The sequence below is a fragment of the Anabrus simplex genome, chromosome 8 (genome assembly GCF_040414725.1).
Source record: "Anabrus simplex isolate iqAnaSimp1 chromosome 8, ASM4041472v1, whole genome shotgun sequence".
Taxonomy (NCBI): Eukaryota; Metazoa; Arthropoda; class Insecta; order Orthoptera; family Tettigoniidae; genus Anabrus; species Anabrus simplex.
This window is the reverse complement of record NC_090272.1, coordinates 43,096,349-43,384,706: the sequence shown is the minus strand read 5'-3', so window position 1 is coordinate 43,384,706 and position 288,358 is coordinate 43,096,349. Positions and strand designations below refer to the sequence as shown.

General features: G+C 39.6%; 4 protein-coding genes, 2 long non-coding RNA genes and 2 other non-coding genes across 11 annotated transcripts in view; all 8 read right to left on the bottom strand.

Moving 5' to 3' along the window:
• Positions 1–8,940: 8,940 nt before the first annotated feature.
• LOC137501852 (cytochrome P450 4c3-like) lies at positions 8,941–79,039 on the bottom strand. 4 transcript variants are annotated; one of them, XM_068228959.1, is made up of 6 exons: positions 78,738–79,039; positions 36,966–37,035; positions 33,097–33,223; positions 28,303–28,471; positions 14,163–14,342; positions 8,941–13,509 (listed from the first exon to the last, which is right to left on the bottom strand). In XM_068228959.1, the coding sequence occupies exons 4-6, from the start codon at positions 28,412–28,414 to the stop codon at positions 13,346–13,348; spliced, it is 456 nt and encodes a 151-aa protein (XP_068085060.1). In that variant the 5' UTR covers positions 28,415–28,471; positions 33,097–33,223; positions 36,966–37,035; positions 78,738–79,039; the 3' UTR covers positions 8,941–13,345. The 4 variants fall into 4 exon arrangements, with proteins under 4 accessions (XP_068085060.1, XP_068085061.1, XP_068085059.1 ...); XM_068228960.1 differs by lacking the exon at positions 78,738–79,039 and adding an exon at positions 66,480–66,532; XM_068228958.1 differs by lacking the exon at positions 78,738–79,039 and adding an exon at positions 63,352–64,902.
• Positions 44,196–44,266, bottom strand: TRNAP-UGG (transfer RNA proline (anticodon UGG)). The gene has a single exon. It is a non-coding gene; the product is annotated as a tRNA-Pro (tRNA).
• Positions 67,797–73,283, bottom strand: LOC137501854 (uncharacterized). Its single transcript, XR_011018654.1, has 3 exons — positions 73,071–73,283; positions 72,798–72,948; positions 67,797–68,034 (listed from the first exon to the last, which is right to left on the bottom strand). It is a non-coding gene; the product is annotated as an uncharacterized lncRNA (long non-coding RNA).
• A 41,503-nt stretch (positions 79,040–120,542) lies between the features above and the next one.
• LOC136878724 (cytochrome P450 4c3-like) lies at positions 120,543–228,646 on the bottom strand (the record flags this gene model as incomplete). Its single annotated transcript, XM_068229047.1, has 9 exons — positions 120,543–124,268; positions 124,922–125,101; positions 139,013–139,181; positions 145,822–145,890; positions 150,016–150,125; positions 156,739–156,802; positions 170,911–171,037; positions 174,690–174,759; positions 228,595–228,646. Coding segments are annotated over 9 exons (1,005 nt in total), but the record flags the coding sequence as incomplete, so codon positions are not given.
• TRNAP-UGG (transfer RNA proline (anticodon UGG)) lies at positions 197,336–197,406 on the bottom strand. The gene has a single exon. It is a non-coding gene; the product is annotated as a tRNA-Pro (tRNA).
• Positions 220,940–226,453, bottom strand: LOC137501853 (uncharacterized). The gene is made up of 2 exons (XR_011018653.1): positions 226,214–226,453; positions 220,940–226,091 (listed from the first exon to the last, which is right to left on the bottom strand). It is a non-coding gene; the product is annotated as an uncharacterized lncRNA (long non-coding RNA).
• A 674-nt stretch (positions 228,647–229,320) lies between the features above and the next one.
• LOC137501851 (uncharacterized) lies at positions 229,321–232,116 on the bottom strand. Its single transcript, XM_068228956.1, has 2 exons — positions 231,815–232,116; positions 229,321–231,714 (listed from the first exon to the last, which is right to left on the bottom strand). Exons 1-2 carry the CDS (start codon positions 232,019–232,021, stop codon positions 230,509–230,511), a joined length of 1,413 nt encoding a protein of 470 aa, XP_068085057.1. The 5' UTR covers positions 232,022–232,116; the 3' UTR covers positions 229,321–230,508.
• A 44,909-nt stretch (positions 232,117–277,025) lies between these two features.
• Cyp4c3 (Cytochrome P450 4c3) overlaps positions 277,026–288,358 on the bottom strand; it is a 314,949-nt gene continuing 303,616 nt past the window's right edge. The window contains exons 11-13 of the mRNA XM_068229046.1: positions 279,367–279,376; positions 278,017–278,196; positions 277,026–277,363 (exon numbers count right to left, since the gene is read on the bottom strand). Of these exons, the coding sequence (XP_068085147.1) occupies positions 277,200–277,363; positions 278,017–278,196; positions 279,367–279,376 (354 nt within the window). The 3' untranslated portion in view covers positions 277,026–277,199. The remainder of the gene's footprint in view (positions 277,364–278,016; positions 278,197–279,366; positions 279,377–288,358) is intronic.

Genomic DNA, 288,358 nt, shown 5'->3' with positions numbered 1-288,358 from the left:
GAGTGAAACAGGACATCAGTTTACATCAATTGATAAAGATCTCATTATTATAAAATGCATAGGCAAAGGAAAACTCATAAATGAATTAGAAAACCTTTACATCTTTTTAGACCAAGCCTATAACAAAGACCATAATCTTAACGATATCACGGAAACAAAAACTCCTTTATATGAGCTAACTCCAAAGTTATTAGGCATGGTGAAATCAAATCATAATACAATCCCGCCAACTTTTAGAACTTCTTGTCCTAAAGCTTCCACCACCTCGTTAAATGATAGGCCCGCCCATCTTGCTCCTAACAGCCTGCCAATAACAACACATGCGCGCAAGGATCCACCCACCATTACCCCCCTCCATGTCCTTCACTGCCTCAGCCACACCGTTATAATACTAGAAGTCGAAAACCCAGTCAAGCTAGCGCTGCAGTAACAACCTGACGTACTTATTACGCTCCGTACAAGTAAGTACCGCATTAACCATCTTTGACGTACGGGAAGTCTCTTGTACAGTACGGTATTATTAACCAACTTTCTTGTACATTTTGTTTCAGAAAATCCTGAACAATCCTTCCAACAAATGTTTCAACGGAATTATAATCTACTTGACTATCTTTTAGATCCATTCGACTCCATAATTTCCGAACTCCGCTAGTTTTGACATACGTTTTATCACAAGCAACGCCTCTACAGAAGTTCCATTTTCTTCTCGACTTTCAGATATCCCAAACATATACATTTTAAACTTGTTTATTACATTCACACTTCCGTTTTAAATAACTGACAGTGATTTTACCACCTTGGATTAAACTTGGGAATTGAAGAAACATCCCCCTTTGATGATTGCGTTTATACTCAAAGCCATCACAGTCTTAATGATATTATAAAAATATGGATCCATTTTAGTTTTAGACTCTCAAAATTTCATGTTTAATCACGTTTTAATCTTCAAAACTGTTAATTTCACTCTCTTTTAACATACTTTGGTGCATTATCGTTGTTTTAGATGTTATTGTATAATGTTTTACGAAACCATTTTTCAACATTTTAACCTATAATTTACAAGTATATGTATTATTTTTAAGAATGATATAGGCTGATAATGCCCGTAAGGAGGGTGAAACATGTACCTTTGACTTTTATGTATTATGTATAAAAAATATTTGACCATATGAAATAGTGGATCATATTGTATTGTATTGAACAGGTGGACTTATAATATTGTAATAATACTTGAGACATACGTCAACTTCAATACGGAACCAAAATGAGAATAGTTACTTGTAACTTGGTAGAAAACCAGGCAAATTCCAAACTAAATAGGTTTATCAATCTTAAAATTAAAATATCCAAGTTGTCTAAAGTTATAACATTTTTAAAGCAATGTTTAAAACTAAAATTGATCCCAAAATTTTTGAAACCTACACAAAGAAAGAACTTAACCGTCCCAAGTATGAACAAAGTCCAAGATAAAGTAAATGTAATATGGTTAAGGAATGAAATTAAGTCACTATACAAGAAGAAATCCCAGTTGAACTTACAACTATATAAAATTCATTTAACGGTAGCTCAGACATTAACCCCATTAGAATGGAACTCTTTCCAATTTCACGTAGACTACAAATTGATGGTTTTACTCGACAAGAAGCAGGCCACTTTAGACAAGAAATTATCACATTTAAAAGAATCTCAAACGCTATCCATTGTACAGAATACAGATAAACAAAGAACAACTACTTCAAATGTTCACACACCCACAATTGTTAATTAAACCAACGTGCAGTTTTCTGGAACAGAAACGGAACTCCTGAATAAAGGTCCAAAGTATAACTGGCCTAGTGAAAAAAAAGGACTTAGATATTATTACCACAGTGGCTGAGGTAGAAGCTAATATCTCTAAACTCCCCTTTGAAGTTCAAAATGACATTAGATTTGACATAAAAAAGAAATTACCTACACTACCTATAGAACTTAATGCTAAATCCGACTCTAATCAAAAATCTTTACTATGTAATTTGAGAACAAAAATAGAAGACAACAACATCATAGTCACAATAGCTGACAAGGGAGGGTCTATGGTGTTAATGGATAAGGACCATTACATAAATAAAACTGAAGAATTTTTTAAGGATAAGATTTATACAATAGTTAGCAAAGATCCTATCGTAAGAATACAACGTAATTTAAAATCTCTAATTAAGAACTCCACATTCCTTCTCAATGAACAGGAACAACAGAGACTGATCAACATGAACCCCAGCATTCCAATAGCCAGAGCCCTACCTAAAATCCATAAAAACAAAATTCCCGTACGTCCGATTATTAACTGCCGTAATAGCCCTACCTATAAAGTCTCCAAATATATCCAGGCTTTTCTCAAACAACATTATAAGTTCAATAATAAACTTCCTTTAAAGAATTCAATCAAATTTTGCGATATTTTAAGTAAAAAATTGACTTACAACCTAACCATATAATGTGTTCCTATGATGTCATAAACATGTACCCAAATATAGCTACTAAAGAAACAGTCAAAATTATGTATGACAATATTTCAAAACATAGCAGCCTGAGTAAGCTGGAAATTGATGAATTTATGAAGATCCTGAATTTGGTATTGAATAACAACTTTTTTTCCTTTAATGGTAAGATTTATCAACAGACTGGCTTAGCCATGGGTGACCCTTTGTCCGGCATCTTGGCTGATATTTACATGGACTCAATAGAATACACGAAAATTAAAGAACATATAAAAGGTATATGTTTATGGCTGAGATTTGTTGACGACACTTTTGTAGTTATTGGCAAAAATGTTACTAACAGCGACGAATTTTTATAGATTTTAAATAAAATTGATCCTAATACAAAATTCACTAAAGAAGACGAAGTTTTTAGATATTACGATCACGCGCGCCAATAATACTTTCGATTATCAAATCTACAGAAAACCCACACAGTCTCCTATAAGCATAAATAATTCCTCTTTACATCCTAAATCTCAAAAACAAGCGTCATTCTATAATTTAATACACAGAGCCTTAAAAATCCCACTATCCCCTAACAACTTAAAAATAGAATTAAACTACATAAGGAACTTGGCCAAGCTTAATGGGTTCAAGGTTGAAATGATTAACCAGTTAATCAGTAAAGTTAAATATAAACTATCCACGAATCTCATTCCGGATAAACCTAAAAAAAACTAGTTTCGCTACGTTTACATACAATAACCCAGCCATCCACCAGATCGCCAACACACTGAAGAAATACGACACTAATATTGCTTTCAGAACAGTCAATACAAATCAAAGTATATTTTTTAATCATAATAAAGTCAATTATAAAAACAGCCGTTTCTCGAGATCTGGTATTTAGAGACTCACATGTGCTCAGTGTGGATTTAGTTATGTTGGACAGACTGGGCGCAGCTTTCATACGAGATATATGGAGCATTATAATGCCTTAAAGCACAACAAATATTCAGCGATGAGCTCACACATGAGTGAAACAGGACATCAGTTTACATCAATTGATAAAGATCTCACTATTCTAAAATGCATAGGCAAAGGAAAACTTATGCATGAATTAGAAAATCTTTACATCTTTTTAGACCAAGCCTATAACAAAGACCATAATCTTAACGATATCACGGAAACAAAAACTCCTTTATATGAGCTAACTCCAAAGTTATTAGGCATAGTGAATTCAAAACATAATACAATCCCGCCAACTTTTAGAACTTCTTGTTCTAAAGCTTCCACCACCTCGTCAAATGATAGGCCCGCCCATCTTGCTCCTAACAGCCCGCCAATAACAACACATGCGCGCAAGGATCCACCCACCATTACCCCCCCCCCTCCATGTCCTTCACTGCCTCAGCCACACCGTTATAATACTAGAAGTCGAAAACCCAGTCAAGCTAGCGCTGCTGTAACAACCTGACGTACTTAATACGCTCCGTACGAGTAAGTACCGCATTAGCCATCTTTGACGTACGGGAAGTCTCTTGTACAGTACGGTATTATTAACCAACTTTCTTGTACATTTTGTTTCAGAAAATCCTGAACATTTCTTCCAACAAATGTTTCAACGGAATTATAATCTACTTGACTATCTTTTAGATCCATTCGACTCCATAATTTCCGAACTCCGCTAGTTTTGACATACGTTTTATCACAAGCAACGCCTCTACAGAAGTTCCATTTTCTTCTCGACTTTCAGATATCCCAAACATATACATTTTAAACTTGTTTATTACATTCACACTTCCGTTTTAAATAACTGACAGTGATTTTACCACCTTGAATTCAACTTGGGAATTGAAGAAACATCCCCCTTTGATGATTGTGTTTATACTCAAGGCCACCACAGTCTTAATGATATTATAAAAATATGGATCCAGTTTAGTTTTAGACTCTCAAAATTTCATGTTTAATCACGTTTTAATCTTCAAAACTTTTAATTTCACTCTCTTTTAACATACTTTGGTGCATTATCGTTGTTTTAGATGTTATTGTATAATGTTTTACGAAACCATTTTTCAACATTTTAACCTATAATTTATAAGTATATGTATTATTTTTAAGATTGATATAGGCTGATGATGCCCGTAAGGAGGGTGAAACTAGTACCTTTGACTTTTATGTATTATGTATAAAAATATTTGACCATATGAAATAGTGGTTCATATTGTATTGTATTGAACAGGTGGACTTATAATATTGTAATAATACTTGAGACATACGTCAACTTCAATACGGAACCAAAATGAGAATAGTTACTTGTAACATGGTAGCCAACCAGGCAAATTCCAAACTAAATAGGTTTATCAATCTTTAAAATTAAAATATCCAAGTTGTCTAAAGATATAACATTTTTAAAGCAATGTTTAAAACTAAAATTGATCCCAAAATTTTTGAAACCTACACAAAGAAAGAACTTAACCGTCCCAAGTATGAACAAAGTCCAAGATAAATTAAATGTAATATAGTTAAGGAATGAAATTAAGTCACTATACAAGAAGAAAAACCCAGTTGAACTTACAACTATATAAAATTCATTTAACGGTAGCTCAGACATTAACCCCATTAGAATGGAACTCTTTCCAATTTCACGTAGACTACAAATTGATGGTTATACTCGACAAGAAGCAGGCCACTTTATACAAGAAATTATCACATTTAAAAGAATCTCAAACGCTATAAATTGTGCAGAATACAGATAAACAAAGAACAACTACTTCAAATGTTCACACACCCACAATTGTTAATTAAACCAACGTGCAGTTTTCTGGAACAGAAACGGAACTCCTGAATAAAGGTCCAAAGTATAACTGGCCTAAAAAGACTTAGATATTATTACCACAGTGGCTGAGGTAGAAGCTAATATCTCTAAACTCCCCTTTGAAGTTCAAAATGACATTAGATTTGACATAAAAAAGAAATTACCTACACTAGCTAAAGAACTTAATGCTAAATCCGACTCTAATCAAAAATCTTTACTATGTAATTTGAGAACGAAAATAGAAGACAACAACATCATAGTCACAATAGCTGACAAGGGAGGTCTATGGTGTTAATGGATAAGGACCATTACATAAATAAAACTGAAGAATTTTTTAAGGATAAGATTTATACAATAGTTAGCAAAGATCCTATCGTAAGAATACAACGTAATTTAAAATCTCTAATTAAGAACTCCACATTCCTTCTCAATGAACAGGAACAACAGAGACTGATCAACATGAACCCCAGCATTCCAATAGCCAGAGCCCTACCTAAAATCCATAAAAACAACATTCCCGTACGTCCGATTATTAACTGCCGTAATAGCCCTACCTATAAAGTCTCCAAATATATCCACGCTTTTCTCAAACAACATTATAAGTTTAATAATAAACTTCCTTTAAAGAATTCAATCAAATTTTGCGATATTTTAAGTAAATTTGACTTACAACCTAACCATATAATGTGTTCCTATGATGTCATAAACATGTACCCAAATATAGCTACCGGTACTAAAGAAACAGTCAAAATTATCTATGACAATATTTCAAAACATAGCAGCCTGAGTAAGCTGGAAATTGATGAATCTATGAAGATCCTGAATTTTGTATTGAATAACAACTTTTTTTCCTTTAATGGTAAGATTTATCAACAGACTGGCTTAGCCATGGGTGACCCTTTGTCCGGCATCTTGGCTGATATTTACATGGACTCAATAGAATACACGAAAATTAAAGAACATATAAAAGGTATATGTTTATGTCTGAGATTTGTTGACGACACTTTTGTAGTTATTGACAAAAATGTTACTAACAGCGACGAAGTTTTATAGATTTTAAATAAAATTGATCCTAATATAAAATTCACTAAAGAAGACGAAGTTAAACAGTCCTTAAATTTTTTAGATATAACGATCACGCGCGCCAATAATACTTTCGATTTTCAAATCTACAGAAAACCCACACAGTCTCCTATAACCATAAATATTTCCTCTTTACATCCTAAATCTCAAAAACAAGCGTAATTCTATAATTTAATACACAGAGCCTTAAAAATCCCACTATCCCCTAACAACTTAAAAATAGAATTAAACTACATAAGGAACTTGGCCAAGCTTAATGGGTTCAAGGTTGAAATGATTAACCAGTTAATCAGTAAAGTTAAATATAAACTATCCACGAATCTCATTTCGGATAAACCTAAAAAAAACTAGTTTCGCTACGTTTACATACAATAACCCAGCCATCCACCAGATCGCCAACACACTGAAGAAATACGACACTAATATTGCTTTCAGAACAGTCAATACAAATCAGAGTTTTTTTTTTGAATCATAATAAAGTCAATTATAAAAACAGCCGTTTTTCGAGATCTGGTATTTACAGACTCACTTGTGCTCAGTGTGGATTTAGTTATGTTGGACAGACTGGGCGCAGCTTTCATACGAGATATATGGAGCATTATAATGCCTTAAAGCACAACAAATATTCAGCGATGAGCTCACACATGAGTGAAACAGGACATCAGTTTACATCAATTGATAAAGATCTCACTATTCTAAAATGCACAGGCAAAGGAAAACTTATGAATGAATTAGAAAATCTTTACATCTTTTTAGACCAAGCCTATAACAATGACCATAATCTTAACGATATCACGGAAACAAAAACTCCTTTATATGATACTAACTCCAAAGTTATTAGGCATGGTGAATTCAAAACATAATACAATCCCGCCAACTTTTAGAACTTCTTGTTCTAAAGCTTCCACCACCTCGTCAAATGATAGGCCCGCCCATCTAGCTCCTAACAGCCCGCCAATAACAACACATGCGCGCAAGGATCCGCCCACCATTACCCCCTCCATGTCCTTCACTGCCTCAGCCACACCGTTATAATACTAGAAGTCGAAAACCCAGTCAAGCTAGCGCTGCTGTAACAACCTGACGTACTTAATACGCTCCGTACGAGTAAGTACCGCATTAGCCATCTTTGACGTACGGGAAGTCTCTTGTACAGTACGGTATTATTAACCAACTTTCTTGTACATTTTGTTTCAGAAAATCCTGAACATTTCTTCCAACAAATGTTTCAACGGAATTATAATCTACTTGACTATCTTTTAGATCCATTCGACTCCATAATTTCCGAACTCCGCTAGTTTTGACATACGTTTTATCACAAGCAACGCCTCTACAGAAGTTCCATTTTCTTCTCGACTTTCAGATATCCCAAACATATACATTTTAAACTTGTTTATTACATTCACACTTCCGTTTTAAATAACTGACAGTGATTTTACCACCTTGGATTCAACTTGGGAATTGAAGAAACATCCCCCTTTGATGATTGTGTTTATACTCAAGGCCACCACAGTCTTAATGATATTATAAAAATATGGATCCATTTTAGTTTTAGACTCTCAAAATTTCATGTTTAATCACGTTTTAATCTTCAAAACTGTTAATTTCACTCTCTTTTAACATACTTTGGTGCATTATCGTTGTTTTAGATGTTATTGTATAATGTTTTACGAAACCATTTTTCAACATTTTTACCTATAATTTATAAGTATATGTATTATTTTTAAGATTGATATAGGCTGATGATGCCCGTAAGGAGGGTGAAACATGTACCTTTGACTTTTATGTACGGTATTATGTATAAAAAATATTTGACCATATGAAATAGTGGATCATATTGTATTGTATTGTATTGTATTGAACAGGTGGACTTATAATATTGTAATAGTACTTGAGACACCAGCCCTCAGGTCCAGGTAAAAATCCCTGACCTGGCCGGGAATCAAACCCAGGTCCTCTGGGTGAGAGGCAGGTACGCTACCCCTACACCACGGCGCCGGCAATGTGATATAGTAACTTTATGTACATTTTTTTCCTAGCTGTTTTAAGTCGTACCGACACAGATAGGTCTTATGGCGATGATGGGACAGGAAAGGCCTAGGAATGGGAAGGAAGCGCCCATAGCCTCAGTTAAGGTACAGCCCCATCATTTGCCTGGTGTGAAGATGGGAAACCATGGAAAACCTTCTTCAGGGCTGCCGACGGTGGGGTTCGAATCCACTATCTCCCGAATATTGGATATTTGGACTTTGTAATCAACAGACTTCAAGTCCTGAATCAAGAATTTTTATGTATTCACCAATAATGATTATTTTAAATTATAAACTAACATAGTTCAACTATAAGAGGACTTAGAACTCCTATTTTAACGTTCACAATTCATAATCCAGTTTTAAATGTTATATTTTTATCTCATGATTCTTAGGTTCTGTCTCAACATTTTTATAAATTTCATTTTTTGAACCTGATGTATGTATATTACTCTAACTGATGATGTCCCCTAGGGAATGAAATACATACTAGTTTGAGGTAACAACATGTATTGTTCAGGTGAACCCTTAAATAGAATATTTGAGTGTATTCTTAAATATTTTCAACTTTATTTCAAGTCAGTATGAATGTTATAATGGAGCTGTTAAAGCTCATTACTTGTAACCTTCAGGCCTTTTCAATTGTGAAATTAGCAGTGGGCTCATCAGTTGGAACCGGCCCCGTGGTGTAGGGGTAGCATGCCTGCCTCTTACCCGGAGGCCCTGGGTTCGATTCCCGGCCAGGTCAGGGATGTTTACCTGGACCTGAGGGCTGGTTCGAGGTCCACTCAGCCTACGTGATTAGAATTGAGGAGCTATCTGACGGTGAGATAGCGGCCCTGGCCTAGGAAGCAAAAAATAACGGCCGAGAGGATTCGTCGTGCTGACCACACGACACCTCGTAATCTGCAGGCCTTCGGGCTGTGCAGCGGTTGCTTGGTAGGCCAAGGCCCTTCAAGGGCTGTAGTACGATGGGGTTTGGGTTTTTTCATCAGTTGGATTGCTACACCTTTCAGAGATGCTGGCGGCCAGTGCACCGTTGAGACACACCAGTACAAGCCGTTGGGCAAAGGTAGGAGTTTATACAATTGGAGGCACATGCTACCCCTAGTGCACTGTCACTGATTGACCTACATAAGAGACTTGCAGTGGTGTCTCAAAGGCGCACTAGTCGCCAGCGTCTTGGAAAGGTACAGCATTCCAACTGATGAGCCCACTGCTACACTGGAGCAAAACGCTGGTAATTTCAGTAATGAAAAGGCCTAAAGAGTTTTAATGTTTTCAACATATGCAATCAATGAAATTAAATTTTGGTTTCCTTCCGGGAACTTAATTTTTGATATAATTATTATTATTTACTCAAGTCAGAAGAAATTACATACAATGCTAAAAAGGAATGTTACAATTACAAATTAAAAACTGAAAAATAAATAAATAAAATGTCTCAGATTAGATGATCTTCGCCCAGAAATGGGCCACTTTCATAGCACTATTACAGCCTTGCATTGTGCAAGAGTATGGGCACAGTTTGCAGGTATGCAGGTGAAGCACTGTCTGTCCCTCCCTACTCTTACAGAGATCTGAACATTGTAGGTATCCACATTTACATATTTTCACTCTACGACGACGGTTTGAAAAGTTCTCCGAATCACTGCTAGATGTCAGTGCTAGAGCAACGAGGTTCCCGTGCAATAATCACACATCCTTTGTGAGTTAACACGTGGCGCGCCAGTGCTCTAGCTGCAGGAGTGTGGTAGTGATGACTCGTTGTTGTTCCCGCGTAGTGATTTGTGATAATGGAAAAAACTGAGATTCGAGCAGTGATTAAATACTTTGTAAAGGTATAAAAGCAAAGGAAATTCATGCCAACTTTCAGAACACACTGGGGGACTCTGCTCCTTCATTTTCAACTGTTGCCAAGTGGACCAGCGAGTTTAAATTTGGTCGGAAGAGCTTGGATGATGATCCGCGTAGTGGACGGCCAAAAGGTGTTACGACCCCAGAATTTATTGCAAAAGTGCATAAAATGGTCACGGAGGACCATCGACTGAAAGTGCGGGAGATTGCTGAAGCTGTAGGGATGTCTTCTGAATGGGTATATTATATTTTAACCGCAGAATTGGGTATGAAAATATTATCTGCAAGATGGGTGCCGCGGCTCTTGACATTGGACAATAAACGCACCAGATTGGAAATGTCCGAACAAAGTCTGGCCCGTTTTCAGTGCAACCAACGAGATTTTTTGCGCCAGTTTGTGACTACAGACGAATCATGGGTCCACTACTATACCCCAGAGACAAAACAGCAGTCAAAGCAGTGGAAACATGCTGATTCTCCACCATCAAAGAAAGCAAAGGCAGTGCGTTCGGCCGGAAAGGTCATGGCCTCAGTTTTCTGGGATGCAAAAGGCATTCTGCTGATAGATTATCTTCCTACTGGCCAAGCAATTACGGGGCAATACTATGCAAACCTCCTAGACCAGGGATGGCGAACCTTTTCCAGCTAGTGTGTCATTTTAAGTCTGGTTTATTATTATCAGCTGTCTACTGTGCCACTTGTTATTTTAGTTTTTTAATGGCTACAACCTGCCCCCACCCTCAAAACCACCGACTTTCATCTCTAAAACAAAATTATGTTTCGTAATATGTTATTACTCATGCACATATATTATATTGTGAAATAATACATTTGATTGCAGGTTTCGTGGTCGTATTTATCCAAAACTGGAAAATTATTTAGTAACTGTATCATTTATGATAGGTTCATAACTTGTTTGTCTTCGGCAACACACTGTAAGCACTTACACCTGAACCAAGACGGTTTGCAACTGTTGACTTCACAACGTTAGTATTCTAGTTACATTGACAAGGTTCGTTGTAGAAACGAGTTGCTCGCAGGCGTATGATGATGCAAACAAAGTATCTAGCACTATAGCAAGTTTCTTCACGACCGAAAATATTTGTGGCAGGCTGTTCCACTGCTCAAGTATTACATTCTCCGGCTTCTGGAGAGAGTATGCACCATCAACAGCACACTCGATTTTCACCAATGCTTCACCAAGTTGTACGAATTTGTTCACCCATGTACTGCTTTCTTGAAATTCAGTCAACTCCATTTCTAAACTGTCAATATCTAACCACTCAAAAAATTTGGCATTAATATCACTCATTTGTGCAATATGAGGTTTTGAAATTAAGTGCGTTAGTTTGTCCAAATCTCGAAATTGGAAAAATCTTTTGGCAACTATTTGTCTTACAAAATTCAAAATAATAAACAGTAACACACTAAGAATAATTTCGCAATGCTTGTAATCACGCACAAGCAAAAAATTCACTAAATGACTGATGTGGGTGAGCGAATTGTTGGTCGGCCGCATCTGACATTTATCTCATGTGACTTCTGGACCTATCAGTGTTGCAGTGTTGCCATAATAACCGTCCGAATGAAACTAGAAATAGGCACTTATTTCTTAAACCTCAAACACTATGACTATACGATGCACGAGATAAGTATAGTCTATAAAACAAGACGTACATAAAAACGTTAATACGTGCATTTGGTGTGCCTCCAAAATTGTGTTCGCGTGTCACATAATGACACGCGTGGCATAGGTTCGCCATCCCTGTCCTAGACCAACTACAGGAAAAGATACACGAAACAAGGCCTGGTTTGGCAAGGAAAAAGGTCATCTTTCATCAGGACAACACTCCGCCGCACACAAGTGTTATTGCCATGGCAAAACTGCATGAACTGGGGTACGAATTGTTGCCACATCCACCTTATTCACCTGATTTGGCACCATCAGACTTTCATCTATTCTCTAAGCTGAAAATTTTCCTCGGTGGACAGAGATTTTCTAGAAGGGAAGAACTGACAGCCGAATTGGAGAGGTATTTTGCAGGCCTGGAGGAATCTCATTTTCGAGATGGGATCAAGGCACTGGAACATCGCTGGACCAAATGCATTAGTCTACAGAGAGACTATATTGAAAAATAAAAGCAGTTCAACCGAGGTAAGATACTTAATTCTAGTACATTCCGAGAACTTTTCAAACCACCTACGTACATCTTCCCACAGCACTCTGAAGTCTGTTGAGTGATAGCCAGATTTCCCAATTGGTGTCATAACCTACAGGAATGCTTTCTTTGGCCTTCATCCACTTTGATGGTATAGTGGATTGCCATAACTGTGTCCTGGTTTTGCAGTGAGGATTGTGAAGCTGAAGCCTGCCTGTGGTGCCCCTCCATAGGTACTTGGAAACAAATTCCAGTACTGAACTGAATGTCAGCATTCCAGAGTCATTTTCAGTCTTGGGACATAAGTTCCTCCTGTGGAATAACACCAGGGAATCTGGTCAAGGCTCAGTGTTCCCATTGGACACATGAATCAAGATCAACAGTGTCATATGCCCTCACTCCATAAGAACACTGGGGAGAGGTCTGGAATTGAACCCAGGCTTTTACTACATGATCTAGTGATTAGAAATTATGCACATCACCTCTCCAACATTCTGATGGTGAAAATATTTTTCACCAGTAGGATTCGAACCAACTAACTGCATAACACCATAAAGATCATGGCCACCAGGTGGGCTACACTTGTAGTGATAAGGCCACCCTTGGTCGGGTCATGTTTCTCTAGTTGTGGTGATATACGAACACAATGATCCATCCTTAGTCAGATCATGTTACACTTGTCATAGTGATTACGAACATGAAGGCCATCCGTGTTCAGATCATATTGCTCTTGTCGTGGCAATATATGAACTCAAAGGCCTTCCTTGTTCAGATCGTGTTACTCTTGTATACGAACATGAAAACTCGAAGGCCATCCTTGTTCAGATCGTGTTACTCTTGTCGTGGTGATATACGAACTCGTAGGGCATCCTTGTTCAGATCGTGTTACTCTTGTCGTGGTGATATATGAACTCGAAGGCCATCCTTGTTCAGATCGTGTTACTCTTGTCGTGGTGATATACGAACTCGAAGGCCATCCTTGGGCCGCAGAATCAGTTCACTGAGCAGTATGAGGTCCTCCCTCCGGTCCACAGCCTCAATATAAAACCTCCTTAGGACGGTGGATAGAACTGCCTTCAGCTCCAACATGGCAAACTTCTGACCTGAAAATATATGAGAAAAATATAGCGGATAAGCATCTTCAGGGATTTTCTTAATTTTGTTTAATCATAAATTAGTTTTGACACAATGAAGAACCTAACAGTTGGTAGGCCATGGCCCTTCCGGGCTGTTGCGCCATGGGGTTTGGTTTTGTTAAGTAGAAGAAGAAGAAACCTGGACTGGGACAAAATCTGGCGGCATGGCTAAAAGGTTAGTGTGGTGGCCTTTGGTCAAAGGAGTCAAACTGAATCAAAAGATTCAAGTATTCAGTTTTCTTTAATAAACTATCCTTTTGCTCTGATATTCTAATCACTCGCCTACATCAATGTTACAATCACCCATATCATGCAATTCTAACAATAATGTTATTTGCTTTACGTCCCACTAACTACTTTTATGGTTTTCAGAGACGCTGAGGTGCTAGAATTTAGTCCTGCAGGAGTTCTTTTGTGTGCCAGTAAATCTAACAACATGAGGCTGACGTATTTGACCTACCACCGGACTGAGCCAAGATCGAACCTGCCAAGTTGGGGTCAGAAGGCCAGCGCCTCAACCGTCTGAGCCACTTTGCCCAACATCATGCAATTCTGATAACTCCTTCTTGGTACATGAATTTTCTCTTAACAACACAGATGCAGATGCACATTTCTCTTACCAATGCAGTTCCGAGGTCCTGCACTAAATGGGATGAAGGCATACGGATGTCGAGCCTGCCATTGATCTGGCAGAAAGCACTCTGGCATGAACCTCTCCGGATCAGGAAATGTGTCAGAACAGCGGTGTAGCATGTAGATGACTATGAGTGCTGTGGTACCGGCAGGGACCTTGTAGTTACCTAACAGAACACACAACATGTGATATTAATTCCCAGTATCGAGAGCAGGCTAATTGTTCAGCACAATCAAGAATCATGACCAGAAATTCAGTGTCCACATGGTAAGCTATGATCACTGGAGCACACTTCTCACACCACAAAGTGAAATACAGTGACACAGCTGAAAGAATCTCACTAACTTCATTATTGTCAGTATTGGTTGCAGAGTTTCTTGGAGGCGTTTAAGACACTGCCTGACCATATTCATCGAACTGACCACTAGATGGTAAGAAATGCCAATGCACATGGTAAATGGCTTCCAGGTGGTGATGTACAAGTTTATGGCTTCTCAACAGAGTCATGGAAGAGTGGGAAGTTATCCTGCAGAGTGGTGGTGATTAGGGGTGGAGATAACATTACATTTTTATTCCATTTTTGCCACCTAAACTATGAATTACAGGAATTTTTAAAAATTTACAAACACTGTTGTTTTATCAACTAATTGTTTTCTTTGATTTCTTTAATTTTCATGAGAAGTATTTAGTGGAAACACTTACAAAATGATGTTTGACTGGACGAGTTGGCCGTGGTTAGGAGCGTGCAGCTGTGAGCCTGCATCCGGGAGATGGTGGGTTTAAATCCCACTGTTGGCAGCCCTGAAGATGGTTTTCTGTGGTTTCCCATTTTCACACCAGGCAAATACTGGGACTGTACATTTATTAAGGCCAAGGCCGCTTCCTTCCAACCCCTAGGCCTTTCCTATCCCATCGTCGCCATAAGACCCATCTGTGTCGGTGCGACGTAAAACCACTAGCAAAAAAAAAAAAAAGTCGTTCGTTGTGACTAACCAATTAGTACAGTGGCACAGTAAGTAGTGGAGTCTCATAGCACGTGTTGTGAGGACGGGTAACCGGGGGTACGATTCACCCGCTTGCTGTGCACATTCGTCACTCGTCAGTCTGTGTCAGAAGTACACAGTCAATGTGTCTGTGTACTTCTATCTAGTGTCTTTACCTTCTTAGTGTGCAGTCAAATACTAAATGATTTTTAACTGTTTAATCACACTGTACTTCTATTTAATTGTAATACATGTGTAATTATTCTTTCCTTTAGTGAAAATTTTATGGTATAGTATTGTTGATTTTCAAAAGGTTTATGATACCATCCTTCGTGAATCATTACTACGTATCCTTACTGAATTTGGTCTACATCGGAAACTTGTTAACCTTATTGCAGTCACTCTGAGGAACACAAAGCCTAGAGTTAGATTCAGAAATGAAATCTCTGAACCATTTGATATTCGTACTGGTCTTCGACAGGGAGGTGGATTATCCCCATTGATGTTTAATTGTGTCCTGGAAAAAATTATGTGTGAATGGAGTAAGGTATGTCCTCTAACTGTTAAGACTGGAAGAAATATTCGACTAAATTGTCTTGCATTTGCTGGTGATCTGGCGCTATTAGCAAATAATATAAAAGAAGCAAAATTTCAAGTAGAGGAACTAGGAAGATTAACAGTGAAGGTTGAGTTGAAAATATCTTTTTGATAAAACAAAAATGATGCCATCCTTTAAAGTTGACACTTCACATATTATATTAAATGATACCAGTACTCAGAAAATAAAAGTTGTACATACATTTAAATATCTTGGTGAAATTGTCACTTGGAATGCTAATGAAATGGACAGTAGGCAATGGTATGATGATAAACGGGGTTAAAAGTCAGGTTGTGAGTTTCACAAATAGTAAAAGTCCTCTCGGTTTTAATTACTGCATTGATGGGGTGAAGGTTCCTTTTGGGGATTATTGTAAGTACCTAGATATTAATATAAGGAAAGGCCTTCATTGGGGTAAACACACAAATATGATTGTAAATAAAGTGTACAGATCTCTGCACATGGTTATGAGGGTATTTAGGGGTTGTAGTAAGCATGTAAAGGAGAGGGCATATAAGTCTCTGGTAAGACCCCAGCTAGAGTATGGTTCCAGTGTATGAGACCCTCACCAGGATTACTTGATTCAAGAACTGGAAAGAATCCAAAGAAAAGCAGCTCGATTTGTTCTGGGTGATTTCTGACAAAAGAGTAGTGTTACAAAAATGTTGTGAAGTTTGGGCTGGGAAGACTTGGGAGAAAGGAGACGAGCTGCTCAACAAAGTGGTATGTTCCGAGCTGACAGTGGAGAGATGGCGTAGAATGACATCAGTAGACGAATAAGTTTGAGTGGTGTCTTTAAAAGTAAGAAAGATCACAATATGAAGATAAAGTTGGTATTCGTTTATAGAAAGGGGAGTTAGGGATTGGAATAACTTACCAAGGGAGATGTTCAATAAATTTCCAATTTCTTTGCAATCATATAGGAAAAGGCTAGGAAAACAACAGATAGGGAATCTGCCGCCTGGGCGACTGCCCTAAATGCAGATCAGTAATGATTGATGATGTTGATTGATCCATAAATAATATAACTCTAAAACTGAGACGAGCTAAACAAATTACATGGCCGAGTTACAAAAAACAGTCTCTTTCAATTAATTCTAAATTTTGCCATTATAACTCCATCATCAAACCAGAAGCAACGTATGCAAGTGAAACATTATTCAAACTGAATACTCAAGCAACAACAGACAAACTGCAGAAAGTGGATAGAATAATTCTCTGGACAATTATTAATAAAAAACAGCAGGTTGATGGCCAGTGGAGACTTTTATCCAATTCAGTAATTGACAAGGAAAGTGAATCAATTATTGACACAATGAGGAAATGGAGGATTGCGTATTTTGGACACATATAACGTTTGCCAAATTTTAGACTCCAGTACAGATTTTTAATTTCTTTTGTAATAGTAATACAAAAAAACACTTGGTTTAAAGAAATACAAATGGATTTGGATGAATAAAAATTACTATAGAGCAAATTGAAAATAGAGAAGAGGAGAAGATTCGAAACCACAATATACAAAACTATCACTTAAAACATCAAAACGTAATCAGTATGTTATATCAGCAGAAGAATGGGCTGCAAGATCGTCTAGAATGAAGAAGTTTAGGGAAAAGAAGAAATTATCAAGTGTTAAAAAGTGAACTTATTTTTTGAAGATTTTGCTGCATGGGGTTGATTTTGGTGGTCCAAATTGGGCGTAAACAATGTAAATAAATAAATTTGATCAAAATCTCAGATAACTATTATTACTGCAGTTAAGCTGGTACCGGTAGACTGTGAACATTTACTTCTCTGCCAAAATTCACTCGCAGAGCATCATAAAACTTATCATTTGCCCCCACCTGCTAACTTCTATCCCTCAAACCCAGGTACTTTTTGTTGTTTGTTTGGGAGGTGCAAGGACAATGTTCCAGCTCTAGCCACATCGTGAATATTCCAGTACACATCACCCGAGCTATAAGAAGGAGACTAGCCATGAACAGTCAGACTGCTGGAGTTGGTGTATTGAAGTGAGGGGCTAGAACGGTGTTGGCTGTCAGCAGTGTCTCACTGGAGTCTGAACAAGGAGTTGTTCTTCTTGTTGTTGTTGTTGTTGCATTGCAGTGTCGAGTGAGTAGCTGGACTGAGGACTTCTGTAGTAGTGCTGGCTGCCATCAGTGCCCTTCTGGAGTCGGAGTATCATTGTGTACGGAATAAAATAGGGTGTATTGCCTTAGATTACTGCGTGTGTGGTCTGGCCATCATAGAGTCAGCGACTGGAGCAGCTATTGTGAACATAACTGAAACAGTGTTAATGGTCATCGTTGTGGAGTATTGTATCAAATTGTTGTTGTCTAGTTGTTCACTGTGTTTGACTGTGTGAATTACTGGACTGTCTCTGGAGTTGAAGCAAGGAACAGTCATTGTGTGTTGCATGTCCAGTGGCCCTGTGTTCAAACCTGTCTTCATGCAGCTGCTGTGTGGGGTGACTGGACTTGGAGGAGATGTGAAGGTAAGACAAGCCTGTCAATAAGGATTATAGCTATCTCAGGTAATACCAACAAGCCAGACTATCTGCTAAGTGAAAGGGACAGAGACTCGTAAATAGGCTGCAATTAGTGAGTGTGGTCATTCATGGTTGAATGGTGTGCATTTATTGGGTCATCCTGAAATAAATTAGAGTCAAGAAACAGACGCTGTTTTATTTGCAACAATATAAAACATAGGAGGTGTACACTTAATTTAGACGTTAACATATTTTGACGCGAAGGTAATTAGAAAATTCAGATTTTCTTGGTACACACAATATTCTTGGCTGACAGCTAGTTTGTTATACATTTGTTCAGCTTGACAGTGTGTTTGAGTACTATGAAAGGGGCAAAAAATATGTACTTGAATTACATCATAGCTCCTGAGAGTCTCAGGTGTGTTAGCTCAATTGCCACTGAGATAAAGCTTGTGAAGAAAGCAATGATCAATCAACTGTTCAAGGACTATATGGCTGATAGTTTTGCTACCAAAATTTACAACATATAGATGTGATTCTACACAAAAATTTAAGGTAAGTCTTCCTGCCTAACAATTCATTAACAACTAGCTTCACCATTGGCCATCAGATTGCTACTCAAACGTATAATGTTCCAGATATATAAAGAAAGACAGGAACATCAAAAGAAGCACATAAAAAGAGAAAGACAATGACAGGTCAGTGTGAGAAGAGGGAGAAACAGAAAGGAAACACAAAAGAACAAGAATAATCTCCATACCTTCATACACTGTTCTCTTCAAATGGATAGGCTCTCTTCTCATCAGTAACAGTTCTATATCCATTATTTCTCAACCCCTGACAAGTTTGTTTATGCTTCCCTGTCTCACCAGGAAGGCAGGTTTCGACACTCACTTTATCCTTTTTTTTTCTTCCCTTTTCCTATTTTATTCCATCTTTCATCTTATCCTTTTACAGACTATAAATCTCATGTTAGATCCATACTGAGGGTTGAGCTTCTTACAAAATTGTATAAAATTATGTCAATATCCTCCTAGTCAATACAATAATATTTTACATCTGATTAAGATGAGACTTTACACAGACATGGAAATGTTTCGACCCGGCATTGGGTCATCCTCAGTAAGACATATATAATGAATTAAAAAACATACGACACACAAAATGAAATGTTAGTTAAACAGTTTTTCTTAAAAAGCATGACAAAAATTAAAAACTGTGAGATGGTGATCGTTTAAACAATCTTGTGCTGGAGGTCTTTCTGTTGTCCCTTGGTGTGGTTCAAACTAGTATCTGTAAACTGTTGGCTTGGTTGTTATGTTCAGATATGGACTGATATACATAAGCATTATCGAAGTTAAACCTTCTGATTTTCAGTATTATTTGGCCCGCTTGCATCACCCATGTTCTCTGATGGAGTCCAGTTCATAAAATACAGATAAAAGAAATGTACTATTCTATTATAAAATGTTCTCTGATGAAGTCCAGCTCGAGAGCTGCTTTTTAAGAAAAAACTTTTTAACTAACATTTCATTTTGTGCATTTTGTGTGTCGTATGTTTTTTAATTAAATATATATGTCTTACCGAGGATGACCCAATGCCAGGTTGAAACATGTATATGCCTGTGTAAAGTCTCGTCTCAATTAGACGTAAAACATTATAGTATTGACCAGGAGGATATTGACATAATTTTGTAACTTTTTGTAAGAAGTTTTCTCTTATCCTACACTTTGCCCATCAAAACTGAAGATCTATCAAGAAGGCTCCTCAATGAGTGTTGAAGGTCACTTTGCTGATGAAGCTGCGAAGCAGAAACAAGCTCTTTGGGACCTGAGAAGAACTGAGATTGATGATGAGGAGAAGCAGTCTACTTGAAGATGACAGTGTAGGAAATTTGTAAAGCCTCCGTAGCTCAGACACCAGCGTGTCGGCCTCTCACCGCTGGGTTCCGTGGTTCAAACTCCGGTCACTCCATGTGAGATTTGTGCTGGACAAAGCGGAGGCAGGACAGCTTTTTGTCCGGGTACTCTGGTTTTCCCTGTCATATTTCATTCCAGCAACACTCTCCACTATCATTTCATTTCATCTGTCAGTCATTAATCATTGCCCCAGAGGAGTGTGACAGGCCTCGGCAGCCGGCACAATTCTGATCCTCGCCGCAAGATGGGGGCTTCATTCATTCCATTCCTGACCTGGTCAATGACTGGAAAACTGGTTGTAGGTTTTTATTTCATTTTCAGTGTAGGAAATCTATTTATTTGACTTTAGCAGTGGTGAAGTTAGGGCTCGTGGCCCTCTCTTGCACTTAACCATGTAAAATACAGATATTGGTAATACATACATCAAAGAAATGTACTATTCTATTGTAAAATCAAAGATAAGCTAAAAATTAAAGATTTGGAGAAAATATAGTGAAGAAAGAAAGCAAAGTTCAACAAATAAAATAGAATAAAATAAAAGAAGAGAAATCCAGGGCATTAAGGTAAGAAGAAAAGAGACAAAGTCATAATGAAAAAGTAAGATATAAACTGAAAAATATAAGCAATGCATAAAGAGAACACAATATGTAGGGGCATGATTATTTCGCATTCATTTTTGTTGGATTTTGCAAAAAGAAAATAATTTTTTGCGTTATTTAGTGAAATAGGGCTGACCCCGTCACTTTAATTTCGCGTTAGTCATTTCCTAAAATTAATCATATAAAGTTTAAATCGTGAGATTTGTGAATTATTCATGTGAAAGATTAAAGAGAAACAATATTGATAATCATTTGTTATTCCTTATATAATCTTGATGAGGCTATAATATAGCCTTAATCAAGATTACATAACAAATTACCCTTTCACCCTACATGGCTATAGCTTTCACCCTATATGGCCATACTTTTAAGAGATTTTATACAATATTAATACGAAGAAATACTTCTATCGAAATGAAAAATCTTATTCTGTCTTCTGTTTCCCTTCACACACGTGATATTGGAATACAGTTTCAAGATCATTATTTTCCACGAATTTTGCTGAATTTTTGCACTTATTGCAAAATAAGTAAATTTAGCTTTAAATAGGCCTTTTCCCTGTAATTCACTGTAATTAGCAAAAACAAAATGACTAATTTCTTAATTAGAACCATATGATTTGTTAAGATATCTCAAAATCGCTTCAAAATATTTCTTGTCGCGTTTATCGTTAATGTGAAAAAATCATGCCTCTAACAATATGTAATACCGGGCGAGTTGGCCGTGCGCGTAGAGGCACGCGGCTGTGAGCTTGCATCCGGGAGATAGTAGGTTCGAATCCCACTATCGGCAGCCCTGAAAATGGTTTTCCGTGGTTTCCCATTTTCACACCAGGCAAATGCTGGGGCTGTACCTTAATTAAGGCCACGGCCGCTTCCTTCCAACTCCTAGGCCTTTCCTATCCCATCGTCGCCATAAGACCTATCTGTGTCGGTGCAACGTAAAACCCCTAGCAAAAAAAAAAAAAAAACAATATGTAATAAAGTAAATGGAAATATAAGTATGACCATTAAAAATGATCAATGTACATGAGTTAAAAGCTAAATATTATGTACATTTACACTACAATAATAATAATTAATAAACTAATATTAATTAAAAGAAACAAGTGTTCTTCAGATGTACCGTACAGTAAAATGGCAATAGTAGTAGCCTACCTACCACAATCACACAACCTATCATATGTCACCAATCACACGAAACAATCAGCGGTATTCAACAGGTAATCTCTAGATGCAATCTAAAATTTTGATATTGAGTTGATATTGAGTTACATTTCCTGACAGCAGCTGGAAGTGAATTCCAAAGTCATGACCCAGCCACAACGAAGGATTTATTATACACTAGCTGATGTACCCGTGCTTCGCTACGGGATTCTCAGAAAGACTGACTTTGTGGTTTTCCTAACTGAAGTCAACATAGGTCATTACAAAAACGTCAGTAGGAATGTAGCGATTAAAAGCAATGTTATCACATAAAAAACTCGATCAAATGAAAACTACACATTTTCTCACTTTTAACGAACAGTACTACTGTGCCAATCTAACAGTCCAAAGTTCCAGAGCTGGAATGACCAGGCCACAGACAGCCGTGAACACTTCTCTGCCATTATTCCGTTAAATATGCACACTTCTCATTCCAATCAGTGCCTCAGAGTAGGGACTGAATAGCTCGAATAGTGTGTTATGTACCAGTAGTATCGGAAAATTTATGAAACAGACGAATGGCATGCTAAAGAAGAAAGTCTCCTAACTCCCCAGGTACTTCCTGCCAGTATTTAGGCAGATTGTTGCCCTTGTACAACTGGGCGATTTGGCCGTGTGGTTAGGGGCGCGCAGCTGTGAGCTTGCGTCTGGGAGATAGTGGATTCGAACCCCACTATCTTCAGCCTTGAAGATGTTATTCCGTGGATTCCCATTTTCACACCAGGCAAATGCTGGGGCTGTACCTTAATTAAGGCCAAGGCAGCTTCCTATCCCATTGTCACCATAAGACCTAACTGTGTTGGTGCGACGTAAGGCAAATGTTTAAAAAGTACTTGGTACGCAGCAGTAATCCTATCTATCGGAAAAGAAATGGCGTATGGCTTTTAATGCTGCGAGTGTCCGAGGATATGTTCGGCTCGCCAGGTGCAGGTCTTTTGACCTGACCCCCATAGGTGACCCGCGCGTCCTGATGAGGATGAAATGATGATGAAGACGACACATACACCCAGCCCCTGTGCCAGAGAAATTAACCAATGATGGTTAAAATTCCCAACCCTGCCTGGAATCAAACCCAGGACCCCTGTGGCCAAAGGCCAGCACGCTAACCATTTAGCCATGGAGCCGGACAATATCTATCGGAGATGAGTGGCAACAGAAGACAAAGTACATCACAACAAAAAGTGGTCAATGTAAAGTTATTGTTGATCAATTTTATGAGCTTTCTACACTGTAGTTCTTCACATTTAGTTTTCTTTAGACTCTATGATATTAGGGTGTCTTATAAAATTATTTATAGCATAGACTGTAGTTCCTTATTCTCTGACTTTACATACCGATTTTCATTAAATCCTGTTTACCCATTTTCTCGTGACTCGGCGCTGATAAGGATTTAGTAACAAAAATCCAAATTCATGAATATCTCTGATCATAGCCAGTATGGTAACAATGTATAAGACATAAATAATCGGAAATATAATACTACATAACTTATGTAGTATTTATCGATACAACCACTAATAACATAATTATTTGGGAATTAAATTTTAGGGCTACCCCTAAACTACCATTTCATTCAGCGTGAATAAAATTATTTATGGCCTAGATTATAGCGACTTATTCCCCGACTTTGCATATCGATTTTCGTTAAGATACGACCATTAATCTCTATATATATATCAAGTAATTTGTCCTGACTGACTGACTGATTCATCATCGCTGAGCCAAAACTACTTGACATAAAGAAATGAAATTTTGAGGATACATTCATAATAAGATGTAGGTGTTCGCTAAGAGAGGATTTTTGGATATTCCGTCTCTAAGGGGGTGAAAAAGGGGGTGAAATTTTAAAATGAGTGTATCTATATCTCAACACTTTAAAGGTTTACAGATGTAAAAATTGGTATTTAGAATCTCCTTTAAAAATAAGGAAACACGTATTTTTTTGTTTTCGGAAAATTCCAATGGGAGGGGTGAAAAAGGGTGAAATATTGGTTGAACGCCTTTAATGAGGATACCGGTACTTATATCTCAGAAACTGAACATATTACAGACCTGAAAATTGGTACTTTTGATCTCTTTTAAAAATAAAGAAACACGTATTTTTTTATTTTTGGAAAATCCAATTAATGGGAGGGTGAACTGGGGGGGTGAATTTTAGAATTAGTGTATCTATATCTCAAAACTTTGAAAGTTTACAGATGTAAAAATTGGTATTTAGAATCTTCATTGAAAATAAAGAAACACGTATTTTTTTTGTTTTCCGAAAATCGCAATAGGCAGGGTGAAAAGGGGTGCAAAATTGTTTGAGTGAATTTAATGAGGATACTTATATCTCAGAAAATGAAGATATTACAGACCTAAAAATTGGTGTCTGGGAGCTCCTTTAAAAATAAAGAAATGTGTATCTTTTTGTTTTCGGAAAATCCAATTAATGGGGGTGAAAAGGGGGGTGAATTTTTAAAATGAGTGTATCTATATCTAAAACTTAGATGTAAAAATGGGTCTTTAGCATATCCTTTAAAAATAAGGAAACACGTATTATTTTGTTTTCAGAAAATCCCAATAGGAAGGGTGGAAAAGGGTGAAAAAGGGGTTGAATGCCTTAAATGAGGCTACTTATATTTCAGAACATGAAGATATTACAGACCTGAAAATTGCCGTTTGAGATCTCCTTTAAAAATAAAGAAACACGTATTTTTTGGTTTTTGGAATATCCAATTAAAAGAGGGTGAATTTTTAAAATGAGTATATCTATATATCAAAACTTCTAAAGTTTATAGATGTAATAATTTGTACTTAGAATCTCCTTTAAAAATAAAGAAACATGTATTTTTTATTTTTGGAAATGCCACTTGGGTGGAGGGGGTAGTTAATAATGACTGAAAATGGTGTTGAATTCTTTTAATTAGGCTACTGATATCTCAAAAATGAAGATGTTACAGACGTGAAATGTGATATTTGGAATCTGCTTTAAAAGTAAAGAAACACGTATTCTCGGAAAATCCAATGGGGGGGGGGGGGTTAAAGAATAGAAAAATTAATTGACTTATTTGTATGAGAATACATAAGCTAATAAAAAATTAAAATTAAAATTAAAATTAAAAAATTAATGGGGGTGAAAAGGGGGGTGAATTTTTAAAATGAGTGTATCTATATCTCAAAACTTTTAAAGTTTATAGATGTAAAAATTGGTCTTTAGCATATCCTTTAAAAATAAGGAAACACGTATTATTTTGTTTTCGGAAAATCCCAATAGGAAGGGTGGAAAAGGGTGAAAAAGGGGTTGAATGCCTTAAATGAGGCTACTTATATTTCAGAACATGAAGATATTACAGACCTGAAAATTGCCGTTTGAGATCTCCTTTAAAAATAAAGAAACATGTATTTTTTGGTTTTTGGAATATCCAATTAATAGGGGGTGAAAAGGGGGTGAATTTTTAAAATGAGTATATCCATATATCAAAACTTCTAAAGTTTATAGATGTAATAATTTGTACTTAGAATCTCCTTTAAAAATAAAGAAACATGTACTTTTTGTTTTCGGAAATGCCACTTGGTTGGAGGGGGTAGTTAATAATGACTGAAAATGGTGTTGAATTCTTTTAATTAGGCTACTGATATCTCAAAAATGAAGATGTTACAGACGTGAAATGTGATATTTGGAATCTGCTTTAAAAGTAAAGAAACACGTATTCTCGGAAAATCCAATGGGGGGGGGGGGGTTAAAGAATAGAAAAATTAATTGACTTATTTGTATGAGAATACATAAGCTAATAAAAACTAAAATTGTTACAGACGTGAAAATTGGTATTTGGATCTCCTTTTAAAACAAAGGAAAACGCGTTTTGGGGGGGAAACCATCTTGGGGGTGTGTGGGGGGGGGGGAGTGAAAATTAATTGAATTCCTTTCGTGAGGACACATAAATCTAAAACTGAAGAAGTTAGAGTCGTGATATTTGGTATTTAGAAGACCCTTTACTATTAAAGAAACAAGTATTTTTTGCCGGAAAATTCACTTAGGGGGGAGGGGGAGGAGTTTGAAAGGAAGTGAAAAAAGCGAATTATTTTTATGGGTATACTTATATCTCAAAACTGAAGGTATTAGACGTGACCACATTGGTGTTTGGAATCTCCTTTAAACATAAAGAAGCACGCCATCTTTTCATTCTTTTTTTTGGGGGGGGGGGGGGGTAAATAAACTTAACGGCGGTGGGGTGTAAAAGGAGGGGAGACCAATTGATTTTACTGTTCGCAATGTACTTACAAGGAGCCTCCGTTGCTCAGGAAGCAGCGCGCCGGCCTCTCACAGCTGGGTTACGTGGTTTAAATCCCGGTCACTCCATGTGACATTCGTGCTGGACAAAAAGGAGGCGGGACAGGTTTTTCTCCGGATACTCCGGTTTTCCCTGTCATCATTCACTCCAGCAACACTGTCCAATATCAGTTCATTTCATTTGTCATTTATTAATCATTGCCCCAGAGAAGTGCGACAGGCTTCGGCAGCCGGAACAATTCCTATTGTCGCCGCTAGACGAGGGCTTTATTCATTCCATTCCTGACCCTGTCGAATGACTGGAAACAGGCTGTAGATTTTCGATGTACTTATTCTGATCATAAACCGATCATTTCTAACCTTTCCTGGGTTCATTTTCAAGAACCATCTTTTCCTTCGGAGAATGTTCTTAGATTACAGTAGATTCTGCTGGCATATAAATAAAAATTTAAACTAATTTGAAATAAACGATAGGAAAGAAATTGACCGTCCGTTCACCTCTATAATAAGGTCAATAATGCACGGACGTATGTCATTCGTATCGCCATAAATCCCGCACATTTGCCTACACGCGACGATGGTGCTGGTCACATTGTCAACAATGACAATGGCAGCGGATGTAAGTTACCGCCAAGTAGCGGTCTTGCATCTTGCTGTGGGGTCCAGAACATCTATAATAATAATAATAAAGTTGTGGACCGTCGTCAAATGTGCGGACCGCGCTGGAAACGGGTCCTGGACTGCTAATGACTAAGAATGCAGTCGGCCGCGGGTTCAGTACCGCCAAGGCATCCAAGACGACACCACGCCGGATCTCCTGAAGGATTTGATCCATATTTAAAATGCTTATAGGAAAAGATGGCAAAGATTTAGGGACCCAACTGACCGGGTAGAATATCTGGACCTAGCCCGGGAAGTACGAAACCGATTACTGGAAAGAAAGATTGAAAAATGGGAGGAAACTTGCTGTAAACTATTAGAAAACGAGTCAGATCTCGAATTTTGGTGGATTCTCGCAGAAAACGAGTCAGATCGCGAATTTCGGCATTCAACAATAAGCATTCAATTACAAATTTCAGTATAATACCATAGCGAAGCACGGGTATATTGCTAGTAACAAATATTTAAGCATTAAATTTTAGGCCTTCCCCTAAACAACAATTTCACTCAGTGTGAGTAAAATTATTTATAGCCTATGTTATAGCGACTTATTTCCGACTTTGTATACCTATTTTCATTAAGATATGATCACTAATAACATAAACATTTGAGAATTAAATTTTAGGCCTTCCCCTAAACTACCATTTCAGTCAGCGTGAATAAAATTATTTATAACCTAGATTGTAGCGACTTATTCCCCAACTTTGTATACCGATTTTCATTAAATTCTCTTCAGTCATTTTCTTGTGATGCGTGTACACACATACAGACAGACAGAGAAACAGACAGAAATTACAGAAAGGTAAAAAGTGCATTTCCTTGTTACTATGAGCACGACTGATACAGAAATACCATCCTTTTGAAATTCTGAGCAATGTACAGACAAAACTCTTACTTTATATATATAGATTGAAGAGTGGTTGATAGGAATAGCAAGGGAAGTGCTAGACCTTGTGTTGCAATTAAGGAATGAGAAGAATAAATGGCATTTTTAAGAAATGTATTTGGGTAGATTTTCCTTGTGAGTTCAATAAATCAACGTAAGTATGTGGAACTTCTGTTGCCTCTCAGGTTTCAGCCAGGAAAGAACTGTGTAGCTAAAGGTTATGTGAGCATCGTAACTCAAGTTAAAAACAATTAAGAAATTATGAAGATCATCCTCATCCTTTTGTGTTCTCTTTCCATTTCTCCCTCTTCCCGTACTGTCAGGACATTGTGTGTTTTCTACTACATCATTTGTTCAATTTGATCTCCCTATATGACTTGACTGGCACCTGTTTGTTTCTTTCTATCACATAGCATAAGGTGTCTCACAGACAGTAGCACACTGGGTTTTACTCACAGTAAAACATAACAAAATGAATTCAAGAATGAAGGAAAAGAAATTGGTTATTACATACCAAGGATGACATCCTCATTGAGTTGCCGAGCCACCAGAGGAACACTGGGGTACAGCCGGAGGGCCTCCTTGATACAGCAGTCGAGGTACCTCATGTCATGTAGATCCTTCATGGTGAAGGGCCTGTCTGTATTGTAGAAGATGTCATCCAATTCCTGGACCACCTTTCTCTGTAACAAAGACACAGCTGAAAACAACAGACATCCTCTTCCTCGTCTGACAGCGAAAACTGTAAATGTTGATCAATCAATGGTTTGCTGTATTTTCCAGCTGAACCCCAAGCCTTATTACAAACATCTTTCTTCATCATGATTCCCTAAAATGTAATTTTACTCCTACTTCCTAAGTGTCAAATGAATGTCATTATCCTAGAGCTTTATAAAATAAGATTAATTTTATAACTGAAGCTTTCACAGTCTGAAGTTGTATTCAAGTTTTTTTTTTGTTTTTTTGGGCTACACCATGTGGAAGAAACTATACAAAATATGGAAAAAGGCATTGACATTCTGATTGATCTATGTAAATCTTCATTAGGACAATTGACGAACGAAATAGTACTGTTCATGAAAATGAGCTCTCTGTACTGTGGGCTATACTTGATCTCTAATAAGTGAAGCATTTACTGGTAACCATGCTGTTGTAAGGATCTCTGTTGCATCTCTATTGAAATTAGAAAGATGTTTTCGTATTTCTATTGCTTCTCTTACAATCCTAGAACCATAATGTTTCACTCAAGCTAGTGCTTTGGTATCTTCAAACTGATGTTGTAGTCGGGTGATAACTTATCTAGTTGATTAAATCAAATACATCTGACATGTTTCTTGATGCATATAGATACTGATCTCCAAGTTTGTCCAATGTAAACCTCATCACAAGTGCGTAGAATCTTGTAGATGCCAAGATGTTGTAGTTTAGGTATGCAATCTTCAAGGAACACGACAGATGCATTTGACTTCACCAATCAGATAAGTCGGCATTAGCAGATCATCAATGATAGGCATGAAGAACCGATGCGTGTTTATACAATACATGCCAAATAAAAGACATGCTCGGTTTGGCATTTAAAAAATTTGAAGTGTGTGACAGTAGGACCTCATATGTTTTGCATGTGGAACTTTATAGTGGGAAAGATTTCCTATCCAATGGAAATGATCCATGGCTTTGCTAGAAAGAGCCAACTTATCAGAAAAAGGGTAACATTTATTCACTGATAACTAATATACAAAAATCCTCTTGGCTAACAAACTACTTGAAAGGGATACGTACCTCACAGGAACAGTGAATAAATCTTCAAGGGACTCTCTCAGATTGTTTTAGGTACAAAACTTGAACCTAGGCAAACCGTTTACTTCAGGCAAGGTGAAGTTCTACTGGTTGCTTATAAAGAGAAGAAAACATGGAAACCAGTTTATTGTCTCACAGCTGGGTGTCACGCTGAGGATAATGTTGTAAGGAGTCGAAAGGGAAATGAAGGGTTGAAACCACTACTGATTCATAAGTATAATATCTTTATGGGAGGTGTAGATAATAAAGATAAGTGCATTTACCATGCCACTTGCTCCAGACCGACCAGAAGGTACTGGAAGCAAATTTTTTCAAATCTTCTAGATATGGCATTATTTGACGCATATATCCTGTACGTAAAGAACACCGATAAGCCGTTAGCAAGACGAGACTTCATGGTCAGTATAATTAGGGGATTGCTAAATGAACAGTTCCAAATTCCAGTTGTGAGGCCAACAGGTCATGCAGGAGGCCCCTCTCATGGTCTCGAAAAATTGCCACAGAATAACAATCGCTTGTGCGTTGTGTGCTTGCAAGAAAAGAAGAAGAAGTCTACATTCTGGTGTCCTGGATGTAATGGTGGTATTCACCAGGGGTGTTATCATAAACTAGTGCACTTCTGGAGGCCTGACAATCGTGGGGTAAAAAGAAAGACCCACCCAAGTGACTCTGAGTGAAATGTACAAGTGGCAGCATACAATTGTTGTATATTTTTACCAGCTAAGAACAGTATTATAAACTATATACCGGTACACAACTATTCACTATGAACTGGTGCTCCTTTTGTATATGTCATTTTTTTAAATTTACCTAAATTTAAACATATTATATATAGCAAAACTTTTGCAAAAATAAATAATACAAACAAATACAATATACATATTTTTGGTCTTGCACATTTTGGATGATAAATAACAGCTTTAGTATCATCATCATCTTATTCCTAGTCATTTTGATGATAAAAGAGTGTGCTGTTTATGCATGTATATTATGTCAACGATTTTTTACACAATTTATACTAAGAGTCTGCATCACGAGTAAAATATCGCTGCCACTACAGGATAAATGACCGCCACTTTGAGGGTTAAATTTGATCCGCTCACATAATATTGGAAAGAAACAAACATGTGCCAAATGAAGGGATAGATAGATAGGAACAAGAAGGAACACAAGATAGGACAAGCATAATGGCTGGTGAGGTAGGAAGAGGGAACAGCAGAAAGAAGTGACAAGGACAAACATAGAAACACAAAATGGCAGGGACAATCCCCACATATTCATACACTGCCGTCTACAAACAAATAGGCTCTCTGCTCATCAAACCCTGTTTTTCTACATCCATCTCTTTTCAAGATATGATGAGCTCATTTCTGCTTCCCAGCTTATGTCTTCCTTTTCTTAATCCTGTCTCTCCATATTGTTCAGATTTTATGTAGAATGTGGTTTTATTTACTACTAGCATTTGCACCTGTTCTTCACAGAAGAATTTGCAGTGGATTACATATTACTTCAAGAAATATACACAAAGTAACATGGCTCTATTCACACGTTTAATACAACATGTTAAAATGGTACCGTATTTTCGTACGAAAGTTCATGGCAGTAATGTGAAATATGATGAAGCTGAACAAAGTCTAGAGACAATGATGATTTCCAAATTTATTGTATGGTACAGTTCCTGATCTGAAGTTGTGCAAAATTCTCTGTGGTTCTCGGTTGCATATTGTATCTCCAACCACTGTTGATAATCTTAACCATAATGGTTAAAATTATTGTTTGATCCATATTGACTAGTTTGAATTTAGTACAGAAATATTTAAAATAGTTATATTTGAATCAGCCTTGTCAATACACCTATTAATGAAAGAAAATTATTTATTCAACCAAACATGTTTCAGGAATTTAACCATTCCCTTCATCAGTGGTCCAACAGCTCTGCACTCTGACCCGCCAACTGAGCAGAGGAGGGGTGGCCACGGCTCTACGCCTCTGCATTCGGGAGACGGGACAGGGCTGGACCTCATGGCTGTCCCTAACCGTCGGCTGTCCTGAGAATGGTTTTCCGTGGTTTTCCAATCTCCTGCACTAAGGTGAATGCCAGGACAGTTCCTAGTATAGGCCACGGCCGCAACCCCCTCACTTTCTCTGAGCATCTCCTTCACCGTAACAAATCTCCCCGCCTGAGAGACAGTCACCGCCTAAGAGGCCCACCTCCCCCTTCAGGGGAGGAATGAAAACATTTCAATAATAGTAGTAGAGAGGGCGTCACATGTGCCTGTAATCGCGGCATGTTGTCGTTACACGAAAAGACACTGTTAGTGAAGCTTTATTTTGATGTCAACAAAACTCCATGTCTTGCCAATCATGCGTTTCATTTATCACCTTTCTATCTCTGATATTCTGTGAAGTGTTGCTTTGTCAAATTTAATGGACTTTTGGATCACCCCTGTACATACATAGACTATTATGCCTTTCAGTGCTCAGTCTGCAAGCATTTGCGAATTTACTAACAACCATCTCAATCCTCTATTTGTAACTAATTCTGTGGCTTTGTTTAGTTTTATACCTCTTATCTTTAAATCGTTAGAAACTGAATCTAACCATCTTGCCCTCCCTCTACTTCTTCTTTTTTTTTTTTTTTTTTTTGCTACTTGCTTTACGTCGCACCGACACAGATAGATCTTATGGCAACGATGGGATAGGTAAGGCCTAGGAATTGGAAGGAAGCGGCCGTGGCCTTAATTAAGGTACAGCCCTGGCATTTGCCTGGTGTGAAAATGGGAAACCACGGAAAACCATCATCAGGGCTGCCGACAGTGGGGCTCGAACCCACTATCTCCTGATTACTGGATACTGGCCGCACTTAAGCGACTGCAGCTATCGAGTTCCGTCCTCTATTTCTCTTACCCTCCATAATAGAATCTATATCATTTAGGTAACCTATCCTCCTCCATTTGCCTCGCATAATTCCACCACCGAAGCTGGTATATGTGTACAGCTTCACCCATCGAGTTCATTCCCAACGTATCCTTTATTTCCTCATTCCGAGAACCTTCCTGCCATTGTTCACACTTGTTTGTACCAGCGATCATACTCGCTACTTTCACGTCTGTTACTTTTAACTTATAAATAAGACATCCTGAGTTCACCCAGCTTTCACACCCGTAAAGCAAAGTTGGTCCAGAAACAGAACGATGTAAAGACAGCATTCAAGAGGGCATGAGCCTGAATGGATCTGTGGAGGAGATAGTACAAGACAGACCCATATGGAAGAAGAAAATCTAAATCACCTTGTGGGACTAGTTATGCTGAAGAAGATGTTAGCAGCAGAGTATAACGACAGAAAGGACACTTTCTTCTCATCTACTTAAAGTTTAAGATTTCAACATTTTCAAGTATTCAACCAAACTCCTTTCATTTACATTATTCAATAAGAGCCAGAGCACCAGAAATGCCTTTGCTTAATGATCAAGTTGGTAAAGATCTAACCAGACTTGTGAAGAAACAGTACCTTGTTGGAGAAGCCATGCAGGATCTCAATACACTTCTTATGTCTCTGATACAAGGATGTCAACCGGAAAATCCAGTCGGGTTGCAGTCACAATTTCGCTTGCCGCGTCTGCACGATGAAACCCATTCTGTAAGATAAACCCATAATGATTTAAAATTTAGCCACATGAATGAACTGAACTGCCAGCTCTCATTTCAAACACATAATTTTGTCAGGGATGAGAAATGAAGTAGTTAATACCTCCCACTTAATGATGGATGCCAGTTTTGCTCTAAGCCGAAGACTTTTCTTATACAGTCATAGGACAGCTGCGATTGTTACCAAACTACACAGAAAGTGTAACACTTTCATCTTCTTTAGAGTATATTAAAAATGAAGTTGCTTTCTCTAAAACCTTCACTAAAGACATAAGATGCCATTAAAGAATTACAAATATTAAACATTTATGATGAAGTATGCAACAATGAAATTAAAATAGCTGAGTCTTGCTTGTTTATTGCAGATGTTCTCAATTAGAAATGAAGATATAATAAAAATAAACTGGTGGCAAACTATCCAAACACCAAGAAGGGGTTGTGGTAAATTAACGAACGTTGGTAGGCGTGTTTATAAATCTGAAAGACAACGTTCGTTCAAATTTCCTGCAAATTGCATTAGGAGTGGCCCCTTGATATTGCACATCAGGTTTGCTTTAAATACGGGCTGTACTGTGTGAGAGCGTTAGTTACCTGTGGATTGGACGGAGTGACTGTGAGTGGGTCAAGAATGCCTTTAAAACAACAAAATCAACAGCTCACTGTGGTTGAATGAGGTCGTATAATCAAATAAGTAGAGACAATATGCGACACTTCCAGATTTAGCCTTGTTAAAATGGGAGACAATTCGCAAGTGGCGCTCCTAGTGGCCTGACCTGAAAAGTCGTGCTAAATTCAAATATCAATGGAAATGTATATACGGAAATGGATAAATAAATTACGTCTAGAAAGAAAGTGTTACTGAGATATTAACTTCAAAGTTGCTAAAACAATTCTGGATAAATGAATGAAGAATTATTTAAAAGGTTATTATTTAAAGTCTGAAATTAGACATATAATCAAGATGTGAAATGAACTGCTGTGAAAGGGCTTGATCTTTCATTTATGCATTACTTTTTTAGCCTTAGAATTCCTGCCTGAACGTTCACGGCTAGATTTTTCTTTTTTCTCATTTTAAAGCATTGTATCATCATATTAAAACACTTGTCAACAAATATATTGGCACATTCTTTACACACATGATTCAATTAATTTACATTTAAGAGCTGGACAATTTTCCTTTTAACTTGAAGCCTACTAACAGAAAGACAATCTATAAATTTAGCCTCAAAAACAATCAAACTTTCCCTGTAAGCAATACTTGCCATTATGCCATTACATTAGGGTAAAGCAAATTTGCAACATCATATTGTTTCAACAAAATATGTACTGTACATTCCTTAAATCACCCATATTTTCTTCAGTGCTTGACAACGCATTACGGCATTCCAAATGGGGTAACTTGGAACACAACCAGCCACACTGATGTGCATATGTATTTTCCTGAATTTAATCAAACCCACAGATCACACCTACAACACCACATCGGTATTGAAGGTTAACTGCTGCACTATACAATAAAATATGCATATTATATTTTAAGCCAGTTAAAATATGGGTCGAGCAGGTCAGAAGATCATGAAGTACTATAAAAATCTCTTTGTCACTGGAAGAATATATATGCATATGAATATATATATATGAATATATATATCATGAAGTACTATAAAAATCTCTTTGTCACTGGAAGAATATATATGCAAACATAATATCACTTACATTTTCTTGTCACGAGGGATATGGAAGAAAGACCGCGCATTCTTCTCTACTTCATAGTTACTGAAGCCAAACACAGCACAAACCTTTCCCCTCATGTTGAGAGGAGATATCAAGGAATGACACATGCTACTATTTAATTATGTCAACTCACTGAAAACGCATAAATAACACCAAAAACTTCACACACAAATACACGTGCTCTTATGACAGAATCAGTAGTTCTCAGGTCAATCCGCTAGAGAGAGCTCTAATAGCTGTCCCTTGATATCTCGCTGAGTGTCGCGTATTGTCTCTACTGTATTTGGTATAATAGGGCTATGTGAAGGTGGATTTTCCTTCTGCGCTATTGCAGAACAACTTGGCAGGAATGTCTCCACTGCATGCATCCTGGCAGCAGTGGTCACGAGAAGGTACGCTCGCAAGAAGACCAGGCTCCGGACGTCCCCATGGCTTTACCAAGAGGGAGGACCGTCATGTTGGGTGTATGGCCGTGGAACAGCGGGGTGCGTTGCAGGAGCAATTCAAGTGGCAGTTGGCACCACAGTGATGCAACGAACTGTTCTAAATCGGTTACTTGAAGGACAGCTCCGAGCCGAACGCCCTACGGCGTGCATTCCACTTACCCAAAACTACCGCCATCTGCGATTTCAGTAGCGTCAAGCGAGAGCTCATTGGAGGATGAAGTGGAGGTCTGTTGAGTTTTTCGATGAAAACCGGTTCTGCCTTCGTGCCAATGATGGCCGTGTGTAGGTTAGAAGGAAGCCAGGTGACCGTCTGCCTTCCACCTGTCTGCAATGTCGACACACTGGACCTACACTGGGAGTTCTGGTCTGGCGAGCAATTTCCTATGATAGCAGGAGCACTCTCCTGGTTATCCCATGCAATCTGACTGCAGATGTGTACGTCCGTCTGGTGATTCGACCTGTTGTGCTGCCATTCATGAACGGCATTCCCAGAGGTGTTTTCCAACAGGATAATGCATGCTCTGATGCCACTGTTGTAACTCAACGTGCTCTACAGAGTATCAACACGTTGCGTTGGCCTGCTCAATCCCCTGATCTGTCCCCAATCCATCATGTCTGGGACCTCATTGGACGACAACTCCAGCGGCATCCACAACCAGCATTAACCGTACATGTATTGGCTGACCAAGTGCAACAGGCTTGGAACTCCATCCCACAAGCTGACATCCGGCACCTGTATGACACATTGCATGCCTGCATTCACCAATCAGGTGATTACACTGATTATTAATGGACCAGCATAGCACATTTGCGATGGCTTTTCTCGTGCAGATATTGACCTGTAGTCTTGTATCTTTAATCAATTAAATATTATGTCGACAAATATATTGCCAAAATTTCTGTATTCTACATTTCTTATTTCATGGTGTTTGGATATTTTTTTCTGACAGTGTAATTAAAGTGGAGAAGTTGAAAGATAATATAGAGGGGAACAGGCTGAGATGGTCTGGACATACCAAAAGGATGAGCAATGAAATGAGGACAAAGTTGAGTTTGGAACTGCAGCTGGACAGGAAGAGAGGAAGAACTAGAACAAGGAAAAATTTAGTGAAGAACAGCCTTAGAATATGCAGCATGGACTAAACTACAGTAGTGAATGAGGTGTGCTGTTAGGACCGCTAAAAGTGGAGAATAACCATATTTGGAATGAACTGGACAAGGAGAAATGACAATGTTGATAATTTTGTGTGGTTATTGCTAGCGTGGTGCAGCCCTTGTAAGGTAGACTCTCTGACAAGTTTGGACAGCATCTGCTGAGTATAGCAAAGTGCATGTGGAGAATAGTGTTGAAAGAGTTGCAGAGAAGTTGGGAACACTCAGTCCCCAAGCCAAAGGAATTAACCATTAAGATTTAAATCCCCAACCTGGTCAGGAATTGAACCCAGCGCCCTCTCATTGGAAGGCTAGTAAATCTGACCATTCAGCCGAGGAGCTGGACTTTATGGTGATGATCTTAATAACTATAAGTTTTAAATGAATATGTTGAACTTACTCGTACACGGCCCTGACATACTCAGAGTCGCTGTTCCTCTGCGCATTCACCTGACGACCCATTGCTGACTCTGAAACAGAAGCACATACACCAGGGTCAGTTTGCTGCTGACAATGAGATCATTTTGATAAAACATGAATTTGTTGTGCAGTTGATGATCATATCGGGGGACAGACCACTCTTGAGATCAAGGTGCAATGAGGGATTATTTTACCTGTAATCAGAAAGGATGAAAGAATCTGCTAGAAAAGGAAGGACTGTAAAAGGATAAAAACGAAGTCCAGATCCATAGCTGAGGGATCAGTGTCTTAGACTTCAGTCCTTGGGGTTCCAGGTTTGATTCCTGGCTGGGTCAAGGAATTTTAATTGTAAATTTCCTTGTCTCAGTGACTGGGTATTTGTGCTATCCCCAGCAGACCACACACAGCACTATCCTACACCACACTGATATGCAGTTTCGTACACATGAAGTATGCCACCTTCTTTCATCAGAAGGTTTACTTTACAAGGAGACCAGGCTAGAAATATTTACATTTTATAATGTTTTAAAGTGTTCTAAGTGTTTCAACAGAATGAAGACATTGAAGTATGTCTCAGAATTAAAATACTCTGTAATAAGGTCACTAAACTCAAATGAAAAGCTGAAAGTTCTTATTACAGTAACAGGTTAGCTTCTAGTAAAAATCCATGGAAATTAGTTAACGAGATACTTCAAACAACAAATAGCAACAATAGAGATATTCAACTAAAAATTAATAATAATATAATCACCAACCCCTGTGATATTTCAACAACATTAAATAAATATTTTACTAGTATTGGTCAAGATCTAGCTGTTAATTTGCCTACAACTAATACCACTAATCCATACAGTTATCACACATCTCCAGGAAATTCTTTATTCTTGTACCCAACTGACAATGAAGAAGTAGCAAGTATGATAAAAGAACTAAAAAATTCCAGTAGTTGCGATTGTTATGGTTTAAGCAACACAATTCTCAAACAGTTATCAACCGAAATAGTTCCATACATCACTGCATTTATTAACAAATCGTTAACTGAAGGTACAGTTCCTACATTGTTAAAAATTGCCAAAGTTATACCCATCCATAAAGGCTTAGATAAATTAGACATAAACAACTACAGACCAATCTCTATCGTGCCCATTTTAGCCAAAATATTAGAAAAAATCATTAAAATAAGATTATTGAAATTCCTTCTTAAGAATAATTACTTTTATAAATATCAATATGGCTTTATTCCAAATTCCAGCACATACAATGCTGTTGAGGATATTATCATTAAACTGCAGGAAGCTCTTGATTCACAAAAATTAGCTTCTGGATTATTTATAGACTTAAGAAAAGCCTTTGACACAGTTGATCACGAGATCATAATCAGAAAACTGGAAGACGCAGGAATAAAAGGTGTAGCGTTGAACTGGTTTAAGGATTATCTCAGTGATCGATCACAATTCGTCTCATATAAAAATGCTAAAAGTTTATGTCTTCCTATATCAATTGGAATTCCTCAGGGATCAGTACGGGGTCCAATTTTATTTCTAATATTTGTGAATGATATAGGCTCCCTAAAATTACAAGGACAATTATCTCTTTTTGCAGATGATACAAATATTTTCTATGTTGGTACCTCTGCTAAAGAACTTGAGGTAAAAATGCAGTATGACATTAGATTACTACAAACTTGGCTTTCAAACAATAGACTATCCATTAATCTTAGCAAGACCAACTACATGATTTTTCACAAGCCCACATGTGCAACTCCTCTTGATATTACATTAACATTCTTCGATCATCCTTTACCAAGAGTATAATTTACTAAATTTCTAGGTTTAAAAAATAGATGAAATGCTTGACTGGAAGGAGCAAGTTAAAACTATATGCAAAAAAAATAACTCCAGCAATTGGAGTGCTTCACAGACTAAGATATAAATTCAACCATAAGTTTTTAAAATCTATTTATCGGGCTCTCATTGAAAGTCACCTGACTTATATGATTAATGTTTGGGGATGTTGCAATAAGGAACTCTTTGAGAAAGTTGCCATTTTATAAAAAAGAGCACTAAAAATACTTTTTAATTTACCACCTTAACACCTACAGATTATTTGTTTAAGAAATGCAGACTTCTACCACTCCACATTTTACGTGATAGAGCTTCAGCTATAATGGTATATAAAATTAAGCATAAATTGGTTCATACAAACACTATTTGTATAATAATATTATAAATTCTGACATACACTCATATAACACTCAAGGAGCAAAGAGAGTCCATACCAAATTTGTAAAAACTAGTAAGTATGGTTGTAACTCCTTATGGCACTACTCTGCGAAGGTGTACAATGCTCTTCCAAAACATATACAACAGGCAACAACAATTTCAAAATTTAAACAAAAAATAAATAATCAATGGACAAAAGAAAATGAGCATTAAATCTTTCAACCAAGTAATGTACAGTGGTATTATATACTGTATTTATATTTGTGAGACTGTAACGTATTTAGAAATAAGCTATTATTGTATTGTCAATATTTTGTAACTCTGCCAATATTTAATCTTGTATTGCGCCATAAGAGCCTCGACTCAGGTGCCCTTTCTTGAGTAAATAAATAAAAAAATACAAAATAAAAAAAGTTATATCATTGAATTGACCCAGACAGGTGCGCCTAATTCAGGTAATTATTGGATGGGGAGCATGATTAACGCCGGCCCCCGAGGCATAGAAGTAGCGTGCCTGCCTCTCGTCCGGAGGCCCCAGGTTCGATTCCCGGCCAGGTCAGGGACTTTTTCTCTCGACCTGAGGGCTAGTTCGAGATCCACTCAGCCTACGTGAGTAGAATTGAGGAGCTATCTGACGGTGTGTCGCCGGCCCCGGTCTCGAAGCCCAGATTAAAGACTGAGAGGATATGTCGTGCTGACCACATGACCCCCGCAATCTGCAGGCCTTCAGGCTGAGCAGCGGTCACTGGGCAGGCCAAGGCCCTTTCAAGGGCATTAAGTGCTGTGGGGTTTGGTTTTTTTTGGCATGATTTATATGAACACAGGCATGTGAAATGAGGAACAACATTAATATAAACATTCCTATTATTAACAATATCGACAAGTAAACAGAAAAATAGAACTTGATTAATAAATACAGTAATTATTTTGAGGGAATATTTTATGTATGAAGCTATCAAATAAAATCACAAGTAAAAAAGTCAGAACTTGCTTCATAAATATTTTTTAAAATAAATACCGTACTGGATGCATTTCATGATATGAAATGTGGAAAGCTCTACTGCCTGAACAGTCTCCACTGGGAAATGTAGTTCTCTGAAGGAATGCCTGCTTTCTAATTTCATTTCTTGATATAAAACCATCTACCACCTTCCTCTAGATTTAACGGCTTAGCAGCCTTCAAAGACAACCAATCTCCACATTTTAAGGGGACATGTAGGAGGGGAACGTTTGGGGGAAGAGGGTGCAAAATGTCACTCTGTCCCCTAAGATGTTTTTTTGGGGGGTCAGAAAACAGCTTTCCCCAAAATCCCCCTCCCACCACACTCCAAAGTCGGCGCTGCTGGTAAAATGTTGATAGTAAACACACAGGAACAGAAAGTACCAGATAAACAAATGAAACTCTTTTTTACATGAAATGTCCTTTGTTACTAGTGATACATGCATACGCAAAACTCCAGGGATACTTCAGCTTATCTGGACCCACAAGGCCCCTGTTCAGCATAGCAGATGAGGCCGCCTGGGAGAAGTGCTGGTCCTCTTCTCCAGTTGTATCCCCAACCCAAAGTCTCACGCTCCAGGACGCTGCTCTCGAGGTTTTAGAGGTGGGATCCTTCGCCAAGTCTGAGGGGAAACTCAACCCTGGAGGGTAAACGGATTAAGAAAGGAAGAAAAAAGTTGATACTTGCAGAATTCACTGAGACGAATCAAATGGCATGCAACCACAACAGAGTATCAAGCCCACAGCGGTTTACTACATCAAGATGGCAGCCTCAGGGGTTCTTAACTTGGGAGGGTGAGTTGGCGACCTCCCTGCTCTTAGCTGAGTCCAGGCTTTGCTTCTACTTACTTGTGCCAGGCTCCTCATCTTCATCTATCCTATCCTACCTCCTTTGGTGAACTCTTGTTCTTTTCCGACCCCGACAGTGTTAGAGCATTCGAGGCCTACGGAGTCTTTCATTTTCACGCACTATATGGTCCTTGCCCTTCTCCGGCTGATATCTTAATTTTTTGAAATTAACATCTGATTAGTGTTAATAGAGGATGGTTGTACTTCCTCTTAAAATAATAATCACCACTACTATCACCTGAAGGAAGGAAGGAAGATGGCAGCACAGTTGCATCTGCATTGCAAGAGACTATCCTCATTTTTTCTATATTGAAAGTCTGTTAAAAGGAGAACAATAAATCAAAGTTTTATTGTTCTCCTTTAACAGTTGCATCTCCCGGTGAAGCAGTACCGAGGTGAGACTTGCTACCAGGTACACTGGTTCTTCCTCCGTACTGTGAGATATTAAACATTGTCCTTGAAAGTGTTATTTCGATTGTAAAACTTCCATGTTTTTGTAGCGTACACTGATCCAGTTTGGTTCGGAAACTACATAAAAACTTATGAACTGTTTATGACAATGGAAAAACTCGGCCAGCGCTTGCAGAGTGGGGTCTTGGCCCACACTTGGCCACGGCTCTACACCCCTGTATTCGGGAGACGGAGAGGGACTGGTCCCCACTGTCGGCTGTCCTGACATTGGTTTTCTGTGGTTTTTGATGTTCTTGCACAAAGTGAATGCCGGGACAGTTCCTAGAGGCTGGTTGGATCCTCCAATAGTACCACCAAAGGCTATGCAGTTATAGGGAAACCGCAAAAACCAATAGCAGAGCCCAAATGAGGCATAATAGGCAAGATGAGGAGTGAGGTAGTTTGCCGTTCCTTTCCTCATTGGACCAGAAGGTGCTACTGCAGCACGACTGACCCTATGATCAACACTCGGACACTATTTGCGCTCTGATGTCATTACTCAGCACCACCCACACCCCAGCAGCTTCCATATTGTCACAGCCATGGATGAAACTGGGACTTCAGTGGAAGCTACACTTTGCTCTGGCCTGTACCAAGGGATGGATACAAAAGTTCTGCATCCGTCAAGAAATGGCAACAGGCAGAATAACAGAAGTACCAGTAATAAATAATATGCATAATTCTGTTGAAATGAAGGTTTAACAATTTTAATTGCTTAATACGCTATTTTACAACTGCAATTCCGTAAAAGATTGAAATTTAAAATAAACACACAGAACAATTTAGTTTGATGAAGAGCACTCAACAATGGCATTTTATTTGAATAAATAATAATTTGACTCCTTCTTCTGATTTTTCTTAATCCGTTTAAGATCCGCAGTTGTTTTTTCCCTCGGACTCAGTGAGGGATCCCACCTCTACCGCCTGAAGGGCAGTGTTCTGGAGTGTGATACTTTGTGAAGGGCATACAACTGGAAGGGAGGACCAGTGACTCACCCACGCGGGCCCCATCTGCTGTGCTGAACAGGGGTTTTGTGGTGGGGATGGGAAGATTGGAAGGGATAAACAAGGAAAAGGGAAGGAAGCGCGGCCGTGGCTTTAAGTTAGGTACCGTCCCAGTATTTGCCTTTCGGAGAAGTGGGAAACCACGAAAGACAACATCGAGGATGGCTGAGGTGGGAATCGAATGCCCTTCTACTCAGTTGACTTCCCGAGGCTGAGTGGACCCCGTTCCAGCCCTCGTACCACTTTTCAAATTTCGTGGCAGAGCCGGGAATCGAACCCTGGCGTCTGCTGGTGGCAGCTAATCGCATTAACCACTACACCACAGAAGTGGACATATTATTTTGAAAAATGGCAAAAAGTGAAAAAATATCCAGTTTCCTTGCTGCAAGGAAGAATCTGAAAGTTGACTTCTGTACTGATTTTTATTGAATTTCATAGAAAGCAAAAACACCTTCACGCATGTACGTGCTCCCAAACACTGAAGTCATATTTACTCTAAATTGTCTTAAGCGTGGGTATTTTTCGCTGGATAGCAGTTTAAATGAGTGGTCCATTTTCTTGTCTGGTCAAAATACATAGCTCTTCCTTGTGGAGAGATTATTGATATTCAATTTGCAAGAGCCTAAAATCCCAGCAGTTTATTTCCCTGAAAATGTCTTCGAAAATGCAGCGTTGTGGAACTGAAACCGCCTCCTATACCAACGGAAATGAAAGTAATTTTTAGTATTTATTCCATGCTTGTCCCGTAAAATTTCCTTGGTTGAGATTGGTATGGAGTTTGAGATTTGGAATGGATCCCATAATCACTTTTATAACGGTTAACACTGATGTTTGTGAGGGCTCATTGACCCCCAAATTTTGTATTTAAATTTAAAAATCAAGAAATGTACTAGATTTAGATCAAGTGAATACACAAAAGTCCGTCTCTGTGGTGTAGGGGTTAGTGCTATTAGCTGCCATATCCAGAGGCCCGGGTTCGATTCCCGGTTCTGCAAATAAATCTGAAAAGTAGTACAAGGGCTGGAACGGGGCCCACTCAGCCTTGGGAGGCCAACTGAGTAGAGGGGGTTCGATTACCTCCTCATCCATCCTCGAAGTGGTTTTTCGCAGTTTCCCAATTCTCCAGGCAAATGCCGGGATGGTACCTACCTAACTTAAAGTCACGGCCGCTTCCTTCCCTCTTCCTTGTCTATAGACTACGTTCCAATCTTCCCATTCCTCAGAACGCCCCTGTTGAACATAGCAGGTGAGCCCGTCCGGGCGAGGTACTGGACCTCCATCCCAGTTGTATCCGCCAAGCCAAAGTCTCACACTCCAGGAAACTTCCCTTGAGGCGGTAGAGGTGGGATCCCTCACTGAGTCTGAGGGAAAAATCAACCTTGGAGGGTAAACAGATTAAGATAGATAGAAAGAAAGAGAGAAAGAAAGAAAATCTTCATATTTCTTAATTTATTTTTCAAAAACTTTCATCGGCTCCAAAATGTGGCATCGCTGGCCACCAGTTGAAAACACCTATTCTAGACACAGGTACAGAAGTAACAAGGCACATGAGGAAATGAAGAACGCATATCAATGATGATTTTTCAAAATGTATTTCAGTACGGTACTCGCTTTGTCATGTCTCTTGTTTCACACCAGTACTGGTATCTTTCAGACAAAGATTTGAACCTCTGTAGAAAAGTATGGGTCTGTCCGGGATTTGAACCCGGGACCTCCTGCACCCAAAGCAGGAATCATACCCCTAGACCAACAGCCGACAAGTTTAAACGCCTTCACACACCGCTAGTGAGTTGTATTCATTCTCTGTCGCGAGGAAGCTGTTATCGACCCACTCCGAGTTAACCCTACAATGCAATGCAGTTATTTATGTATGAATCGTGCGATTTTCTAGCTTGCTGCTTCAACCTGTTATTGTAATTTTACGATACATTCAACTGTATAACCTATCCAACACATATGCCAGTGATGCCTCGTTTTTTTTACCTAACGGACGACAAAACAGCCCTACAACAAACGGTACTGGTCCGCCTCTGCCACCCCCAGAGGCCCGGGTTTGATTCCCGGCTCTGCCACAATATTTGAAATGTGGTACGAGGGCTGGAACGGGGCCCACTCAGTCTCGGGAGGTCAACTGAGTAGAGGTGAGTTTGATTCCCACCTCAGCCATCCTGGAAGTGATTTTCCATGGTTTCCCACTTCTCCTCCAGGCAAATGCCGGGATGGTTCCTAACTTAAGACCAGGGCCGCTTCCTTCCCTCTTCCTTGTCTATCCCTTCCAATCTTCCCATTCCCCTAAGGCCCCTGTTCAGCATAGCAGGAGAGGCCGCCTGGGCGAGGTACTGGTCATCCTCACCAGTTGTATCCACCGACCCAGAGTCTGAAGCTCCAGGACACTGCCCTTGAGGCGGAAGAGATGGGATCCCTCGCTCAGTCCGAGGGAAAAACCGACCCTGGAGGGTAAACAGATTAAGAAGAAGAAGCAAACCACATCACATACGAGTGTTAAGGTACTAGCCCAACTTAAGAATTGTTAATAGTCCGCCTCTATGGTGTAGCGGCTTAGTGTGATTAGCTGCCACCCCCGGAGGCGCAGGTTCAAGTCCTGGTTCTGCCACGAAATTTGAAAAAGTGATACGAGGGCTGGAAGGCGGTCCACTCAGCCTCGGCAGGTCAACTGAGTAGAGGTGGGTTCGATTCCCACCTCAGTCATCCTGGAAGTGGTTTTCCGTCGTTTTCCAATTCTCCTCCAGGCAAATGCCGGGATGGTACCTTATTTAATGTCACGGTCGCTTCCTTTTCTATCCCTTCCAGTCTTCCCATCCTCCCGCAAGGCTCCTGTTCAGGATAGCAGGTGAGTCTGACTGGGCGAAGTACTGGTCATCTTCCCCAGTTGTATCCCCGACCCAAAGTCTGAAGCTCCAGGACACTGCCCTTGAGGCGGTAGAGGTGGGATCCCTCGCAGAGTCCGAGGCAAAGCCGACCCTGGAAGATAAACAGATAAAGAATAAGAAGAGGAAGAAGAACGCAATTTGAATCAAACGCAACATAAATCGTGCAGTAGCGGCTCACTCTAAAGGGCAGAGGGGTATATGCCCCTCAAGCTAAGTAACTCTTAATGCATGGTTTTATAAGTACTGGCAAATTGAATGATGAAACATTCAGTTTTGATATTAGGCGCCGCATACAGCTAGTGCGTCAATGTTTTCGCCAGACACGTACTTTGCTTCCACCGGCGGGCTCTTCGCTGGCTGGTCATGCTGGCCCTCCATCCACAAATAAAAATTAGGCCTTCGTTCATAGAGCACTTGATCCAGATGAAGAAGCGTTACAGTAAAAAAAATTCTTCTTCTTTATCATTTTATGGGTTTCGCTTCACAAAATTTGAAATTCGCTCACACTACCCGCCCACTACTGCGAATTTTGGCTCCCCCGCCCAAGTCGCCTTGATTACAGAAAATTACTTCCACCAATCACGAAATCTGAAGCCACCATAGAAGATAAAGAGTAGGTATATAGGACTATATCACAGAACTTACATTGTTCGTGGGTAAAAGAGCAGGGGCTGCGAGTAACGTCCGTGTGTTTTGTACGTGCCATCTGTCAGTATTCAACTAAACTGTTAGAATGGCAGTAATAGTCGCCGATTTGAATTTGTATTGCGTACTACTTCCACCACCGTCTCGATCCTCTTATACTGCCTGCTCTATGCCACTAGTTTAACACAGGAAGGTGCGACTACCAATATTTCTCCAAGTCGCCGTAAGAGTGCAGCAGTAGACGCACCAATCTTCGCTGTCTGTGTGGGGTATAGCACCGTGTTATTGGTGCATGAATGTGTGTGTGAAAACCTGAGTTATTTCGTACAATGAGTAAACGTGTCTGGTCACTTCCGTTCGTACAAGAGATATTTTGTATACAACTGTGAAATGAATTGAGTGCGTGTGAGAATGTTTTCATTCCCCGGGCCACCTGAAGGGTTACGCCCTCCCTCTGGCCGTGAGCTTGGGCGGGTTGAGAAGATTTAATAGAAGAAGGAGAGGGGAAAGGAGATGTGAGATTAAGGAGTGGGAAGGCCAGGCGTCTTTCTTCTTTTTTTCTTTTTTTTTCTTCTGCCTTCTTTTTTTTTTTTTAATTTTTTAATACAAAATGGAGATGAAGCTTTATTGAGCAGCAATACAATGCTATATGACGATGTGACGGAAAAAATGTAGGGCTAGGAGGTGGTAAAAGGAGGAGAAGTTAACACAAGGGAAGTGAGTAGAAGATGGAAAAGATCCGGGTTGGGTAAAGGAGGCATAAAGTGGTTGGAAGATGGTGGAGCGGTGAGATGAGGACGAGGAGATTGGGGAGATGGGACGGGCCGGGGACGACTGGGTAGTGTGTGATTACGGTGCGATGGAAGCGGAGAAGAATGAGAGGGTTCAACCCTATGATAGCGGCCATAGATGTGGATGCCCTGGTCTATAAGGCGTTGGACGTCGGTGTGTGTCGGCAGCTGGAGTCTCACCAGAAATGTGGGACCGTCGGAGTTATAGATGCGGGATGCTGTCTTTGACAGGTACTCCGGCCTGGCGAAGGTCACGGGTGCTGGCAGCAGGCGCTACGTTGGGGTCCATACTGCGCAGAACACAGCTGTAAGTTGAGGTATGATCGGCTGGCGGTGGTGGCGAAGATGAACGTGCCGCATTGTCAGAAGGTTTGGTAGAAGTTCCCTCGTAAGACGGTGGTTGAGACGTTTCCTGGCGACGTGGCTGCTCAGGGTTGGGAGGGAGAGGAAGAGAGATCAGGAGAGGAGATGAATGGGACAAGGTGGTAGTAGTAATAGAAGTCATGGGAGAAAGTTGCATAGAAGTAGTAGTGATAGTGGTAGTAGTCGTAGTAGGGACAGGTACGGTAGGCAAAATGTTGGGAGAGATAGGAACAGAGATGGGAGTAGTTGTGATGGTGTTAGGTGTGCAACAAGAAGATGATGGAAGTGGGGGTGGTGTATACGGTGGAGGCGGGCGAGCAGCAGGCAGTACAGGTACTTGAGCGTTGGTGTGTGCTGGTATAGATGATACACGATGACGTCTGCACTGGATAACCACGCCGGTAGCTCGGACGGAATGGCTGGTACTGGCAGAATGGAAATGAAGAAGAATCTCCGGTGCAGGAACTGAGCCCTAATAGAGGCGAGTGACACTGAAGACACCGAGCGGGCGAAGTTCATTAGCGATGTCTTCAACCGATAGAGCTGGATCAACATCACTTACGAGGAGAGTAGACATGGCTGGCTGGGGAAGGCCGTCAACCCAACTTGGGGACAGCCAATATGCTAATTGGCTCGGCGAGGAACGAAGTATAGATGTGGCGTCCTCCGGCCGATGAAAAATACAGGAAGAGACAAAGGAGCGATGAGTCCTCGTACAGAAATCTCCTCGTGTGTGTATGTATATATCCTCCCTCGAAATGAATTAATCATGTTATGCTTATAGATATTTCAAAAGTGATTTTAATGTGTAGGTACTTATTTCTTTCCGTTTGTGCAAGGTATATTTTTTTATAGTACTGAAACTTCAGATTCTTTCTCCGAAATATTCAACTGTTGTGTACGATTTTGCCAATCTCGGCAAGGTGGTTCGCAGCCAGAAAAGATACGACTCCATAAAATACCGTCTAGAAGGGAATTAAGAGGAAAGCGGATGTCGGCTTTATCTAGGCAAGGACCTAATAAAGGAAACAATTGGATATCTTTAGATTACTCTCACATCTGTGCCTTTACATCTTATTTCAGAAGGTGATGGAGCCTCCATGGCTCAGGCGGCAGCGCGCCGGCCTCTCACCGGTGGGTTCCGTGGTTCAAATCCCGGTCACTCCATGTGAGCTTTGTGCTGGACTGAGCGGAGGCAGGACAGGTTTTTCTCCAGATACTCCGGTTTTCCCTGTAATATCTCATTCCAGTAACACTCTCGAATATCATTTCATTTCATCTACCATTCATTAAACATTGCCCCGGACGAGTGCGACAGGCTTCGGCAGCCGGCACAATTCCTATCCTCGCCGTTATATGGGGGCTTCATTCATTCCATTTCTGACCCCGTCGAATGACTGGGAACAAGCTGCGGATTTTTTTTCAGAAGGTGATTAAAGCTGTGGAGAATAGTGGATTCCTTGTAATAAGAATTGTAACGGACAATCACAAAACAAACGTCTTCATGTTTAGACATTTTGGACAACCTCAGATATCCAGACGATAATATTTCAATCAAACTAGAAACAGGAAATAAAATCCTAATTTGCGGGTACTTGGTTCGTGTTGCTGAAGAGAGGATGGAGTGTGACATTTTTGTCAGCAACATCTCACTGCCTAGAGCTTGGACACCGCTAAATGGAACTGATTACGCATTATGACAGAGGAGGAGTTCGATGCCCAAAATATTGTTTTGTTGCTCTGATGAAGTACGGTATCTACAGGAGTTCGTTTAAGCTGCTGTGCCCTATTGTCGAAGTCCTTCAAACGTATGAGTGTAATACGAGGACTTGCGGCGTCTTCCCATTCAGAATGTGTTTTGTTACAGTATGAGGTCAAAGAACATCAGCTAACTGTTAGTGATATTATCCTAACCAAGTTCGTAAGACCAAGGACCAAGGGGGAAGTTTTCATTCCCCTTCCCGAAGGGAAGGGGCGGGCCACCTAGAAGGTAACGCCTTCTCTCTGGCCAGGAGATTCAGCGGGTTTGGAGGATTGCTGGAGTTGGAAAAGAGGGACGGAGCTTTGTATTGGTGAAGGAGTTGGGAGGGGGTCTTGACCTCTCGGCTAAGTATTTATTGATCTTCCAATATATATAGTACTTTACAGTATTTTACAATATTTTGATTTTTACATTTGATATTTACATTTGATTTTTACATTGGTGGTTGTTTCATGCTTTTGTCTTCCTCTTCTTTTTCTGAGTTGTTAAATGCTTTAATTATTGCTGGTTACATGATGGATTTGTATTTGGATGGATATCCTTAATTCCCGGATTTTTTTAAATTTATTGGGGGGTTATAAGGATATTTACAATGTATGTTCCTAACTTGTGAATTACATGAGCTGAATAAATTTTGTACAAAGAATTTTTACAGTTTTTACAGTATATGGCTATTTACAATGAGTGTTCCTAACTTGTGCATTATATGGGCTAAATACTTTATGTAGTAAGGATTATTGCAGTTTTTACAGTATGTACAATTTAAAGTTATTTGATGACATTATGTATAGGATGGATTTACAGTTTTTACAATTTTGGTATTATGGTGATGTGTACAGTTGTTACAAGGTTTTGTTTACAGTATTTGTAGAGTTATAATTCTATTGTTTGTACAATATTTACATATTCATTGGCTTATAGTTCTTGCCCTTACGTTCAATGGGGTTTTGCGTTTGCTGATGTACCCTGATTCTGAAACACAATTAACACAAGTTAGTAAAGTTGCTTAGGTTTCTGCTGACTGGGAGAGGGGGAGCTCGGTGGGGGCTCATGGGTTTTGCTTGGTGTCTTCGGGTGGATATGAGTTTGGGTTTTTTGGGGTGTTATGGTGACTTGGCTGATGGGTTGGACATCACAGCCTGTTCCTCTATGTGTCACCCCCATCGGGTGGGTGGAGGGATCGGTAAAGATGGTATGGAGTTTCGGTGAAGTGAGGATTGGGGGGAGGTTCTCCGCGGAGTAGTAGGTTGAGGGATGGGTTATCCCGATCTAGGGCTCGGCGGTAGGATCGTTGGAATTGGGTGAGGACGTAGGTGTCGAGTGGTGGGAAGGGGAATATTTCAAGGAGGTCGGCCGTGGGGTATCGGAAGGAGAGTCGGAGTGCGTGGCGGACGGTGCGGCGTTCGATGGAGAGTAGGGGTTGGTGCAGGTTCGGGTGGGATTTGGCAACGGCCGCCCAGGTGATGAGGCCTTAAGTGATTAGGGGTCGGAAGTTCGTAAGACCTCTATCAACTGATATTGTATTGGCAAGAACACAAAAAGTAGGTACCACTCCAAGCCTTCCTCCAGGAAAATCTTTAATTTGTGCATGAAGAGACCAACTGCGACTTCATACAGGTAATATTGCTGATATTTAATATACTGATGCAATTTACGAGCTTCAATGAACATATGACCGTACCGCATAGTGTTTTGTAGGCTGTCGTCATTAGAATAAGTTTGGAACATCTTGCGGAGAATTTTTGTCGCAGCCTAGTCGCAAAAAGCCTCGCATAGAGCAGGCAGTATAGGAGGATTGAGACGGCGGTGACTACTTCCTAGCGAATTTGGATTTTTACCGCGTTCTACTTCGTAACGTTTGGCGGCAAGGATCGATGATTTGAAATTTTAGAGGGACGTACTTCGTAGCGTTGCGCAATAACCTGCCACTTTGTTTACTTTTTGCTGTCAGTGAAATATGAGTACTAATTCTAAAAATATTGGGGAACATATGCAATTAGTCCCTGGAAAGAAGGAGGAAGTAATGAATCGCTGTTTGGAACCTCAGTGTACTGCAAGCTTCCATTTCAAAGTAGATTTAATAACACATCTTGAGGAAGAACATCAAATTCATAGCTCTAAGCAAGAGTTGATATTTGATTCCTTCCAAGGTAATATATTTCTTTCCCTACATACTCTGTCACTTAAACATTCAATTATAGTGCGCAAACTTTTTCTTGAGCCCTAGTTCCCATTGAGCACTATGGAGCTCAGGGCTCAAGAAAACGTTCGAGCACTATACATATTTTGCTCTGTCAGATTCTGTTATTAATTTATGGTTTAAAAAAATGACTATTCATTGGTGATTTAAACATGCACAATGGTGCAATGCACTAGTTTATTTACATCATCATCATCTTTATAGACTGTTCAGCGTTCAGTCTGAAAACCTCTGTGAACTTACTATACACCTCCACAATCCTATATTTCTAACTAGCTCTCTGACCAGGTTTAGTTCCATACATCTTATCTTTCAATTTTTAGAAACCGAGTCTAACCATCATTGTCTTGGTGTCCCTGTACTTCTCTTATCCTCCATGATCACGTCCTTTTTTTTGTTTTTTTGTTTTGTTAGGGGCTTTACGTCGCACCGACACAGATAGGTCTTACGGCGACGATGGGATAGGAAAGACCTAGGAGTTGGAAGGAAGCGGCCGTGGCCTTAATTAAGGTACAGCCCCAGCATTTGCCTGGTGTGAAAATGGGAAACCACGGAAAACCATTTTCAGGGCTGCCGATAGTGGGATTCGAACCTACTATCTCCCGGATGCAAGCTCACAGCCGCACGCCTCTACGCGCACAGCCAACTCGCCCGGTGATCACGTCCTTTAAAAGGTACATTGTGAGTTCTGTGGTGAACTTAGTAGTTTGTGATGTGAAGGAATCATTTTCTACTGTAATCCATGGTGTGCTTTGTTTGCGTTTATACGCAAATTTAAATGTCAGATGTTGGCTTCTGATGTCATAATTTAATTGTAGTGACCTTCAACAAGTTAACTGTGAACTATGACATCATAAACACGGCTACCGTGGCTAAATAGTCTTAGAGCTAGGCAAATATTTTCATTTAATAATCACTTATTTCTTCTTTCTATTTTCCCTTTATGCCCTCACAGGCGTTGGGTATAATCACTTACAAATTGTGAAAAATCATTAATTTTGCACATAAGATCCTTCTTAGGATATGGTAAGATTTGCCCTTACGTTAAAAAATTTCTGAAACCCAAATTAGCGATGGTCAGCTTCTTTACCGGACCCGTCCATTATTCTCCTAGGTAACAAATTCTCCTCCATTTGCCTCACATGGTCCACCACCAAATCCGGTTTATGCATACGGCTTCATTAATAGAGTTCATTCCTTTATCTCTTTATTCCGAGTGCCCTGTTGCCATTGTTCCCACCTGCTTTTTTTTTTTTTTTTTTTTTTTTTCAGCAATCAATCACGCTATATTCATGTTTGTTACTTCTAACGTATGGATAATACATTCTGAGTCCACCCAGCTTTCACATCCATAAAGCAGAGTTGGACTGAAAACAGACTGGTGTAACCCCTTGTGGGTGGGGGACGCAGATGAAGAATACACCCATGGTATCCCGTGCTTGCCATAAGAGACGACTCAAAGGGGCAACCTAGGTGCATAAATGGATTGCGGCTTTAGTACCATGTGTTGTACCGCCTGTGGATGGGAGGGACTGAATACATCCGCAGGTAATTCCTGCCTGTCGTAGAAGGCAACTAAAAGTGTCATGTGACCATTGGTCCCCTCTTTATCATTTTATTTTTTCTTGAGGTTTAGTTGTAGACTGAATCAAAATTCTGATGTGTGTGCAGCTTGGGGAGAGGCCTCTTACATGTGTGATGATGCTCAAAAGCCTAGATGGTATTCCAAGAGTCCAGTTGGATGTGAGCGCCATGTACTCAGCAGTAGTATCTGCCTTACAATGCAGGTCCCTGCACAGCCTAATGTCAGAATGACTTATTTCTTTTTAAATCTATACTTACCACTCTATATACGCAATGGGGTACATGCTATTGCAAGTGATTTGAAGAAGAGAGTCCTTTTGCTCATAGCCTTAGTCAGCCTGTATTAGGCACTGTTCAACATTCGACCCCGGGCAATACCTGGTACAACCAGGTGGGTATTACCTTGGCAGCTTGGTTCGGCTACAGCGGCCCCTTATCGGAGTCGGTGGCATTTGGGGAGGATGTTTCTCGGCATGGCTTCAAAACGTTTCAGGTCTGCCCAGATTCATCCGCCACCTGAAAGCATGGGATCCAGCTTTCCTAGGTTCCTGCGTGCAACCAGAACTGATGGGCAAGATTTCAAGGTGGTGAAGTCTGTTTTGTTCTGTAGATACACTGAAGGTGTCTAAAGCAAACTGCAAGACTTAAAGAAAATGCACAATTGTGGTTTGGTATTCAAGACTCGCACTCCACTTCAAGCTGATTAGTTGCTCAAGTGCGACCACTTTGGCAAAATCCCCATCAAAGTGAAAGAGCACAAACCCTCGAACCTGGTTTGTGGAGTTATCTACCACTGTCATCTTATCTTGAACGACAGTGAGTTGTTGGAAGACATGAAGCACTGTGGCGTGACACACATCCTAACATCCATTTCTGATACACCTTCTTTTACATTTACAAGCTTCTCTCACTTTATCATTCCACCAAGATGTTTGCTTTTTCCCATCTTTACACAGAGTTGTTCCTAGTTATTCCATTGCTGTTTCTACTACAGCATCCCTGTACACCGCCCATTTTCTTTCTATATCCTGAATTTACTTACTGTCTTTTGTTTTGAACTTTTTTAGTAATCATATTCATGACTTCTGTCTAATTGCCACATCCTGCAGATTTTCCCCCCTTATTCATCTGAAGACATATTTCAGTTTCTCTATCCTAGGACTAGAGATATTTAGTTTGCTACAGATCAGATAATGGTCTGTATCATCAAAAATCCTTGGAATAGCTGAACATCCTAACAGATTTCCTGAATAGAAGGCCGGTTATGATAGTCTATTATGGAACCGGTGCTCCTACCCCCCATGTGTAGCAGTGAATAGCCTTATGCTTGAATATTACCACTGAAGTCCAGTAAAGGTTTCCCATTGCTATTAGCTTCCTGTTACATATCTTTCTCACATTTACCCATCACCTTGTTATATCCTTCAGTTTTATTTCTATCTCTCGCAACAAAAATGCCTAATAGCACTATCTTATCTTTGTAGTTGATCCAGACTATGATGTCACTCACCGATTCATGAAACTTGTCAACTTCATCCTCATCTGCACCCTCACACGGTAAATATAGTGAGATAGTTCTCATACCTACTAATTCCTCCAACTGATAAATCTACCCACATCATTTGCTCATTCACATGCCTAAGAGAAACTATGTTGCATGCAATACTATTCCTGAGGAAAAGTCTTAAATCCACACTCTGCCATTCCCTTTTAACACCTATTAAACCCCAAACCCCACGGCACTTAATGGCCTTCATCAAAGGGCCTTGGCCTGCCCAGCGACCACTGCTCAGTCTGAAGGCCCGCAGATTACGAGGGGTCGTTTAGTCAGCACGACGCATCCTCTCGGCTGTTATTCTGGGATTTTGAGACCGTGTTTAACACCTATTAAGAACACTTTATAATTGAATAACTCTTTGTCATAATCTACCCTTACCATAATATCATTAACTCATAACCCATACAGATTTGCTGAATCAGCCAGTTGTACTTTCTTCCATAAGCCCTATTGAAATTGATAGCACCCCATCAAATTCCATTTCTTATACAAAGTTCTTTCCAAGGAGTCCTTCACCTGTCAAATGGAAGTGGGACTCTGTTACTCCCGTAGGTCTGATGCTTGCTTAAAATGTTCTGAGGGTTCTAGGTAAATATTCTGTGAAGCAGGATGCTACCCTACTTACACATATTCCCAGTGAGAATTTCTTCTCTAATGGATTAGGGACCACTGGTGGATTGTAGTCTAGCTAGAGACCACCGGTGGATTGTACAGTCCTAGCCACTTGAGAATAAGGGGGTCCATGACTCAAAATATGTCCGAAATGTCCACTGCTATTCTATAGCAATTAGTATCCTGACTCTCAGAACCACTTACTAGGCCACTCAGCCATTGCCCATAGTTCAAGAACTAGGACGTGACTAATGCAATCCACACCATGAACCATTCTGGATGATTTTATAATGCAAAATTAATAAGCTTGCAGATATGTGATAGTTATTTAAACTCTTTCTTTTCAGATTTTGAAGAGTGGCTGAGACAGAAGCAACGAGAAAACAACTCACAGTATTATCGCAGGACAAGAAGAAGAAGAACCGATGGTTCCGAAATTATTTACTATGACTGCAATCGCTCAGGAAAGTCTCGTGAATGTAGAGCACCAAGGCAGAGAGCTTCTAAAGCACAGGGATCTCCAAAGATCAATCCAGGTTGCACCAGCCATTGGAAAATGACAGTGGGGGGAAAAAACAAATGTAGTGTTTTGGGCTACTCATAATGGTCATGGGCAGGAGATAAAACATCTCCAACTTACAAAGGCAGAGAGAGAGTGTTTAGCAGGTCAGATGAGTTTAGGTCTGCCTGTCAAAACGGTGCTAAATTCTGTTCGGGAAAATGTTGGCTCTGAAGTGAAGAGATCTGACCTTGTAACAAGAATCGACCTGCACAATATAAGAAAAGAATTCAATTTAAATATTTTTCAGGGCAGCGTCATGTAAACGATTCCTGTAGTGTTGACATTTTTGTGCAGGAATCACTGAAGCTTGGGGAACAAAATCCTGTGATATTTTACAAAAAACAGGGGAATGAATCACATGAACTGTCAAGGAATGACTTTTGCATTGTGCTTATGAATGAAGCACAGAAGCATATGCTAATAAAATTTTCAAGGAATGCCATCTGTATAGATGGAACACATGGCCTAAATGGTTATGACTTTGAACTAACAACTGTATTAGTATTAGATGACTACAACGAAGATTTCCCTGTATTTTTCATGTTTTCGAATCGAAGAGACTATTATATTTATGAATTACTCTTCATGAAAATTAAGGAAAGAACTGGTTCTTTATATACCAAATTCTTTATGAGTGACATCACTGAAACGTATTACATGGCATGGAAGAGTATCATGGGAGAGCTAGGTCATAGATTGCTATGTCTATGGCATGTGTTTAAAGCATGGACTGAGAATTCATCCAAAATTAAAAATGCACAAAAACGGGAAAAGGTCATGACTTCCTTGAAGATTCTTCAATCTCTTCCTCATCAAAAGGATTTTTCACGGGCACTTGAAGATTTTTGTGAATAATGTGCACAAGATCCAGAGACCCAAAACTTTGGTTTGTATTTTGGAAGATATTATAGAAGTATTCCGCAGATGTGGGCAAAATGCTTCAGAAGAGGTTGTGATATAAGCACAAACAGGCATCTAGAAAGAGTTCACAGAACCATAAAATATGAATATTTGGGAGGTGTGTGTGTTAAAAGACTTGATAAGAGTATACATACTCTCTTACAGTTAGTGCGAGATAAGGAATTTGACAGAATACAGAAATTAATAAAAGGCAAGCACCATAAATATTTTAAAGAGTTTGGAAAGAGGCATGAAACTGCACTGGCAATGCAGGAAGGAATAATTCATGAAAATGAATATGACTGGAAAGTTGGCATGTACCATGTTGAGAGAAAATTGCTGGAGAACTGTTGTCAGTTGCTCTGTGATAAGTGCAAAATCTGTGTGCATGCATTCTCCTGCAGCTGCCCGGATTATCTTACCAGAACCATGATATGCAAACATGTCCACTACTGTATTATGCATTTAACGCAAAACCTTGTTGGTACCTCTCAACAAGCACTTCCTTCTTCCCTAGAAAATGAAGGTTGCTTAGAACTGCAATGTCACATGAAGCAATTGCACAAACCTGCAGAAGCTACACCAGAAAGTATTATGGAAGAAATTAAAAAACCAATTCAGGTAACGATAGGCAAATTAGAACTACTTCAAAATGATAAGTATAAGCTAAAAGAAGTTCTGAAGCAGCTTAAAGCTCTTGAAGGTTTTACAGCATCACTTTGTTCCAATGACAGTCAGAAAGAAACTTGCTTTTCACCAACACAAACAATAGAGTGTGAACCTCCAAACATGAAGGTTCAAAAGCAGTCATTCTTCTCGACAAAGAAGTCATCTACAAAAAAGCTTAAAAAGAATGAAGTGCAGGATAAAACCATTGCTTCCACCATAGTGCATCCACAGCTCTATCATTTGCAAGAAGGTGATAATGAACATAATTATGCTGGTTAAAGTTCTTGGCCAGTTTTGTTTAGTGTCATTTCTTTTCTTCATCTTCCTCAAGTGTTATCATTCACTTTTTAAGTTCATTTACAAAACAGAATAAAGATAAACCCACACTGATACATAATACACCTCTCATTACTGGTGGAACAACTGTTGGATTGTGGTTCAGGTGCTATTGTTTTTTATATGTATGTGGAGTAGATGATGGACAGTGCTTCTTCTTTTTCTTCCTCCTTCAGTAATTCAGTCTAATGACTGGTTTGCCCCTGCGATGCATCTTCCCCAACTGGCTCAGTCCTGTGCAGTATGATTTGCGTCTGCATAGCTCCTGCATCCTGTGCTACCAGTGTTATTGTTTATTTTAAATATGTGAAGCAAGTGATGGACTATACTTCTGGTGCTACTGTTTATTTTGTACATGTGGAGCAAGTGAAGGAAAGTGCTTCTGATGCTATTGTTTATTATATGTATGTGGACAGTGCTTCTTCTTTTTCTTCCTCCTCGAGTAATTCAGTCTAATGACTGGTTTGCCCCTGCGATGCATCTTCCCCAACTGGCTCAGTCTTGTGCAGTATGTTTTGCGTCTGCATAGCTCCTGCATCCTGTGCTACCAGTGTTATTGTTTATTTTAAATATGTGAAGCAAGTGATGGACTATACTTCTGGTGCTACTGTTTATTTTATACATATGGAGCAAGTGATGGAAGGTGCTTCTGGTGCTATTGTTCATTTTATACATATGGAGCAAGTGATGGATCGTGCTTCTGGTGCTATTGTTTATTTTATACCTACAGAGCAACTGATGGACTGTGTTTATACTGTAAAGCTGTTGTTTATTTTTGTTTTTAATTTGTAGGTGGTTCACGGTGTGGGTTACTGCAGTCATGCCCTAGTTTGTGAAGGATGGGCAATGGCTGCGTGGCCTTTTAAGTGGTCCTGAGAGTCGGGATACCAGTTGCTATGGAATGGGAGTGGGCATCTCAGACATAATCTGAGTCATGGCCCTCGTTGTGCTCAGGTGGCTAGGACTGTACAATCCACCGTGGTCCCTAACGCGTTTGAGGAGAGAACCTCAGTTGTACTATGTGTAAGTGGGGTGGCATCTTGTTTCACTAATTTACCGATCTCACAACATTTTAAGCAAGCCTCAGACCTACGGGAGTAACGGAGTCTCACTCCTAATTGACAGGCGAGGGACTCCTTGGAAACAACTTGCTGAACAAAATGGAATTCGATGGGGAGCTGTCAATATTAATGAGGCTTATGGAAGAAACAAAGTAGAACTGGCTGAGTCGGCAAAGAGGATGCATCTGGATGTGCTAGGAGTAAGTGATATTCAGGTAAGGGGAGATAATGAGGAAGAGATAGTAGATTATAAAGTGTACTTGAGGGGTGTTAAAAGGGGGAGGGCAGAGTGTGGGGTAGGGCTGTTTGTCAGGAATGGTATTGTACATATTGTAGTTTCTTTTAGGCACGTAAATGAGCAAATGATGTGGGTAGATTTAGCAGTTGGAGGAATTAGGACGAGAATTGTCTCAGTGAATTCATCATGAGAGGGTGCAGATGAGGATGAAGTTAACAAGTTTTATGAAGCACTGGGTGACATTATAGTCGGGGTCAACAGCAAGGATAAGATAGTGCTAGTGGGCGATTTCAATGTGAGAGTTGGAAACAGAACTAAAGGATACAATAGGGTGATTGGTAAATGTGGGGAAGATAAGGAATCTAATAGCAATGGGAAGCGTTTACTGGACTTCTGTGTTAGTGTGGGATTAGCAGTTATGAATACTTTCTTCAAGCATAAGGCTATTCACCACTGCACATGGGAGGGTAGAGGTACCAGGTCCATAATAGACTATATCAGGACCACTACCAGATCCATAATAGACTATATCAGGACCACCACCAGGTCCATATTAGACTGTATCAGGACCACTTCAGGAAATGTTAGGAATGTATGGGATTTTCAGGGATTTTTCAATGATACAGACCGCTATCTGATCTGTAGTGATCCAAGTATCTCTAGGCTTAAGATAGAGAGAGTGAAATCTGTCTACAAATGAATAAGAGCAGAAAATTTTCAGGACGAGGAAATTAGACAGAAATACATGGATATGATTAATGAGAAGTTTCAAACAGTGGACAGTGAGCAGGTTGAGGGTATAGAAAGAGAATGGGTGGCATACAGGGACACTAGTAGAAACAGCAAGGAAATGCCTAGGAACAACTGTGTGTAAAAATGGCAAAAAACAAACATCTTGGTGGAATGATGAAGTGAGAGCAGCTTGTAAACATAAAAAGAAGGCTTATCAGAAATGGCCCTAAACAAGGGCTGATGCAGAGAGGGATTTGTTGGTTGTGGGAAAAATAATGTGCTACATGTCATGATGTGTGAGAAATGACACACTTAACTTAGGTATGTTTTTGGGCTGGAGATCTATCTGGAATTAGCATCAAAATTTTCTGACACTACTGTAACTGAGGCAAGCAGTTTCATCATGTAAGTATACTAGGCCAGCAGTATCATATATACATTCCTATAAGAACGCAAGCTTTGTGAGAATGATTATAATTTACTACCCATCGTACTTGGTAGCGATTTGAACATTGATGTGAAGTCAGCACTTGGTCAAGAGTTTCTCTCCTTCAAGTGTGATAGACTGGCCCTTGAATTAAATGATGACCCAGCCATTTCCACTATGAGGAGTAGTACTTGTGCCAATGCTGTGTTCAGTCGCCATGTAAACCAGATAACAACTCAACAGCACGTTTTGTACTTTCCCTATCATTCACCATTACACCGAGTATAACTTACGTACCCCAACCTATGACTGTAGATAAATTTATGAACAAATCTTTGTTTCATTCCATCAGTATTGTATTTTTTCTTCATGAAAAATACTTAATCACACCTCTACACTCGTGTGCTCCATTACAGAGAAGCGCACTTTTCACTCATACATTTTCTCTGCTACACAAAAGATCACAGAATTGTGGAAATGAACTTGCTCTCATCTAAAAACATATCCATGATTTTATGCTTCTCTGTGAAGTGGAGAAAATGTACCAGTGCAAAGTTTTTTTTGTACGGAACTTTTGATCTCAAAATGTACTTTGCACATTTATGCACTATACCTATCTTATTATTATTATTATTATTATAAAAGTGTTTTAGCTTGTACAGTTAAACTTATAACTAGAGTGTGGCTTGTACAGTACCAACTCACAAAACTTCTTTATTTAGAAATAACACAAGTACGTTTTTTTCTTTATCTTCTCCTGCTTGCCCATAAACATACTCAAAATTATGTTTCATGATCATTATTTGCATCACAATTTCATTGCACCCTCCTCTAGCTTTGTAGAATATGTTCACATGTCACCAGATCAGGCACGTCAACTTTCTTCCATTTTCAATGTTATGTATGACTAACATTTTCATGCCAAGTTTAACACTTTCTTTAATGGCGATTCTGAACATAAAGGTGGTAGTGTTTCACGTTGGTACTAACAACATAAGACAAACAGTTACAAGTCCAACATAGTTGGGTTCTACCGGGCGAGTTGGCCGTGCGCGTAGAGGCGCGCGGCTGTGAGCTTGCATCCGGGAGATAGTAGGTTCGAATCCCATTATCGGCAGCCCTGAAAATGGTTTTCCGTGGTTTCCCATTTTCACACCAGGCAAATGCTGGGGCTGTACCTTAATTAAGGCCACGGCCGCTTCCTTCCAACTCCTAGGCCTTTCCTATCCCATCGTTGCCATAAGACCTATCTGTGTCGGTGCGACGTAAAGCCCCTAGCAAAAAAAAAAAACATAGTTGGGGATGTGTGGGATCTGGTAAATGCAGCATGGGTAAGTTTAAGGAAGCAGAGACTGTTATTAGTGGAATACTGTGTTAGGCATACCGACTGGAAAGTGATTGGGGATTTAAATGAGACTATGGAGTGGGTATGTGGGGAACTGGGAGTTAAGATTTCTAGATCGTAAACTGCAGTGGTACATATAAGTTAGGAAATTTCTTTAGAAGGGTAACAGGGTGGTACACTGAGAGAAACGGGGTGGCCTAGGGAGCGGTGATAAGGGTACAGGGAACTGGAAGTCAAGTAAGAATGACATAAAAACGTTAGTGCTGAACTGTAGAAGTATAGTAAAGAAAGGAATAGAATTAATAGATATATACTTGCCAGATATTGTAATAGGAGTTGATTCATGGCTGAGAAAGGATGTAATGGATGCAAAAATTTTCTCACAGAACTGGAGTGTGTTACATGTAATCCTTCTCATTGTTGGTCCATATTGAATTTTACGTCAAGTCCAAATAGCACGTGTATTTATTAAAAACCACCTATTCAATACAATGTAAAGTTCTTATAATTAAGATTTATATATTGTCATAATAACATTATTGGGACATGTTTCATCCTCTAGCTGGGCATCATCAGCCTTATCTCGTACCTCTTGATCATTAATCAGGATCCTGATTTTGTACAAAATGTTACATAGATACTATTTTATACAGAGTTAAAGAAGTCCATATTACATGTTCTTAATTAACAGTCTGAGAATTTGTGTAATAAAAATTTCTAAGAAATCACCTTGGCTGAAATGGTTATTTACTGTTAAAGAGATCGTATAAATAAAAATTACTATTTATTGACTGACTTGTCCATTCTTCAAGCTTAGTCTGAATGTCTATGGCTAAAATTGTATTCCTATATTTATTTATTTTTTTAAAATACTATAGAACATTTGTTTTAGTTTAGGACACTGAATAAAATCTGCTTAAAAACTTTTCAAACTGGTTGTGGTTGTAATAAACTGTTGCCTTATCAAAAGTTTTTGCAATCCTGCGTACAAATCATTGATGCTAAACTGTCTCTTGTGGCCGCCGAATGAATATTTGTTTTGAAATATAAGGTTGTTTAACAATCTAGAAGATGATATGTTGACATAAGTATAATTATCAAAGCACATATTATTCTAATTCAGCTTTCTTCTTAATTTCCGTTGTAAAAGTGAAGAATGGATATGCAACAGAGCAAAAGTAGTTGTATTCTTTAATTGAAATTATGGTTGCTGCCCCTTGTTATGCTGCTGGTCGAAAAGGGACACTCATTCTTGATATTAGTTGATACAAGAGTGTTGATTCTAATTTGTGAGAAAGCGTGCTGATAATGTCTCCTCGGCTATTGTGAAGAAGACTAGTTGTTCTGACAGAGCTGGTTCGACTGACTTTTATCGTAGAGATAGGATAGGAATGGTAGGAGGGGAAGTATTCATTCTTATGAAAGAATAATTTGTAAGCTACGAAAAAGTTAAAGATGACAAACATGAAATTCTAGGTGTAAGGCTCATCTCTAAAGTTAATAGGCAACTTGATGTCTTTGGAGTGTACAGACCAGGAAAGGGTAGTGCTGACGCAGATTCAGAAATCAGTTACCTGGGAAACGATATGGAAAGGAACGTGATTGTAGCGGGTGATCTCAATTTACCAAATAATAATTGGGAAGGTAATGCAAACGACAGAAAGCATGACCAACAAATGGCAAATTAGTTAATATGGGAAGGGCATCTGATTCAGAAAGTGATGGAACCAACTAGAGGGAAGAATATTCTCGATGTGGTGCTGGTAAAACCAGATGAGCTCATTAGAAAAACTGAAGTAATAGATGGCATTAGTGATCATGAAGATGTTTTTGTGGTAGTTAAAAATAAATGTGAAAGAAAGGAATGTATTAAAATTAGGAATATTAGCAGTACCATGTCTGATAAAACAGGCATGAAGGAGTTTGTAAAAAGTAACTATGATCGGTGGAAAACGGTAAATCAAAATGTACACAGACTCTGAGATGGGTTTAAAGCAATTGTTGAGGAATGTGAAAATAGGTTTGTACCTTTAAATGTGGTAAGGAATGATGTAGATCCACTATATTATAACAGGGAAGTAAAGAGACTAAGAAGGAGGTGCACATTGGAAAGAAAGAGAGTTAGAAATAGCTGTGGAAGTAAGGAGAAATTGAAGGCACTTACCAGCAAATTGAATATAGCAAAGAAGTCAGCTAAGGATAACATGACCAAGCTCGATAGCTGTAGTTGCTTAAATGTGGCCAGTATCCAGTATTTGGGAGATAGTGGGTTAGAACCCCACTGTTGACAGCCTTGAAGATGATTTTCTGTGGTTTCCCATTTTCACACCAGGTAAATGCTGGGGCTGTACCTTAATTAAGGCCATGGCCACTTCCTTCCCACTCCTAGCCCTTTCCTGTCCCATCCTCACCATAAGACCCATCTGTGTCGGTGCGACGTAAATCAACTTGCAAAAAAAAGAAAGGATAACATGATAGCAAGCATAAATGGCGGTCATGCAAATTTTAGTAAAAAAATGGAAGAGTATGTATAGGTACTGGTACTTTATGGCAGAAACAGGTTCCAAGAAGGGCATTCCAGGAATCATCAATGAACAAGGGGAGAGTGTATGCGCTGATCTTCAAAAGGCAGAAGTATTCAGTCAGCAATATGTAAAGATTGTTGGTTACAAGTATAATGTCCAGATAGAGGAGTTTACTAATACTAAAGAAGTATTAAAATTTACCTATGACAACGAAGACTTATAAAGTATGACACAAAAGTTGAAAACTAGAAAAGCAGCTGGAATTGATAAGGTCTCGGAGGATATACTAAAGACAATGGGTTGGGATATAGTACTATATCTGATGAACTTATTTGATTATTGTTTGCATGACAAAGCTATACCAAATGAATGGAGAGTTGCTACAGTAGCCCCTGTGTATAAAGGAAAGGGTGAACGACATAAAGCTGAAAATGATAGGACCGAGCTCGATAGCTGCAGTCGCTTAAGTGCGGCCAGTGTTCGGGAGATAGTTAAAGCATCATTACTACCAAAAGTCACATTAAACTGCCAAATTCCGATTGATATTTTGTCTCAAATATATCAATACTTACTAAACATCTATTCATTTGCTTTCTTTGGAGTATTTACTTTTTGAAGAGAAACTTAAATTAAAAATCATTGAGGCAAAGAATAACGGGAAGATAATACCAATGAAAATGTTAATTGCCTATCCCACATGAGTTTGTAATATTAAGTTACCAACGTTGTCAACAGTGAGAACACACATCCCTAAAGTTTCCTCCTGTATTTCAAATGTGATACTAGTGTTTATAAAACTTTACAGTATTTATCATAATTCGTTATATTATTGTACGCTGTGCATGCGTGTCAGTGTACTATTGTGCCGTACAGAAACTTAATTTTTAGGACATAAAGAAGTTACAATCTTTTGTCCCTGTATGTGTTTTTGTGCATTGTGGTTGGATCCACAATCTTTGTGGCTGGGAAAGGTAGGAACTTTCAAAACGAGTATGAACAGTGTCCAGGTACTTAGGAAGACAAACTTTTCTTCTCTCTCTCTCTCTTGAGCGCAAAATTGAGATTAAGAATGCTGGCCACCCACTGCCTGGTCTTGATATAACGAAGCAGACTAAAAGTAAAGAAATCATGCGTAAATTCAGAATGGATATATGCAAAAGAACCAATAACCGAGTGGATCTGTGGGTGCGAAATTACTAACAGGATGTGTTTTGCTTTCAATGTTTATGTTTCCTGAGTGATAAAAGCGAAGGGACTTGGACGAAAACTGGAGTGGTAGTGTGTGTGTGTGTGTGGGGGGGGGGAGCAACAGATATCTTCCTTCTGTTGAACTCCCCAGTGACGAAAGTCACGCGCCGCCACTGCTGCAGTCGCTTAAGTGTGGCCAGTATTCGGGAGATCGCAGTAAACATTTCAACGTCTTGCTTAAAGATTTAGAATGAAAAAATTCCTCAGCCTGTTTCCAGTCATTCGACCAGGTCAGGAATGGAATGAATGAAGCCCCCATCTAGCGGCGAGGGTAGGAACTGCGCCGGCTGCTGAAGCCTGTCACTTTCTTCTGGGGAAATGACTAATGAATGACAGAGGAAATTACTTTGTTTTTGCTATCGGCTTTACGTCGCACCGACACAGATACGTGTTATGGCGACGATGGGACAGGAAAGGAAGCGGCTGTGGCCTTAATTAAGGTACAGCCCCAGCATTTGCCTGGTGTGGAAATGGGAAACTACGGAAAACCATCTTCAGGGCTGCCGACAGTGGGGTAAGTTCCAGGTATCCTATTATTATTAAAGATGTGGGTAGCTAAAGGGGATTCATTCGGTCTTCTTCCTTCCTCTCAGGCAGGTTTTCGCCCTCATCATTCTACTCATGAACATTTATTTCATATCTCTGCATCCCTCCATGCCTTTCTTCGACCTCGTAAAACTGCAGTATTAGTATGCCTTGATGTCAACCGCGCCTTTGACTCGGTTTGGCATCCAGGACTGCTCTATAAACTCCGCCATCTACCGCTTCCCTTTACCATTATACGTTTTTTGTACAATTATCTGAAATGTCGCACGGCGCAGATCACCATATATGGCACCCTTTCATATTCCTTCCCTTTAACTGCGTAGCTCTCGCTTCTTGGATCATCCGGCCGTGCTATCACTTAGGATCCAGACCACTAGGAGCGCTTCGGTCATCTTTGTTTCCAAGCTCTAACATGGACTGTGCACTTCTGTTTTATATTGGTGTTCTGTGGCATCAAGTTGGCCGTGGTTATAGGTATGCGAACCAAGGACGTAGGACCATTTGAATTCTTGATGCGGACTCGGAAGACGTCGAGGCCGTCCTGGTGAAGTTGATCAAGAATTTCACCATCGGTATAGTCCCGGTCCACCCCATAGGCCACCGCAGACATGATGGAAGATTTAACACCGCAGATATGGATCTTACATGGATATTTCCTCCCTGTCAACATCATTAGGAATTATGCATATGCCTAACCTCAAATTTTAATGACAACACCTTTCATAACAATCAGAAATAGGTTCAGTAAGTAACATGAGCGCACGAGTTCGGTAAGATATATATGGTAATAATAAGGCAGAGGAGAAATAATAACATACGGTCCGCAGCCATTCCAATAGTTTAATTCAAAGTTTAATTGAATATGAATACCGAACCGACAGATGGCACATGGAAACCACACCTTCAGCGCTCTCACGGCTATTTCTAAAATACAGACTCCTTATCGCTCCTTACAAGCATTCTCTTTGCTTACAAGTTGTGCAGAAAAGAGCGTGTGCAGCGAGGTATCCAGCTGGCCGAGTGTTGGTAGTATACGCCACAGAATCTTAGCTTGCACAGTACCTCCTGGTATGAGAACTTTCGTTTTTTTAATATAGGATATTCCGCCTCCCCAAACGTTTCTCAATATCTTAACAAGTTGAATAACATGTAATAGTCTACATTTTTCATCTCATAATGAATATGGCGTGACTGAGCAATATGTTTTACTACTGGTTCATAAATTACTTTGTATTTTGAGATTTTCGTATACATAATGAAACGAAATTCAGTATGTTAAAATACTGAGAAACGTGAGGGGACGCAGGATATTCTAAATAACAAAACGAAAGTTTTCATGCCAGGAAATACTCTGCAACCTAAGATTCTCATACTTCTCACCTTGGCCAGCTCACTAAATTCGGAAACCACAAGCTGAAAAATAAACTTTGTCATTGGGAACAGGACCACAACGTCGCATACAATGACATTGTGTGTTCAGTTTGGAATGAGGAGCTTTGAGTGGATTGAATTCTGTGGGAGAAACACTAACATAACCTTATCAAACAATAAAAACAAAATCATGATATTTGAAGTTTATTTCCTCTCATTCTTAACAGTTTGCAAATCAAAATGACAATCAGCAAAATAAGCACTGACCCACTCACGAAAAGTATCAAAACTAACACCTTCTGATAGTCGTATAAACATATGCAAGTGATATCCTTCCCTTTCCTTATAAGGCTCAACGCCGACACACACACTTTCATATTCAAAATAAGAAGCAACATCAGACCTAATTTCATCATAATATTTATCCCCAATATCAAGTGTAAGAAAGAATAAAGTTACCTTGCGCTGCCGCTTAGCAGTAGATGCTTTACACTTAGCGAGCACTGGCCGACTGATAGGCAGTGATAATCTAAGTCCACTGCCAGAGCTTACAGCGGCCGGCGCCCTTGGTCTTACTAGGGGCGCCTTATCGCTCGCTCCGCTCGCGAGGTCGAGGTCACTGCTGATATCACTATTATCGCTAGACAGGTCAAGACCTGCATTAGATCTCTTTAACTCAAAGTCACCTCGCTCTCTTAACCCTTCCAATTCAATATATTTATCTCCTTCTTCGCTCCCGATCAAAATATCCTTCTCTGCAACTGTCGATTCTAGGTCCGCCCAACACTCCCGTTCCATTGCCTCCTACAACAACAACAGGTTCATGATGCAAATTTTCAACACGTTGCGAATAACAATTCCACCCATTAACTCTAGCACCCCACTCAAACATAAGTCTGTGTGTCGTTAGCCTTTCACATTTATAAAAAAAATCATATATTTTCCTTAACTTTTGAACATTACATACATCAGTTCTAAACAACCTCAGAAGGCGTTGTAAAGGGCCAGGACTTTCACAATAATTGATCCATGTAAAAGCACACATAGTAAAAATTTGCCCATCATTCCATTCACCATTTGCTACAATATCATAAATATACCGCGGCCAACAGTACTCCTTAGCAGTAGCCTCCTCGTACTCAATAAAGGACAATAACCTGAAATCAAGCATAGGCATCAGGTTTCAAACTTGACAACTTCATTAATACAATGAAAACACTACAAACATTTTAAATGACAAGAGGAAAAGCAGAGAAATGATAGGCACATGAAAGAAGACAATCAGTCATCAGCGATCTGCGTTTAGAGTTGTCGCTGAGGTGGTAGTTCCATTACAATGTTTACCACCAATACAAGTCTTCAAATTGCCTAGGCCATCATCAGTTAATGAAGACTGCAGTACCATGGTTTCAGCAAAAGTACAAGCATCAGTAAAATACATATATCTTCACTATAGACGGTTATGCCCTTCACCGTTCACCCTACAATCCTCTGTGAATTAACCATGTCTCTTCAAAGCCCTCTTTTCGCAACTAGCTCTGTGGTTTCCTTTAGTTCTACACCTCTGACTTTTAAGTGTTGGTGGTGGTGATTATTGTTTTAAGAGGAAGTACAACTAGGCAACCATCCTCTATATAACACTCATCAGAGGGAAGAAATGGAAGGGACGCAACACTTTGAAAAGTGAAGATATCGGCCAAAGGAAGATAAAGGCCATGAAAATGAAAGACTTCCTAGGATTCGCAACCTAGTACCGTCAGGGTCGAAAAGAACAAAAGCTGACCAAGGGAGGTCTGATAAAATAGATGAAAGCAAGGTGCCTGACAAGTAATTGGACGCAATGCCAGTACTCAGCTAAGGGCCCCGTGGTCACCAACCCACGCTTGGAGCCACTAGAGCCATTTTTAGTCGTCTCTTATGACAGGCAGGAGATACTGTGGGTGTTATTCTACCCCCCTCCAAAGGTGAACCTGACCTTAAAATCCCCGAGAACTCTGTCTAATCATTGTTCTGATCTCATCCTACCTCTCTTACCCTCCATAACTAAGTCCATTATTCTCCTAGGAATCATCTTCATCCATTAGTTCATCCTGTGGGTGGGAGCAATAGAACAAAACCCACAATATCCCCTGTCATAAGAGGCGACTAAAAGGGGCCCTGGAATTGGGAGCATGGGTTGGCGACCACGAGGCCCTTAGCTGAGTCCTAGCATTGCTTCCACTTACTTGTGCCAGGCTCCTCACAATCTATCCTATCCAACTTCCCTTGGTCAACTCTTGTTCTTTTCTAACTCAGATGGTATTACATATGGAGGTCTAGGGAGTATTTCATTTTCCTGCCCCTTATGACCCTTTTCTTTCTTTGACAGGTTCCTTCATTTTTCGAAGTGTCGGATCCCAGGACCAATTGCTAGGCCACTCAACCTTTGCCCGTGGTTCACGAACTAGGATGTGACTACAGAAACCCACACCATGAACCCATACAGTATATACAGATAATATTTACAACCACACAAGTCTTAAAATTCCTCAGCCTACATATGAGAATGTGTAACCTAATCAATGAAGGAGAAGCAGTATACAATAGGCTATACATATATACTGTAATGCTTACAACCACACAAGTCTTCAAACCAAAATACCTAGGCCAACACATGGCATACAATCAACCAATGAAGAAAATATATTGGTGCCAGCAAATACGACAAGCAATCATGCAGTCTATACAACTGCACAAGTCTTAAAACTACCTAAGCCTGCGTATAGCTAACCTGATAATAAATTCTAGCAAAATTAACACTGTTTACATACACAATTGTTACTGGCATTTGAATTTATTTAAATGTTTTTGTCATGTCCAGCTGAATACTTTTCCTCAACCAAATGTTTACACTCTCTTAAATGAGAAATGGAAGAGTTGCCTGCAAATTTACATTTTCAAGACAATGTTTCCTACAAAAGGAGTAAGCTGCCTGGAGAATAAACCTTTAAAGCTATTTACTAATGCTTCTGTATGACCATATTTGTCCAAAAATATATACAATGGGTCATGAATATGAAGCAGAAAATCTTTCAGTTGTTTACTGGCATACTGCAAGTTAGGTGATGAACTGTTTTCTTTGAAATATGTAAATAAATGGCCTTTAGTCAAGTTAGGTAAATATAGATTTCCCTTGCACACATCACACTCATTATTTATACCTAAAACTTTCAAAATATATCCTTCTACATATGTCACAGCTTGATTGTCTTCTAATAGTTCAGAGTGGGATTCACTGGTCTGACTTGAGACAGTAATTTATACCTTCACAATCAACAGAGCCAGTGCCACTTACATACTCCTGGATTGTCATCATCAGCACTTTTAAAAACTGATATAAATTGCTAAGGGGAAAACAATTATCACTCTCACACTTACCCATATTCTTGAAGGGCAAAGCCATATTATTTCCAATACAAGTTTTTAAAAGCATTACAAACTAAAAACATGTGGATTTGTGTTGGAAATGACATGCTGTCATATGCAAAATAATGCATTCTCTAAGGGCTCCTGATTGAGAGCTTTCATATTACCTAAAATACCTGAATCCTACTTTCTTCTACCTATTCCAAAAAAAATTAATAGATCTTATAGTAATCTGCCACCCATCAATGAAACTGAATGTGCATGTCTTATCTCTACCAGTTTTAAGGTCTCTTATTTTCCAGGTACCTATTATCTGCGCACTTTTTAGTGATAGATTTACACCCTAGTGCTGAAGCGGTCGACTTTGGTTATCTTCGAGATTCGTATTGACAACCTTTGAAACACAAACTAAGAATCGCTTATCATCGCTGTGCGCCATCTGGCGTACACTTTAAGTACTCGTACTGTTGGTGTTTACACAGCAAAGCTAAACTATAGAATTCATGCTAGGAACACTTTTCGCAACGGGAAACGTTATATAGTATTAAATATTGTGTGTGTGACACAGTTGTTTGCTTAAAATAATAAAGGTTTATAAAATTCATATCGATCAATCATATTATCGATTCAATTCAGATTTCATTTCCATTCAGTTGGCAGTATTAACGGAACCCTTCTTACTTCTCCAACGAGTACAAAAATCTATCACTAAAAAGTGCGCGGATAATATCTCTTTTAGAATAGTGTTCCAAAACTCAATGTGTGGAGAATTTCCTGAAAGGGCACATCTATACATCTTACTTTCATGGGCATTCTGGTTACAACTGTTCAAAGAATCCAGAAGGTTGTCACTTGCTTCTACAAATTCTGCTGTGTACATAGCTTCTGAGGGCAACACTTTGAGTAGCTACAAATGTTTCAATTACAGCTGCCACAGTATGGCTTAACTGTGCAGCAGCAACTTTAACTTTCATTCACATAGCTATCCTGGAAGTTGAAATGTTGTTTTCTCAGTTTGGGCAAAAAGGACACATTTATAGGAAGGGGTGTTAGGGATTGCAATAACTTACCAAGGGAAATGTTCAATAAATTTCCAATTTCTTTGAAATCATTTAGGAAAAGGCTAGGAAAACAACAGATAGGGAATCTGCCACCTGGGCGACTGCCCTAAATGCAGATCAGTATTGATTGATTGATTGATTGATTTAAATCTTTTCCCTTGGTCTATATTGAATGTATTTAAATGTTACCACCCTGTGATCATTAACCTGAATCTTATTTTCAATTAAGGCATTTCTGGTATTTTTCAGAAGGGGAACATGATACATGATAACAATTGGTTCACTATTCACAAGAAAATGGAATGGACTGGGTCTTTCTAAATTACCTTAACAATGCTTTCTGATTTCTCGAGCCATGGTCACAAATTGTGCAAACAACTTTCAACCCTTACTTATAACAAATTCAATCAGCTGTTGTAAGGCTACATTACATGCTGGTACTGAATTTGTGGTAAAATAATAGGCAGTTACACTATGTGTTTCCAAGTTCTGTGAATACCTCTTAACATGAAAACTAATGCATGATTTGCTAGAGCAGATGGCCTTCCTAAAGGACCAAGATCTTCATACCCACATATAGGCCTACCTTGTTTATTAGCCTCATAATATAACCCCTTTTCTAATGACATTTCATCAAATAGGAGGGCACATTATTAATCAATATCAGACATTTTGGAACCTCTACTTTCAGCACTTCAACTATGGATGGATTCAGACCAGTGTCATAAGGTATTTGAGATGGTAAAGAGTTCAAAGGCCTGACAGAGGGAAGATTATCGAGTAACCAAATATTGATATATGTAAGGCCCACATTTATAAATAGAAAGTGCCATAACCTTATCCTCATTCCACCACATACCAGACAGAGCTTTGTTAGCATTCTGTAACTGAGCACAGATATAAATGATTTACTGACAAAAAATGATAGGCCTACTCACCTTCGTCCATAATAGTTTGTGTGTTTTCTCCAATCTCAACCACTTCAACATCACTTAATACTGACAGATCTAGATTACAAATCCTGTTTGTGAAATTACTGAAATTTCATTTAGGCCTACTTTTCTATTTTATGCCATGCTAATACTTGACACAGGCATGTCCAAGTTACAGGGATTATAGGGGATACTTTCCAGATGTTTAATATGAAGATAAAGTTGGAATTCAAGAGGACAGATTGGGGAAAATATTAATTTATAGCACAAGGAGTAAGGGATTGGAATAAATTATCAAGGGAAATGTTAAATAAATGTCCTGAAAATATCAAAGAAAAAGGCAGGTAAACATTCATAGGTAATCTGCCACCTGGGCAACCACCCTAAATGCAGATCATTGATTGATTGATTGAATAACATTATAATTTAATTGGTGCCTAGTGTGCCGTAGTTAATAAGGTCCCTCTCAAGAAAATGAACTTCACAAACATAAAAACTAGAACAATTTACACCATCACTCACACGACGACACACATGCTTCCACTGCTTCAGATAATCCTTATTTATAAAAATGCTTATTCTTGATGTTGAGATTGCCAGTCATATCGACATAATAGCCACTTGTACATGCTGAAAACTTGCAGGAGTACTTTAACCTCAAGGTGTTACCTCCCTGAAATAAAGAACATGACGTTTATAAACAAAGTTTCAATACCGAAAACAAAGAAATGGAAGGAATGAAAACGTATACCGGTACTTTAATACACTATTTACAATTATATTTCCATAGCTTACCTTCGCTGTATTTAGCATCTTCGGGCAGAAAATAACAATGTTTTTGTTCTGGTTACATGTAGCTTACAATGAAATTGCAAAACTACAGAACGCAAGCATACAGCAACACTTGGACATTAAGCGTACCGTATCGAAAAACTTGTTCCTTCTTCGTCGCAACTTCTCATAACCATACACAACAAAGAGAAATACACAATCAAACAGTATTAAACACTAAACAGTCTTGTCTTGATCGTATAATTTAATGGGCTTCGCTTGGGAGCGGTATACCCAGCAACACTAAACAGTACAGAACTGAATCGCCATTTTTCATTTTACGAGCATAGGCCACAAGGCAAGTCAGCCAATCAAGACGCGACTCTACACCCTGCAGCGCTTCCAAGTGGTCTGGAGCTGAAATACGGCCTGTATACGCTACGCTACTGCACTATGGCCTGATTTCTATCGTTCGTGTCGGTGTTGTATGTACTAGATTATAGACATCTGCGATTATATATAATATCTATCGAGTAAACTGAAGATATTTAATAGTGGGAGGAAAATATACTCCGTTGGATAAAAATGAAAAATAAGGTTGAGTTGGAGTAATTTTTCTATTCTTCTACTATACCTATGTTATCACTCTTAAAATTACGACAAACACTATGAAATAAATTTGGAATCCATTTTGGTTCTTCGTAGCCCGAAATACAACAGATTTTATATCTACAAATTTTTGGAAGATTCCCTGATGGCGGGGAGTCTATATTTAAAAAAGTGTTAAATTAGTGATGGGCTAGCCATAGCCACGAGTATATTCGAGTCCAAGCATCCTATATCGTAGTGCTGGGCGAAACAGTTGCCCTCATACAACGGTTGCAAAGTAACGTACTTCTACCGAACAAATGAGGGAGTGCGCGGCAACGCCTCACATCTTTCCTTGTACCGGCCAGTCAATGATGTATATCATTCTATCCAATATAAACACAAATGATATGAATGAATTGAATTCATTTACGAATTTCACAGTCATATAGCATAACCATTGGATATATAAAGATATATAAAGATTACAACGCGACCAAGAATGTAGTTTTCTAACCACCCCAAGCCAAGAAAAAGGTTGTCTTACAAAACTGATAACAGCTTTTTTCCTTGGGAACATCAAATTATTATTATTATTATTATTATTATCTTTTTTTTTTTTTTTTTTTTTTTTTTGCTATTTGCTTTACGTCGCACCTACACAGGTAGGTCTTATGGCGACGGTGGGATAGGCGTAGGAATGGGAAGGAAGCGGCCGTGGCATTAATTAAGGCACAGCCCCAACATTTGCCTGGTGTGAAAATGGGAAACCCGGAAAACCATCTTCAGGGCTGCCGACAGTGAGGTTCGAACCCACCACCTCCCGATTACTGGATACTGGCCGCACTTAAGCGACTGCAGCTATCGAGCTCGGTAAATTCTTAAATTTATAAATAAGTTAATGTATAAAACATAACATTGTATATTGTGTTAAAATTTGGATTCGATCTGATGTGTTTTGAGAAATAATTTTTTAACTTGACGTATTGTTGAAACACGTTTAAAAACGGGCACTTCCTGCGTTCCATTTGCCATAAAAAATACTAAAGTACAAATTTAAAATTCCAAACGTTCGTGACTACCGTGAAATAAAACGAGGAAAATTATGGTGTAATTGGAGTTTATAGGCTTACTGGTTATACCATCAACAACATTTGAATGACCATAATAGTTTAGTCGACAGTAGTAATATAACTTTCTTGTTTCTAACACTCTTCTAACCTACTACTATACAATGTTACCTATTCAGACTACTGGAAATGTGGGTTAGAAGAATTTAAAATTACCGTGTGCTTGAAAATCTACTAACGTACATTCCAGAAATTACAAATAAATGTGTCCGAATATCAACAAAATTTACAAATCTATAACAAAATAATCTTAAATTATTGTACTTCCTGCGACCTAGAGGTGGAATAATGCTCGTAGTTCGCTTCCTTCTTTAAACTGGGGCAGTATTATGCCTTGATAAATACCTATGTTTTTAGTTGTTCGTAAAAGGTTGATTCTCAACTCACGATTGCCTTTGTGAGTGTGCCTGTCATTACAGAGTCGGATTTGAAGTCATGCTATGTTTTCGTATTAGTTTTAAATGTTAAATGTCACGGCATCTAAAGATCCACTACTTCTGTATTTCATGTCTGAATGGAGGCTAATTAGAATAACTAACAAAATTAACTCTAAAAATACTCAACTAATTGCACCTTACAACACTCGAGCCATAGAACTGGTGTAGCACTGTCTATTATGGCTCTCGGTGACGTCAGGCGCATCATTCAATAGCAGGGCAGCTCTCCAGAACAGCCTATCTCACCTGTGAGTTACACTGGAAAACCCCAGTGTCAAAAACGTAACTATTGCGGAAGGCAGTTTTGTATACGTACCGGTATCGGTTGTGAAACTTGAAACTCCACTTGATCTGTGCTGGCGAAGAACGCAACAGCAAAGCGCAACTGCAACTGTTATTTTCTCGCAACGGTTTCATTCGACAACGGTTGTGTTCCGGAAACGGTTGCGATAAAACGGTTGCGTTGTATCTGTCCCAGCCCTACTATAGGCACCGTGCGTGTCGCTCTAGCGGCCGGGCGGAGAACAACAAGTGAGACAGACTCCAGACTCGCAGTAGCTGTTCTGAGTGAGCGTGTAGTTACTCCGATGAAAATGGCAGAGAAAAGGAGATCAAGTAAACGCAATTGTTGTGTTGTCGGATGTTCCAATACTTACGCAAATACAGGAAGTGAAGTACAATTTTATTGTTTTCCAAAACGAGCGATAGAAGTGGACCGAAGGAGGCGATGGATACAAGCAGTTAACCGAACGAAGTAAGTAGGTCTACACATACGTACTGCACATGTTTGCAACAAGTTCAATTGATCCGATTTAATTTCATTTTGGTTTTAATTTTTAGCACTGATGGATCACTTTGGCAACCCACGACTTACTCAAGAATATGTAGTGCACATTTCAGCGGAAACAGAAGATCTGGACATCCACTAGGTCCAGCCTATGTTCCGACAATATTTCCGGATGAATACAAGAAGAGGAATGTGTCGCCGGGGCCCAGCTTACAGCGCTTTCGTAGACAACTCAAGCGATTGAAAAAGGAAGAATCAGACGGAAAATTTTCGAGTACAGTATGCCCAAGTAACATAACCAAGGATGCATCCGTGGGAACAGAGGCATCTGATTTTCATTGTTCAGACTTCATGTTTTCTTGTTCAATACATGAAAACGACGTAAATACACAAACATGTATTCCACTTAATTTCGGTCTGGGAGGGGACATTACGAAACATGATCAAATGTGTGGAACGGAATACGATCATGCAGACATCAAGGGTTCAGGTTTCCAAGGCTACAATTCCATAAGGAACAACACACAAATGCGTGATTTAACAGGTGTGAACTTCAACGTCTTTGCCTTGCTGCTTGCGTTATTACCAAACTGTAACGTTTCGAAATTATGTAAAGAAACCAGATTACTGATTTTCCTAGTGAAAATGAAAACCGGACTGTCCTATTCTGCTTTGAGAGTGCTGTTCGGTGTTCACAGGACAACAATTTCACGTATTTTTACGACCGTGCTTATGCAACTGACACTGCGTACGAAACATTTCATATTCTGGCCTAGTAAGGAAAGTGTTCAAGAAACAATGCCTTCAGCATTCAAGAGAAATTACGGTAATTGTCGAGTCATTATTGACTGCACGGATTTTAGGGTTGAACAGCCTCCCCAAGTAGATCAGAGAGTGTATTTCTATTCTCAATACAAGGGTTGCTACACTGCAAAAGTTTTAATTGCAATCACGCCTAGTGGTGTGATCATCTTTAAATCTAAATGTTACGGTGGAAGAGCTAGCGACTCATTCATAACAACCGACAGTGGTTTAGTAACTTTCCTTCAACCTGGCGATGAGGTCATGGGTGATAAAGGATTTCCTGGCATCAGAACTAACTGATCTGGCCGCGGTGTGGTAATCGTGACACCACCGTTCTTACATGACGGGAGATTAACAGTTGAGGAAGTTGAGAGTACTTACAATATTGCGAGTGTTAGAATTCACGTAGAAAGGTGTATTCAAAGAATTAAAATATACAATATATTACAGAAATTGCCAACAGAACTTTTTCCACACGTGGATGACATCGTGCATATGTGTTGCGTGTTAACGAATTTGCAACCTCCAATAATTAAAGAATAGTTTAAGAATTGTTCTACCATCAGTTTGTTTTATATATTCTCTGTTTACATTTTGATCTGTTCAACGTTCAAAACACAAGAATTGGCAAATAAATACTTAATTATTTTTATCATTATTATTATTAGGGATACCGCTAATGTTTGGCAAGTAATTATTGAAATAGAACTTTGTCATTTTGGTGAGATATTTCTCGACATACTTATTGTCCTGATAAATAGGTATTGTCAACTGTTGTGCTTTGCTATATACATATAGATCACATTTTTCCAAGCCAGTTATGTACATCAGTATTTGTATTTGTGTGTAATACATATGACTTGTCTTTAACTGTATGTTATTTTGCTCGTCAAAGTAAAGATAACGTACTCGCACATTTCCTGACTCATCTACTATTGGTTTATCTTTACACGAAGATGGACACTTAACTTCTAACACTCTGTCAGCTACATTTCCTCTGAGAACTATGCCATCTGGAGATCCACAAATCCAAGGTTGTTTCTTGTGGATTATTAACCCACATCGAATAACACGAACACCAAATGAACTTCCATAGCATTCTATTGCTTCACTTTCCATTTCACTTCCGTAAGAAAGATTGTTCAAAGCAGCTCTCCCAATTGGAGATTCAGTTACAAATGCGAGAGCTAAAGTATCGAAGTTATATCGCGTAGTTTTGATCCGATGTGCTTTCGTGCTAGCAGATATTCTTATCTTTCTTTCTTGAAACCACCGAGGGCTTCCTGATTGAGATAGAGTATCCAGGGAGATTTTAATTATATGATCTGTATCAACCTGCACTTTGCTGGTTAAAAACATTTCGTCACTCACAGTGCGAAAGGTGTATTTGTCTGGCAAGCGCACGTCGTTAGAGACTTGTAAATGTAATAGGTGTGTCACAATTTCCTCACATTCTTCTCTCTCCACATCATTCACTACCCTGTCTATCAATGAGATGACTACGGCCCTGCACGATTGTTCGATTTCAGTACTTGCTTCTGCTCGAAGCATTGTACGAAGACTGCAAGGGATGTGTTTTAAAATATTCTCAGTTAATTCGAAGGGGGGAAGAGATGTCCTCAAAGTCTTTTTACCGAACAGTTCTTCTACGCGTTTGCCTTTTCTATATTTTTCTGTTGACATTGTTTTCGGGCTCGGTTTTCCCCATTGTTGCGGACGGTCTGTTTTGGAGACAACATTTTCATTATTTATATAATACACTACCGCAGCCACGTGTTTGCAAGTTCCTCTGGCGCCGGCAGGACAGGAACATTCGCTGGTAGAGACATTACGATTCTGGTCAATCTGAACACAAAATAAAAATGCGTACAACTTAGCAAACATGCATTAACTAATCCTTACTAAATAAACTTTATAAATTGTTACCTAACTACATCTTGCCTACCTCAAGTTTCACGATATAAGGCGGCAAATTGCCAGACGTTTGTCGGGTGACTTTTCCTGTGATGTATCCGAAACCATTCGAAATTAACTCTTCAACGCCGTTCACGTGGCCACTGACAACAAGGTTTCTTCCTTTATTGCATGATGATTCACTTAGATCCCCGAATTGAATCGCTTTAAACCCGCAACTTGTTCGAATGTCACACATGTTGTACTGAGACTCTCGCACTACACCTCACCTCTTGTTTCAAAACGGGCCACTATGTAGCGCTAGTAGTAGCATTTCGATGTATCTGCACGGTGCCTATACTGAAATTCAAGTCAAGAGCTTAGGAAAAGTATCCTTCCGCATGTGAGCACGTCCCTTGTTCCCCCTTCCCGTCTCGTCAACGTTCTCTATCTCCGCCACAACCAGCTTATCATTAACGCCATGCGTCCATCTGACAAGTACAGTACTTCATTCTGAAATAGTGAAGCATCAAACGAAATCACTGCCTTTCACATTACGTACTATAACTATTTATTCCTTTATTGCCCATGTAAAACCTACAGATTACTGACGAATACCGAGGCAAGAGAAGCAAGGTTTATGTTTATTTCATAATGCAATGTGTGTGAGGCACATGGAGACTTACAACATAAGTATACGATTCCGCTCTCGTGCAACGACTGTCAGTGGCAGTTTCTCACAGTTAAAAAAACTGAAAAACCCACCCGTGAGTGGGATTGCAAAATACAATGCTTCCAGGAATGTTATAAATATTGTAGTCTCGTCATTCGGAAGGTAAAAACGAACTCATGATCCTCTCATGACAACATTTCTGCAGGTAGGGGGCGGTTACTTATTATTATTACTATTATTATTAGTATTATCATCATCATCATCATCGAATAAGCCAACGATCCTATTCCCATACCGTGTTAAGGCCCTTCCTGTTTTATCTACGGCGAGTGCTGAGCTGACATATCGATCTTTCGCTGGAGACTTGGATTTTCCGTGGAGTTTAAATTTCATTCTATTCTTTATTCAAATAGTTATTTCATTCCTGCCCGGTAAGGGGCAAGCGGGCCACCAGCTAAACATGTAGCTCTTTGGCCGGTGAGTGAGTACATAAAAGTAGAATTTTGGAACACATACATAGAAGTATGTCTCGTACATACTGAAAACAAAACATAATCAAATACAGATTGAAACAGAGAAAATGTAAAACAGACACAAGTATATAACAAGGAAATATTATGTGATTTCTTCCATGTCAGTCTATTTTGCATTGATTTCGATTGGCACACAAAGTATAAATGCACAACACATCGTACTGAGAGAGAAATGTCTTCAGTTCATCTTGACGTACGATACGAAAAACACTATGGTGGAAGCAGAAAGAAATGGACGAACACTAGAGAAACAATGAATACGCGAAAAACACAGAATGATTGAAAATGAACACGGATAGAGATGACACTGGTAGTGTCGTAAAGCACTCAGACACAGATATTGGAGGCCGGTACCACTGCCGCGAGAAGCATCATAATATCCAGTAAAAGAAAAGTTAGAATAAAAAGGCAGTGGGACAGAGGGGGAAGTTACGTGATAGGGGTGGGGAAAAGGTAAGAGATAGCAGGAGAGCGGTCATTATTAAGGATAGCGGTGGCAAGAGGAGAAAGGTTGAGGGCTTCTTTAATCGCAGAATGATTGATGGCTAGGGCAGATTGTAAGTATTTGAGACGAAGATCATGGACATGAGTAAGGATGGTGGGGAAAGAATAAAGAGGTTGGAAGTCAGCAGAAGGGGTGTCAAAGGGGAGACGGCATGCAATACGCATAGCATGTCTGTCAAGTTTAAGCAAGGTCACGTATTGTTGTCTGTCAGCTGTGAGCCAGGTCAATGAACTGTATGTTACGACAGGGCGGATAAAAGATTTATAAACTGTGAGGATTTGGGAAGGACGGAGGCCCCACGTTTTACCAGTAAGAATACAGAGGGCTCGGAAGCGTTGAAGGGCACGTTTGTAGACTTGTGTTAAATGATGTTTCCAATGAAGGTTGTTCTGGAATTGAATACCAAGGTAGATTAGGGTATTAGTTTCTGTTAGTGGAGTATCATACAACGTTAAAAGAACTCGGTGACGGGGTCTAGTGAGGCGGGATTTTTTCCGAAATACAATAAATTGGGTCTTGGTGGGATTAACAGCAATATGCCAGGCGTCGAACCAGGATTCGAGATCGGAGAGGTAGGTCTGTAAATAACGGGTAAGAGTAACAGTAGTAGGTGTAAGTGCAAGGATAGCCAGATCATCGGCATATTGATAGAGTCTTAAAGGGGGGTCGGGATGTGGGATATCATAAGTATATAAAGTATATATAAGAGGGGAAAGGGGGGAACCTTGGGCTACGCCCGCAGTCATACGAAAGGAATAGGAACGGGTACCACGGATGAGGATCTGTGCTGATCGATGTTGAAGATAGTTGAAAATAAATCGAATGATTGTGATAGGAATGGGAAGATGGCGTAACTTAAAAAGCAACCCAGCATGCCAGACTGAATCAAAAGCCTTATTCACATCGAGGCAAACTAAAGCGGCAGTTTTACGGGGGCGAAGATAGGCATTGAGAGAAGAGGAGATGTGAAAGAGGTGATCTTGAGTGGAATGATGGGATCGAAAACCGGCTTGAGAGGATGGAATAAGACCTAGAGAGTCGAGATAGGAGGAAAGTCTCCTACTCAGAATCCCTTCTAGGATCTTGCTGAGGACAGGGAGTAAGGAGATTGGGCGATAAGACCGAATGTCAGATGGGAGTTTATGGGGTTTTAGGAATAAGAGAACATCCGGGAGATAGTAGGTTCGAATCCCACTATCAGCAGCCCTGAAGATGGTTTTCCGTGGTTTCCCATTTTCACACCAGGCAAATGCTGGGGCTGTACCTTAATTAAGGCCACGGCCGCTTCCTTCAAACTCCTAGGCCTTTCCTATCCCATCGTCGCCATAAGACCTATCTGTGTCGGTGCGACGTAAAGCCCCTAGCAAAAAGGAATAAGAGAAGATTGGCGTTACCCCAATGATCGGGGTACGCGCCTGTATAGAGAATGTAGGTGTAAATAATGCTAAGAAGATCAAAAAGAATAGGAGGGGCTTCTTGAATATGACGATATGAGATGGTATCTGAACCAGGGGAGGTGTTTTTCCGATGTTTCAGGAAAAGCCGGATATTAGTGGGTGTAATGGGAGCATTTAATGGATGAGTATAATCAACATGAGAAAAATGGAGGAATGAAGGTTGAAGTTCAGGGAGGGTAGGATCAGAGTAAGCAATGATTGTGGGTTCGTGAGGATGATGGAAATTAGGAGCGTGGGAGGGGGAAAACACAGTTTGATAATAGTCAGCGAAAAGATTAGCCTTGTCTTGGTCAGTTTGTGGATGATTGGGGGGATGTGTAATAGGGTAGCGAGGAAGAGGGTTGGTAGTTTTGGTTAGTTTTCGAAAAGTCGTCCAAAAACGTCGAGGGTCGTGATAATCAGCTAGCTTAGTACACTTGTCCATCCTCATTTTACGTTTAATAGCTTTAATATATGAGCGCGCGTGGCGTAAAGTTCGGCGGTGTTGTTGAAGCGTAGTAGGATCCCTGGTTCGAGTATATGCAGTAAAGTAGTCATGAGCTAGCTGCAATAAACGGAGAGCTTTGGGGGGGTATAGGAGGTTTGGAGGGGTGGTAGGAGTGACGAGGAATATGAAGAGAATCTGCGGTAAGGATAGCTTGCTCTATTTTAGAAATTAGGGCGAATAGAGTGGGAATATTGGTAGGCGGTACAGCATCACGGAGTAAGTTAGTGAGAGTAGTGCGGTAAGCATTCCAATTAGTGTGATTAAAACGACGAGTAGGGGGAGGGCGGGGAGGGGGTAAGGTCTGACGGGGAAGAACACCAGGAAAGGTGAGAAGGGCTGGGGCATGATCGCTACCTATAGAAACGAGCTGCTGGGTGGTGATAGATATGGCAAGGGAGGGAGAAAGAAGAAGGGCATCAGGGGTGGAATTATTGGCTGGGAGGGTGTGGAAAGGAAAATGGAAGCGCATGCCCCGGAGAGACGTACATAAATTAGTGAACTCGGAGATTTCAGTAGGGGTATATGAAGTAACATTAAGGTCTGCAACTATAATATATTCAGAAAATGTAACGTCTATGTATTTAATGAAATCAGAGGGAATGAAAGGTTTAGACGGTATGTAGATAGTAGCTACCGTAATAGTTTTCTGAGGAGTAATTACTTCGAGTATTAGATATTCAGAGAAATTAGTAGGGAAGTGAAAATAGTGCTGAATAACAGTAAAATCCCGTCTGACGCCGATAGCCACGCCACCACGGCCTTGAGTCGGGCGATCAGCGCGATAGAAAGTAAACCGGGGAAATTGAGGCATTTGGGCCGGCGTCAGAAATGTCTCATTCAGAACAAAAATATCCGGGGCATACAATGAAAGGGAGGTATCCAGCAGCGGCCGATTGGACTTAAGAGATCTTATGTTGGCATAGTAGAGCTTCAATACGCTAACGCATAAAGTGAACAGTACTTAGGGGAAAAAATGCAAAATGCATTTTATTCCCCGAGTACGCCACGTCGACATGAGTGTTCAAAACCAATCGAGCCGCTAGCTGGATCTGATTTAGGATGTGTGGGCGATGGAAGGGGAGGACGTTTTGTAACACCATCGTAATAAAACGAATGATGTTCTCAGAACTCGGGGAGGGGAGGGAGGAGGAAGAGGCAGGGTAGGTAGGTCTTGAGATTGAACAGGGACAACGGTTTCAGGATGATCAGGTTCAGGGGCAGGTTTGGAACGACATTTATAACTGAAAGCAGGATGAGAAAATATTGCAAACTGTGGACTGGGAATCAATCGATCAATATACTGATCTGCATTTAGGGGAGTCGCCCAGGTGGCAGATTCCCTATCCGTTGTTTTCCTAGCCTTTTCTTAAATGTTTTCAAAGAAATTGGAAATTTATTGAACATCTCCCTTGGTAAGTTATTCCAATCCCTAACTCCCCTTCCTATAAATGAATATTTGCCCCAGTTTGTCCTCTTGAATTCCAACTTCATCTTCATATTGTGATCTTTCCTACTTTTAAAGACGCCACTCAAACTTATTCGTCTACTAATGTCATTCCACGCCATCTCTCCGCTGACAGCTCAGAACATACCACTTAGTCGAGCAGCTCGTCTTCTTTCTCCCAGTTCTTCCCAGCTCAAACTTTGCAACATTTTTGTAACGCTGCTCTTTTGTCGGAAATCACCCAGAACAAATCGAGCTGCTTTTCTTCCGAGTTTTTCCAGTTCTTGAATCAGGTAATCCTGGTAAGGGTACCATACACTGGAACCATACTGTAGTTGGGGTCTTACCAGAGACTTATATGCCCTCTCCTTTACATCATTACTACAACCCCTAAACACCCTCATAACCATGTGCAGAGATATGTACCCTTTATTTAAAATCCCATTTATGTGATTACCCCAATGAAGATCTTTCCTTATATTAACATCTAGGTACTTACAATGATCCCCAAAAGGAACTTTCACCCCATCAATGCAGTCATTAAAACTGAGAGGACTTTTCCTATTTGTGAAATTCTCAACCTGACTTTCGACCCCGTTTATCAACATACCATTGCCTGCTGTCCATCTCACAACATTTTCGAGGTCACGCTGCAGTTGCTCACAATCTTGTAACTTATTTATTACTCTATAGAGAATAACATCATCTGCAAAAAGCCTTACCTCTGATTCCACTTGTTTACTCATATCATCTATATACACTGACTGACAGAGCAAATGCAACACCAAGAAGGAGTGGTCAGAACTTTATGCCAATTGCAGGGTAGACTGACGTCACTGAGGTATGCTCATGATGTGAAATGCGCCGCTGTGCTGCGCACGTAGCGAACGATAAATGGGACACGGCGTTGGCGAATGGCCTACTTCGTACCGTGATTTCTCAGCCGACAGTCATTGTAGAACGTGTTGTCGTGTGCCACAGGACACGTGTATAGCTAAGAATGCCAGGCCGCCGTCAACGGAGGCATTTCCAGCAGACAGACGACTTTACGAGGGGTATGGTGATCGGGCTGAGAAGGGCAGGTTGGTCGCTTCGTCAAATCGCAGCCGATACCCATAGGGATGTGTCCACGGTGCAGCGCCTGTGGCGAAGATGGTTGGCGCAGGGACATGTGGCACGTGCGAGGGGTCCAGGCGCAGCCCGAGTGACGTCAGCACGCGAGGATCGGCGCATCCGCCGCCAAGCGGTGGCAGCCCCGCACGCCACGTCAACCGCCATTCTTCAGCTGTTCCAATATCGACCAGAACAATTTCCCGTCGATTGGTTGAAGGAGGCCTGCACTCCCGGCGTCCGCTCAGAAGACTACCATTGACTCCACAGCATAGACGTGCACGCCCTGCATGGTGCCGGGGTAGAGCGACTTGGATGAGGGAATGGCGGAACGTCGTGTTCTCCGATGAGTCACGCTTCTGTTCTGTCAGTGACAGTCACCGCAGACGAGTGTGGCGTCGGCGTTGAGAAAGGTCAAATCCGGCAGTAACTGTGGAGCGTCCTACCGCTAGACAACGCGGCATCATGGCTTGGGGCGCTATTGCGTATGATTCCACGTCACCTCTAGTGCGTATTCAAGGCACGTTAAATGCCCACCGCTATGTGCAGCATGTGCTGCGGGCGGTGGCACTCCCGTACCTTCAGGGGCTGCCCAATGCTCTGTTTCAGCAGGATAATGCCCGCCCACACACTGCTCGCATCTCCCAACAGGCTCTACGAGGTGTACAGATGCTTCCGTGGCTAGCGTACTCTCCGGATCTCTCACCAATCGAACACGTGTGGGATCTCATTGGACGCCGTTTGAAAACTCTGCCCCAGCCTCGTACGGACGACCAACTGTGGCAAATGGTTGACAGAGAATGGAGAACCATCCCTCAGGACACCATCCGCACTCTTATTGACTCTGTACCTCGACGTGTTTCTGCGTGCATCGCCGCTCGCGGTGGTCCTACATCCTACTGAGTCGATGCCGTGCGCATTGTGTAACCTGCATATCGGTTTGAAATAAACATCAATTATTCGTCCGTGCCGTCTCTGTTTTTTCCCCAACTTTCATCCCTTTCGAACCACTCCTTCTTGGTATTGCATTTGCTCTGTCAGTCAGTGTATATATAAAGTAACTTGTCCTGACTGACTGATTCATCATCGCTGAGCCAAAACTACTTGACATAAAGAAACGAAATTTTGAGGATACATTCATAATAAGATGTAGGTGTTCGCTAAGAGAGGATTTTTGGATATTCCGTCTTTAAGAGGGTGAAAAAGGGGGTGAAATTTTAAAATGAGTGTATCTATATCTCAACACTTTAAAGGTTTACAGATGTAAAAATTGGTATTTAGAATCTCCTTTAAAAATAAGGAAACACGTATTTTTTTTGTTTTCGGAAAATTCCAATGGGAGGGGTGAAAAAGGGTGAAATATTGGTTGAATGCCTTTAATGAGAATACCGGTACTTATATCTCAGAAACTGAACATATTACAGACCTGAAAATTGGTACTTTTGATCTCTTTTAAAAATAAAGAAACGCGTTTTTTTATTTTTGGAAAATCCAATTAATGGGAGGGTGAAATGGGGGGTGAATTTTAAAATTAGTGTATCTATATCTCAAAACTTTGAAAGTTTACAGATGTAAAAATTGGTATTTAGAATCTTCATTGAAAATAAAGAAACACGTATTTTTTTTTTGTTTTCCGAAAATCGCAATAGGCAGGGTGAAAAGGGGTGCAAAATTGTTTGAGTGAATTTAATGAGGATACTTATATCTCAGAAAATGAAGATATTACAGACCTAAAAATTGGTGTCTGGGAGCTCCTTTAAAAATAAAGAAACGTGTATCTTTTTGTTTTCGGAAAATCCAATTAATGGGGGTGAATTTTTAAAATGAGTGTATCTATATCTCAAAACTTTTAAAGTTTATAGATGTAAAAATTGGTCTTTAGCATATCCTTTAAAAATAAGGAAACACGTATTATTTTGTTTTCGGAAAATCCCAATAGGAAGGGTTGAAAAGGGTGAAAAAGGGGTTGAATGCCTTAAATGAGGCTACTTATATTTCAGAACATGAAGATATTACAGACCTGAAAATTGCCGTTTGAGATCTCCTTTAAAAATAAAGAAACACGTATTTTTTGGTTTTTGGAATATCCAATTAATAGGGGGTGAAAAGAGGGTGAATTTTTAAAATGAGTATATCTATATATCAAAACTTCTAAAGTTTATAGATGTAATAATTTGTACTTAGAATCTCCTTTAAAAATAAAGAAACAGGTGACGTGAACGCTACTGATCCACGAAATATCACTGTAATATTTGTTACATATGAAAGGTAATCATTGATTTACTCAAATCAAGTCTAAAATCCCAGGTAGATTAAGAAATTATGGAAATATTTAATTTTACAGAATACATACTTTACTGCCTTACAGCTATATACAATTTTTTCTGCGTCGCAGGGCTTCCGTGTTTTGTTTATCTGTAACACAACACTTTCGTGTGTCATGTCTTTGCTCACGGTAATGCTTTGGTGTCGTGTCACTTCAACTGTCAATTGTCTAATAGTGCTGTTCCTTTAATAAAGTAATATATCTGTTGGTCCAGGGATCATGCTATTTTCCGGTTGCTTCGGCACGAGATTTAGGTCTTGTAATTTCCTTATTACATGGTGATTTTCGTCGTCAAAAAAGCGATAACATTCTTAATGTTGTTCACCTCCATTTTGCTTTTTGAACTGTCCGCGCTAGACAAATGCACAAAGATAATAAGAATTCACAGACATGGCACTTCCATTCATCGGTGCCAGCCCTGGACCTCAAGAAACAAACAAAAGACGGCGCGAGCAGCGATATGCAACATGATGGACTCCTGTTTACAGCTCGTAAGTACGTATTCATATTTCTTGCTAGTAACGACGGTATTTCTTAATCTACCTGGGATTTGAGGCTTTATTTGAGTAAATCAATGATAACCTTTCACATTGTGACAAATATTACAGTGATATTTCGTGGATCAGTAGCGTTCACGTCACCAAAGAAACATGTATTTTTTGTTTTCGGAAATGCCACTTGGGTGGAGGGGGTAGTTAATAATGACTGAAAATGGTGTTGAATTCTTTTAATTAGGCTACTGATATCTCAAAAATGAAGATGTTACAGACGTGAAATGTGATATTTGGAATCTGCTTTAAAAGTAAAGAAACACGTATTCTCGGAAAATCCAATGGGGGGGGGGGTTAAAGAATAGAAAAATTAATTGACTTATTTGTATGAGAATGCATAAGCTAATAAAAACTAAAATTGTTACAGACGTGAAAATTGGTATTTGGATCTCCTTTTAAAACAAAGGAAAACGGGTTTTTGGGGGGAAACCATCTTGGGGTGTGTGTGTGTGGGGGGGGGGGGGTGAAAAGGAATTGAATTCCTTTCGTGAGGGCACATAAATCTAAAACTGAAGAAGTTAGTCGTGATATTTGGTATTTAGAAGACCCTTTACTATTAAAGAAACAAGTATTTTTTGCCGGAAAATTCACTTAGGGGGGGAGGATGAGGAGTTTGAAAGGATGTGAAAAAAGTGAATTATTTTTATGGGTATACTTATATCTCAAAACTGAAGGTAATAGACGTGACCACATTGGTGTTTGGAATCTCCTTTAAACATAAAGAAGCACGCCATCTTTTCATTCTTTTTTTTGGGGGGGGGGGGTAAATAAACATAACGGCGGTGGGGTGTAAAAGGAGGGGAGACCAATTGAGTTTACTGTTCGCAATGTACTTACAAGGAGCCTCCGTTGCTCAGGCAGCAGCGCGCCGGCCTCTCACAGCTGGGTTCCGTGGTTTAAATCCCGGTCACTCCATGTGACATTCGTGCTGGACAAAAAGGAGGCGGAACAGGTTTTTCTCCGGATACTCCGGTTTTCCCTGTCATCATTCACTCCAGCAACACTGTCCAATATCAGTTCATTTCATTTGTCATTTATTAATCATTGCCCCAGAGAAGTGCGACAGGCTTCGGCAGCCGGAACAATTCCTATTGTCGCCGCTAGACGGGGGCTTTATTCATTCCATTCCTGACCCTATCGAATGACTGGAAACAGGCTGTAGATTTTCGATGTACTTATTCTGATCATAAACCGATCATTTCTAACCTTTCCTGGGTTCATTTTCAAGAACCATCTTTTCCTTCGGAGAACGTTCTTAGATTACAGTAGATTCTGCTGGCATATAAATAAAAATTTAAACTAATTTGAAATAAACGATAGGAAAGAGATTGACCGTCCGTTCACCTCTATAATAAGGTCAATAATGCACGGAAGTATGTCGTTCGTATCGCCAGAAATCCCGCACATTTGCCTACGCGCGACGATGGTGCTGGTCACATTGTCAACAATGACAATGGCAGCGGATGTAAGTTACCGCCAAGTAGCGGTCTTGCATCTTGCTGTGGGGTCCAGAACATCTATAATAATAATAATAATAATAATAATAATAATAATAATAATAATAATAATAATAATAATAATAATAATAATAATGTTGTGGACCGTCGTCAAATGTGCGGACCGCGCTGGAAACGGGTCCTGGACTGCTAATGACTAAGAATGCAGTCCGACCGCGAGTTCAGTACCGCCAAGGCATCCAAGACGACACCACGCCGGATCTCCTGAAGGATTTGATCCATATTTAAAATGCTTATAGGAAAAGATGGCAAAGATTTAGGGACCCAACTGACCGGGTAGAATATCTGGACCTAGCCCGGGAAGTACGAAACCGATTGCTGGAAAGAAAGATTGAAAAATGGGAGGAAACTTGCCGTAATCTATTAGAAGACGAGTCAGATCTCGAATTTTGGTGGATTCTCGCAGAAAACGAGTCAGATCGCGAATTTCGGCATTCAACAATAAGCATTCAATTACAAATTTCAGTATAATATAGTAGCGAAGCACGGGTATATTGCTAGTATATATATATTAATTTTAAAATGACTTATCAGTGATTAAATATATACATCTTATCAATTAATTATATAGTTCAATAATTGAATACATACAGTGATGTCCTAAACATCACAAAGTTAACAATGTCCTGCTTATTAGACATATAGCACCCCCATACCTGCGATGTGAATGTACTCTCGGTGTGCCATGACACCACCAATGTAATGAAGAAATAATATGATGATTTTCCTCTCAAAAACAGTTTATATTATACGTAAATTTCAAGAAAATATATGCATTATCTTATTCTGCCCGAATTTGAACGAGGGCGCAAACGTGCGCTTGTCTGATTGTGTGTCACGGGTACCACCTCCGCGAGTAAAGATCCTGTGTGACAGATCTTCATCGTGAAACCAACATAATTACATATGAGAACTCATAAAACTAGGCTAGGGTCATTCTAGCCATTTGGAACGACTCGGTTGGCGACGGTCCATAAATTCACTCACTAGGCACCATCGTCACGCATGATGGCGTCACAGAGAGCGAAGTTCGCACTCGTATTGGGAAACTGTAGCTATGTCCCATCTCTCTCAGCATTTGCCTTTGTACTCGATCGTTGATGTGCTAACCACCAACTATGCGAGTGGAATTTGGAAGATATGTATCGGCAAGAATCATCAGGAGGAGAAATCGCTCCTTCCGGATACGGTACGCTGACCGCGTCACCAATAAGAAAGTTTTGTGGCGTACTTAGCGTGCCTAGCTTACACGTCATCCTTGTTTGCTGCTGAATCAAAGTACTGTACTCGTACTGTACTGTACTGCACGACAGCACGAGAGGAACTAAGAACTGAATATTTCCGTAGATATTTGGAAGTTTGTGACAAATGTAAGAATCGTGAAGATCTCTCACTATTCCTCGTCCGGTAAAAAGGCGAAAAAAATAAAATAAATGGAAAATCTATTATGTAGTGTTCCAATACAGCTAATACCGTTATTAACGGAGTATTTCAACATTTGTTGTCTTAGATCCCTTAATATTTTTTCACCGTCCGCCTCCATGGCTAAATGGTTAGCGATCAGCATTTGATCATAGGGGTCCAGGGTTCGATTCTCGGCAGCTTCAGGAATTTTTAACTTTATTGGTTGATTTCGCTGCCACGGGGGCTGGGTGTATGTGTTGTTTTCATCATCATTTCATCCTCATCACGACGCGCGGGTCGCCTACGGGAGTCAAATCAAAAGATCTTCACCTGGCGAGCCGAACATGTCCTCGGACACTTCCGGCACTAAAAGCCATACACCATTTCATTATTTTTTTTCAATTCACTGCTTCACCAGTTGGAGATGGTCTTAATTATTTGATTACCGGGCGAGTTGGCCGTGCGCGTAGAGGCGCGCGGCTGTGAGCTTGCATCCGGGAGATAGTAGGTTCGAATCCCACTATCGGCAGCCCTGAAAATGGTTTTCCGTGGTTTCCCATTTTCACACCAGGCAAATGCTGGGGCTGTACCTTAATTAAGGCCACGGCCGATTCCTTCCCACTCCCAGCCCTATCCTGTCCCATCGTCGCCATAAGACCTATCTGAGTCGGTGCGACGTAAAGCCACTAGCAAAAAAAAAAAAAAAAAAAAATTATTTGATTAACTTTATTTTACTTTATGTTTAGTTTAAGTAAGTTATTAAATTCAACTTAAATTTTAAAAAACATGGCGCAACAGCCCCGAAGGGCCATGGCCTACCAAGCGGCCGCTGCTCCACCCGAAGGCCTGCAGATTACGAGGTGTTGTGTGGTTAGCACCCCACGAATCCTCTCGGCCGTTATTCTTGGCTCCCTAGACTGAAGCCGCCATATCACCGTCAGACAGCTCCTCAATTGTAATCATGCTGAGTGACCTTGAATCAGCCCTCAGATCCAGGTAAAATCCCTGACCTGGCCGGGAATCGAACCCAGGGCCTCCGGATAGAAGGTAGGCATGCTACCACTACAGCGTGGGGCTGGCTGACAAATAATACAAATTTTTAATAGTAATTAATTTTGTTTTGAATTTACATTTAATTTAATTCTGTTGATTTTAACTAATTACTTTTAAATTGTAAACACAATGTGGTTAAGCGTTTTATCCTAAAGGTCGCCTTATGTCACGCAGACACAGATAGTTCTTATGGCAACGATGGGATAGGAAAGGGCTAGGAGTGGGAAGGAAGTGGCCATGGCATTAATTAAGGTACAGTCGAAGGTGTGAAAATGGGAATCCACAGAAAACCATCTTCAGGACTGCCAGCAGTGGGGTTCGAACACACTATCTCCCGAATGCAAGCTCACAGCTGCGCTCCCCTAACCGCACGGCCAACTCGCTCAGTATGTGGTTAAGTGTAACGGGGACTTACAGCACTAACTTCACAAATGAATATAGCAAGGTTGGTTTTCCCCTGGACTCAGCGAGAAATCCCACCCCTACATGTAATGAACTTCATGGTGGTCTGTATTGAAAATTGTATATTATCTTAAAACAATTTCTGGATAAATATATCAGAAGAACGGTGCAACTGAATTCAACGTTACATGAAAATCAGTTTGCATATAGACCTGGCAGATCCACTGAAGTAGAACTCCACCAGTAGGTTTGTAAACTAGAGGAAAGCCTAGAATATAAAGAAATTGCACTGGCAGCATTTCTAGATATAGAAGGAACCTTCACAAATACAACCTATGACTCTATGATCAAAGCATTGGAAAAGAGCAAGGTGAGTAAAACCGTTGTCAAATGGGTTAAATCCATGTTAGATGGAAGGAAGATTAAAAGCAACCCTGTTTGAAGAAACGTTGACGGTTAAGGCCACCCGAGGTTGTGCTCAGGGAGGAGTTCTTTCGCCTCTGCTGTGGAACCTTGTTTTAATAATACTTTATTAACGGAAATACCATTTTACATAACAGTAGAGAAGTATAGACAAAACACAGTAAAAAGAAAGTTCAATGGAGTATAAGTAGAAAAAATATGTACAGATATATACACAGGATATATTACAAGTAAGCACAGGAAAGTAATACAAAAGTAATACAAAACACAGTAAAAAGAAAGTTCAATGGAGTATAAGTAGAACATATGTACAGATATATACACAGGTTATATTACAAGTAAGCACAGGAAAGTAATAGTCAATTCTGGAGATTATGTAAATGAGTTCTAAATTTTGACAATGAGCAGTTAAATATATCAATATCCACTTTGTTTAGAGACCTTGACATTCGTTCAATTGGCCCATTGAATGCATAGTTAGTTCTATGCCAATTTGTAGACAATGTATTCTTGAACCTTGTGCGTCTGTCTGATACATGTACGTTAATTTTTGCAAGGAGTTGTGGACAATTCACCAAGGAATGAAGCAATTTAAAAATGAAGAGTGTATCCAATAATTTACGGCGTTGTGACAGGCTATGCAGATTTAAGGACTGTTGTAGGGATGTATAATCAACATTATCATATGAGAATCCTGCTCTAAAAGAATATAGACGAAGAAATTTATGTTGTACTGAATCTAATCTATGGATAGAGGTCTGATGAGAAGGGTTCCAAACAGGTGTACAGTATTCTAGTATAGGGCGTACCATAGATACATACAGCAATCGATAGGTAGCTAAGTTTGAAAATTCCCTAGAATATCTAGTAATGCAACCCAATCTTTGAAATGCTTTCTTACAAATATTTTCAATATGTTCATTAAATGATAGGTTATAACTGAATAAAACACCAAGGTCATTAACTTGTGAAACTGGAGTTAGAATGTTGTTAGTACTAAATTTGTACGGAAATGCTATTTTCTTGTTTTTAAAAATCAATAATATTTTACATTTCTCATGATTAAGTTTCAACCCATTTTGAATACAGTACTTTTCCAGATGATGTAAATCTTCTTGAAATTTTAAACAATCAAGTGGACAATTAATTTGCATAAATTTTTTTGCATCGTCGGCAAACAAAAGCAATTTAGAATTCTTAAGTATATTTTTAATGTCATTTATGTAGAGAGTAAAAAGTAAGGGCGCAAGGTGAGACCCTTGAGGAACTCCACTGTTAACAATAATAGCCGCAGAAAAATGATTCCTTATTTTAACAATCTGCAGGCGATTTTTAAGATATGATTCAAACCATGAGAGGAGAGGCTCATTAATTCCGTAGCCCGTTAGTTTTTGCAGCAAGATATCGTGATCGACAGTGTCAAAAGCTTTTGAGAAGTCTGTATAAATGCAGTCCACTTGGGAGTGGTTCTCTATTGCATCCAAGAGAAACTGATAGAATAAAAGAAGATTGCTACAGGTTGACCGTCCTGAAAAGAATCCATGCTGCCCATCAATGATGATGTTTCTAAAAAGAGGTGTGATTTTGTCAAGAATTATTGAGTCAAATATTTTGGAAATATGAGAAGAAATTATAACTGCTCTATATTGTTTTATGTCAGTTTTATCACCATTTTTGAAAACTGGACTAACAAATCCTTTCTTCCATTCCACTGGAAAAACACCTTGGTTTAATGATAAGTTGAACAGATAAAAGAGTGCTTCACATAAAATAAATGAGCAGTACTTGAGCAGGTAAGTTGAAACACCATCAGGTCCTACAGTTTTCTTTAATTCCAGAGATATCAGTTTGTTGTAAATTTCTGCCTTACTAATGTTTATAACTGATAGATTGACAGAGAAAGGATAATCATATGACATACTACTACTATTCTGATAAGAAGAATAAACAGATGAAAAGTGGTTAGCAAAAAGATTGACAATATTTTCTCCAGTATCTGCTCTAAATTCATTAAGATGCATTGTTGAAGGAATATTATTACATGACCTTTTAGAACTTAGATATTGCCAGAATTTCTGTGGATTGGAAGTAATACTTCGTTCACAGTTGGAAACATACATTGTATAGCAGTGGCGTGCGGTGATTTCGAAAAGTGGGTATGCTGTCCAAACTAGGGCGTACTAATTACCGTACGTAGGAAGTACAATGTCCGCCTCTGTGGTGTAGTGGTTAGTGTGATTAGCTGCCACCCGCGGAGGCCCGGGTTCGATTCCCGGCTCTGCCACGAAATTTGAAAAGTGGTACGAGGGCTGGAACAAGGTCCACTCAGCCTCGGGAGGTCAAATGAGTAGAGGTGGGTTGAATTCCACCTCAGCCATCCTGGAAGTGGTTTTCCGTGGTTTCTCACTTCTCCTCCAGGAAAATGCCGGGATGGTACGTAACATAAGGCCACGGCCACTTTCTTCCTTCTTCCTTGTCTATCCCTTCCAATCTTCCCATCCCCCCGCGAGGCCCCCGTTCAGTATAGCAGGTGAGGCCACATAGGTGAGATACTGGTCATTCTCCCCAGTTGTATCCCTGGCTGAAGCTCCAGGACACTGACCTTGAGGCGGTAGAGGTGGGATCCCTCGCTGAGTCCGAGGGAAAAACCGACCTTGGAGAATAACTAGATTAAGAAGAAGAAGAAGACGGAAGTAGAAATTAACGTACATTATTATGTAAAAGAATGTTACCACGCTGTAACCATATAGACTTAAGTGTAATCTCATGAAAATTGAAGGACTTCTAACCAGAGCGTGTGGTATCATGTCAAATCCTTGGCTTCTCAGGAAACACAAAATAACTGTAGATTGAAAAAATCGATTTAATTTTAAAGCTGCAATTAACTTATTGAGATGTGTAGAAATAGTTTATTTATTCCCAATGACAGTGCATAATCCATTTAAAAAAAAGGACAACATGCGTGTCAGTGTTGCGTTTTTGTCTGAAAATATTTATTTTATTCAGTTTCCTACATCAAAGTGCATAGATTAGTAGAAATCACGTATATTTCATGAATTACCCGTCACTATTCTGTTAAAGAAATTCCTTGATCTCTTATGTATGTATATACCAGAAAACTCTGTCCTGTTGCACTGTTTACCCTTCAGCCTGGAAGCCGGCTTGAAATATCTCTGACACTTGTACGCATTTGCCTATCTCAAAATTGATAGTAACTTATTTGCTACGTTTTTGTCAGAAGTTCTTCTATTGTCCACTGTATGCTCCACTACTAACAGAACTATACATTAAGTCTCTCCACAAAATTTTTGGTTGCTTTGAGTCTACATGAAGGTGATATCTAGATCGTCTCACTTGTTTTGTGAATGTTGTGATGGCATTATCATAAAATGTGTCTATACTTTCCAGTTGGTGGAAAACTTCCTTTTCTATGGATAGAACTGCCAAGAGTGAAAGTTGCTCTTGACTCTGTGTTGACCTCTGATAAGTCTTAATCCTCCTGAGAGCTGAAAACGATCCTTCAACTGACGCTGTTGTGCTTGGAACAGTTACTATAACTACACCCAACTTGTACACTTCAGGCAGGGCTGTATCTAAATGTTTGCTTTTCAGGGAACACACTAACTGATGAGGGTGATGACCATAAAATTCGTCAAACGAATACAGCACGGTAAGTTCATTCTTCAATCGGATAAAATCAAACGAGCCTTTTTTAGGACAGTTTAAGATTTTCAAAATTAGAATGAGGAAAAGTAGCTTTGTACGCTTCATACTTCTGAGGATCCAACAAGGAAGTAAACTGTAATTGGTTTAATAACCCAAATCGTTCGTCTAATTGTACAATAATGTTATCAGAAATAGAGTGGTAATGGCATTTCCTTGAAATTATTGGATCTTCTTCCCGATATTGTCGTTTAGTTGGTAGAGAGTCTTCGACACCATGATAGACCAGAGTCTTGGCCCAAATTACGTAGCATTTATTCCGGAGGTTTAGTATCTCTCTTTCGATTTCCTGAACTTTATGGGAGCAATATAGGACGTCTAAATGCTTGGATTGAAGGATGTTGAAAAGGGTATCAGTGAAGGTGAAAATGTTGCTAAAATCAGTAACAAAAAGGAAGTTTCAATGCTAGTTAGAAATTTCATGAAACCTTGTGCCGCTATTGCTGTCCCACTCTCCTAGTTTGAACTTTCGTCTAATACACTCCGAAAGAATTTAAGGAATGAAGTGCGATTTTCTTTCATTGAGTAAACAAGACGAGATGAAAAATTCCGCAGTGTTGGGGCATTTCTAGGCATTCTCTTTGCTGTAAATTCTTTCAGTTTATGAGATCGTTTAGAGGACTTGTGAAAAAATTATCCTAATCCCGTTAAGGTCTAAAACATATTCTACAATCCTTGATAGAGGAAATTGATTATGACAAAATCAGATTAAGCTTGTGACTAAAGCAATGGATAAATATGGCCTTCGGAAAGAGTTCTTGTACTTTAGTTATTAGTCCACTTGTGTGGCCGGCCATCACAGCTGCTCCGTCAAACGTTTGTGCAACCAACCTGTAGTTTAAGTCAAACTCAGTAATAATGTTTTTCACGTGTTCAGGCAAACCACTGGTTGTTCGAACTGCGCTAACATCAGTGAAAGAAAGGAACCTTTCGTGAACTTTACCACTTTCAGAATTAACGTATCTTAGAGTGGTTGATAATTGAGACAAACTCATAATGTCTGAAGTCTCGTCAAGAAGAAGGGCAACAAAAATAGCGTGTTATATTTCTGACTTCACTGTTTTCCAAAAGTACATCACTGACAGCCCTTATTAAGTCATTTTGTATCCTGTTTGAAGTTCCGCGAAACAGGGTCGATGTTTCTAGGTGTGTACTTAACGTCACATCGTAAGTGGCGAGTAAGTTCAATGCACCAAAATAAGTACTCCTGTTCAAAGAATACCCTCAGAATATCCTCGGAATGGTAATTCGTGAGTAACTAAAAACACACAACACAATCAATCGCTTGAGCAGCTCTCTGATTTTCCGAACGGTATCATTACATTGTACAGTGCTTGCACGCAATTGAGCATCGAGCTGAATATCAGTTCTAGATTTTCCAAACGTTCTCAGCCGTAACACTGCAGAAATGTGTGACTGCGATTTCTCATGGTTTTGAATGGCATTGTGCAAGTTACTCAGATTATCAAAACCAGTGCCAGACCAAGCAGTTCGGTCTCATGCAAAGAGTAAACATGGCCAGCAAAACGGTTCATTAAATTTGGAACTTCCAGCAATCCATTGTCTTTTACTGTACCGTACTGTGAAGTTTGGAAATGACGAACGAACTCTTGATTTTTGTTTTTATGCGTCTCTTTAAGGTTGGGCATATCTGGAGAAGGTTTTCCGAATTGAACAAATTCTAGTTTCTCACATGAGCTCCTAAAACGAAACGGTTTGTCCAACAGTTGTTCAATCACACAAATTAAGTCAGCCATCGCAAATACGGTATTATGATAGTTGAAACTAAGAAGAAATTATATTTCTCTAAATACTTCTACATAAACACACAATTACGCACTCACGACACAGGCTAATTATAAGTACTGTCCACGTTGCATATTATTATTATTATTATTATTATTATTATTATTATTATTATTATTATTATTATTATTATTATTACAAAAATAGTTAGGACGTACGCTCCTACAAACACGTCACATGGTCCGCAACAACGCTGGTACCTACTAGTAGGCAATTTTTCTCACATTGTTACACTTAAGAAGAAACTAATTTTCAATTCTAAAATGAAGTGGATACTTCTACTTTTACTGTCAGTTGTCACTCACAAGAGCTGTTTCAGCAATAAGCCGAATCACAGTAAATAAACGTATCTTCGAATACCACCAGACTGAGCCAGGGTCTAACCCGCTAACCTGAGTTCAGAAAGAAAGTGTTCTACCGCCGAAGTTACACAGCCCGGCGAGAAAAGATATAGAATACATCGTGCTTCACACCGATACACCGTGCGATCAAACCGGGCAGCGTTGAGTTGTCGGCTTACCTAGCTCGCTTACTGGCGCGGTTACTACGCATGCGTCAACTTGAACTCAACGCTGGGCGAGTCAAGCGATAGGTGTGCGGCGTACCCTCGCTACTGCAGAAATTCGCAGTGCAGAAATTATGCCCACATACTGCAGAAAACCATACCGCATCTAATGTTATAGTTTTAAAAAATATTGCCAACTGACAAGATAAATTAATTGTTGCACTTACAGTTGAATTAGTGCTTACTTTGCTTCTCAAGTCGAACGGGTAAGCCCGGCTTAGCCTGCATACCCACAATGCACGCTACTGTTGTATAGCAAGATTTAGATTCACACTTGCATTCATTTCTTAATTTCGAGAAATGCTGATAATCACTATTGAGACCTGATATTTTGTATCGCTTATGTGCTTTCTTCTTTTCAATAATCATTGACTTCAATTTATGTTTAAACCACTTTGGGAATTTGGGAGTCTTAAAATTCCGTATAGGGATGTAAAGTTCCATGCCATAATGTAGTAATGAATAGAAGGTTTCTACTGCTTTATCACTGCTTTTTGAAACATTTCCTTCATAGCTATGATCAACGAACAGCATTCCTATACACAAGGATATGCAGATGACCTAGTAATTGTGGTACGAGGTAAGGTGATGTTTGTTATCCAGGATCTCATGGAAAGATCACTCAACGTTGTGGAGAACTGGTATAGAGAAGAACAACCTATCAGTCAACCTGAACAAGATAGCTCTGGTCCCTTTTACAAGAAGGTTAAAAATTAGAGGGAAGGAGATAACTGAAGCTGTTTGGGCAAGATATATATGGAAGAACAGGCACTGCACCTAGGTGTAGTGTTAGATAAAAATCTAACCTGGAATCCACATATAGAAAGGAACATAACCCTGGCTAAGAACTTGCTGTATGCATGTAAAAGAGCCGTTGGGAAGACAAGGGGCCTAAGACCATCCATGGTAATGTGAATATACACAATGACCATTAGACCGTTGATGGCCTATGCTGCAATCATCTGGTGGCAGAAAGTAAGTCAAGGAAAAGTCAGCAGTAAATTGGATAGCCTACAGAGAATGACGTGCATAGCCATAACTGGGGCTATGAGAACTACGCCGACAGAAGCCTTGAATACTTTACTAGACCTCCTATCACTTGTTGCGAGCTCAACTTCGCTTACCTTATGCATACTTCTCCGCTCCGATTTAGTGCACATTATATTGCGCTGCTTCACGAACTTTCAGCTTACAAGTCTGTCTCACCACTGCTTGGACTGTTCCCCCTCCACGCGCAATCACCGTGACGTCACCCGGTTCCAGTGTTTTCTCGAGCTCGCTTCGCTTCCGTATATATACTCGCCGCTTTCTCTTGTCCGGGATCAGGTGTGATTGATATGTTGTAATCGGCAGTGAGAGCTTGAGCAGTGTACACGGCTGGACCGTGTGCATTTCAATTTTTACTTCATTCTTCTTTACGTACTGGGTGAGCAGACTTTTATTATTATTACTGTCATCCATTCAATTTTTGCCCTCTCTTTCTCCACATGGGCTTGGCTAATGCTTGGATTTCGAACTCTAGTCCCTTCAGGACTCTACTAAATTACGCCGTGCCAAACTATTGGCTTTAGACTTGTGGTGGAAATGTGAAGGAAGAAGTGTACTGGACTAGCGATATTATGGTGACCTTCAACTTCTAAAGTGTTGTGCATGAACTTTGCCTTCCCTCGTTTTGAAGTGGGACTTGACAGCCTGATCATTTCCCTTTCCCTGCTGTTTGTTTCTTGGTTTTCTTTTCCTGTTCCTCTTTCCATTCTCCTTTTCATCTCCCATTCGTATTTTCTCATAATTTGCTAATGACATTTGGTAACATTGTGCTCTGCCAATTTCGCACTGCGTCTGCTGTTTACATTTCGAATGTTCTAGTATCTTCCTGTCTTAAACAAGTGTGTGTTAGATTTTGGGGGATATGATGTCGTTTTATTGCGTGCCATTTTAGGTACTGGAAAGTTCCCTTTAACTTGCATAATTTTTACTTGTTCCTTTTCAAAATTTCTTGCTGTTTTTTGCGCGGCATTCATGTGAACGTTGTCATATTCGAACTTGAATGTAATGAGAACATTAATTTATTCCTATAGCCCTTATCTCGTACTTGAGTATACCAAATATTTATTGTGATTAGTGTGGTTACCCTTTTTAGTGCCTGTATGAACCAAAATAAGACCTGTCAATAACTTGTATGATTCCCTTTTTCTATGGTGTATCAAATGGTCCAATTTTACTCTCTGTTGTGAAAACATTTGTTATTTCTTTTGAAGTTGTTTCAATATATATGTTCATCTTTTCTAAACCTGTGCTTTTGGGAGTTCTCATTTCTGTGTTCTCTTTCGTTTTGCTTAGTATGTACCTACCGCGGAAATTCCCCTTGGGAAAAGGCCCATAATTGTAATCGGCACATGACATAAGATATGTTCTGCACTGATTGTGGTTATTTGAAGCATGACATTTGAATAGTGCCATTACTCCATTCTACACGTTTCCCTGCGCTTTGCTTTGCTAAGTTCTCTGTGCGGCATACCAGCACATATTACTGGGAATCTTTCGCTTCCTTCATATCGAACTTTCGTTGATATTTGCCAAGCGATTGCTGCAAGTACTTGGAAATACATACTCATATTTAATTATACCAATGTACCGCAACACATCGTAGCAGATTACTTCCTATTTTGACTGCCCTTATTCTCTTGTGTGCTTTCATTTATGGCTTGCTTTTCCGATAACTTCCCTTTAGGGGAAGACTCTTCATTATTATCTTCTCCGCTACCACCAAATTTATCATTGCCCAACCCTCCTGTACCGAATTTAATTTCCTTTTCTTCTGCTTCGTCTTCTCCCTCCCTATACCCGTCTTCATCCAACCACACACCTGATTTTCAATCTGATGATACTAAACCTTCCGTTTTACTACATCACATGGCCCCACACCCTCATGCTTATTCTCAACCCCCAGTACCTACTTCCCCCTCTGTTGATAGTGCACTTAATGTACAAATCATTAAGCAGTCGTTATTACAAGTCCCCCAACTATTAGCAACAGATCCTCGAAATCTTACCATTTGGCTGTTTTCGGTTCGCAAGTTCTTAAACATAAAAGTTGCCTCTTTTCCCCAATTAATTGGCCTCCTGTCCACAAAAACTACGGGTTTTTATCCACCTTTTGGTTGGATAATATGTCAAATTTTACAAATTGGTATGAATTGAGACATGCGATACACAATTATTTCTTACCCCTAGAAGTTCGTCACAAATTAAGTACCGAGTTCATCAGACGCCACCAGCTACCCAACGAACCTGCGCACGACTATTTGGACTCTATTATCACTTATAGTGATGTTTTAAATATTTCATATAATACTTCCGAACTGATATCTATTATTCAGTTTTATGCCGCCCCATCATTCCGCATGCTTTTTAATGTTCTTGCCCCCCCCCCTGTTTCCCTCTTTCAACTCTACAATCTTGCTCAACAACATACCATACATTCTTTAGGGGATCGTTCCTACTATGCTTCCGTCTCTCCCCCACCTATTACTGCTCCTCCCTTACGTTCCTTTTTGTCTGCAGTACCCCCCTTAGTGTTCGTCCTCCCATAACCTGCTATCGCTGTAAATTACCAGGCCATATTGCCCGTCAATGTACTAATTTGCCTTCGGGAAACGCCCTTCACCCGCGTCCTTAGGCAGTAGGCGTTCACATAGGGAAAATCTGCCTCATTCCTCGCAACTTACCTCCGTATCCGCATCTTCCCAATCCATTCATAATTCTATTTCTCTTTTACCCCCGAGTTGTCATGTTTTGCTTACTGTTAATAACCTTCCTTCTGTTGCGCTCCTCGATTCTGGGGCGGCAGTGTCACTTATTAGTTCCCGATTTTATAAAGATTTACTTCACAATAATCCTCATTTGAAATATCTTCCATCTCCCCTTCGATGTCTTTCAGTTTCTAATCAACCCTTGCAAATTTTGGGTAGTATCTCGTTACATATTAAACTACAGCACCTTTCTTGGCCTTTCACTTTTCAGATTGTGTAGGACTTGTCATTCCCGGTTATCCTAGGATATGACTTTTTTCGCATACTGGTCTTCTTCTCGATTCCGCCCAGTCTAAAGTTTTTTTTCCTTTTCGGACAAGTTTGTTCCGTTGATTAACATCTCTGATTTTCCTTTTCGTTCACATTCCCTACTTCCTGCTATTAACTCTATTCATTCCGACCAGGTTCAAGCTTTGCTCACTGAGTTTTCTGACGTTATTACCCCTAATTTGGGTACGGTTAAGAATTTTTTTGCACATATTGATCTAGTGGATTCTACTCCTGTCCGCTCTTCTCCTTATTTCCTTAGCCCTCCTCGGATGAACGCTTTAAATCAGTTGATTCAGATAATGCTTAAAGACAATACTATTATTCCATCATCTTCCGATTATGCCTCACCCGCCTTTGTGGTGGATAAGTCTGATGGTTCTGCGAGGTTTATTGTTGATTACATGAAGTTCAATGAGAAAATCGTCTACGACGCCTATCCGATGCCTAAATTAAATTCGGCATTCCAACATTTTTCCGGTTCCAAATTTTTCTCAATTTTCGACCTCAATTCTGCCTACAATCAGCTTCCCTTAGATGACCTCAGTTCTCGGTATACGGCGTTCATTACTCCTAATGGGCTCTATCAATTTAAAAAAGTTCCTTTTGGCCTTAATCTACGCTCCCAAATAATGCAGCGTTTTGTGGACTCCCTTTTTGCGGACATTAAGTATAAGTATCTTTTTCCTTTCGTTGATGATATCTTATTTTTTTCTCCTGATTTTGAATCGCATTTGTCTCATGTACGCGAAGTCCTTACTCGTCTTCGCAATGTCGGTCTCACCGTTAATCCCTCTAAAGTTTTGATCGACCAAACCTCGATTAAATTTCTCGGCCACATATTGAGCTCTGATGGTATTGCTGTTGATCCTGACCGTGTCTCCGCCATTAATAAGATACCCCCTCCTACTAACTTGAAACATTTACGATCCTTTTTGGGAATGGTCGGCTCCTACGCCAAGTACATCCCTAATTTTTCATCCATTGCTGATCCATTGAATAAACTCAAAAGGAAAGGGGTGAAATTTCACTGGTCCCCTCAGCAACAAATGGCCTTTGATCTTCTTAAATCGGAATTATCCCATGCTCCCCTCTTACAAATTCCGGACTTTAATCTTACCTTTGAACTATCCACTGATGCCTCGGACATTGCCATTGGCGCTGTCCTTCAACAAACTGTTAATGACCGTACGCTTCCTGTTGCCTATTTTAGTCGCCTGTTATCCCCTGTTGAACAAAAGTATTCTACTTACGAAAAAGAAGCCCTGGCTCTTATTCTCTCAATAGAACATTTTTCTGAATACCTCGACCATCGTGAATTCATTGTCAGCACTGATAACCAGGCTCTTTCTTGGCTACTACATAATGCCCAAAAAATTGGTCGTACTGGTCGTTGGTTACTCCGCCTGTCTCGTTTCAAATTCTCCTTAAAATTCGTTTCTGGTTATAATAATTCTGTCGCCGATGCTCTTTCCCGTCTCTTTGATGACCACAGCTTCAACCCTCCGAACTTGATTCCCTTCCCATTAATTCTGTTATTTCCGTCTCTTCTTTAACTAACTTTCCCCTCTCTTTTCAATCTTGCTTGCACCATCAACAGCTTGACCCGTACTGTCAACAAATTTCTCAAGAAATTACTTCTCCTAATTATTCTGGCCCATTTCGGGTCCATCACCAACTCCTTCTTTTTAAACCTACCCCTAAAGCTACTCCTCGCCTGGTTCTTCCTTCCACTCTCCGATCTATGGTATTTCAATATTTTCATGATTCGCCTATGGGCGGCCACTTTGGGAGAGCTAAGACCTACGCTCGTCTTGCCTCCCAATTTTTTTGGCCGCAAATGCGTAAAGACATTTTTTCGTGGGTTCGATCTTGCCCTTCTTGTCAGAAACATAAACCGTTAAATCACCTTCCTTACGGCTCCTATGCCGCCTCTCCTGCTACTTACTCGTCTGAAAAGTATTACATTGACATTGTTGGGCCTATTGTCAAATCCTCTAAATCCAATTCATATATTTTCACTCTGTTAGATGGTTTTTCTAAATTTCTTATTGTTCGTCCTTTGAGAAATATTTCTTCACAAATTGTTATCAATCTTTTGTTCAATTACGTCTTTCCTATCACTGGTCTCCCTAAAGTTCTCATTTCTGATAATGCTTCGATTTTCACCTCTAGACAGTTTTATAATTTTTGTTTTTCTCTCGGCATAAAAAAAGTTTGCACTTCCCCGTATCACCCTCAGGCAAATACCGTACCATTGAACGCTACCACCGTAACCTGAAAACGTTTCTATCTATTTTCCACTCCCACAACCAGAAATCATGGGACACCGAACTTCCTTCTTTTGTTCTGACCCTCAACTCCACCATTAATTCCTCTACTGGTTGTACTCCGGCTAAACTCTTTCTCGGCCGTGAGTTGAATACCCCTCTTGCTCTAACGTGGGATCTACCCTCGCTTTTGGACGCCTCCTCCGATCGTCTTAATCATTCCCAATTGTATTCCGCTTATCAAAAGCTCCTTCAGGCCAGCAAAGTTCATAAGAAACTGTGTAATTCTCGTGTCTTACCTTCTAAATTTAAATTGTTTGATTTAGTTCTTCTTAAAAATCACCCCCTCAGAATATTTCTGCTGAACTCTCCCCTCGTTGGATGGGTCCCTTCCGTATTCTTTCTTTTCCCTCGCATAATACCGCTCAGCTCCAGTCTGTGGAATCCCCTACTGACCTCCGAAAGGCTCATTTCTCTCGACTAAAGCCGTTCCATACCTAATCCCTATTTTCCCTTTTTTTGGTAGGGCGGGAGATGGGGATTGATCAGCTCTGTTATCACTTTTTTTATATCCTTGGTTCTACGGTATTATTTTGCTGTCTATCACTTTCCTTCCTTCATATTTCTTGTTTGTTTTTTCTTTTGCCTCTGCTCACCCAGCTCACCTCCCACTGCCTAAATTTTCATGCCTGATCCTCCCCCTATTATAACTAAGCTTTTTTTGTTTGTTTGTTATCCCTTCGGGATATATTATTGATAAATATTGTAATTTTCTTTTGTCAAATTGTCATGCAGAGCACTAGATAATCATGTTTTATTACTAAAATTATCCGGTTCCTTCCCTTGCCCTCTCCTTCTCCCCCGTCCTTTTCCCCCTTTTCTTCCCTTATTCTCTCTTGTTACTTGTTCTCTTTATTTTTTTCTTTCCTTTTATGCTGCATCATCCTGCCTGTCCCTGAGATGGCGCCTCCTTGGGACTTCGTGGGACCTGCCGTTTCTCCTGTCTTCATCTTTACGTTTCGTCGGTTCTGCTTCTTCGGCTGTCGTCGTTTCTACCGTCGTCGGATCTCCGCCACTCTTCATTTTCGTCCGCATCGCTTTGGATCACCTGTACTGCTTTCACCACCGTCAGCTCTCATCGTGCCGTCTCGTCTACTTTGGACACCGATCCTTGGGATTTCTTCTGGTGGTGGGAGTATGTTACGAGCTCAACTTCGCTTACCTTATGCATACTTCTCCGCTCCGATTTAGTGCACATTATATTGCGCTGCTTCACGAACTTTCAGCTTACAAGTCTGTCTTACCACTGCTTGGACTGTTCCCCCTCCACGCGCAATCACCATGACGTCACCCGGTTCCAGTGTTTTCTCGAGCTCGCTTCGCTTCCGTATATATACTCGCCGCTTTCTCTTGTCCGGGTTGGACACAGCTCTGGTTGAAAAAGAACAACGCTTCTCCACGCAAGGTCTCTTTTTGTTCGGCCGGGTGATTCCACACCTCTACTATTTCACCCCGCCGATCCCAAACACGCATAACGGCCTGACACCTAGTTGGAAGTCGGCCTCCCACCATGTATACCTGTGTCATCGAAGAAGTCAGCCTTGCTCTCTCCAACGACGACATCCAGACTGCCCTCCGCGGGACCGGCGTCCATAGCGCCTCACGGATCTATGATGGCCCCGACCCATCTCCCGATGTACTTCTGTATTTTGCCTTTGAAGACAACCGCAATCGCCTCCAAGCAACCGGAGCGCTCCTCCATGGCTACCGATACCGAGCGACCTCTACTCCATCATATATATTAGCCCAGCTGCCAGAAGATGAACCTACTACGCCTGTTACAACTGCTTCGCCCGTCGTAACCTCACCCCCTCCTCCATCGCCACCGTTGTTCCCTAGTCATACCAACCCTGTTACCACCACAACTACTACCACCACCGTCACCACCACCACTGCATCCACCTCCCCAACCCACCCTACCACCACTACAACTCTATCCCATCCTTTACCCCTTATGATGTCTACACTCCCTAACCCTCCCACCACTGATCAACCAAGACCTCAGTGTATAACCTCCCAGCCACTTGCCGAGCGAACAAACACTGGGACTTCAACAAACATGGCCAATTCACCATCACCACCACCGTCGCCCAACCGTACTCATAACTACAGCTGTGTTGCTTGCGGGGTGGACCCAAGTATTCCTACTGACATCATCGCTACTCACCTCCGTCAGCAAGGACTGCCCGTACAACGAGCACTTCGGATACACAACGCTGATGGTCCAACGTTTTTAGTTCGCCTCCACCTGCCGACGCCCGAAGACGTGAACCAACTCATCACTCATGGGATCAAGCTATATGACCGTCACCATCGTGTGGAACCCTCCCGTTCGCCTCCCCAACCTTCGACCCGATTTACCTTTCCTCGTCGCCGACCCCGGCCGGACCCTCCTCCTGTTTACCCATCTCCACCAGTTTGTCCTCCCCTTCCTCCGACTGGTTTCATCCCCCCAACCATCCCAACGTTTGAACTCCTTCGACTTCTCCTCACTTCACTTAATCACATGACAGCCAGCCTTCATCTCTTTACCTTGCACCTTTACCCCAGCACTTCCTTCTACACTTCATCTCTCCCCCTTGCACACCCCCTTATCCCTCACACCCTTTCGTAAATCATATATGTTTTATGTATCATGTACTTATGACTTAAATAAAGCAATTGTGTAATACCCAGGCATAGGCACAATTCCTCTCCCATCTCCTAACTCTCCACATCCTTTACCCACCTCCTTCCTCCATCACATCTCCCCAACCCGCCCGCATCTCTTGGCCAGAGAGAGGGCGACACCCTCTAGGTGGCCCGCCCCACCCCTTCAGGGTGGGGAATGAAAGCATTGAAGTAAGTAAGTAAGTCTTGTCCGGGATCAGGTGTGATTGATATGTTGTAATCGGCAGTGAGAGCTTGAGCAGTGTACACGGCTGGACCGTGTGCATTTCAATTTTTACTTCATTCTTCTTTACGTACTGGGTGAGCAGACTTTTATTATTATTATTGTCATCCATTCAATTTTTGCCCTCTCTTTCTCCACATGGGCTTGGCTAATGCTTGGATTTCGAACTCTAGTCCCTTCAGGACTCTACGAAATTACGCCGTGCCAAACTATTGGCTTTAGACTTGTGGTGGAAATGTGAAGGAAGAAGTGTACTGGACTAGCGATATTATGGTGACCTTCAACTTCTAAAGTGTTGTGCATGAACTTTGCCTTCCCTCGTTTTGAAGTGGGACTTGACAGCCTGATCATTTCCCTTTCCCTGCTGTTTGTTTCTTGATTTTCTTTTCCTGTTCCTCTTTCCATTCTCCTTTTCATCTCCCATTCGTATTTTCTCATAATTTGCTAATGAAATTTGGTAACATTGTGCTCTGCCAATTTCGCACTGCGTCTGCTGTTTACATTTCGAATGTTCTAGTATCTTCCTGTCTTAAACAAGTGTGTGTTAGATTTTGGGGGATATGATGTCGTTTTATTGCGTGCCATTTTAGGTACTGGAAAGTTCCCTTTAACTTGTATAATTTTTACTTGTTCCTTTTCAAAATTTCTTGCTGTTTTTGCGCAGCATTCATGTGAACGTTGTTATATTCGAACTTGAATGTAATGAGAACATTAATTTACTCCTATAGCCCTTATCTCGTACTTGAGTATACCAAATATTTATTGTGATTAGTGTGGTTACCCTTTTTAGTGCCTGTATGAACCAAAATAAGACCTGTCAATAACTTGTATGATTCCCTTTTTCTATGGTGTATCAAATGGTCCAATTTTACTCTCTGTTGTGAAAACATTTGTTATTTCTTTTGAAGTTGTTTCAATATATATGTTCATCTTTTCTAAACCTGTGCTTTTGGGAGTTCTCATTTCTGTGTTCTCTTTCGTTTTGCTTAGTATGTACCTACCGCGGAAATTCCCCTTGGGAAAAGGCCCATAATTGCAATCGGCACATGACATAGGATATGTTCTGCACTGATTGTGGTTATTTGAAGCATGACATTTGAATAGTGCCATTACTCCATTCTACACGTTTCCCTGCGGTTTGATTTGCTAAGTTCTCTGTGCGGCATACCAGCACATATTACTGGGAATCTTTCGCTTCCTTCATATCGAACTTTCGTTGATATTTGCCAAGCGATTGCTGCAAGTACTTGGAAATACATACTCATATTTAATTATACCAATGTACCGCAACACACTATGCAATTTCATAAAAGGACAGGCTAGAATGAGTTCATATAGATTGGCACAATCAGAGTGCTGGAATGTACAAAGACGCAATCTAGGACACTGTAAAATTAACAGAGTAATAACAGAGGAAGTTAAACACATGTCTTCTGATCATATGATACCAAATTACAACTTTGAATAACCCTTTGAGACTCAGATAATATAACAAAGAAGACTGGGATATCAACAAATGAAATACTGGAAAAGAAGATATAGTGTGGTGGACTGATGGCTCAAAGACTGCAGATGACACAGGAGGAGGGATCAATGGGGAAGACCTGAGAGATCAATCCAGGTGAGCCTGGGCAGTCACACTACAGTCTTTCAAGCTGAAATGATAGCTATCACAATACGTCTTTTAGAAAATCTGTAAATGAACTATGGGAATAGGAACATTTTCATTTTTACGGACAGCCAAGCGGCCATTGAGACACTAGAAGCAGTCCGGATAATATCCAGAATTTTCTGGTATTGCCACTCACTTCTCCTGAAGCTATCAAAGTACAACATTGTCAAAATAATATGGGTACCAGGGCATGCAGGTATAGAAGGAAATGAAAAGGCAGATAAACTGGCCAGGAAAGGGGCAGAAACACATTTTGTAGGCCCAGAATCTGTATGCAGGATTTCCTATGGACAAGCCCGATACTGCATAGGAAAATGGGTACAAAAGAAACAAATGGAGAATTAGAAAAATACTCCAGGATGCAGGCTTGCAAAGGAACTGATAAAAGAACCTAACAAGAAGCATAATAAAGAACTGTTGAAACTCAGCAGAGAAAATATAAGATGGGTAGTAGGACTGTTGACAGGACACTGCCATCTGAAAAAACACCTGCACAGAATTGGAGTAATAAGAGACGACATATGTAGAAAAAGCAATGAAGCAGAGGAATCAGCTGAACACATACTTTTCAAATGTGAAGCTCTGGGTAAAACCAGACTCTCCACTCTAGGACTACCAGGTGAAGAGAGAGAAAAAATCCAAGAAAAACCAATAAGAACAACCTGCAGCTTTGTGAAGGGAGCAGGTATATCTAGGTGAGAATGAAGGAAAAACATGGTAGCAAAAGATCTTAGAGGTCGACACTAATTAGGAACTAATATTTTGAGGCCCCATGAAGAAGAAGAAGAAGATGTTAAAACAATTAAGCTTATTAAAATTGTTAACCTATTCAATACAACACATTCCTCAAGTTTTTAACAACACACCATTTGACAATTAAATGGAATGTGCTCTCTGATTTTTATCTTTATTGTAATATCTTTTTAATGTCAAGAACCAACCACCCATGTCATAGTCCTCAAATATTTGTCATGTTTTTAGACTCAAATATTAACACAAATATTGTTAAGTAATAGTATACTACATTTTATATTGTAATAGTTGTTTAACGATCTCTAATCCATTTTACAAGACATAGTTTTTAACAGTATTCATAAGTCATTTCCATTCAGGTACCTGATCTATTCCTAAGGTAAAAACTATGGCTGATAATTCCTACTATTGATAGGCAAATCATGTACCATTAAATGTATTAATTTTATGTTAACAATAATTTTGATCAGGACAAAGTCCTAATTTTTAAGTTTGTATTGTATTGAACAGGTGGGTGAACAATAAAAACATACTGGTGTTATTTAATACAAATACTTTCAATACGGTCTCAAAAATGAATTTTTTATCACATGTAATACATACCACTTAGTTGAGCAGCTTGTCTCCTTTGTCCCAAGTCTTCCCAGCCCAAACATTGCAACATTTTTGTAACGCTACCCTTTTGTTGGAAATCACCCAGAACAAATCAACCTACTTTTTATTGGATTTTTTCCAGTCTTTTTTCTCCCAGTTCTTCCCAGCTCAAAATTTGCAAAATTTTTGTAACGCTACTCTTTTGTCGGAAATCACCCAGAACAAATCGAGCTGCTTTTCTTCCGAGTTTTTCCAGTTCTTGAATCAAGTAATCCTGGTAAGGGTCCCATAAACTGGAACCATACTCTAGTTGGGGTCTTACCAGGAACTTATATGCCCCCTTTACATCCTTACGACAACTCCTAAATACCCTCATAACCATGTGCAGAGATCTGTACCCTTTATTTACAAGCATATTTATGTGATTACCCCAATGAAGATATTTCCTTATATTAAGACCTAGGTAAATACATTGATCCCCAAAGGGAACTTTCACCCCATCAATGCAGTAATTAAAAGTGAGAGGGCTTTTCCTATTTGTGACACTCACAACCTGACTTTTAACACCGTTTATCATCATACCATTGCCTACTGTCCATCTGAAAACATTAACAAGGTCATTTTGCAATTGCTCACAATCTTGTAACTTATTTATTGCTCTGAACAGAATAACATCATCTGCAAAAAGCCTTATCTCTGATTCTACTTATTTACACATATCATTGATGTGTCTGTTACGTCATCAGCCCAGAGGCTGGTTGGATCCTCTAGTAGCACCAAAAAAGGATAAACAGTTATAGGGAAACCACAAAAACCAATGGCAGTACCAAAATGAGGCGTACTAGGCAAGGCGAGGAGTGAGGTAGTTTGCCATTGCTTTCCTCACTGGGCCAGACTGTGCTATTGTAGCACAACTAACCCTATGAGCAACACCTTTCATGACACTCAGATGCACTGGCCGTGCAGTGAATGGCATCACTCAGCACCACCCACACCCAGCAGCTTCCATACTGCCACAGCCCTGGATGAGACTGGGACTTCGGTGGAAGCTACACTTTGTTCTGGCCTGTGCCATGAGACGGATACAAAAGTACTGTATCCATCAAGAAATGACAGCAGACAGATATCATTGATAATTATAAGAAAACATAAAGGTCCAATTTTACTGCCTTGAGGAATTCCCCTCTTAATTATTACATGGGACAGATAAAGCTTTGCCTACTCTAATTCTCTGAGATCTATTTTCCTGAAACATAGCCACCCATTCAGTCACTCTTGTTTCAAGGCCAATTGCACTCATTTTTGCCAAGTAGTCTTCCATGATCTACCCTATCAAATGCCCTAGATAGGTCAATCGCGATACAGTCCAATTGACCCCCTGAACCCAGGACATCTGCTATATCTTGCTGAAATTCTACAAGTTAAGCTTCAGTGGAATAACCGTTCCTAAACCCAAACTGCCTTCTATCAAACCAGATATTAATTTTGCAAACATGTCTAATATAATCAGAAAGAATGTTTTCCCAAAGCTTACATGCAATGCATGTCAAACTGACTGGCCTGTAATTTTCAGCTTTATGTCTATCACCCTTTCCTTTATTCACAGGGGCTACTATAGCAACTCTCCATTCATTTGGTATAGCTCCTTCATGCAAACAATAATCAAATAAGACAGAACTTCAGATATGGTAAAATATCCCAACCCTTTGTCTTTAGTATATCCCCCAAAACCTTATCAATTCCAGCTGCTTTTCTAGTTTAAATTTTGTATCCTACCGTAAATGTCACTGTTGTTATAGGTAAATTTTAATACTTTTGGAGTATTAGTCACCTCCTCTATCTGGACATTATCCTTGTAACCAACAGTCTTTACATACTGCTGACTGAATACTTCTGCCTTTTGAAGATCCTTGCATACACACTCCCTTGTTCATTAATGATTCCTGGAATATCCTTCTTGGAACCTGTTTCTGCCTTAAAGTACCTATACATACTCTTCCATTTTTTCACTAAAATTTGTATGACCGCCAATTATGCTTGCCATCATGTTATCCTTAGCCGACTTCTTTGCTAAATTCAATTTACTAGTAAGTTCCTTCAATTTCTCCTTACTTCCACAGCCATTTCTAACTCTATTTCTTTCCAGCCTACACCTCCTTCTTAGTCTCCTTACTTCTCTGTTATAACATAGTGGATCTTTACCATTCCTTACCACCTTTAAAGGTACAAACCTATTTTCACATTTCTCAACAATTGCTTTAAACTCATCCCAGAGTCTGTTCACATTTTTATTTATCGTTTCAAACCGATCATGGTTATTTCTTAAAAACTTCCTCTTGACTTTTTTATCAGCCATGTGGTATTGCATAATAGTCCTAATTTTAATATCTTCCCTACTTTCACATTTATTTTTAACTACCACAAAAACTGCTTCGTGATCACTTCCTCCATTACTGTTTGACGTACATCTAAATTTTACAGGTTGATCGCTTTCACATCATAGATGTTAAACAAGATAGCGTTTAAAAACATTACAATTCTTCTGTACAGGGTTGAAATGCGTATTAGATAAGAATATTAATAATCATTGCCCCAAAACAGTTTGACGTACGAACTGAGGGTGTATTTTACGGGATCAGTCAACAGTAGACTTTCCAAAATGTAAAATTTTGAAAAATAACTTTCAATTTAAAGCCATAGCAAAGCACAGGTATCTTTCTAGTGTTTCCATAAAGAAGCTATTTGTATGGGCATTCAACATGTTAAACACAGAAGAAATTTAATCAACAATATTGTTATTCTCACCACTAATGTGATATAGTACAAACAAAACAAACCCCATGGCACTACAGCCCTTGAAGGGCCTTGGCCTACCAAGTGACCGCTGCTCAGTCCGAAGGCATGCAGATTAAAAGGTGTCAGGTGGTCAGCACAACGAAACCTCTCGGCCATTATACTTGGCTTTCTAGACCGGGGCTACTATCTCACCGTCAGATAGCTCCTCAATTCTAATCACGTAGGCTGAGTGGAGCTCGAACCAGCCCTCATGTTACAAGTAACTATTCTCATTTTGGTTCCGTATCGAAGTTGACGTATGTCTCAAGTATTATTACAATATTATAAGTCCACCTGTTCAATACAATACAATATGATCCACTATATCATATGGTCAAATATTTTTTATACATAATACATAAAAGTCAAAGGTACATGTTTCACCCTCCTTACGGGCATCATCAGCCTATATCAATCTTAAAAATAATACTTATACTTATAAATTATAGGTTAAAATGTTGAAAAATGGTTTCGTAAAACATTATACAATAACATCTAAAACAACGATAATGCACCAAAGTATGTTAAAAGAGAGTGAAATTAACAGTTTTGAAGATTAAAACGTGATTAAACATGAAATTTTGAGAGTCTAAAACTAAAATAGATCCTTATTTTTATAATATCATTAAGACTGTGGTGGCCTTGAGTATAAACACAATCATCAAAGGGGGATGTTTCTTCAATTCCCAAGTTGAATCCAAGGTGGTAAAATCACTGTCAGTTATTTAAAACGGAAGTGTGAATGTAATAAACAAGTTTAAAATGTATATGTTTGGGATATCTGAAAGTCGAGAAGAAAATGGAACTTCTGTAGAGGCGTTGCTTGTGATAAAACGTATGTTAAAACTAGCGGAGTTCGGAAATTATGGGGTCGAATGGATCTAAAAGATAGTAAAGTAGATTATAATTCCGTTGAAACATTTGTTGGAAGAAATGTTCAGGATTTTCTGAAACAAAATGTACAAGAAAGTTGGTTAATAATACCGTACTGTACAAGAGACTTCCCGTACGTCAAAGATGGCTAATGCGGTACTTACTCGTACGGAGCGTATTAAGTACGTCAGGTTGTTACAGCAGCGCTAGCTTGACTGGGTTTTCGACTTCTAGTATTATAACGGTGTGGCTGAGGCAGTGAAGGACATGGAGGGGGGGGGGGGGGTAATGGTGGGTGGATCCTTGCGCGCATGTGTTGTTATTGGCGGGCTGTTAGGAGGAAGATGGGCGGGCCTATCATTTGACGAGGTGGTGGAAGCTTTAGAACAAGAAGTTCTAAAAGTTGGCGGGATTGTATTATGTTTTGAATTCACCATGCCTAATAACTTTGGAGTTAGCTCATATAAAGGATTTTTTGTTTCCGTGATATCGTTAAGATTATGGTCTTTGTTATAGGCTTGGTCTAAAAAGATGTAAAGATTTTCTAATTCATTCATGAGTTTTCCTTTGCCTATGCATTTTAGAATAGTGAGATCTTTATCAATTGATGTAAACTGATGTCCTGTTTTACTCATGTGTGAGCTCATCGCTGAATATTTGTTGTGCTTTAAGGCATTATAATGCTCCATATATCTCGTATGAAAGCTGCGCCCAGTCTGTCCAACATAACTAAATCCGCACTGAGCACAAGTGTGTCTGTAAATACCAGATCTCGAAAAACGGCTGTTTTTATAATTGACTTTATTGTGATTAAAAATATACTTTGATTTGTATTGACTGTTCTGAAAGCAATATTAGTGTCGTATTTCTTCAGTGTGTTGGCGATCTGGTGGATGGCTGGGTTATTGTATGTAAACGTAGTGAAACTAGTTTTTTTAGGTTTATCCGGAATGAGATTCGTGGATAGTTTATATTTAACTTTACTGATTAACTGGTTAATCATTTCAACCTTGAACCCATTAAGCTTGGCCAAGTTCCTTATGTAGTTTAATTCTATTTTTAAGTTGTTAGGGGATAGTGGGATTTTTAAGGCTCTGTGTATTAAATTATAGAATGACGCTTGTTTTTGAGATTTAGGATGTAAAGAGGAATTATTTATGGTTATAGGAGACTGTGTGGGTTTTCTGTAGATTTGAAAATCGAAAGTATTATTGGCGCGCGTGATCGTTATATCTAAAAAATTTAAGGACTGTTTAACTTCGTCTTCTTTAGTGAATTTTATATTAGGATCAATTTTATTTAAAATCTATAAAACTTCGTCGCTGTTAGTAACATTTTTGTCAATAACTACAAAAGTGTCGTCACCAAATCTCAGCCATAAACATATACCTTTTATATGTTCTTTAATTTTCGTGTATTCTATTGAGTCCATGTAAATATCAGCCAAGATGCCGGACAAAGAGTCACCCATGGCTAAGCCAGTCTGTTGATAAATCTTACCATTAAAGGAAAAAAAGTTGTTATTCAATACAAAATTCAGGATCTTCATAAATTCATCAATTTCCAGCTTACTCAGGCTGCTATGTTTTGAAATATTGTCATAGATAATTTTGACTGTTTCTTTAGTAGGTATATTTGGGTACATGTTTATGACATCATAGGAACACATTATATGGTTAGGTTGTAAGTCAAATTTACTTAAAATATCGCAAAATTTGATTGAATTCTTTAAAGGAAGTTTATTATTAAACTTATAATGTTGTTTGAGAAAAGCGTGGATATATTTGGAGACTTTATAGGTAGGGCTATTACGGCAGTTAATAATCGGACGTACGGGAATGTTGTTTTTATGGATTTTAGGTAGGGCTCTGGCTATTGGAATGCTGGGGTTCATGTTGATCAGTCTCTGTTGTTCCTGTTCATTGAGAAGGAATGTGGAGTTCTTAATTAGAGATTTTAAATTACGTTGTATTCTTACGATAGGATCTTTGCTAACTATTGTATAAATCTTATCCTTAAAAAATATAATATAAAAATATAACCATATAATGTGTTCCTATGATGTCATAAACATGTACCCAAATATACCTACTAAAGAAACAGTCAAAATTATCTATGACAATATTTCAAAACATAGCAGCCTGAGTAAGCTGGAAATTGATGAATTTATGAAGATCCTGAATTTTGTATTGAATAACAACTTTTTTCCTTTAATGGTAAGATTTATCAACAGACTGGCTTAGCCATGGGTGACCCTTTGTCCGGCATCTTGGCTGATATTTACATTGACTCAATAGAATACACGAAAATTAAAGAACATATAAAAAGTATATGTTTATGGCTGAGATTTGTTGATGACACTTTTGTAGTTATTGACAAAAGTGTTACTAACAGCAACGAAGTTTTATAGATTTTAAATAAAATTGATCCTAATATAAAATTCACTAAAGAAGACGAAGTTAAACAGTCCTTAAATTTTTTAGATATAACGATCACGCGCGCCAATAATACTTTCGATTTTCAAATCTACAGAAAACCCACACAGTCTCCTATAACCATAAATAATTCCTCTTTACATCCTAAATCTCAAAAACAAGCATCATTCTATAATTTAATACACAGAGCCTTAAAAATCCCACTATCCCCTAACAACTTAAAAATAGAATTAAACTACATAAGGAACTTGGCCAAGCTTAATGGGTTCAAGGTTGAAATGATTAACCAGTTAATCAGTAAAGTTAAATATAAACTATCCATGAATCTCATTCCGGATAAACCTAAAAAAACTAGTTTCGCTACGTTTACATACAATAACCCAGCCATCCACCAGATCGCCAACACACTGAAGAAATACGACACTAATATTGCTTTCAGAACAGTCAATACAAATCAAAGTATATTTTTAATCATAATAAAGTCAATTATAAAAACAGCCGTTTTTCGAGATCTGGTATTTACAGACTCACTTGTGCTCAGTGCGGATTTAGTTATGTTGGACAGACTGGGCGCAGCTTTCATACGAGATATATGGAGCATTATAATGCCTTAAAGCACAACAAATATTCAGCGATGAGCTCACACATGAGTAAAACAGGACATCAGTTTACATCAATTGATAAAGATCTCACTATTCTAAAATGCATAGGCAAAGGAAAACTCATGAATGAATTAGAAAATCTTTACATCTTTTTAGACCAAGCCTATAACAAAGACCATAATCTTAACGATATCACGGAAACAAAAAATCCTTTATATGAGCTAACTCCAAAGTTATTAGGCATGGTGAATTCAAAACATAATACAATCCCGCCAACTTTTAGAACTTCTTGTTCTAAAGCTTCCACCACCTCGTCAAATGATAGGCCCGCCCATCTTCCTCCTAACAGCCCGCCAATAACAACACATGCGCGCAAGGATCCACCCACCATTACCCCCCCCCCCCTCCATGTCCTTCACTGCCTCAGCCACACCGTTATAATACTAGAAGTCGAAAACCCAGTCAAGCTAGCGCTGCTGTAACAACCTGACGTACTTATTACGCTCCGTACGAGTAAGTACCGCATTAGCCATCTTTGATGTACGGGAAGTCTCTTGTACAGTACGGTATTATTAACCAACTTTCTTGTACATTTTGTTTCAGAAAATCCTGAACATTTCTTCCAACAAATGTTTCAACGGAATTATAATCTACTTGACTATCTTTTAGATCCATTCGACCCCATAATTTCCGAACTCCGCTAGTTTTGACATACGTTTTATCACAAGCAACGCCTCTACAGAAGTTCCATTTTCTTCTCGACTTTCAGATGTCCCAAACATATACATTTTAAACTTGTTTATTACATTCACACTTCCGTTTTAAATAACTGACAGTGATTTTACCACCTTGGATTCAACTTGGGAATTGAAGAAACATCCCCCTTTGATGATTGTGTTTATACTCAAGGCCATCACAGTCTTAATGATATTATAAAAATATGGATCCATTTTAGTTTTAGACTCTCAAAATTTCATGTTTAATCACGTTTTAATCTTCAAAACTGTTAATTTCACTCTCTTTTAACATACTTTGGTGCATTATCGTTGTTTTAGATGTTATTGTATAATGTTTTACGAAACCATTTTTCAACATTTTAACCTATAATTTATAAGTATATGTATTATTTTTAAGATTGATATAGGCTGATGATGCCCGTAAGGAGGGTGAAACATGTACCTTTGACTTTTATGTATTATGTATAAAAAATATTTGACCATATGAAATAGTGGATCATATTGTATTGTATTGAACAGGTGGACTTATAATTTTGTAATAGTACTTGAGACACCAGCCCTCAGGTCCAGGTAAAAATCCCTGACCTGGCCGGGAATCAAACCCAGGTCCTCTGGGTGAGAGGCAGGTACGCTACCCCTATACCACGGAGCCGGCAATGTGATATAGTAACTTTATGTACATTTTTTCCTAGCTGTTTTAAGTCGTACCGACACAGATAGGTCTTATGGCGATGATGGGACAGGAAAGGCCTAGGAATGGGAAGGAAGCGCCCATAGCCTTAGTTAAGGTACAGCCCCAGCATTTGCCTGGTGTGAAAATGGGAAACCATGGAAAACCTTCTTCAGGGCTGCCGACGGTGGGGTTTGAATCCACTATCTCCCGAATATTGGATGTTTGGACTTTGTAATCAACAGACTTCAAGTCCTGAATCAAGAATTTTTATGTATTCACCAATAATGATTATTTTAAATTATAAACTAACATAGTTCAACTATAAGAGGACTTAGAACTCCTATTTTAACGTTCACAATTCATCATCCAGTTTTAAATGTTATATTTTTATCTCATGATTCTTAGGTTCTGTCTCAACATTTTTATAAATTTCATTTTTTGAACCTGATGTATGTATATTACTCTAACTGATGATGTCCCCTAGGGGATGAAACACATACTAGTTTGAGGTAACATCATGTATTGTTCAGGTGAACCCTTAAATAGAATATTTGAGTGTATTCTTAAATATTTTCAACTTTATTTCAAGTCAGTATGAATGTTATAATGGAGCTGTTAAAGCTCATTGCTTGTAACCTTCAGGCCTTTTCAATTGTGAAATTAGCAGTGGGCTCATCAGTTGGAACCGGCCCCGTGGTGTAGGGGTAGCATGCCTGCCTCTTACCCGGAGGCCCTGGGTTCGATTCCCGGCCAGGTCAGGGATGTTTACCTGGACCTGAGGGCTGGTTCGAGGTCCACTCAGCCTACGTGATTAGAATTGAGGAGCTATCTGACGGTGAGATAGCGGCCCTGGCCTAGGAAGCAAAAAATAACGGCCGAGAGGATTCGTCGTGCTGACCACACGACACCTCGTAATCTGCAGGCCTTCGGGCTGTGCAGCGGTCGCTTGGTAGGCCAAGGCCCTTCAAGGGCTGTAGTACGATGGGGTTTGGGTTTTTTCATCAGTTGGATTGCTACACCTTTCAGAGATGCTGGCGGCCAGTGCACCGTTGAGACACACCAGTACAAGCCGTTGGGCAAAGGTAGGAGTTTATACAATTGGAGGCACATGCTACCCCTAGTGCACTGTCACTGAGTGACCTACATAAGAGACTTGCAGTGGTGTCTCAAAGGCGCACTAGTCGCCAGCGTCTTGGAAAGGTACAGCATTCCAACTGATGAGCCCACTGCTACACTGGAGCAAAACGCTGGTAATTTCAGTAATGAAAAGGCCTAAAGAGTTTTAATGTTTTCAACATATGCAATCAATGAAATTAAATTTTGGTTTCCTTCCGGGAACTTAATTTTTGATATAATTATTATTATTTACTCAAGTCAGAAGAAATTACATACAATGCTAAAAAGGAATGTTACAATTACAAATTAAAAACTGAAAAATAAATAAATAAAATGTCTCAGATTAGATGATCTTCGCCCAGAAATGGGCCACTTTCATAGCACTATTACAGCCTTGCATTGTGCAAGAGTATGGGCACAGTTTGCAGGTATGCAGGTGAAGCACTGTCTGTCCCTCCCTACTCTCACAGAGATCTGAACCTTGTAGGTATCCACATTTTCATATTTTCACTCTACGAGGATGGTTTGAAAAGTTCTCCGAATCACCGCTAGATGTCAGTGTTAGAGCAACGAGGTTCCCGTGCAATAATCACACATCCTTTGTGAGTTTACACGTGGCGTGCCAGTGCTCTAGCTGCAGGAGTGTGGTAGTGATGACTCGTTGTTGTTCCCGCGTAGTGATTTGTGATAATGGAAAAAAACTGAGATTCGAGCAGTGATTAAATACTTTGTAAAGGTATAAAAGCAAAGGAAATTCATGCCAACTTTCAGAACACACTGGTGGACTCTGCTCCTTCATTTTCAACTGTTGCCAAGTGGACCAGCGAGTTTAAATTTGGTCGGAAGAGCTTGGATGATGATCCGTGTAGTGGACGGCCAAAAGGTGTTACGACCCCAGAATTTATCGCAAAAGTGCATAAAATGGTCACGGAGGACCATCGACTGAAAGTGCGGGAGATTGCTGAAGCTGTAGGGATGTCTTCTGAATGGGTATATTATATTTTAACCGAAGAATTGGGTATGAAAATATTATCTGCAAGATGGGTGCCGCGGCTCTTGACATTGGACAATAAACGCACCAGATTGGAAATGTCCGAACAAAGTCTGGCCCGTTTTCAGTGCAACCAACGAGATTTTTTGTGCCAGTTTGTGACTACAGACGAATCATGGGTCCACTACTATACCCCAGAGACAAAACAGCAGTCAAAGCAGTGGAAACATGCTGATTCTCCACCATCAAAGAAAGCAAAGGCAGTGCGTTCGGCCGGAAAGGTCATGGCCTCAGTTTTCTGGGATGCAAAAGGCATTCTGCTGATAGATTATCTTCCTACTGGCCAAGCAATTACGGGGCAATACTATGCAAACCTCCTAGACCAGGGATGGCGAACCTTTTCCAGCTAGTGCGTCATTTTAAGTCTGGTTTATTATTATCAGCTGTCTACTGTGCCACTTGTTATTTTAGTTTTTTAATGGCTACAACCTGCCCCCACCCTCAAAACCACCGACTTTCATCTCTAAAACAAAATTATGTTTCGTAATATGTTATTACTCATGCACATATATTATATTGTGAAATAATACATTTGATTGCAGGTTTCGTGGTCGTATTTATCCAAAACTGGAAAATTATTTAGTAACTGTATCATTTATGATAGGTTCATAACTTGTTTGTCTTCGGCAACACACTGTAAGCACTTACACCTGAACCAAGACGGTTTGCAACTGTTGACTTCACAACGTTAGTATTCTAGTTACATTGACAAGGTTCGTTGTAGAAACGAGTTGCTCGCAGGCGTATGATGACGCAAACAAAGTATCTAGCACTATAGCAAGTTTCTTCACGACCGAAAATATTTGTGGCAGGCTGTTCCACTGCTCAAGTATTACATTCTCCGGCTTCTGGAGAAGGTATTCACCATCAACAGCACACTCGATTTTCACCAATGCTTCACCAAGTTGTACGAATTTGTTCACCCATGTACTGCTTTCTTGAAATTCAGTCAACTCCATTTCTAAACTGTCAATATCTAACCACTCAAAAAATTTGGCATTAATATCACTCATTTGTGCAATATGAGGTTTTGAAATTAAGTGCGTTAGTTTGTCCACATCTCGAAATTGGAAAAATCTTTTGGCAACTATTTGTCTTACAAAATTCAAAATAATAAACAGTAACACACTAAGAATAATTTCGCAATGCTTGTAATCACGCATAAGCAAAAATTCACTAAATGACTGATGTGGGTGAGCGAAGTGTTGGTCAGCCGCATCTGACATTTATCTCATGTGACTTCTGGACCTATCAGTGTTGCAGTGTTGCCATAATAACCGTCCGAATGAAACTAGAAATAGGCACTTATTTCTTAAACCTCAAACACTATGACTATACGATGCACGAGATAAGTATAGTCTATAAAACAAGACGTACATAAAAACGTTAATACGTGCATTTGGTGTGCCTCCAAAATTGTGTTCGCGTGTCACATAATGACACGCGTGGCATAGGTTCGCCATCCCTGTCCTAGACCAACTACAGGAAAAGATACACGAAACAAGGCCTGGTTTGGCAAGGAAAAAGGTCATCTTTCATCAAGACAACACTCCGCCGCACACAAGTGTTATTGCCATGGCAAAACTGCATGAACTGGGGTACGAATTGTTGCCACATCCACCTTATTCACCTGATTTGGCACCATCAGACTTTCATCTATTCTCTAAGCTGAAAATTTTCCTCGGTGGACAGAGATTTTCTAGAAGTGAGAACTGACAGCCGAATTGGAGAGGTATTTTGCAGGCCTGGAGGAATCTCATTTTCGAGATGGGATCAAGGCATTGGAACATCGCTGGACCAAATGCATTAGTCTACAGAGAGACTATATTGAAAAATAAAAGCAGTTCAACCGAGGTAAGATACTTAATTCTAGTACATTCCGAGAACTTTTCAAACCACCTACGTACATCTCCCCACAGCACTCTGAAGTCTGTTGAGTGATAGCCAGATTTCCCAATTGGTGTCATAACCTACAGGAATGCTTTCTTTGGCCTTCATCCACTTTGATGGTATAGTGGATTGCCATAACTGTGTCCTGGTTTTGCAGTGAGGATTGTGAAGCTGAAGCCTGCCTGTGGTGCCCCTCCATAGGTACTTGGAAACAAATTCCAGTACTGAACTGAATGTCAGCATTCCAGAGTCATTTTCAGTCTTGGGACATAAGTTCCTCCTGTGGAATAACACCAGGGAATCTGGTCAAGGCTCAGTGTTCCCATTGGACACATGAATCAAGATCAACAGTGTCATATGCCCTCACTCCATAAGAACACTGGGGAGAGGTCTGGAATTGAACCCAGGCTTTTACTACATGATCTAGTGATTAGAAATTATGCACATCACCTCTCCAACATTCTGATGGTGAAAATATTTTTCACCAGTAGGATTCGAACCAACTAACTGCATAACACCATAAATATCATGGCCACCAGGTGGGCTACACTTGTAGTGATAAGGCCACCCTTGGTCGGGTCATGTTTCTCTAGATGTGGTGATATACGAACACAATGATCCATCCTTAGTCAGATCATGTTACACTTGTCATAGTGATTACGAACATGAAGGCCATCCGTGTTCAGATCATATTGCTCTTGTCGTGGCAATATATGAACTCGAAGGCCTTCCTTGTTCAGATCGTGTTACTCTTGTATACGAACATGAAAACTCGAAGGCCATCCTTGTTCAGATCGTGTTACTCTTGTCGTGGTGATATACGAACTCGTAGGGCATCCTTGTTCAGATCGTGTTACTCTTGTCGTGGTGATATATGAACTCGAAGGCCATCCTTGTTCAGATCGTGTTACTCTTGTCGTGGTGATATACGAACTCGAAGACCATCCTTGGGCCGCAGAATCAGTTCACTGAGCAGTATGAGGTCCTCCCTCCGGTCCACAGCCTCAATATAAAACCTTCTTAGGACGGTGGATAGAACTGCCTTCAGCTCCAACATGGCAAACTTCTGACCTGAAAATATATGAGAAAAATATAGCGGATAAGCATCTTCAGGGATTTTCTTAATTTTGTTTAATCATAAATTAGTTTTGACACAATGAAGAACCTAACAGTTGGTAGGGCATGGCCCTTCCGGGCTTTTGCGCCATGGGGTTTGGTTTTGTTAAGTAGAAGAAGAAGAAACCTGGACTGGGACAAAATCTGGCGGCATGGCTAAAAGGTTAGTGTGGTGGCCTTTGGTCAAAGGAGTCAAACTGAATCAAAAGATTCAAGTATTCATTTTTCTTTAATAAACTATCCTTTTGCTCTGATATTCTAATCACTCGCTTACATCAATGTTACAATCACCCATATCATGCAATTCTAACAATAATGTTATTTGTTTTACGTCCCACTAACTACTTTTATGGTTTTCAGAGATGCTGAGGTGCTAGAATTTAGTCCTGCAGGAGTTCTTTTGTGTGCCAGTAAATCTTACAACATGAGGCTGACGTATTTGACCTACCACCGGACTGAGCCAAGATCGAACCTGCCAAGTTGGGGTCAGAAGGCCAGCGCCTCAACTGTCTGAGCCACTTAGCCCAACATCATGCAATTCTGATAACTCCTTCTTGGTACATGAATTTTCTCTTAACAACACAGATGCAGATGCACATTTCTCTTACCAATGCAGTTCCGAGGTCCTGCACTAAATGGGATGAAGGCATACGGATGTCGAGCCTGCCATTGATCTGGCAGAAAGCGCTCTGGCATGAACCTCTCCGGATCAGGAAATGTGTCAGAACAGCGGTGTAGCATGTAGATGACTATGAGTGCTGTGGTACCGGCAGGGACCTTGTAGTTACCTAACAGAACACACAACATGTGATATTAATTCCCAGTATCGAGAGCAGGCTAATTGTTCAGCACAATCAAGAATCATGACCAGAAATTCAGTGTCCACATGGTAAGCTATGATCACTGGAGCACACTTCTCACACCACAAAGTGAAATACAGTGACACAGCTGAAAGAATCTCACTAACTTCATTATTGTCAGTATTGGTTGCAGAGTTTCTTGGAGGCGTTTAAGACACTGCCTGACCATATTCATCGAACTGACCACTAGATGGTAAGATATGCCAATGCACATGGTAAATGGCTTCCAGGTGGTGATGTACAAGTTTATGGCTTCTCAACAGAGTCATGGAAGAGTGGGAAGTTATCCTGCACAGTGGTGGTGATTAGGGGTGGAGATAACATTACATTTTTATTCCATTTTTGCCACCTAAACTATGAATTACAGGAATTTTTAAAAATTTACAAACCCTGTTGTCTTATCAACTAATTGTTTTCTTTGATTTCTTTAATTTTCATGAGAAGTATTTAGTGGAAACACTTACAAAATGATGTTTGACTGGACGAGTTGGCCGTAGTTAGGAGCGTGCAGCTGTGAGCCTGCATCCGGGAGATGGTGGGTTTAAATCCCACTGTTGGCAGCCCTGAAGATGGTTTTCTATGGTTTCCCATTTTCACACCAGGCAAATACTGGGACTGTACCTTTATTAAGGCCATGGCCGCTTCCTTCCAACCCCTAGGCCTTTCCTATCCCATCGTCGCCATAAGACCCATCTGTGTCGGTGCGACGTAAAACTACTAGCAAAAAAAAAAGTCGTTCGTTGTGACTAACCAATTAGTACAGTGGCACAGTAAGTAGTGGAGTCTCATAGCACGTGTTGTGAGGATGGGTAACCGGGGGTACGATTCACCCGCTTGCTGTGCACATTCGTCACTCGTCAGTCTGTGTCAGAAGTACACAGTCAATGTGTCTGTGTACTTCTATCTAGTGTCTTTACTTTCTTAGTGTGCAGTCAAATACTAAATGATTTTTAACTGTTTAATCACACTGTACTTCTATTTAATTGTAATACATGTGTAATTATTCTTTCCTTTAGTGAAAGTTTTATGGTATAGTATTGTTGATTTTCAAAAGGTTTATGATACCATCCTTCGTGAATCATTACTACGTATCCTTACTGAATTTGGTCTACATCGGAAACTTGTTAACCTTATTGCAGTCACTCTGAGAAACACAAAGCCTAGAGTTAGATTCAGAAATGAAATCTCTGAACCATTTGATATTCGTACTGGTCTTAGACAGGAAGGTGGATTATCTCCATTGATGTTTAATTGTGTCCTGGAAAAAATTATGTGTGAATGGAGTAAGGTATGTCCTCTAACTGTTAAGACTGGAAGAAATATTCGACTAAATTGTCTTGCATTTGCTGGTGATCTGGCGCTATTAGCAAATAATATAAAAGAAGCAAAATTTCAAGTAGAGGAACTAGGAAGATTAACAGTGAAGGTTGAGTTGAAAATATCTTTTGATAAAACAAAAATGATGCCATCCTTTAAAGTTGACACTTCACATATTATATTAAATGATACCAGTACTCAGAAAATAAAAGTTGTACATACATTTAAATATCTTGGTGAAATTGTCACTTGGAATGCTAATGAAATGGACAGTAGGCAATGGTATGATGATAAACGGGGTTAAAAGTCAGGTTGTGAGTTTCACAAATAGTAAAAGTCCTCTCGGTTTTAATTACTGCATTGATGGGGTGAAAGTTCCTTTTGGGGATCATTGTAAGTACCTAGATATTAATATAAGGAAAGGCCTTCATTGGGGTAAACACACAAATATGATTGTAAATAAAGTGTACAGATCTCTGCACATGGTTATGAGGGTATGTAGGGGTTGTAGTAAGCATGTAAAGGAGAGGGCATATAAGTCTCTGGTAGGACCCCAACTAGAGTATGGTTCCAGTGTATGAGACCCTCGCCAGGATTACTTGATTCAAGAACTGGAAAGAATCCAAAGAAAAGCAGCTCGATTTGTTCTGGGTGATTTCTGACAAAAGAGTAGTGTTACAAAAATGTTGTGAAGTTTGGGCTGGGAAGACTTGGGAGAAAGGAGACGAGCTGCTCAACAAAGTGGTATGTTCCGAGCTGACAGTGGAGAGATGGCGTAGAATGACATCAGTAGACGAATAAGTTTGAGTGGTGTCTTTAAAAGTAAGAAAGATCACAATATGAAGATAAAGTTGGTATTCGTTTATAGGAAGGGGAGTTAGGGATTGGAATAACTTACCAAGGGAGATGTTCAATAAATTTCCAATTTCTTTGCAATCATATAGCAAAAGGCTAGGAAAACAACAGATAGGAAATCTGCCGCCTGGGCGACTGCCCTAAATGCAGATCAGTAGTGATTGATGATGTTGATTGATCCATAAATAATAGAACTCTAAAACTGAGACGAGCTAAACAAATTACATGGCCGAGTTACAAAAAACAGTCTCTTTCAATTAATTCTAAATTTTGCCATTATAACTCCATCATCAAACCAGAAGCAACGTATGCAAGTGAAACATTATTCAAACTGAATACTCAAGCAACAACAGACAAACTGCAGAAAGTGGATAGAATAATTCTCTAGACAATTATTAATAAAAAGCAGCAGGTTGATGGCCAGTGGAGACTTTTATCCAATTCAGTAATTGACAAGGAAAGTGAATCAATTATTGACACAATGAGGAAATGGAGGATTGTGTATTTTGGACACATATAATGTTTGCCAAATTTTAGACTCCAGTACAGATTTTTAATTTCTTTTGTAATAGTAATACAAAAAAACACTTGGTTTAAAGAAATACAAATGGATTTGGATGAATAAAAATTACTATAGAGCAAATTGAAAATAGAGAAGAGGAGAAGATTCTAAACCACAATATACAAAACTATCACTTAAAACATCAAAACATAATCAGTATGTTATATCAGCAGAAGAATGGGCTGCAAGATCGTCTAGAATGAAGAAGTTTAGGGAAAAGAAGAAATTATCAAGTGTTAAAAAGTGAACTTATTTTTTGAAGATTTTGCTGCATGGGGTTGATTTTGGTGGTCCAAATTGGGCGTAAACAATGTAAATAAATAAATTTGATCAAAATCTCAGATAACTATTATTACCCCTCAAACCCAGGTACTTTTTGTTGTTTGTTTGGGAGGTGTAAGGACAATGTTCCAGCTCTAGCCACATCGTGAATATTCCAGTACACATCACCCGAGCTATAAGAAGGAGACTAGCCATGAACAGTCAGACTGCTGGAGTTGGTGTATTGAAGTGAGGGGCTAGAACGGTGTTGGCTGTCAGCAGTGTCTCACTGGAGTCTGAACAAGGAGTTGTTGTTGTTGCATTGCAGTGTCGAGTGAGTAGCTGGACTGAGGACTTCTGTAGTAGTGCTGCCTGCCATCAGTGCCCTTCTGGAGTCGGAGCATCATTGTGTACGGAATAAAATAGGGTGTACTGCCTTAGATTACTGCGTGTGTGGTCTGGCCATCATAGAGTCAGCGACTGGAGCAGCTATTGTGAACATAACTGAAACAGTGTTAATGGTCATCGTTGTGGAGTATTGTATCAAACTGTTGTTGTCTAGTTGTTCACTGTGTTTGACTGTGTGAATTACTGGACTGCCTCTGGAGTTGAAGCAAGGAACAGTCATTGTGTGTTGCATGTCCAGTAGCCCCGTGTTCGAACCTGTCTACATGCAGCTGCTGTGTGGGGTGACTGGACTTGGAGGAGAAGTGAAAGTAAGACAAGCCTGTCAATAAGGATTATAGCTATCTCAGGTAGTACCAACAAGCCAGACTATCTGCTAAGTGAAGAGGACAGAGACTCGTAAATAGGCTGCAATTAGTGAGTGTGGTCATTCATGGTTGAATGGTGTGCATTTATTGGGTCATCCTGAAATAAATTAGAGTCAAGAAACAGACGCTGTTTTATTTGCAACAATATCATAATGTTAGTTAAACAGTTTTTCTTAAAAAGCATGACGAAAATTAAAAACTGTGAGATGGTGATCGTTTAAATAATCTTGTGCTGGAGGTCTTTCTGTTGTCCCTTGGTGTGTTTCAAACTAGTATCTGTAAACTGTTGGCTTGGTTGTTATGTTCAGATATGGGCTGATAAACATAAGCATTATTGAAGTTAAACCTTCTGATTTTCAGTATTATTTGGCCTGCTTGCATCACCCATGTTCCCTGATGGAGTCCAGTTCATAAAATACAGATATTGGTAATACATATATAAAAGAAATGTACTATTCTATTATAAAATGTTCTGTGATGGAGTCCAGCTCGAGAGCTGCTCTTTAAGAAAAAACTTTTTAACTAACATTTCATTTTGTGTGTTGTATGTTTTTTAATTAAATATATATGTCCTACTGAGGATGACCCAATGCCAGGTTGAAACACGTATATGCCTGTGTAAAGTCTCGTCTCAATTAGACGTAAAACATTATAGTATTGACCAGGAGGATATTGACATAATTTTGTAAATTTTTGTAAGAAGATTTCTCTTATCCCACACTTTGCCCATCAAAACTGAAGATCTATCAAGAAGGCTACTCAATGAGTGTTGAAGGTTACTTTGCTGATGAAGCTGTGAAGCAGAAACAAGCTTGTTGGGACCTGAGAAGAACTGAGATTGATGATGGGGAGAAGCAGTCTACTTGAAGATGACAGTGTAGGAAATTCGTAAAGCCTCTGTGGCTCAGACAGCAGCGCATCGGCCTCTCACCGCTGGGTTCCATGGTTCAAGTCCCGGTCACTCCATGTGAGATTTGTGCTGGACAAAGCGGAGGCAGGACAGGTTTTTGTCCGGGTACTCTGGTTTTCCCTGTCATATTTCATTCCAGCAACACTCTCCACTATCATTTCATTTCATCTGTCAGTCATTAATCATTGCCCGAGAGGAGTGCGACAGGCCTCAGTAGCCGGCACAATTCTTATCCTCGCCGCAAGATGGGGGCTTCATTCATTCCATTCCTGACCCGGTCAATGACTGGAAAACTGGTTGTAGGTTTTTATTTCATTTTCAGTGTAGGAAAGCTATTTATTTAACTTTAGCAGTGGTGAAGTTAGGGCTCGTGGCCCTCTCTTGCACTTAACCATGTAAAATACAGATATTTGTAATACATACATAAAAGAAATATACTATTCTATTGTAAAATCAAAGATAAGCTAAAAATTAAAGATTTGGAGAAAATATAATGAAGAAAGAAAGCAAAGTTCAACAAATAAAATAGAATAAAATAAAAGAAAAGAAATCCAGAGCATTAAGGTAACAAGAAAAGAGACAAAGTCATAATGAAAAAGTAAGATAAACTGAAAAATATAAGCAATGCATAAAGAGAACACAATGTGTAGGGGCATGATTATTTCGCATTCATTTTTGTTGGATTTCACAAAAAAGAAAATAATTTTTTGCGTTATTTAGTGAAATAGGGCTGACCCCGTCGCTTTAATTTTGTGTTAGTCATTTCCAAAAATTAATTTTAAAAAGTTTAAATCGTGAGATTTGTGAATTATTCATGTGAAAGATAAATAAAGAGAAACAATATTGATAATAATTTGTTATTCCTTATATAATATTGATGAGGCTATAATATAGCCTTAATCAAGATTACATAACAAATTACCCTTTCACCCTACATGGCTGTAGCTTTCACCCTATATGGCCATACTTTTAAGGGATTTTATACAATATTAATACGAAGAAATACTTCTATCGAAATGAGAAATCTTATTGTGACTTCTGTTTCCCTTCACACACGTGATATTGGAATACAGTTTCAAGATCATTATTTTCCATGAATTTTGCTGAATTTTCGCACTTATCGCAAAATAAGTAAATTTAGCTTTAAATAGGCCTTGTCGCTGTAATTCACTGTAATTCGTGAAAACAAAATTACTAATTTCTTAGTAATTTCTAGTTAATTTCTTAACTAGAACCATATGATTTGTTGTTAAGATATCTCAAAATCGCTTTAAAATATTTCTTGTCGCATTTATCGTTAATGCGAAAAAATCATGCCTCTTTTTTTTTGCTAGGGGCTTTACGTCGCACCGACACAGATAGGTCTTATGGCGACGATGGGATAGGACAGGCCTAGGAGTTGGAAGGAAGCGGCCGTGGCCTTAATTAAGGTACAGCCCCAGCATTTGCCTGGTGTGAAAATGGGAAACCACGGAAAACCATCTTCAGGGCTGCCGATAGTGGGATTCGAACCTACTATCTCCCGGAAATCATGCCTCTAACAATATGTAATAAAGTAAATGGAAATATAATAATGACCATAAAAAAAAATGATCAATGTACATGAGTTAAAAGCTAAATATTATGTACATTTACACTACAATAATAATAATTAATAAAATAAATAAATAAATAAATTAGCCGTATGAATCCCCTAAGGGCTATGGCCTCCTGCAATGCAGGGACAGTGCTCAGTTTAGCTCATCAGGTGAGCAGGTCCTGAAGAGCATTATTATATTGGTTAATGTGCAGTTTTTCATGATAACGTATTACCGCATATTGTACACTTGTGTAGTCTCACCCCCCAGTGAATGCAATTGTGTTTTTCTGGAACAACAATTTGCAAAAACGCACTGTTGCATTAATGACACGTGTACACTTTTATCCCAGGGAGGGTTCAGGTTGTTTCTAGGTAAAAGCGTAAACTTGCACTCTTCGTTCTTGCATAGCTTCTTCTCCGAATGTTGTAGACGTTTCTTGTAATTTCTTGACCTTATCCTCCGTTGAAATTCTCCTGACATACATTGCAAGTGCATATCCTCCTTCCACTATGTGTTACGTGATGAGTTATCAAATCACTACTGCATGCAAACGTCTGTCTGTTTGACATTCGTCTTGCTATTTTCCCGAGTGCACAGAAGATGACCATCACGGTATCCTCTTCGTCGAAGCGTACAGTTGTATGTTGTATTCTTCGCCTCTGTCCTGAGAGCGTACTTCAACATATTTTACACTTGCTCGGCTTCGTTCCGCAGTGTACGCGAGGATGATAATTTTATATTCACCACTTCATAAAAAACCTCTTTTTATCAATTTTACTGTATTATGCCGTAGTGATCAGAGAGGTGATCTCCAGGTCTCTTTGCGGAAGTGCACTGTTGCATATTTCACTGTTACGCAATATCTATAATATGTGTCTTGATCGACCTATGTTATCATAGGGCTTGAGCAAAGGTGTATCCCGTAAGGTCAGTGATCTCTGCACACAATTTTTCCCAGCTCTTTCCACTCTTGCCTTATCTTTGCTGTTCTTGTCCATTGTTTTCCTCCCCATCTCGCAAACCAGTCTGCCCATCTAGTTCTTTGCCTTCCCACGTTCCGTCTTCCTTGTCTGGGATCCCACATTGTCATTTTGTAGGTCCATCGATTTTGCTCCAGTCTTGCTACGTGTCCTCCCCATTTCCACTTTAGCTGATCGGCTCGTCAGAGCGTCTTTCATGCCCGTTCTCCTTCGTATATCTTCGTTCCGTATTCTGTCTCTCAATGAGACCTGGAGTATTTTTCTTTCCATTTTGCGCTGGCATATGTAGATCATTTTCCTTTGTTTTAGTGTTAGCGCCCAGGTTTGGCATCCATATAGTAGGACTGGTATCACACATTTTTCTAGGACTTCAGCTTTAAGGGTGAGTTTCTGAGTCTTGTCTGTCAGTATGAAATTTAGAGACCAGAACCTCTTCTATGCTTGTCCTATTCGCCGTTTGACCTCTTTTTCTGAACAGTTTGAGAATGATATGTTCTGGCCAAGGTATACACATTCCTCTACGTATTCCAGTATTTCTGGAGTTTCCAGTGCATTAGTCATCAATTTTGTTTTTCTTGGATTCATTGTCAGGCCTGCTTCTTTGCTGATGTTGTCTAATTCTATTATCATTTGTTCTAGCTCCGTTGCCGACTCTGCCACCAATGCGATGTCGTCTGCAAATCGTAAGTGCGTTAGTCTTGCTCCATCTATTTTGATGCCGTTTTTTTTTCCCAATCTAGTTTTCTGAACTGATTCTCCAGTAAGCACATGAATAATTTTGGTGAGAGAGGGTCCCCTTGCTTAACTCCTCTTTCTATCTTGATGTTCTTTCCTTCTCTTTCTGTTTTTATTTTGGCCTCGCTGCCTTCGTAGAGTTTATCCAGGAGTCTGATGTATTTGTTCTGGATCCCTTGTTTGCTCAGTGCTTCTAAAACGTATTCCCGTTCCACGGAGTCGAATGCTTTATTGTAGTCCACAAATGCTATATATACATCCAGACTGAATTCTTGTGTTTTCTCGATCAGTTGATTCACTGCTTGTAGGTGGTCTGATGTACTGTAATTTGTTCTAAATCCTGCTTGTGTCACTGGTTGTTGTTCATCTAGTGTCTTCGCCATTCTCTTAGTTAGGATCTTCATGAAGAGTTTGTAAAGATTTACAATTAGGTTGATAGGTCTGTAGTTACTGATATCGTCTTTGGCTCCTTTTTTGTGCAAAAGTATGATGGTGCTTTGTTTCCACTCCCCTGGTATGTCTTCTGATTCGAGTATCTTGTTAAATAGCGTAGTGATGAATGGGGTTATGTCTTCTTCACCCCATTTCAGGAATTCATTGTAGATTCCATCTTCCCCTGGGGATTTTGCATTCTTTGCTTCCCTTATGGCTGCTGTTACTTCACTGGGAAGAATGGGTGGTATTCCTTCCTCAATGTCCTCTTTTGGCGTCTTATGACACTGTGTGCCATTTTGGGAATTACTTGTATATAATTTCCTGTAGAATTCTGTCGCTTGTGTCACTATCTGTTCTCTCTTGGCTTGTCTTTTACCATTACTGTCTTTCACTCCCAGTATCCAATGTTTGTCCGGAGTTAATTCCTTTCGAATCTTCTTCATTGATTTTGTATTTTCCATGATTTCTTTGACTACTTCCGTGTTGTGGTCTCTGATGTCTTTTCGGATTTCCCTTTTCGTTTGTTTATTGATTTTTGTATATTCCAGCTTTGTGCGCTCATTTTCTTTGGCTTGTGGTTTCAGACGTTCTCTTTCTTCGATCAGTCTTTTAGTACTATCCTTTAATTTTATTCTATTTCTTCTTCTGTTTCCCGGTGTCGAAGATTGCTTGACTGAGAGGGATATGCAGTTTACGAGCTCTGTATAATATTGTTGTGCCTTCTGGTCTGTTTGTTGACTAAGCTCTTGGAGGTTGTGTTGTAGTGCTTTTGTGTATTCTGTTCGATCTGTACTTTCGGGGTTTGGGGTCGTCTTGTTGAAGTAGCGTCTCTTTTCCTTCTTTATTCTCATTTTCAGTCGGACCATTCTGTGGTCTGTATCGAATTTTAGACCATTGATTACTTGGATGTCTTTTACAACTTCTAGGCTATCATCTAGGATGTAGTCTATTTCATTTTTGGTTTTTCCATTCAGAGCGATCCACGTCCATTTACTTTCCGGGTGTTTCTTGTAGAAGGTGTTTACAATTTTTAATCTTTGTCCTAGTGCAAACTGTATGAGTCTGTCTCCCCTTTCATTTCTTGTTCCATATCCATAAAGTCCCATGGGTTCTTCGTCTTCGTATTTCTTTTTCCCTACTTTGCTGTTGAAGTCACCAATTACGAATGTTCGGTGTGCTTTGTAGTCTGTTAGAGTGTCTTCTAGAAGCGTGTAGAATTCTTCGATCTCTTCTTCTGTGCTTGCCTCTGTGGGTGCGTATACCTGGATTATTGTGATTTTGATGTTTGTTATTTTTAGGGATAATACCACGATCCTCTCTGAGATTCCTCTTATTTCCTGTATATTCTGTTTCAAATGGCTTTTAATTATGAAACCTACGCCTTTTTGTCCTCTTGTTTCTCCTATGTAGCTAAAAATGTTGCCATTTTCTTTTTCTACTATATCTTCGCCGCATTGTCTGACTTCGCTGAGGCCCAGAATATCGAATTTTATGTTCTTGAGTGCATTTTGGAGTTCCAGTTCTTTGTCTTCAGTTCTTAGGGTTCTAACGTTCAACGTAGCTAGTATTAATTCGTCCTGGTTGCGTGTTGACTGTGCTCTGAGGTTTGCAATTTTACTTTCCCCCGTTTTTTTTATTCATATCATTCCAATGTATCCACTGGCCCTTCAGCATTATTTTCTGGTAACCCACCCTCACATCACTGTTACCCTTGTCCCTTTCTTCCTTAGCTTTCTGTCTGAGTATTGCTTGGATTGCTCTCTCATTTCTGGTGAGGTCATCATCTATGTAGATATCTTGTCCCCTTAGTCTGTGTTTGTTTTTGACAATTTTTAATTTGTCAGAAAAGTGTTCAAAACTGACCTTCACTATCCCTCTATTATTTTTGTCCTTGCCCACGTAGGTTGTATTACTTGCTGTCACTCCTGCTTCTACTCTGTCTATTATTTTATTGATTTTGTCCTTCAGTTCGTCTTTTCTGCCTTCTTCACAAGATAGTTCTTTGCTCTTGATCACTATATTGTTTCTCTTTTCTCTTTTTGCCCTCTGTTCTTCTTGTTCTTCTAGAATATTTATTCTTTCTGTTAGTGCGTTTATCTTTTCTTGTGTTTAGTTGTTTGCATTGGTGATTTTCTGTTCTAAGGCATCGTTTACTTTTTCATAGTACCGTATTCATCCCTTTTTCTGATTACGTTCTTTATGCGTAAAATTTCTTCTCTTGTTTCCTGTTGGAAGTCTTCACTTTGTTTTCTCAGATTTCTTAATTCTAATAATATTTCAGCAAACATACCCTTAATATCATTTCCTTGGTCTTGTATGTTGACTGCGGAATCCTCTTCTCCAGAGCTTTCCGAGAGTGGTATTTTATTGATACTTCCTTTGTGTTTTGTGTTTTTAGTTGCAGGTTGTGTTTTGGGCGGCATGTTGTCTTGTTTGTGTTTTAGGTATTTTGTGAGATGATCTTGTTATCCTTTTGTCTTCTCGTGAGGCTTTGGTGTATGTTTAAAGTTATCCTTTAGGCGTGATAGCTTTCCTATTCCTTGGCGAGATCCTCAGTTCTTGTTGGTAACAAGTTTTCACGGATGTGGTGTTCTAGTCTAAGTGTGTGGTCTGCAATTGGTCTCCCTTCGCTGTCTTACTTTTGACTTAACTTCACCTCCACCGCAGCAACGTGTTTTCTCTGACTTATGAAATATTAATTAAAAGAAACAAGTGTTCTTCAGATGTACCGTACAGTAAAATGGCAATAGTAGTAGCCTACCTACCACAATCACACAACCTATCATATGTCACCAATCACACGAAACAGTCAGCGGTATTCAACAGGTAATCTCTAGATGCAGTCTTAAATTTTGATATTGAGTTGATATTGAGTTACATTTCCTGACAGCAGCTGGAAGTGAATTCCAAAATCATGACCCAGCCACAACGAAGGATTTATTATACACTAGCTGATGTACCCGTGCTTCGCTACGGGATTCTCAGAAAGACTGACTTTGTGGTTTTCCTAACTGAAGTCAACATAGGTCATTACAAAAACGTCAGTAGGAATGTAGCGATTAAAAGCAATGTTATCACATAAAATACTCGATCAAATGAAAACTACACATTTTCTCCCTTTTAACGGACAGTACTACGGTGCCAATCTAACAGTCCAAAGTTCCAGAGCTGGAATGACCAGGCCACAGACAGCCGTGAACACTTATCTGCCATTATTCCGTTAAATATGCACACTTCTCATTCCAATCAGTGCCTCAGAGTAGGGATTGAATAGCTCGAATGCTATGATGAACCAGTGTGTTATGTACCAGTAGTATCGCAAAATTTATGAAACAGAGGAATGGCATGCTAAAGAAGAAAGTTACCTAACTCCCCAGGTACTTCCCGCCAGTATTTAGGCAGACTGTTGCCCTTGTACGACTGGGCGATTTGGCCGTGTGGTTAGGGGCGCACAGCTGTGAGCTTGCGTCTGGGAGATAGTGGATTCGAACCCCACTATCGGCAGCCTTGAAGATGTTATTCCGTGGATTCTCATTTTCATACCAGGCAAATGCTGGGGCTGTACCTTAATTAAGGCCAAGGCAGCTTCCTATCCCATTGTCATCATAAGACCTAACTGTGTTGGTGCGACGTAAGGCAAATGTTAAAAAAATACTTGGTACACAGCAGTAATCCTATCTATCCGAAAAGAAATGGCGTATGGCTTTTAATGCTGCGAGTGTCCGAGGATATGTTCGGCTCGCCAGGTGCAGGTCTTTTGACCTGACTCCCATAGGCAACCCGTGCGTCCTGATGAGGATGAAATGATGATGAAGACGACACATACACCCAGCCCCTGTGCCAGAGAAATTAACCAATGATGGTTAAAATTCCTAACCCTGCCTGGAATCAAACCCAGGACACCTGTGGCCAAAGGCCAGCATGCTAACCATTTAGCCATGGAGCCGGACAGTATCTATCGGAGATGAGTGGCAACAGAAGACAAAGCACATCACAACAAACAGTGGTCAATGTAAAGTTATTGTTGATCAATTTTATGAGCTTTCTACATTGTAGTTCTTCACATTTAGTTTTCTTTAGACTCTATGATATTAGGGCATCTTATAAAATTATTTATAGCATAGACTGTAGTTCCTTATTCTCCGACTTTACATACCGATTTTCGTTAAATCCTGTTTACCCATTTTCTCGTGACTCGGCGCTGATAAGGACTTAGTAACAAAAATCCAAATTCATGAATATCTCTGATCATAACCAGTAGTGTAACAATGTATAAGACATAAATAATCGGAAATATAATACTACATAACTTATGTAGTATTTATCGATACAACCACTAATAACATAATTATTTGGGAATTAAATTTTAGGGCTACCCCTAAACTACCATTTCATTCAGCGTGAATAAAATTATTTATGGCCTAGATTATAGCGACTTATTCCCCGACTTTGCACATCGATTTTCGTTAAGATACGACCATTAATAACAAATATTTGAGAATTAAATTTTAGGCCTTCCCCTAAACAACTATTTCACTCAGCGTGAGTAAAATTATTTATAGCCTATGTTATAGCGACTTATTTCCCGACTTTTTATACCTATTTTCATTAAGATATGATCATTAATAACATAAACGTTTGAGAATTAAATTTTAGGCCTTCCCCTAAACTACCATTTCAGTCAGCGTGAATAAAATTATTTATGGCCTAGATTGTAGCGACTTATTCCCCAACTTTGTATACCAATTTTCATTAAATTCTCTTCAGTTGTTTTCTCGTGATGCGTGTACATACATACATACAGACAGACAGAGAGACAGACAGACAGAAATTACAGAAAAGTAAAAAAGTGCATTTCCTTGTTACTGTGGGCATGACTGATACAGAAATACCATCCTTTTGAAATTCTGAGCAATGTACAGACAAAACTCTTATTTTATACATATAGATTGAAGAGTGGTTGACGGGAATAGCCAGGGAAGTGCCAGATCTTGTGTTGCAATTAAGGAATGAGGAGAATAAATGGCATTTTTAAGAAATGTATTTGGGTAGATTTTCCTTGTGAGTTCAATAAATCAATGTAAGTATGTGGAACTTCTGTTGCCTCTCAGGTTTCAGCCAGGAAAGAACTGTGTAGCTAAAGGTTATGTTAAAGTTAAAAACAATTATGAAGAAATTTTGAAGATCGTCCTCATTCTTTTGTGTTCTCTTTCTATTTCTCCCTCTTCCCGTACTGTCAGGACATTGTGTTTTTTCTACTACATCATTTGTTCAATTTGATCTCCCTATATGACTTGACTGGCACCTGTTTGTTTCTTTCTATCACATAGCATAAGGTGTCTCACAGACAGTAGCACACTGCATTTTACTCACAGTAAAACACAACAAAATGAATTCAAGAGTGAAGGAAAAGAAATTGGTTATTACATACCAAGGATGACATCCTCATTGAGTTGGCGAGCCACCAGAGGAACACTGGGGTACAGCCGGAGGGCCTCCTTGATACAGCAGTCGAGGTACCTCATGTCATGTAGATCCTTCATGGTGAAGGGCCTGTCTGTATTGTAGAAGATGTCATCCAATTCCTGGACCACCTTTCTCTGTAACAAAGACACAGCTGAAAACAACAGACATCCTCTTCCTCGTCTGACAGCGAAAACTGTAAATGTTGATCAATCAATGGTTTGCTGTATTTTCCAGCTGAACCCCAAGCCTTATTACAAACATCTTTCTTCATCATGATTCCCTAAAATGTAATTTTACTCCTACTTCCTAAGTGTCAAATGAATGTCATTATCCTAGAGCTTTATAAAATAAGATTAATTTTATAACTGAAGCTTTCACAGTCTGAAGTTGTATTCAAGTTTTTTTTGTTTTTTTGGGCTACACCATGTGGAAGAAACTGTACAAAATATGAAAAAAGGCATTGACATTCTGATTGATCTATGTTAAATCTTCATTAGGACAATTGACGAATGAAATAGTACTGTTCATGAAAATGAGCTCTCTGTACTGTGGGCTATACCTGATCTCTAAGTGAAGCATTTACTGGTAACCATGCTGTTGTAAGGATCTCTGTTGCATCTCTATTGAAATTAGAAAGATGTTTTCGTATTTCTGTTGCTTCTCTTACAATCTTAGAACCATAATGTTTCACTCAAGCTAGTGCTTTGGTATCTTCAAACTGTTGTTGTGGTCGGGTGACAACTTATCTAGTTGATTAAATCAAATACATCTGACATGTTTCTTGATGCATATAGATACTGATCTCCAAGTTTGTCCAATGTAAACCTCATCACAAGTGCATAGAATCTTGTAGATACCAAGATGTTGTAGTTTAGGTATGCAATCTTCAAGGAACACGACAGATGCATTTGACTTCACCAATCGGATAAGTCGGCATTAGCAGATCATGCCTTGTCATCCGGCCATGATGTCATGTCCAAGGATACCAAAGTACTGGTTCAAGTGAAACACAGTGGTTCTAGGATTGTAAGAGAAGCAATCGAAATATGAAAACATCTTCATAATTTCAGTAGAGCTGCAGGTGACATCCTTAGCACAGCTTGGTTCTCGGTAATTGCTTCACTTAAAGATCAGAAACAGTCCACAGCACAGAGAGTACATCTTGACAACAAGTGCTATTTCGTTCAACAATTGTCCTGATAAAGAATCACATAGGTTAATTGAAATATCGATGCCTTTTTTCATATTTTGTATCATTTCTTCCACATGGCATAGTCCAAAAGGAATGTGCGAAATATATTTTTTCACAGAATGAAAACAAAAAACATCTGGACAAAAAATTCTTAACACAGAAACCAGTAAAATTAACAGTAACCGTATTGATACAGTAGGTGTTTCAAATGTGCAGCCTCATGTCTCATGCACTCATCAGTAGCACCCGGTTCCTATGTAATTACATATTCCATTCCTTTACTTGTAGACAACTGATAATGACAAATGTCAGCGAATTGTGGTTCTGATATGGTTATACTCGGGTTTCATTTTTTACATACATTTACATATTCTCATTTGCACATTTTAAATATTATATGAAGAATGCAACATTTTTGTGCATCATCACCCCATACAATGGTTTAATGCAGGTTTCTGTGCCACCCTATCCTGTGCTAACTTTTTCATTTCTACGTAACTACTATATCCTACATCTGCCTAACCTGTTTGCTCAAATCTTGGTCTACCCTTGCCGTTTTTTACCACCTATACTTCCTTCAATAACTTAAGATGTGCCCTATTGTTCTGGCCCTTCTTCTGGTCAAATTTCACCAGCATTCTTCTATAACACATTCCAAAAGCTTCTATTCTCTTTCTTTCTGAGCTGGTTATCATCCATGTTTCACTCCCATACAATCTCATAGTCCAGATGAAAGTCTTCAAAAACGTCTTTTAATTCTTATTTTAATGTTCATAGTGAGAAAATTTATTTTCCTAAGAAATGTCTTCCTTGTTTGTGCTAGTCTGCATTTTATGTTCTCCTTACTTCTACCATTTTTAGTTATTTTACTACCCAATTAACAATATTCAACTACTTCCTTTCAGACTTCATTCTGTAATCTAATATTTTCTGCATTTTAATAATATGATATATCAGGTGAGTTAGCCATGTGGTTAGGGTTACACAGCTGTGAGCTTGCATCCGGGAGATAGTAGGTTCGAACCCCACTGCCATCAGCCCTGAAGATGGTTTTCCATGGTTTCCCATTTTCACACCAGGCAAATGCTGGGGGCTGTTCCTCAATTAAGGCCATGGCCACTTCCTTTCCACTCCTAGCTCTTTCCTATCCCATCATTGCCATAAGACCTGTCTGTGTCGGTGCGACATACAGCAAATTGAAATATACATATATACTAGCAAAACACGACAGACGTTGTCCCGATGAATTTCGTTTCTAAGATCAAAGGGTTTATGCAATCGACCCTAGTATCAACAAATCTCACACCCACTTTCCCACATACTCATTCCATAGTCTTGTTTTAATTCCCAATTACCCTCCAGTCAGTATACAGATTTTTATTGCAACTACTTGCAGACAGAAAAAGCAAGCAAGCTATTGTCTAGTAAGAATAGTTATGCTACAATATTATAAATTGCAGTTAAACTTATCAAAAACTTTATTCTATTTACGGTACTAATACTACATTCAATTGCTGACACACATCGACCCATACACAACAAAATGTTCCTCAAGGAGTGCAAGATGTGCACTCGTCATGGCCTCTAGGGACATAGGCCCTACCTAGGTGATTACTCTTAGAATGGAGTTTCATAACTGATTTTGGAGTCATTTTTGCGCTCACGTTATTCATCTCAGCGACCCCAAAAACTATGGATTCTACATTAATATTTCACCCCCCTTTCAACCCCACCCCTAGGGGTGCTATTCGGGATGAACTTGACTTAAACAGCATTTTGAGTGTCATAGTTCATCTCAGTGATCCCAAAAACTATGGATACGATACTAATATCGGTCGTTTTCGATTACTTTTACATTTCATCCTCTCCCTTTGGGCTGGGAGGGGTGTCCTGCCCCCACACTATTTGATAAAAGCAGAAATAAGTTTTAAGGAACACATCATAATCTTCACATACTGTTGGGTAGGCAACCTGCTGATTGGACTTGTCTTGCGGTTTGCTTATCTTCTCCTATTTTATTTTTTAACCCTTAGTGGCGAACTACGAATCAGATTTCGTTCAAACCACTTCATAATCCCTCTCAGATGTAATAAGAATGAACTGTGAAAATTTCAGCGAATTCGGTCCAGTAGTTTTTGAGTCTATTAGCTTCAAACATACCAACATCCAATTTTATATATATCCCTTTCAGACCTGAAAGAAAACTGGAGGTGTGAATTTTTGTTTGTACGTCAAGAACTGACTAAAATGCTCCTCAATACACATATTAATAGTTTATTTTACAAAATAAAAACTAACATCCGAAAAAACAGGACCCACACAATTGTGCGTATCAAAATTCAAAACCTTCAAAATTTACGTTCACTAACCAAAGTACACACTTCATTGAATATATTCCGGTATTCAGTAAAGCTTCTAGATTAATATAAATGCAGTAAATAAATACTTACTTTCGGCACTACTGCTTCCTGCCATCTCGCCGATCAACTGTGCTTTTTAAACTCTTCTTCCTTCGCCCTGGCGGTCAAGCGCATACTAAAATCAATTGAAATACACGCCACGTGTCCTGCACAATCACTGCAGTCCGGTGTAGCGCCGAAAAAACATCAAATACGGTCAGGGATAACTAAAATATGAACCCGCACAATTGTGCGTACTCGGTCTGAAAGGGATATAGTACCTGCATAATTTCAATTAAAAAGTAAACAAATTAACATTAAAATTATTGAAATTTATTGCCTATACATTAAATATTATTGATTTATAGTACAGCAATAATAAATTATGTTTTGGCCACTATTGTCCCACCACCACGAAATCTCAGGAGCCTGTTTATGAACCCAGCACTACACTTAGGCATTTAGTCGGCTCTTGTTCTTTCTGATGCTGCATGGAAGTTCCACCTCAAGCCACCCAGATTCCAGTCTGGCATCTACATCTGAAAATGGAAACATTTGAAACAGTTAAATGCCAGTTTCTCATCTTATCCTTATCTTCCAACTTTTCTTTTTATGACACGGGGTTTGTCTACAACTGCACTGTGCATGAGCAGAAACCAAGAGGTTTCAGATATGTGGGATCACACCCTATTTGAACATTAATGTCACCAATAATACAGTGAAATCTCCATACAGCAATTACTGATAGAATGTTAATGCCCTCTGTAACAATAAAATATTCTTATCCTGGCATTAATTCCACTAATTCAATGTAAAATTTTCTCACAATTTAGCAATACTGTTATTAATGATAACTCTCTCCACGAAATGAAATGGCGTATGGCTTTTAATGCCAGGAGTGTCCGAGGACATGTTCGGCTCGTCAGGTGCAGGTCTTTTGATTTGACGTCCGTAAGCGACCTGCACGTCATGATGAAGTTGAAATGATGATGAAGACGACACATACACCCAGCCCCCGTGCCAGAGAAATTAACCGATGATGGTTAAAATTTCTGACCCCACCGGGAATCGAACCCGGGACCCCTGTGATCAAAGGCTAGCACGCTAACCACTTAGCCATGGATCCGGACACTTTCTTCATTATGAATACCTTTAAAGACCCTGGTAGTGTGCTTTCCTCGTGGTACAGTAACCATACTACAATAATCCAAGCATGGAAGTAATTAGGAATATGTGCTTCTGCCATATGAAAACTGAAATTTGCTATTGTGTAAGCATAGCAAGCAAGAGTGTTTGTAACGGTCTCTGAAGGCAAGATCATTGAGCAACTCTGGTAACTCGGCAGCTATGGAATTCCAGGTAGGTCTAAGGAGGGTACATATGAGAAGAATTTACCCAGCAGTACTGTAGCTCTTAAAACTAAAATAGCACCTTTGTTATCTCATTTTGACACATTACCATACATTCCAAGGACTGTTGTAACAGTAGCAGTGAATCTCAACACAGTCACATCCTTGTGCATCTCTCTGCCTGTAAAGAGGAATTTGAAACAGAATGGCATTTCAGATTTGTTTAACTACAGTAGTAGAGTGCTGCATAATGTGAACAACATTTATGTGCGAGAAATTAAAATTACGTGGTCAATATGAATCGACTCCGCTGAACATACAGTAGGTAAGGAATTTTTGTGGGTTTCTATTTTCGCAAACGTAATATCAGTGGTGATTAAATTATATGATGTGGCAGGTAGTTAACACTTTGGCTGCCGTTTGACACGCATGTGAATTAATTAATTTACTACTGTACTCTTATGGTTTTTGGAGACACCTTTGATTTTCTCTTTAATGTTTCTTTGCAAAGATCTTTCCCTTGCATCATCTCTGGATAGTGTTGTCATTATGACTTGGATAATCCTAATCACAATCAAAGGTATGGAAGGTCCACCTTTTAAATATAACTCATTATTTATGATTGAATAATCTTGTCACACATGATGATACTCTCAGCGAAGTCTTCTTCTTCTTCCTCTTCTTTTTTGTCCTTGATTTTTTTTCAATAACTTGGGGTCAGGACTCTGTATGAAATTAGCCCCATGTTATGGCCGGATGCCCTCCCTGACATCAACCCTAAGTGGAGGGAAGTACTCCCTATTGTGTGTTTCTATGGTGGTTTGTATTGTGACGTGTTGTACGTAAAGAAAGATGCACATTAAAACAAACACATTCAAGGAACTAGACCTTTCATTGATCCCCGACCCATTTTGTTGCACTCAGTCCTAGCAGATTAAAATTCCTTGTTTTCATTAGTTCTAGAGTCTGACTTGTTGGCTAAATAATAATAGGCGCTGATGACCTCGATGTTAGGCCCCTTTAAACAACAAGCATCATCATCATCATCAAATAATAATAATAATCGTATGGCCTCAGCTAACGTGTGCAGATGTTTCAATTTGACACCATCTGGCTGTCTGCTCATCAATTTCGACGTTCCGTTTTACTCTAGGCCCACTAGATGGCAGACCGAGTAAACCGAAACTCTCTTGGGCGTCTATGGCTGAGTTTTAATGAATTTTGTCAGGTAAACACCAAATGTGTCACCAGAGATCTTTTACATGCCGACATCGTACGACATGGAGTGTCTAATGGACTCTTTTCCGCCCTTCAAAAATCCGACTACCTCTGCCGGGTTTGAACCCGCTATCTTGGGATCCGGAGGCCGACACTCTACCAACTGATCCATAGAGGCAGCTGACTTGTTGGCTGAATGGTCAGCATACTGGCCTTCGGTTCAATGAAGGTGAAAATCCCCGACCCGGGCCCTCCGAACCGAAGGCCAGTATGCTGACTTGTTGGCTGAATGGTCAGCATACTGGCCTTTGGTTCAGAGGGCCCGGGTCGGGGATTTTAACCTTCATTGGTTATTTCCAGTGGCCCGGGGGCTGGGTGTTTGTGTTGTCCCCAAAATCCCTGCAACTCACACACCACACATAACACTATCCTCCACAACATGTTACCTACACATGGCTGATGCCGCCAACCCTCATCACAGGGTCTGCCTTACAAGTGCTGCTTTTGGCTAGAAATAGCCATAAGAAATTAATTAATTAGATGTAGACATTCTTGTCAAAATAAGGATGTTCAGAGTTACCATGATCAAACTTTTATACAGAGAGATGCTCCTTACCTGGACATGAGGGTGGCTTCCCAGCAAGAAGAGCGTCCAGCTGATTGCAGCTGATGTTGTATCATGTCCCTGAAACCAAAACATTATTTATTGCCAAGAACAGAATAACATGAAAACAAAACAATCACTGCTCTTCACAGCAGTAATAATGAAGTGAACAGTATTCCTATTAATACTCAGGTTTGATCCCTTCATTCTGTAATATCTGAGCAGGAACTCAATCTTCAAAGGATGGAAAATTGATAAGCTTTTAATAAAGGAGATTAATACTATCATGATCACATAGTGTTTTGCGTTTGACACTATTAACATGGTGTTCTATTCCTTTTTTTTTTTTTTTTTTTGCTAGTTGCTTTACGTCACACCGACACAGATAGGTCTTATGGCGATGATGGAATAGGAAAGGCCTGGGAGTTGGAAGGAAGCAGCCATAGCCTTAATTAAGGTACAGCCCCAGCATTTGACTGGTGTGAAAATGGGAAACCATGGAAAACCATCTTCAGGGCTGCCAACAGTGGGATTCGAACCCACTATCTCCCGGATGCAAGCTTACATCCGCGTGCCCCTGACCACACAGCCAACTCGCCCGGTGTTCTATTCCTGACACTACTGCTGTCTCATTCTCTTTGTTCTTTGTGCATCAACTTCATCCCCTTTGTACACTCCTGCTTGATAATGACGTCAATCTAGTCGCTATACAAGAGATGGATGTTGCTGAGCAGTATAATACCATACCAGATTTTGTACTGATTGGTGTAACTTACTGCCATCTACCGTATATGCTTGCACCAACATGCAGAATTTTTTGATAATGAAATACCTACAGTACAACAACTTTTATAATCTTCTCACCAGTAATAATGTACGGTAGTTCATTAGTGTCAGCAGTTGCAGAGTAGGCTTCGGCTTACAAGTGGCCATGGCTGGTCTCTGGTCCAACAGCTCTGCACTCCGACCAACCTCCTGATCAGAGAAGGGGTGGCCGTGGCTGTGCCGTCGCTCTATGCCTCTGCATTCGGGTGGTGGAGAGGGGCTGGTCCTCACCGTCAGCTGTCCTGAGAAGGGTTCTCCTTAGTTTACCATTCTCGTGCACCAAGACGAATGCCGAGACAGTTCCTAGTATAGTCCATGGCCGCCAACCCCTTCACCTCCTACGAACATCTCCTTCACCTTATCATCTTGTTGACCTGAGAGATAGTGCCACCATCTCCTTCAGGGAGGGAATGAAAACGTTTTAGTAATACGAGGGCGAATTAAAAAGTAAGTTACACTTCAAAGTTATTGCTATTTATGAAACCATCTACACATACGCAACACGGCTATGACAACAAACAACGTAAGTTCACTTTTCCACACAGTCGCCAAGAGACTGTGAACATTTCTCGGAACGGTCAACCAACCTTTTGTTTTCGGATGCGCGGAAAACACCTCCAGTGCTATGTAACCACCTGGAGACAGCTGCTTTCACCTCCTCATCATTTCGGAATCGTCGTTCACTGAGATCCTTTTTCAGCTTACTGTATGGAGGGTGTTGCCATATCTCCCACTTGAATCGTTGCAGCAGTTTGGACATTTGGCGAGCCATGTGATGTGTTCCGTTATTGTGCATCAAAATTATCATATGTTCGGTAAGCTGAAAAAGGATCTCGGTGGACGACGATTCTGAAACGATGAGGAGGTGAAAGCAGCACTCTCCAGGTGGTTACATAGCATTGGAGGTGATTTCCACACATCGGGTATCCAACAGTTGGTTGACCATTCCGAGAAATGTTTACAGAATCTCGGGGAGCATGTGGGAAAGTGAAGTTACATTGCATGTTGTCACAGCCTATGTGTAGGTGATTTCATAAATGGCCATAACTTGGAAGTGTAACTTACTTTCTGATCACCCTCGTAGTAGTCTCCAGAAGGTCGGTTGGCGGTTGCAGAATAGGCTTTGGCCTACAAATGGCTTCAGCTGGTCCATGGTTGAACAACTCTGCACTTGGACCAACGAACCGAGCAGAGGACGGGTGGCCACAGCTCTACTGTTGCTCTACACCTCAGCATTCAGGAGATGTAGAGGTGCTGGTCCCCATCGTCAGCTGTCCTGAGAATGGTTCTCCTTAGTTTATCATTCTTGTGCACCAAGACAGTTCCTAGTATAGGTCATACCCGCCAACCATCTCACCTGCTCCACATATCACCACCACAAATTCCCTGGCCTGAGAGATGGTGTCACCATCTAGGAGGCCTTCCGCCCCATTCAGGGAGGAATGAAAACAGTTGGTAGTAGCAGCCTCGGAAGTTGCCCGGAAACTTGGCTTGGAGCATGGATGTGAAGGGAGGGTGTGTAACTTAAAGCACTGACAGATTCATGAAATGCAATGTGTTCATCTGTAAAGTATTTTAATATTTTAAAATAAATTCTTAGAAGAATTCTTCAACTTTTTGATGAGGAAGAGATATTTAAATTTATATGTTTCTGTAGGGTAAATGCACTCTATAGCGATCTGTAAGCAATTCTTGATGAAGTTAGAATCACAAGATCAAATACTCATATGGATTGTATCAATATTGATCTATTGAAGTCTTTTGATAGGGTTCTTAAATTAAAAAAAACACAACTCGGCGAATTAAAGTAATTAATAGACAGCGGATTTTAGGCAAATGCTTAGTTTTTCCTTAACATATACATGCATCACCTTTTAAATTTACATGTTTCAAGAATGTTTAGGTTTATTTAAAGCAGTTTTATAATGCCTAATAATGCTTATTTTGTTGTTAGCACCTATTTTCCATTCTAATTTTAGTGCCAATTTTCCAGTTTGACTAGTTTTTCCTTTGTTAGATTTGAATTTCTGTTTTAATTTTGATATTTTACAGTATTCATAATAATGGTCTACTGTGCCATTATTTTTAAAGAGCATGTAACTTACGAGCCTGTATAAAACACTGCAAGGAGAGTTAGCACCCACTACCTCCTTCCCAGATTTGCAAAGCGAAAGCCCCGCAATTAGTGACACAATGTGAACGTCCCATTCTCTTTACCTTTATAAATATAACCTTCTCAAATCTTGGAATTTCATCTTTCACTAGAGCAACAGCTGCACATCTGGTACCTGTGTACTGTTGGTCTTTCCCGACGTGTTCACTTAAAGAAAATATAATCCCGAAAATAAAATAATTTAAAGTGTCATTAATTCGACAGTGGCTCTTTGAATTCCCCGATTACCCAACAGAGTTTTAATGTTTTCTTGATATCTGTTCAGTTATATATATCTGCCTATTATTCATTTTAGTGCCTAAGTATACCAGTTACGGAGCCTATTTTAGGCACCTAAAACATTACCTTTTAGAGCCTGAACTTCCGCTGCCCAGTAATTAAAGCTTTATCTGGTTCAATAATGCTTAAGAGCAGGGCAGTATGTTGAGCATCTATTTTGCCTTATATCTAAATGATATGAGTAAAGAAATGCAATCACAAGCCAGGTGTTTTGCAGATGACATTATACTGTATAGACAGAGTATGAAATAAGTTAGAGGATTGGGAGCAACTGCAGAAAGATTTTAACAATGTTGTGAGATGGACAGCAGACAGTGGCATGATGGTAAACTGGATGAAAAGTCGGGTAGTACTTTCACCAAGAGGAAAAATCCAATCAGTTTTAACTATTATGTTAATAGAGAAATACTAACTTATGAGGATCACTCTAAGTACCTAGGTGTTAATATAAGGAAAAATCCTCATGAACATTAACGAGGTTGTAAATAAGAGTTACAGATCTCTTCATATGGCTATAAGATTATTTAGGGGTTGTAGTAAGGATGTAAAGGAAAGGGCATACAAGTCTCTGGTAATGTTTGTGTTTTTGATGTTACGACAAGTTGAATCCCTTCAAGATCAATTCTTTCTTATGGACTTTTAGTGCGATCTTTTTTTTTTTCTAGAGTATTTCTATAAACTTTATATCTTTCTTCCAAGACTGAAGAAGGCCCAATAGGGCCAAAACATGTATCTTTAATTGTGTTTTTAATACATTTGTGTATTGAGCATGGTGGACTATTGAAATTACATCATTTCTTTTCTGAAGAAGTCTGGCAACTGGTCCAAGTACCACAGGAAAATAGGTATATGGAGGCTTCTCTTTTCATCACATGTCATTAGCAGACCTTCAGCTGCCACTGTTCTAGGTTAATAACACTTCCTCTCACCTCAAACATGAAGGTATCGACCTCCTCGCGAATGTCATCCTGGGACAGCCCATCACCATCTTGAGAGTACTCCAATAGCAGGTCGAGGAACGCAAGTCGCCTCCTGCGCCCTACAAGAATACACACATCATCATTATATGCTTAAATAATTAAAGCTGAGCCTAAACATTGCCACACATTCATTAAAACTCAGCCACAGACGCCAAGAGCGAGTCGGTTTACTCTGCCATCTAGTAGGCCTAGAGTAAAACAGAACATCGGAACTGACGAGCAGACAGCCAGATGGCATTAAATTAAAATGTTTGCACAAGCTAGCTGAGGCCATACAATTATTATTTATCTCAACTACTGTAATGTTGCTAAATAACAGTGAGTGTTTCCACAGGTATGAAATAAATGGCATTCCACTCAAGGCTGTTACTGAGGTTAAAATTCTTGGAATAATTCATGACATTAAACTAAATTTCTCTCTTCATATTGTTCAGGTAAAATCCCATGTCATGAGTTCAGTTAGACTTTTATAATGGTGCAGGCTTTCATCACCAAGGTCAATGTTTACCCGCAACATTAGGCCGCGTTGACATTTCATCTGCACTAAAGTCAAGATGTAATGACACAGGCTGATGGACACCTAGACTTTTCCACAACTACAGCACAGACTAGGCGGCATCATTAATATTAACTTTTCTCTCTCTCAGATTGGTGTTGATAAGACCTGCAAGTTGTGTCCCAGTGCGTACATTGTTCTGTCGTCTGGCAGAGATGAGAATGATACTGACAGGTGATAACTAGATCCACAGTTTTCGCAAATTTCGCTTCACAATCGAGGAAGGAGCAAATGTGCTCCGCCAATGCAGATTTTTACAGTCAGGTGAGACAATGGTGACAGTTATGTTCTTTCAGTCTGGGGTTAATGTTGTTTTTCGTGGTCCCGATATAAACTTGAGCTATAGAGAGGGTTCCGAGGATCCTTAGCTGAACGTACATAACTGCTGGTATATTTTCTTTGTAGTTGTAAAGGCAGTCTTGATAGTATCATTCTTTAAGGTAAGAAAGACCCTTCTTGGGGCGAAAAAAAACCAGAAAAATTCTTTTTGTTTTTTTTTATTTGTTTACAATATAGAGAAAAAGAATTGGTTAAAAAAGTCAAAAAATTATGAAAATAGACTATTTTATAACATTTAAATTACTATGCTACACCATGAAAGACAACGCCCACTTTTACAGAGATTTATGTTTTTGCGTATAACTTCTGAACTGTTATATATAGATTTCTGAACTAACTTCGGGTCTGCTCTGTTGAGCATAGACTTTGTGTTGGTAACCATGACAACTTCCGGTATTGCTTGTTTATGTTACGAGTGGTTACTAAACATCGTTGTAGTATTATAATCCTTGTGATTTTGCATAGACGTATTGAAGAATGGGTCGTTTGAAATCTGTTGGAAAGAGGAAGAATACGGGAAATCGACACATACGTAAACTTCCCGGTGTAAATAATGTTAGTTCTTGTGAAAGTACAGATAGGCCTAGTTCCAATGTAGTGGAGGTTAAAAATGACATCACCATATGCTTGCCATGTAGTGTTTCTGGATCTGAAATAGTCATTGGATCTCCCTCATGTTCATCAAAACAAAAACTGTTTCCCTAAGGGAGATGATTCATGGTGCAAATATAAAAGAAAAGACCAAAATAATAAGCACCGCGGGTTACCTCATGTTGTAGCTGAAGCTATAAAGCCAGTATATTTTGATTTGGCACACCCAGATCTTTAAAAAAGTGCCTGCATGGAAAACCACAGAACGTTAATGAAGCATTCAATCATGTTCTGTGGTCCAGAGTTCCGAAAACAGTGTTTGTTGGTAATACTACACTCGAGTTTGGACTACGTAATGCTGTTATATCCTTCAACGATGGGAATATTGGTAGGGCTAAGGTGCTGCGGATGTTGAACATTCTCCGAGGGTAGAATACACTGAACATCCTAATGGAGTTGAATGACATCCGAATAAAGAAAGCAGACCGCATGGTGGAAGAAATGAGTAAAAGGGCCAGAAGACTGAAGAGAAACCTTAAGAGGACTAAGGAGGACACAAATGATGCAAGTTATGGGGCAGGAATGTTCTAAGAATTGTCAGAGCTAACAAATCATAATGAGAAACTTCAACCTCATTTTTATCAGTTTAATATTTTTCACTACTTTGGTACCATTTATAAGAAAACTAATAAAGATAGGCCCATTAAATTTTGTTGGTGCATCAACATCATCCTGATTACCAGTAATAAGAAGGAATATGCCTTTAAATAAAATACAAAATGAAATATAAATATTTTTCGACATTATTTTAGTTTTAAAAATCGTACCTTAAGAAAAAATCATACTGACGAAAGTATTTGGTTTCTTCCAATTATCCTTCTTATTATTGTAGATAATGCTCTAACTAGTAATCCTTGAAAATTTCAAGTGGCTAACCCAAACAGATTTTGAGTAAAGTGCACCGAAAGTTTGAAGATTTAATTCTATCTGTTATCACTGAGATGTATGGAAGGAATGCTTTTTTTGTCATGTGTCTCTTCTTGTTTCTCCCTTATATTGTGGAGGATAGTCAAAATCCCTCTTCATTTCAGTTTTGCTTTACCCTATTAGCTTGTAAAGCTGAGAAGAGATGCTCCATTTCACTCTGGTACTGATCTAACTAGCATCAAAACTGACCATCATGTTAGTGCTATTAATATTCATCCCTTCCAGCAATTTTACAAAATGTAGGAAATGTGGCAGAAGAGGAAGGAAAAGCTCAGAGTTCTTAATGTGAGACTCCGTTTGCACAATGTGTCCCAGAAGTGTTGTAGCTAGGTAGCAAGCCAGATTGTAGGTGAACATCTGCTCAGATTTACTAAAATTTGTGACTTAAACGCCTTTAAATTGTAATTCTGTACTTATATTCTCCTTATCATTGACTCCTACTCCTTCCTGTCCCCACGAACATCATTAAAATCAATCAAAGCCTGTAATCATGTCTAGAGACAGTTTAGTACCAGAGAAATTGTCATACTTAAACATCTTGGATCTGAGTAAATGTCTGCAGTACACAGATCACTGTTTTTTTCATAGAACTGTTAATGGCACTCTTAAATGCACATCTATGTTACCTCATTTCCTGTTGCATGTTTATCCTCATAAAATCCAAAATAGACCACTACACCTTGTTCCACATGTGTGCCTAACACTTCAACAATGTTTCACATTCCACCAACAACAGCAAATGCCCTACATGAAATTGATACCTTCATTACGTATCACCTCCTCAAAAATCAAAGTAGAATATGTACAAATTAAAATTTAAGCTTTTGATTCCCAGTTGACAACCCTGCCAGAATATTACTAATGATGTGGATACAATTATGCCTGTTTTTTTGCTTGTTATTTAATTTCTAAAGAACTTGTTCTTATTAAGTTACATCTTATTGCTTTCTTATTGTTAATATTCTCCTCTGCGAACCATGTGACCTTGCCATGGTGGGGAGGCTTGCGTGTCCCAATGATGCAGATAGCCGAGCCACAGGTGCAACCATATCGGATGGGTATCTCTTGAGAGACCAGACTAACGAATGGTTCATCGAAAGGGGGGTAGCAGCCTTTCGGTAATTGCAAGGGCGGCAGTCTAGATGATTGACTGATACGGCCTTGTAATAATACTCAACATGGCTTAGCTGTGTTGATACTGCTACACGGCTGAAAGTAACGGGAAACTACAGACGTAACTACCTCCCGAGGACATGCAGCTCTCTCTGTATGAATGATGTACTGATGATGGCTTCCTCCCGGGTAAAATATTCCGGAGGTAAACTAGTCCCCCATTCGGATCTCCGGGTGGGGACTACACGAGAGGGGGCAATCATCAGGAAGATGGATACTGACATTCTGCGAGTCGGAGCATGGAATGTTAGAAGTTTGAATCGTGGTAGGTTAGAGAATCTGAAAAGGAAGATGGATAGGCTAAAGTTAGATGTAGTTGGTATAAGTGAAGTAGATTGGCAGGAAGAACAAGATTTTTGGTCAGGCGACTACCGAATTATCAACACAAAATCAAACAGGGGAAAGGAGTTGGTTTAATAATGAATAAGAAAATAGGGCAGCGGGTAAGCTACTATGACCAGAATATTGAAAGAATTATTGTCGTCAAGATAGACACCAAACCAATGCCCACCACAATAGTGCAGGCCTATATGGATACTAGTTCAGCACTGATCATAATTTAGTCCTTGCCAATACTTGGTTCAAACACCATAAACGACAGCTGTATACGTGGACAAGACCTGGAGACACTGGAAGGTATCAAATAGACTTCATTATGATTAGGCAGAGATTCAGAAACCAGGTGTTGGATTGCAAAACTTTCCCAGGAGCAGACATGGACTCTGACCACAACTTGTTGGTCATGAAGTGCCATCTGAAGTTGAAGAAATTGAAGAAAGGAAAGACTGCAAAAAGATGGAATCTAGACAAGTTGAAAGAAGAGTGTGAGGGATTGTTTAAAGAAACATGTTGCACAAGAACTGAATGAAAAGGTTGAAGGAAACACTATAGAGGAAGAGTGGAGAGTCATGAAAAATTAAGTCAGTAGGGCTGCTGAAGAAATGTTAGGAAGGAAGAAAAGATCAACTAAGAATAAGTGGATAACTCAGGAAATACTAGACCTGATCGATGAACGACAAAAATACAAGAATGCTAGAAATGATGAGGGCAGAAAAGAATACAGGCGATTAAAGAATCAAGTGGATAGAAAGTGCAAGGTAGCTAAAGAAGAATGGCTGAAGGAGAAGTGCAAGGATGTCGAAGGCTGTATGGTCCTGGGAAAGGCAGATGTTGCATACAGGAAAATCAAGGAAACCTTTGGAGAAAGAAAATCTAGGTGTATGAATATTAAGAGCTCAGATGGAAAGCCACTTCTAGGGAAAGAAGTCAAAGCAGAAAGATGGCAGGAACATATCCAACAGTTGTATCAAGGTAAAGATGTAGATAATTTGGTTCTGGAACATGAAGAGACTGTTGATGCTGATGAAATGAGAGACCGAATTTTGAGGTCAGAGTTTGACAGAGCTGTGAGTGACCTAAATTGGGACAAGGCACCTGGAATTGATGACATTCCCTCTGAATTACTGACTGCCTTAGGAGAAACCAGCATGGCAAGGTTATTTCATTTAGTGTGCAAGATGTATGAGACAGGAGAAGTCCCATCCGATTTTCGGCAGAATGTTGTTATACCTATTCCCAAGAAAGCCGGTGCTGACAGGTGTGAAAACTACCGCACCATTAGTTTAGTATCTCATGCCTGCAAAATTTTAACACGTATTATTTACAGAAGAATGGAAGAACAAGTTGAAGCTGAGTTGGGAGAATATCAATTTGGCTTCAGAAGAAATGTAGGAACACGTGAAGCAATCCTGACTTTACGTCTGATCTTAGAGGATCGAATCAAGAAGGACAAGCCCACGTACATGGCATTCGTAGATCTAGAAAAGGCATTTGATAATGTTGATTGGACCAAGCTATTTATGATTCTGAAGATGATAGGGATCAGATACCGAGAACGAAGAATCATCTACAATCTGTATAAAAATCAGTCTGCAGTGATAAGAATCGAGGGCTTTGAAAAAGAAGCAGCAATCCAGAAAGTAGTGAGGCAAGGCTGCAGTTTGTCCCCTCTCCTTTTCAATGTTTACATAGAACAGGCAGTAAAGGGAATCAAAGAGAAATTTGGAAAGGGAATCACAGTCCAAGGAGAGGAAATCAAAACCTTGAGATTTGCCGATGATATTGTTATTTTATCTGAGACTGCAGAAGATCTTGAGAAGTTGCTGAATGGTATGGATGAAGTCTTGGGTAAGGAGTACAAGATGAAAATAAATAAGTCCAAAACCAAAGTAATGGAGTGCAGTCGAACGAAGGCAGGTGATGTAGGAAATATTAGATTAGGAAAGGAAGTAGATGAATATTGTTACTTGGGTAGTAAAATAACTAACGATGGCAGAAGTAAGGAGGACATAAAATGCAGACTAGCACAAGCAAGGAAGAGCTTTCTTAAGAAAAGAAATTTGCTCACTTCAAACATTGATATCGGAATTAGAAGGATGTTTTTGAAGACTTTCGTGTGGAGCGTGGCATTGTATGGAAGTGAAACATGGACAATAACTAGCTCAGAAAGAAAGAGAATAGAAGCTTTTGAAATGCGGTGTTACAGAAGAATGCTGAAGGTGAGATGCATAGATAGAATCACGAATGAAGAGATACTGAATCGAATTGGTGAGAGGAGATCGATTTGGCTAAATTTGATGAGAAGAAGAGATAGAATGATGGGACACATCTTGAGACACCCAGGACTTGTTCAGTTGGTTTTTGAAGGAAGTGTAGGTGGCAAGAACGGTAGAGGTAGACCAAGGTATGAATATGACAAGCAGATTAGAGCAGATGTAGGATGCAATAGTTACGTAGAAATGAAAAGGTTAGCACAGGATAGGATGGCATGGAGGGCTGCATCAAACCAGTCTATGGACTGATGACTCAAACAACAACATGGTTAATATTTTTTATTGTTAGAGCCAGCATTTAATGAAGTACGTACTTCATTCTTGTATCTGATTATTACAAAATAATATCAACAGTTATGGTAAATTACAATTAAATACCACCATCAGTTTAATGATCTTCTAGATATTACTCACCTTTCAAGTGTTTGTCAGCCACACTCTTCTTCTCAAGCATCTCCCGTCTGCGCTCCTGGATCACCTGTTTGCAGACAACAGACTTAGAGGTTTGTGTTCTAGAAGGGAACAAACATGTGGAAATCAAGATATGTATAGGAAGATAGGAACAGCGATGAGTACACAAAATATAATAAACATAATGACATGGGGTGGTGGGTGGTATTGTTGCAGTGTCACACAACTCCCAATAATTGTACACTTTGTTTGTTCCTTATGATAAATCCCAGTGCCCAGTAGGCCTCCCCTGTCACCTTGTTCACATGAGCTGTGAATGTAAGACCCTTGTCAAGCTGGATCCCAGGGTGACTGACTTGGTCAACTTCCTGCAGGGCATTTGGACCCAGCTTGTATGGAAAGATAGTTTTATTCTTTTTTTTCGGATGAATGACATTGTTACACATTTGGCGACATTAAATTTTAATTTGTTCATATGACTTCATGTTAGAATATCATCAAGGTCTTTTTGTCATAAGAGGCAGTCTTGTGTTGAGCTAACCAGTCTGAATATTGTGAAGTCTTCTGCATAAAGGAGACAGTTGGAATTTTTTACATGTTTAGGCAAATCATTTATGAAAATCAGAGTTGCAATTCTCCATGACAGGTAAAACGGGCACCATAGTGTATTAGTGTTGTTACCAGGCCTGGTAGGGAATAGAAGGGGCATGAACAGCATCAGATGTTGAGTAATCATTGTGAAGGGCATGGAGATGCCGCGTTCTCGTGTGAGACAGAGTTTGAAAGGAGTCTCATTGTGGGTCTCCATTTGGCTGGCTGTTCAAATCATGCAATATCCAGATTTATGGGACATTCGGATGGGACAGTGGCCCGATGTTAGACTGCACGGGAGCGTGAGGGCAGGCATACTCATCATCAAATTTCTGGTCGACTACGTCTGACCACCACAAGGGAGGATCACCGTATTGTGCACCAAGCACAACGTAACCTGTTCATATCTGTGCCTGCCATCCAAGAACATGTGATGGGCTCCCTGCAACATTCTGTGTCATCCCGCACCATTGGTCAGAGACTAGCAGCAGCCACACTAAGGAATTACCATACCATACATAGGCTGCCATTAATAGCACAACGCAAACAGCTATGTTTGGAGTGGTGCAATGACCGAGTGGACTGCTGATAAATGGCTTTGCATTGTGTTCAGCGATGAATTGTGGTTCTGTACTACCCGTTTGAACATTGTGTGTATGGTGGTGGCTTGGGAGAGGTCCCAGTCTTCCAATGTTTTGGAGAGCCACAGCCGTATCAACTCCATCTCAGTGCCAACATCTAGGATGTCAAGCATCAGTAACAACAGTTGTGGGTTAGCTTTCCTCAGGAGTGAATACAATGGCTTTATGACACCCTTCCCAAGTGAATCATGCATCTATCCAGGCCAGAGGGGGTGCAACGTCATACTGATAAGTTGGTTCTTACTGCCAAGGTCTTTCTAAATTTTACTTGATTTTGTAATGGCTAAAATAACATCACATACCCTCTCAACATGTGAAGTTTCATTTTGTTTCCTCCTGCCCTTCTGGGTGCTTCAATTCTTTTTTCAGGCAGTGTAATTATTATTATTATTATTATTATTATTATTATTACTACTACTTGACAGTATTTGTTGATTTTACGACTCAATAGACAGAACCTTCCTATTCCACATCCTAGAAGAATTCAGATTCCTTTCAAAGACAACCAACATAATTACGCAAACTCTCACAGAAATAAAATCTAAAGTGAAATTTATGGGAGAGATCTCAGAGGAATTTAAAAACAAGTGTTAGACAGAGAGATGGACTTTCTCTGATTCTCTTTAACTGTGTCCTGGAAAAAAGTACCGTAATAAGGTTGTGTGTGGGTGGTGAAACTGAAAGAAAGAGGATTACATCACGAGATCAGACTTGAATCAAAATTTAAGAGGGTAGGTATAAATTGCTTGGCTTTCACTGACAACATTACCATCTTCTCTCGAAGTAGAGACCCAGCATCTGAAAATTCTCAACTTCCTGAAAGAAATCACAAGGAACATTGGATTTCAAATATCTTTTGAAAAGACCAGATTCATGACCAACATCAGAAACACATCTAAAGTGTACCTATAATAAGAAGAATCTTTCAAATAAAATTAAAATTTTACATTATGATACAGTAAAAAAGCCAGAAAGTATCTATGGTACTGAATGCATGCTCACCATAAAATCAGGAAAAATGGAAGAGATCAAGAAAAAGGAAATGAAAGATTCTCTCCGTCATCGTCATCATCATCATCACTTCCAACTCGTCTCCATTGCTCGCCACTTCCTCATATCAGAATATAAATTAATTAGTGTTTTTCACAAAACTTATCCATATCATGCACAGATATTAAAAACCAGTCATTGACTTTGATAAAATTCACTAATTTCAAACTAATGATTAAAAGATTTCAATCAATCAATCACTACTGATCTGCATTTAGGGCAGTCGCCCAGGTGGCAGAATCCCTATCTGTTGTTTTCCTAGCCTATTCTTAAATGATCGCAAAGAGAATGGAAAATTATTGAACATTTCCCTTGGTAAGTTATTCCAATCCCTAACTCCCCTTCCTATAAACGAATATTTGCCCCAATTTGTCCTCTTGCATTCCAACTTTATCTTCATATTGTGATCTTTCCTACTTTTAAAGACACCACTCAAACTTTTTCATCTAATGATGTCCTCCCACGCCATCTCTCCACTGACAGCTCGGAACATGGTACCGCTTCGACTCAAACAATGGATCTAGTTATACAAGTTGCGCACAAATGATTGTGCCATCACGCTGCTCAAGGTCTCCACGTTACCATACTGAACTGGGAATCATAATATTTATTCAAATTATGATCTTCACACGACCACATTGTTGGCTACGAAACCATCTGAATTAAGCCTGTTAATTACTGCAACTTAAGAGAACAAGGTTTATTCTTCCCACTGATAACATATGTTACCTTATGATCTATGCACCTCAAGCTGGACTATTCTCTTGTCTATCAAGACTCAACAACTGGGATACCTTCTCAAAATTTTTTATATTTTACGGTCAGATGCACCTCATTATTTCAACTGGTTATAATCTAACAGTGACTTATATGTGCTGTCATGTGTTTTAGATGGTCATACGCACCATACCCACATCATTTATTTTAACGTTACATTTAAAATTTGCCTTATTAGATACACCTTATGTTCTACAAACCTCAAGCTGGACTATTTTCTCGTGCATCATACCTTAACAATTGTGTTACCGTACCTTCTCTGGTTTGCTTTCATTGTTTTAACTTGTTACAATTTAACTTTTAACATTAATCCTTGTATTTGCTGTCATGTGTTTTATATTTTAACTAGTCATAGTTTAACATGAGTCTTGTAGGTGCCATCATGTGTTATATATTGCTTTTGATAAGCTGTATTTTGCTCAATTGATTCGTTAGCTGATGATGACGCGCAATGAGCGTCGAAACTAGTACCAATCTTCTTTAAACGTTATGTGATATATATTCACATCAATAAACATTCATTGTATTGAAAAGGTGGACCTTTAACATTTTACTGTAATCCCAGTTCAATACGGAACAAAATGAAGTTTCTAACTTTCAATAACTCAATTGTTGTAACATTACAAAATTATAAAGACAGACAGAAAAACTTTTTTTTATGAGCATACAAGTGCTCGGTATGTGCTTCATGAGTGACTACACACATCAACCCTATAGTAACGTTCGTCCCGCACCTGACGTAGCATGTCTCTGTCAATTCGACCAAAGGCGTTGATGATGCAGGCCCACAGTTCTGTTAGATCAGCCGGTAACGATGGCGTAAAAACTGCGTCTTTCACATAACCCCATACGAAGAAGTCGCAAGGGGTGAGGTCAGGGCAGCGTGGAGGCCATAACATGAGGATGTGATCTTCGTTCCCAATACGACCGATCCATCTTTCTGGAAGTCTGCTGTTCAGAAAGTCACGAACATCAACATGGAAATGAGGTGGAACACCATCCTGTTGGTAGATGAAGTTCATGCTATCGGTCTCCAACTGTGGCATGAGCCAATTCTCCAGCATATCCAGGTAGATGTGCCCTGTAATGGATTTTTCAGCGAAGAAGAGGGGACTGTAAACTTTAAATTTTGAGATGGCACAGAAAACATTGAGCTTGGGAGAGTCACGAACGTGCTGCACACAGGTACAGGGATGTTCAGCCCCCAAATTCGTACAATGTGCCTGTTAACTTTACCACTCAGAAAAAAAAAAAATGCTGCCTCATCACTGAAGACAAGATTGTCACAAAATTCATCATCATCCATACGCCCCTGAAAACTTACACAAAACTCAAAATGGTTTACTTTGTCAGCCGGCGACAATGATTGGAGAAGATGCAAACGGTAAGCTCGCATCTGCAATCTTTTCTTACGACTTTCCAAACGGTCGAACGAGGCATGTTTATTTCCCTGCTGGCTCGACGAGTAGACTTTTGCAGGCTACGATCAAAACTGTGTCACATACGCTCACCCGTTTTTTTCAGGCACACTACGCCGGCCTGTTGATTTTCCCTTGTAAAGACATCCCGTGGTTTCAAACTGTTGATACCATCGGTGAATGGCGTTGATACTGGGTGGATCTTTCCGATGCTTTGTTCTGTTTTGTCACACGGTTGTACAGATTGGCTGGAATGAAATTCCAGAACAGCATATGCTTTTTCACGGTTAGTCGCCATCTTTGCAACTGTTGGCGTAGAGGACGCATCATGTCTGCCGGATGTTGCAACTGTCGCGCTCTCGCGGGCGTTGGGGGAAGCACAATGTACGGAAGGCTATTCAAACAAAACAAAACAAAATAAAACTTTGAGGGATACTTGTTTTACAGCATCAAACACCATCACCATATCTCTAATAAAATGGCTAGAAATAACTGACGAAACCACTCAAATCATTTTTGCGCACCCTGACCTCTGTGCAGAGTCAGTAGCACATTAGAAGTGAAGTGTGAAACACTATGGCTACAACTACTCATTATTGCTTATTCATTACTGAAAATGCAGAAATAAAGTACAATGTCAAAGAAAAGTCTATTTTTGTCTAGTGAAAAACAAAATCTAACTTCAACAAACAAATAGCAATTGCCAGGCATTTTGGGGCCAAAAAGTTAAGCATCTGGACCTAGAGAAAAGGCTGTATGATTATACAGATGAAACAATGTGAATACACAGTTACAAGAGAAAAGTACCATGTGAAAGCTTTAGCTATAGCCAAGGGACTATCATAGGCTCCAAAGCTAGCTGGGGCTGGGAAACAAAATGCCTTAACTGCAATGGATTAAGATTCTGGAGAAGAACTAGCGTCCGTCAACGGTTAGGTGATCGTGAAGAAAAGGTAGTGAATTTTGAGGCTATGTAATAAATATGCACAGAGAATACCGAATTCATATGCAGACTGTCACATACTGGTTACGCACACCAAACACCGGTCTATTTTGAAATGCTGCTTGATAACACTGCAACAGGAAGGGGAATCCAGCGTAATGATAACATATCTTTTCTGTTTCAACTCAGCCAATTTACAACCATTGGGTACTTCAGTCTGCCAAAACTAATTTTGAATAAATAAATGTATAAACTACCTGAAAAAGAAAACATATGGTAGCAGAATTATACCTGACCAAAATAAGTATCGGCAGACTGAAGAACCCAAGTTATAAAACGATAACTGGAGACAATGAAGAACAAAGGTGTACTGTCATGTTGAGTATAACTGGTGATGGACAAAAACAATCACCTTATGTAGTATTTAAAAGAAAAAAATATTCCAAAAGTATCAGTGAACAGCTAATCTGAAAGGGTGGATGGACAGTGACCTCGTGGTTGATTGGGCGATGTATGTTTGGCAATGTTGTCGAAGGGCGTAGCTACAGTTATGTAACATGTTGGCCCAGGACAGCTTCCACGGACAGACTCGTTGCCATAAGGCCTGCCTGAGTCTCTGCAGACAAGAGGAGGTTGTGTTAAGCAAAAGAAAAAAGTGTGAAAAACATCGAGTCTGCATAACACTATTACAGTCACTTCTTGTAGTAAAAAAAAAAGACGGCAGCATCTTGCATTATCATTCGATGCATCCATACTCTTGATGTTTTATGTTTTTAATTTCCTACAGCGTGGGCGGACATTGCGTTTTCCATGTTTAATTGAAAAACCACATTTGCACGTTATACGGAACATGAGTTTCGGTGAAAATTTTGATGGTCCTAGGCATGAAAACTCTTCTGTGTACTGCTTTTGGTAATACCGACTTGTTGCAGATCGTCCTTCTCCACAATCACTCAGCTCTTCATTGGTTTACACAACTTTTATTAGTTTATGTTGTTGCTAACCGAAATAAATGCTTGTACTACATGGCATAAATATGCAGCATGAGCATGCAACATAAGTCATAATCAACACAGGCAAAACGTTACTAAATCACAGATAAACAGAAATGGAGCATATATGCTGGGAATTACAAGATGTTACGCCGACTGTTAAAGATACAAATGTCGCTATTTCATCATAATTTCATGAACTGATTTCTAACACCGAGTATCCAATGTATAATGTTTTTCATATTCGCAGGAGAAATGGAGAATTTATAAATCGATAATAATCAGTACAGCTTTCATACTGCTGTGGCATGAGAGAAAATCGTAAAAACTACGGAAAATCCATAGCACTTGGCAACTCTGAAAAATCATGTTTATGCAGATGTTAATAGAATTGACAGAATCTGTGGTCGAGTGGTGTCCATTTCATTTCTTCTGATTTCTGGCAAGTGAGAGCTGCAGTATGCAGGTGGGCATTAATTGTCAATGAAGGAGAATGTTCTTGTAGAATGAAACATGCCATTCTTTTGTTAATAGTTTTTTTTACAGGAATCATATAGTGTTCTAAGTGTCTTGACAGATAGGGAAAATTTAGAGTTATATTAACTGAGTGGACCCAGAAAAAGAATGACTTTTTACTATTGGTTGGTCACATGATTTGTGGTGTTAACCAAGTCTAACCTCACTCACAAGGTCACAATAGTATTGATTGATGATGCGATGCTGTAAATGTTCTCCTCTGTAATGCTTCCCCATGAACGACAATCATAGCTGATATTTTCAGCCTGTTCACATCCTTCCTTGAACTTCTTCTGCCAAGCAAACACATGAAGCCTCGAAAAAGTTTGATCATCAAACTGTCCTTTCAATCTCTACAACATTTCCGCCGGTTTCATGCCTTCATTAGTAAGACATTTAATGATGATGCGCTGCAGAGTACTACAATGAATCAGTTGCTCAGACATCGTGAGCAGTACTAGTGTATGGGCAAATACTTTAATATGACAATACTGGACAACTTGGTGTTTTCAGCGAGAAAGTCAATAGTGCTGCTACCCACATGGTTTGGTGGGACTAACTCTTCAACAACATATTGCCGTGTTGGAAAGGTTCCTCTAGGAGGCTTGATATTGTAAATTAGGGAGCAAATGCTCCAGGTATTAGGGGATTTCTGCCCTTTGTGTAAAACTGTAAGCTTTTAAGTTGAGCTAGAAGCTCGAAATTGTAAAACTAGGGGCTTGTAGCCCAAGAGAGTTACAATTCTTGGATCCTGTTAAATTTTGTTGTTACTGATTGTTAAAACTCAGAAAATATAACCTTTGTTAAAATTTTAAATTAACTTTGACTCTGTAGTTAGATCCATTCATCCCAGCACCTTCTTTCACCTCTGCTGATCCACCAACCACGGTAATAATAATAATAATAATAATAATAATAATAATAATAATAATAATAATAATAATAATAATAATAATAATAATAATAATAATAATAATAATTTTCTTTACATCCCACTAACTACTTTTATGGTTTTTGGTGACGCCAAGGTGCACCTTGTCAGGAACATCACAGTTCACTCACGTAACCCCAATATGTATTATGTATATACAGATTATGTATTTATGTTTTATGACGTAAAACAGACAGCTCTAAGTAGAAGAAAAAACAAGATAGCAGCGTGAGGTGAGTAAGTTCCCCTGTAGAGTTTGAGAAGATCGGTTGTACTGAAGAAGAAGAAGAAGAATTCAAAATAATGAACCAAAACTCCTGTTCCTACTTTCAACTTCTCTTTCCCGAAATCTTAATAAATCATGCATGTTCTTAAGTTATATGCACACTCCGGTGCTTTGGCTGAATGGTTAATGCTTCATGGCTCTTCTCTTTCTTTGAAGCGTTGAACCTCTCCCATTTTCTTCTGATTAGCGTTAAAACAATAATCACCATCACGGGACGGTCAGCGTACTTGCCTTCGGTTCAGAGGGCCCTGGTACGATTCCCGGCTAAGTCGGAGATTCTAATTGTGTCTGTTAATTCCTGTAGATCGGGAGCTATGGGTCTGTGTTCGTGTTCATAAGCATCTTCAAATACATACAACACATCACACGAAAAACAACCACAGAAACGCGCAATAGTGAATATATCGCTCCTCATAGGGTTGGTGTTAGCCTATTTTTGTGGCTGGATGTCTTTCCTAACTCCATACAAAGTGTTGCTCCAGGTAATTATGAAAAAGGTCAGAAAGAAGAGGACAGAATAGTTGTTAAATATTCCTCCTATAGGCTGTGTGGATCCTCAAACAAATTCTGCTTTTAATTTTTAAGACACGGCTAGCATATTGCTTGTTTGGAAGTTTATGAAGGAGACATTTCATATTTTAAGATTTCATTTTTAATTGTTATGATTGTTCAATTATTTTAACAAAAATATTTTGAATGAGTGGAGAAGCATTCCTCTCAACTGTAGCATAGACAAATATGCAGTTCCTGGGCTTGTCACAGCTACACGCTAGATGTCACCACAATCACTGTTTACACTCCACTCAATGCTGTCTGGTATTACTATAGTAAATTATGGGTCTTCAAAGGTCAACCACCCATTATCCCCACTCCTGACATCCCCACTCATACATTTTAGAAGTCACTATCCACTCTCTTCAACACTACGCACTCAGAACCCAAAATCTTGTTTTACCCTCCAAGTGGCAAAAGCCTGATATCAGGCCTGATGCTCTTTATTTTATTTCGATAATCAAATTATTATTTATCGAAATGTGCTAATTACGAATCAGTCGAAGGAGAAATGTTCGGTCATAACCACGAAATAGTTTGTATAATAGCATGTTACACTAATTTAGTGTAAATCGTTGCCAAAGTAGCATCATAATCTCGCTGCCTTTTGCTAGCTGCTACATACTCAGTGGCCGGCCACACGTATGTCTCAACTAAGCCAGCTATATTTAGTCACCAGCTTTCCTTCTGATATCAGTTCGAAGTTTTTATATGCACTCATGTCACCAATACTGAATCATTTTCTCGTTCTTCTGGTGGAATGAATTGCTGGCTAGCGAGATAAATTTCATGTTAGTCGTTAGAGAGATATCTTGTTGATGTTGTCAAGAGTAATGTTCCGCGTTGTGTTTGTGCCACTCTTTGCCGTAATTGATCTATGTAGAGTTTCCAGTTCATGAATGTGTAAATACCCTTATTATGGCAGATCATTTTCTGGATCATTCCAGTGATATTCGAGAAATTCTCGAGGTTGATTTCAGTGATGTTGAGGGATCAGATTTTGAAATTGACAAGGACAATGAAGTGCAGATGGAAGATTTTTCATCAGGAAGAATATGTGCCATCAAACTGTAACACTCTGATAGTGAAGATGAAAAAATTGTGGAAGATGTTGTTTCTACAGTAGGTCTAGGTCATATAAGCTCCTTCTAATGTGTCTCCAGTTTGGGTCAGAGTTTATCCCCCTGAACCTCCAAAGAACCCCGAATTCAAGGTGAGAGAAGCAAGTGCAGGTATAAAGAACTGTCCACAAAGAAATTCACACCCTATAGATTACTTTTATTTGTTTTTTACTCCAGCTGTATGGAACTTGATTGTAAGACAGACAAATATTTATGCTAGTGAAAAAATTGCCGCAAAATGTTGCTCTGGTGAAGTACCGAGGCTCAGCAGAATACGCGGGTGGGTAGATGTCACTATAACTGAAATAAAGAAATTTATAGCAATAATTATCAATATGGGCTTGACGTTTCGCAGCAATATTACACATTATTGGGACACGGATCCACCCTTTTATGCAGAGACCATGTCACTAAGGAGATTTCAGTTGATATCATCAATGATACATTTGAACTCAGGACATCATATTCCTAAGGGCCAACCTGGTCACGATCCCTAGTTCAAAGTACGACCTTTTCTAGATGTCATCATTCAAGATGGATTTCATACCAACTCAGGAAATCAATGATAGGCATGAAGAACCGATGCGTGTTTATACAATACATGCCAAATAAAAGACATGCTCGGTTTGCCATTAAAAAAATTTGAAGTGTGTGACAGTAGGACCTCATATGTTTTGCATGTGGAACTTTATAGTGGGAAAGATTTCCTATCCAATGGAAATGATCCATGGCTTTGCTAGAAAGAGCCAACTTATCAGAAAAAGGGTAACATTTATTCACTGATAACTGATATACAAAAATCCTCTTGGCTAACAAACTACTTGAAAGGGATACGTACCTCACAGGAACAGTGAATAAATCTTCAAGGGACTCTCTCAGATTGTTTTAGGTACAAAACTTGAACCTAGGCAAACCGTTTACTTCAGGCAAGGTGAAGTTCTACTGGTTGCTTATAAAGAGAAGAAAACATGGAAACCAATTTATTGTCTCACAGCTGGGTGTCACACTGAGGATAATGTTGTAAGGAGTCGAAAGGGAAATGAAGGGTTGAAACCACTACTGATTCATAAGTATAATATCTTTATGGGAGGTGTAGATAATAAAGATAAGTGCATTTACCATGCCACTTGCTCCAGACCGACCAGAAGGTACTGGAAGCAAATTTTTTCAAATCTTCTAGACATGGCATTATTTGACGCATATATCCTGTACGTAAAGAACACCGATAAGCCGTTAGCAAGACAAGACTTCATGGTCAGTATAATTAGGGGATTGCTAAATGAACAGTTCCAAATTCCAGTTGTGAGGCCAACAGGTCATGCAGGAGGCCCCTCTCATGGTCTCGAAAAATTGCCACAGAATAACAATCGCTTGTGCGTTGTGTGCTTGCAAGAAAAGAAGAAGAAGTCTACATTCTGGTGTCCTGGATGTAATGGTGGTATTCACCAGGGGTGTTATCATAAACTAGTGCTTTTCTGGAGGCCTGACAATCGTGGGGTAAAAAGAAAGACCCACCCAAGTGACTCTGAGTGAAATGTACAAGTGGCAGCATACAATTGTTGTATATTTTTTCCAGCTAAGAACAGTGTTATAAACTATATACTGGTACACAACTATTCACTACAAACTGGTGCTCCATTTGTATATGTCATTTTTTTTTAAATTTACCTAAATATAAACATATTATATATAGCAAAACTTTTGCAAAAATAAATAATACAAACAAATACAATATATTTTTGGTCTTACACATTTTGGATGATAAATAACAGCTTTAGTATCATCATCATCATCTTATTCCTAGTCATTTTGACAATAAAAGGGTGTGCTGTTTATGCATGTATAATATGTCAACGATTTTTAACACAATTTATACTAAGAGTTTGCATCACCAGTAAAATATCGCTGCCACTACAGGATAAATGTCCGCCACTTCGAGGGTTAAATTTGATCCACCCACATAATATTGGAAAGAAACAAACATGTGCCAAATGAAGGGATAGATAGGAACAAGAAGGAACACAAGATAAGACAAGCATAATGGCTGGTGAGGTAGGAAGAGGGAACAGCAGTAAGAAGCGACAAGGACAAACATAGAAACACAAAAGGGCAGAGACAATCCCCACATATTCATATACTGCCGTCTTCAAAGAAATAGGCTCTCTGCTCATCAATCCCTGTTTTTCTACATCCATCTCTTCTCAATGCATGATGAGCTCATTTCTGCTTCCCAGCTTATGTCTTCCTTTTCTTAATCCTGTCTCTCCATATTATTCAGATTTTATGTAGAATGTGGTTTAATTTACTACTAGCATTTGCACCTGTTCTTCACAGAAGAATTTGCAGTGGCTTACATATTACTTCAAGAAATATATGCAAAGTAACATGGCTCTATTCACACGTTTAATACAACATGTTAAAATGATAATTTCGTACGAAAGTTCATGGCAGTAATGTGAAATACGATGAAGCTGAACAAAGTCTAGAGACAATGATGATTTCCAAATTTATTGTATGGTACAGTTTCTGATCTGAAGTTGTGCAAAATTCTCTGTGGTTCTTGGTTGCATATTGAATCTCCAACCACTGTTGATAATCTTAACCAAATGGTTAAAATTATTGTTTGATCCATATTGACTAGTTTGAATGTAGTACAGAAATATTTAAAATAGTTATATTTGAATCAGCCTTGCCAATACACCTATTAATGAAAGAAAATTATTTATTCAACCAAACATGTTTCAGGAATTTAACCATTCCCTTCATCAGTGGTCCAACAGCTCTGCACTCTGACCCGCCAACTGAGCAGAGGAGGGGTGGCCACGGCTCTACGCCTCTGCATTCGGGAGACGGGACTGGGCTGGACCTCATGGCTGTCCCTAACCGTCGGCTGTCCTGAGAATGGTTTTCCATGGTTTTCCATTCTCCTGCACTAAGGTGAATGCCGGGACAGTTCCTAGTATAGGCCACGGCCGCAACCCCCTCACTTTCTCTGAGCATCTCCTTCACCGTAACAAATCTCCCCGCCTGAGAGACAGTGTCACCGCCTAAGAGGCCCACCTCCCCCTTTAGGGGAGGAATGAAAACGTTTTAATAATAGTAGTAGAGAGGGCGTCACATGCGCCTGTAATCGCGGCATGTTGGCCTTACAAGAAAAGACACTGTTAGTGAAGCTTTATTTTGATGTCAACAAAACTCCATGTCTTGCGAATCATGTGTGTCATTTATCACCTTTCTATCTCTGATATTCTGTGAAGTGTTGCTTTGTCAAATTTAATGGACTTTTGGATCACCCCTGTACATACATAGACTATTACCGGTATGCCTTTCAGTGCTCAGTCTGCAAGCATTTGCGAATTTACTAACAACCATCTCAATCCTCTATTTGTAACTAATTCTGTGGCTTTGTTTAGTTTTATATCTCTTATCTTTAAATCGTTAGAAACTGAATCTAACCATCTTGGTCTCCCTCTACTTTTTTTTTTTTTTTTGCTACTTGCTTTACATCGCACCGACACAGATAGATCTTATGGGAACGATGGGATAGGAAAAGCCTAGGAATTGGAAGGAAGCGGCCGAGGCCTTAATTAAGGTACAGCCCTGGCATTTGCCTGGTGTGAAAATGGGAAACCACGGAAAACCATCATCAGGGCTGCCGACAGTGGGGCTCGAACCCACTATCTCCCGATTACTGGATACTGGCCGCACTTAAGCGACTGCAGCTATCGAGCTCGGTCCTCTATTTCTCTTACCCTCCATAATAGAGTCTATATCATTTAGGTAACCTATCCTCCTCCATTTGCCTCACATAATTCCACTACCAAAGCTGGTATATGTGTACAGCTTCACCCATCGAGTTCATTCCCAACTTATCCTTTATTTCCTCATTCCGAGATCCTTCCTGCCATTGTTCACACTTGTTTGTACCAGCGATCGTACTCGCTACTTTCACGTCTGCTACTTTTAACTTATAAATAAGACATCCTGAGTTCACCCACCTTTCACATCCGTAAAGCAAAGTTGGTCTAGAAACAGAACGATGTAAAGACAGCATTCAAGAGGGCATGAGCCTGAATGGATCTGTGGAGGAGATAGTACAAGACAGACCCATATGGAAGAAGAAAATCTAAATCACCTTGTGGGACTAGTTATGCTGAAGAAGATGTTAGCAGCAGAGTATAACGACAGAAAGGACACTTTCTTCTCATCTACTTAAAGCTTTAAGATTTCAACATTTTCAAGTATTCAACCAAACTCCTTTCATTTACATTATTCAATAAGAGCCAGAGCACCAGAAATGCCTTCGCTTAATGATCAAGTTGGTAAAGATTTAACCAGACTTGTGAAGAAACAGTACCTTGTTGGAGAAGCCATGCAGGATCTCAATACACTTCTTATGTCTCTGATACAAGGATGTCAACCGGAAAATCCAGTCGGGTTGCAGCCACAATTTCGCTTGCCGCCTTTGCACGATGAAACCCATTCTGTAAGATAAACCCATAATGATTTAAAATTTAGCCACATGAATGAACTGAACTGCCAGCTCTCATTTCAAACACATAATTTTGTCAGGGATGAGAAATGAAGTAGTTAATGCCTCCCACTTAATGATGGATGCCAGTTTTGCTCTAAGCCGAAGACTTTTCTTATACAGTCACAGGACAGCTCCGATTGTTACCAAACTACACAGAAAGTGTAACACTTTCATCTTCTTTAGAGTATATTAAAAATGAAGTTGCTTTCTCTAAAACCTTCACTAAAGACATAAGATGCCATTAAAGAATACTCTGTGAGATACAAATATTAAACATTTATGATGAAGTATGCAACAATGAAATTAAAATAGCTGAGTCTTGCTTGTTTATTGCAGATGTTCTCAATTAGAAATGAAGATATAATAAAAATACACTGGTGGAAAAAATATCCAAACACCAAGAAGGGGTTGTGGTAAATTAACAAATGTTGGTAGGCATGTTTATAAATCTGAAAGACAACGTTCGTTCAAATTTCCTGCAAATTGCATTAGGAGTGGCCCCTTGATATTGCACATCAGGTTTGCTTTAAATACGGGCTGTACTGTTTGAGAGCGTTAGTTACCTGTGGATTGGACGGAGTGACTGTGAGTGGGTCAAGAATGCCTTTTAAACAACGAAATCAACAGCTCACTGTGGTTGAATGAGGTCGTATAATCAAATACAGTAGAGACAATATGCGACAGTTCCGGATTTAGCCTTGTTAAAATGGGAGACAATTCGCAAGTGGCGCTCCTAGTGGCCTGACCTGAAAAGTCGTGCTAAATTCAAATATCAATGGAAATGTATATACAGAAATGGATAAATAAATTACGTCTAGAAAGAAAGTGTTACTGAGATATTAACTTCAAAGTTGCTAAAACAATTCTGGATAAATGAATGAAGAATTATTTAAAAGGTTATTATTTAAAGACTGAAATTAGACATATAATCAAGATGTGAAATGAACTGCTGTGAAAGGGCTTGATCTTTCATTTATGCATTACTTTTTTAGCCTTAGAATTCCTGCCTGAACGTTCACGGCTAGATTTTTCTTTTTTCTAATTTTAAAGCATTGTATCTTCATATTAAAACACTTGTCAACAAAAATATTGGCACATTCTTTACACACATGATTCAATTAATTTACATTTAAGAGCTGGACAATTTTCCTTTTAACTTGAAGCCTACTAACAGAAAGACAATCTATAAATTTAGCCTCAAAAACAATCAAACTTTCCCTGTAAGCAATACTTGCCATTATGCCATTACATTAGGGTAAAGCAAATTTGCAACATCATATTGTTTCAACAAAATATGTACTGTACATTCCTTAAATCACCCATATTTTCTTCAGTGCTTGACAGCGCATTACGGCATTCCAAATGGGGTAACTTGGAACACAACCAGCCACACTGATGTGCATATGTATTTTCCTGAATTTAATCAAAGCCACAGATCACACCTACAACACCACATCGGTATTGAAGGTTAACTGCTGCACTATACAATAAAATATGCATATTATATTTTAAGCCAGTTAAAATATGGGTCGAGCAGGTCAGAAGATCATGAAGTACTATAAAAATCTCTTTGTCACTGGAAGAATATATATGCAAACATAATATCACTTACATTTTCTTGTCACGAGGGATATGGAAGAAAGACCACGCATTCTTCTCTACTTCATAGTTACTGAAGCCAAACACAGCACAAACCTTTCCCCTCATGCTGAGAGGAGATATCAAGGAATGACACATGCTACTATTTAATTATGTCAACTCACTGAAAACGCATAAATAACACCAAAAACTTCACACACAAATACACGTGCTCTTATGACAGAATCAGTAGTTCTCAGGTCAATCCGCTAGAGAGAGCTCTAATAGCTGTCCCTCGATATCTCGCTGAGTGTCGCGTATTGTCTCTACTGTATTTGGTATAATAGGGCTATGTGAAGGTGGATTTTCCTTCTGCGCTATTGCAGAACAACTTGGCAGGAATGTCTCCACTGCATGCATCCTGGCAGCAGTGGTCACGAGAAGGTACGCTCGCAAGAAGACCAGGCTCCGGACGTCCCCATGGCTTTACCGAGAGGGAGGACCGCCATGTTCGGTGTATGGCCGTGGAACAGCGGGGTGCGTTGCAGGAGCAATTCAAGTGGCAGTTGGCACCACAGTGATGCAACGAACTGTTCTAAATCGGTTACTTGAAGGACAGCTCCGAGCCGAACGCCCTACGGCGTGCATTCCACTTACCCAAAACTACCGCCATCTGCGATTTCAGTAGCGTCAAGCGAGAGCTCATTGGAGGATGAAGTGGAGGTCTGTTGAGTTTTTCGATGAAAACCAGTTCTGCCTTCGTGCCAATGATGGCCGTGTGTAGGTTAGAAGGAAGCCAGGTGACCGTCTGCCTTCCACCTGTCTGCAATGTCGACACACTGGACCTACACTGGGAGTTCTGGTCTGGCGAGCAATTTCCTATGATAGCAGGAGCACTCTCCTGGTTATCCCATGCAATCTGACTGCAGATGTGTACGTCCGTCTGGTGATTCGACCTGTTGTGCTGCCATTCATGAACGGCATTCCCAGAGGTGTTTTCCAACAGGATAACTCAACGTGCTCTACAGAGTATCAACACGTTGCGTTGGCCTGCTCAATCCCCTGATCTGTCCCCAATCAATCATGTATGGGACCTCATTGGACGACAACTCCAGCGGCATCCACAACCAGCATTAACCGTACATGTATTGGCCGACCAAGTGCAACAGGCTTAGAACTCCATCCCACAAGCTGACATCCGGCACCTGTATGACACATTGCATGCCTGCATTCACCAATCAGGTGATTACACTGATTATTAATGGACCAGCATAGCACATTTGCGATGGCTTTTCTCGTGCAGATATTGACCTGTAGTCTTGTATCTTTAATCAATTAAATATTATGTCGACAAATATATTGCCAAAATTTCTGTATTCTACATTTCTTATTTCATGGTGTTTGGATATTTTTTTCTGACAGTGTAATTAAAGTGGAGAAGTTGAAAGATAATATAGAGGGGAACAGGCTGAGATGGTCTGGACATACCAAAAGGATGAGCAATGAAATGAGGACAAAGCAGAGTTTGGAACTGCAGCTGGACAGGAAGAGAGGAAGAACTAGAACAAGGAAAAATTTAGTGAAGAACAGCCTTAGAATATGCAGCATGGACTGAACTACAGTAGTGAATGAGGTGTGCTGTTAGGACCGATAAAATTGGAGATAAACCATATTTGGAATGAACTGGACAAGGAGAAATGACAATGTTGATAATTTTGTGTGGTTATTGCTAGCGTGATGCAGCCCTTGTAAGGTAGACTCTCTGACAAGTTTGGACAGCATCTGCTGAGTATAGCAAAGTGCATGTGGAGAATAGTGTTGAAAGAGTTGCAGGGAAGTTGGGAACACTCAGTCCCCAAGCCAAAGGAATTAACCATTAAGATTTAAATCCCCAACCTGGTCAGGAATTGAACCCAGCGCCCTCTCATTGGAAGGCTAGTAAATCTGACCATTCAGCCGAGGAGCTGGACTTTATGGTGATGATCTTAATAACTATAAGTTTTAAATGAATATGTTGAACTTACTCGTACACGGCCCTGACATACTCAGAGTCGCTGTTCCTCTGCGCATTCACCTGACGACCCATTGCTGACTCTGAAACAGAAGCACATACACCAGGGTCAGTTTGCTGCTGACAATGAGATCATTTTGATAAAACATGAATTTGTTGTGCAGTTGATGATCATATCGGGGGCCAGACCACTCTTGAGATCAAGGTGCAATGAGGGATTATTTTACCTGTAATCAGAAAGGATGAAAGAATCTGCTAGAAAAGGAAGGACTGTAAAAGGATAAAAACGAAGTCCAGATCCATAGCTGAGGGATCAGTGTCTTAGACTTCAGTCCTTGGGGTTCCAGGTTTGATTCCTGGCTGGGTCAAGGAATTTTAATTGTAAATTTCCTTGTCTCAGTGACTGGGTATTTGTGCTATCCCCAGCAGACCACACACAGCACTATCCTACACCACACTGATATGCAGTTTCGTACACATGAAGTATGTAATGGATTTAAAATTATTTTTCGCGATGGTACGATGCATTTGGTTATGTGTCTATTTTCTTGTCTGGCCTACCGTGTATTCAAACTTCAGAATTCCATGGACTTCTATAATTGATGATGGTGTGCTATCTAGCGGTCGACTTGGAATTTAAGCAGCGAGATAGCTAGTTGTGGTGCTATCTGGGCGCTAGATGTGAAGCTTTCTCTGTCGTAGTCTGTCGACAATGCAGATAGCAGTTGTTCCGATTATTGATTTGTAGTTTGAAGACGGAGGAACCTATTCTCTACTGATTGTGCTTTAAGAAGAGTAGTAAATCAAGATGCAAGAAGAGGAGATGGTGGAGAAACTAGACCATGGGTGATGGATTGTCCATCTGGGCGATAGGCCTGAATATTTGGTTATCCTTCTGAATTTTTTAGTTGTATATTTGTTTTCTTCGACCTCCTAAGTAAGGTGCATCCATCCTTGTAGTGAACTAAGCGACCTAGGAATGGATTAGATAATTGTGTTAATACGCGGAGATATTTAAATTCGTATGTGAAATTGGGCATGTGTTTTTAAAAGAAATTAACTTCCTAAAACAGGTCTTCATAAAAATCTTGTAACATGATAATATTTGTTTTAGGCTTCAGTGTTGTAATAATCATGTTGGCATTTGTTTACCTTCTTGACTTCAATTAATTTTAGTTTGGTGCACCAAAACAAGTTATTTTTTTATTATAATATTTTCAAGCGAATGTCGGGCTACTAAAAGAGAATCTGTGGGACTTTAATGTAGGACTTCTAATGACTTCCTCGGTACTTCAAGTGCTTGTTTTGATTTCGGTGCTCGTCATCTGTTACATCTGTGTAACAGAATGCAAACTTACCGTGGCCATGCCGTGTTGACATTGACATTTGAGGATCGTCGTATTATTGGTAACTTATTATTTCAGCTGATTTTTGGTGTAGATCCTTGTGCGTGTGGAATGTTTTTCGTTGAGTTTGATTAATTCATTTGGTTTAAGCTACCGTTCATTGGAGAGTATTTGGGTTATTAATCCTAATTTTGGATTTATGCCCATGTTTCGAATAATTTCTTGGTATTAAATGAAGTCATGCCTTTTCTTCGATTTGATTAATTTTAAATGCAGGCCTGGAGTGACCAAGAATTTCATTAGGAAAGTTTTCAAGCTTCTTTCAAAATAGTTGTCTTAAGATTTTAAATCTTCTATTGGCCTACGTTTGTTTATTTTCAAAACATTTACTGCATCCTGGCACCTTGAGTCAGTGTTAAAATAATTTATTTTCAATTAATATCCTTAATTAATTTTTCTGAATGGTGTGCACGTTCATTGTGCGGTGGTAATTCATTTGTTATTTTGTTTGAGGTCGAAATTTTTTTTTAAAATTATTTTCCTAATTAAATTTGGTTTGATCAATTTATTTTGAGTTATTATTTCAGCCAATTAATTAAGTAAGCTTATTTTAAGATGATTCGCTAGACCTCTTGTGTCCAGAGCTTCCACAGTGTGCGACGACCTTTTGATTGGGATAATCGTAAGTAGTCCTTCACTTATTTTATCCCTGGTCGTGCTAACACTCTTGACATTTTCCTTTTGTTGTGAGAGTGTGTTTGGTAGCAGATTGCGTGGTTGCCTTTGCAACTACGTTCTGTTATTCTCATTATTTGTGTTGGTATCAGATTGTGTAGTTTTCTGTACAGCTACGTTCTGATATCTTGTGGAAGCATATTTTTCTTTCTTGTTTATTGTAACCGTTGGCTATGTTGTCAGGCCGTTGATATCACCTTGGCTGAAATAATAAATCAATTGAGACTAGTTAACTAAACTTGTGAAGGGAAAGACAGGCTTGTGTGGAGTGCTAACCTTGGCGTTTTCTGTTTCATATCAAAATGAGTGCACGTGCCGTGTTGTTGCCAAGAATGCTGAGGAAGGGTGAGCTGTTGTACGAGCTCGATATTCGGGGTTTGGTGTCCACTGGTTCTATGGAAGGCGATGTTAACTTGCTTCTGGCCTGCCTTGATTCCCCTGTAGATCCAGGTAACATGAGCATCGACTTGGGTAAGTCAGTGCAGGCAATGTCCAGTTCTATTAACCCATTAGCGCCCACTGATACCATATGGTATCAGGAGACCGTAGAAGTTTAACTGAGCAGGTACTGGCTTGAGTCGCAAGAGGAGTTTAGTTGGAGGTTTATACATTCTTTGGCTTGAAGTGACACATGCGCCTGAAGAAGCTTCCGACACTTACGAGTGGTTTGTTGGCGAGAGCGCTTGAATGAATTCAGGTGTGATTCTCTGGAGTGAAAATCATGAACGTTCGATATGTGTAAGTATAATATTGCCCGTATTATCTATTATTCCTTTCTAATCAGTATATTATAACATTGACAATGAATCAAAGAAACCTTCTGTAACATTTGAATTTCAACAATGTTATTTGTGACAACACAGCAATGCCTCTAAGTGCGTGATACCATATGGTATCACTGGGCGTTTATGATATCAAGCCGTTGATACAGTAATTTTTAAAATATTATATCGTACATTCGAAGGTTACTTATGTGCAAAATGTAGTTGATTACATATTTATCTTTTATTATTCCATGGGTGGACTGACCTTATCAGAAGTGATGGATATATTGGAAGCAGACGATGAGTTAGGACATCAGACTGAGGATATTTTCATTGAACCACCGGATGGTAATGTTGACACAGATGAAGATTCAGCCAATGAAGATGAGGGAGGAATGGTTCATAACCTAAATGGACGTCAGCTGCGTGCTGCAGCTGAAACATGCTTAGCAAACAACTAACGTATTGGAGGAGATTATGAACCCCTTGAAATTTCCTCTAGTACTTTCTCACCATCCATGCAGCCTACGAAGGAAAATCAAGAACAGCAGCAGCAGCGACAAGAACAACAACAACAACAACAACAACAACCTGGAAAACAAGCTCCTGAGTGGATTCTGGAAAGATTAGCCAATCCAGCTATTTATGAATGGATTGACGGTGACTTAGAACGTGTTGATGTTCCCTGCCCTCCTCCTGACTACAAGGGCACATCACAACTTGACTTCCGTAGAGAAGTTGTTCAAGTGTATCTAAAATGCTATTGTGTCCCACAAAAGATTCCTGGGAGAGTAAGTGTTGCCCGAAATACAATGCCAGCTTTGAGATTTGATGGACTCAATCACTTTGTTGCAAACTGCAATAGGAGAAGATGTGCCAATGAAGGGTGCAAGTCATTCGGCAGAACAATGTGTCTGAAGTGTAATGTAGGCTTATGCGTAACTTGTTTTGCTACATACCACACTCAGTGAGCTGTGTCAACAGGTTGGAACAGTATTAACAATTTATTGTACCCTGTACAATGATAGCAGTGTAACAGCCCGGTGATACCATATGGTATCAGCTAATATCTCGTAAAATAAATTCTTGTTTGAAAATATTGTGTTATTTTCCCAATTTGTATACCCTAACCATCACAAAATAATGAAAATATCATTAAAGTAGGAACATTTTTTTTTCTGGGCGCTAATGGGTTAACGAATTATTAGTGTTTGTAAAACAGTTAAAAGAGTGTAATCCATCAGATTACCAATTGAGAAGATTAAAAGCTCGTACCAATCACTTTATTAACAGGGTGCAAGATTTGATTTCTCTTGGACCTGAAGGTGAATTGATGTCTCAATGTACTTCGTTATTGACTTCAGTAATTAATGTTTCGGTTGAACTCGATTTTATGATTAATATGAAGAAGGTTGGTCAGTTATCATTAAGTGATGAGATTGAAACTAACGAAGGTAACAACCTTGGTGCCACTAATGAGTTAATTACTTCTCAGACCGTCAATAATTCATCCTTATCTCATTGCTGCGGACTTAGTCCTGCGGTTGAGAATTTGTTGATTAGGTCATGTTCGGCTCCTAATTCTATTAAGGATCTTTTCAAAAATGTAATGACCTTTTCTGTAGATTCCATTGACGAAACCATCAGATTCCTGCGGTTTCTAGTAGAGTTATCTGAGTCGGCTAATGTGTATTGCATGGATGCCCTGGGAATTTTTAGAGTGTTATTTCCCAACTGTCAAGGTGTTCTTAAAAGAGAAATTTCTAAGGCTATTAGCAGTAATTTAAGTGTAAATGAATTTCACGAGTTGATCTTGGCAAGATTTATTCCGTCCCTTGCGTTGCAAAGTCTGGTTCCAAAACATTGTTATAGGACGCAGTTCTTGCATGAAAATCTATTGGCCTATGTCTTGGATTTGAAATTTTATTGCGAGGTTTTTAAAATCATGGTACCGGAAGAAGAGATGGTAGGTCGCATAATCAAAGGCATTACTCCTCAATATCGGTCCTTTTTATCCTTGACTAAGTGCCCGAGTAGTTTTGCAGAGCTCGAGGAAGCTTGTACATTTGCCGAGGATGTAAAACATGGAGATGAGTCCCGGCACACTAGGTATCCCCCTCCCTGTGTTTCATTTCGCTCTAACAATGTCTCCGCTCATGCTGTGCCTTCTTCTTCCTTCAAAAAATGTTACGCTTGTGGATCTAGAGATCACCTGAGGAATAATTGCCCTTCTGAGAGAAGAAAAGATACATTGAGTCGTAAACAAAATGGTAGTTGTTATGTTTGCGGATCTAAGTCACATATGAAAAGGCAGTGCCCTAAGGTAAACAATAGTAATTTTCAATGACCGTGTGGTATGCCCAATGCAGATAATGAGAGCTGGTCGGTTGAAGGTCATGTGAATGAGTGTTCTTTTCCGGGAATGTTAGGTATTTCTAGTAATGTTGTTTCTAAAACCTCGACCATTTGTATTGAAGTGAATAACGAACCTGCATTGGGATTGATAGATTCCGGTAGTACTGTGTCACTTATGAGTGAGACTTGGTATTCGAGGATGAAGGTTTGTTGCAAATTACCTGAAATTAGGACTTCGAAACTTAATTGTGTGACTGCTAATGGAGGCAGATTAAGAATTCTAGGTTGTATATCTGTCAAAATTAGAATTGCCGAGTTTACTTGGAAAACAGATTGTTTTGTGGCTTCTGATTTATCTTATCAAGTAATTTTAGGGACGGATTTTATGGGCAAGGTTGGAATGATTTTGAATTTACAAGATAGGAACCTTAGTTTCAAATTTTGTCCTAATAGAGTTTTCAAATTTCATGAAGATGTAGTGTTTCAAAGGTATTCTACCTGTGCATTGGATGAGGATGTTGAGGAAAGCGAAGGTAATAAATTAGATCTTGATCACCTGCCTCTCGATCAAGCTCGTAAAATTCGTAATCTTTGTGCTAGGTATCCTGAAGTTTTCACTGATAAATTGGGATTGACTAATGTGCTTAAATACCACATCGATATTACGGACAAGATTCCTGTTAGATCTCCGCCCTATAGGTTATCACCACCTAAGATGGTTGAATTAAAGAAAATCATCGATAAGATGCTTCAGGATGGTGTTATTCGACCTTCTATTTCTCCGTACTCGTCTCCGATGTTTCTGGTGCCCAAGTCATCTGGAGGTTTCAGGCCAGTGACGGATTATAGAGAGTTAAATCGTAAGATTGTCATGCAGTCTGTGCCTCTACCGGATTTGCATACGTGCTTCTCCTGGTTCCACGGTGCTAATTATTTTTCGACCTTTGATTTGAATCAGGCATACAACCAAATACCTCTTGATGAGGAATCTATTCCTCTCACTGCTTTGCCACTGACTGGAATCTGTATGAATACACGGTTATACCTTTTGGGCTGTCGACGGGAGCGGCTGTGTTAACTCGATTACTGGATTCTGTGTTTGGGGATGTGAAATTTAAGTATGTTATTCATTATTTGGATGATCTTGTTGTGTATTCTGCAAATTTTGAAGATCATCTCAAGCATGTACAGGAGGTAGTTGAAAGATTGAAGAAAGCAGGTTTAACTGTCAAACTATCCAAGACCAATTTTGCCAAATCTCAGATCTCCTTCTTGGGACATATAGTATCGTCACAGGGTATTTCAATTGATCATGCCCGTACTCAAGCTATTCACGATTTTAAACCACCTAAAGATGTGAAAGGGATTGCCAGATTCATTGGTATGACTAATTTCTTTAGAAAATTCATTCCGAATTATGCTGAAATTGCTGCCCCTTTGAATTCCTTACGTAGAAAGAATGTCAAATTTGTCTGGGAAGACCCTCAACAAAAAGCCTTTGAAACCTTGAAGAGAGCTCTCAGTAATGCCCCTATACTTGCTATTCCTGATTTTAATAAAAGATTCATTATCCAGACTGATGCCTCAGGCAAGGCTATTGCTGGAGTCTTATTGCAAGAGTCAGAAATGGGTAGACGTCCTATCGCTTACGCATCTAGAGCTCTCTCCCCTCTGGAAAGTAAATATTCTGTTTATGAATTAGAGTGTTTAGCGGTACTATTTTCGTTGGAGAAATTCCGTGTTTATGTGGAGCACGTTAATTTTGATTTAGAGACAGACAATGAAGCTCTTTCCTGGGTTCTGAAAAGACCCAAAAGAACTGGAAGACTAACTAGGTGGGCGCTGAGAATTTCTGCTTTTAAATTTAATGTTCGGCACATTCGTGGAACGGAAAATGTAATCGCTGATGGGCTTAGTCGCATGTTTGATGAGGAGGATGGTTTTGAAAACTTGGAAGCGAAGAGTGTACCTCAAATTGGTTCGGTAAATGTGAATTCTATCTTGACTAATCTTCCAATGTTGTATCAAGATATTGCTCTGCATCAAAACGATGATCCTCAGTTAAAGGAAATTCTGGGGAAGATTAATTCTGGTAAAATTATGAAACCCTATTCCTTGGTGAAAGGGGTACTCTGTTGTCAATCTCGTTATGATAAAAGGATAAAGATTGTTGTCCCCAAGGTTTTAATTCCAGTCATATTTCAGTATTACCATGATAGTCCTGTTGGCGGACACTTGGGAAACTTCAAAACTAGGTCAAAAATAAGGGAGTTCTTTATTTGGAAAAGCATGGATCGGGATATCACATCCATGGTTAAGTCTTGTAAAAGTTGCGCCATTAGTAAACCTAATCTAAACAAACGTACGGGGTTGTTGTCATCGACTCAAGCTTCCAGAGCTATGGAGCGATTGTTTATCGATCATGTTGGACCCTTTCCACGTTCCAGTCGAGGAAATACTCATGCATTGGTGTGCATTGATGGGTTTACCAGGTTTTGCTGGATCTTTCCGACTAGATCGACCAATTCACAGTCCACTATTTCTTGTTTAAATTCTATTTTTGCCTCCTTTGGAACCCCTAAGTTTCTTGTATCTGACAATGCTGCTGGGTTTACTAGTCATTTATTCAGGAAGTACTTGTTTGACTTGTGCATCTCCCATGTGACCACTACTCCATATTATCCCAATCCCTCATATTCCGAGAGAATGAATAGAAATTTAAAATCTGCTCTCATAGCTTACCACCACTCGAATCATACCAAGTGGGACACCTGTCTTCATTGGTTGTCATATGCATTTAATACTGCCGTTCATGAGTCTCATGGCAAAACTCCTATGGAATTAATGTTGAGTTTTGTTCCATTTTCTCCGCTATCTAATCTCCTTCGAATTGAGGAACTGCTTCCTGAAGTCTCTACTCCTCGCGATGTGCGAAAGGTGTGGGATGAGGCCAAAACTAGGTTGGCTGTGTCGTATGAAAAGGTACGTAAGAACTATGACAAAGGCCGAAAACCCACCAAGCTAAGTGTTGGAGACCAAGTCTTCGTAAAATGTTATCCTGTCAGCAAGGCTATAAATAAATTTACTTCAAAATTAGCTCCTAGATTTCAGGGACCTTGTACGATATTGCAGTTTTTGAGTCCTGTATCTATGCTTGTCAGTGATCCTGTGGCAAAAAGGATTCGGAGAGTTCATTTATCCCAAGTGAAAGCGACTTGATATATGATGGGGGGTTGGTTGAGTTCAAAATCTTATTTGTGGTTGGTAATAATCGATCGGGTTATTGTTTGATTAAAATGGGTAATGGAAGTGCGGAAATTGTGCTGCCCATATGGACAAATGTAAGAAAGACTGTATTTGATGTTTCATCATGTTTAAGTAGGGAGTATCTGTGAAATTAATACTCTGTGATCAATGGATGGAAGTTTAAAATAATGTTATTATTATCATTGTTAAGTATTATCGAGTGAATTTAATTGGAACCTGTTGTGGTGGGAGATTGAAATTTGAGAATTGAGGTGGTTCCCTGTTTTGGTAATGTGGCCTTGGTAGTATGATTCAGCGGTGTGCAGGATGGATGTCTATAAGAGAACCTTTGTGTTTAAAAAATTTTTTTTTGGGGTGATATTGGTATTGATATTGTGTCTATTAAAAAAATTCTATGATTTTAATTACCTATGTTGAGTGTTTGCGTTCCATAATGTAGTACAGTAAAAATTGTGATGTATCTTGTAATCTCGAGTTTTTTTTTTTGGTCTGGGTACTTACTTGGGGTGATAATAAGAAAAATGTGTTTCTCTGGAGCTATGAGTCTTAAAGGCTTCGTTATGAGAACTTGAGGAAAGGTGTTGAGGATATTGGGTACTCTGCCTTTATCCGAGTGAAGTTAATTGGGTGAAATCCTGTCGTCCGGAGCTGGAGAAGAGTTACTGGTTGCTGTGTGCATGAGCCTTGTGCTCTTACGGTATCTTAATTCTTGGTTTCTGGGGAAAAAATGGATTTTTTTTTGGGGGTATTGAACTTCATGTTTATCTTTGAAGTAATTTGGTTCTCTGTATACATCGCGTTTATTTCATGAAACTCTTGTTGCTGTTCTTTAATTTGATTTGGCATGTGAATTACTAAGGTAGGTGGTCCGTTAAATCTTGTAGCGTTATTTCTGAGCCTATGCAAGTTGTAATCGGGAGGTCTTATTTTGAATTGCAGTCGAGTATCCTGTCTGTACATCTCTGTTTTCTTTCTGCTGAGGGTTTTAGGGAAATTTAAACCTATTTTGCTGTACTGATTCGGTGTAGAGTTGTAGAGTCATGTTAGTGGTTTGGCATTCGTCGGCTTATGGATTATTGTGAGATTTTGGTTTGGGTAATATAGGATTTATGACCTTATGGTATGGTTTCTGATCCTTGTGTATCGGAGAAGTTTGGATTTATGGGTTTGATTTTGGGAATTATGTTGGGGTGGCATTATGGTTTCATTGAGAGGTGACTGTGTTCCTCTGAAGTCATGATGGTGTTATTGTGGTTGTTGTGAAATGATATTGGGTGGGCACTCTGTGATTTGTGAGATGGTGTCGAGGATTTGTATGTCCTTTACCCTTGTGGCTGACACATCGGCACTGGTAATCATTAGAGTGGTGTTGAATTGTTGTTGTGGTAATCTAGTTTGGAGGAGTTTTCGATGGACATCAAGAGAAGGTTGGACATGACCTTTGAGGTGATTTCTTGGTGTCGAGTGGGATTTAAATAGAACTAATCTATGCATCTACAACTCTTTTGGGAATGATTATTAGCTAATTGGTACCTTGGTGATTGTCGTCTGGTTCTTGGTTCATCTTCTTATATTCTCTGCCATAACCCGTTCTTCTGAAGTCATCTTGTTAATCCTACGATCTTAATTTTCATTTCGATTAACCTGCCTGTCTAGCGCATTTTTTTTAAAAAATGGAGCCTTTCCTGAATTAGTGTCGTTGGTATCGTAACTTATCGTTCTGTGATGTAGAAGAATAAGTATGGGATTATTCTTCTTGTACAGTAGGTATTGCAGTCATCGATCCTCTACCTGCATATGGGAGCTTGTAGTAGGACTATGTGATTTCAGGCTAGTTGGTCTCCGGTGTTTCTCCTGGTCATTTTCTATCCCGGTGTAAGTGTTGATATTGTGTGTGATTGCCTGGTAATTGCTGATAGTTCGGTTGTTGATGACCCACCTTACGCGTACCCTACATCTGAATTGTACATATGTCTCCAACTGTAATTAACCTTTTACCCTTGGCTCTAAACATTCATATCTTCTACGCTAGCTTTGCTTATTGTTCCAAACGTGTTATTCAGATTCTTCTATTTATTGCTTCTTGTTTCACCTTCTGCTTGGAACGAGTATATGTGTAGTAAGCCTATGGAAGTTGAAGCTGTGAGAATGGAATATTAATTTAAGCCAAGAAATGATTTGAAAATTTAAAAAGAAAGGCTTTATCATCTATTGATTGGGGGGTTATGATTTCACAGATATGATGTTAAAATTTTATCTTTATTCATGTATTGATTTATTCGCTACTATTAGCTTGATGTGGTAATTTAGCGTGAGTGATTTGATACTCTGTTTATGCCTCTTGCAGTTGTATTCTGTACTGATTGGAGGAAACTGATGATAAAGTGATTAGTGCGATAAGTTACTTAAAGAATTATCTAATGTTGTTGCACTGACTTGCTTTTCGTGGAGGCTTATGTTTTCCTAATTATTTTTCTATTTTCTTTCTTCTTCTTGTGTTTTCTTTTGGGAGGTATTTATGTGGTAATTTGGTTATCACTCATGAAGTCTTGTCTTCCCCTATTATTGTAGCCCGGAATCAATTTCAAAAGAGAATTTTGTTATGTTTAAAACATTGTAAGACCTGTCTTATTGTGTAGGTTGTACCTCTGAAAATTTATTGTGATTATGCGAAGTTCGATTACCTTAGAAACCTCGGTATTATCTGCACATTTCAAGGAAAACTGGCGTGCTGATGATATTGCGCGTGAAAACTGGACTTAATTGAACACTAAACAACTGCGTGTGGTCTGTATCCCTGTTATACCTCACCCAAGTATACCTCTGCTCTCCTGGAGAAGTGTTTATGTTAAATTATTCTAGATGGAACTTTTCTTACACATATTCTTGAGACAACAGATGGTTTTTATCTATGACTGCTTGTTATACCCCACCCCAAGTTGATGGTTTCGGGGGGGAGGCTGTAATGGATTTAAAATTATTTTTCGCGATGGTACGATGCATTTGGTTATGTGTCTATTTTCTTGTCTGGCCTACCGTGTATTCAAACTTCAGAATTCCATGGACTTCTATAATTGATGATGGTGTGTTATCTAGCGGTCGACTTGGAATTTAAGCAGCGAGATAGCTAGTTGTGGTGCTATCTGGGCGCTAGATGTGAAGCTTTCTCTGTCGTAGTCTGTCGACAATGCAGATAGCAGTTGTTCCGATTATTGATTTGTAGTTTGAAGACGGAGGAACCTATTCTCTACTGATTGTGCTTTAAGAAGAGTAGTAAATCAAGATGCAAGAAGAGGAGATGGTGGAGAAACTAGACCATGGGTGATGGATTGTCCATCTGGGCGATAGGCCTGAATATTTGGTTATCCTTCTGAATTTTTTAGTTGTATATTTGTTTTCTTCGACCTCCTAAGTAAGGTGCATCCATCCTTGTAGTGAACTAAGCGACCTAGGAATGGATTAGATAATTGTGTTAATACGCGGAGATATTTAAATTCGTATGTGAAATTGGGCATGTGTTTTTAAAAGAAATTAACTTCCTAAAACAGGTCTTCATAAAAATCTTGTAACATGATAATATTTGTTTTAGGCTTCAGTGTTGTAATAATCATGTTGGCATTTGTTTACCTTCTTGACTTCAATTAATTTTAGTTTGGTGCACCAAAACAAGTTATTTTTTTATTATAATATTTTCAAGCGAATGTCGGGCTACTAAAAGAGAATCTGTGGGACTTTAATGTAGGACTTCTAATGACTTCCTCGGTACTTCAAGTGCTTGTTTTGATTTCGGTGCTCGTCATCTGTTACATCTGTGTAACAGAATGCAAACTTACCGTGGCCATGCCGTGTTGACATTGACATTTGAGGATCGTCGTATTATTGGTAACTTATTATTTCAGCTGATTTTTGGTGTAGATCCTTGTGCGTGTGGAATGTTTTTCGTTGAGTTTGATTAATTCATTTGGTTTAAGCTACCGTTCATTGGAGAGTATTTGGGTTATTAATCCTAATTTTGGATTTATGCCCATGTTTCGAATAATTTCTTGGTATTAAATGAAGTCATGCCTTTTCTTCGATTTGATTAATTTTAAATGCAGGCCTGGAGTGACCGAGAATTTCATTAGGAAAGTTTTCAAGCTTCTTTCAAAATAGTTGTCTTAAGATTTTAAATCTTCTATTGGCCTACGTTTGTTTATTTTCAAAACATTTACTGCATCCTGGCACCTTGAGTCAGTGTTAAAATAATTTATTTTCAATTAATATCCTTAATTAATTTTTCTGAATGGTGTGCACGTTCATTGTGCGGTGGTAATTCATTTGTTATTTTGTTTGAGGTCGAAATTTTTTTTTTTTTTTAAATTATTTTCCTAATTAAATTTGGTTTGATCAATTTATTTTGAGTTATTATTTCAGCCAATTAATTAAGTAAGCTTATTTTAAGATGATTCGCTAGACCTCTTGTGTCCAGAGCTTCCACAGTGTGCGACGACCTTTTGATTGGGATAATCGTAAGTCGTCCTTCACTTATTTAATCCCTGGTCGTGCTAACACTCTTGACATTTTCCTTATGTTGTGAGAGTGTGTTTGGTGAAGAATAAGTATGGGATTATTCTTCTTGTACAGTAGGTATTGCAGTCATCGATCCTCTACCTGCATATGGGAGCTTGTAGTAGGACTATGTGATTTCAGGCTAGTTGGTCTCCGGTGTTTCTCCTGGTCATTTTCTATCCCGGTGTAAGTGTTGATATTGTGTGTGATTGCCTGGTAATTGCTGATAGTTCGGTTGTTGATGACCCACCTTACGCGTACCCTACATCTGAATTGTACATATGTCTCCAACTGTAATTAACCTTTTACCCTTGGCTCTAAACATTCATATCTTCTACGCTAGCTTTGCTTATTGTTCCAAACGTGTTATTCAGATTCTTCTATTTATTGCTTCTTGTTTCACCTTCTGCTTGGAACGAGTATATGTGTAGTAAGCCTATGGAAGTTGAAGCTGTGAGAATGGAATATTAATTTAAGCCAAGAAATGATTTGAAAATTTAAAAAGAAAGGCTTTATCATCTATTGATTGGGGGGTTATGATTTCACAGATATGATGTTAAAATTTTATCTTTATTCATGTATTGATTTATTCGCTACTATTAGCTTGATGTGGTAATTTAGCGTGAGTGATTTGATACTCTGTTTATGCCTCTTGCAGTTGTATTCTGTACTGATTGGAGGAAACTGATGATAAAGTGATTAGTGCGATAAGTTACTTAAAGAATTATCTAATGTTGTTGCACTGACTTGCTTTTCGTGGAGGCTTATGTTTTCCTAATTATTTTTCTATTTTCTTTCTTCTTCTTGTGTTTTCTTTTGGGAGGTATTTATGTGGTAATTTGGTTATCACTCATGAAGTCTTGTCTTCCCCTATTATTGTAGCCCGGAATCAATTTCAAAAGAGAATTTTGTTATGTTTAAAACATTGTAAGACCTGTCTTATTGTGTAGGTTGTACCTCTGAAAATTTATTGTGATTATGCGAAGTTCGATTACCTTAGAAACCTCGGTATTATCTGCACATTTCAAGGAAAACTGGCGTGCTGATGATATTGCGCGTGAAAACTGGACTTAATTGAACACTAAACAACTGCGTGTGGTCTGTATCCCTGTTATACCTCACCCAAGTATACCTCTGCTCTCCTGGAGAAGTGTTTATGTTAAATTATTCTAGATGGAACTTTTCTTACACATATTCTTGAGACAACAGATGGTTTTTATCTATGACTGCTTGTTATACCCCACCCCAAGTTGATGGTTTCGGGGGGGAGGCTGTAATGGATTTAAAATTATTTTTCGCGATGGTACGATGCATTTGGTTATGTGTCTATTTTCTTGTCTGGCCTACCGTGTATTCAAACTTCAGAATTCCATGGACTTCTATAATTGATGATGGTGTGCTATCTAGCGGTCGACTTGGAATTTAAGCAGCGAGATAGCTAGTTGTGGTGCTATCTGGGCGCTAGATGTGAAGCTTTCTCTGTCGTAGTCTGTCGACAATGCAGATAGCAGTTGTTCCGATTATTGATTTGTAGTTTGAAGACGGAGGAACCTATTCTCTACTGATTGTGCTTTAAGAAGAGTAGTAAATCAAGATGCAAGAAGAGGAGATGGTGGAGAAACTAGACCATGGGTGATGGATTGTCCATCTGGGCGATAGGCCTGAATATTTGGTTATCCTTCTGAATTTTTTAGTTGTATATTTGTTTTCTTCGACCTCCTAAGTAAGGTGCATCCATCCTTGTAGTGAACTAAGCGACCTAGGAATGGATTAGATAATTGTGTTAATACGCGGAGATATTTAAATTCGTATGTGAAATTGGGCATGTGTTTTTAAAAGAAATTAACTTCCTAAAACAGGTCTTCATAAAAATCTTGTAACATGATAATATTTGTTTTAGGCTTCAGTGTTGTAATAATCATGTTGGCATTTGTTTACCTTCTTGACTTCAATTAATTTTAGTTTGGTGCACCAAAACAAGTTATTTTTTTATTATAATATTTTCAAGCGAATGTCGGGCTACTAAAAGAGAATCTGTGGGACTTTAATGTAGGACTTCTAATGACTTCCTCGGTACTTCAAGTGCTTGTTTTGATTTCGGTGCTCGTCATCTGTTACATCTGTGTAACAGAATGCAAACTTACCGTGGCCATGCCGTGTTGACATTGACATTTGAGGATCGTCGTATTATTGGTAACTTATTATTTCAGCTGATTTTTGGTGTAGATCCTTGTGCGTGTGGAATGTTTTTCGTTGAGTTTGATTAATTCATTTGGTTTAAGCTACCGTTCATTGGAGAGTATTTGGGTTATTAATCCTAATTTTGGATTTATGCCCATGTTTCGAATAATTTCTTGGTATTAAATGAAGTCATGCCTTTTCTTCGATTTGATTAATTTTAAATGCAGGCCTGGAGTGACCGAGAATTTCATTAGGAAAGTTTTCAAGCTTCTTTCAAAATAGTTGTCTTAAGATTTTAAATCTTCTATTGGCCTACGTTTGTTTATTTTCAAAACATTTACTGCATCCTGGCACCTTGAGTCAGTGTTAAAATAATTTATTTTCAATTAATATCCTTAATTAATTTTTCTGAATGGTGTGCACGTTCATTGTGCGGTGGTAATTCATTTGTTATTTTGTTTGAGGTCGAAATTTTTTTTTAAAATTATTTTCCTAATTAAATTTGGTTTGATCAATTTATTTTGAGTTATTATTTCAGCCAATTAATTAAGTAAGCTTATTTTAAGATGATTCGCTAGACCTCTTGTGTCCAGAGCTTCCACAGTGTGCGACGACCTTTTGATTGGGATAATCGTAAGTAGTCCTTCACTTATTTTATCCCTGGTCGTGCTAACACTCTTGACATTTTCCTTTTGTTGTGAGAAGTATGCCACCTTCTTTCATCAGAAGGTTTACTTTACAAGGGGACCAGGCTAGAAATATTTACATTTTATAATGTTTTAAAGTGTTCTAAGTGTTTCAACAGAATGAAGACATTGAAGTATGTCTCAGAATTAAAATACTCTGTAATAAGGTCACTAAACTCAAATGAAAAGCTGAAAGTTCTTATTACAGTAACAGGTTAGCTTCTAGTAAAAATCCATGGAAATTAGTTAATGAGATACTTCAAACAACAAATAGCAACAATAGAGATATTCAACTAAAAATTAATAATAATATAATCACCAACCCCTGTGATATTTCAACAACATTAAATAAATATTTTACTAGTATTGGTCAAGATCTAGTTGTTAATTTGCCTACAACTAATACCACTAATCCATACAGTTATCACACATCTCCAGGAAATTCTTTATTCTTGTACCCAACTGACAATGAAGAAGTAGCAAGTATGATAAAAGAACTAAAAAATTCCAGTAGTTGCGATTGTTATGGTTTAAGCAACACAATTCTCAATCAGTTATCAACCGAAATAGTTCCATACATCACTGCATTTATTAACAAATCGTTAACTGAAGGTACAGTTCCTACATTGTTAAAAATTGCCAAAGTTATACCCATCCATAAAGGCTTAGATAAATTAGACATAAACAACTACAGACCAATCTCTATCGTGCCCATTTTAGCCAAAATATTAGAAAAAATCATTAAAATAAGATTATTGAAATTCCTTCTTAAGAATAATTACTTTTATAAATATCAATATGGCTTTATTCCAAATTCCAGCACATACAATGCTGTTGAGGATATTATCATTAAACTGCAGGAAGCTCTTGATTCACAAAAATTAGCTTCTGGATTATTTATAGACTTAAGAAAAGCCTTTGACACAGTTGATCACGAGATCATGATCAGAAAACTGGAAGACGCAGGAGTAAGAGGTGTAGCGTTGAACTGGTTTAAGGATTATCTCAGTGATCGATCACAATTCGTCTCATATAAAAATGTTAAAAGTTTATGTCTTCCTATATCAATTGGAATTCCTCAGGGATCAGTACTGGGTCCAATTTTATTTCTAATATTTGTGAATGATATAGACTCCCTAAAATTACAAGGACAATTATCTCTTTTTGCAAATGATACAAATATTTTCTATGTTGATACCTCTGCTAAAGAACTTGAGGTAAAAATGCAGTATGACATTAGATTACTACAAACTTGGCTTTCAAACAATAGACTATCCATTAATATTAGCAAGACCAACTACGGTACATGATTTTTCACAAGCCCACATGTGCAACTCCTCTTGATATTACATTAACATTCTTCGATCATCCTTTACCAAGAGTATAATTTACTAAATTTCTAGGTTTAAAAAAATAGATGAAATGCTTGACTGGAAGGAGCAAGTTAAAACTATATGCAAAAAAATAACTCCAGCAATTGGAGTGCTTCACAGACTAAGATATAAATTCAACCATAAGTTTTTAAAATCTATTTATCAGGCTCTCATTGAAAGTCACCTGACTTATATGATTAATGTTTGGGGATGTTGCAATAAGGAACTCTTTGAGAAAGTTGTCATTTTATAAAAAAGAGCACTAAAAATACTTTTTAATTTACCACCCTTAACACCTACAGATTATTTGTTTAAGAAATGCAGACTTCTACCACTCCACATTTTACGTGATAGAGCTTCAGCTATAATGGTATATAAAATTAAGCATAAATTGGTTCATACAAACACTATTTGTATTATAAATTCTGACATACACTCATATAACACTCGAGGAGCAAAGAGAGTCCATACCGAATTTGTAAAAACTAGTAAGTATGGTTGTAACTCCTTATGGCACTACTCTGCGAAGGTGTACAATGCTCTTCCAAAACATATACAACAGGCAACAACAATTTCAAAATTTAAACAAAAAATAAATATTCAATGGACAAAAGAAAATGAGCATTAAATCTTTCAACCAAGTAATGTACAGTGGTATTATATACTGTATTTATATTTGTGAGACTGTAACGTATTTAGAAATAAGCTAATATTGTATTGTCAATATTTTGTAACTCTGCCAATATTTAATCTTGTATTGCGCCATAAGAGCCTCGACTCAGGTGCCCTTTCTTGAGTAAATAAATAAATAAATAAATAAATAAAAAAAGTTATATCATTGAATTGACCCAGACAGGTGCGCCTAATTCAGGTAATTATTGGATGGGGAGCATGATTAACGCCGGCCCCCGAGGCATAGAAGTAGCGTGCCTGCCTCTCGTCCGGAGGCCCCAGGTTCGATTCCCGGCCAGGTCAGGGACTTTTTCTCTCGACCTGAGGGCTAGTTCGAGATCCACTCAGCCTACGTGAGTAGAATTGAGGAGCTATCTGACGGTGTGTCGCCGGCCCCGGTCTCGAAGCCCAGATTAAAGACTGAGAGGATATGTCATGCTGACCACATGACCCCCGCAATCTGCAGGCCTTCAGGCTGAGCAGCGGTCACTGGGCAGGCCAAGGCCCTTTCAAGGGCATTAAGTGCTGTGGGGTTTGGTTTTTTTTGGCATGATTTATATGAACACAGGCATGTGAAATGAGGAACAACATTAATATAAACATTCCTATTATTAACAATATCGACAAGTAAACAGAAAAATAGAACTTGATTAATAAATACAGTAATTATTTTGAGGGAATATTTTATGTATGAAGCTATCAAATAAAATCACAAGTAAAAAAGTCAGAACTTGCTTCATAAATATTTTTTAAAATAAATACCGTACTGGATGCATTTCATGATATGAAATGTGGAAAGCTCTACTGCCTGAACAGTCTCCACTGGGAAATGTAGTTCTCTGAAGGAATGCCTGCTTTCTAATTTCATTTCTTGATATAAAACCATCTACCACCTTCCTCTAGATTTAACGGCTTAGCAGCCTTCAAAGACAACCAATCTCCACATTTTAAGGGGACATGTAGGAGGGGAACGTTTGGGGGAAGAGGGTGCAAAATGTCACTCTGTCCCCTAAGATGTTTTTTTGGGGGGTCAGAAAACAGCTTTCCCCAAAATCCCCCTCCCACCACACTCCAAAGTCGGCGCTGCTGGTAAAATGTTGATAGTAAACACACAGGAACAGAAAGTACCAGATAAACAAATGAAACTCTTTTTTACATGAAATGTCCTTTGTTACTAGTGATACATGCATACGCAAAACTCCAGGGATACTTCAGCTTATCTGGACCCACAAGGCCCCTGTTCAGCATAGCAGATGAGGCCGCCTGGGAGAAGTGCTGGTCCTCTTCTCCAGTTGTATCCCCAACCCAAAGTCTCACGCTCCAGGACGCTGCTCTCGAGGTTTTAGAGGTGGGATCCTTCGCCAAGTCTGAGGGGAAACTCAACCCTGGAGGGTAAACGGATTAAGAAAGGAAGAAAAAAGTTGATACTTGCAGAATTCACTGAGACGAATCAAATGGCATGCAACCACAACAGAGTATCAAGCCCACAGCGGTTTACTACATCAAGATGGCAGCCTCAGGGGTTCTTAACTTGGGAGGGTGAGTTGGCGACCTCCCTGCTCTTAGCTGAGTCCAGGCTTTGCTTCTACTTACTTGTGCCAGGCTCCTCATCTTCATCTATCCTATCCTACCTCCTTTGGTGAACTCTTGTTCTTTTCCGACCCCGACAGTGTTAGAGCATTCGAGGCCTACGGAGTCTTTCATTTTCACGCACTATATGGTCCTTGCCCTTCTCCGGCTGATATCTTAATTTTTTGAAATTAACATCTGATTAGTGTTAATAGAGGATGGTTGTACTTCCTCTTAAAATAATAATCACCACTACTATCACCTGAAGGAAGGAAGGAAGATGGCAGCACAGTTGCATCTGCATTGCAAGAGACTATCCTCATTTTTTCTATATTGAAAGTCTGTTAAAAGGAGAACAATAAATCAAAGTTTTATTGTTCTCCTTTAACAGTTGCATCTCCCGGTGAAGCAGTACCGAGGTGAGACTTGCTACCAGGTACACTGGTTCTTCCTCCGTACTGTGAGATATTAAACATTGTCCTTGAAAGTGTTATTTCGATTGTAAAACTTCCATGTTTTTGTAGCGTACACTGATCCAGTTTGGTTCGGAAACTACATAAAAACTTATGAACTGTTTATGACAATGGAAAAACTCGGCCAGCGCTTGCAGAGTGGGGTCTTGGCCCACACTTGGCCACGGCTCTACACCCCTGTATTCGGGAGACGGAGAGGGACTGGTCCCCACTGTCGGCTGTCCTGACATTGGTTTTCTGTGGTTTTTGATGTTCTTGCACAAAGTGAATGCCGGGACAGTTCCTAGAGGCTGGTTGGATCCTCCAATAGTACCACCAAAGGCTATGCAGTTATAGGGAAACCGCAAAAACCAATAGCAGAGCCCAAATGAGGCATAATAGGCAAGATGAGGAGTGAGGTAGTTTGCCGTTCCTTTCCTCATTGGACCAGAAGGTGCTACTGCAGCACGACTGACCCTATGATCAACACTCGGACACTATTTGCGCTCTGATGTCATTACTCAGCACCACCCACACCCCAGCAGCTTCCATATTGTCACAGCCATGGATGAAACTGGGACTTCAGTGGAAGCTACACTTTGCTCTGGCCTGTACCAAGGGATGGATACAAAAGTTCTGCATCCGTCAAGAAATGGCAACAGGCAGAATAACAGAAGTACCAGTAATAAATAATATGCATAATTCTGTTGAAATGAAGGTTTAACAATTTTAATTGCTTAATACGCTATTTTACAACTGCAATTCCGTAAAAGATTGAAATTTAAAATAAACACACAGAACAATTTAGTTTGATGAAGAGCACTCAACAATGGCATTTTATTTGAATAAATAATAATTTGACTCCTTCTTCTGATTTTTCTTAATCCGTTTAAGATCCGCAGTTGTTTTTTCCCTCGGACTCAGTGAGGGATCCCACCTCTACCGCCTGAAGGGCAGTGTTCTGGAGTGTGATACTTTGTGAAGGGCATACAACTGGAAGGGAGGACCAGTGACTCACCCACGCGGGCCCCATCTGCTGTGCTGAACAGGGGTTTTGTGGTGGGGATGGGAAGATTGGAAGGGATAAACAAGGAAAAGGGAAGGAAGCGCGGCCGTGGCTTTAAGTTAGGTACCGTCCCAGTATTTGCCTTTCGGAGAAGTGGGAAACCACGAAAGACAACATCGAGGATGGCTGAGGTGGGAATCGAATGCCCTTCTACTCAGTTGACTTCCCGAGGCTGAGTGGACCCCGTTCCAGCCCTCGTACCACTTTTCAAATTTCGTGGCAGAGCCGGGAATCGAACCCTGGCGTCTGCTGGTGGCAGCTAATCGCATTAACCACTACACCACAGAAGTGGACATATTATTTTGAAAAATGGCAAAAAGTGAAAAAATATCCAGTTTCCTTGCTGCAAGGAAGAATCTGAAAGTTGACTTCTGTACTGATTTTTATTGAATTTCATAGAAAGCAAAAACACCTTCACGCATGTACGTGCTCCCAAACACTGAAGTCATATTTACTCTAAATTGTCTTAAGCGTGGGTATTTTTCGCTGGATAGCAGTTTAAATGAGTGGTCCATTTTCTTGTCTGGTCAAAATACATAGCTCTTCCTTGTGGAGAGATTATTGATATTCAATTTGCAAGAGCCTAAAATCCCAGCAGTTTATTTCCCTGAAAATGTCTTCGAAAATGCAGCGTTGTGGAACTGAAACCGCCTCCTATACCAACGGAAATGAAAGTAATTTTTAGTATTTATTCCATGCTTGTCCCGTAAAATTTCCTTGGTTGAGATTGGTATGGAGTTTGAGATTTGGAATGGATCCCATAATCACTTTTATAACGGTTAACACTGATGTTTGTGAGGGCTCATTGACCCCCAAATTTTGTATTTAAATTTAAAAATCAAGAAATGTACTAGATTTAGATCAAGTGAATACACAAAAGTCCGTCTCTGTGGTGTAGGGGTTAGTGCTATTAGCTGCCATATCCAGAGGCCCGGGTTCGATTCCCGGTTCTGCAAATAAATCTGAAAAGTAGTACAAGGGCTGGAACGGGGCCCACTCAGCCTTGGGAGGCCAACTGAGTAGAGGGGGTTCGATTACCTCCTCATCCATCCTCGAAGTGGTTTTTCGCAGTTTCCCAATTCTCCAGGCAAATGCCGGGATGGTACCTACCTAACTTAAAGTCACGGCCGCTTCCTTCCCTCTTCCTTGTCTATAGACTACGTTCCAATCTTCCCATTCCTCAGAACGCCCCTGTTGAACATAGCAGGTGAGCCCGTCCGGGCGAGGTACTGGACCTCCATCCCAGTTGTATCCGCCAAGCCAAAGTCTCACACTCCAGGAAACTTCCCTTGAGGCAGTAGAGGTGGGATCCCTCACTGAGTCTGAGGGAAAAATCAACCTTGGAGGGTAAACAGATTAAGATAGATAGAAAGAAAGAGAGAAAGAAAGAAAATCTTCATATTTCTTAATTTATTTTTCAAAAACTTTCATCGGCTCCAAAATGTGGCATCGCTGGCCACCAGTTGAAAACACCTATTCTAGACACAGGTACAGAAGTAACAAGGCACATGAGGAAATGAAGAACGCATATCAATGATGATTTTTCAAAATGTATTTCAGTACGGTACTCGCTTTGTCATGTCTCTTGTTTCACACCAGTACTGGTATCTTTCAGACAAAGATTTGAACCTCTGTAGAAAAGTATGGGTCTGTCCGGGATTTGAACCCGGGACCTCCTGCACCCAAAGCAGGAATCATACCCCTAGACCAACAGCCGACAAGTTTAAACGCCTTCACACACCGCTAGTGAGTTGTATTCATTCTCTGTCGCGAGGAAGCTGTTATCGACCCACTCCGAGTTAACCCTACAATGCAATGCAGTTATTTATGTATGAATCGTGCGATTTTCTAGCTTGCTGCTTCAACCTGTTATTGTAATTTTACGATACATTCAACTGTATAACCTATCCAACACATATGCCAGTGATGCCTCGTTTTTTTTACCTAACGGACGACAAAACAGCCCTACAACAAACGGTACTGGTCCGCCTCTGCCACCCCCAGAGGCCCGGGTTTGATTCCCGGCTCTGCCACAATATTTGAAATGTGGTACGAGGGCTGGAACGGGGCCCACTCAGTCTCGGGAGGTCAACTGAGTAGAGGTGAGTTTGATTCCCACCTCAGCCATCCTGGAAGTGATTTTCCATGGTTTCCCACTTCTCCTCCAGGCAAATGCCGGGATGGTTCCTAACTTAAGACCAGGGCCGCTTCCTTCCCTCTTCCTTGTCTATCCCTTCCAATCTTCCCATTCCCCTAAGGCCCCTGTTCAGCATAGCAGGAGAGGCCGCCTGGGCGAGGTACTGGTCATCCTCACCAGTTGTATCCACCGACCCAGAGTCTGAAGCTCCAGGACACTGCCCTTGAGGCGGAAGAGATGGGATCCCTCGCTCAGTCCGAGGGAAAAACCGACCCTGGAGGGTAAACAGATTAAGAAGAAGAAGCAAACCACATCACATACGAGTGTTAAGGTACTAGCCCAACTTAAGAATTGTTAATAGTCCGCCTCTATGGTGTAGCGGCTTAGTGTGATTAGCTGCCACCCCCGGAGGCGCAGGTTCAAGTCCTGGTTCTGCCACGAAATTTGAAAAAGTGATACGAGGGCTGGAAGGCGGTCCACTCAGCCTCGGCAGGTCAACTGAGTAGAGGTGGGTTCGATTCCCACCTCAGTCATCCTGGAAGTGGTTTTCCGTCGTTTTCCAATTCTCCTCCAGGCAAATGCCGGGATGGTACCTTATTTAATGTCACGGTCGCTTCCTTTTCTATCCCTTCCAGTCTTCCCATCCTCCCGCAAGGCTCCTGTTCAGGATAGCAGGTGAGTCTGACTGGGCGAAGTACTGGTCATCTTCCCCAGTTGTATCCCCGACCCAAAGTCTGAAGCTCCAGGACACTGCCCTTGAGGCGGTAGAGGTGGGATCCCTCGCAGAGTCCGAGGCAAAGCCGACCCTGGAGGATAAACAGATAAAGAATAAGAAGAGGAAGAAGAACGCAATTTGAATCAAACGCAACATAAATCGTGCAGTAGCGGCTCACTCTAAAGGGCAGAGGGGTATATGCCCCTCAAGCTAAGTAACTCTTAATGCATGGTTTTATAAGTACTGGCAAATTGAATGATGAAACATTCAGTTTTGATATTAGGCGCCGCATACAGCTAGTGCGTCAATGTTTTCGCCAGACACGTACTTTGCTTCCACCGGCGGGCTCTTCGCTGGCTGGTCATGCTGGCCCTCCATCCACAAATAAAAATTAGGCCTTCGTTCATAGAGCACTTGATCCAGATGAAGAAGCGTTACAGTAAAAAAAATTCTTCTTCTTTATCATTTTATGGGTTTCGCTTCACAAAATTTGAAATTCGCTCACACTACCCGCCCACTACTGCGAATTTTGGCTCCCCCGCCCAAGTCGCCTTGATTACAGAAAATTACTTCCACCAATCACGAAATCTGAAGCCACCATAGAAGATAAAGAGTAGGTATATAGGACTATATCACAGAACTTACATTGTTCGTGGGTAAAAGAGCAGGGGCTGCGAGTAACGTCCGTGTGTTTTGTACGTGCCATCTGTCAGTATTCAACTAAACTGTTAGAATGGCAGTAATAGTCGCCGATTTGAATTTGTATTGCGTACTACTTCCACCACCGTCTCGATCCTCTTATACTGCCTGCTCTATGCCACTAGTTTAACACAGGAAGGTGCGACTACCAATATTTCTCCAAGTCGCCGTAAGAGTGCAGCAGTAGACGCACCAATCTTCGCTGTCTGTGTGGGGTATAGCACCGTGTTATTGGTGCATGAATGTGTGTGTGAAAACCTGAGTTATTTCGTACAATGAGTAAACGTGTCTGGTCACTTCCGTTCGTACAAGAGATATTTTGTATACAACTGTGAAATGAATTGAGTGCGTGTGAGAATGTTTTCATTCCCCGGGCCACCTGAAGGGTTACGCCCTCCCTCTGGCCGTGAGCTTGGGCGGGTTGAGAAGATTTAATAGAAGAAGGAGAGGGGAAAGGAGATGTGAGATTAAGGAGTGGGAAGGCCAGGCGTCTTTCTTCTTTTTTTCTTTTTTTTTCTTCTGCCTTCTTTTTTTTTTTTAATTTTTTAATACAAAATGGAGATGAAGCTTTATTGAGCAGCAATACAATGCTATATGACGATGTGACGGAAAAAATGTAGGGCTAGGAGGTGGTAAAAGGAGGAGAAGTTAACACAAGGGAAGTGAGTAGAAGATGGAAAAGATCCGGGTTGGGTAAAGGAGGCATAAAGTGGTTGGAAGATGGTGGAGCGGTGAGATGAGGACGAGGAGATTGGGGAGATGGGACGGGCCGGGGACGACTGGGTAGTGTGTGATTACGGTGCGATGGAAGCGGAGAAGAATGAGAGGGTTCAACCCTATGATAGCGGCCACAGATGTGGATGCCCTGGTCTATAAGGCGTTGGACGTCGGTGTGTGTCGGCAGCTGGAGTCTCACCAGAAATGTGGGACCGTCGGAGTTATAGATGCGGGATGCTGTCTTTGACAGGTACTCCGGCCTGGCGAAGGTCACGGGTGCTGGCAGCAGGCGCTACGTTGGGGTCCATACTGCGCAGAACACAGCTGTAAGTTGAGGTATGATCGGCTGGCGGTGGTGGCGAAGATGAACGTGCCGCATTGTCAGAAGGTTTGGTAGAAGTTCCCTCGTAAGACGGTGGTTGAGACGTTTCCTGGCGACGTGGCTGCTCAGGGTTGGGAGGGAGAGGAAGAGAGATCAGGAGAGGAGATGAATGGGACAAGGTGGTAGTAGTAATAGAAGTCATGGGAGAAAGTTGCATAGAAGTAGTAGTGATAGTGGTAGTAGTCGTAGTAGGGACAGGTACGGTAGGCAAAATGTTGGGAGAGATAGGAACAGAGATGGGAGTAGTTGTGATGGTGTTAGGTGTGCAACAAGAAGATGATGGAAGTGGGGGTGGTGTATACGGTGGAGGCGGGCGAGCAGCAGGCAGTACAGGTACTTGAGCGTTGGTGTGTGCTGGTATAGATGATACACGATGACGTCTGCACTGGATAACCACGCCGGTAGCTCGGACGGAATGGCTGGTACTGGCAGAATGGAAATGAAGAAGAATCTCCGGTGCAGGAACTGAGCCCTAATAGAGGCGAGTGACACTGAAGACACCGAGCGGGCGAAGTTCATTAGCGATGTCTTCAACCGATAGAGCTGGATCAACATCACTTACGAGGAGAGTAGACATGGCTGGCTGGGGAAGGCCGTCAACCCAACTTGGGGACAGCCAATATGCTAATTGGCTCGGCGAGGAACGAAGTATAGATGTGGCGTCCTCCGGCCGATGAAAAATACAGGAAGAGACAAAGGAGCGATGAGTCCTCGTACAGAAATCTCCTCGTGTGTGTATGTATATATCCTCCCTCGAAATGAATTAATCATGTTATGCTTATAGATATTTCAAAAGTGATTTTAATGTGTAGGTACTTATTTCTTTCCGTTTGTGCAAGGTATATTTTTTTATAGTACTGAAACTTCAGATTCTTTCTCCGAAATATTCAACTGTTGTGTACGATTTTGCCAATCTCGGCAAGGTGGTTCGCAGCCAGAAAAGATACGACTCCATAAAATACCGTCTAGAAGGGAATTAAGAGGAAAGCGGATGTCGGCTTTATCTAGGCAAGGACCTAATAAAGGAAACAATTGGATATCTTTAGATTACTCTCACATCTGTGCCTTTACATCTTATTTCAGAAGGTGATGGAGCCTCCATGGCTCAGGCGGCAGCGCGCCGGCCTCTCACCGGTGGGTTCCGTGGTTCAAATCCCGGTCACTCCATGTGAGCTTTGTGCTGGACTGAGCGGAGGCAGGACAGGTTTTTCTCCAGATACTCCGGTTTTCCCTGTAATATCTCATTCCAGTAACACTCTCGAATATCATTTCATTTCATCTACCATTCATTAAACATTGCCCCGGACGAGTGCGACAGGCTTCGGCAGCCGGCACAATTCCTATCCTCGCCGTTATATGGGGGCTTCATTCATTCCATTTCTGACCCCGTCGAATGACTGGGAACAAGCTGCGGATTTTTTTTCAGAAGGTGATTAAAGCTGTGGAGAATAGTGGATTCCTTGTAATAAGAATTGTAACGGACAATCACAAAACAAACGTCTTCATGTTTAGACATTTTGGACAACCTCAGATATCCAGACGATAATATTTCAATCAAACTAGAAACAGGAAATAAAATCCTAATTTGCGGGTACTTGGTTCGTGTTGCTGAAGAGAGGATGGAGTGTGACATTTTTGTCAGCAACATCTCACTGCCTAGAGCTTGGACACCGCTAAATGGAACTGATTACGCATTATGACAGAGGAGGAGTTCGATGCCCAAAATATTGTTTTGTTGCTCTGATGAAGTACGGTATCTACAGGAGTTCGTTTAAGCTGCTGTGCCCTATTGTCGAAGTCCTTCAAACGTATGAGTGTAATACGAGGACTTGCGGCGTCTTCCCATTCAGAATGTGTTTTGTTACAGTATGAGGTCAAAGAACATCAGCTAACTGTTAGTGATATTATCCTAACCAAGTTCGTAAGACCAAGGACCAAGGGGGAAGTTTTCATTCCCCTTCCCGAAGGGAAGGGGCGGGCCACCTAGAAGGTAACGCCTTCTCTCTGGCCAGGAGATTCAGCGGGTTTGGAGGATTGCTGGAGTTGGAAAAGAGGGACGGAGCTTTGTATTGGTGAAGGAGTTGGGAGGGGGTCTTGACCTCTCGGCTAAGTATTTATTGATCTTCCAATATATATAGTACTTTACAGTATTTTACAATATTTTGATTTTTACATTTGATATTTACATTTGATTTTTACATTGGTGGTTGTTTCATGCTTTTGTCTTCCTCTTCTTTTTCTGAGTTGTTAAATGCTTTAATTATTGCTGGTTACATGATGGATTTGTATTTGGATGGATATCCTTAATTCCCGGATTTTTTTAAATTTATTGGGGGGTTATAAGGATATTTACAATGTATGTTCCTAACTTGTGAATTACATGAGCTGAATAAATTTTGTACAAAGAATTTTTACAGTTTTTACAGTATATGGCTATTTACAATGAGTGTTCCTAACTTGTGCATTATATGGGCTAAATACTTTATGTAGTAAGGATTATTGCAGTTTTTACAGTATGTACAATTTAAAGTTATTTGATGACATTATGTATAGGATGGATTTACAGTTTTTACAATTTTGGTATTATGGTGATGTGTACAGTTGTTACAAGGTTTTGTTTACAGTATTTGTAGAGTTATAATTCTATTGTTTGTACAATATTTACATATTCATTGGCTTATAGTTCTTGCCCTTACGTTCAATGGGGTTTTGCGTTTGCTGATGTACCCTGATTCTGAAACACAATTAACACAAGTTAGTAAAGTTGCTTAGGTTTCTGCTGACTGGGAGAGGGGGAGCTCGGTGGGGGCTCATGGGTTTTGCTTGGTGTCTTCGGGTGGATATGAGTTTGGGTTTTTTGGGGTGTTATGGTGACTTGGCTGATGGGTTGGACATCACAGCCTGTTCCTCTATGCGTCACCCCCATCGGGTGGGTGGAGGGATCGGTAAAGATGGTATGGAGTTTCGGTGAAGTGAGGATTGGGGGGAGGTTCTCCGCGGAGTAGTAGGTTGAGGGATGGGTTATCCCGATCTAGGGCTCGGCGGTAGGATCGTTGGAATTGGGTGAGGACGTAGGTGTCGAGTGGTGGGAAGGGGAATATTTCAAGGAGGTCGGCCGTGGGGTATCGGAAGGAGAGTCGGAGTGCGTGGCGGACGGTGCGGCGTTCGATGGAGAGTAGGGGTTGGTGCAGGTTCGGGTGGGATTTGGCAACGGCCGCCCAGGTGATGAGGCCTTAAGTGATTAGGGGTCGGAAGTTCGTAAGACCTCTATCAACTGATATTGTATTGGCAAGAACACAAAAAGTAGGTACCACTCCAAGCCTTCCTCCAGGAAAATCTTTAATTTGTGCATGAAGAGACCAACTGCGACTTCATACAGGTAATATTGCTGATATTTAATATACTGATGCAATTTACGAGCTTCAATGAACATATGACCGTACCGCATAGTGTTTTGTAGGCTGTCGTCATTAGAATAAGTTTGGAACATCTTGCGGAGAATTTTTGTCGCAGCCTAGTCGCAAAAAGCCTCGCATAGAGCAGGCAGTATAGGAGGATTGAGACGGCGGTGACTACTTCCTAGCGAATTTGGATTTTTACCGCGTTCTACTTCGTAACGTTTGGCGGCAAGGATCGATGATTTGAAATTTTAGAGGGACGTACTTCGTAGCGTTGCGCAATAACCTGCCACTTTGTTTACTTTTTGCTGTCAGTGAAATATGAGTACTAATTCTAAAAATATTGGGGAACATATGCAATTAGTCCCTGGAAAGAAGGAGGAAGTAATGAATCGCTGTTTGGAACCTCAGTGTACTGCAAGCTTCCATTTCAAAGTAGATTTAATAACACATCTTGAGGAAGAACATCAAATTCATAGCTCTAAGCAAGAGTTGATATTTGATTCCTTCCAAGGTAATATATTTCTTTCCCTACATACTCTATGTCACTTAAACATTCAATTATAGTGCGCAAACTTTTTCTTGAGCCCTAGTTCCCATTGAGCACTATGGAGCTCAGGGCTCAAGAAAACGTTCGAGCACTATACATATTTTGCTCTGTCAGATTCTGTTATTAATTTATGGTTTAAAAAAATGACTATTCATTGGTGATTTAAACATGCACAATGGTGCAATGCACTAGTTTATTTACATCATCATCATCTTTATAGACTGTTCAGCGTTCAGTCTGAAAACCTCTGTGAACTTACTATACACCTCCACAATCCTATATTTCTAACTAGCTCTCTGACCAGGTTTAGTTCCATACATCTTATCTTTCAATTTTTAGAAACCGAGTCTAACCATCATTGTCTTGGTGTCCCTGTACTTCTCTTATCCTCCATGATCACGTCCTTTTTTTTGTTTTTTTGTTTTGTTAGGGGCTTTACGTCGCACCGACACAGATAGGTCTTACGGCGACGATGGGATAGGAAAGACCTAGGAGTTGGAAGGAAGCGGCCGTGGCCTTAATTAAGGTACAGCCCCAGCATTTGCCTGGTGTGAAAATGGGAAACCACGGAAAACCATTTTCAGGGCTGCCGATAGTGGGATTCGAACCTACTATCTCCCGGATGCAAGCTCACAGCCGCACGCCTCTACGCGCACAGCCAACTCGCCCGGTGATCACGTCCTTTAAAAGGTACATTGTGAGTTCTGTGGTGAACTTAGTAGTTTGTGATGTGAAGGAATCATTTTCTACTGTAATCCATGGTGTGCTTTGTTTGCGTTTATACGCAAATTTAAATGTCAGATGTTGGCTTCTGATGTCATAATTTAATTGTAGTGACCTTCAACAAGTTAACTGTGAACTATGACATCATAAACACGGCTACCGTGGCTAAATAGTCTTAGAGCTAGGCAAATATTTTCATTTAATAATCACTTATTTCTTCTTTCTATTTTCCCTTTATGCCCTCACAGGCGTTGGGTATAATCACTTACAAATTGTGAAAAATCATTAATTTTGCACATAAGATCCTTCTTAGGATATGGTAAGATTTGCCCTTACGTTAAAAAATTTCTGAAACCCAAATTAGCGATGGTCAGCTTCTTTACCGGACCCGTCCATTATTCTCCTAGGTAACAAATTCTCCTCCATTTGCCTCACATGGTCCACCACCAAATCCGGTTTATGCATACGGCTTCATTAATAGAGTTCATTCCTTTATCTCTTTATTCCGAGTGCCCTGTTGCCATTGTTCCCACCTGCTTTTTTTTTTTTTTTTTTTTTTTTCAGCAATCAATCACGCTATATTCATGTTTGTTACTTCTAACGTATGGATAATACATTCTGAGTCCACCCAGCTTTCACATCCATAAAGCAGAGTTGGACTGAAAACAGACTGGTGTAACCCCTTGTGGGTGGGGGACGCAGATGAAGAATACACCCATGGTATCCCGTGCTTGCCATAAGAGACGACTCAAAGGGGCAACCTAGGTGCATAAATGGATTGCGGCTTTAGTACCATGTGTTGTACCGCCTGTGGATGGGAGGGACTGAATACATCCGCAGGTAATTCCTGCCTGTCGTAGAAGGCAACTAAAAGTGTCATGTGACCATTGGTCCCCTCTTTATCATTTTATTTTTTCTTGAGGTTTAGTTGTAGACTGAATCAAAATTCTGATGTGTGTGCAGCTTGGGGAGAGGCCTCTTACATGTGTGATGATGCTCAAAAGCCTAGATGGTATTCCAAGAGTCCAGTTGGATGTGAGCGCCATGTACTCAGCAGTAGTATCTGCCTTACAATGCAGGTCCCTGCACAGCCTAATGTCAGAATGACTTATTTCTTTTTAAATCTATACTTACCACTCTATATACGCAATGGGGTACATGCTATTGCAAGTGATTTGAAGAAGAGAGTCCTTTTGCTCATAGCCTTAGTCAGCCTGTATTAGGCACTGTTCAACATTCGACCCCGGGCAATACCTGGTACAACCAGGTGGGTATTACCTTGGCAGCTTGGTTCGGCTACAGCGGCCCCTTATCGGAGTCGGTGGCATTTGGGGAGGATGTTTCTCGGCATGGCTTCAAAACGTTTCAGGTCTGCCCAGATTCATCCGCCACCTGAAAGCATGGGATCCAGCTTCCCTAGGTTCCTGCGTGCAACCAGAACTGATGGGCAAGATTTCAAGGTGGTGAAGTCTGTTTTGTTCTGTAGATACACTGAAGGTGTCTAAAGCAAACTGCAAGACTTAAAGAAAATGCACAATTGTGGTTTGGTATTCAAGACTCGCACTCCACTTCAAGCTGATTAGTTGCTCAAGTGCGACCACTTTGGCAAAATCCCCATCAAAGTGAAAGAGCACAAACCCTCGAACCTGGTTTGTGGAGTTATCTACCACTGTCATCTTATCTTGAACGACAGTGAGTTGTTGGAAGACATGAAGCACTGTGGCGTGACACACATCCTAACATCCATTTCTGATACACCTTCTTTTACATTTACAAGCTTCTCTCACTTTATCATTCCACCAAGATGTTTGCTTTTTCCCATCTTTACACAGAGTTGTTCCTAGTTATTCCATTGCTGTTTCTACTACAGCATCCCTGTACACCGCCCATTTTCTTTCTATATCCTGAATTTACTTACTGTCTTTTGTTTTGAACTTTTTTAGTAATCATATTCATGACTTCTGTCTAATTGCCACATCCTGCAGATTTTCCCCCCTTATTCATCTGAAGACATATTTCAGTTTCTCTATCCTAGGACTAGAGATATTTAGTTTGCTACAGATCAGATAATGGTCTGTATCATCAAAAATCCTTGGAATAGCTGAACATCCTAACAGATTTCCTGAATAGAAGGCCGGTTATGATAGTCTATTATGGAACCGGTGCTCCTACCCCCCATGTGTAGCAGTGAATAGCCTTATGCTTGAATATTACCACTGAAGTCCAGTAAAGGTTTCCCATTGCTATTAGCTTCCTGTTACATATCTTTCTCACATTTACCCATCACCTTGTTATATCCTTCAGTTTTATTTCTATCTCTCGCAACAAAAATGCCTAATAGCACTATCTTATCTTTGTAGTTGATCCAGACTATGATGTCACTCACCGATTCATGAAACTTGTCAACTTCATCCTCATCTGCACCCTCACACGGTAAATATAGTGAGATAGTTCTCATACCTACTAATTCCTCCAACTGATAAATCTACCCACATCATTTGCTCATTTACATGCCTAAGAGAAACTATGTTGCATGCAATACTATTCCTGAGGAAAAGTCTTAAATCCACACTCTGCCATTCCCTTTTAACACCTATTAAACCCCAAACCCCACGGCACTTAACGCCCTTCATCAAAGGGCCTTGGCCTGCCCAGCGACCACTGCTCAGTCTGAAGGCCCGCAGATTACGAGGGGTCGTTTAGTCAGCACGACGCATCCTCTCGGCTGTTATTCTGGGATTTTGAGACCGTGTTTAACACCTATTAAGAACACTTTATAATTGAATAACTCTTTGTCATAATCTACCCTTACCATAATATCATTAACTCATAACCCATACAGATTTGCTGAATCAGCCAGTTGTACTTTCTTCCATAAGCCCTATTGAAATTGATAGCACCCCATCAAATTCCATTTCTTATACAAAGTTCTTTCCAAGGAGTCCTTCACCTGTCAAATGGAAGTGGGACTCTGTTACTCCCGTAGGTCTGATGCTTGCTTAAAATGTTCTGAGGGTTCTAGGTAAATATTCTGTGAAGCAGGATGCTACCCTACTTACACATATTCCCAGTGAGAATTTCTTCTCTAATGGATTAGGGACCACTGGTGGATTGTAGTCTAGCTAGAGACCACCGGTGGATTGTACAGTCCTAGCCACTTGAGAATAAGGGGGTCCATGACTCAAAATATGTCCGAAATGTCCACTGCTATTCTATAGCAATTAGTATCCTGACTCTCAGAACCACTTACTAGGCCACTCAGCCATTGCCCATAGTTCAAGAACTAGGACGTGACTAATGCAATCCACACCATGAACCATTCTGGATGATTTTATAATGCAAAATTAATAAGCTTGCAGATATGTGATAGTTATTTAAACTCTTTCTTTTCAGATTTTGAAGAGTGGCTGAGACAGAAGCAACGAGAAAACAACTCACAGTATTATCGCAGGACAAGAAGAAGAAGAACCGATGGTTCCGAAATTATTTACTATGACTGCAATCGCTCAGGAAAGTCTCGTGAATGTAGAGCACCAAGGCAGAGAGCTTCTAAAGCACAGGGATCTCCAAAGATCAATCCAGGTTGCACCAGCCATTGGAAAATGACAGTGGGGGGAAAAAACAAATGTAGTGTTTTGGGCTACTCATAATGGTCATGGGCAGGAGATAAAACATCTCCAACTTACAAAGGCAGAGAGAGAGTGTTTAGCAGGTCAGATGAGTTTAGGTCTGCCTGTCAAAACGGTGCTAAATTCTGTTCGGGAAAATGTTGGCTCTGAAGTGAAGAGATCTGACCTTGTAACAAGAATCGACCTGCACAATATAAGAAAAGAATTCAATTTAAATATTTTTCAGGGCAGCGTCATGTAAACGATTCCTGTAGTGTTGACATTTTTGTGCAGGAATCACTGAAGCTTGGGGAACAAAATCCTGTGATATTTTACAAAAAACAGGGGAATGAATCACATGAACTGTCAAGGAATGACTTTTGCATTGTGCTTATGAATGAAGCACAGAAGCATATGCTAATAAAATTTTCAAGGAATGCCATCTGTATAGATGGAACACATGGCCTAAATGGTTATGACTTTGAACTAACAACTGTATTAGTATTAGATGACTACAACGAAGATTTCCCTGTATTTTTCATGTTTTCGAATCGAAGAGACTATTATATTTATGAATTACTCTTCATGAAAATTAAGGAAAGAACTGGTTCTTTATATACCAAATTCTTTATGAGTGACATCACTGAAACGTATTACATGGCATGGAAGAGTATCATGGGAGAGCTAGGTCATAGATTGCTATGTCTATGGCATGTGTTTAAAGCATGGACTGAGAATTCATCCAAAATTAAAAATGCACAAAAACGGGAAAAGGTCATGACTTCCTTGAAGATTCTTCAATCTCTTCCTCATCAAAAGGATTTTTCACGGGCACTTGAAGATTTTTGTGAATAATGTGCACAAGATCCAGAGACCCAAAACTTTGGTTTGTATTTTGGAAGATATTATAGAAGTATTCCGCAGATGTGGGCAAAATGCTTCAGAAGAGGTTGTGATATAAGCACAAACAGGCATCTAGAAAGAGTTCACAGAACCATAAAATATGAATATTTGGGAGGTGTGTGTGTTAAAAGACTTGATAAGAGTATACATACTCTCTTACAGTTAGTGCGAGATAAGGAATTTGACAGAATACAGAAATTAATAAAAGGCAAGCACCATAAATATTTTAAAGAGTTTGGAAAGAGGCATGAAACTGCACTGGCAATGCAGGAAGGAATAATTCATGAAAATGAATATGACTGGAAAGTTGGCATGTACCATGTTGAGAGAAAATTGCTGGAGAACTGTTGTCAGTTGCTCTGTGATAAGTGCAAAATCTGTGTGCATGCATTCTCCTGCAGCTGCCCGGATTATCTTACCAGAACCATGATATGCAAACATGTCCACTACTGTATTATGCATTTAACGCAAAACCTTGTTGGTACCTCTCAACAAGCACTTCCTTCTTCCCTAGAAAATGAAGGTTGCTTAGAACTGCAATGTCACATGAAGCAATTGCACAAACCTGCAGAAGCTACACCAGAAAGTATTATGGAAGAAATTAAAAAACCAATTCAGGTAACGATAGGCAAATTAGAACTACTTCAAAATGATAAGTATAAGCTAAAAGAAGTTCTGAAGCAGCTTAAAGCTCTTGAAGGTTTTACAGCATCACTTTGTTCCAATGACAGTCAGAAAGAAACTTGCTTTTCACCAACACAAACAATAGAGTGTGAACCTCCAAACATGAAGGTTCAAAAGCAGTCATTCTTCTCGACAAAGAAGTCATCTACAAAAAAGCTTAAAAAGAATGAAGTGCAGGATAAAACCATTGCTTCCACCATAGTGCATCCACAGCTCTATCATTTGCAAGAAGGTGATAATGAACATAATTATGCTGGTTAAAGTTCTTGGCCAGTTTTGTTTAGTGTCATTTCTTTTCTTCATCTTCCTCAAGTGTTATCATTCACTTTTTAAGTTCATTTACAAAACAGAATAAAGATAAACCCACACTGATACATAATACACCTCTCATTACTGGTGGAACAACTGTTGGATTGTGGTTCAGGTGCTATTGTTTTTTATATGTATGTGGAGTAGATGATGGACAGTGCTTCTTCTTTTTCTTCCTCCTTCAGTAATTCAGTCTAATGACTGGTTTGCCCCTGCGATGCATCTTCCCCAACTGGCTCAGTCCTGTGCAGTATGATTTGCATCTGCATAGCTCCTGCATCCTGTGCTACCAGTGTTATTGTTTATTTTAAATATGTGAAGCAAGTGATGGACTATACTTCTGGTGCTACTGTTTATTTTGTACATGTGGAGCAAGTGAAGGAAAGTGCTTCTGATGCTATTGTTTATTATATGTATGTGGACAGTGCTTCTTCTTTTTCTTCCTCCTCGAGTAATTCAGTCTAATGACTGGTTTGCCCCTGCGATGCATCTTCCCCAACTGGCTCAGTCTTGTGCAGTATGTTTTGCGTCTGCATAGCTCCTGCATCCTGTGCTACCAGTGTTATTGTTTATTTTAAATATGTGAAGCAAGTGATGGACTATACTTCTGGTGCTACTGTTTATTTTATACATATGGAGCAAGTGATGGAAGGTGCTTCTGGTGCTATTGTTCATTTTATACATATGGAGCAAGTGATGGATCGTGCTTCTGGTGCTATTGTTTATTTTATACCTACAGAGCAACTGATGGACTGTGTTTATACTGTAAAGCTGTTGTTTATTTTTGTTTTTAATTTGTAGGTGGTTCACGGTGTGGGTTACTGCAGTCATGCCCTAGTTTGTGAAGGATGGGCAATGGCTGCGTGGCCTTTTAAGTGGTCCTGAGAGTCGGGATACCAGTTGCTATGGAATGGGAGTGGGCATCTCAGACATAATCTGAGTCATGGCCCTCGTTGTGCTCAGGTGGCTAGGACTGTACAATCCACCGTGGTCCCTAACGCGTTTGAGGAGAGAACCTCAGTTGTACTATGTGTAAGTGGGGTGGCATCTTGTTTCACTAATTTACCGATCTCACAACATTTTAAGCAAGCCTCAGACCTACGGGAGTAACGGAGTCTCACTCCTAATTGACAGGCGAGGGACTCCTTGGAAACAACTTGCTGAACAAAATGGAATTCGATGGGGAGCTGTCAATATTAATGAGGCTTATGGAAGAAACAAAGTAGAACTGGCTGAGTCGGCAAAGAGGATGCATCTGGATGTGCTAGGAGTAAGTGATATTCAGGTAAGGGGAGATAATGAGGAAGAGATAGTAGATTATAAAGTGTACTTGAGGGGTGTTAAAAGGGGGAGGGCAGAGTGTGGGGTAGGGCTGTTTGTCAGGAATGGTATTGTACATATTGTAGTTTCTTTTAGGCACGTAAATGAGCAAATGATGTGGGTAGATTTAGCAGTTGGAGGAATTAGGACGAGAATTGTCTCAGTGAATTCATCATGAGAGGGTGCAGATGAGGATGAAGTTAACAAGTTTTATGAAGCACTGGGTGACATTATAGTCGGGGTCAACAGCAAGGATAAGATAGTGCTAGTGGGCGATTTCAATGTGAGAGTTGGAAACAGAACTAAAGGATACAATAGGGTGATTGGTAAATGTGGGGAAGATAAGGAATCTAATAGCAATGGGAAGCGTTTACTGGACTTCTGTGTTAGTGTGGGATTAGCAGTTATGAATACTTTCTTCAAGCATAAGGCTATTCACCACTGCACATGGGAGGGTAGAGGTACCAGGTCCATAATAGACTATATCAGGACCACTACCAGATCCATAATAGACTATATCAGGACCACCACCAGGTCCATATTAGACTGTATCAGGACCACTTCAGGAAATGTTAGGAATGTATGGGATTTTCAGGGATTTTTCAATGATACAGACCGCTATCTGATCTGTAGCGATCCAAGTATCTCTAGGCTTAAGATAGAGAGAGTGAAATCTGTCTACAAATGAATAAGAGCAGAAAATTTTCAGGACGAGGAAATTAGACAGAAATACATGGATATGATTAATGAGAAGTTTCAAACAGTGGACAGTGAGCAGGTTGAGGGTATAGAAAGAGAATGGGTGGCATACAGGGACACTAGTAGAAACAGCAAGGAAATGCCTAGGAACAACTGTGTGTAAAAATGGCAAAAAACAAACATCTTGGTGGAATGATGAAGTGAGAGCAGCTTGTAAACATAAAAAGAAGGCTTATCAGAAATGGCCCTAAACAAGGGCTGATGCAGAGAGGGATTTGTTGGTTGTGGGAAAAATAATGTGCTACATGTCATGATGTGTGAGAAATGACACACTTAACTTAGGTATGTTTTTGGGCTGGAGATCTATCTGGAATTAGCATCAAAATTTTCTGACACTACTGTAACTGAGGCAAGCAGTTTCATCATGTAAGTATACTAGGCCAGCAGTATCATATATACATTCCTATAAGAACGCAAGCTTTGTGAGAATGATTATAATTTACTACCCATCGTACTTGGTAGCGATTTGAACATTGATGTGAAGTCAGCACTTGGTCAAGAGTTTCTCTCCTTCAAGTGTGATAGACTGGCCCTTGAATTAAATGATGACCCAGCCATTTCCACTATGAGGAGTAGTACTTGTGCCAATGCTGTGTTCAGTCGCCATGTAAACCAGATAACAACTCAACAGCACGTTTTGTACTTTCCCTATCATTCACCATTACACCGAGTATAACTTACGTACCCCAACCTATGACTGTAGATAAATTTATGAACAAATCTTTGTTTCATTCCATCAGTATTGTATTTTTTCTTCATGAAAAATACTTAATCACACCTCTACACTCGTGTGCTCCATTACAGAGAAGCGCACTTTTCACTCATACATTTTCTCTGCTACACAAAAGATCACAGAATTGTGGAAATGAACTTGCTCTCATCTAAAAACATATCCATGATTTTATGCTTCTCTGTGAAGTGGAGAAAATGTACCAGTGCAAAGTTTTTTTTGTACGGAACTTTTGATCTCAAAATGTACTTTGCACATTTATGCACTATACCTATCTTATTATTATTATTATTATTATTATAAAAGTGTTTTAGCTTGTACAGTTAAACTTATAACTAGAGTGTGGCTTGTACAGTACCAACTCACAAAACTTCTTTATTTAGAAATAACACAAGTACGTTTTTTTCTTTATCTTCTCCTGCTTGCCCATAAACATACTCAAAATTATGTTTCATGATCATTATTTGCATCACAATTTCATTGCACCCTCCTCTAGCTTTGTAGAATATGTTCACATGTCACCAGATCAGGCACGTCAACTTTCTTCCATTTTCAATGTTATGTATGACTAACATTTTCATGCCAAGTTTAACACTTTCTTTAATGGCGATTCTGAACATAAAGGTGGTAGTGTTTCACGTTGGTACTAACAACATAAGACAAACAGTTACAAGTCCAACATAGTTGGGTTCTACCGGGCGAGTTGGCCGTGCGCGTAGAGGCGCGCGGCTGTGAGCTTGCATCCGGGAGATAGTAGGTTCGAATCCCATTATCGGCAGCCCTGAAAATGGTTTTCCGTGGTTTCCCATTTTCACACCAGGCAAATGCTGGGGCTGTACCTTAATTAAGGCCACGGCCGCTTCCTTCCAACTCCTAGGCCTTTCCTATCCCATCGTTGCCATAAGACCTATCTGTGTCGGTGCGACGTAAAGCCCCTAGCAAAAAAAAAAAACATAGTTGGGGATGTGTGGGATCTGGTAAATGCAGCATGGGTAAGTTTAAGGAAGCAGAGACTGTTATTAGTGGAATACTGTGTTAGGCATACCGACTGGAAAGTGATTGGGGATTTAAATGAGACTATGGAGTGGGTATGTGGGGAACTGGGAGTTAAGATTTCTAGATCGTAAACTGCAGTGGTACATATAAGTTAGGAAATTTCTTTAGAAGGGTAACAGGGTGGTACACTGAGAGAAACGGGGTGGCCTAGGGAGCGGTGATAAGGGTACAGGGAACTGGAAGTCAAGTAAGAATGACATAAAAACGTTAGTGCTGAACTGTAGAAGTATAGTAAAGAAAGGAATAGAATTAATAGATATATACTTGCCAGATATTGTAATAGGAGTTGATTCATGGCTGAGAAAGGATGTAATGGATGCAAAAATTTTCTCACAGAACTGGAGTGTGTTACATGTAATCCTTCTCATTGTTGGTCCATATTGAATTTTACGTCAAGTCCAAATAGCACGTGTATTTATTAAAAACCACCTATTCAATACAATGTAAAGTTCTTATAATTAAGATTTATATATTGTCATAATAACATTATTGGGACATGTTTCATCCTCTAGCTGGGCATCATCAGCCTTATCTCGTACCTCTTGATCATTAATCAGGATCCTGATTTTGTACAAAATGTTACATAGATACTATTTTATACAGAGTTAAAGAAGTCCATATTACATGTTCTTAATTAACAGTCTGAGAATTTGTGTAATAAAAATTTCTAAGAAATCACCTTGGCTGAAATGGTTATTTACTGTTAAAGAGATCGTATAAATAAAAATTACTATTTATTGACTGACTTGTCCATTCTTCAAGCTTAGTCTGAATGTCTATGGCTAAAATTGTATTCCTATATTTATTTATTTTTTTAAAATACTATAGAACATTTGTTTTAGTTTAGGACACTGAATAAAATCTGCTTAAAAACTTTTCAAACTGGTTGTGGTTGTAATAAACTGTTGCCTTATCAAAAGTTTTTGCAATCCTGCGTACAAATCATTGATGCTAAACTGTCTCTTGTGGCCGCCGAATGAATATTTGTTTTGAAATATAAGGTTGTTTAACAATCTAGAAGATGATATGTTGACATAAGTATAATTATCAAAGCACATATTATTCTAATTCAGCTTTCTTCTTAATTTCCGTTGTAAAAGTGAAGAATGGATATGCAACAGAGCAAAAGTAGTTGTATTCTTTAATTGAAATTATGGTTGCTGCCCCTTGTTATGCTGCTGGTCGAAAAGGGACACTCATTCTTGATATTAGTTGATACAAGAGTGTTGATTCTAATTTGTGAGAAAGCGTGCTGATAATGTCTCCTCGGCTATTGTGAAGAAGACTAGTTGTTCTGACAGAGCTGGTTCGACTGACTTTTATCGTAGAGATAGGATAGGAATGGTAGGAGGGGAAGTATTCATTCTTATGAAAGAATAATTTGTAAGCTACGAAAAAGTTAAAGATGACAAACATGAAATTCTAGGTGTAAGGCTCATCTCTAAAGTTAATAGGCAACTTGATGTCTTTGGAGTGTACAGACCAGGAAAGGGTAGTGCTGACGCAGATTCAGAAATCAGTTACCTGGGAAACGATATGGAAAGGAACGTGATTGTAGCGGGTGATCTCAATTTACCAAATAATAATTGGGAAGGTAATGCAAACGACAGAAAGCATGACCAACAAATGGCAAATTAGTTAATATGGGAAGGGCATCTGATTCAGAAAGTGATGGAACCAACTAGAGGGAAGAATATTCTCGATGTGGTGCTGGTAAAACCAGATGAGCTCATTAGAAAAACTGAAGTAATAGATGGCATTAGTGATCATGAAGATGTTTTTGTGGTAGTTAAAAATAAATGTGAAAGAAAGGAATGTATTAAAATTAGGAATATTAGCAGTACCATGTCTGATAAAACAGGCATGAAGGAGTTTGTAAAAAGTAACTATGATCGGTGGAAAACGGTAAATCAAAATGTACACAGACTCTGAGATGGGTTTAAAGCAATTGTTGAGGAATGTGAAAATAGGTTTGTACCTTTAAATGTGGTAAGGAATGATGTAGATCCACTATATTATAACAGGGAAGTAAAGAGACTAAGAAGGAGGTGCACATTGGAAAGAAAGAGAGTTAGAAATAGCTGTGGAAGTAAGGAGAAATTGAAGGCACTTACCAGCAAATTGAATATAGCAAAGAAGTCAGCTAAGGATAACATGACCAAGCTCGATAGCTGTAGTTGCTTAAATGTGGCCAGTATCCAGTATTTGGGAGATAGTGGGTTAGAACCCCACTGTTGACAGCCTTGAAGATGATTTTCTGTGGTTTCCCATTTTCACACCAGGTAAATGCTGGGGCTGTACCTTAATTAAGGCCATGGCCACTTCCTTCCCACTCCTAGCCCTTTCCTGTCCCATCCTCACCATAAGACCCATCTGTGTCGGTGCGACGTAAATCAACTTGCAAAAAAAAGAAAGGATAACATGATAGCAAGCATAAATGGCGGTCATGCAAATTTTAGTAAAAAAATGGAAGAGTATGTATAGGTACTGGTACTTTATGGCAGAAACAGGTTCCAAGAAGGGCATTCCAGGAATCATCAATGAACAAGGGGAGAGTGTATGCGCTGATCTTCAAAAGGCAGAAGTATTCAGTCAGCAATATGTAAAGATTGTTGGTTACAAGTATAATGTCCAGATAGAGGAGTTTACTAATACTAAAGAAGTATTAAAATTTACCTATGACAACGAAGACTTATAAAGTATGACACAAAAGTTGAAAACTAGAAAAGCAGCTGGAATTGATAAGGTCTCGGAGGATATACTAAAGACAATGGGTTGGGATATAGTACTATATCTGATGAACTTATTTGATTATTGTTTGCATGACAAAGCTATACCAAATGAATGGAGAGTTGCTACAGTAGCCCCTGTGTATAAAGGAAAGGGTGAACGACATAAAGCTGAAAATGATAGGACCGAGCTCGATAGCTGCAGTCGCTTAAGTGCGGCCAGTGTTCGGGAGATAGTTAAAGCATCATTACTACCAAAAGTCACATTAAACTGCCAAATTCCGATTGATATTTTGTCTCAAATATATCAATACTTACTAAACATCTATTCATTTGCTTTCTTTGGAGTATTTACTTTTTGAAGAGAAACTTAAATTAAAAATCATTGAGGCAAAGAATAACGGGAAGATAATACCAATGAAAATGTTAATTGCCTATCCCACATGAGTTTGTAATATTAAGTTACCAACGTTGTCAACAGTGAGAACACACATCCCTAAAGTTTCCTCCTGTATTTCAAATGTGATACTAGTGTTTATAAAACTTTACAGTATTTATCATAATTCGTTATATTATTGTACGCTGTGCATGCGTGTCAGTGTACTATTGTGCCGTACAGAAACTTAATTTTTAGGACATAAAGAAGTTACAATCTTTTGTCCCTGTATGTGTTTTTGTGCATTGTGGTTGGATCCACAATCTTTGTGGCTGGGAAAGGTAGGAACTTTCAAAACGAGTATGAACAGTGTCCAGGTACTTAGGAAGACAAACTTTTCTTCTCTCTCTCTCTCTTGAGCGCAAAATTGAGATTAAGAATGCTGGCCACCCACTGCCTGGTCTTGATATAACGAAGCAGACTAAAAGTAAAGAAATCATGCGTAAATTCAGAATGGATATATGCAAAAGAACCAATAACCGAGTGGATCTGTGGGTGCGAAATTACTAACAGGATGTGTTTTGCTTTCAATGTTTATGTTTCCTGAGTGATAAAAGCGAAGGGACTTGAACGAAAACTGGAGTGGTAGTGTGTGTGTGTGTGTGTGGGGGGGGAGCAACAGATATCTTCCTTCTGTTGAACTCCCCAGTGACGAAAGTCACGCGCCGCCACTGCTGCAGTCGCTTAAGTGTGGCCAGTATTCGGGAGATCGCAGTAAACATTTCAACGTCTTGCTTAAAGATTTAGAATGAAAAAATTCCTCAGCCTGTTTCCAGTCATTCGACCAGGTCAGGAATGGAATGAATGAAGCCCCCATCTAGCGGCGAGGGTAGGAACTGCGCCGGCTGCTGAAGCCTGTCACTTTCTTCTGGGGAAATGACTAATGAATGACAGAGGAAATTACTTTGTTTTTGCTATCGGCTTTACGTCGCACCGACACAGATACGTGTTATGGCGACGATGGGACAGGAAAGGAAGCGGCTGTGGCCTTAATTAAGGTACAGCCCCAGCATTTGCCTGGTGTGGAAATGGGAAACTACGGAAAACCATCTTCAGGGCTGCCGACAGTGGGGTAAGTTCCAGGTATCCTATTATTATTAAAGATGTGGGTAGCTAAAGGGGATTCATTCGGTCTTCTTCCTTCCTCTCAGGCAGGTTTTCGCCCTCATCATTCTACTCATGAACATTTATTTCATATCTCTGCATCCCTCCATGCCTTTCTTCGACCTCGTAAAACTGCAGTATTAGTATGCCTTGATGTCAACCGCGCCTTTGACTCGGTTTGGCATCCAGGACTGCTCTATAAACTCCGCCATCTACCGCTTCCCTTTACCATTATACGTTTTTTGTACAATTATCTGAAATGTCGCACGGCGCAGATCACCATATATGGCACCCTTTCATATTCCTTCCCTTTAACTGCGTAGCTCTCGCTTCTTGGATCATCCGGCCGTGCTATCACTTAGGATCCAGACCACTAGGAGCGCTTCGGTCATCTTTGTTTCCAAGCTCTAACATGGACTGTGCACTTCTGTTTTATATTGGTGTTCTGTGGCATCAAGTTGGCCGTGGTTATAGGTATGCGAACCAAGGACGTAGGACCATTTGAATTCTTGATGCGGACTCGGAAGACGTCGAGGCCGTCCTGGTGAAGTTGATCAAGAATTTCACCATCGGTATAGTCCCGGTCCACCCCATAGGCCACCGCAGACATGATGGAAGATTTAACACCGCAGATATGGATCTTACATGGATATTTCCTCCCTGTCAACATCATTAGGAATTATGCATATGCCTAACCTCAAATTTTAATGACAACACCTTTCATAACAATCAGAAATAGGTTCAGTAAGTAACATGAGCGCACGAGTTCGGTAAGATATATATGGTAATAATAAGGCAGAGGAGAAATAATAACATACGGTCCGCAGCCATTCCAATAGTTTAATTCAAAGTTTAATTGAATATGAATACCGAACCGACAGATGGCACATGGAAACCACACCTTCAGCGCTCTCACGGCTATTTCTAAAATACAGACTCCTTATCGCTCCTTACAAGCATTCTCTTTGCTTACAAGTTGTGCAGAAAAGAGCGTGTGCAGCGAGGTATCCAGCTGGCCGAGTGTTGGTAGTATACGCCACAGAATCTTAGCTTGCACAGTACCTCCTGGTATGAGAACTTTCGTTTTTTTAATATAGGATATTCCGCCTCCCCAAACGTTTCTCAATATCTTAACAAGTTGAATAACATGTAATAGTCTACATTTTTCATCTCATAATGAATATGGCGTGACTGAGCAATATGTTTTACTACTGGTTCATAAATTACTTTGTATTTTGAGATTTTCGTATACATAATGAAACGAAATTCAGTATGTTAAAATACTGAGAAACGTGAGGGGACGCAGGATATTCTAAATAACAAAACGAAAGTTTTCATGCCAGGAAATACTCTGCAACCTAAGATTCTCATACTTCTCACCTTGGCCAGCTCACTAAATTCGGAAACCACAAGCTGAAAAATAAACTTTGTCATTGGGAACAGGACCACAACGTCGCATACAATGACATTGTGTGTTCAGTTTGGAATGAGGAGCTTTGAGTGGATTGAATTCTGTGGGAGAAACACTAACATAACCTTATCAAACAATAAAAACAAAATCATGATATTTGAAGTTTATTTCCTCTCATTCTTAACAGTTTGCAAATCAAAATGACAATCAGCAAAATAAGCACTGACCCACTCACGAAAAGTATCAAAACTAACACCTTCTGATAGTCGTATAAACATATGCAAGTGATATCCTTCCCTTTCCTTATAAGGCTCAACGCCGACACACACACTTTCATATTCAAAATAAGAAGCAACATCAGACCTAATTTCATCATAATATTTATCCCCAATATCAAGTGTAAGAAAGAATAAAGTTACCTTGCGCTGCCGCTTAGCAGTAGATGCTTTACACTTAGCGAGCACTGGCCGACTGATAGGCAGTGATAATCTAAGTCCACTGCCAGAGCTTACAGCGGCCGGCGCCCTTGGTCTTACTAGGGGCGCCTTATCGCTCGCTCCGCTCGCGAGGTCGAGGTCACTGCTGATATCACTATTATCGCTAGACAGGTCAAGACCTGCATTAGATCTCTTTAACTCAAAGTCACCTCGCTCTCTTAACCCTTCCAATTCAATATATTTATCTCCTTCTTCGCTCCCGATCAAAATATCCTTCTCTGCAACTGTCGATTCTAGGTCCGCCCAACACTCCCGTTCCATTGCCTCCTACAACAACAACAGGTTCATGATGCAAATTTTCAACACGTTGCGAATAACAATTCCACCCATTAACTCTAGCACCCCACTCAAACATAAGTCTGTGTGTCGTTAGCCTTTCACATTTATAAAAAAAATCATATATTTTCCTTAACTTTTGAACATTACATACATCAGTTCTAAACAACCTCAGAAGGCGTTGTAAAGGGCCAGGACTTTCACAATAATTGATCCATGTAAAAGCACACATAGTAAAAATTTGCCCATCATTCCATTCACCATTTGCTACAATATCATAAATATACCGCGGCCAACAGTACTCCTTAGCAGTAGCCTCCTCGTACTCAATAAAGGACAATAACCTGAAATCAAGCATAGGCATCAGGTTTCAAACTTGACAACTTCATTAATACAATGAAAACACTACAAACATTTTAAATGACAAGAGGAAAAGCAGAGAAATGATAGGCACATGAAAGAAGACAATCAGTCATCAGCGATCTGCGTTTAGAGTTGTCGCTGAGGTGGTAGTTCCATTACAATGTTTACCACCAATACAAGTCTTCAAATTGCCTAGGCCATCATCAGTTAATGAAGACTGCAGTACCATGGTTTCAGCAAAAGTACAAGCATCAGTAAAATACATATATCTTCACTATAGACGGTTATGCCCTTCACCGTTCACCCTACAATCCTCTGTGAATTAACCATGTCTCTTCAAAGCCCTCTTTTCGCAACTAGCTCTGTGGTTTCCTTTAGTTCTACACCTCTGACTTTTAAGTGTTGGTGGTGGTGATTATTGTTTTAAGAGGAAGTACAACTAGGCAACCATCCTCTATATAACACTCATCAGAGGGAAGAAATGGAAGGGACGCAACACTTTGAAAAGTGAAGATATCGGCCAAAGGAAGATAAAGGCCATGAAAATGAAAGACTTCCTAGGATTCGCAACCTAGTACCGTCAGGGTCGAAAAGAACAAAAGCTGACCAAGGGAGGTCTGATAAAATAGATGAAAGCAAGGTGCCTGACAAGTAATTGGACGCAATGCCAGTACTCAGCTAAGGGCCCCGTGGTCACCAACCCACGCTTGGAGCCACTAGAGCCATTTTTAGTCGTCTCTTATGACAGGCAGGAGATACTGTGGGTGTTATTCTACCCCCCTCCAAAGGTGAACCTGACCTTAAAATCCCCGAGAACTCTGTCTAATCATTGTTCTGATCTCATCCTACCTCTCTTACCCTCCATAACTAAGTCCATTATTCTCCTAGGAATCATCTTCATCCATTAGTTCATCCTGTGGGTGGGAGCAATAGAACAAAACCCACAATATCCCCTGTCATAAGAGGCGACTAAAAGGGGCCCTGGAATTGGGAGCATGGGTTGGCGACCACGAGGCCCTTAGCTGAGTCCTAGCATTGCTTCCACTTACTTGTGCCAGGCTCCTCACAATCTATCCTATCCAACTTCCCTTGGTCAACTCTTGTTCTTTTCTAACTCAGATGGTATTACATATGGAGGTCTAGGGAGTATTTCATTTTCCTGCCCCTTATGACCCTTTTCTTTCTTTGACAGGTTCCTTCATTTTTCGAAGTGTCGGATCCCAGGACCAATTGCTAGGCCACTCAACCTTTGCCCGTGGTTCACGAACTAGGATGTGACTACAGAAACCCACACCATGAACCCATACAGTATATACAGATAATATTTACAACCACACAAGTCTTAAAATTCCTCAGCCTACATATGAGAATGTGTAACCTAATCAATGAAGGAGAAGCAGTATACAATAGGCTATACATATATACTGTAATGCTTACAACCACACAAGTCTTCAAACCAAAATACCTAGGCCAACACATGGCATACAATCAACCAATGAAGAAAATATATTGGTGCCAGCAAATACGACAAGCAATCATGCAGTCTATACAACTGCACAAGTCTTAAAACTACCTAAGCCTGCGTATAGCTAACCTGATAATAAATTCTAGCAAAATTAACACTGTTTACATACACAATTGTTACTGGCATTTGAATTTATTTAAATGTTTTTGTCATGTCCAGCTGAATACTTTTCCTCAACCAAATGTTTACACTCTCTTAAATGAGAAATGGAAGAGTTGCCTGCAAATTTACATTTTCAAGACAATGTTTCCTACAAAAGGAGTAAGCTGCCTGGAGAATAAACCTTTAAAGCTATTTACTAATGCTTCTGTATGACCATATTTGTCCAAAAATATATACAATGGGTCATGAATATGAAGCAGAAAATCTTTCAGTTGTTTACTGGCATACTGCAAGTTAGGTGATGAACTGTTTTCTTTGAAATATGTAAATAAATGGCCTTTAGTCAAGTTAGGTAAATATAGATTTCCCTTGCACACATCACACTCATTATTTATACCTAAAACTTTCAAAATATATCCTTCTACATATGTCACAGCTTGATTGTCTTCTAATAGTTCAGAGTGGGATTCACTGGTCTGACTTGAGACAGTAATTTATACCTTCACAATCAACAGAGCCAGTGCCACTTACATACTCCTGGATTGTCATCATCAGCACTTTTAAAAACTGATATAAATTGCTAAGGGGAAAACAATTATCACTCTCACACTTACCCATATTCTTGAAGGGCAAAGCCATATTATTTCCAATACAAGTTTTTAAAAGCATTACAAACTAAAAACATGTGGATTTGTGTTGGAAATGACATGCTGTCATATGCAAAATAATGCATTCTCTAAGGGCTCCTGATTGAGAGCTTTCATATTACCTAAAATACCTGAATCCTACTTTCTTCTACCTATTCCAAAAAAAATTAATAGATCTTATAGTAATCTGCCACCCATCAATGAAACTGAATGTGCATGTCTTATCTCTACCAGTTTTAAGGTCTCTTATTTTCCAGGTACCTATTATCTGCGCACTTTTTAGTGATAGATTTACACCCTAGTGCTGAAGCGGTCGACTTTGGTTATCTTCGAGATTCGTATTGACAACCTTTGAAACACAAACTAAGAATCGCTTATCATCGCTGTGCGCCATCTGGCGTACACTTTAAGTACTCGTACTGTTGGTGTTTACACAGCAAAGCTAAACTATAGAATTCATGCTAGGAACACTTTTCGCAACGGGAAACGTTATATAGTATTAAATATTGTGTGTGTGACACAGTTGTTTGCTTAAAATAATAAAGGTTTATAAAATTCATATCGATCAATCATATTATCGATTCAATTCAGATTTCATTTCCATTCAGTTGGCAGTATTAACGGAACCCTTCTTACTTCTCCAACGAGTACAAAAATCTATCACTAAAAAGTGCGCGGATAATATCTCTTTTAGAATAGTGTTCCAAAACTCAATGTGTGGAGAATTTCCTGAAAGGGCACATCTATACATCTTACTTTCATGGGCATTCTGGTTACAACTGTTCAAAGAATCCAGAAGGTTGTCACTTGCTTCTACAAATTCTGCTGTGTACATAGCTTCTGAGGGCAACACTTTGAGTAGCTACAAATGTTTCAATTACAGCTGCCACAGTATGGCTTAACTGTGCAGCAGCAACTTTAACTTTCATTCACATAGCTATCCTGGAAGTTGAAATGTTGTTTTCTCAGTTTGGGCAAAAAGGACACATTTATAGGAAGGGGTGTTAGGGATTGCAATAACTTACCAAGGGAAATGTTCAATAAATTTCCAATTTCTTTGAAATCATTTAGGAAAAGGCTAGGAAAACAACAGATAGGGAATCTGCCACCTGGGCGACTGCCCTAAATGCAGATCAGTATTGATTGATTGATTGATTGATTTAAATCTTTTCCCTTGGTCTATATTGAATGTATTTAAATGTTACCACCCTGTGATCATTAACCTGAATCTTATTTTCAATTAAGGCATTTCTGGTATTTTTCAGAAGGGGAACATGATACATGATAACAATTGGTTCACTATTCACAAGAAAATGGAATGGACTGGGTCTTTCTAAATTACCTTAACAATGCTTTCTGATTTCTCGAGCCATGGTCACAAATTGTGCAAACAACTTTCAACCCTTACTTATAACAAATTCAATCAGCTGTTGTAAGGCTACATTACATGCTGGTACTGAATTTGTGGTAAAATAATAGGCAGTTACACTATGTGTTTCCAAGTTCTGTGAATACCTCTTAACATGAAAACTAATGCATGATTTGCTAGAGCAGATGGCCTTCCTAAAGGACCAAGATCTTCATACCCACATATAGGCCTACCTTGTTTATTAGCCTCATAATATAACCCCTTTTCTAATGACATTTCATCAAATAGGAGGGCACATTATTAATCAATATCAGACATTTTGGAACCTCTACTTTCAGCACTTCAACTATGGATGGATTCAGACCAGTGTCATAAGGTATTTGAGATGGTAAAGAGTTCAAAGGCCTGACAGAGGGAAGATTATCGAGTAACCAAATATTGATATATGTAAGGCCCACATTTATAAATAGAAAGTGCCATAACCTTATCCTCATTCCACCACATACCAGACAGAGCTTTGTTAGCATTCTGTAACTGAGCACAGATATAAATGATTTACTGACAAAAAATGATAGGCCTACTCACCTTCGTCCATAATAGTTTGTGTGTTTTCTCCAATCTCAACCACTTCAACATCACTTAATACTGACAGATCTAGATTACAAATCCTGTTTGTGAAATTACTGAAATTTCATTTAGGCCTACTTTTCTATTTTATGCCATGCTAATACTTGACACAGGCATGTCCAAGTTACAGGGATTATAGGGGATACTTTCCAGATGTTTAATATGAAGATAAAGTTGGAATTCAAGAGGACAGATTGGGGAAAATATTAATTTATAGCACAAGGAGTAAGGGATTGGAATAAATTATCAAGGGAAATGTTAAATAAATGTCCTGAAAATATCAAAGAAAAAGGCAGGTAAACATTCATAGGTAATCTGCCACCTGGGCAACCACCCTAAATGCAGATCATTGATTGATTGATTGAATAACATTATAATTTAATTGGTGCCTAGTGTGCCGTAGTTAATAAGGTCCCTCTCAAGAAAATGAACTTCACAAACATAAAAACTAGAACAATTTACACCATCACTCACACGACGACACACATGCTTCCACTACTTCAGATAATCCTTATTTATAAAAATGCTTATTCTTGATGTTGAGATTGCCAGTCATATCGACATAATAGCCACTTGTACATGCTGAAAACTTGCAGGAGTACTTTAACCTCAAGGTGTTACCTCCCTGAAATAAAGAACATGACGTTTATAAACAAAGTTTCAATACCGAAAACAAAGAAATGGAAGGAATGAAAACGTATACCGGTACTTTAATACACTATTTACAATTATATTTCCATAGCTTACCTTCGCTGTATTTAGCATCTTCGGGCAGAAAATAACAATGTTTTTGTTCTGGTTACATGTAGCTTACAATGAAATTGCAAAACTACAGAACGCAAGCATACAGCAACACTTGGACATTAAGCGTACCGTATCGAAAAACTTGTTCCTTCTTCGTCGCAACTTCTCATAACCATACACAACAAAGAGAAATACACAATCAAACAGTATTAAACACTAAACAGTACAGAACTGAATCGCCATTTTTCATTTTACGAGCATAGGCCACAAGGCAAGTCAGCCAATCAAGACGCGACTCTACACCCTGCAGCGCTTCCAAGTGGTCTGGAGCTGAAATACGGCCTGTATACGCTACGCTACTGCACTATGGCCTGATTTCTATCGTTCGTGTCGGTGTTGTATGTACTAGATTATAGACATCTGCGATTATATATAATATCTATCGAGTAAACTGAAGATATTTAATAGTGGGAGGAAAATATACTCCGTTGGATAAAAATGAAAAATAAGGTTGAGTTGGAGTAATTTTTCTATTCTTCTACTATACCTATGTCATCACTCTTAAAATTACGACAAACACTATGAAATAAATTTGGAATCCATTTTGGTTCTTCGTAGCCCGAAATACAACAGATTTTATATCTACAAATTTTTGGAAGATTCCCTGATGGCGGGGAGTCTATATTTAAAAAAGCGTTAAATTAGTGATGGGCTAGCCATAGCCACGAGTATATTCGAGTCCAAGCATCCTATATCGTAGTGCTGGGCGAAACAGTTGCCCTCATACAACGGTTGCAAAGTAACGTACTTCTACCGAACAAATGAGGGAGTGCGCGGCAACGCCTCACATCTTTCCTTGTACCGGCCAGTCAATGATGTATATCATTCTATCCAATATAAACACAAATGATATGAATGAATTGAATTCATTTACGAATTTCACAGTCATATAGCATAACCATTGGATATATAAAGATATATAAAGATTACAACGCGACCAAGAATGTAGTTTTCTAACCACCCCAAGCCAAGAAAAAGGTTGTCTTACAAAACTGATAACAGCTTTTTTCCTTGGGAACATCAAATTATTATTATTATTATTATTATTATTATCTTTTTTTTTTTTTTTTTTTTTTTGCTATTTGCTTTACGTCGCACCTACACAGGTAGGTCTTATGGCGACGGTGGGATAGGCGTAGGAATGGGAAGGAAGCGGCCGTGGCATTAATTAAGGCACAGCCCCAACATTTGCCTGGTGTGAAAATGGGAAACCCGGAAAACCATCTTCAGGGCTGCCGACAGTGAGGTTCGAACCCACCACCTCCCGATTACTGGATACTGGCCGCACTTAAGCGACTGCAGCTATCGAGCTCGGTAAATTCTTAAATTTATAAATAAGTTAATGTATAAAACATAACATTGTATATTGTGTTAAAATTTGGATTCGATCTGATGTGTTTTGAGAAATAATTTTTTAACTTGACGTATTGTTGAAACACGTTTAAAAACGGGCACTTCCTGCGTTCCATTTGCCATAAAAAATACTAAAGTACAAATTTAAAATTCCAAACGTTCGTGACTACCGTGAAATAAAACGAGGAAAATTATGGTGTAATTGGAGTTTATAGGCTTACTGGTTATACCATCAACAACATTTGAATGACCATAATAGTTTAGTCGACAGTAGTAATATAACTTTCTTGTTTCTAACACTCTTCTAACCTACTACTATACAATGTTACCTATTCAGACTACTGGAAATGTGGGTTAGAAGAATTTAAAATTACCGTGTGCTTGAAAATCTACTAACGTACATTCCAGAAATTACAAATAAATGTGTCCGAATATCAACAAAATTTACAAATCTATAACAAAATAATCTTAAATTATTGTACTTCCTGCGACCTAGAGGTGGAATAATGCTCGTAGTTCGCTTCCTTCTTTAAACTGGGGCAGTATTATGCCTTGATAAATACCTATGTTTTTAGTTGTTCGTAAAAGGTTGATTCTCAACTCACGATTGCCTTTGTGAGTGTGCCTGTCATTACAGAGTCGGATTTGAAGTCATGCTATGTTTTCGTATTAGTTTTAAATGTTAAATGTCACGGCATCTAAAGATCCACTACTTCTGTATTTCATGTCTGAATGGAGGCTAATTAGAATAACTAACAAAATTAACTCTAAAAATACTCAACTAATTGCACCTTACAACACTCGAGCCATAGAACTGGTGTAGCACTGTCTATTATGGCTCTCGGTGACGTCAGGCGCATCATTCAATAGCAGGGCAGCTCTCCAGAACAGCCTATCTCACCTGTGAGTTACACTGGAAAACCCCAGTGTCAAAAACGTAACTATTGCGGAAGGCAGTTTTGTATACGTACCGGTATCGGTTGTGAAACTTGAAACTCCACTTGATCTGTGCTGGCGAAGAACGCAACAGCAAAGCGCAACTGCAACTGTTATTTTCTCGCAACGGTTTCATTCGACAACGGTTGTGTTCCGGAAACGGTTGCGATAAAACGGTTGCGTTGTATCTGTCCCAGCCCTACTATAGGCACCGTGCGTGTCGCTCTAGCGGCCGGGCGGAGAACAACAAGTGAGACAGACTCCAGACTCGCAGTAGCTGTTCTGAGTGAGCGTGTAGTTACTCCGATGAAAATGGCAGAGAAAAGGAGATCAAGTAAACGCAATTGTTGTGTTGTCGGATGTTCCAATACTTACGCAAATACAGGAAGTGAAGTACAATTTTATTGTTTTCCAAAACGAGCGATAGAAGTGGACCGAAGGAGGCGATGGATACAAGCAGTTAACCGAACGAAGTAAGTAGGTCTACACATACGTACTGCACATGTTTGCAACAAGTTCAATTGATCCGATTTAATTTCATTTTGGTTTTAATTTTTAGCACTGATGGATCACTTTGGCAACCCACGACTTACTCAAGAATATGTAGTGCACATTTCAGCGGAAACAGAAGATCTGGACATCCACTAGGTCCAGCCTATGTTCCGACAATATTTCCGGATGAATACAAGAAGAGGAATGTGTCGCCGGGGCCCAGCTTACAGCGCTTTCGTAGACAACTCAAGCGATTGAAAAAGGAAGAATCAGACGGAAAATTTTCGAGTACAGTATGCCCAAGTAACATAACCAAGGATGCATCCGTGGGAACAGAGGCATCTGATTTTCATTGTTCAGACTTCATGTTTTCTTGTTCAATACATGAAAACGACGTAAATACACAAACATGTATTCCACTTAATTTCGGTCTGGGAGGGGACATTACGAAACATGATCAAATGTGTGGAACGGAATACGATCATGCAGACATCAAGGGTTCAGGTTTCCAAGGCTACAATTCCATAAGGAACAACACACAAATGCGTGATTTAACAGGTGTGAACTTCAACGTCTTTGCCTTGCTGCTTGCGTTATTACCAAACTGTAACGTTTCGAAATTATGTAAAGAAACCAGATTACTGATTTTCCTAGTGAAAATGAAAACCGGACTGTCCTATTCTGCTTTGAGAGTGCTGTTCGGTGTTCACAGGACAACAATTTCACGTATTTTTACGACCGTGCTTATGCAACTGACACTGCGTACGAAACATTTCATATTCTGGCCTAGTAAGGAAAGTGTTCAAGAAACAATGCCTTCAGCATTCAAGAGAAATTACGGTAATTGTCGAGTCATTATTGACTGCACGGATTTTAGGGTTGAACAGCCTCCCCAAGTAGATCAGAGAGTGTATTTCTATTCTCAATACAAGGGTTGCTACACTGCAAAAGTTTTAATTGCAATCACGCCTAGTGGTGTGATCATCTTTAAATCTAAATGTTACGGTGGAAGAGCTAGCGACTCATTCATAACAACCGACAGTGGTTTAGTAACTTTCCTTCAACCTGGCGATGAGGTCATGGGTGATAAAGGATTTCCTGGCATCAGAACTAACTGATCTGGCCGCGGTGTGGTAATCGTGACACCACCGTTCTTACATGACGGGAGATTAACAGTTGAGGAAGTTGAGAGTACTTACAATATTGCGAGTGTTAGAATTCACGTAGAAAGGTGTATTCAAAGAATTAAAATATACAATATATTACAGAAATTGCCAACAGAACTTTTTCCACACGTGGATGACATCGTGCATATGTGTTGCGTGTTAACGAATTTGCAACCTCCAATAATTAAAGAATAGTTTAAGAATTGTTCTACCATCAGTTTGTTTTATATATTCTCTGTTTACATTTTGATCTGTTCAACGTTCAAAACACAAGAATTGGCAAATAAATACTTAATTATTTTTATCATTATTATTATTAGGGATACCGCTAATGTTTGGCAAGTAATTATTGAAATAGAACTTTGTCATTTTGGTGAGATATTTCTCGACATACTTATTGTCCTGATAAATAGGTATTGTCAACTGTTGTGCTTTGCTATATACATATAGATCACATTTTTCCAAGCCAGTTATGTACATCAGTATTTGTATTTGTGTGTAATACATATGACTTGTCTTTAACTGTATGTTATTTTGCTCGTCAAAGTAAAGATAACGTACTCGCACATTTCCTGACTCATCTACTATTGGTTTATCTTTACACGAAGATGGACACTTAACTTCTAACACTCTGTCAGCTACATTTCCTCTGAGAACTATGCCATCTGGAGATCCACAAATCCAAGGTTGTTTCTTGTGGATTATTAACCCACATCGAATAACACGAACACCAAATGAACTTCCATAGCATTCTATTGCTTCACTTTCCATTTCACTTCCGTAAGAAAGATTGTTCAAAGCAGCTCTCCCAATTGGAGATTCAGTTACAAATGCGAGAGCTAAAGTATCGAAGTTATATCGCGTAGTTTTGATCCGATGTGCTTTCGTGCTAGCAGATATTCTTATCTTTCTTTCTTGAAACCACCGAGGGCTTCCTGATTGAGATAGAGTATCCAGGGAGATTTTAATTATATGATCTGTATCAACCTGCACTTTGCTGGTTAAAAACATTTCGTCACTCACAGTGCGAAAGGTGTATTTGTCTGGCAAGCGCACGTCGTTAGAGACTTGTAAATGTAATAGGTGTGTCACAATTTCCTCACATTCTTCTCTCTCCACATCATTCACTACCCTGTCTATCAATGAGATGACTACGGCCCTGCACGATTGTTCGATTTCAGTACTTGCTTCTGCTCGAAGCATTGTACGAAGACTGCAAGGGATGTGTTTTAAAATATTCTCAGTTAATTCGAAGGGGGGAAGAGATGTCCTCAAAGTCTTTTTACCGAACAGTTCTTCTACGCGTTTGCCTTTTCTATATTTTTCTGTTGACATTGTTTTCGGGCTCGGTTTTCCCCATTGTTGCGGACGGTCTGTTTTGGAGACAACATTTTCATTATTTATATAATACACTACCGCAGCCACGTGTTTGCAAGTTCCTCTGGCGCCGGCAGGACAGGAACATTCGCTGGTAGAGACATTACGATTCTGGTCAATCTGAACACAAAATAAAAATGCGTACAACTTAGCAAACATGCATTAACTAATCCTTACTAAATAAACTTTATAAATTGTTACCTAACTACATCTTGCCTACCTCAAGTTTCACGATATAAGGCGGCAAATTGCCAGACGTTTGTCGGGTGACTTTTCCTGTGATGTATCCGAAACCATTCGAAATTAACTCTTCAACGCCGTTCACGTGGCCACTGACAACAAGGTTTCTTCCTTTATTGCATGATGATTCACTTAGATCCCCGAATTGAATCGCTTTAAACCCGCAACTTGTTCGAATGTCACACATGTTGTACTGAGACTCTCGCACTACACCTCACCTCTTGTTTCAAAACGGGCCACTATGTAGCGCTAGTAGTAGCATTTCGATGTATCTGCACGGTGCCTATACTGAAATTCAAGTCAAGAGCTTAGGAAAAGTATCCTTCCGCATGTGAGCACGTCCCTTGTTCCCCCTTCCCGTCTCGTCAACGTTCTCTATCTCCGCCACAACCAGCTTATCATTAACGCCATGCGTCCATCTGACAAGTACAGTACTTCATTCTGAAATAGTGAAGCATCAAACGAAATCACTGCCTTTCACATTACGTACTATAACTATTTATTCCTTTATTGCCCATGTAAAACCTACAGATTACTGACGAATACCGAGGCAAGAGAAGCAAGGTTTATGTTTATTTCATAATGCAATGTGTGTGAGGCACATGGAGACTTACAACATAAGTATACGATTCCGCTCTCGTGCAACGACTGTCAGTGGCAGTTTCTCACAGTTAAAAAAACTGAAAAACCCACCCGTGAGTGGGATTGCAAAATACAATGCTTCCAGGAATGTTATAAATATTGTAGTCTCGTCATTCGGAAGGTAAAAACGAACTCATGATCCTCTCATGACAACATTTCTGCAGGTAGGGGGCGGTTACTTATTATTATTACTATTATTATTAGTATTATCATCATCATCATCATCGAATAAGCCAACGATCCTATTCCCATACCGTGTTAAGGCCCTTCCTGTTTTATCTACGGCGAGTGCTGAGCTGACATATCGATCTTTCGCTGGAGACTTGGATTTTCCGTGGAGTTTAAATTTCATTCTATTCTTTATTCAAATAGTTATTTCATTCCTGCCCGGTAAGGGGCAAGCGGGCCACCAGCTAAACATGTAGCTCTTTGGCCGGTGAGTGAGTACATAAAAGTAGAATTTTGGAACACATACATAGAAGTATGTCTCGTACATACTGAAAACAAAACATAATCAAATACAGATTGAAACCGAGAAAATGTAAAACAGACACAAGTATATAACAAGGAAATATTATGTGATTTCTTCCATGTCAGTCTATTTTGCATTGATTTCGATTGGCACACAAAGTATAAATGCACAACACATCGTACTGAGAGAGAAATGTCTTCAGTTCATCTTGACGTACGATACGAAAAACACTATGGTGGAAGCAGAAAGAAATGGACGAACACTAGAGAAACAATGAATACGCGAAAAACACAGAATGATTGAAAATGAACACGGATAGAGATGACACTGGTAGTGTCGTAAAGCACTCAGACACAGATATTGGAGGCCGGTACCACTGCCGCGAGAAGCATCATAATATCCAGTAAAAGAAAAGTTAGAATAAAAAGGCAGTGGGACAGAGGGGGAAGTTACGTGATAGGGGTGGGGAAAAGGTAAGAGATAGCAGGAGAGCGGTCATTATTAAGGATAGCGGTGGCAAGAGGAGAAAGGTTGAGGGCTTCTTTAATCGCAGAATGATTGATGGCTAGGGCAGATTGTAAGTATTTGAGACGAAGATCATGGACATGAGTAAGGATGGTGGGGAAAGAATAAAGAGGTTGGAAGTCAGCAGAAGGGGTGTCAAAGGGGAGACGGCATGCAATACGCATAGCATGTCTGTCAAGTTTAAGCAAGGTCACGTATTGTTGTCTGTCAGCTGTGAGCCAGGTCAATGAACTGTATGTTACGACAGGGCGGATAAAAGATTTATAAACTGTGAGGATTTGGGAAGGACGGAGGCCCCACGTTTTACCAGTAAGAATACAGAGGGCTCGGAAGCGTTGAAGGGCACGTTTGTAGACTTGTGTTAAATGATGTTTCCAATGAAGGTTGTTCTGGAATTGAATACCAAGGTAGATTAGGGTATTAGTTTCTGTTAGTGGAGTATCATACAACGTTAAAAGAACTCGGTGACGGGGTCTAGTGAGGCGGGATTTTTTCCGAAATACAATAAATTGGGTCTTGGTGGGATTAACAGCAATATGCCAGGCGTCGAACCAGGATTCGAGATCGGAGAGGTAGGTCTGTAAATAACGGGTAAGAGTAACAGTAGTAGGTGTAAGTGCAAGGATAGCCAGATCATCGGCATATTGATAGAGTCTTAAAGGGGGGTCGGGATGTGGGATATCATAAGTATATAAAGTATATATAAGAGGGGAAAGGGGGGAACCTTGGGCTACGCCCGCAGTCATACGAAAGGAATAGGAACGGGTACCACGGATGAGGATCTGTGCTGATCGATGTTGAAGATAGTTGAAAATAAATCGAATGATTGTGATAGGAATGGGAAGATGGCGTAACTTAAAAAGCAACCCAGCATGCCAGACTGAATCAAAAGCCTTATTCACATCGAGGCAAACTAAAGCGGCAGTTTTACGGGGGCGAAGATGGGCATTGAGAGAAGAGGAGATGTGAAAGAGGTGATCTTGAGTGGAATGATGGGATCGAAAACCGGCTTGAGAGGATGGAATAAGACCTAGAGAGTCGAGATAGGAGGAAAGTCTCCTACTCAGAATCCCTTCTAGGATCTTGCTGAGGACAGGGAGTAAGGAGATTGGGCGATAAGACCGAATGTCAGATGGGAGTTTATGGGGTTTTAGGAATAAGAGAACATCCGGGAGATAGTAGGTTCGAATCCCACTATCAGCAGCCCTGAAGATGGTTTTCCGTGGTTTCCCATTTTCACACCAGGCAAATGCTGGGGCTGTACCTTAATTAAGGCCACGGCCGCTTCCTTCAAACTCCTAGGCCTTTCCTATCCCATCGTCGCCATAAGACCTATCTGTGTCGGTGCGACGTAAAGCCCCTAGCAAAAAGGAATAAGAGAAGATTGGCGTTACCCCAATGATCGGGGTACGCGCCTGTATAGAGAATGTAGGTGTAAATAATGCTAAGAAGATCAAAAAGAATAGGAGGGGCTTCTTGAATATGACGATATGAGATGGTATCTGAACCAGGGGAGGTGTTTTTCCGATGTTTCAGGAAAAGCCGGATATTAGTGGGTGTAATGGGAGCATTTAATGGATGAGTATAATCAACATGAGAAAAATGGAGGAATGAAGGTTGAAGTTCAGGGAGGGTAGGATCAGAGTAAGCAATGATTGTGGGTTCGTGAGGATGATGGAAATTAGGAGCGTGGGAGGGGGAAAACACAGTTTGATAATAGTCAGCGAAAAGATTAGCCTTGTCTTGGTCAGTTTGTGGATGATTGGGGGGATGTGTAATAGGGTAGCGAGGAAGAGGGTTGGTAGTTTTGGTTAGTTTTCGAAAAGTCGTCCAAAAACGTCGAGGGTCGTGATAATCAGCTAGCTTAGTACACTTGTCCATCCTCATTTTACGTTTAATAGCTTTAATATATGAGCGCGCGTGGCGTAAAGTTCGGCGGTGTTGTTGAAGCGTAGTAGGATCCCTGGTTCGAGTATATGCAGTAAAGTAGTCATGAGCTAGCTGCAATAAACGGAGAGCTTTGGGGGGGTATAGGAGGTTTGGAGGGGTGGTAGGAGTGACGAGGAATATGAAGAGAATCTGCGGTAAGGATAGCTTGCTCTATTTTAGAAATTAGGGCGAATAGAGTGGGAATATTGGTAGGCGGTACAGCATCACGGAGTAAGTTAGTGAGAGTAGTGCGGTAAGCATTCCAATTAGTGTGATTAAAACGACGAGTAGGGGGAGGGCGGGGAGGGGGTAAGGTCTGACGGGGAAGAACACCAGGAAAGGTGAGAAGGGCTGGGGCATGATCGCTACCTATAGAAACGAGCTGCTGGGTGGTGATAGATATGGCAAGGGAGGGAGAAAGAAGAAGGGCATCAGGGGTGGAATTATTGGCTGGGAGGGTGTGGAAAGGAAAATGGAAGCGCATGCCCCGGAGAGACGTACATAAATTAGTGAACTCGGAGATTTCAGTAGGGGTATATGAAGTAACATTAAGGTCTGCAACTATAATATATTCAGAAAATGTAACGTCTATGTATTTAATGAAATCAGAGGGAATGAAAGGTTTAGACGGTATGTAGATAGTAGCTACCGTAATAGTTTTCTGAGGAGTAATTACTTCGAGTATTAGATATTCAGAGAAATTAGTAGGGAAGTGAAAATAGTGCTGAATAACAGTAAAATCCCGTCTGACGCCGATAGCCACGCCACCACGGCCTTGAGTCGGGCGATCAGCGCGATAGAAAGTAAACCGGGGAAATTGAGGCATTTGGGCCGGCGTCAGAAATGTCTCATTCAGAACAAAAATATCCGGGGCATACAATGAAAGGGAGGTATCCAGCAGCGGCCGATTGGACTTAAGAGATCTTATGTTGGCATAGTAGAGCTTCAATACGCTAACGCATAAAGTGAACAGTACTTAGGGGAAAAAATGCAAAATGCATTTTATTCCCCGAGTACGCCACGTCGACATGAGTGTTCAAAACCAATCGAGCCGCTAGCTGGATCTGATTTAGGATGTGTGGGCGATGGAAGGGGAGGACGTTTTGTAACACCATCGTAATAAAACGAATGATGTTCTCAGAACTCGGGGAGGGGAGGGAGGAGGAAGAGGCAGGGTAGGTAGGTCTTGAGATTGAACAGGGACAACGGTTTCAGGATGATCAGGTTCAGGGGCAGGTTTGGAACGACATTTATAACTGAAAGCAGGATGAGAAAATATTGCAAACTGTGGACTGGGAATCAATCGATCAATATACTGATCTGCATTTAGGGGAGTCGCCCAGGTGGCAGATTCCCTATCCGTTGTTTTCCTAGCCTTTTCTTAAATGTTTTCAAAGAAATTGGAAATTTATTGAACATCTCCCTTGGTAAGTTATTCCAATCCCTAACTCCCCTTCCTATAAATGAATATTTGCCCCAGTTTGTCCTCTTGAATTCCAACTTCATCTTCATATTGTGATCTTTCCTACTTTTAAAGACGCCACTCAAACTTATTCGTCTACTAATGTCATTCCACGCCATCTCTCCGCTGACAGCTCAGAACATACCACTTAGTCGAGCAGCTCGTCTTCTTTCTCCCAGTTCTTCCCAGCTCAAACTTTGCAACATTTTTGTAACGCTGCTCTTTTGTCGGAAATCACCCAGAACAAATCGAGCTGCTTTTCTTCCGAGTTTTTCCAGTTCTTGAATCAGGTAATCCTGGTAAGGGTACCATACACTGGAACCATACTGTAGTTGGGGTCTTACCAGAGACTTATATGCCCTCTCCTTTACATCATTACTACAACCCCTAAACACCCTCATAACCATGTGCAGAGATATGTACCCTTTATTTAAAATCCCATTTATGTGATTACCCCAATGAAGATCTTTCCTTATATTAACATCTAGGTACTTACAATGATCCCCAAAAGGAACTTTCACCCCATCAATGCAGTCATTAAAACTGAGAGGACTTTTCCTATTTGTGAAATTCTCAACCTGACTTTCGACCCCGTTTATCAACATACCATTGCCTGCTGTCCATCTCACAACATTTTCGAGGTCACGCTGCAGTTGCTCACAATCTTGTAACTTATTTATTACTCTATAGAGAATAACATCATCTGCAAAAAGCCTTACCTCTGATTCCACTTGTTTACTCATATCATCTATATACACTGACTGACAGAGCAAATGCAACACCAAGAAGGAGTGGTCAGAACTTTATGCCAATTGCAGGGTAGACTGACGTCACTGAGGTATGCTCATGATGTGAAATGCGCCGCTGTGCTGCGCACGTAGCGAACGATAAATGGGACACGGCGTTGGCGAATGGCCTACTTCGTACCGTGATTTCTCAGCCGACAGTCATTGTAGAACGTGTTGTCGTGTGCCACAGGACACGTGTATGGCTAAGAATGCCAGGCCGCCGTCAACGGAGGCATTTCCAGCAGACAGACGACTTTACGAGGGGTATGGTGATCGGGCTGAGAAGGGCAGGTTGGTCGCTTCGTCAAATCGCAGCCGATACCCATAGGGATGTGTCCACGGTGCAGCGCCTGTGGCGAAGATGGTTGGCGCAGGGACATGTGGCACGTGCGAGGGGTCCAGGCGCAGCCCGAGTGACGTCAGCACGCGAGGATCGGCGCATCCGCCGCCAAGCGGTGGCAGCCCCGCACGCCACGTCAACCGCCATTCTTCAGCTGTTCCAATATCGACCAGAACAATTTCCCGTCGATTGGTTGAAGGAGGCCTGCACTCCCGGCGTCCGCTCAGAAGACTACCATTGACTCCACAGCATAGACGTGCACGCCCTGCATGGTGCCGGGGTAGAGCGACTTGGATGAGGGAATGGCGGAACGTCGTGTTCTCCGATGAGTCACGCTTCTGTTCTGTCAGTGACAGTCACCGCAGACGAGTGTGGCGTCGGCGTTGAGAAAGGTCAAATCCGGCAGTAACTGTGGAGCGTCCTACCGCTAGACAACGCGGCATCATGGCTTGGGGCGCTATTGCGTATGATTCCACGTCACCTCTAGTGCGTATTCAAGGCACGTTAAATGCCCACCGCTATGTGCAGCATGTGCTGCGGGCGGTGGCACTCCCGTACCTTCAGGGGCTGCCCAATGCTCTGTTTCAGCAGGATAATGCCCGCCCACACACTGCTCGCATCTCCCAACAGGCTCTACGAGGTGTACAGATGCTTCCGTGGCTAGCGTACTCTCCGGATCTCTCACCAATCGAACACGTGTGGGATCTCATTGGACGCCGTTTGAAAACTCTGCCCCAGCCTCGTACGGACGACCAACTGTGGCAAATGGTTGACAGAGAATGGAGAACCATCCCTCAGGACACCATCCGCACTCTTATTGACTCTGTACCTCGACGTGTTTCTGCGTGCATCGCCGCTCGCGGTGGTCCTACATCCTACTGAGTCGATGCCGTGCGCATTGTGTAACCTGCATATCGGTTTGAAATAAACATCAATTATTCGTCCGTGCCGTCTCTGTTTTTTCCCCAACTTTCATCCCTTTCGAACCACTCCTTCTTGGTATTGCATTTGCTCTGTCAGTCAGTGTATATATAAAGTAACTTGTCCTGACTGACTGATTCATCATCGCTGAGCCAAAACTACTTGACATAAAGAAACGAAATTTTGAGGATACATTCATAATAAGATGTAGGTGTTCGCTAAGAGAGGATTTTTGGATATTCCGTCTTTAAGAGGGTGAAAAAGGGGGTGAAATTTTAAAATGAGTGTATCTATATCTCAACACTTTAAAGGTTTACAGATGTAAAAATTGGTATTTAGAATCTCCTTTAAAAATAAGGAAACACGTATTTTTTTTGTTTTCGGAAAATTCCAATGGGAGGGGTGAAAAAGGGTGAAATATTGGTTGAATGCCTTTAATGAGAATACCGGTACTTATATCTCAGAAACTGAACATATTACAGACCTGAAAATTGGTACTTTTGATCTCTTTTAAAAATAAAGAAACGCGTTTTTTTATTTTTGGAAAATCCAATTAATGGGAGGGTGAAATGGGGGGTGAATTTTAAAATTAGTGTATCTATATCTCAAAACTTTGAAAGTTTACAGATGTAAAAATTGGTATTTAGAATCTTCATTGAAAATAAAGAAACACGTATTTTTTTTGTTTTCCGAAAATCGCAATAGGCAGGGTGAAAAGGGGTGCAAAATTGTTTGAGTGAATTTAATGAGGATACTTATATCTCAGAAAATGAAGATATTACAGACCTAAAAATTGGTGTCTGGGAGCTCCTTTAAAAATAAAGAAACGTGTATCTTTTTGTTTTCGGAAAATCCAATTAATGGGGGTGAATTTTTAAAATGAGTGTATCTATATCTCAAAACTTTTAAAGTTTATAGATGTAAAAATTGGTCTTTAGCATATCCTTTAAAAATAAGGAAACACGTATTATTTTGTTTTCGGAAAATCCCAATAGGAAGGGTTGAAAAGGGTGAAAAAGGGGTTGAATGCCTTAAATGAGGCTACTTATATTTCAGAACATGAAGATAATACAGACCTGAAAATTGCCGTTTGAGATCTCCTTTAAAAATAAAGAAACACGTATTTTTTGGTTTTTGGAATATCCAATTAATAGGGGGTGAAAAGAGGGTGAATTTTTAAAATGAGTATATCTATATATCAAAACTTCTAAAGTTTATAGATGTAATAATTTGTACTTAGAATCTCCTTTAAAAATAAAGAAACAGGTGACGTGAACGCTACTGATCCACGAAATATCACTGTAATATTTGTTACATATGAAAGGTAATCATTGATTTACTCAAATCAAGTCTAAAATCCCAGGTAGATTAAGAAATTATGGAAATATTTAATTTTACAGAATACATACTTTACTGCCTTACAGCTATATACAATTTTTTCTGCGTCGCAGGGCTTCCGTGTTTTGTTTATCTGTAACACAACACTTTCGTGTGTCATGTCTTTGCTCACGGTAATGCTTTGGTGTCGTGTCACTTCAACTGTCAATTGTCTAATAGTGCTGTTCCTTTAATAAAGTAATATATCTGTTGGTCCAGGGATCATGCTATTTTCCGGTTGCTTCGGCACGAGATTTAGGTCTTGTAATTTCCTTATTACATGGTGATTTTCGTCGTCAAAAAAGCGATAACATTCTTAATGTTGTTCACCTCCATTTTGCTTTTTGAACTGTCCGCGCTAGACAAATGCACAAAGATAATAAGAATTCACAGACATGGCACTTCCATTCATCGGTGCCAGCCCTGGACCTCAAGAAACAAACAAAAGACGGCGCAAGCAGCGATATGCAACATGATGGACTCCTGTTTACAGCTCGTAAGTACGTATTCATATTTCTTGCTAGTAACGACGGTATTTCTTAATCTACCTGGGATTTGAGGCTTTATTTGAGTAAATCAATGATAACCTTTCACATTGTGACAAATATTACAGTGATATTTCGTGGATCAGTAGCGTTCACGTCACCAAAGAAACATGTATTTTTTGTTTTCGGAAATGCCACTTGGGTGGAGGGGGTAGTTAATAATGACTGAAAATGGTGTTGAATTCTTTTAATTAGGCTACTGATATCTCAAAAATGAAGATGTTACAGACGTGAAATGTGATATTTGGAATCTGCTTTAAAAGTAAAGAAACACGTATTCTCGGAAAATCCAATGGGGGGGGGGGGGTTAAAGAATAGAAAAATTAATTGACTTATTTGTATGAGAATGCATAAGCTAATAAAAACTAAAATTGTTACAGACGTGAAAATTGGTATTTGGATCTCCTTTTAAAACAAAGGAAAACGGGTTTTTGGGGGGAAACCATCTTGGGGTGTGTGTGTGTGGGGGGGGGGGGGTGAAAAGGAATTGAATTCCTTTCGTGAGGGCACATAAATCTAAAACTGAAGAAGTTAGTCGTGATATTTGGTATTTAGAAGACCCTTTACTATTAAAGAAACAAGTATTTTTTGCCGGAAAATTCACTTAGGGGGGGAGGATGAGGAGTTTGAAAGGATGTGAAAAAAGTGAATTATTTTTATGGGTATACTTATATCTCAAAACTGAAGGTAATAGACGTGACCACATTGGTGTTTGGAATCTCCTTTAAACATAAAGAAGCACGCCATCTTTTCATTCTTTTTTTTGGGGGGGGGGGTAAATAAACATAACGGCGGTGGGGTGTAAAAGGAGGGGAGACCAATTGAGTTTACTGTTCGCAATGTACTTACAAGGAGCCTCCGTTGCTCAGGCAGCAGCGCGCCGGCCTCTCACAGCTGGGTTCCGTGGTTTAAATCCCGGTCACTCCATGTGACATTCGTGCTGGACAAAAAGGAGGCGGAACAGGTTTTTCTCCGGATACTCCGGTTTTCCCTGTCATCATTCACTCCAGCAACACTGTCCAATATCAGTTCATTTCATTTGTCATTTATTAATCATTGCCCCAGAGAAGTGCGACAGGCTTCGGCAGCCGGAACAATTCCTATTGTCGCCGCTAGACGGGGGCTTTATTCATTCCATTCCTGACCCTATCGAATGACTGGAAACAGGCTGTAGATTTTCGATGTACTTATTCTGATCATAAACCGATCATTTCTAACCTTTCCTGGGTTCATTTTCAAGAACCATCTTTTCCTTCGGAGAACGTTCTTAGATTACAGTAGATTCTGCTGGCATATAAATAAAAATTTAAACTAATTTGAAATAAACGATAGGAAAGAGATTGACCGTCCGTTCACCTCTATAATAAGGTCAATAATGCACGGAAGTATGTCGTTCGTATCGCCAGAAATCCCGCACATTTGCCTACGCGCGACGATGGTGCTGGTCACATTGTCAACAATGACAATGGCAGCGGATGTAAGTTACCGCCAAGTAGCGGTCTTGCATCTTGCTGTGGGGTCCAGAACATCTATAATAATAATAATAATAATAATAATAATAATAATAATAATAATAATAATAATAATAATAATAATAATAATAATAATGTTGTGGACCGTCGTCAAATGTGCGGACCGCGCTGGAAACGGGTCCTGGACTGCTAATGACTAAGAATGCAGTCCGACCGCGAGTTCAGTACCGCCAAGGCATCCAAGACGACACCACGCCGGATCTCCTGAAGGATTTGATCCATATTTAAAATGCTTATAGGAAAAGATGGCAAAGATTTAGGGACCCAACTGACTGGGTAGAATATCTGGACCTAGCCCGGGAAGTACGAAACCGATTGCTGGAAAGAAAGATTGAAAAATGGGAGGAAACTTGCCGTAATCTATTAGAAGACGAGTCAGATCTCGAATTTTGGTGGATTCTCGCAGAAAACGAGTCAGATCGCGAATTTCGGCATTCAACAATAAGCATTCAATTACAAATTTCAGTATAATATAGTAGCGAAGCACGGGTATATTGCTAGTATATATATATTAATTTTAAAATGACTTATCAGTGATTAAATATATACATCTTATCAATTAATTATATAGTTCAATAATTGAATACATACAGTGATGTCCTAAACATCACAAAGTTAACAATGTCCTGCTTATTAGACATATAGCACCCCCATACCTGCGATGTGAATGTACTCTCGGTGTGCCATGACACCACCAATGTAATGAAGAAATAATATGATGATTTTCCTCTCAAAAACAGTTTATATTATACGTAAATTTCAAGAAAATATATGCATTATCTTATTCTGCCCGAATTTGAACGAGGGCGCAAACGTGCGCTTGTCTGATTGTGTGTCACGGGTACCACCTCCGCGAGTAAAGATCCTGTGTGACAGATCTTCATCGTGAAACCAACATAATTACATATGAGAACTCATAAAACTAGGCTAGGGTCATTCTAGCCATTTGGAACGACTCGGTTGGCGACGGTCCATAAATTCACTCACTAGGCACCATCGTCACGCATGATGGCGTCACAGAGAGCGAAGTTCGCACTCGTATTGGGAAACTGTAGCTATGTCCCATCTCTCTCAGCATTTGCCTTTGTACTCGATCGTTGATGTGCTAACCACCAACTATGCGAGTGGAATTTGGAAGATATGTATCGGCAAGAATCATCAGGAGGAGAAATCGCTCCTTCCGGATACGGTACGCTGACCGCGTCACCAATAAGAAAGTTTTGTGGCGTACTTAGCGTGCCTAGCTTACACGTCATCCTTGTTTGCTGCTGAATCAAAGTACTGTACTCGTACTGTACTGTACTGCACGACAGCACGAGAGGAACTAAGAACTGAATATTTCCGTAGATATTTGGAAGTTTGTGACAAATGTAAGAATCGTGAAGATCTCTCACTATTCCTCGTCCGGTAAAAAGGCGAAAAAAATAAAATAAATGGAAAATCTATTATGTAGTGTTCCAATACAGCTAATACCGTTATTAACGGAGTATTTCAACATTTGTTGTCTTAGATCCCTTAATATTTTTTCACCGTCCGCCTCCATGGCTAAATGGTTAGCGATCAGCATTTGATCATAGGGGTCCAGGGTTCGATTCTCGGCAGCTTCAGGAATTTTTAACTTTATTGGTTGATTTCGCTGCCACGGGGGCTGGGTGTATGTGTTGTTTTCATCATCATTTCATCCTCATCACGACGCGCGGGTCGCCTACGGGAGTCAAATCAAAAGATCTTCACCTGGCGAGCCGAACATGTCCTCGGACACTTCCGGCACTAAAAGCCATACACCATTTCATTATTTTTTTTCAATTCACTGCTTCACCAGTTGGAGATGGTCTTAATTATTTGATTACCGGGCGAGTTGGCCGTGCGCGTAGAGGCGCGCGGCTGTGAGCTTGCATCCGGGAGATAGTAGGTTCGAATCCCACTATCGGCAGCCCTGAAAATGGTTTTCCGTGGTTTCCCATTTTCACACCAGGCAAATGCTGGGGCTGTACCTTAATTAAGGCCACGGCCGATTCCTTCCCACTCCCAGCCCTATCCTGTCCCATCGTCGCCATAAGACCTATCTGAGTCGGTGCGACGTAAAGCCACTAGCAAAAAAAAAAAAAAATTATTTGATTAACTTTATTTTACTTTATGTTTAGTTTAAGTAAGTTATTAAATTCAACTTAAATTTAAAAAAACATGGCGCAACAGCCCCGAAGGGCCATGGCCTACCAAGCGGCCGCTGCTCCACCCGAAGGCCTGCAGATTACGAGGTGTTGTGTGGTTAGCACCCCACGAATCCTCTCGGCCGTTATTCTTGGCTCCCTAGACTGAAGCCGCCATATCACCGTCAGACAGCTCCTCAATTGTAATCATGCTGAGTGACCTTGAATCAGCCCTCAGATCCAGGTAAAATCCCTGACCTGGCCGGGAATCGAACCCAGGGCCTCCGGATAGAAGGTAGGCATGCTACCACTACAGCGTGGGGCTGGCTGACAAATAATACAAATTTTTAATAGTAATTAATTTTGTTTTGAATTTACATTTAATTTAATTCTGTTGATTTTAACTAATTACTTTTAAATTGTAAACACAATGTGGTTAAGCGTTTTATCCTAAAGGTCGCCTTATGTCACGCAGACACAGATAGTTCTTATGGCAACGATGGGATAGGAAAGGGCTAGGAGTGGGAAGGAAGTGGCCATGGCATTAATTAAGGTACAGTCGAAGGTGTGAAAATGGGAATCCACAGAAAACCATCTTCAGGACTGCCAGCAGTGGGGTTCGAACACACTATCTCCCGAATGCAAGCTCACAGCTGCGCTCCCCTAACCGCACGGCCAACTCGCTCAGTATGTGGTTAAGTGTAACGGGGACTTACAGCACTAACTTCACAAATGAATATAGCAAGGTTGGTTTTCCCCTGGACTCAGCGAGAAATCCCACCCCTACATGTAATGAACTTCATGGTGGTCTGTATTGAAAATTGTATATTATCTTAAAACAATTTCTGGATAAATATATCAGAAGAACGGTGCAACTGAATTCAACGTTACATGAAAATCAGTTTGCATATAGACCTGGCAGATCCACTGAAGTAGAACTCCACCAGTAGGTTTGTAAACTAGAGGAAAGCCTAGAATATAAAGAAATTGCACTGGCAGCATTTCTAGATATAGAAGGAACCTTCACAAATACAACCTATGACTCTATGATCAAAGCATTGGAAAAGAGCAAGGTGAGTAAAACCGTTGTCAAATGGGTTAAATCCATGTTAGATGGAAGGAAGATTAAAAGCAACCCTGTTTGAAGAAACGTTGACGGTTAAGGCCACCCGAGGTTGTGCTCAGGGAGGAGTTCTTTCGCCTCTGCTGTGGAACCTTGTTTTAATAATACTTTATTAACGGAAATACCATTTTACATAACAGTAGAGAAGTATAGACAAAACACAGTAAAAAGAAAGTTCAATGGAGTATAAGTAGAAAAAATATGTACAGATATATACACAGGATATATTACAAGTAAGCACAGGAAAGTAATACAAAAGTAATACAAAACACAGTAAAAAGAAAGTTCAATGGAGTATAAGTAGAACATATGTACAGATATATACACAGGTTATATTACAAGTAAGCACAGGAAAGTAATAGTCAATTCTGGAGATTATGTAAATGAGTTCTAAATTTTGACAATGAGCAGTTAAATATATCAATATCCACTTTGTTTAGAGACCTTGACATTCGTTCAATTGGCCCATTGAATGCATAGTTAGTTCTATGCCAATTTGTAGACAATGTATTCTTGAACCTTGTGCGTCTGTCTGATACATGTACGTTAATTTTTGCAAGGAGTTGTGGACAATTCACCAAGGAATGAAGCAATTTAAAAATGAAGAGTGTATCCAATAATTTACGGCGTTGTGACAGGCTATGCAGATTTAAGGACTGTTGTAGGGATGTATAATCAACATTATCATATGAGAATCCTGCTCTAAAAGAATATAGACGAAGAAATTTATGTTGTACTGAATCTAATCTATGGATAGAGGTCTGATGAGAAGGGTTCCAAACAGGTGTACAGTATTCTAGTATAGGGCGTACCATAGATACATACAGCAATCGATAGGTAGCTAAGTTTTAAAATTCCCTAGAATATCTAGTAATGCAACCCAATCTTTGAAATGCTTTCTTACAAATATTTTCAATATGTTCATTAAATGATAGGTTATAACTGAATAAAACACCAAGGTCATTAACTTGTGAAACTGGAGTTAGAATGTTGTTAGTACTAAATTTGTACGGAAATGCTATTTTCTTGTTTTTAAAAATCAATAATATTTTACATTTCTCATGATTAAGTTTCAACCCATTTTGAATACAGTACTTTTCCAGATGATGTAAATCTTCTTGAAATTTTAAACAATCAAGTGGACAATTAATTTGCATAAATTTTTTTGCATCGTCGGCAAACAAAAGCAATTTAGAATTCTTAAGTATATTTTTAATGTCATTTATGTAGAGAGTAAAAAGTAAGGGCGCAAGGTGAGACCCTTGAGGAACTCCACTGTTAACAATAATAGCCGCAGAAAAATGATTCCTTATTTTAACAATCTGCAGGCGATTTTTAAGATATGATTCAAACCATGAGAGGAGAGGCTCATTAATTCCGTAGCCCGTTAGTTTTTGCAGCAAGATATCGTGATCGACAGTGTCAAAAGCTTTTGAGAAGTCTGTATAAATGCAGTCCACTTGGGAGTGGTTCTCTATTGCATCCAAGAGAAACTGATAGAATAAAAGAAGATTGCTACAGGTTGACCGTCCTGAAAAGAATCCATGCTGCCCATCAATGATGATGTTTCTAAAAAGAGGTGTGATTTTGTCAAGAATTATTGAGTCAAATATTTTGGAAATATGAGAAGAAATTATAACTGCTCTATATTGTTTTATGTCAGTTTTATCACCATTTTTGAAAACTGGACTAACAAATCCTTTCTTCCATTCCACTGGAAAAACACCTTGGTTTAATGATAAGTTGAACAGATAAAAGAGTGCTTCACATAAAATAAATGAGCAGTACTTGAGCAGGTAAGTTGAAACACCATCAGGTCCTACAGTTTTCTTTAATTCCAGAGATATCAGTTTGTTGTAAATTTCTGCCTTACTAATGTTTATAACTGATAGATTGACAGAGAAAGGATAATCATATGACATACTACTACTATTCTGATAAGAAGAATAAACAGATGAAAAGTGGTTAGCAAAAAGATTGACAATATTTTCTCCAGTATCTGCTCTAAATTCATTAAGATGCATTGTTGAAGGAATATTATTACATGACCTTTTAGAACTTAGATATTGCCAGAATTTCTGTGGATTGGAAGTAATACTTCGTTCACAGTTGGAAACATACATTGTATAGCAGTGGCGTGCGGTGATTTCGAAAAGTGGGTATGCTGTCCAAACTAGGGCGTACTAATTACCGTACGTAGGAAGTACAATGTCCGCCTCTGTGGTGTAGTGGTTAGTGTGATTAGCTGCCACCCGCGGAGGCCCGGGTTCGATTCCCGGCTCTGCCACGAAATTTGAAAAGTGGTACGAGGGCTGGAACAAGGTCCACTCAGCCTCGGGAGGTCAAATGAGTAGAGGTGGGTTGAATTCCACCTCAGCCATCCTGGAAGTGGTTTTCCGTGGTTTCTCACTTCTCCTCCAGGAAAATGCCGGGATGGTACGTAACATAAGGCCACGGCCACTTTCTTCCTTCTTCCTTGTCTATCCCTTCCAATCTTCCCATCCCCCCGCGAGGCCCCCGTTCAGTATAGCAGGTGAGGCCACATAGGTGAGATACTGGTCATTCTCCCCAGTTGTATCCCTGGCTGAAGCTCCAGGACACTGACCTTGAGGCGGTAGAGGTGGGATCCCTCGCTGAGTCCGAGGGAAAAACCGACCTTGGAGAATAACTAGATTAAGAAGAAGAAGAAGACGGAAGTAGAAATTAACGTACATTATTATGTAAAAGAATGTTACCACGCTGTAACCATATAGACTTAAGTGTAATCTCATGAAAATTGAAGGACTTCTAACCAGAGCGTGTGGTATCATGTCAAATCCTTGGCTTCTCAGGAAACACAAAATAACTGTAGATTGAAAAAATCGATTTAATTTTAAAGCTGCAATTAACTTATTGAGATGTGTAGAAATAGTTTATTTATTCCCAATGACAGTGCATAATCCATTTAAAAAAAAAGGACAACATGCGTGTCAGTGTTGCGTTTTTGTCTGAAAATATTTATTTTATTCAGTTTCCTACATCAAAGTGCATAGATTAGTAGAAATCACGTATATTTCATGAATTACCCGTCACTATTCTGTTAAAGAAATTCCTTGATCTCTTATGTATGTATATACCAGAAAACTCTGTCCTGTTGCACTGTTTACCCTTCAGCCTGGAAGCCGGCTTGAAATATCTCTGACACTTGTACGCATTTGCCTATCTCAAAATTGATAGTAACTTATTTGCTACGTTTTTGTCAGAAGTTCTTCTATTGTCCACTGTATGCTCCACTACTAACAGAACTATACATTAAGTCTCTCCACAAAATTTTTGGTTGCTTTGAGTCTACATGAAGGTGATATCTAGATCGTCTCACTTGTTTTGTGAATGTTGTGATGGCATTATCATAAAATGTGTCTATACTTTCCAGTTGGTGGAAAACTTCCTTTTCTATGGATAGAACTGCCAAGAGTGAAAGTTGCTCTTGACTCTGTGTTGACCTCTGATAAGTCTTAATCCTCCTGAGAGCTGAAAACGATCCTTCAACTGACGCTGTTGTGCTTGGAACAGTTACTATAACTACACCCAACTTGTACACTTCAGGCAGGGCTGTATCTAAATGTTTGCTTTTCAGGGAACACACTAACTGATGAGGGTGATGACCATAAAATTCGTCAAACGAATACAGCACGGTAAGTTCATTCTTCAATCGGATAAAATCAAACGAGCCTTTTTTAGGACAGTTTAAGATTTTCAAAATTAGAATGAGGAAAAGTAGCTTTGTACGCTTCATACTTCTGAGGATCCAACAAGGAAGTAAACTGTAATTGGTTTAATAACCCAAATCGTTCGTCTAATTGTACAATAATGTTATCAGAAATAGAGTGGTAATGGCATTTCCTTGAAATTATTGGATCTTCTTCCCGATATTGTCGTTTAGTTGGTAGAGAGTCTTCGACACCATGATAGACCAGAGTCTTGGCCCAAATTACGTAGCATTTATTCCGGAGGTTTAGTATCTCTCTTTCGATTTCCTGAACTTTATGGGAGCAATATAGGACGTCTAAATGCTTGGATTGAAGGATGTTGAAAAGGGTATCAGTGAAGGTGAAAATGTTGCTAAAATCAGTAACAAAAAGGAAGTTTCAATGCTAGTTAGAAATTTCATGAAACCTTGTGCCGCTATTGCTGTCCCACTCTCCTAGTTTGAACTTTCGTCTAATACACTCCGAAAGAATTTAAGGAATGAAGTGCGATTTTCTTTCATTGAGTAAACAAGACGAGATGAAAAATTCCGCAGTGTTGGGGCATTTCTAGGCATTCTCTTTGCTGTAAATTCTTTCAGTTTATGAGATCGTTTAGAGGACTTGTGAAAAAATTATCCTAATCCCGTTAAGGTCTAAAACATATTCTACAATCCTTGATAGAGGAAATTGATTATGACAAAATCAGATTAAGCTTGTGACTAAAGCAATGGATAAATATGGCCTTCGGAAAGAGTTCTTGTACTTTAGTTATTAGTCCACTTGTGTGGCCGGCCATCACAGCTGCTCCGTCAAACGTTTGTGCAACCAACCTGTAGTTTAAGTCAAACTCAGTAATAATGTTTTTCACGTGTTCAGGCAAACCACTGGTTGTTCGAACTGCGCTAACATCAGTGAAAGAAAGGAACCTTTCGTGAACTTTACCACTTTCAGAATTAACGTATCTTAGAGTGGTTGATAATTGAGACAAACTCATAATGTCTGAAGTCTCGTCAAGAAGAAGGGCAACAAAAATAGCGTGTTATATTTCTGACTTCACTGTTTTCCAAAAGTACATCACTGACAGCCCTTATTAAGTCATTTTGTATCCTGTTTGAAGTTCCGCGAAACAGGGTCGATGTTTCTAGGTGTGTACTTAACGTCACATCGTAAGTGGCGAGTAAGTTCAATGCACCAAAATAAGTACTCCTGTTCAAAGAATACCCTCAGAATATCCTCGGAATGGTAATTCGTGAGTAACTAAAAACACACAACACAATCAATCGCTTGAGCAGCTCTCTGATTTTCCGAACGGTATCATTACATTGTACAGTGCTTGCACGCAATTGAGCATCGAGCTGAATATCAGTTCTAGATTTTCCAAACGTTCTCAGCCGTAACACTGCAGAAATGTGTGACTGCGATTTCTCATGGTTTTGAATGGCATTGTGCAAGTTACTCAGATTATCAAAACCAGTGCCAGACCAAGCAGTTCGGTCTCATGCAAAGAGTAAACATGGCCAGCAAAACGGTTCATTAAATTTGGAACTTCCAGCAATCCATTGTGTTTTACTGTACCGTACTGTGAAGTTTGGAAATGACGAACGAACTCTTGATTTTTGTTTTTATGCGTCTCTTTAAGGTTGGGCATATCTGGAGAAGGTTTTCCGAATTGAACAAATTCTAGTTTCTCACATGAGCTCCTAAAACGAAACGGTTTGTCCAACAGTTGTTCAATCACACAAATTAAGTCAGCCATCGCAAATACGGTATTATGATAGTTGAAACTAAGAAGAAATTATATTTCTCTAAATACTTCTACATAAACACACAATTACGCACTCACGACACAGGCTAATTATAAGTACTGTCCACGTTGCATATTATTATTATTATTATTATTATTATTATTATTATTATTATTATTATTATTATTATTATTATTATTATTATTATTATTATTATTATTACAAAAATAGTTAGGACGTACGCTCCTACAAACACGTCACATGGTCCGCAACAACGCTGGTACCTACTAGTAGGCAATTTTTCTCACATTGTTACACTTAAGAAGAAACTAATTTTCAATTCTAAAATGAAGTGGATACTTCTACTTTTACTGTCAGTTGTCACTCACAAGAGCTGTTTCAGCAATAAGCCGAATCACAGTAAATAAACGTATCTTCGAATACCACCAGACTGAGCCAGGGTCTAACCCGCTAACCTGAGTTCAGAAAGAAAGTGTTCTACCGCCGAAGTTACACAGCCCGGCGAGAAAAGATATAGAATACATCGTGCTTCACACCGATACACCGTGCGATCAAACCGGGCAGCGTTGAGTTGTCGGCTTACCTAGCTCGCTTACTGGCGCGGTTACTACGCATGCGTCAACTTGAACTCAACGCTGGGCGAGTCAAGCGATAGGTGTGCGGCGTACCCTCGCTACTGCAGAAATTCGCAGTGCAGAAATTATGCCCACATACTGCAGAAAACCATACCGCATCTAATGTTATAGTTTTAAAAAATATTGCCAACTGACAAGATAAATTAATTGTTGCACTTACAGTTGAATTAGTGCTTACTTTGCTTCTCAAGTCGAACGGGTAAGCCCGGCTTAGCCTGCATACCCACAATGCACGCTACTGTTGTATAGCAAGATTTAGATTCACACTTGCATTCATTTCTTAATTTCGAGAAATGCTGATAATCACTATTGAGACCTGATATTTTGTATCGCTTATGTGCTTTCTTCTTTTCAATAATCATTGACTTCAATTTATGTTTAAACCACTTTGGGAATTTGGGAGTCTTAAAATTCCGTATAGGGATGTAAAGTTCCATGCCATAATGTAGTAATGAATAGAAGGTTTCTACTGCTTTATCACTGCTTTTTGAAACATTTCCTTCATAGCTATGATCAACGAACAGCATTCCTATACACAAGGATATGCAGATGACCTAGTAATTGTGGTACGAGGTAAGGTGATGTTTGTTATCCAGGATCTCATGGAAAGATCACTCAACGTTGTGGAGAACTGGTATAGAGAAGAACAACCTATCAGTCAACCTGAACAAGATAGCTCTGGTCCCTTTTACAAGAAGGTTAAAAATTAGAGGGAAGGAGATAACTGAAGCTGTTTGGGCAAGATATATATGGAAGAACAGGCACTGCACCTAGGTGTAGTGTTAGATAAAAATCTAACCTGGAATCCACATATAGAAAGGAACATAACCCTGGCTAAGAACTTGCTGTATGCATGTAAAAGAGCCGTTGGGAAGACAAGGGGCCTAAGACCATCCATGGTAATGTGAATATACACAATGACCATTAGACCGTTGATGGCCTATGCTGCAATCATCTGGTGGCAGAAAGTAAGTCAAGGAAAAGTCAGCAGTAAATTGGATAGCCTACAGAGAATGACGTGCATAGCCATAACTGGGGCTATGAGAACTACGCCGACAGAAGCCTTGAATACTTTACTAGACCTCCTATCACTTGTTGCGAGCTCAACTTCGCTTACCTTATGCATACTTCTCCGCTCCGATTTAGTGCACATTATATTGCGCTGCTTCACGAACTTTCAGCTTACAAGTCTGTCTCACCACTGCTTGGACTGTTCCCCCTCCACGCGCAATCACCGTGACGTCACCCGGTTCCAGTGTTTTCTCGAGCTCGCTTCGCTTCCGTATATATACTCGCCGCTTTCTCTTGTCCGGGATCAGGTGTGATTGATATGTTGTAATCGGCAGTGAGAGCTTGAGCAGTGTACACGGCTGGACCGTGTGCATTTCAATTTTTACTTCATTCTTCTTTACGTACTGGGTGAGCAGACTTTTATTATTATTACTGTCATCCATTCAATTTTTGCCCTCTCTTTCTCCACATGGGCTTGGCTAATGCTTGGATTTCGAACTCTAGTCCCTTCAGGACTCTACTAAATTACGCCGTGCCAAACTATTGGCTTTAGACTTGTGGTGGAAATGTGAAGGAAGAAGTGTACTGGACTAGCGATATTATGGTGACCTTCAACTTCTAAAGTGTTGTGCATGAACTTTGCCTTCCCTCGTTTTGAAGTGGGACTTGACAGCCTGATCATTTCCCTTACCCTGCTGTTTGTTTCTTGGTTTTCTTTTCCTGTTCCTCTTTCCATTCTCCTTTTCATCTCCCATTCGTATTTTCTCATAATTTGCTAATGACATTTGGTAACATTGTGCTCTGCCAATTTCGCACTGCGTCTGCTGTTTACATTTCGAATGTTCTAGTATCTTCCTGTCTTAAACAAGTGTGTGTTAGATTTTGGGGGATATGATGTCGTTTTATTGCGTGCCATTTTAGGTACTGGAAAGTTCCCTTTAACTTGCATAATTTTTACTTGTTCCTTTTCAAAATTTCTTGCTGTTTTTTGCGCGGCATTCATGTGAACGTTGTCATATTCGAACTTGAATGTAATGAGAACATTAATTTATTCCTATAGCCCTTATCTCGTACTTGAGTATACCAAATATTTATTGTGATTAGTGTGGTTACCCTTTTTAGTGCCTGTATGAACCAAAATAAGACCTGTCAATAACTTGTATGATTCCCTTTTTCTATGGTGTATCAAATGGTCCAATTTTACTCTCTGTTGTGAAAACATTTGTTATTTCTTTTGAAGTTGTTTCAATATATATGTTCATCTTTTCTAAACCTGTGCTTTTGGGAGTTCTCATTTCTGTGTTCTCTTTCGTTTTGCTTAGTATGTACCTACCGCGGAAATTCCCCTTGGGAAAAGGCCCATAATTGTAATCGGCACATGACATAGGATATGTTCTGCACTGATTGTGGTTATTTGAAGCATGACATTTGAATAGTGCCATTACTCCATTCTACACGTTTCCCTGCGCTTTGCTTTGCTAAGTTCTCTGTGCGGCATACCAGCACATATTACTGGGAATCTTTCGCTTCCTTCATATCGAACTTTCGTTGATATTTGCCAAGCGATTGCTGCAAGTACTTGGAAATACATACTCATATTTAATTATACCAATGTACCGCAACACATCGTAGCAGATTACTTCCTATTTTGACTGCCCTTATTCTCTTGTGTGCTTTCATTTATGGCTTGCTTTTCCGATAACTTCCCTTTAGGGGAAGACTCTTCATTATTATCTTCTCCGCTACCACCAAATTTATCATTGCCCAACCCTCCTGTACCGAATTTAATTTCCTTTTCTTCTGCTTCGTCTTCTCCCTCCCTATACCCGTCTTCATCCAACCACACACCTGATTTTCAATCTGATGATACTAAACCTTCCGTTTTACTACATCACATGGCCCCACACCCTCATGCTTATTCTCAACCCCCAGTACCTACTTCCCCCTCTGTTGATAGTGCACTTAATGTACAAATCATTAAGCAGTCGTTATTACAAGTCCCCCAACTATTAGCAACAGATCCTCGAAATCTTACCATTTGGCTGTTTTCGGTTCGCAAGTTCTTAAACATAAAAGTTGCCTCTTTTCCCCAATTAATTGGCCTCCTGTCCACAAAAACTACGGGTTTTTATCCACCTTTTGGTTGGATAATATGTCAAATTTTACAAATTGGTATGAATTGAGACATGCGATACACAATTATTTCTTACCCCTAGAAGTTCGTCACAAATTAAGTACCGAGTTCATCAGACGCCACCAGCTACCCAACGAACCTGCGCACGACTATTTGGACTCTATTATCACTTATAGTGATGTTTTAAATATTTCATATAATACTTCCGAACTGATATCTATTATTCAGTTTTATGCCGCCCCATCATTCCGCATGCTTTTTAATGTTCTTGCCCCCCCCCCCTGTTTCCCTCTTTCAACTCTACAATCTTGCTCAACAACATACCATACATTCTTTAGGGGATCGTTCCTACTATGCTTCCGTCTCTCCCCCACCTATTACTGCTCCTCCCTTACGTTCCTTTTTGTCTGCAGTACCCCCCTTAGTGTTCGTCCTCCCATAACCTGCTATCGCTGTAAATTACCAGGCCATATTGCCCGTCAATGTACTAATTTGCCTTCGGGAAACGCCCTTCACCCGCGTCCTTAGGCAGTAGGCGTTCACATAGGGAAAATCTGCCTCATTCCTCGCAACTTACCTCCGTATCCGCATCTTCCCAATCCATTCATAATTCTATTTCTCTTTTACCCCCGAGTTGTCATGTTTTGCTTACTGTTAATAACCTTCCTTCTGTTGCGCTCCTCGATTCTGGGGCGGCAGTGTCACTTATTAGTTCCCGATTTTATAAAGATTTACTTCACAATAATCCTCATTTGAAATATCTTCCATCTCCCCTTCGATGTCTTTCAGTTTCTAATCAACCCTTGCAAATTTTGGGTAGTATCTCGTTACATATTAAACTACAGCACCTTTCTTGGCCTTTCACTTTTCAGATTGTGTAGGACTTGTCATTCCCGGTTATCCTAGGATATGACTTTTTTCGCATACTGGTCTTCTTCTCGATTCCGCCCAGTCTAAAGTTTTTTTTCCTTTTCGGACAAGTTTGTTCCGTTGATTAACATCTCTGATTTTCCTTTTCGTTCACATTCCCTACTTCCTGCTATTAACTCTATTCATTCCGACCAGGTTCAAGCTTTGCTCACTGAGTTTTCTGACGTTATTACCCCTAATTTGGGTACGGTTAAGAATTTTTTTGCACATATTGATCTAGTGGATTCTACTCCTGTCCGCTCTTCTCCTTATTTCCTTAGCCCTCCTCGGATGAACGCTTTAAATCAGTTGATTCAGATAATGCTTAAAGACAATACTATTATTCCATCATCTTCCGATTATGCCTCACCCGCCTTTGTGGTGGATAAGTCTGATGGTTCTGCGAGGTTTATTGTTGATTACAGGAAGTTCAATGAGAAAATCGTCTACGACGCCTATCCGATGCCTAAATTAAATTCGGCATTCCAACATTTTTCCGGTTCCAAATTTTTCTCAATTTTCGACCTCAATTCTGCCTACAATCAGCTTCCCTTAGATGACCTCAGTTCTCGGTATACGGCGTTCATTACTCCTAATGGGCTCTATCAATTTAAAAAAGTTCCTTTTGGCCTTAATCTACGCTCCCAAATAATGCAGCGTTTTGTGGACTCCCTTTTTGCGGACATTAAGTATAAGTATCTTTTTCCTTTCGTTGATGATATCTTATTTTTTTCTCCTGATTTTGAATCGCATTTGTCTCATGTACGCGAAGTCCTTACTCGTCTTCGCAATGTCGGTCTCACCGTTAATCCCTCTAAAGTTTTGATCGACCAAACCTCGATTAAATTTCTCGGCCACATATTGAGCTCTGATGGTATTGCTGTTGATCCTGACCGTGTCTCCGCCATTAATAAGATACCCCCTCCTACTAACTTGAAACATTTACGATCCTTTTTGGGAATGGTCGGCTCCTACGCCAAGTACATCCCTAATTTTTCATCCATTGCTGATCCATTGAATAAACTCAAAAGGAAAGGGGTGAAATTTCACTGGTCCCCTCAGCAACAAATGGCCTTTGATCTTCTTAAATCGGAATTATCCCATGCTCCCCTCTTACAAATTCCGGACTTTAATCTTACCTTTGAACTATCCACTGATGCCTCGGACATTGCCATTGGCGCTGTCCTTCAACAAACTGTTAATGACCGTACGCTTCCTGTTGCCTATTTTAGTCGCCTGTTATCCCCTGTTGAACAAAAGTATTCTACTTACGAAAAAGAAGCCCTGGCTCTTATTCTCTCAATAGAACATTTTTCTGAATACCTCGACCATCGTGAATTCATTGTCAGCACTGATAACCAGGCTCTTTCTTGGCTACTACATAATGCCCAAAAAATTGGTCGTACTGGTCGTTGGTTACTCCGCCTGTCTCGTTTCAAATTCTCCTTAAAATTCGTTTCTGGTTATAATAATTCTGTCGCCGATGCTCTTTCCCGTCTCTTTGATGACCACAGCTTCAACCCTCCGAACTTGATTCCCTTCCCATTAATTCTGTTATTTCCGTCTCTTCTTTAACTAACTTTCCCCTCTCTTTTCAATCTTGCTTGCACCATCAACAGCTTGACCCGTACTGTCAACAAATTTCTCAAGAAATTACTTCTCCTAATTATTCTGGCCCATTTCGGGTCCATCACCAACTCCTTCTTTTTAAACCTACCCCTAAAGCTACTCCTCGCCTGGTTCTTCCTTCCACTCTCCGATCTATGGTATTTCAATATTTTCATGATTCGCCTATGGGCGGCCACTTTGGGAGAGCTAAGACCTACGCTCGTCTTGCCTCCCAATTTTTTTGGCCGCAAATGCGTAAAGACATTTTTTCGTGGGTTCGATCTTGCCCTTCTTGTCAGAAACATAAACCGTTAAATCACCTTCCTTACGGCTCCTATGCCGCCTCTCCTGCTACTTACTCGTCTGAAAAGTATTACATTGACATTGTTGGGCCTATTGTCAAATCCTCTAAATCCAATTCATATATTTTCACTCTGTTAGATGGTTTTTCTAAATTTCTTATTGTTCGTCCTTTGAGAAATATTTCTTCACAAATTGTTATCAATCTTTTGTTCAATTACGTCTTTCCTATCACTGGTCTCCCTAAAGTTCTCATTTCTGATAATGCTTCGATTTTCACCTCTAGACAGTTTTATAATTTTTGTTTTTCTCTCGGCATAAAAAAAGTTTGCACTTCCCCGTATCACCCTCAGGCAAATACCGTACCATTGAACGCTACCACCGTAACCTGAAAACGTTTCTATCTATTTTCCACTCCCACAACCAGAAATCATGGGACACCGAACTTCCTTCTTTTGTTCTGACCCTCAACTCCACCATTAATTCCTCTACTGGTTGTACTCCGGCTAAACTCTTTCTCGGCCGTGAGTTGAATACCCCTCTTGCTCTAACGTGGGATCTACCCTCGCTTTTGGACGCCTCCTCCGATCGTCTTAATCATTCCCAATTGTATTCCGCTTATCAAAAGCTCCTTCAGGCCAGCAAAGTTCATAAGAAACTGTGTAATTCTCGTGTCTTACCTTCTAAATTTAAATTGTTTGATTTAGTTCTTCTTAAAAATCACCCCCTCAGAATATTTCTGCTGAACTCTCCCCTCGTTGGATGGGTCCCTTCCGTATTCTTTCTTTTCCCTCGCATAATACCGCTCAGCTCCAGTCTGTGGAATCCCCTACTGACCTCCGAAAGGCTCATTTCTCTCGACTAAAGCCGTTCCATACCTAATCCCTATTTTCCCTTTTTTTGGTAGGGCGGGAGATGGGGATTGATCAGCTCTGTTATCACTTTTTTTATATCCTTGGTTCTACGGTATTATTTTGCTGTCTATCACTTTCCTTCCTTCATATTTCTTGTTTGTTTTTTCTTTTGCCTCTGCTCACCCAGCTCACCTCCCACTGCCTAAATTTTCATGCCTGATCCTCCCCCTATTATAACTAAGCTTTTTTTGTTTGTTTGTTATCCCTTCGGGATATATTATTGATAAATATTGTAATTTTCTTTTGTCAAATTGTCATGCAGAGCACTAGATAATCATGTTTTATTACTAAAATTATCCGGTTCCTTCCCTTGCCCTCTCCTTCTCCCCCGTCCTTTTCCCCCTTTTCTTCCCTTATTCTCTCTTGTTACTTGTTCTCTTTATTTTTTTCTTTCCTTTTATGCTGCATCATCCTGCCTGTCCCTGAGATGGCGCCTCCTTGGGACTTCGTGGGACCTGCCGTTTCTCCTGTCTTCATCTTTACGTTTCGTCGGTTCTGCTTCTTCGGCTGTCGTCGTTTCTACCGTCGTCGGATCTCCGCCACTCTTCATTTTCGTCCGCATCGCTTTGGATCACCTGTACTGCTTTCACCACCGTCAGCTCTCATCGTGCCGTCTCGTCTACTTTGGACACCGATCCTTGGGATTTCTTCTGGTGGTGGGAGTATGTTACGAGCTCAACTTCGCTTACCTTATGCATACTTCTCCGCTCCGATTTAGTGCACATTATATTGCGCTGCTTCACGAACTTTCAGCTTACAAGTCTGTCTTACCACTGCTTGGACTGTTCCCCCTCCACGCGCAATCACCATGACGTCACCCGGTTCCAGTGTTTTCTCGAGCTCGCTTCGCTTCCGTATATATACTCGCCGCTTTCTCTTGTCCGGGTTGGACACAGCTCTGGTTGAAAAAGAACAACGCTTCTCCACGCAAGGTCTCTTTTTGTTCGGCCGGGTGATTCCACACCTCTACTATTTCACCCCGCCGATCCCAAACACGCATAACGGCCTGACACCTAGTTGGAAGTCGGCCTCCCACCATGTATACCTGTGTCATCGAAGAAGTCAGCCTTGCTCTCTCCAACGACGACATCCAGACTGCCCTCCGCGGGACCGGCGTCCATAGCGCCTCACGGCTCTATGATGGCCCCGACCCATCTCCCGATGTACTTCTGTATTTTGCCTTTGAAGACGACCGCAATCGCCTCCAAGCAACCGGAGCGCTCCTCCATGGCTACCGATACCGAGCGACCTCTACTCCATCATATATATTAGCCCAGCTGCCAGAAGATGAACCTACTACGCCTGTTACAACTGCTTCGCCCGTCGTAACCTCACCCCCTCCTCCATCGCCACCGTTGTTCCCTAGTCATACCAACCCTGTTACCACCACAACTACTACCACCACCGTCACCACCACCACTGCATCCACCTCCCCAACCCACCCTACCACCACTACAACTCTATCCCATCCTTTACCCCTTATGATGTCTACACTCCCTAACCCTCCCACCACTGATCAACCAAGACCTCAGTGTATAACCTCCCAGCCACTTGCCGAGCGAACAAACACTGGGACTTCAACAAACATGGCCAATTCACCATCACCACCACCGTCGCCCAACCGTACTCATAACTACAGCTGTGTTGCTTGCGGGGTGGACCCAAGTATTCCTACTGACATCATCGCTACTCACCTCCGTCAGCAAGGACTGCCCGTACAACGAGCACTTCGGATACACAACGCTGATGGTCCAACGTTTTTAGTTCGCCTCCACCTGCCGACGCCCGAAGACGTGAACCAACTCATCACTCATGGGATCAAGCTATATGACCGTCACCATCGTGTGGAACCCTCCCGTTCGCCTCCCCAACCTTCGACCCGATTTACCTTTCCTCGTCGCCGACCCCGGCCGGACCCTCCTCCTGTTTACCCATCTCCACCAGTTTGTCCTCCCCTTCCTCCGACTGGTTTCATCCCCCCAACCATCCCAACGTTTGAACTCCTTCGACTTCTCCTCACTTCACTTAATCACATGACAGCCAGCCTTCATCTCTTTACCTTGCACCTTTACCCCAGCACTTCCTTCTACACTTCATCTCTCCCCCTTGCACACCCCCTTATCCCTCACACCCTTTTGTAAATCATATATGTTTTATGTATCATGTACTTATGACTTAAATAAAGCAATTGTGTAATACCCAGGCATAGGCACAATTCCTCTCCCATCTCCTAACTCTCCACATCCTTTACCCACCTCCTTCCTCCATCACATCTCCCCAACCCGCCCGCATCTCTTGGCCAGAGAGAGGGCGACACCCTCTAGGTGGCCCGCCCCACCCCTTCAGGGTGGGGAATGAAAGCATTGAAGTAAGTAAGTAAGTCTTGTCCGGGATCAGGTGTGATTGATATGTTGTAATCGGCAGTGAGAGCTTGAGCAGTGTACACGGCTGGACCGTGTGCATTTCAATTTTTACTTCATTCTTCTTTACGTACTGGGTGAGCAGACTTTTATTATTATTATTGTCATCCATTCAATTTTTGCCCTCTCTTTCTCCACATGGGCTTGGCTAATGCTTGGATTTCGAACTCTAGTCCCTTCAGGACTCTACGAAATTACGCCGTGCCAAACTATTGGCTTTAGACTTGTGGTGGAAATGTGAAGGAAGAAGTGTACTGGACTAGCGATATTATGGTGACCTTCAACTTCTAAAGTGTTGTGCATGAACTTTGCCTTCCCTCGTTTTGAAGTGGGACTTGACAGCCTGATCATTTCCCTTTCCCTGCTGTTTGTTTCTTGATTTTCTTTTCCTGTTCCTCTTTCCATTCTCCTTTTCATCTCCCATTCGTATTTTCTCATAATTTGCTAATGAAATTTGGTAACATTGTGCTCTGCCAATTTCGCACTGCGTCTGCTGTTTACATTTCGAATGTTCTAGTATCTTCCTGTCTTAAACAAGTGTGTGTTAGATTTTGGGGGATATGATGTCGTTTTATTGCGTGCCATTTTAGGTACTGGAAAGTTCCCTTTAACTTGTATAATTTTTACTTGTTCCTTTTCAAAATTTCTTGCTGTTTTTGCGCGGCATTCATGTGAACGTTGTTATATTCGAACTTGAATGTAATGAGAACATTAATTTACTCCTATAGCCCTTATCTCGTACTTGAGTATACCAAATATTTATTGTGATTAGTGTGGTTACCCTTTTTAGTGCCTGTATGAACCAAAATAAGACCTGTCAATAACTTGTATGATTCCCTTTTTCTATGGTGTATCAAATGGTCCAATTTTACTCTCTGTTGTGAAAACATTTGTTATTTCTTTTGAAGTTGTTTCAATATATATGTTCATCTTTTCTAAACCTGTGCTTTTGGGAGTTCTCATTTCTGTGTTCTCTTTCGTTTTGCTTAGTATGTACCTACCGCGGAAATTCCCCTTGGGAAAAGGCCCATAATTGCAATCGGCACATGACATAGGATATGTTCTGCACTGATTGTGGTTATTTGAAGCATGACATTTGAATAGTGCCATTACTCCATTCTACACGTTTCCCTGCGGTTTGATTTGCTAAGTTCTCTGTGCGGCATACCAGCACATATTACTGGGAATCTTTCGCTTCCTTCATATCGAACTTTCGTTGATATTTGCCAAGCGATTGCTGCAAGTACTTGGAAATACATACTCATATTTAATTATACCAATGTACCGCAACACACTATGCAATTTCATAAAAGGACAGGCTAGAATGAGTTCATATAGATTGGCACAATCAGAGTGCTGGAATGTACAAAGACGCAATCTAGGACACTGTAAAATTAACAGAGTAATAACAGAGGAAGTTAAACACATGTCTTCTGATCATATGATACCAAATTACAACTTTGAATAACCCTTTGAGACTCAGATAATATAACAAAGAAGACTGGGATATCAACAAATGAAATACTGGAAAAGAAGATATAGTGTGGTGGACTGATGGCTCAAAGACTGCGGATGACACAGGAGGAGGGATCAATGGGGAAGACCTGAGAGATCAATCCAGGTGAGCCTGGGCAGTCACACTACAGTCTTTCAAGCTGAAATGATAGCTATCACAATACGTCTTTTAGAAAATCTGTAAATGAACTATGGGAATAGGAACATTTTCATTTTTACGGACAGCCAAGCGGCCATTGAGACACTAGAAGCAGTCCGGATAATATCCAGAATTTTCTGGTATTGCCACTCACTTCTCCTGAAGCTATCAAAGTACAACATTGTCAAAATAATATGGGTACCAGGGCATGCAGGTATAGAAGGAAATGAAAAGGCAGATAAACTGGCCAGGAAAGGGGCAGAAACACATTTTGTAGGCCCAGAATCTGTATGCAGGATTTCCTATGGACAAGCCCGATACTGCATAGGAAAATGGGTACAAAAGAAACAAATGGAGAATTAGAAAAATACTCCAGGATGCAGGCTTGCAAAGGAACTGATAAAAGAACCTAACAAGAAGCATAATAAAGAACTGTTGAAACTCAGCAGAGAAAATATAAGATGGGTAGTAGGACTGTTGACAGGACACTGCCATCTGAAAAAACACCTGCACAGAATTGGAGTAATAAGAGACGACATATGTAGAAAAAGCAATGAAGCAGAGGAATCAGCTGAACACATACTTTTCAAATGTGAAGCTCTGGGTAAAACTAGACTCTCCACTCTAGGACTACCAGGTGAAGAGAGAGAAAAAATCCAAGAAAAACCAATAAGAACAACCTGCAGCTTTGTGAAGGGAGCAGGTATATCTAGGTGAGAATGAAGGAAAAACATGGTAGCAAAAGATCTTAGAGGTCGACACTAATTAGGAACTAATATTTTGAGGCCCCATGAAGAAGAAGAAGAAGATGTTAAAACAATTAAGCTTATTAAAATTGTTAACCTATTCAATACAACACATTCCTCAAGTTTTTAACAACACACCATTTGACAATTAAATGGAATGTGCTCTCTGATTTTTATCTTTATTGTAATATCTTTTTAATGTCAAGAACCAACCACCCATGTCATAGTCCTCAAATATTTGTCATGTTTTTAGACTCAAATATTAACACAAATATTGTTAAGTAATAGTATACTACATTTTATATTGTAATAGTTGTTTAACGATCTCTAATCCATTTTACAAGACATAGTTTTTAACAGTATTCATAAGTCATTTCCATTCAGGTACCTGATCTATTCCTAAGGTAAAAACTATGGCTGATAATTCCTACTATTGATAGGCAAATCATGTACCATTAAATGTATTAATTTTATGTTAACAATAATTTTGATCAGGACAAAGTCCTAATTTTTAAGTTTGTATTGTATTGAACAGGTGGGTGAACAATAAAAACATACTGGTGTTATTTAATACAAATACTTTCAATACGGTCTCAAAAATGAATTTTTTATCACATGTAATACATACCACTTAGTTGAGCAGCTTGTCTCCTTTGTCCCAAGTCTTCCCAGCCCAAACATTGCAACATTTTTGTAACGCTACCCTTTTGTTGGAAATCACCCAGAACAAATCAACCTACTTTTTATTGGATTTTTTCCAGTCTTTTTTCTCCCAGTTCTTCCCAGCTCAAAATTTGCAAAATTTTTGTAACGCTACTCTTTTGTCGGAAATCACCCAGAACAAATCGAGCTGCTTTTCTTCCGAGTTTTTCCAGTTCTTGAATCAAGTAATCCTGGTAAGGGTCCCATAAACTGGAACCATACTCTAGTTGGGGTCTTACCAGGAACTTATATGCCCCCTTTACATCCTTACGACAACTCCTAAATACCCTCATAACCATGTGCAGAGATCTGTACCCTTTATTTACAAGCATATTTATGTGATTACCCCAATGAAGATATTTCCTTATATTAAGACCTAGGTAAATACATTGATCCCCAAAGGGAACTTTCACCCCATCAATGCAGTAATTAAAAGTGAGAGGGCTTTTCCTATTTGTGACACTCACAACCTGACTTTTAACACCGTTTATCATCATACCATTGCCTACTGTCCATCTGAAAACATTAACAAGGTCATTTTGCAATTGCTCACAATCTTGTAACTTATTTATTGCTCTGAACAGAATAACATCATCTGCAAAAAGCCTTATCTCTGATTCTACTTATTTACACATATCATTGATGTGTCTGTTACGTCATCAGCCCAGAGGCTGGTTGGATCCTCTAGTAGCACCAAAAAAGGATAAACAGTTATAGGGAAACCACAAAAACCAATGGCAGTACCAAAATGAGGCGTACTAGGCAAGGCGAGGAGTGAGGTAGTTTGCCATTGCTTTCCTCACTGGGCCAGACTGTGCTATTGTAGCACAACTAACCCTATGAGCAACACCTTTCATGACACTCAGATGCACTGGCCGTGCAGTGAATGGCATCACTCAGCACCACCCACACCCAGCAGCTTCCATACTGCCACAGCCCTGGATGAGACTGGGACTTCGGTGGAAGCTACACTTTGTTCTGGCCTGTGCCATGAGACGGATACAAAAGTACTGTATCCATCAAGAAATGACAGCAGACAGATATCATTGATAATTATAAGAAAACATAAAGGTCCAATTTTACTGCCTTGAGGAATTCCCCTCTTAATTATTACATGGGACAGATAAAGCTTTGCCTACTCTAATTCTCTGAGATCTATTTTCCTGAAACATAGCCACCCATTCAGTCACTCTTGTTTCAAGGCCAATTGCACTCATTTTTGCCAAGTAGTCTTCCATGATCTACCCTATCAAATGCCCTAGATAGGTCAATCGCGATACAGTCCAATTGACCCCCTGAACCCAGGACATCTGCTATATCTTGCTGAAATTCTACAAGTTAAGCTTCAGTGGAATAACCGTTCCTAAACCCAAACTGCCTTCTATCAAACCAGATATTAATTTTGCAAACATGTCTAATATAATCAGAAAGAATGTTTTCCCAAAGCTTACATGCAATGCATGTCAAACTGACTGGCCTGTAATTTTCAGCTTTATGTCTATCACCCTTTCCTTTATTCACAGGGGCTACTATAGCAACTCTCCATTCATTTGGTATAGCTCCTTCATGCAAACAATAATCAAATAAGACAGAACTTCAGATATGGTAAAATATCCCAACCCTTTGTCTTTAGTATATCCCCCAAAACCTTATCAATTCCAGCTGCTTTTCTAGTTTAAATTTTGTATCCTACCGTAAATGTCACTGTTGTTATAGGTAAATTTTAATACTTTTGGAGTATTAGTCACCTCCTCTATCTGGACATTATCCTTGTAACCAACAGTCTTTACATACTGCTGACTGAATACTTCTGCCTTTTGAAGATCCTTGCATACACACTCCCTTGTTCATTAATGATTCCTGGAATATCCTTCTTGGAACCTGTTTCTGCCTTAAAGTACCTATACATACTCTTCCATTTTTTCACTAAAATTTGTATGACCGCCAATTATGCTTGCCATCATGTTATCCTTAGCCGACTTCTTTGCTAAATTCAATTTACTAGTAAGTTCCTTCAATTTCTCCTTACTTCCACAGCCATTTCTAACTCTATTTCTTTCCAGCCTACACCTCCTTCTTAGTCTCCTTACTTCTCTGTTATAACATAGTGGATCTTTACCATTCCTTACCACCTTTAAAGGTACAAACATATTTTCACATTTCTCAACAATTGCTTTAAACTCATCCCAGAGTCTGTTCACATTTTTATTTATCGTTTCAAACCGATCATGGTTATTTCTTAAAAACTTCCTCTTGACTTTTTTATCAGCCATGTGGTATTGCATAATAGTCCTAATTTTAATATCTTCCCTACTTTCACATTTATTTTTAACTACCACAAAAACTGCTTCGTGATCACTTCCTCCATTACTGTTTGACGTACATCTAAATTTTACAGGTTGATCGCTTTCACATCATAGATGTTAAACAAGATAGCGTTTAAAAACATTACAATTCTTCTGTACAGGGTTGAAATGCGTATTAGATAAGAATATTAATAATCATTCCCCCAAAACAGTTTGACGTACGAACTGAGGGTGTATTTTACGGGATCAGTCAACAGTAGACTTTCCAAAATGTAAAATTTTGAAAAATAACTTTCAATTTAAAGCCATAGCAAAGCACAGGTATCTTTCTAGTGTTTCCATAAAGAAGCTATTTGTATGGGCATTCAACATGTTAAACACAGAAGAAATTTAATCAACAATATTGTTATTCTCACCACTAATGTGATATAGTACAAACAAAACAAACCCCATGGCACTACAGCCCTTGAAGGGCCTTGGCCTACCAAGTGACCGCTGCTCAGTCCGAAGGCATGCAGATTAAAAGGTGTCAGGTGGTCAGCACAACGAAACCTCTCGGCCATTATACTTGGCTTTCTAGACCGGGGCTACTATCTCACCGTCAGATAGCTCCTCAATTCTAATCACGTAGGCTGAGTGGAGCTCGAACCAGCCCTCATGTTACAAGTAACTATTCTCATTTTGGTTCCGTATCGAAGTTGACGTATGTCTCAAGTATTATTACAATATTATAAGTCCACCTGTTCAATACAATACAATATGATCCACTATATCATATGGTCAAATATTTTTTATACATAATACATAAAAGTCAAAGGTACATGTTTCACCCTCCTTACGGGCATCATCAGCCTATATCAATCTTAAAAATAATACTTATACTTATAAATTATAGGTTAAAATGTTGAAAAATGGTTTCGTAAAACATTATACAATAACATCTAAAACAACGATAATGCACCAAAGTATGTTAAAAGAGAGTGAAATTAACAGTTTTGAAGATTAAAACGTGATTAAACATGAAATTTTGAGAGTCTAAAACTAAAATAGATCCTTATTTTTATAATATCATTAAGACTGTGGTGGCCTTGAGTATAAACACAATCATCAAAGGGGGATGTTTCTTCAATTCCCAAGTTGAATCCAAGGTGGTAAAATCACTGTCAGTTATTTAAAACGGAAGTGTGAATGTAATAAACAAGTTTAAAATGTATATGTTTGGGATATCTGAAAGTCGAGAAGAAAATGGAACTTCTGTAGAGGCGTTGCTTGTGATAAAACGTATGTTAAAACTAGCGGAGTTCGGAAATTATGGGGTCGAATGGATCTAAAAGATAGTAAAGTAGATTATAATTCCGTTGAAACATTTGTTGGAAGAAATGTTCAGGATTTTCTGAAACAAAATGTACAAGAAAGTTGGTTAATAATACCGTACTGTACAAGAGACTTCCCGTACGTCAAAGATGGCTAATGCGGTACTTACTCGTACGGAGCGTATTAAGTACGTCAGGTTGTTACAGCAGCGCTAGCTTGACTGGGTTTTCGACTTCTAGTATTATAACGGTGTGGCTGAGGCAGTGAAGGACATGGAGGGGGGGGGGGGGGGTAATGGTGGGTGGATCCTTGCGCGCATGTGTTGTTATTGGCGGGCTGTTAGGAGGAAGATGGGCGGGCCTATCATTTGACGAGGTGGTGGAAGCTTTAGAACAAGAAGTTCTAAAAGTTGGCGGGATTGTATTATGTTTTGAATTCACCATGCCTAATAACTTTGGAGTTAGCTCATATAAAGGATTTTTTGTTTCCGTGATATCGTTAAGATTATGGTCTTTGTTATAGGCTTGGTCTAAAAAGATGTAAAGATTTTCTAATTCATTCATGAGTTTTCCTTTGCCTATGCATTTTAGAATAGTGAGATCTTTATCAATTGATGTAAACTGATGTCCTGTTTTACTCATGTGTGAGCTCATCGCTGAATATTTGTTGTGCTTTAAGGCATTATAATGCTCCATATATCTCGTATGAAAGCTGCGCCCAGTCTGTCCAACATAACTAAATCCGCACTGAGCACAAGTGAGTCTGTAAATACCAGATCTCGAAAAACGGCTGTTTTTATAATTGACTTTATTGTGATTAAAAATATACTTTGATTTGTATTGACTGTTCTGAAAGCAATATTAGTGTCGTATTTCTTCAGTGTGTTGGCGATCTGGTGGATGGCTGGGTTATTGTATGTAAACGTAGCGAAACTAGTTTTTTTAGGTTTATCCGGAATGAGATTCGTGGATAGTTTATATTTAACTTTACTGATTAACTGGTTAATCATTTCAACCTTGAACCCATTAAGCTTGGCCAAGTTCCTTATGTAGTTTAATTCTATTTTTAAGTTGTTAGGGGATAGTGGGATTTTTAAGGCTCTGTGTATTAAATTATAGAATGACGCTTGTTTTTGAGATTTAGGATGTAAAGAGGAATTATTTATGGTTATAGGAGACTGTGTGGGTTTTCTGTAGATTTGAAAATCGAAAGTATTATTGGCGCGCGTGATCGTTATATCTAAAAAATTTAAGGACTGTTTAACTTCGTCTTCTTTAGTGAATTTTATATTAGGATCAATTTTATTTAAAATCTATAAAACTTCGTCGCTGTTAGTAACATTTTTGTCAATAACTACAAAAGTGTCGTCACCAAATCTCAGCCATAAACATATACCTTTTATATGTTCTTTAATTTTCGTGTATTCTATTGAGTCCATGTAAATATCAGCCAAGATGCCGGACAAAGAGTCACCCATGGCTAAGCCAGTCTGTTGATAAATCTTACCATTAAAGGAAAAAAAGTTGTTATTCAATACAAAATTCAGGATCTTCATAAATTCATCAATTTCCAGCTTACTCAGGCTGCTATGTTTTGAAATATTGTCATAGATAATTTTGACTGTTTCTTTAGTAGGTATATTTGGGTACATGTTTATGACATCATAGGAACACATTATATGGTTAGGTTGTAAGTCAAATTTACTTAAAATATCGCAAAATTTGATTGAATTCTTTAAAGGAAGTTTATTATTAAACTTATAATGTTGTTTGAGAAAAGCGTGGATATATTTGGAGACTTTATAGGTAGGGCTATTACGGCAGTTAATAATCGGACGTACGGGAATGTTGTTTTTATGGATTTTAGGTAGGGCTCTGGCTATTGGAATGCTGGGGTTCATGTTGATCAGTCTCTGTTGTTCCTGTTCATTGAGAAGGAATGTGGAGTTCTTAATTAGAGATTTTAAATTACGTTGTATTCTTACGATAGGATCTTTGCTAACTATTGTATAAATCTTATCCTTAAAAAATATAATATAAAAATATAACCATATAATGTGTTCCTATGATGTCATAAACATGTACCCAAATATACCTACTAAAGAAACAGTCAAAATTATCTATGACAATATTTCAAAACATAGCAGCCTGAGTAAGCTGGAAATTGATGAATTTATGAAGATCCTGAATTTTGTATTGAATAACAACTTTTTTCCTTTAATGGTAAGATTTATCAACAGACTGGCTTAGCCATGGGTGACCCTTTGTCCGGCATCTTGGCTGATATTTACATTGACTCAATAGAATACACGAAAATTAAAGAACATATAAAAAGTATATGTTTATGGCTGAGATTTGTTGATGACACTTTTGTAGTTATTGACAAAAGTGTTACTAACAGCAACGAAGTTTTATAGATTTTAAATAAAATTGATCCTAATATAAAATTCACTAAAGAAGACGAAGTTAAACAGTCCTTAAATTTTTTAGATATAACGATCACGCGCGCCAATAATACTTTCGATTTTCAAATCTACAGAAAACCCACACAGTCTCCTATAACCATAAATAATTCCTCTTTACATCCTAAATCTCAAAAACAAGCATCATTCTATAATTTAATACACAGAGCCTTAAAAATCCCACTATCCCCTAACAACTTAAAAATAGAATTAAACTACATAAGGAACTTGGCCAAGCTTAATGGGTTCAAGGTTGAAATGATTAACCAGTTAATCAGTAAAGTTAAATATAAACTATCCATGAATCTCATTCCGGATAAACCTAAAAAAACTAGTTTCGCTACGTTTACATACAATAACCCAGCCATCCACCAGATCGCCAACACACTGAAGAAATACGACACTAATATTGCTTTCAGAACAGTCAATACAAATCAAAGTATATTTTTAATCATAATAAAGTCAATTATAAAAACAGCCGTTTTTCGAGATCTGGTATTTACAGACTCACTTGTGCTCAGTGCGGATTTAGTTATGTTGGACAGACTGGGCGCAGCTTTCATACGAGATATATGGAGCATTATAATGCCTTAAAGCACAACAAATATTCAGCGATGAGCTCACACATGAGTAAAACAGGACATCAGTTTACATCAATTGATAAAGATCTCACTATTCTAAAATGCATAGGCAAAGGAAAACTCATGAATGAATTAGAAAATCTTTACATCTTTTTAGACCAAGCCTATAACAAAGACCATAATCTTAACGATATCACGGAAACAAAAAATCCTTTATATGAGCTAACTCCAAAGTTATTAGGCATGGTGAATTCAAAACATAATACAATCCCGCCAACTTTTAGAACTTCTTGTTCTAAAGCTTCCACCACCTCGTCAAATGATAGGCCCGCCCATCTTCCTCCTAACAGCCCGCCAATAACAACACATGCGCGCAAGGATCCACCCACCATTACCCCCCTCCATGTCCTTCACTGCCTCAGCCACACCGTTATAATACTAGAAGTCGAAAACCCAGTCAAGCTAGCGCTGCTGTAACAACCTGACGTACTTATTACGCTCCGTACGAGTAAGTACCGCATTAGCCATCTTTGATGTACGGGAAGTCTCTTGTACAGTACGGTATTATTAACCAACTTTCTTGTACATTTTGTTTCAGAAAATCCTGAACATTTCTTCCAACAAATGTTTCAACGGAATTATAATCTACTTGACTATCTTTTAGATCCATTCGACCCCATAATTTCCGAACTCCGCTAGTTTTGACATACGTTTTATCACAAGCAACGCCTCTACAGAAGTTCCATTTTCTTCTCGACTTTCAGATGTCCCAAACATATACATTTTAAACTTGTTTATTACATTCACACTTCCGTTTTAAATAACTGACAGTGATTTTACCACCTTGGATTCAACTTGGGAATTGAAGAAACATCCCCCTTTGATGATTGTGTTTATACTCAAGGCCATCACAGTCTTAATGATATTATAAAAATATGGATCCATTTTAGTTTTAGACTCTCAAAATTTCATGTTTAATCACGTTTTAATCTTCAAAACTGTTAATTTCACTCTCTTTTAACATACTTTGGTGCATTATCGTTGTTTTAGATGTTATTGTATAATGTTTTACGAAACCATTTTTCAACATTTTAACCTATAATTTATAAGTATATGTATTATTTTTAAGATTGATATAGGCTGATGATGCCCGTAAGGAGGGTGAAACATGTACCTTTGACTTTTATGTATTATGTATAAAAAATATTTGACCATATGAAATAGTGGATCATATTGTATTGTATTGAACAGGTGGACTTATAATTTTGTAATAGTACTTGAGACACCAGCCCTCAGGTCCAGGTAAAAATCCCTGACCTGGCCGGGAATCAAACCCAGGTCCTCTGGGTGAGAGGCAGGTACGCTACCCCTATACCACGGAGCCGGCAATGTGATATAGTAACTTTATGTACATTTTTTCCTAGCTGTTTTAAGTCGTACCGACACAGATAGGTCTTATGGCGATGATGGGACAGGAAAGGCCTAGGAATGGGAAGGAAGCGCCCATAGCCTTAGTTAAGGTACGGCCCCAGCATTTGCCTGGTGTGAAAATGGGAAACCATGGAAAACCTTCTTCAGGGCTGCCGACGGTGGGGTTTGAATCCACTATCTCCCGAATATTGGATGTTTGGACTTTGTAATCAACAGACTTCAAGTCCTGAATCAAGAATTTTTATGTATTCACCAATAATGATTATTTTAAATTATAAACTAACATAGTTCAACTATAAGAGGACTTAGAACTCCTATTTTAACGTTCACAATTCATCATCCAGTTTTAAATGTTATATTTTTATCTCATGATTCTTAGGTTCTGTCTCAACATTTTTATAAATTTCATTTTTTGAACCTGATGTATGTATATTACTCTAACTGATGATGTCCCCTAGGGGATGAAACACATACTAGTTTGAGGTAACATCATGTATTGTTCAGGTGAACCCTTAAATAGAATATTTGAGTGTATTCTTAAATATTTTCAACTTTATTTCAAGTCAGTATGAATGTTATAATGGAGCTGTTAAAGCTCATTGCTTGTAACCTTCAGGCCTTTTCAATTGTGAAATTAGCAGTGGGCTCATCAGTTGGAACCGGCCCCGTGGTGTAGGGGTAGCATGCCTGCCTCTTACCCGGAGGCCCTGGGTTCGATTCCCGGCCAGGTCAGGGATGTTTACCTGGACCTGAGGGCTGGTTCGAGGTCCACTCAGCCTACGTGATTAGAATTGAGGAGCTATCTGACGGTGAGATAGCGGCCCTGGCCTAGGAAGCAAAAAATAACGGCCGAGAGGATTCGTCGTGCTGACCACACGACACCTCGTAATCTGCAGGCCTTCGGGCTGTGCAGCGGTCGCTTGGTAGGCCAAGGCCCTTCAAGGGCTGTAGTACGATGGGGTTTGGGTTTTTTCATCAGTTGGATTGCTACACCTTTCAGAGATGCTGGCGGCCAGTGCACCGTTGAGACACACCAGTACAAGCCGTTGGGCAAAGGTAGGAGTTTATACAATTGGAGGCACATGCTACCCCTAGTGCACTGTCACTGAGTGACCTACATAAGAGACTTGCAGTGGTGTCTCAAAGGCGCACTAGTCGCCAGCGTCTTGGAAAGGTACAGCATTCCAACTGATGAGCCCACTGCTACACTGGAGCAAAACGCTGGTAATTTCAGTAATGAAAAGGCCTAAAGAGTTTTAATGTTTTCAACATATGCAATCAATGAAATTAAATTTTGGTTTCCTTCCGGGAACTTAATTTTTGATATAATTATTATTATTTACTCAAGTCAGAAGAAATTACATACAATGCTAAAAAGGAATGTTACAATTACAAATTAAAAACTGAAAAATAAATAAATAAAATGTCTCAGATTAGATGATCTTCGCCCAGAAATGGGCCACTTTCATAGCACTATTACAGCCTTGCATTGTGCAAGAGTATGGGCACAGTTTGCAGGTATGCAGGTGAAGCACTGTCTGTCCCTCCCTACTCTCACAGAGATCTGAACCTTGTAGGTATCCACATTTTCATATTTTCACTCTACGAGGATGGTTTGAAAAGTTCTCCGAATCACCGCTAGATGTCAGTGTTAGAGCAACGAGGTTCCCGTGCAATAATCACACATCCTTTGTGAGTTTACACGTGGCGTGCCAGTGCTCTAGCTGCAGGAGTGTGGTAGTGATGACTCGTTGTTGTTCCCGCGTAGTGATTTGTGATAATGGAAAAAAACTGAGATTCGAGCAGTGATTAAATACTTTGTAAAGGTATAAAAGCAAAGGAAATTCATGCCAACTTTCAGAACACACTGGTGGACTCTGCTCCTTCATTTTCAACTGTTGCCAAGTGGACCAGCGAGTTTAAATTTGGTCGGAAGAGCTTGGATGATGATCCGTGTAGTGGACGGCCAAAAGGTGTTACGACCCCAGAATTTATCGCAAAAGTGCATAAAATGGTCACGGAGGACCATCGACTGAAAGTGCGGGAGATTGCTGAAGCTGTAGGGATGTCTTCTGAATGGGTATATTATATTTTAACCGAAGAATTGGGTATGAAAATATTATCTGCAAGATGGGTGCCGCGGCTCTTGACATTGGACAATAAACGCACCAGATTGGAAATGTCCGAACAAAGTCTGGCCCGTTTTCAGTGCAACCAACGAGATTTTTTGTGCCAGTTTGTGACTACAGACGAATCATGGGTCCACTACTATACCCCAGAGACAAAACAGCAGTCAAAGCAGTGGAAACATGCTGATTCTCCACCATCAAAGAAAGCAAAGGCAGTGCGTTCGGCCGGAAAGGTCATGGCCTCAGTTTTCTGGGATGCAAAAGGCATTCTGCTGATAGATTATCTTCCTACTGGCCAAGCAATTACGGGGCAATACTATGCAAACCTCCTAGACCAGGGATGGCGAACCTTTTCCAGCTAGTGTGTCATTTTAAGTCTGGTTTATTATTATCAGCTGTCTACTGTGCCACTTGTTATTTTAGTTTTTTAATGGCTACAACCTGCCCCCACCCTCAAAACCACCGACTTTCATCTCTAAAACAAAATTATGTTTCGTAATATGTTATTACTCATGCACATATATTATATTGTGAAATAATACATTTGATTGCAGGTTTCGTGGTCGTATTTATCCAAAACTGGAAAATTATTTAGTAACTGTATCATTTATGATAGGTTCATAACTTGTTTGTCTTCGGCAACACACTGTAAGCACTTACACCTGAACCAAGACGGTTTGCAACTGTTGACTTCACAACGTTAGTATTCTAGTTACATTGACAAGGTTCGTTGTAGAAACGAGTTGCTCGCAGGCGTATGATGACGCAAACAAAGTATCTAGCACTATAGCAAGTTTCTTCACGACCGAAAATATTTGTGGCAGGCTGTTCCACTGCTCAAGTATTACATTCTCCGGCTTCTGGAGAAGGTATTCACCATCAACAGCACACTCGATTTTCACCAATGCTTCACCAAGTTGTACGAATTTGTTCACCCATGTACTGTTTTCTTGAAATTCAGTCAACTCCATTTCTAAACTGTCAATATCTAACCACTCAAAAAATTTGGCATTAATATCACTCATTTGTGCAATATGAGGTTTTGAAATTAAGTGCGTTAGTTTGTCCAAATCTCGAAATTGGAAAAATCTTTTGGCAACTATTTGTCTTACAAAATTCAAAATAATAAACAGTAACACACTAAGAATAATTTCGCAATGCTTGTAATCACGCATAAGCAAAAATTCACTAAATGACTGATGTGGGTGAGCGAAGTGTTGGTCAGCCGCATCTGACATTTATCTCATGTGACTTCTGGACCTATCAGTGTTGCAGTGTTGCCATAATAACCGTCCGAATGAAACTAGAAATAGGCACTTATTTCTTAAACCTCAAACACTATGACTATACGATGCACGAGATAAGTATAGTCTATAAAACAAGACGTACATAAAAACGTTAATACGTGCATTTGGTGTGCCTCCAAAATTGTGTTCGCGTGTCACATAATGACACGCGTGGCATAGGTTCGCCATCCCTGTCCTAGACCAACTACAGGAAAAGATACACGAAACAAGGCCTGGTTTGGCAAGGAAAAAGGTCATCTTTCATCAAGACAACACTCCGCCGCACACAAGTGTTATTGCCATGGCAAAACTGCATGAACTGGGGTACGAATTGTTGCCACATCCACCTTATTCACCTGATTTGGCACCATCAGACTTTCATCTATTCTCTAAGCTGAAAATTTTCCTCGGTGGACAGAGATTTTCTAGAAGGGAAGAACTGACAGCCGAATTGGAGAGGTATTTTGCAGGCCTGGAGGAATCTCATTTTCGAGATGGGATCAAGGCATTGGAACATCGCTGGACCAAATGCATTAGTCTACAGAGAGACTATATTGAAAAATAAAAGCAGTTCAACCGAGGTAAGATACTTAATTCTAGTACATTCCGAGAACTTTTCAAACCACCTACGTACATCTCCCCACAGCACTCTGAAGTCTGTTGAGTGATAGCCAGATTTCCCAATTGGTGTCATAACCTACAGGAATGCTTTCTTTGGCCTTCATCCACTTTGATGGTATAGTGGATTGCCATAACTGTGTCCTGGTTTTGCAGTGAGGATTGTGAAGCTGAAGCCTGCCTGTGGTGCCCCTCCATAGGTACTTGGAAACAAATTCCAGTACTGAACTGAATGTCAGCATTCCAGAGTCATTTTCAGTCTTGGGACATAAGTTCCTCCTGTGGAATAACACCAGGGAATCTGGTCAAGGCTCAGTGTTCCCATTGGACACATGAATCAAGATCAACAGTGTCATATGCCCTCACTCCATAAGAACACTGGGGAGAGGTCTGGAATTGAACCCAGGCTTTTACTACATGATCTAGTGATTAGAAATTATGCACATCACCTCTCCAACATTCTGATGGTGAAAATATTTTTCACCAGTAGGATTCGAACCAACTAACTGCATAACACCATAAATATCATGGCCACCAGGTGGGCTACACTTGTAGTGATAAGGCCACCCTTGGTCGGGTCATGTTTCTCTAGATGTGGTGATATACGAACACAATGATCCATCCTTAGTCAGATCATGTTACACTTGTCATAGTGATTACGAACATGAAGGCCATCCGTGTTCAGATCATATTGCTCTTGTCATGGCAATATATGAACTCGAAGGCCTTCCTTGTTCAGATCGTGTTACTCTTGTATACGAACATGAAAACTCGAAGGCCATCCTTGTTCAGATCGTGTTACTCTTGTCGTGGTGATATACGAACTCGTAGGGCATCCTTGTTCAGATCGTGTTACTCTTGTCGTGGTGATATATGAACTCGAAGGCCATCCTTGTTCAGATCGTGTTACTCTTGTCGTGGTGATATACGAACTCGAAGACCATCCTTGGGCCGCAGAATCAGTTCACTGAGCAGTATGAGGTCCTCCCTCCGGTCCACAGCCTCAATATAAAACCTTCTTAGGACGGTGGATAGAACTGCCTTCAGCTCCAACATGGCAAACTTCTGACCTGAAAATATATGAGAAAAATATAGCGGATAAGCATCTTCAGGGATTTTCTTAATTTTGTTTAATCATAAATTAGTTTTGACACAATGAAGAACCTAACAGTTGGTAGGGCATGGCCCTTCCGGGCTGTTGCGCCATGGGGTTTGGTTTTGTTAAGTAGAAGAAGAAGAAACCTGGACTGGGACAAAATCTGGCGGCATGGCTAAAAGGTTAGTGTGGTGGCCTTTGGTCAAAGGAGTCAAACTGAATCAAAAGATTCAAGTATTCATTTTTCTTTAATAAACTATCCTTTTGCTCTGATATTCTAATCACTCGCTTACATCAATGTTACAATCACCCATATCATGCAATTCTAACCATAATGTTATTTGTTTTACGTCCCACTAACTACTTTTATGGTTTTCAGAGATGCTGAGGTGCTAGAATTTAGTCCTGCAGGAGTTCTTTTGTGTGCCAGTAAATCTTACAACATGAGGCTGACGTATTTGACCTACCACCGGACTGAGCCAAGATCGAACCTGCCAAGTTGGGGTCAGAAGGCCAGCGCCTCAACTGTCTGAGCCACTTAGCCCAACATCATGCAATTCTGATAACTCCTTCTTGGTACATGAATTTTCTCTTAACAACACAGATGCAGATGCACATTTCTCTTACCAATGCAGTTCCGAGGTCCTGCACTAAATGGGATGAAGGCATACGGATGTCGAGCCTGCCATTGATCTGGCAGAAAGCGCTCTGGCATGAACCTCTCCGGATCAGGAAATGTGTCAGAACAGCGGTGTAGCATGTAGATGACTATGAGTGCTGTGGTACCGGCAGGGACCTTGTAGTTACCTAACAGAACACACAACATGTGATATTAATTCCCAGTATCGAGAGCAGGCTAATTGTTCAGCACAATCAAGAATCATGACCAGAAATTCAGTGTCCACATGGTAAGCTATGATCACTGGAGCACACTTCTCACACCACAAAGTGAAATACAGTGACACAGCTGAAAGAATCTCACTAACTTCATTATTGTCAGTATTGGTTGCAGAGTTTCTTGGAGGCGTTTAAGACACTGCCTGACCATATTCATCGAACTGACCACTAGATGGTAAGATATGCCAATGCACATGGTAAATGGCTTCCAGGTGGTGATGTACAAGTTTATGGCTTCTCAACAGAGTCATGGAAGAGTGGGAAGTTATCCTGCACAGTGGTGGTGATTAGGGGTGGAGATAACATTACATTTTTATTCCATTTTTGCCACCTAAACTATGAATTACAGGAATTTTTAAAAATTTACAAACCCTGTTGTCTTATCAACTAATTGTTTTCTTTGATTTCTTTAATTTTCATGAGAAGTATTTAGTGGAAACACTTACAAAATGATGTTTGACTGGACGAGTTGGCCGTAGTTAGGAGCGTGCAGCTGTGAGCCTGCATCCGGGAGATGGTGGGTTTAAATCCCACTGTTGGCAGCCCTGAAGATGGTTTTCTATGGTTTCCCATTTTCACACCAGGCAAATACTGGGACTGTACCTTTATTAAGGCCATGGCCGCTTCCTTCCAACCCCTAGGCCTTTCCTATCCCATCGTCGCCATAAGACCCATCTGTGTCGGTGCGACGTAAAACTACTAGCAAAAAAAAAAGTCGTTCGTTGTGACTAACCAATTAGTACAGTGGCACAGTAAGTAGTGGAGTCTCATAGCACGTGTTGTGAGGATGGGTAACCGGGGGTACGATTCACCCGCTTGCTGTGCACATTCGTCACTCGTCAGTCTGTGTCAGAAGTACACAGTCAATGTGTCTGTGTACTTCTATCTAGTGTCTTTACTTTCTTAGTGTGCAGTCAAATACTAAATGATTTTTAACTGTTTAATCACACTGTACTTCTATTTAATTGTAATACATGTGTAATTATTCTTTCCTTTAGTGAAAGTTTTATGGTATAGTATTGTTGATTTTCAAAAGGTTTATGATACCATCCTTCGTGAATCATTACTACGTATCCTTACTGAATTTGGTCTACATCGGAAACTTGTTAACCTTATTGCAGTCACTCTGAGAAACACAAAGCCTAGAGTTAGATTCAGAAATGAAATCTCTGAACCATTTGATATTCGTACTGGTCTTAGACAGGAAGGTGGATTATCTCCATTGATGTTTAATTGTGTCCTGGAAAAAATTATGTGTGAATGGAGTAAGGTATGTCCTCTAACTGTTAAGACTGGAAGAAATATTCGACTAAATTGTCTTGCATTTGCTGGTGATCTGGCGCTATTAGCAAATAATATAAAAGAAGCAAAATTTCAAGTAGAGGAACTAGGAAGATTAACAGTGAAGGTTGAGTTGAAAATATCTTTTGATAAAACAAAAATGATGCCATCCTTTAAAGTTGACACTTCACATATTATATTAAATGATACCAGTACTCAGAAAATAAAAGTTGTACATACATTTAAATATCTTGGTGAAATTGTCACTTGGAATGCTAATGAAATGGACAGTAGGCAATGGTATGATGATAAACGGGGTTAAAAGTCAGGTTGTGAGTTTCACAAATAGTAAAAGTCCTCTCGGTTTTAATTACTGCATTGATGGGGTGAAAGTTCCTTTTGGGGATCATTGTAAGTACCTAGATATTAATATAAGGAAAGGCCTTCATTGGGGTAAACACACAAATATGATTGTAAATAAAGTGTACAGATCTCTGCACATGGTTATGAGGGTATGTAGGGGTTGTAGTAAGCATGTAAAGGAGAGGGCATATAAGTCTCTGGTAGGACCCCAACTAGAGTATGGTTCCAGTGTATGAGACCCTCGCCAGGATTACTTGATTCAAGAACTGGAAAGAATCCAAAGAAAAGCAGCTCGATTTGTTCTGGGTGATTTCTGACAAAAGAGTAGTGTTACAAAAATGTTGTGAAGTTTGGGCTGGGAAGACTTGGGAGAAAGGAGACGAGCTGCTCAACAAAGTGGTATGTTCCGAGCTGACAGTGGAGAGATGGCGTAGAATGACATCAGTAGACGAATAAGTTTGAGTGGTGTCTTTAAAAGTAAGAAAGATCACAATATGAAGATAAAGTTGGTATTCGTTTATAGGAAGGGGAGTTAGGGATTGGAATAACTTACCAAGGGAGATGTTCAATAAATTTCCAATTTCTTTGCAATCATATAGCAAAAGGCTAGGAAAACAACAGATAGGAAATCTGCCGCCTGGGCGACTGCCCTAAATGCAGATCAGTAGTGATTGATGATGTTGATTGATCCATAAATAATAGAACTCTAAAACTGAGATGAGCTAAACAAATTACATGGCCGAGTTACAAAAAACAGTCTCTTTCAATTAATTCTAAATTTTGCCATTATAACTCCATCATCAAACCAGAAGCAACGTATGCAAGTGAAACATTATTCAAACTGAATACTCAAGCAACAACAGACAAACTGCAGAAAGTGGATAGAATAATTCTCTAGACAATTATTAATAAAAAGCAGCAGGTTGATGGCCAGTGGAGACTTTTATCCAATTCAGTAATTGACAAGGAAAGTGAATCAATTATTGACACAATGAGGAAATGGAGGATTGTGTATTTTGGACACATATAATGTTTGCCAAATTTTAGACTCCAGTACAGATTTTTAATTTCTTTTGTAATAGTAATACAAAAAAACACTTGGTTTAAAGAAATACAAATGGATTTGGATGAATAAAAATTACTATAGAGCAAATTGAAAATAGAGAAGAGGAGAAGATTCTAAACCACAATATACAAAACTATCACTTAAAACATCAAAACATAATCAGTATGTTATATCAGCAGAAGAATGGGCTGCAAGATCGTCTAGAATGAAGAAGTTTAGGGAAAAGAAGAAATTATCAAGTGTTAAAAAGTGAACTTATTTTTTGAAGATTTTGCTGCATGGGGTTGATTTTGGTGGTCCAAATTGGGCGTAAACAATGTAAATAAATAAATTTGATCAAAATCTCAGATAACTATTATTACCCCTCAAACCCAGGTACTTTTTGTTGTTTGTTTGGGAGGTGCAAGGACAATGTTCCAGCTCTAGCCACATCGTGAATATTCCAGTACACATCACCCGAGCTATAAGAAGGAGACTAGCCATGAACAGTCAGACTGCTGGAGTTGGTGTATTGAAGTGAGGGGCTAGAACGGTGTTGGCTGTCAGCAGTGTCTCACTGGAGTCTGAACAAGGAGTTGTTGTTGTTGCATTGCAGTGTCGAGTGAGTAGCTGGACTGAGGACTTCTGTAGTAGTGCTGCCTGCCATCAGTGCCCTTCTGGAGTCGGAGCATCATTGTGTACGGAATAAAATAGGGTGTACTGCCTTAGATTACTGCGTGTGTGGTCTGGCCATCATAGAGTCAGCGACTGGAGCAGCTATTGTGAACATAACTGAAACAGTGTTAATGGTCATCGTTGTGGAGTATTGTATCAAACTGTTGTTGTCTAGTTGTTCACTGTGTTTGACTGTGTGAATTACTGGACTGCCTCTGGAGTTGAAGCAAGGAACAGTCATTGTGTGTTGCATGTCCAGTAGCCCCGTGTTCGAACCTGTCTACATGCAGCTGCTGTGTGGGGTGACTGGACTTGGAGGAGAAGTGAAAGTAAGACAAGCCTGTCAATAAGGATTATAGCTATCTCAGGTAGTACCAACAAGCCAGACTATCTGCTAAGTGAAGAGGACAGAGACTCGTAAATAGGCTGCAATTAGTGAGTGTGGTCATTCATGGTTGAATGGTGTGCATTTATTGGGTCATCCTGAAATAAATTAGAGTCAAGAAACAGACGCTGTTTTATTTGCAACAATATCATAATGTTAGTTAAACAGTTTTTCTTAAAAAGCATGACGAAAATTAAAAACTGTGAGATGGTGATCGTTTAAATAATCTTGTGCTGGAGGTCTTTCTGTTGTCCCTTGGTGTGTTTCAAACTAGTATCTGTAAACTGTTGGCTTGGTTGTTATGTTCAGATATGGGCTGATAAACATAAGCATTATTGAAGTTAAACCTTCTGATTTTCAGTATTATTTGGCCTGCTTGCATCACCCATGTTCCCTGATGGAGTCCAGTTCATAAAATACAGATATTGGTAATACATATATAAAAGAAATGTACTATTCTATTATAAAATGTTCTGTGATGGAGTCCAGCTCGAGAGCTGCTCTTTAAGAAAAAACTTTTTAACTAACATTTCATTTTGTGTGTTGTATGTTTTTTAATTAAATATATATGTCCTACTGAGGATGACCCAATGCCAGGTTGAAACACGTATATGCCTGTGTAAAGTCTCGTCTCAATTAGACGTAAAACATTATAGTATTGACCAGGAGGATATTGACATAATTTTGTAAATTTTTGTAAGAAGATTTCTCTTATCCCACACTTTGCCCATCAAAACTGAAGATCTATCAAGAAGGCTACTCAATGAGTGTTGAAGGTTACTTTGCTGATGAAGCTGTGAAGCAGAAACAAGCTTGTTGGGACCTGAGAAGAACTGAGATTGATGATGGGGAGAAGCAGTCTACTTGAAGATGACAGTGTAGGAAATTCGTAAAGCCTCTGTGGCTCAGACAGCAGCGCATCGGCCTCTCACCGCTGGGTTCCATGGTTCAAGTCCCGGTCACTCCATGTGAGATTTGTGCTGGACAAAGCGGAGGCAGGACAGGTTTTTGTCCGGGTACTCTGGTTTTCCCTGTCATATTTCATTCCAGCAACACTCTCCACTATCATTTCATTTCATCTGTCAGTCATTAATCATTGCCCGAGAGGAGTGCGACAGGCCTCAGTAGCCGGCACAATTCTTATCCTCGCCGCAAGATGGGGGCTTCATTCATTCCATTCCTGACCCGGTCAATGACTGGAAAACTGGTTGTAGGTTTTTATTTCATTTTCAGTGTAGGAAAGCTATTTATTTAACTTTAGCAGTGGTGAAGTTAGGGCTCGTGGCCCTCTCTTGCACTTAACCATGTAAAATACAGATATTTGTAATACATACATAAAAGAAATATACTATTCTATTGTAAAATCAAAGATAAGCTAAAAATTAAAGATTTGGAGAAAATATAATGAAGAAAGAAAGCAAAGTTCAACAAATAAAATAGAATAAAATAAAAGAAAAGAAATCCAGAGCATTAAGGTAACAAGAAAAGAGACAAAGTCATAATGAAAAAGTAAGATAAACTGAAAAATATAAGCAATGCATAAAGAGAACACAATGTGTAGGGGCATGATTATTTCGCATTCATTTTTGTTGGATTTCACAAAAAAGAAAATAATTTTTTGCGTTATTTAGTGAAATAGGGCTGACCCCGTCGCTTTAATTTTGTGTTAGTCATTTCCAAAAATTAATTTTAAAAAGTTTAAATCGTGAGATTTGTGAATTATTCATGTGAAAGATAAATAAAGAGAAACAATATTGATAATAATTTGTTATTCCTTATATAATATTGATGAGGCTATAATATAGCCTTAATCAAGATTACATAACAAATTACCCTTTCACCCTACATGGCTGTAGCTTTCACCCTATATGGCCATACTTTTAAGGGATTTTATACAATATTAATACGAAGAAATACTTCTATCGAAATGAGAAATCTTATTGTGACTTCTGTTTCCCTTCACACACGTGATATTGGAATACAGTTTCAAGATCATTATTTTCCATGAATTTTGCTGAATTTTCGCACTTATCGCAAAATAAGTAAATTTAGCTTTAAATAGGCCTTGTCGCTGTAATTCACTGTAATTCGTGAAAACAAAATTACTAATTTCTTAGTAATTTCTAGTTAATTTCTTAACTAGAACCATATGATTTGTTGTTAAGATATCTCAAAATCGCTTTAAAATATTTCTTGTCGCATTTATCGTTAATGCGAAAAAATCATGCCTCTTTTTTTTTGCTAGGGGCTTTACGTCGCACCGACACAGATAGGTCTTATGGCGACGATGGGATAGGACAGGCCTAGGAGTTGGAAGGAAGCGGCCGTGGCCTTAATTAAGGTACAGCCCCAGCATTTGCCTGGTGTGAAAATGGGAAACCACGGAAAACCATCTTCAGGGCTGCCGATAGTGGGATTCGAACCTACTATCTCCCGGAAATCATGCCTCTAACAATATGTAATAAAGTAAATGGAAATATAATAATGACCATAAAAAAAAATGATCAATGTACATGAGTTAAAAGCTAAATATTATGTACATTTACACTACAATAATAATAATTAATAAAATAAATAAATAAATAAATTAGCCGTATGAATCCCCTAAGGGCTATGGCCTCCTGCAATGCAGGGACAGTGCTCAGTTTAGCTCATCAGGTGAGCAGGTCCTGAAGAGCATTATTATATTGGTTAATGTGCAGTTTTTCATGATAACGTATTACCGCATATTGTACACTTGTGTAGTCTCACCCCCCAGTGAATGCAATTGTGTTTTTCTGGAACAACAATTTGCAAAAACGCACTGTTGCATTAATGACACGTGTACACTTTTATCCCAGGGAGGGTTCAGGTTGTTTCTAGGTAAAAGCGTAAACTTGCACTCTTCGTTCTTGCATAGCTTCTTCTCCGAATGTTGTAGACGTTTCTTGTAATTTCTTGACCTTATCCTCCGTTGAAATTCTCCTGACATACATTGCAAGTGCATATCCTCCTTCCACTATGTGTTACGTGATGAGTTATCAAATCACTACTGCATGCAAACGTCTGTCTGTTTGACATTCGTCTTGCTATTTTCCCGAGTGCACAGAAGATGACCATCACGGTATCCTCTTCGTCGAAGCGTACAGTTGTATGTTGTATTCTTCGCCTCTGTCCTGAGAGCGTACTTCAACATATTTTACACTTGCTCGGCTTCGTTCCGCAGTGTACGCGAGGATGATAATTTTATATTCACCACTTCATAAAAAACCTCTTTTTATCAATTTTACTGTATTATGCCGTAGTGATCAGAGAGGTGATCTCCAGGTCTCTTTGCGGAAGTGCACTGTTGCATATTTCACTGTTACGCAATATCTATAATATGTGTCTTGATCGACCTATGTTATCATAGGGCTTGAGCAAAGGTGTATCCCGTAAGGTCAGTGATCTCTGCACACAATTTTTCCCAGCTCTTTCCACTCTTGCCTTATCTTTGCTGTTCTTGTCCATTGTTTTCCTCCCCATCTCGCAAACCAGTCTGCCCATCTAGTTCTTTGCCTTCCCACGTTCCGTCTTCCTTGTCTGGGATCCCACATTGTCATTTTGTAGGTCCATCGATTTTGCTCCAGTCTTGCTACGTGTCCTCCCCATTTCCACTTTAGCTGATCGGCTCGTCAGAGCGTCTTTCATGCCCGTTCTCCTTCGTATATCTTCGTTCCGTATTCTGTCTCTCAATGAGACCTGGAGTATTTTTCTTTCCATTTTGCGCTGGCATATGTAGATCATTTTCCTTTGTTTTAGTGTTAGCGCCCAGGTTTGGCATCCATATAGTAGGACTGGTATCACACATTTTTCTAGGACTTCAGCTTTAAGGGTGAGTTTCTGAGTCTTGTCTGTCAGTATGAAATTTAGAGACCAGAACCTCTTCTATGCTTGTCCTATTTGCCGTTTGACCTCTTTTTCTGAACAGTTTGAGAATGATATGTTCTGGCCAAGGTATACACATTCCTCTACGTATTCCAGTATTTCTGGAGTTTCCAGTGCATTAGTCATCAATTTTGTTTTTCTTGGATTCATTGTCAGGCCTGCTTCTTTGCTGATGTTGTCTAATTCTATTATCATTTGTTCTAGCTCCGTTGCCGACTCTGCCACCAATGCGATGTCGTCTGCAAATCGTAAGTGCGTTAGTCTTGCTCCATCTATTTTGATGCCGTTTTTTTTTCCCAATCTAGTTTTCTGAACTGATTCTCCAGTAAGCACATGAATAATTTTGGTGAGAGAGGGTCCCCTTGCTTAACTCCTCTTTCTATCTTGATGTTCTTTCCTTCTCTTTCTGTTTTTATTTTGGCCTCGCTGCCTTCGTAGAGTTTATCCAGGAGTCTGATGTATTTGTTCTGGATCCCTTGTTTGCTCAGTGCTTCTAAAACGTATTCCCGTTCCACGGAGTCGAATGCTTTATTGTAGTCCACAAATGCTATATATACATCCAGACTGAATTCTTGTGTTTTCTCGATCAGTTGATTCACTGCTTGTAGGTGGTCTGATGTACTGTAATTTGTTCTAAATCCTGCTTGTGTCACTGGTTGTTGTTCATCTAGTGTCTTCGCCATTCTCTTAGTTAGGATCTTCATGAAGAGTTTGTAAAGATTTACAATTAGGTTGATAGGTCTGTAGTTACTGATATCGTCTTTGGCTCCTTTTTTGTGCAAAAGTATGATGGTGCTTTGTTTCCACTCCCCTGGTATGTCTTCTGATTCGAGTATCTTGTTAAATAGCGTAGTGATGAATGGGGTTATGTCTTCTTCACCCCATTTCAGGAATTCATTGTAGATTCCATCTTCCCCTGGGGATTTTGCATTCTTTGCTTCCCTTATGGCTGCTGTTACTTCACTGGGAAGAATGGGTGGTATTCCTTCCTCAATGTCCTTTTTTGGCGTCTTATGACACTGTGTGCCATTTTGGGAATTACTTGTATATAATTTCCTGTAGAATTCTGTCGCTTGTGTCACTATCTGTTCTCTCTTGGCTTGTCTTTTACCATTACTGTCTTTCACTCCCAGTATCCAATGTTTGTCCGGAGTTAATTCCTTTCGAATCTTCTTCGTTGATTTTGTATTTTCCATGATTTCTTTGACTACTTCCGTGTTGTGGTCTCTGATGTCTTTTCGGATTTCCCTTTTCGTTTGTTTATTGATTTTTGTATATTCCAGCTTTGTGCGCTCATTTTCTTTGGCTTGTGGTTTCAGACGTTCTCTTTCTTCGATCAGTCTTTTAGTACTATCCTTTAATTTTATTCTATTTCTTCTTCTGTTTCCCGGTGTCGAAGATTGCTTGACTGAGAGGGATATGCAGTTTACGAGCTCTGTATAATATTGTTGTGCCTTCTGGTCTGTTTGTTGACTAAGCTCTTGGAGGTTGTGTTGTAGTGCTTTTGTGTATTCTGTTCGATCTGTACTTTCGGGGTTTGGGGTCGTCTTGTTGAAGTAGCGTCTCTTTTCCTTCTTTATTCTCATTTTCAGTCGGACCATTCTGTGGTCTGTATCGAATTTTAGACCATTGATTACTTGGATGTCTTTTACAACTTCTAGGCTATCATCTAGGATGTAGTCTATTTCATTTTTGGTTTTTCCATTCAGAGCGATCCACGTCCATTTACTTTCCGGGTGTTTCTTGTAGAAGGTGTTTACAATTTTTAATCTTTGTCCTAGTGCAAACTGTATGAGTCTGTCTCCCCTTTCATTTCTTGTTCCATATCCATAAAGTCCCATGGGTTCTTCGTCTTCGTATTTCTTTTTCCCCACTTTGCTGTTAAAGTCACCAATTACGAATGTTCGGTGTGCTTTGTAGTCTGTTAGAGTGTCTTCTAGAAGCGTGTAGAATTCTTCGATCTCTTCTTCTGTGCTTGCCTCTGTGGGTGCGTATACCTGGATTATTGTGATTTTGATGTTTGTTATTTTTAGGGATAATACCACGATCCTCTCTGAGATTCCTCTTATTTCCTGTATATTCTGTTTCAAATGGCTTTTAATTATGAAACCTACGCCTTTTTGTCCTCTTGTTTCTCCTATGTAGCTAAAAATGTTGCCATTTTCTTTTTCTACTATATCTTCGCCGCATTGTCTGACTTCGCTGAGGCCCAGAATATCGAATTTTATGTTCTTGAGTGCATTTTGGAGTTCCAGTTCTTTGTCTTCAGTTCTTAGGGTTCTAACGTTCAACGTAGCTAGTATTAATTCGTCCTGGTTGCGTGTTGACTGTGCTCTGAGGTTTGCAATTTTACTTTCCCCCGTTTTTTTTATTCATATCATTCCAATGTATCCACTGGCCCTTCAGCATTATTTTCT

Excerpts from the sequence above, each read along its gene's own strand:
- LOC137501851 (XM_068228956.1), bottom strand. The coding sequence starts at position 232,021 with ATGTGTGACATTCGAACAAGTTGCGGGTTTAAAGCGATTCAATTCGGG. Across the intron at positions 231,715-231,814 it reads CTTATATCGTGAAACTTGAG|ATTGACCAGAATCGTAATGT; the intron begins GTAGGCAAGATG and ends TTTTGTGTTCAG.
- LOC137501852 (XM_068228957.1), bottom strand. The coding sequence starts at position 78,944 with ATGTGTGACATTCGAACAAGTTGCGGGTTTAAAGCGATTCAATTCGGG. Across the intron at positions 78,638-78,737 it reads CTTATATCGTGAAACTTGAG|ATTGACCAGAATCGTAATGT; the intron begins GTAGGCAAGATG and ends TTTTGTGTTCAG.